This window comes from Chiloscyllium punctatum, chromosome 18, assembly GCF_047496795.1.
Source record: "Chiloscyllium punctatum isolate Juve2018m chromosome 18, sChiPun1.3, whole genome shotgun sequence".
Taxonomy (NCBI): Eukaryota; Metazoa; Chordata; class Chondrichthyes; order Orectolobiformes; family Hemiscylliidae; genus Chiloscyllium; species Chiloscyllium punctatum.
In genome coordinates, this window is record NC_092756.1 from 5,938,896 (window position 1) to 6,227,253 (window position 288,358).

Genomic DNA, 288,358 nt, shown 5'->3' on the forward strand with positions numbered 1-288,358 from the left:
CAATGTTTTTGGAACCAATTCTGTGGGACAAGACTTCCATGCATTTGGAAAGGCAACGATTGATTAGGGATAGTCAGCATAGTTTTGTGCATGCAAAGCCGCGTCTCTCAAAATTGATAGAGTTTGTTGAAGAGATGACCAAGAAGATGGATGAAGGCAGAGCAGTAGACGTTGTCTATACTGACTTCAGCAAGGCCTTAGACAGGATTTAGCGTGGTGCACTGGTTAGTAAGGTTAGATCACATGGGATCAGGGAGAGCAAGACAAACACAAAATGGGCTTGACAGTAGGAGACAGAGAGTAGTGGGAGAGGGTTGTTGTGCAGACTGGGGGCCTCGGACCAGCGGTGTGCCATCAGGATCGGTGCAGGATCCACACATCTGTATTATTGACATAAACGAGAATATATGAATTAGTGTTAGTAAGTTTGTGGATAGTAAAGTAAGTGTTATAGATGGCAGTGAATACAGTTATCAAAGGTGATCTTAACCAACTGAGCCAATGGGTCAAGAAATGAAAGATGGAGCTGATTTCAGGTATTGGATTTTGTTAAGACAAACCAGGGACAACAAACACAATTAATAGCAGATCTCTGGGCAGTGTTGTCGAACGGAGAGAGACCAAGGGATTCAGTTACAGTGTTCCTTGCAAGTGGAGTCACAGGTGGACAGGATGGGGAAAACAATATTTGGCACACTGGCCCTCATGGGTCAGAGCATTGAGTACATGAGTTGGTCCATCATGATGCGGCTGTATCAGACATTGCTGGGTCTCCAGTTGGAGTACTGTATCGAATTCTGATCATCCTGCTTTAGGAAACATATTCTGAAACTGTAAATGGAGCAAAGATTGACGAAGATGTTACTGATACTGGACCGTTTGACAGAAACAGAGAGGCTGGATAAGCTGGAAAGCAACATAGGTGGAATGAGATAGATTTGGCAGATAAGGTTAATGAGAATCCAAAGAGATTCTACAGCATACAAGTACAAAAAAAGCTACTAGAGAACCAATAGAGCCCCTCAAAGATCAATAAGGCCATTCATGTGTGGAACCACAGGAAATGGGCGCGACACGAAATGAATATTTCATGTCAGAACGTACTGTGGACAAAGACTAGGAAAAAAAAAGGAAAGAAATAGTGATGTCTTGAAAAGAGTCCCCATTACAGAAGTGGTGGTGCTCGAGGACTTAGAACACAAAGGTAGAGAAAGCCCTAGGTACTGGACAAGTGTATCCCAGAACAATGTGACAATGTCACAGTGGGGACCGTGGCAGAGATATTTGTATCATTATCTTTCTATTTCCATTGGGTGTAGGTGGCTGAGGAGTGACCTTATAAAGGTTTTTAAAAACATGAAGGGTATACGTAGGGTGAAGAGTGAAGGTCTCTAACTCAGGGTAGAGGAATCCATAACTAGAGGGCATAAATATGAGGTTGGAGAGGAAATACCTAAAAGGGACCAGAGGAGAACATTTCCACACAGAGAATGGTGCACATATTGAATGAGCTTCCGCTGAAGTGGTAAAGTATAATTCCATCATGGAAAAGACATTTGGGCAGGTACTTGGAGAGGAGAAGGTTTGATGGGATAGGGACCAAACGCAGGCAAATGCAACTCGTTCAGGAACTGTGATCAGCATGGACTAGTTGGATCGAAGGAACCGTTTCTGTTCTAAGTGTCTCTTTCTCCAGTTATTGGAGGAGGAGACTACTGAGGTAAGGCATGTTGTAGGCACTGAAGCAAGTTACAGCGATGGAGATGGTAGTCGAGAATGCAGTATATTTCAAATATTTGGAGGGACTATTGGGAAGGGAGTCGGTTACAGGGACAGGAACTATTATAGGAGTTAAAAATTATTGAAGACACTGGTCCACGAGACATGGTCTATGTATAGTGTTGGAGGGGGAACACTGACCAGAAAGATGCCAGGCAGCATTCCCACATACTCATGGGAAACCTGATTTCCCCTCTGTTATACTGATGTTCACTAAGACATCACAAGCCTGGATTGATAACTGTGACACTCCCGATGCTATCTCAATGCAACAAAACTTAAAGTAGGGGTGGTGATTGACCTGGGGTGTGTCTGTACTGTGCTCCCCCTCCAGCATTGTATCTATGTCATGTCTTGTTACCCGATCTTTGGAGCCCTCTCATTGCTCTCTTCTCTGTGCACTGTGAGTGATCTTACCTCACTGCAGGATTTATTGAAGGCTCCAGATCTCCCTGCCCTCTGTCTCTCTGGCTAAACAACCATCTTCAATGAGGTGATAGATGAGGCACCCAACAGTTGGGAAGTCTATTGAGTCAGGAACTTACTGATTACATACAGGAGACAGAGAAATAGACAGGATGGGAAATTAGACTGATGCAGTGAAGGTTATACATGGAGAATAGCAGTGAGTTCCACAAAGATATGAGAAATCCCAGTCTCCATTCTTGGCCTGTGCTGTTGTGTCTCTCTGGAGTGGAGAATTCTGTTTGCTCAGGATCTGGAGTAGCTGCAAGAGCGAGGGGCGCTGGCAGAGGAAGAGATTGTACCCCCACAATGAGAAATACTACATGGAGAGATACTGAGTGACATCACCAGATTGCAGGAAGGTATCAGGATCAAACAAATCATGACGGAAAAACAGGTTTAGCTCCATGATGCACTGGTATCAGTGTTCAGGGATGAATAGCCTGTGAGCAGGCGAAGTGATGGCTTAGTGGTGTTATTGCTCGAGCATGTATTCACAACCTCAGCTAATGTTCGGGGGAGGAAGGTTTTACCCCCACCATCAGAAATGGTGGAATTTGAAATAAATTATTTTAAATATAGCAATTGATAATCCATCAATACCATTACTGATCTACAGTAAATCCAAACATTTCTCCTTTCAAGAAGGACATCTGCCCATCCTCACGTGGTCTGCATGACATCCCCACAGCAAAGTGTTTGCCTCTTAATTACGCTGTGAAATGGCCAAGCAAGTTACTTAGCTGAAAAGCAGGTTAGGGCTGGACAAGAAAGTTTGGTCAGCCAGAGACATCCATATCCCATACTTGATTTCTAAAAAATAACCATTCTGATGGTCCCACTGGAACTGAGCTGGGGCCAGTGTCCTGGCCAATAATGTCGGTAGATGTATGGACAGGGCTTTAAACTGACAGAGAGGATGCCGGGACAGGGTTCAGGTGAAAGGAGATTTCCAAATCCAAAGAGAAAAGGTGACGTATCAGAACAGCATAGGAATGTGTCCGGAGACAAGCAGAAAGGAACAGGATGGGACAGAGTTTAACTAAAACTATATATCAGCGAATCGATTTGTGACAGGAAATTGTAGGAAAGAGTAAGTTATGTTTTGTTTTGGAATGGACAAAGTCTCTTCAATAAGGTGGATGGATTTGTGACACAGAGGTGAAAGAGATTTAAAAACCAGAGGTACGTGGTTGCAGGGCGAACTAAAGGTGGAAAATAAATATTCAATAGTTCACAAACTTGCAGAAACTCAGGCAAAATGGGTAACGCTAACAATAATGGATAACAATGGCTTTCTCGAAAAAGCATTTGGCCTCAGATCATGAAGTAAAGTCAGTCTGAATGTAAATTCTGGCTACTCTCTTCCAAGGACACAAGGAGCAGAGAGATTTAGCCATCAAACATCATTTCATTGTTCATCACTGCATTAAACAGGAACTCATTGGAAGTTTTAATGAAGGTATTGTGATAATTTAGTGAAATTTCAACATTCATATAATCTTGACAATCATACTGACAGAGTGACATTCGAAGAGCAGATTGTAGATTTATTTTCAGTGTTTCTTTGAATAACACATTGTGTAACTGGCTCGGGACATAACTATCTCAGAGCGAATGTTGTGTGATGAAACTTAGTGAATGAGTAATGTCACCTGGGGAGATCCTCCGGGAAATTGTGATAAAGTGCAGTTTAAAGAAATATAAAGGTTTAAAGGAATTACAGAAAGGACAAGCTACAACTGGAAATAAAAACAGCCAATTACACGGGTTTGAGCGGAGAACTAGCCAAGGTAAACAGGCAGAACAGACTGAAACATGTGTCTATAAATGAACAGCGGAAAACATTTGAAGGAACAGTGTAAAATACTCAACAAAAGGAAATTCCATTGCAAAAGACAAAACCTCAGCAAGAAATTACCTCCCATCCCTACTCAGGACAAAATGGATCATATTAGATTACGAGGCTTATAAGATCACCACAAAGTGCTTAAAATCCTGAAATGAGAGAGAGTTTAAGCAGTAGGTATTAGAGGGATTGCAACGGGTCTGCTAGCAGGAGGAGGGCAGTGGAAAGGGGAATCATTGTCAGGGCTTAATGACACGATATGAACAGGGAGAGGTGGAGGTGGTGAGAGTGTTACAGAGAGTGGTCAGAGCCTGAACTGTGTTACAAAGCCAGTACAGATTGTTGCAGATGCGGTTTGCAAAGGTAGGGAGGGACATCTGCATTGTATTTATTCATGCATGGGATGTGGGGGGTCACTGATTGGATCAGTATTCTTTGTCCCCACTGCTAATTGCCCAGAGGGCAGATCAGAGTCAGCTATATTGCTGTGGGTCTGGATTCACATGTAGGCCAGACCAGGTTAGAATGTCAGATGTCCCTCACTAATGGAGGTGACTGAACCAGATGAGTTCTACCTAACTGATCAACAATGTTTCCTCACCAATGTCTTGTTCAGACAGCATGACATCCCAACTGCTACTCTCAATGTTCTAACTAATGAAGGTAACCATTCCAAACGCCGGCTTCACCAGCCTGTCTACCTGGGACATCACTTTCAAAGAACTGTCTACCTGCATCCCTGGGTCTCTGACTGACAACACTACCCAGTGCCCGAACATTAACTGTACAAGTCCCCCCTGGATTGTTTCACCAAAATGGAACACCTCACATTTATCTAATTAAACTCCATCTGCTATTCTTCAGCCCACTATCCCAGCAGTACTGTCCATCCTGTTGCATCATAGATATTCTTCTTCACTGCCAACTTTCCCACCAATGTCAGTGTCACCCAAGAAGCTTACTTACCAGGGAACCAATATTCCCATCCAAACCATTTATCCAAATGACAATCAGCAGTGGGCCCACTACACCGCTGGTCACATGCCTCCAGTCAGAAAAACATCATGTCTTCCATCACCCTCTGTCTCCTACAATCAAGCCAATTTTGTAAACAGTTCACGAGCTCCTCCTGAATGCCGTATGCTTTTACATTGATCTGAGCTTATTATCCAGTTTACCATACGGAACGCAGAACACAGAACAGTGCAGCACAAGACCCTTCGGCCATGATGCCATGCCAACCTTTTATCTGACAGTAAGATCAAACTAACCTACATACCTTTCATTTTAATGCTATCCATGTGTCTATCCACGAGTGTATTAAATGTCCCTAATGTATCTGACTCTCCCAGCACTGCTGGCAGTGCATTCCACACCCCCCACACACACTTTGTGTAAAGAACCTGCATCTGAAATCTCTCCTTAACCATCCACCTATCACCTTAAAACTCTGCCCGCTCAGAATATCCACGTATGCCATGATATAAAGAAGTCTCTCACTATTCACTCTATCTACGAGTCTCATCATCTTGTTCACCTCTACCAACTGGCCCCTCACCCTTCTTCACTCCAGTGAGAAAAGCTGAACCTCCCTCAACCTTTCTTCATAAGACATGCCCTCCACCACAGGCAGCTTCCTGGTAAACCTCCAATTTAGCCTCCCTAAGCTTCCAGTGCCTTCCTGTAATGAGGGGACCAGAACTGAACACAATATCACAAGTGGGATCCAACCCAGGCTCTATAGAGCTGCAGAATAACTTCACTGCTTTAAAACTCAATCCCCCAGCAATTGAAAGCCAACACAACATATTCCTTCACAACAACCCTAACAGCTTGGGTGGCAACTTTGAGGGATCGATGGATGTGGAACCCAAGGTCACTCTGTTCCACAACACTACCATGTATTCTGCCTTGAACCCTATATTCAGCATTCAAGTTCGACCTTCCAAAATGAATCATTTCAGACTTTTTCAGATTGAACTCCATCTGCCGCTTCTCAGCCCAGCTCCGCATCCTGACAATATCCTGCTGCAACCTACAACAGACCTCCACACTATCCACCCCTCCACCAAACTCCATGTCATTGGCAAAATTACTAACCCATCTTCCACAACCACATCCAAGTCATTTATTTAAAAAAATCACAAAGAGCAGAAGTCCTGCAACCGATTCCTGCAGAACACCATTGGTCACGGAGCTTCAGACTGAATGTTTTCCATCTATTACCACCCTCTGTCTTCTATGAGCCCGGAATTCTGTATCCAGACAGACAGGTATGCTGTATCCCATGCCTCTGTACTTTCTGAATGAGCCATAAAGGTGTTTTGTCACATTCTTGAGGAGTTCAATAAGATTTTTGAAGAAGAGATCTGTCCCTTACAAAGCCATGCTGACTATCTCTTGTCACACTATGGTTTTCTACGGAGTCATAAATCCGTTCTCTCAGAGTCCTCTCTAATATTCTGCATACCACAGACATAAGAAAGTGAGGTCTGTAATTCCCAGGATTATCCCTATTCCCTTTCTTGAACAAGGCAATAACATTTGCCATCCTCCAATCATCTGGTACTATTCCGGTGAACAAGAAGGGCGCAATGGTCATCGCCAAAGGCACAGCAATCCATTCCCTCGCTTCATTTAGTAACTTTGGGCATATTCCATCTGGTCCAATGGACTTATCTATCTTTATGTTTCACACAATTCTCAGCACATGCTCCTTCTTAACATCAACCTGTTCACATATATCAGTCCTTTTCATGCAGTCCTCACAAATGATAATGTCCCTCTCAGTAGTGAATACTGAAGCACAGTATGCATTAAGGACCTCCCCCTACCTCCTGTGACTCAAGGCGCATGTTTTCTCCACTATCCCTGACCTGCCTTACCCTCACTCTGACCACCCTCTTGTTCCTCACATAAGTGGAGAATGCCTTATGGTCTTCCTTAATCCTTCCCAACAAAGTTTTTTCATGTCCCATTTTAGCTGTCCTCAGTCCATTCTTCAGTTCCTTCCTGGCTACCTTAAGTGAGTTCCCAGAGTGTGGAAACAGGCCATATGGCTCAACAACTCCATACAGACCCTCTGAAGAACATCCCACCCAAAACCATTCCCCCACCCTATTACTCTCCACTTACCCTGACTAATGTGTCGTTCCTGCACATCCCTGAACACTATGGGTAATTTGCCATGGCTGAGTCACCTAATCTACACATCTTTGGACAGTGGGTGGAAACTGGAGCACCTGGAGCAACCCCAGGCAGACATGGGGAGAATGTGTACACTCCTCACAGAAAATCGCCCGGGACTGGAATCGAAATCGGGTCCCTGGATCTATAAGGCAGCCGTTCTAACCACTGAGCCACCGTGCTGCACCCATATAACCCTATAGAGAGCTAACGATCCTAGCATCCTCAACCTTATGTAAGCTTCCTTCTTCCTCTTGACGAGGTGTTCCACATATCTTGGAACGTTGTCAAATGCGTTGCTGAAGTCATGTAGACAACATTGACTGCTCTGCCTTCATCTCTCTCTTGGCCACCCCCTAGAAGAGTCAATCCGGTTTGTCAAACACGGTTTCCCACTCACAAAGCCATGCTGACTATCTCTAAGCAGCCCTTGCCTGACCAAATATATGTAGCTCCTTTCTCTCAGAATCTCCTCCAACAACTTCCCCATCACTGGGCTCACAGGGCTGTAATTTCCTGGATTTTCCCTGCAGTCCTTAAGCGATGGAACAGCATTAGCTGCCCTCTCGTCTTCCGACACCTCGCTGTGTCTGATGATAATATAAATATCTCTGTTAGGGACACAGCAATTTCTTATCTAGCCTCCCCCAAGATTCTTGGATCGACCTAAATAGCGACTGAGAATTGATCTACCTTTATTTGTTTTGAGATTCCAACACTTTCTCTTCTCTGTTTAGGATTCTTTCCAAGACATCGCAAATTATTTCCCAAAGTTCCCGAGCTTCCATGTCTTTCTCCAGAGTAAATACTGATAAGACTTTTTTTTTGTTTAAGATCTCACCCATTTCCTCTGGTTCCACACATAGGCGACCTTATTGATCTTTAAGGGGCCCTAATCTCTACCAAGTTATTCTTTAGCCCTTATTGAAACTTGTACAAAGGCTTCTGAAAATTCAAATAAACCATACCCTCCGTACAAACCCCCCCCCCACCCCCAGCACACCCTTATGTATTCTGCCATTTATATTCACACCAACAAATGAATCCAACAGGCTCAAAAACAAATTCACTTTTATAAAATGTTTTCTAAGAGTTCAGTTTTTTTATTGATATGTCGTTTCTTACTCATTTCAGAATGCTCTTGACTTACAGTTAGGCTAACAGTATTGGTTTTTAGACTGGGAACATAAAGGGTTGTGAGAGTTCTTGTTTCTCAATCTGAAAAAAAGTAGCTTACAGGATCATCAAGTAAGAGAGAATGCAAATCAAATGCTGCCATTTATTACAAAGGGACTGGAGTCTAAGTATAGGAAGGTCTTACTAAAACGATGCAACGTACAAATCAGACTACACCTAGAATATTATGAACAGTGTGTGTGCCCGAAGGAAAGATATCGTTGTATCAGAGGCAGGCCAGAGACGGTCCACTCGGCTGATGTTGGAAATGGAGGGATTTTATAATAAGAAGAGATGGAGTAGAATGAGAATGAACCCATTGAAGTTGAGAAAACTGAGAGAGAAACTGAATGAAACATGCAAGATTCTGAAGTACTTTGATCGGTTAAATGCTGGGAAGTTAGAAAATAGAACAGTGCAGCAATAGGCCCTTCAGCCCACCTTGATATCATTCTCAACTCATCCATTTGTATGTACATGGTCCATGTCCCTCTATTCTCTGCCCGTTCATGTTTCTGTCTAAACGGCACTTCAAAACTTTACTCACATTTCTGTTTCTCCGACCTCGCTTGGCAACTTCCACTCTGTGAAAAAGAACTTGCCTCACACGCCTCATTTAAACTCTCTCTTTCTCACCTTAAATCTCTGCGCTCTGGTATTTGAAACTTACACATGGGAAAATAGATTCTGACTATCCACATTATCTATTCCTGTCCTAACGTTATATTCCTGTACCTGGTTGCCTGTCGGCCTCTGATACTCCACAAAGCAATTCGACTTTGTTTAATTTCCTCTTAACACTTAACACACCCTTAAAAACATAACACAGGTAACGTGCTGATAAACCCCTTTTGTACCCTCTCCAAAGCCTCCACATCCTTCCTATTGTGTGGAGATGATAACTGCACACAGTACTCTAAATGTGGCCAAACAGAAGTTCTGTACAATTACAACATCAGATGCAAACCACGACACCCAACGTTGTGACCGATGAAGGCCAGTGTTCCCTTTGCTTTCTTTCCCATCTGAAGCACTTCTGTTGCCATTTTCAGGGAGTTACTGCCTTGCACCAAGGTCCTTCTGTATATCAATGTCCCTCAGTAGCCTAACTTTCTTCTTGACTTTGACATCATCTCACACTTGTCCAGATTAAACTCAATTTGCCATTTCTCTGCACATCTTTCTGACTGATCTTTAACCTCCTGCAACCTCAAATATCGTTCCTCATTAACCCCAACTCCAACAATTTTCATTTCATCTGCAATAATTATATTTGTCAAACCTTTCATTTCAATTGTGTGAGAATCTGTAACCAGGGGCAGAAAATCCCAGCAAGGGCTCACCCATTTAAGATGGAGAGAAGGAGGAATGTCTTCACTCAGAGGGTAGGGACTCTGTGGGGACTCCTGACTGCAGAGGGAAGTCAAGGTTGGGTCATTAAGAATATTTACAGCAGAGATGATCAGATTTTAATTAATCAGGAAAACAAGGGTATTGTGGAATGGGCAGGAAAGTAGCATTGAAGATCATCAGGTCAGCCATGATCTGATTGAGGGGCACAGCATACTCAATGGGCCAAATGGCCTAAATTCTGCTACTGCATCTCATGGTTTTAACTAAAACACAGTATCTACATGATAACATTATGGGTCTCTGCTCACAAAACTCCTTTATAATGGGATTATTAGATATTTATTGTTACACAGCATTTGATCTACAATAGACAGTTTTGTTGATGGCTCCTTGTTATGACGTTATAGAAAACCATCTCTTATACAATCCAGGAATCCATCCGTTACAGCCCTGATGCTCATTAGTTATCTAGTCGGGATGGAGACCACTGTCACACGGTTACTGTCCTGCCCTTGCTACAAGTAAATTCAGTGTCCTGACTGTAACCATATTGACATTACCATCACTGGTTGGTGTCTATAAAGGAATTCCTGCTAATAGTTGCTGCTGCTTGCGGTTTCTCAGCTCCACTGAAATAGACTCCAAATTTTGATCTTCAGTTCCACATGGCTATCTCATTAATGCATTAACCTCATCCTTTCTTCACAACTTGGTGGATTTTTGCCTATCCTGCCGAGATCTCAATAAACTTTCCAGCGATGGTCTTTCTGCATCTACATTTCTGGAATGACGGGTCCATCATATCTGTTCACTGTCATTCCATCTGCCTTATGGTGAATACAGGGAGTCATTCCTCAGTAGTGGGGGGTTGAACAGATGGGTAGAGGTTGCAGAGATAGGGAGGCTTACAGGGGCTCAAGGATGTTAGAGTTAAACAGAGTTACATCTAGTCAAGAATGTCAGTGGGACAAAGGGGTTTGGGCATTGGAAGAATTTACAGAGACAGCAGGAGTTGGATTAGATTCTGGAGATAGATAAAGGGATGGACGAAGAGAGAGGCAGGCAGACTGAGCAGCACAGACATGGGGTGTTTCAGGGAGAAGAGTTGAGTATATACTAACAGAGATATGGAAGGTTGTAGTGACTGAAGATGTTCATAGATGTAAGAAGGCTTCTAGGTTCTGGAGGCTACAAAATTAGGAAGGCAATGGAGAATGCCGGGTTTCTGGGTTGGAGACAGTTACAGAGATGGGGAGGGTTGCACAAACTGAAAGAGGTTCCTGTGGTCAGGAGGGTTAGTTGGGGGTGGGGATAATTTAAATACATTAAGTCCTAAGAATTGGAGATGGATAAGGAGGTTACACATGGGTGTAGAGACTGGATGAGCTGGCATTGAAAGTGTGTCGGTTAGGAACTGGAGAGTCACAAAGTTTGGGGTTGGTGCTAAGAACGGGAAATTACACATCAAGCGATTATCCAACCAGGGAAGAATAAAGGAGCTCCAAAGATTGGGGGTGATATCAGGAAGAGGTTACACAGGGGGATCGGGCTTCAGGGGCTGCAGACGTTTATGGAGATAGTGGAGGGTATGGAGCAGTTCACAGAGACAGGAACATTTTTAGGACAGTAATGAGATGCACAGGCGTTAGTGAATGCAAGAATGGGAAGCTTAGTGGGACTGGAGGAGCGAAGAAAGTACGGACAGTAGTGGTGGCTGCAGATGTTAACGGATTATAGAGAGATTTGCAGATTAGAGAGAGGGTGGCCTTCAGATTCTGTCAGACATTGCAGGAACTGGAGTAAGCTTGGCAAATGGGAATTTGCAGTTATAGAAGGTGCTGAAGGGACAGGAACCAGCAAAAGATGTCAGGAGGGTTGTGGAGGTAGTTGATTGTTAGAGATACGGACGGCTGCAGAGTTTGCAGTGGATCATACAGACAGGGAGGGCTCTAAGAGCAGGGGAAAGTAACAGAAATTGAGAAATTGCAGTGCCTGAAGAGGGTTCAGCAATCAGGAGGTTTCAAGATGCAAGACAATGTTATAAAGACTGGGACCGTTGTTGGATGGGAAGAGCATACAAAGATAAGGAGGGCTTTCAACACTGTAGGATAGTATGTTACAGAGTTGGAGAGAGCTTCACAACTAAAGGGGGTTAGAAAGATCAGGAGGATTTCAGATTATTGGAGCAGCTTTGACTGTAGAGTTTCTGCAGAGATAGGGAGAGACGTGGAGACTAGAACAGGTGACATAGAGAGGGGGGTTTATGAATAAGGAGGACTTTTCAGAGAAATGGTGGGATGTAGGGATGGGACATGGTGAGAGTCACCGTGGGAATTACGGCAGCTCGTGAAAGGAACGGGAATAAATAGTGTCCTCATAAAGGGAGGATGGTAAAGGTATAAAGATTTGTAGTGATTGAAGGAGATTACATTAACAGGGAGGGTAGTCGGGACCAGCAGAGTTTACAGAGATTGAGTGTGTTTTAGAGAGGTAGAGATTATCATCATTATTAGGATTGTAGAGACTACATTCCATGATAGGGACGGTAGAACTGGATGGTATCCACAGCCATGGAGGATGTTAACAGGTGGAGAAGGTTCCTAAGGTCAGGAGGTCCTTGGGAGATTGCACATGTCGTGAGATTCTCAAGTAGGAGCCTGACATAGTTTCAAAGACAGGGAGGTATTTCAAGTCTGGAAGGGATTACACAGATCGGGACAGCTCAATGGACTGAATAATTTTTCACGGATAAGGAAGAGTTGGAGGAGCTGAAGGAGTTTGCACAGATGGGGACGGATGTAGAGGTTAAAGGCAATTACATTGACATGGAGGGCAGTATTGGTAGGAGGAGCTTACAGGGATAGACAGGACTGTCGGGGCTTACAGATCTGAAGGAATTTACTATCTACTGGAGAAATTTAGGGATTAGGGTGTTAGTGATTGGAGAACCTGACAGAGACAGAGAGCATTGTGTGGGCTGGAGGAGCTTCCAAACAGAGGAAGGATTATCGGGACTGGAGGATATTACAGAAATCACTAATACAGCATGGGCCAGGAGTGATGCATGCTATCACCTGTGCTGTCTCAGTGAGGACCGGTACAGCAGAGGGGAAAACACTATCTTCACAAGATGGTGGGAATGCAGCCTAGAATGTTACTGTTCCTTTGCCCAGCTTTGTGTCTGTGTCCTGTCTTCTGGGTCTTAATACAGAAGGTCACTTTACTCCTCGCTGAGCTGTTTACAGTGAATGATCTTACAGATTGCAGGATTTACTGAAGGTTCCAGACCTCCCTCTCCATCTCTCTCTGGCTTAGCAAGGCTCTTCAATGAGGTGATGGATGAGACAGGATTTAGGAAGATCCTGATTACCTGCCTAAGACAGAGCAAAGGACAGAATGGGAAATTAGAGTGATCCAGTGAGGATAGCCCATGTACAGTTCCACTGAGTCCAGCAGAGATCTGGAAAGTCACAGTCTCCATCCCTGGCCTGTGTTGCCTTGTCTGTCTGGAATGGAAAATCCTGTTGGCTCAGGATCTTGAGTATCTTCAAGAGTGAAAGGTCTGACAGAGGCAACAATTAGACCCTCACAGTGAGGGATATCACATGGAGAGAGACTGAGTAATATCACCAGAGTGCAGGAAGGTTTAAGAATCACGCAATGGTGTCAGAAGAAGTGGGTCTGATGCAGTGGGCACTGCTACCAGTACTCAGGGAGTCAGCTATTTTATTGGGATGGTACAGTGGTGGGACCAGTGCTTTGGTCAATCATATGTCCAAAATTATGCAGAGTGCTTTAAACTGACACAGAAGAGGAGGAACAGGGTTCAGCTGAAGGGAAATTCCCAATTCCATAGAGAAAGGTTGAAATGTTGAAACATGGGGATGTAGCTGAAGACAAAAAGAAAGAAACTGGAAGAAACTGAGTTTAAGTAAAATTGTACATCAGCAGATAATTTTGTGTCAGGGAATTGTGGCAGAAAAGTAATTTACTGTTTCTTAATCTGAATGCCCGAAGCATTTTCCATAAGTGATATGCACGAGTGGCTTGTGATTTCTGCCTAATCACCATCAGGGAGACGTGGGCACAGGGTGGGGCATTAATATTCCCGCCTACACAACCTTGTGGAAAGTCAGGCGGAATGGGAAGCTAGATGGGGAAATCTCAGTTAGGGATAATGTTGGGATTCAAAAGAAAATATGTGGCCTCAGATTATCAATCATTAAGAGACCAAATTCTGAGTAATAAGAGTCAGAACACAGAAGTGGAAGGGCAGTGTTAAAGCCCCTTTACAGCATTATATTGCGAGACACTGCATTAACAGGGAATTATTGGAATTTGTAACAAAGGCACTGGGATAATTGTGAGGAAGTTCAATCTCCATATTTCATCCTCTCATTGGTGGTGTGTCACAGACGAGGCTGACTCTCTCCCACTCTCAGGGGGAGTCTGTAGGTGGGTGTACAGACCGATGTGGCCTTTCACAGATTCTGTTACACCTGGGGCAGGCGGTGGTGTGGCTCGACATCTTCCCAATGCTCCTCCCTCACTGTTGACGGTCTTGGCCCAGTAATTCCCAGGATTTACCTGATTTGAATAAGGGATGCTTGGAAGACAAAAATACCTAACAATTCTCAAGATGTCAATGCTTCAGTAATAGGGAAGCATTTCTAAAAGGGATCACTCCGTGTCGAATAGTAGGAGGAAACATATAGAAAGGGGAAACATTGTCAGGGTTTAATGAAATGATAGGAAAAGGGAGAGTTGAAGATTCTGAAGATAGTGATATTGGCACAGAGAGGGACAAGGGCCTGAACAATGTTACAAAGCCAGTACGTAGTGCTGCAGCTGGAGGGGTTTGCAGCGGTAAGCGACGGAAGTATGTATTTTTATTTATTCATTCATGGGCTGAGGATGTCACTGCCTGGACCAGCATACATTACCCACTGCTACTTACTCAGAGGTAGCTCAGGATCAGCCGTTTTGCTGCGGGTCTGGAGTGACATGTCAACCAGACAGGGTAACAATGTCAGATGTCCTTCCCACAAGGACATGAGTGAACTAGTGGAGTTTTTCCACATAATCAACAATGTTATTATGGTGGCTTCACTAATGTCTTGTACAGACACAACATGACATCCCAACTCCTACTCTCAATGCTCTGCCCTATGAAGGTAACCATCCCAAATACCTGCTTCACCAGCCTCTTTACCTGTGACACCACTTTCAAAGAACCTTGTACCTGTATCTTTACATCTCTCTATTTGACAACACTACCCAGGGCACAAACATAACAAGTGCAGTGATGGTTTGCCTGAGCAAAATGCAACAGCGTGCTTTTCTCCACCTGTTCGTTCTAACCTCACTGGCCCTGCAGTACTGTTGAACCAATTGTACACTTAGATAACTTTCTTCACTGTCCACTTAACCACCAATTTCAGTGTCACTCACACACTTGCTAACCATGACTCCTGCATTATCATCAAAACGTTTATATAAATGATGTATAACAGTGACCCAACACCGAACCCCATGACACAACGTTGGTCACAGGCCTGCAGTTTGAGCAGCAACCCTCTCTGAACACGCTCTGTCTCCTATCGTCCATCCTATTTTGTATCCAGTTGGTGAGCACTCTCTGGTTATGTGTGATCTGGTTATGTATGCCATGCAGAACCTTGACAAAGGCCTTGCTAAAGTCCACGGAGACATCTACTGTCCGGCCTTTATCTATTACTTGTCTAGCTCCAAAAGCAGTCAGTCAGCATTTTCCACACACAAAGCCACGCTAATTATCGCTAATCATTCCTTGCCTTTCCAAATGCATGATGATCCTTTCACTCAGAATCTCCTCCAACAACTTACCCACCTCTACCATCAGTCTCACTGGTCTGTCGTGGCTGTCGCTGATACAAATGTCTCTGTGAGGAGGCTTGTAATTTCCTCCCTAGCTTCTCACAAGGTGCTGGGGTACATCTGATTATGTCCCAAGGTTTTATAAAACCTTTTGCATTTTAAGACAGTCAGCACCTCCTGTTCTCCAATGTGCATTCTGTTCAAGACATCACAATGTATCACTCACCTGCACAACGACCACTCCGCATGCGTCTCCGCCCCACTCCGATCTCCGCCCCTGCACCGATCTCCACCCCCACGCCCAAATCCAGCCCCACGCCCAACTCCAGCCCCACGCCCATCTCCAGCCCCACGCCAGGTCCCAGGTCCTAACTCCCAGCCCTGCCGTATTTTCACCATCCCTCCAGCCCTCCCCAGCTCTGAGGATGAACGATCAGTCCTCAGCAGAGGTCTCACCTTCATCCCCCTATGCTCCCGGATTAACGAGTTCAACACGCGGCGAGACATCGAGCATTTCTTCTGCCGCCTTCCCCTCCGTGCCTACTTCTTCAACCAGGATTCTCACCCACACTCTGACGACCCCTTCTCCCACTTCCAACACATCCCATTCACCTGGACAGCCAGTGCTGGCCTCTTACCCACACTTAATCTCTTCATAGCCAACTGCCGCCGCGACATTGACCGCCTCAACCTGTCCACCCCTCTCACCCACTGCAATCTCTCACCCTCGGAACGTGCAGCCCTCCACTCCCTCTGCTCCAACCACAACCTCACTATCAAATCGACAGACAAGGGCGGGGCGGTGGTAGTTTGGCGCACCAATCTTTACATTCTGAGGCTAAACGCCAGCCAGCGGACACCTCCTCCTACTGCCCCTTGACCATGACCCCACCACCGACCACCAAACCATCATCTCCCAGACCATCCATAACCTCATCACCTCAGGGGATCTCCAATCCACCGCCTCCAACATCATCGTCTCACAACCAAGCACCACCCATTTCTACCACCTGCCCAAAATCCACAAACCTGACTACCCCGGCCGACCCATTGTCTCAGCCTGCTCCTGCCCCACGAAACTCATTTCTGCATACCTTGACATGGTCCTGTTCCCCTTAGTCCAAGAACGCCCCACCTTCATTCGGGACACCACACACACCCTCCACATTCTCCATGGTTATCGCATCCCCGGTCACGAACGCCTTATCTTCACCATAGATATCCAGTCCCTGTACACCTCCATCCCCCATCATGAAGACCTCAAATCCCTCCACTTGTTCCTTTCCCGCCAAAAAAACCAGTACCCTTCCATGACACCCTCCTGCGACTGACTGAACTGATCCTCGCTCTGAACAACTTCTCTTTCCAATCCTCCCACTTCCTCCAAACCAAAGGAGTAGCCATGGGTACCCACATGGGCCCCAGCAATGCCTGCCTCTTCGTTGGATATGTGGAACAGTCCATCTTCCGCAGCTGCACTGACACCACCCCCCACCTTTTCCTCCGCTACATCTATGAATGCATCGGTGCTACCTAATGCTCCCGCATGGAGGTTCAACAGTTTATCAACTTTACCAACACCTTCCACCCCGACCTCAAATTTACCTGGACCATCTCAGATTCCTCCCTCCCCTTCCTAGACCTCTCCATTTCTATCTTGGACGACCGACTCAACACGGACGTTTACGATAAACGGGCTGACTCCCATACCTGCCTAGATTACACCTCCTCCCACCTTGCCCCCTGTAAAAATGCCATCCCATATACCCAATTCCTTCGCCTTCGCCGCATCTGCTCCCAGGAGGACTAATTCCAATACCGAACAACCCAGATGGCCTCCTTCAAAGACCGCAATTTCCCCTCAGAAATGGTTGACGATGCTTTCCACCTCTCCACTTCCTGCTCCTCCGCCCTTGAACCCTGTCCCTCCAATCGCCATATGGACAGAACCCCAATGGTCCTCATCTATGACCCCACCAACCCCCAGATACATCGTATCATCCTTTGCCATTTCCGCCACCTCCAAATGGACCCCACCACCAAGGATATATTTCCCTCCCCACCCCATCAGCATTCCGGAAAGACCACTCCCTCCGCGACTCCCTTGTCAGATCCACACCCCCCACCAAGCCAACCTCCACGCCCGGCACCTTCCCCCGCAACCGCAAGAAACACAAAACTTGCGCCCAAACCTCCCAACTCACTTCCCTCCAAGGCCCCAAGGGATCCATCTATATCCATCAGAAATTCACCTGCACCTCCACACACATCATTTACTGCATCCGCTGCACCCAATGTGGCCTCTTTTACATTGGGGAGACATGCCGCCTACTTGTGCATCGTTTCAGAGAACACCTCTGGGACACCCGCACCAACCAACCCAACCGCCCCGTGGCTGAACACTTTAACTCCACCTCCCACTCCGCCAAGGACATGCAAGTTCTTGCCTCCTCCACCGCTAGACTATGGCAACACGACGCCTGGAGGAAGGGCGCCTCATCATCAGCCGAGGATGAACGCAGATTTCTCCAGCTTCCTCATTTCCCCTCCCCCCACCTTTTCTCAGTCCCAACCCTCAGACTCAGCACCACCTTCTTGACCTGCAATCTTCTTCACGACCTCTCCGCCCCCACCCCATCTCTAGCCTATCATCCTCACCTTAACCTCCTTCCACCTATCGCTTTTTCAGCAACAGATTTTTAAGCTCTGATCTCCAGCATCTGCAGTTTTTTCAATGTTTGATGGACTACGGAGGAGCTCAGAGAGAATGAATTATGGGGAGTGGAGGAGATTACAGACACAGATGGCTGTCTGTTTGAAAAGAGCTTCGACAGATCCTCAGTGATGTAAGGCTAGAGGGAGGTTACAATAATAAGGGTTACCTACACTTAATTACTTTTTTGATATAGAGAAAATCTCAGAACGGGACGATCAAAAGGAAGTATAGACAGTCCAGATGGGTTTACTGAGATATAAATGTTTTTGGGGGTGTCAGGATGGAACAGTGATTGGGAGTGATGTAACGAATGGCAACAGTTATAGGGATTATTCTAAAAGCAGGAAGAGGTGACAGTCATATCGATCGTGGTAAGGACTGGAGAAGCTTACATCGCCAAGGAGTGTTTTAGAGACTGTTGGAGATTACACATATTAGGAGAGTATTGGGGATGAGGCAAGGTTCAAGAGACAGGGATGGTTGACAGGACTGGAGAATAACCTGAATAGAATCTTCACACTGTGGAAACAGGCTATTCGGCCCAACAATTCCACACCAACCCCGAAAGAGCATCCTAACCAGACCCAACCCTCTCCCTATCCAATAAACCCTGCTTTTCTCGTGGTGAACTCACCTAAACCACATTTGCCGGAATACTACAGTCAATTTATGATGGCCAATCCACGTATCGTGCAAATGTTGGGCTATGGCAGGAAACCAGAGCACCCGGAAGAAACCCACACAGTAAGTGGGGGTGGGGGGGGGGGATGTGGGGGTGGTGGTGGGGAGAACATGCAACGTCCAAAAGACAGTCGGCCAAGGCTGGAATTGAAGACAGGTTCCAGGCACAATGAGGCTGATTATACAGAGGACTGCAGAGATTGGACTAGCTAGATCACAAAGTTCACAAGGGTTTATTGGAACAGGAGGAAAATATATTCAGGAACAGGTGGTGTCCATGAGAGGGACTGGAGGAAGTTAACGCAATTGGGAGGGTTGTGGGTTCTCTTGACAATTAGAGGTAGGGACAGTTGGGGAGACTGGATGAAGTTAGTCATACTCAGAGTTGTATACACTGGGTCAGGTTACTGAGTTAGCAAGGATTCTATGCACTGCCTGAGTTTATGGGCAGAGGCAGTTGTGGGAATGAGAGTTGTTACAACAATTGAGAGGATATTTCACGCATATGGATGATTTTAGTGGCTGCAGGATGTTTGAGAGCTAGGAACGCTAGTACTGACTGGAGGTGGTCAAAGGTAAAGAACATTGTAATGATGGGAGTTAGTCACAGAGACAGAGAAGATTGAAGAGAGAGAGGGGGGCATGGTTACAGATCTCGGGAGCGTTCTAGTGGCTTCAGAACGTTACACAAAGGGAGGGTTGGTAGGAATCTATGTAGAAACTGGAGGACTCTGTACAGACAGTGAGGTGAAATGGATGGTGGAAGGTTTGCGGTAATGAGGTGCTATAGGACAGAATGGAGTGCTGTTGGGACTGGAGAAGGTTACAGTGACATCATGTACTGGAGAGGCTGGAGGAAGGTACAAAGATGGGGAGGTCAGTAAGGGCTAGATGTTACAGAGTGGGCTGTAGGTACTGGACAAGATGACAGACGTAAGGATTTTTATAGTGTTTTGGTGATAGTGGTCATAACACTCGCTATCAAAGTTATTTTGGAAAAATATAAGGATAGGGCAGAAGTGAAGACGCCAAATTTGTGGAAGCCCCCTAATCACTGGAATATCACCGTCACTGGGCATTATCACGATCACGAGACAGGATCTGGCAGACACAGACTGCGAGGAACTATTTGCTGTTGGGTTCATATTCAGAAAGAGGAAGTATGTCAAAGTGATACAGGGAGAATTCAAGGCCACCGTGTTTTGTGAAGAGTGAATGACGAAGGAATAACTCCAGTGAATACTGGTCAAGTGATATCCTGAGCTGGATAAAGGAAGTACAATGCGATAAAAACAGGCAAGACCGACCAACGTATAGAGAGTGAAAGGGGATCCTTAAAATGACAGGCAAATAATGGGCATGATACTGGTGATATTGGCAGATACTGTTAAGGAGAGGCCACAAGGTACTTAATGAGTATAGTTGGAGGAAGAGGATTCCCATGTAAACAGTGAGGCTTGTTGGAAACCAAAGAGACAATCTGTGCATGGAGCCAGAGGAAGTAGGTGAGGACTTCAATGAATACTTTGCACCTGTATTCACACAGGAGAAAGACATTGTAGCTGGGGATTTCAGTCGGGATGGTGAGGTTCTAGAACATGTGAAGATCAATAAGGAGGAGATATTAAATGTTTTCACAAGCATAAAGGTGGAGAAATCCCCAGTGCCCGATGAAATGTATCCCCTGCATCTATGGGAGGTGAGGGAGGAGATTGCTGGGGCCCTGGTAGATATATTTAATACTTTGCTGGCCACAGGTGAAGTGCTGAATGACTGGAGGATCGCTAATGTGGTTCCTTTGTTCAAGAAGGGCAGCAGGGGTAGGCCAGGTAATTACAGAACAGATAGTCTGACAGCAGGGGGAGGGAAATTATTGGAAACAATTGTGAGGATGAATCAACACTTCCAAAGGTAAGGGTCACCTCGGCAGCGGCATCACGGATTTGGTAGAGGGAGATACTGTCTGAGGAATTCAGTTCAGTTTTTTGAAATGGTGTCGAAAAATATTGATGAGGGCAGTTCAGACGGTGTGGTTTACATGGACTTGAATAAGACCTTTGACAAGGTCCCTCATGGAAGGCTGGTCCAAAAGTAAAGACCCACTAGGATCCAAGGCAAGTTGGTAATTTGGTGACAAAATTAGTTGATAGACTTATTCGTGTTGGAAATTCTATCACCAGTGGGTGTTCCACAGGAATCTGTGCAGGACCCATTGATGGTTATTCTGTGGAATAATAACTCCAATGTGAAAGCAGCAGGAACCATTAGTAGGTGTGTAGATGGCATGAAAGTTGAGGGGGATGGTCTCAGGCTACAGTCAAATATCGATCAGATGAGAAACTGGGCAGTTTAATGGCAGATGGAGTTTACTACTTCTGATCACTGTGAGGTAATTCACTGTGGGAAGTCTCATAAGCGAAGGATATAAATCATGAAGGGTAGGTCCTCCTGGAGTACCGAGTAACACCAGGACCTTGGTGGACAAGTCTCTGGATGTCTGAAGGTGTCAGCACAAGTGGACCTGAACTGGGAGAAGGTGGGGGAGCCATATCATAGTGGGACGAATTGTTAGAGCTGCTTGAAAGGATATAATCTAATCTGACAGGGTGTTGCACTTTAAACAGTCGTAAGGCCAGAAAGAAGATTGAGGTTGGTGCACGAGTTAAAGACAGCAATTTCAGCAGGCAAGGCAGGCAAGAATATAGCAGGAAATGGGGGGGGGGGGGGCGTGGGAGCTGATGATTAAACTGCGTTCATTTCAATGCAAGGGGCCTGACAGCTAAGGAAGCTGAACTCAGGTCATGGATTGGAACATGGGACTGGGAGATGAAAGTTATTACAGGAACACAGCTGAGGGAGGGACAGGACTGGCAACTCATTGTTTCAAGATGGAGATGCTACAGGAAGCAACGAAAGGGAGGAAAGAGAGGACACGTGGTTGTGGGTTTTGATTGCATGAATCATTACATCAGTACTTAGAGAGGATATTCCACCCAGTGACACTATGTTAGTGGAACTGAGAAATAAGAATGGGTCATCACTCTGACACGATTGTCTTACTGACCCTGAATAATCAGTGGCAGACTGAGGAACTAACATATCAGGAGAACTCAAATATCAATCATAATAATAGGCCTGTTATGGTTGGGCTTTTTAAACTTTCCAAACATAGACTGGGACTGCCAGTTATTAGTGTTTACAAGGGAGGAATTTGGTGATTGTGTTCTAAAAACTCCCAATCAATATGTAAATGGCTTGAAAAGAGAAAGCGGCAAAACCTGACCTCCCTTTGGGAAACAAGGTAGGAAAAGGGACTGAGGTGTGAGTGGGAAAGCATTTTGCCAAAGTGACCACAGTTCTAGTAGTTTGAAAACAGCGACGGAAAAGGACAGGCCTGGTGCACAAGTTAAAGTTATAAAATGGGGCCGGACCAATCTTGATAATATTAGCCAGGAACTTTCAAAAGGTGATTGAGAAGTCTCCCTGCAGGGAAAGAGAAGTCTGGCAAGTTAGAATATTTTAAAAGAGAGATGTGTTGAGCGATAACCACCAGCATGTTCCTGTTTGTGTGCAGGTCAATGCTGACAGCATTTAGAAACACTGGCCGTCTACTGAGGGGCTGGTCAAGGAAAAGGGGGCACATGTCAGGTATAGCCAGCTGGATTAAGGGGATCCCTGAGGATCACAGGGACTTTAGGAATATACTTTGGGTAGAAATCAGAAATCAGGAAATCAGAAAGTGTACGTGTAATAGCCTTGGCAGAGAATCCAAAAGTGATTGTATAAATATATTGAGTAAAAGAGTAACTCGAGACAAAATAGTGTCCCTTAAAGATCAATGAGACCATTGATGTGTGGAACCACAGAATATGGCAATGACCTTAAACACATTATTTCCCTCCAGAACTTACTGTGGACAAAGGCTGGGGAACTCATGGAACAAGAGTAATATGTTAGATCACAATTGGAGTATTCTGCAATTTTAGTCTCCCCGCTATAGGAAGGATGTTGTGAAATTTGAATGTGTTCAGAAAAGATTTACACGATGTTGCCCGGGTTGTTGGTGAATAAGCTGGGGTTGTTTTCCCTGGAGCATTGGAGACTGAGGGGTGACCTGACAGAGGTTTATCTCAACATGGGGTGTATGGATTGTGTAAACAGTCAAGGTCTTTCCCAGGGGTTGGAGAGTCCAAAGCTAGAGGGCATAGGTTTAAGGTTAAAGGGAAAGTTTTAAACGGCACTGAAGGGACAGCTTTTTTTTGGCACACGGTGACGTGTGTATGGAATGAGCTGAGAGAGAAAGTAGCAGATATTGATAATATGACAACATTTGAGAGATATTTAGATGGGTATATGAATAATAATGGTTTATATGTACATGGACCAAATGCTGGTAAATGGGATGGATTTATTTACATCTTCTGGTCAGCATGGACAAGTTGGACTGAAGGGTCTGTTTCCATGCTGTACATCTCAATGACATGAAGAGAGTGCATGTGATCGAAGGTTTTAAAACACAAAGGTATGGAAAGCCCCAGGACCTGATTAAGTGTATCACAGAACACTGTGGGCTGCTAGGGAAGAAATTGTGGAGCCCTGAGCAAAGATATGTGTACCATTGACAGCCACGTGTGATGTGCCGGAAAGGCTGGAGGGTTGCATAATGGACGGTGAAGGAGGTTTTTTTGAGATTACAAAGGAATCTTGATGAAATGGGTGAATGGGCTGAAAACGATAGATGGAAGTCAATCTGAATAAATGCAAGGTAGTGCACTTGGTAAAACAAACAAGGGTAGAGCTTATACAATTAATGTTCGGGACTCAGTTCGTGTTTTAGAGCAGAGGGACCTCCGGGTTCAGGTCCATAATCCTTGAAGTTTGCATCACAGGATGGACACGGCAGTGCTTGGAATGCCTGACTATTGCTCAGTCCATTGAATGGAGGATTTGGGATGTCATGCCGAGATTGCAGAGACATTTGTGAGGCCTGTTCTACAATACTCCATCCAGTTCTGGTCGCCCAGAAATGTAGAGGATATTATTAAGCTGCAGGGGGTTCAGAAGAGATTTCCCAGAATGTTGCTGGGTATGGAAGGCTTGAGTTCTGAAAAATGGCTAGATAGGCTGTGTCTTTTTTCACTGGAGCCTGGAGGTTGAGACGGTGACGTTAGAAAAGTTTATTTTTAAAAATGTGGAAAATAGATCGATTTAATGGTAGTTGTCTTTTCCTCAGGATGGGGTCTCTAAAGAGGAAGAACCACATTTTAGAGATTAGAAGAGAGAGATGTTCAAAAAAAAAGACATGGGGGCAACTTGTTACACAGATGGTGTTTTCATTGTGGAAGGAACTTCTTCAGGAAGGGGTGGATGTGGGTTACAACGTTTAAAAGACAGAGATACAAAAGAGTATTTTGCATCAGTTTTTACTGTGGAAAAGGATACGGAAGATATAGAATGAAGGGAAATAGATGGTGACACGTTGCAAAGTGTCAATATTACAGAGGAGCAATTGTTGGATGTCTTGAAATGCATAAAGGTGGGAAAATTCCCAGGACTTGATCAGGTGTAACCGTGAACTCTGTGGGAAGCTAGAGAGGTGATCACTGGACCTCTTGCTGAAATATTTGTATCAAAGATTGTCACAGGTGAGGCGCCGGAAGACAGGAAGTTGGCAAACATGGTGCCACTGTTTAAGAAGTTTGGTAAGGACAAGCCAGGGATTTACAGAGCAGTGAGCCTGACGTCGGTGGTGGGAAAGTTGTTGGAGGGAATCCTGAGGGACAGGATCACATGTATTTGGAAAGCAAGGACTGATTAGGGACAGTCAACATGGCTTTGTGCGTGGGAGATCCTGTCTCACAAACTTGATTGAGTTTTTTGAAGAAGTAACAAAGAGGATTGACGAGGGCTGAGCGGTAGATGCGACCTATATGGACTTCAGAAAGGCATTCGAGGAAAAAGTGTGGACTGCAGATGCTGGATTTGCCTTCTCTATTACCTGCTGAATCTGTAAGCTACCTTTTTCAGATTGATAAACAAGAACTCCCTCAACTCTTTCTGGTGTCGGGCTGAAACCAAATAGTGTTAGCCTGACAGTACGTCGGGAGCAAACTGAAATTGTGACAAAAGATATGTCAATATGCAATAACTGGCCACTCGAAAACACATTTGATAAAAGATCATTTGTTTTGAGCCTGTTGGATTTAATTTGTTGGTGTGAATATAAATGGCAGAATTGTAAGGGTGTAGAAGATGTGGAGTGGTATAGGGGATATGGTGCATTTGACTAATCGGACGCCTTTATACAAGTTTCAATAAGGGCTAAAGAGTAACCTGGTAGAGAATAGGGCCCCTTAAAGATCAATAAGGTCACCCATGTGAGGAACCAGAGGAGATGGGTGAGGTATTAGACAAAATAGTCTTGTCAGACTTTACTGTGGCGAAAAACATGGAAAAACGGGAACTTGAGGAAATAAATAATGATGTGTCGGAAAGAATCCTCACCAGAGAAGAGAAAGGGCTGGAATCTTAAAACAAATCAAGGTAGATCAATCCTCAGTAGCTCATTAGGTCAATCCTAAAATATTAATGGAAACTAGGGAAGATATTATAGTGACCCTAACAGAGATATTTATATTATCAACAGACACAGTGAGACTTTGGAAGGCTCGAGGTTGGCTAACACTGCTCCATCACTTAAGGGATGGAGGACAAAGCCAGGAAACCACAGCCCAGCCAGCCCGGTGATGGGGAAGTTGTTGGAGGAGATTCTGAGAGAAAGGAACTCCTTATATTTACAATGGCAAGGGCTGATCCAAGACAGTCAGCATGGCTTTGGGAGTGGAAAACCAAGTTTCACAAACCGGATTGACTCTTCGAGGAGATGGCCATAGATGAAGGCAGAGCAGTCGACGTTGTCCACATGAACTTTAGCATCTAGTCAAGAGGAAGAAGGAAGCTTACATAAGGTTGAGGAAGCAAAGATCAGACAGGGCTCCAGAGAGTTACATTGGGTGGCACGGTGTCTCAGTGGTTAACACTACGACCTCATAGCACCACGGACTCCATTTCGATTCCAGCCTCAGGCGACAGTCTGTGTGGAGTTTATACATTCTCCCTGTGTCTACGTGGGTTTCCTCCAGGTGCTCTGGTTACCTCACACAGCACAAAGATGTGCAGCTTAGTTGACTCAGCCATGCTAAATTACCCATAGTATTCACGGATGGGTAGGTTTGGCGCATTAGCCAGGGCAAATGGAGAGTAATAGGGTGGGGGAGTGGGGCTGGGTTGGATACTGTTTGGAGGGTTCATATGGAGGTGTTGGGTCAAATGGCCTGTTTCCACACTGTAGGGATTCTCTGAAGGTAACAGGAAGAAACTGAGGAATTGACTTAGGACAACTAGAAGGGGGCATGAAAAAGCATTGTTGGGAAGGATTAAGGAAAACCGAAAGGCATTCTCCACTGATGCGAGGAAGAAGAGCATGGCCAGAGTGAGGATAAGGCAAATCTGGGATAGAGGAAGGAAATTGAGCCTTGGAGTCACAGGAGGTAAGGGAAGTCCTTAATGAATACTATGTCTCAGTATTCACTGCGGAGAGGGAACTTGTCATTTGTGAGGACAGCATGAAACAGGCCGAATTACGTGAACAGGTGGGTGTTAAGAAGGAGGATGTGCTGAGAAGTTTGTAAAAGATAAGGATAGATAAGTCACTGAACCAGACTGGATGCGTCCAAAGTTACTACAGGAACCGAGGGAATGGATTGCTGAGCACCTGGTGATGACGTTTGCCCCCTCACTGTCCACTGGAGTCGGACCAGATGATTGGAGGCAGAAACATATTATTCCCTTGTTCAGGAAAGGGAATAGGGATAATCCTGGGAATTCCACTGGTGTCAGTGTTATGTCTGTGGTGTGCAGATTATTGGAGAGGAGTGTGGGAGACAGGATTTATTATTCCTTGGAAAACCATAGTTTGATCAGAGATCGTCAGCCTGGTTTTGTCAGGGGCAGGTCATGCCTTACAAATCTTATTGAATCTTTTGAGAATGTGACGAAACACCTTTATGGCTCATTCAGAAAGTACGGAGATATAGGATACAGGGAATCCTGTCTGTCTGGATACGGGATTACTGGTCGACAGAAGACAGAGGGCAAGGATAGATAGAACCATTCATCCTGGAGCTCAGTGACCAGTGGGTTTCTGCAGGGAGTGGCTACAGGACCTCTGCTCTTTGTGATTTGATGAATTAGTTGGATGAGTGAGTGGAAGAGTGGGTTAGTAAGTTTGCCAATGACACGAAGTTTGGTGGAGTGGTTGATAGTGTGGGGGGCTGTTGTAGGTTGCAACGGGACATTGACAAGATGCTGAGAAGCAGCAGATGGAGTTCAATCTTGAAAAGTGTGAAGTCATTCATTTTAGAAGATTGAATTTGAATGCAGAATTCAGGGTTAAATGCAGAATCCTTTGCAGTGTGGAGGAACAGAGGGATCTTGGGTTCCAAGTCCATAGATCCCTCAAAGTAGCCACCCAAGCTGATCGGCTTGTTAAGAAGGAATATATTGTGTGGGATTTCATTAGTTTGGGGATTGAGTTTTAAAGCTGTGAGGTTATGCGCCAGCTCCATAGAGCCCTGGTTAGACCCGACTTGGAATATTGTGTTCAGTTCTGATCCCTTCATTACAGGAAGGAGGAGGAAGTTTTAGAGATAGCAAAGAGGAGATTTACCAGCATGCTGCCTGTACTGGAAAGCAGGTCTTATGAAGAAAGGTTGAAGGAGCTAAGGCCTTTCTCATTGGAGTGAAGAAGGGTGAGGGGTGACTTGGCTGAGGTGAACAAGGTGATGACAGGCATAAATAGAGTGAATAGAGATTTTTTTACTCTGATATAAATAGCTTTTCCAAGGGGTTAAAATTTTCGGGTGATTAGCGGATGATTCAGGGGAGATTTCAGATGTAGGTTCGTTACATACAGAGTGGTACCTGAGCGGAATGCACTGCCAGCGTGGCGGTAAAATTAGATGCATTAGGGACATTTAGTAAACTTCTGGATAGGCACATGGATGATAATAAATCGAAGGGTATAGAGGTTAAAGACATAGAGATGTAAAACATGGAAACATACACTTCTTTACTTCTTTCCAACCCGTTCATGCCGACCAGATATTTCAACTCAATCTAGCACCCAGTCCATATACCTCCAAACCCTTCCTATTCATATACCCATCCAAATACCTCTTAAATGTTGCAATTATACCAGCCTCTACCACTTTCGCTGGCAGCTTATTCCATACACGTACCACCCTCTGTGTTAACAAGTTGCCCCTTAAGTCTCTTTTATATCTTTTCGCCCAATATCCTAAACCTATACCCTCTAGTCCTGGAAGTCCCAACACCAGGGAAGAGACTTTGTCTACCTACCCTCTCCATGCCCCTCATAATTTTGTAAACTTCTATAAAGTCACCCCTCAACCTCCGAATTTCCGAGGAAAACAGCCCCAGCCTGTTCAGCCTCTCCGCATAGCTCAAATCCTCCAGCACTGGCAAAATCCTTGTAAATCTTTTCTGAGCCATTTCAAGTTTCCCAACCTCCTTCCGAAAGCAAGGAGAACAAAATTGCACGCAATATTCCAACAGTAGCCTAACCAATGTGCTATACAGCCGCAACATGACCTCCCAACTCATGTACTCAATACTCTGACCAACAAACAAAAGCATACCAAACGCCGCCTTCACTATCCTATCTACCTGCGACTCCACTTTCAAGGAGCTATTAACCTGCACCCCATGGTTTCTTTCTTCAGCAACACTCTCTAGAACCTTACCATTAAGTATATAAGTCCTGCTAAGATTTGCTTTCCCAAAATGCAGCACCTGGCATTTATATGAATTAAACTCTCGTTGCCACTTTTTTTTTATCATAGCGGTTGGATAAAAGATTGGCATATTATCACGGCCGTGTTTGTCATTTGGATAAATTGTTTGGATGGGAATATTGTTATGTAAGTTAAGTAAGTTTTTTGGGTGACACTGAAATTGGTGGTAAACTGAACAGTGATGAAGATTATCTGTGATGCAACAGGATGAACAGTACTGCTGGGATAGTGGGCTGAATAGTAGCCGATGGAGTTTAATGAGATAAATGGGAAATGTTCCATTTTGGTGAAACCAACCAGGATGGGACTTGTGCATTGAATATTTATGTCCATCTTTTGTTGGCCCTATAACCACGTCTCTCTGGTGTCTAAATTCATTTTATCTCTGTGTCAAAATCAATCTACCTTATTGAAGAGACATTATCCATTCCAAAAAAAACATAATTTATTCGTCCCCACAATTTTCTGTAACAAGCCAATTTCCTGATGTACAATTTTACTTAAACTCTGTCCCATCCTGTTCTTTTCTGCTTGTCTTCAGTCACATTCCCATGCTGATCCCACACTTCACCTTTTCTCTTTGCATTTGGAAAGCTCGTTTCACCTGAACCCTGTCCCTGCATCCTCTCTTGTCAGTTGAAAGCCCTGTCCATAAACTTACCTACATGATTGGCCAGGACACTGGTCCCTGCAGGGTTCCAGTGGGACCACCCTAATGGGTTATTTTTAAAATCGGGTATGGGATGTGGGTGTCTCTGGCTGACCAGCCTTTTCTGCACTGGCGCACAAGACAGTCCAAAGATACAGTGTTGCATAGTAGTAAGTCTTATTAGCGTGTTGGAGGAGAGCACAGAACTGAAAGACCCCAGGCAGCATTCCCAACATCTTGTCAGAGGCCTGCTTGCCCCTCTGTTGTCCTGATGCTCACTAAGACAGCACAGGCCTGGATTGATAACTATGAATTCCCCATGCTGTCTCAGTGCAACATAAATTAAAGGAGAGGTAATGATTGAGCCTGGGGTGTGTCTGTACTGTGCTCCCCCTCCTGCACTGTATCTATGCCATGTCTTGTTAGCGATGTTTGGAGCCCTCTCATTGCTCCAAGCTCTGTGCACTGTGAGTGATCTTACCTCTCTCCAGGATTTATTGAAGGCTCCAGATCTCCCTGCCCTCTGTCGCCCTGGATGACCAACCATTTTCAATGGGGTCTTGGTCGAGACACCCAGCAATTGGGAAGTCTATTGAGTCAGCACCTTCCCGAGTACCTACAGGAGACAGAAATAGACAGAATGGGAAATTAGACTGATGCAGTGAGGGTTACAGATGGAGAATGGAAATGAGTCCCACAGAGATCTGTAAAATCCCAGTCTCCACCTCTGGCCTGTGCTGTTGCATCTCTCTGGAGTGGAGAAAGCTGTTGGCTCAGTATCTGGAGTAACTGCAAGAGTGAGAGTCACTGACAGAGGCAGCAATTAGACTCACACAGTGAGGGATACCACATGGAGAGAGACTGAGTGATATCACTAGAGTGCTGGAAGACCTCAGGATCACACAGTCATGTTGGAAGAATGGGTTTATCTTCATGATGCCCTGGTATCAGTGCTCAGGGATGAGCACCCAGTGAGCAGGCGAAATGATGGCCTAGTGGTATTACTGCTAGAGCATGTATCAAGACCTCAGCTAACGTTCAGCAGAAGAGAGTTTGAATCCCACCTTCAGAAATGGTTTAATTTGAAATCAATAATTTTACAAATAGTAATTAGCAATCCATAAATAAATATGACACCCTCGTAGATGTACATAAAACCCAAACACTTGTCCGTTAGATAAGGGCATCTGCTCATCCTCATGTGGTCTGCACGATATACCCACAGCAAGTGTTTGCCTCCCAATTACCCTCTGAAATGGCCAAGCAAGTTACTCAGCTCGAAGGCAGCTTGGGCTGGGCAGGAAAGGCTGGTCAGCCAGAGACACCCACATCCCATACCCGATTTTAAAAATAACCCATTCGTATGGTCCCACTGGAACCCTGCTGGGACCAGTGTCCTGGCCAATCATGTCGGTAGGTTTATGGACAGGGCTTTAAACTGACAAGAGAGGATGCAGGGACAGGGTTCAAGTGAAACGAGCTTTCCAAATGCAAAGAGAAAAGGTGAAGTATGGGAGCAGTATGGGAATGTGACTGAAGACAAGCAGAAAGGAACAGGATGGGACAGAGTTGAAGTAAAATTGTACATCAGGAAATCGGTTTGTAACAGAAAATTGTGGGGAAAAGTAAATCATGTTTTTTTTGTAATGGATAATGTCTCTTAAACAAGGTAGACTGATTTGTGACACAGAGATAAAATAAATTTAGACACCAGAGAGACGTGGTTACAGGGCCAACAAAAGGTGGACATATTCAATGGATCACAACTTTGCGGAAACTCAGGCAAAATGGGCAACGCTAACAATAATGGATAAAAAAAGGCATTACAGAGAAAGCATTTGCCCTCAGATCATGAAGTAGAATCAGCCTGAATGTAAATTCTGGCTACTACTTGCCAAGGACACAAGCAGCAGAAACGTTTAAGCCACCGAACAGCATTCCATTGCTCATCACTTTATTACACAGGAACTCACTGGAATTTTTTAACAAACACTTTGTGATAATTTTGGGAAATTTCAAGATTCACATAATCTGGGACAGTCACACTGACAACAGTGATATTGGAAGAGGAGTTCAGAGATTTGTTTTTCAGTGTTTCATTGAATAACAAATTGTGCAATTGGCTAGGAACATAACTATCTCAGAGCGATCGTTGTGTGATGAAACTTAGTAACTGAGTAATGTCACCTGGAGAGATCCTCTGGGAAAATGTGATAAAGTACAGTTCAAAGAAATATAAAGTTTTAAAGTGAATCACAGAAAAGACACGCTACAACGAGAAACAAAAAACATTGAAACGTCGATTCTCCTGTTCCTTGGATGCTACCTGACCTGCTGCGCTTTTCCAGCAAAACATTTTCAGCTCTGATCCCCAGCATCTGCAGTCCTCACTTTATCGAAGAAATAAAAACAGCCAATTACGTGGGTTTGAATGAGAATGGACCAAGGTAAAGAGGCAAAACAGACTTAAATGTGTGTCTGCAAATGAACAGTGGAAAACATTTGAAGGAACAGTGTAAATCACACAACAAAAGAACATTCCATTGAAACAGAAAAAACCTCAACAAAAAAACTCCCACCTGTCCCTCACTCAGGACAAAATGTATCATATTAGATTATTAGGCTTAGAAGATCACCAAAAAGTACTTAAAATCCTGAAGTGAGAGAGCGTTTTAGGGGTAAGTGTTAAAGGGATTTCAAAGGGTCTGCTTGCAGGAGTTGGGCAGTGGGAAGGGGAATCAGTGTCAGGGTTTAATTTCACAAGAGGAACTGGGAGAGATGAAGATGCCGGAGGTGGTAAGAGTGTTACAGAGTGTGGTCAGGGCATGAATGGTGTTACAAAGCCAGTATGAATAGCTACAGCTGGAGGTGTTTGCAGAGGTAGGGAGGGACATATGCATTTTTATTTATTCATTCATGGGATGTGGGTGTCACTGCTAATTACCCAGAGGACAGCTCAGAGTTAGCCATATTGCAATGGCTCTGGAGTCACATGTTAGCCAGGCCAGGATAGGATGCCAGATGTTCTACACAAAAGGAGGTCAGTGAACCAGATGAGTTCTTCCCACAAATCAACAATGCTTTTATGGTGACCTGACCAATCTCTTGTACAGATACAACATGACATCCCAACTCCTACTCTTAATGCTCTGTCCAATGAAGGTAACCATCCCAAACGCCTGCTTCACCGGCCTCTCTACCTGTGACACCACTTTCAAAGAACTGTGTACCTGGGTCACTGACTGACAACACTCCCCAGGGCCCAAACATTAACTGTACAGGTCCCATCCTGGTTGGTTTCACCAAAATGGAACGTTTCCCATTTATCTCATTAAACTCCATCGGCTATTATTCAGCCCACTATCCCAGCAGTGCTGTTCAACCTGTTGCATCACAGATAACCTTCATCACTGTTCAGTTTACCACCAATTTCAGTGACACTGAAAAAACTTACTTAACTTACATAACAATATTCCCAACCAAACAATTTATCCAAATGACAAACACGGCCGTGATAATATGCCAATCTTTTATCCAACCGCGAAGATAAAAAAAAAAGTGGCAACTAGAGTTGAATTCATATAAATGCGAGGTGCTGCATTTTGGGAAAGCAAATCTTAGCAGGACTAAGACACTTAATGGTAAGGTTCTAGAGAGTGTTGCTGAAGAAAGAAACCATGGTGTGCAGGTTCATAGCTCCTTGAAAGTGGAGTCGCAGGTAGACAGGATAGTGAAGGCGGCGTTTGGTATGCTTTTGTTTATTGGTCAGAGTATTGAGTACATGAGTTGTGGGGTCATGTTGCGGCTGTATAGCACATTGGTTAGGCTACTGTTGGAATATTGCGTGCAACTTTTTTCGGAAGGAGGTTGGGAAACCTGAAATGGCTCAGAAAAGATTTACAAGTATGTTGCCAGTGCTGGAGGATTTGAGTTGTGCGGAGAGACTGAACAGGCTGGGGCTGTTTTCCTCGGAAATTCGGAGGTTATGGGGGGATTTATTGAAGTTTACAAAATTATGAGGGGCATGGAGAGGGTAAATAGACAAAGTCTTTTCCCTGGGGTTGGGAAGTCCAGGACTAGAGGGTATAGGTTTAGGATGAGAGGGGAAAAGATATAAAAGAGACTTAAGGGGCAACTTGTTAACACAGAGGGTGGTACGTGTATGGAATGAGCTGCCAGCGGAAGTGGTAGAGGCTGGTATAATTGCAACATTTAAGAGGTATTTGGATGGGTATATGAATAGGAAGGGTTTGGAGGTATATGGACTAGGTGCTAGAGTGGGTTGGAATATCTGGTCGGCATGAACGGGTTGGAAAGAAGTATGTTTCCATGTTGTACATCTCTATGTCTTTAACCTCTATACCCTTCGATTTATTATCATCCATGTGCCTATCCATGAGTTTACTAAATGTCACTAATGCATCTAATTTTACAGCCACGCTGGCAGTGCATTCCACTCAGCTACCACTCTGTATGTAACGAACCTACCTCCGAAATCTCCCCTGAACCATCCGCTAATCACCCGAAAATTATAACCCCCTGGAATGGCTATTCATGTCAGGGTAAAAAAAAATCTCTCTGTTCACTCTATCTATGCCTGTCATCACCTTGTTCACCTCAGCCAAGTCACCCCTCACCCTTCTTCACTCCAATGAGAAAAGCCTTAGCTCCCTCAACCTAAGACATGCTCTCCTGTGCAGGCAGCATCCTGGTAAATCTCCTCTCTACTCTCTCTAAAACGTCCACATCCTTCCTGTACTGAAGTGATCAGAATTTAACACTATATTCCAAGTCGGGTCGAACCAGGGCTCTATAGAGCTGCAGCATAACCTCACAGCTTTAAAACTCAATCTCCAAATTCCTGAAATCCCACACAATATATTCCTTCGTAACAAGCCGATCAGCTTGGGTGGCTACTTTGAGGGATCTAGGGATTTGGAACCCAAGATCCATCTGTTCCTCCACACTGCAAAGGATCATGCCTTTAAGCCTGAATTCTGCATTCAAATTCAATCTTCCGAAATGAATGACTTCACGCTTTTCAAGATTGAACTCCATCTGCTACTTCTCAGCATCTTGTCAATGTCCCGTTGCAACCTACAACAGCCCTCCACACTGTCAACCACTCCACCAACCTCCGTGTCATGGGCAAACTTACTAACCCACTCTTCAACTCACACATCCAACTTATTCATAAAATCACAAAGAGCATCGGTCCTGTAACCACGCCCTGCAGAAAACCATTGGTCACCGAGCTCCAGGAAAAATGCTGTCTATCTATCGTCACCCTCTGTCTTCTGTGGGCCAGTAATCCCATATCCAGACAGACAGGTTTCCCTGTATCCCATGCCTCCGGACGTTGTGAATGAGGCATAAAAGATTTTTCGAAACATTCTCAAAAGATTCAATAAGATTTGTAAGGCATGACCTGCCCCTTACAAAATCATGTTGACTCTGTAATCAATCTATGGTTTTCCAAGGAATAATAAATCCTGTCTCCCAGAGTCGTCTCCAATAATCTGCACACCACAGACATAAGAATGACAGGTGTGCAATTCCCAGGATTATCCCCATTCACTTTCCTAAACAAGGGAATAATATTTTTCTGCCTCCAAACATCTGGTCCGACTCCAGTGGACAGTGAGGGGGCAAACGTCATCACCACGTTCGCAGCAATCCATTCCCTCGCTTCGTGTAGTGACTTTGGCCGAATCTAGTTTGGTACAGTGAGTTATCTATCCTTATCTTTTACAAACATCTCAGCACATCCTCCTTCTTACCACCCGCCTGTTGACGTGCAACGGCCTGTTTCATGCTGTTCTCACAAACTACAAGGTCCTTCTCAGCAGTGAATACTGAGACATAGCATTCGTTAAGGACCTCCCTTACCTCCTGTGACTCCAGGCTCAATTTCCTTCCTCTATCCCAGATTGGCCTTATCCTCACTCTGGCCATGCTCTTCTTCCTCGCATCAGTGGAGAATGCCTTCCGGTTTTCCTTAATCCTTCCCAAAAATGGTTTTTCATGCCCCCTTCTAGTTGCGCTAAGTCAATTCTGCAGTTCCTTCCTGGTACCTTCAGAGAATCCCGACAGTGTGGAAACAGGCCATTTGACCTGACACCTCCACATGAACCCTCCAAACAGTATCCAACCCAGCCCCATTCCCCCACCCTATTACTCTCCATTTGCCCTGACTAATGCGCCAAACCTACCCATCCGTGAACACTATGGGTAATTTAGCATGGCTGAGTCAACTAGGATGCACATCATTGGGCCGTGGGAGGCAACCGGAGCACCTGGAGGAAACCCACGTAGACACAGGGAGAATGTATAAACTCCACACCGACTGTCGCCTGAGGCTGCAATCGAAATGGAGTCCGTGGTGCTATGAGGTCGTAGTGTTAACCACAGAGACACCGTGCCACCCAATGTAACTCTCTGGAGCCCTGTCTGATCCTTGCTTCCTCAACCTTAAGTAAGCTTCCTTCTTCCTCTTGATTCGATACTAAAGTCCATGTGGACAACGTTGACTGCTCTGCCTTCACGTATCTTGGGCCACCTCCTCAAAGAGTCAATCCGGTTTGTGAAACATTGTTTCCCACTCACAAAGCCATGCTGATTATCTTGGATCAGCCCTTGTCTTTGGAAATATAAGGAGCTCCTTTCACTCAGAATCTCCTCCAACAACTTCCCCATCACTGGGCTCACTGGGCTGTAATTTCCTGGCTTTTCCCTGCAGCCCTTGAATGATGGAACAGTATTAGCCAACCTCTAGACTTCCAACATCTCACTGTGTCTGTTGATAATATAAATATCTCTGTTAGGGACACCGTAATCTCTTCCCTCGTTTCCGTTAATATTTTAGGATTGACCTAATGAGCTACTGAGGATTGATCTACCTTTATTTGTTTTACGATTCCAGCCCCTTCTCTTCTCTGGTGAGGATTCTTTTCAACACATCATTATTTATTTCCCCAAGTTCCCGAGTTTCCATGTCTTTCGCCACAGTAAACACTGACAAGACTATTTTGTCTAATACCTCACCCATCTCCTCTGGCTCCACACATGGGTGACCTTATTGATCTTTAAGGGGCCCTATTCTCTACCAGGTTACTCTTTAGCCCTTATTGAAACTTGCATAAAGGCATCTGATAAATCAAATACACCATATCCCCGATACCACTCCACCCCCTCTACACCCTTACAATTCTGCCATTTATATTCACACCAACAAATTAAATCCAACAGACTCAAAAACAAATTCTCTTTTATCAAATGTGTTTCTGAGTGGCCAGTTATTGCATATTGACATATCCTTTCTAACAATTTCAGTATGTTCCCGACGTACTGTTATGCTAACACTGTTTGGTTTCAGACCGACAGCAGAAAGAGTTGAGGGAATTCTTGTTTATCAGTCTGAAAAAGGTAGCTTACAGAGTCAGCAGGTAATAGAGAAGGCCAATCCAATGCTGGAAGTGCTTATTCTCAGCTCCACCCAATGTCTCATTAATGCATTATCCTCATCCTTTCTTTACAACTTGTTGATTTTTTTTCCCGAAACGTCGATTCTCCTTCTCCTTGGATGCTGCCAGACCTGCTGCGCTTTTCCAGCAAAACAGTTTCAGCTCTGGTCTCCAGCATCTGCAGTCCTCACTTTCTCCTCCTAGATTTTTTTCCCTAGTCTGCCTCTTGTGACTTGATTGGATGGGGATATCTGGTCAGCATGGATGGGTTGGACAGAAGGATCTGTTTCCATTCTGTACATCTCATTGACTCTATGACTCTATCCCAACAACCCTTCAGTATTCACTTCCCAGCGATGGTCATTCTGCAGCTACATCTCCGGAATGACAGTTCCATCATATCTGTTCATTGTCATTCCATCTGCCTTATGGCAAATACAGAGAGTCATTCCTCAGTAGCGGGGAGTTAAACGGATGGGTAGAGGTTGCAGAGATAGGGAGGCTTACAGGGGCTCGAGGATGATCGAGTTAAACAGAGTTACATCTGGTCAAGAATGTCAGTGGGACAAAGGGGTTTTGAGGATTGGAGGAATTTACAGAGACAGGGAGCTGGATTACATTCTGGAGATAGGGAAAGGGATGGATGTAGGGAGAGGCAGGCAGAGTGAGAGGCAGCGCCAGGGGGTGTTTCAGGTAGGAGAGAATTGTACATACTGACAGAGGTATGGAAGGTTGTAGTGAGGGAAGACATCTACAGATGTAAGGCAGTTTCTAGGTTCTGGAGTCTACATGGATAGGAGGGCAATGGAGAATGCCAGGTTGCTGGGTTGGAGACAGTTACACAGATGGGGAGGGTTGCACAATCTGAAAGAGATTCCGGTGGTCGGGAGGGGTGTGGGAGGCGGGAACGAGGGTGAAATTTAAAATAATTCAGATCAAAGAATTGGAGAAGGGTAAGGAGATTACAAATGTTTCACAGCTCAGGAAGGGCTGGAGGAGTTGGAGAAGATTGCCTAGGTAGGGACCGTTGGAAAGGTTAAAGATAAATACATTGACATGGGGAGGGTATGGTATTGGTAGGAGGAGCTTAAAGGGATGACGGGACTGTCAGGGTTTACAGGGATGAAGTAATTTAGTATCTACTGGAGAAGTTTAGGGATGAGGATGTTCGGGGTTAGAGAACCTGACAGAGACAGAGAGCATTGTGTGGTCTAGAGGAAATTCCAAACAGAGGAAGGATTATCGGGACTGGAGGATATTACAGAGATCACGAACACTGCATGGGCCAGGAATGATGCTTGGGACCTCTTGTACTGTCTCAGGGAGGACCAATACAGCAGAGGTGAGAGCAGGACCCTCACAGATGGTGGGAATGAAGCCTAGGATGTTGCTGTTCCTTGCCCAGCACTATATTTGCATCCTGTCTTCCAGGTCTGAATACCGAAGGCTCCTAGCCCCACCCTATGCTGTTTACTGTGAGTGATCTTACCGGCTGCAGGATTTACTGAAGGCTCCAGATCTCCGTCTCCATCTCTCTCTCTGGCTGACCAAGCGTCTTCAATGAGCTGATGGATGAGACAGGATTTAGGAATATCCTGATTTCCTGCATGAGACAGAGAAGTAGACAGAATGGGAAATTAGACTGATGCAGTCAGGATAACTCATGCAGAGTGGCACAGAGTCCAGCAGAGATCACGAAAATCTCAGTCTCCAACTCTGACCTGTGCTGCTGCGTCTCTCTGGAGTGGACAATTCTGTTGACTTAGGATCTCAGACCAGCAGTAAGATAAGAAACGCTGACAGAGGCAGCAAATAGACCCACGCAGCAAGGGATACCACATGGAGATATACTGAGTGATATCACCAGATTGCAGGAAGGTGTCTGAAGACGTGGTTCTGATGCAGTGGAGACTGCTACCAGTACTTAGGGAGTGTCAGCCATTATACTGGAATGGGCTCCATTGGTACGGTGCTGGGGCCAATGTCCTTGTCAATCATATGACTAGGATTATGCAGAGTGCTTTAAACTGACACAGATGAGGAGGAACTGAGCTCAGGTGAGAAGAAATTCCCAAGTCCAAAGAGAAAGGTTGAAATATTGGAACACCATGGAGATGTGGCTAAAGACAAACAGAAAGAAACAGGAAGGGACTGAGTTTAACTGAAATTGTACATCAGCAAATAGTTTTGTGATAGGAAATTGTGATAAAAAAGTAAATTACTGTTTCTTAATTTGAATGCATGAAGTATTTACAATATGGAATATGCCCGTGTGACTGGTGATTTCTATCTAATCACCATCAGGGAGACGTGGTCACTGGGTAAACAAAAAGGTGAGTCATTAATATTAGAGGTCATACAACATTGTGGAAAGCCACACAGAATGGGAAGCAGGATGGGGAACTTCCATAGTTAGGGAAAACAATGGGATTACCAAGCAATAGGAAACCATTTCTGGATAATAAGGGTCAGAGCACAGAATTGGAATGGCAGTGTTAAGGCCCCTTTACAACATGACATTATTAGAAACTGCATTAACAGGGAATTATTTCAATTTGTAACGAAGGCACTGGGATAATTCTGAGGGAATTCAATCTTCCTCTCATCATCTTGTTGGCGGTGGGTCACAGACAAGGCTGACTCTCTCCCACTCTCAGGGGAAGCTGAAAATGTGTTGCTGGAAAAGCGCAGCAGGTTAGGCAGCACCCAAGGAGCAGGAGAATTGACGTTTCGGGCATGAGCCCTTCTTCAGGAATGCCCGAAATGTCGATTTTCCTGCTGCTTGGATGCTGCCTGACCTGCTGCGCTTTTCCAGCAACACATTTTCAGCTCTGATATCCAGCATCTGCAGTCCTCACTTTTTCACTCTCAGGGGGAGTCTGTACAGACCGATGTGTCCTTCCACAGACTTTGTTACACTTGGGACAGAAGGTAGCCATGGGAAGGGGGTGGGTGGGACGTCGGTGTCGGCTCCTTGTGCTGTTTTCTCCTGGTTTCCCATTTTCCCCACAGCAAGTCTCGAGATGCTCGACACCTTCCCAGTGCTCCTCACCCACTTCGGAAGGTCTTGGCCCAGTAACTCCCAGGAGTTTCCAGATTTGATTAAGAGATGAAAAAAAAAGATCAATTCTGAAGAAGCCAAAGTATAGAAACGTGGACACATTTGTTAAAGAGATCGCAAGGGAGTCTCCGAGCAGGAGTGCAGTAGGAATAGGAAACGTTGCCAGCGTTTAATCAGATGATAGGAACAGGGAGAGGTGAAGGTACTGGAGTGGTGAGAGTGTTACAGAGAGGGGCAAAGGACTGAACAATGTTACAAAGCCAGTACGAATTGCTGCAGCTAGAGCTGTTGCAAAGGTAGGGATGGACATATGTATTCTCATTGATTCATTCATGGCCTGAGGATGTCACCGGATGGACCAGCATACATTACCCCACTGCTAATTGCCCAGAGGCAGCTCAGAGTCAGCCATATTGCTGTGGGACTGGAGTCACATGTGAGCCAGACCAGGTAAGAATGTCATATGTCCCTCCCTAAAGGACATACGTGAACATGTTGAGCTTATTTTGATAATCAACTATGCTTCTATGGTGACCTCTCTAATGTCCTTTACAGATACAATCTGACATCCCAACTTCTACTCTCAATGCTGTGACCAATGTATCCCAAACGCCTGCTCCACCAGCCTGTCTACCTGCAATGCTACTTTCAAAGAACTGTGTACCTGAATTCCTGGGTCACTGATTGGCAACACTACCCAGGATCCGAACTTTAACTGTACAAGTCCAGCCAGGTCTGCTTTACCAGAATGCAACATATTGCCTTTCTCCACTTGCTATTCCTCAACTCATTGCCCCAGCAGTACTGTTGATCCCATTGTACTCTTGGATAACCGTCTTCACTGTCCACATTATCACCAATTTCATTGTCACTCACAAATTTGCTAACCATGACTCCTGTATTCTCATCCAAACCATTTAAATAAATGATTCACAGCAGTGACCCACCACCGAACCCCATGACACACCGTTGGTCACAGGTTTACAGTTGAACTGCAACCCTCTATGAACACACTCTGTCTCCTACTGTCAATCCAATTTTGTATCCAATTTGTGAGTGCACCCTGGTTATGTGTGATCTAAACTTATGAACCAGTCTGCCATGCAGAACTTTGTGAAGGGCCTTGCTAAAGTTAATGTGGACATCATGTACTGCTCTGCTTTGATCTGTCACTTGTCTATCTCTACACTTCGGTTTGAGGCATAATTTCCCTTGCACAAAGCCATGCTGACTATCGTTAGTCTGTCCTTGCCTTTCCAATTGCACAATGATCCTTTCTATCAGAATCAACTCCAAAAACTTACCGACCGCTGCCATCAGTCTCACTGGTCTGTAGTGGCTGTCGATGACACAAACATCTCTGCAAAGGACACGGTAGTTTCCTCGCTCGCTTCCCACTGGGCACTGGGATACATCTGATCATTTCCCAAGGTTTTATCTGACATTTTTTGCATTTTAAGCCATCCAGCACCTCCTGTTCTCCAATGTGAACTCTGTTCAAGACATCACTATGTATTTTCCCAAGTTCCCGAACTTCCATGTCTTTCTCCCAAGTAAATACTCACGCAAAATATTTGTTCAGTATCTCCCCCATCAGCAGTGATCCCACACTGACAGCCTCATTGACCTTTCAGGGGCCCTATTCTCTCACGAGCTAATTTTTCGACCTCGTTGAATACTGTCAAAATGCTTCTGAAATTTCAAATATCCCTCTCCTGCAACTAGCCTCCCCCACCCTTATCTATTCTGCCATTTAAGGTTACACCAAAATATAGAATCCAACAGAGTTAAAAATATTCCCCTTTTATAAAATCATGCATCTCCCATTGTTACTAAGCATCCAGTGATCATTTATTGTCATATCCTTTATAATACACTCCAACACGTTCCCGACCTACTGTCAGGTTAACACCATTTGGTTTCAGACTGACTGCACAAAGGGTTTAGGGAATCCTTGTGGATCAATCTGTAAAAGGTAGTTTACAGGGTCAGCAGGTAATAGAGAAGGCAAATCAAATGTTGCCGTGTATTGCAAAGGGAATGGAGTCTAACAATAGGGAGGTCTTGCTAAAATGATGCAAGGTACAAGTCAGGCCACACCTAGATTATAATGAACAGTATGCGTGCCCTAAGGAAAGACATTCTTGTATTGGAGGCAGGCCAGGGAAAGTTCTTTCGGCTGATCCTGGAGTTGGCGGGATTTTCCAATGAGAAGAGGTGGAGTAGGTTGCCCTTGAACCTATTGGGGTTTTTGAAGAATGGAAGAGAAATTGAATGAAACATCCTGGATTCTGAGGGGCTTTCACAGGGTAGATGCCATTAAGTTAGAAAATGGAACAGTACAGCACAGTAATAGGCCCTTCGGCCCACCATGGCTGTGCTGACCATTGTGCTATTCTAAACGAATCCCATCTTCCTGCACAAGTGCGATATCCCTTTATTTTCTGCCTGTTCATGTTTCTGTCTAAATGCCCTTCAAATATTTGCTCTTGGTGCCACCTCTCCCACCTCCTGAGCAGCTTCTACCCTCTCAGTAAAGTCAACTGGCCTCACTCATCTCACTTAAAACTTCTCACTGTCACCTTAAACCGGGGCACCCTAGTATTTGATATCTCTACATTGGAAGGAGGATTCCAGCTATCCACACTATTCAAGCCTTTCCTAATGCTATATACCTGTACCCAGTCACTTCTCAGTCTCTGATATTCTCACAAAACAATCCAACTGCGTTCAACCTCCTTACAGTAAACACATTCTCATCCAGGCAACATTCTGCCAACCCTCTGTTACACTCTCCCCAAAACCTCCACATCCTTCCTGTGGTGTTTCGATGAGAACGACACGCAACATTCCAGACATGGTCGAATAAAGTTTCATTCAGTCCAACATGACATGCAAACATCTGTACTCAATACTGTGACCAATGAAGGTAAGCATACCATACTCCTCCTTTACCACCACATTCTGCTGTGTTGTTATTTTCAGGGAGCTACGGATTTGCATCCAAGGTCATCTGTTTATCAATGTTTCCAATTAGTCAATTAGTGTCTTCCATTTGACTTCATAAATGCATCACTTCACACTTGTCCCGATGAAATTCAATTTGCGATTTCTCTGCACAGCGTTCCAGCTGATCTACATACTGCTGCAACCTTTAACACTCTTCCTCACTATCCACAATTCCCCGAACTATCCCTAATCATTACATGCCTTTCCAAATGTCGTCTGCAAAATACTAAGCAAACTGCTGCCCTTTTCATCTGAATCACAGATATAAATTACGCACAGACATCGCAGCACTGATCCTTGTGAAACAGCATTGGTCACAGACGTCCAATCAGAAATTGACCACTCCACATGTCGCTGTCTACTATTACCAAGAAAATATTGTATCCAACTTACCAACGAGCATGGATTGTGATTTGATCTTCCAAATCCCCTTTGCTATTTAGAATCTGTCCATTCAAAATGACTCTATATTTTGATTCCCAGATTAAATTGGCTGTCTCACTAATGCACTGACTGCGTCCTTTCTTGACAACAAAACGGGACCTTGTTTGGTTTTTTGCTGATCCTGCCTAAATCTCTACAATCCCTCAATAGTCACATTGTTGTCATTATCACTCTGCAGCCACCCTTCCACAATACCAGTTCGATCATATCTGTTCCCTTCAGTTAATGCTGTCATTCCTTGTTGCAAATGCATGGCGCGTGTCACTGAGAGAGGGCCTTTGACGGACGGTTAGACGTCACAGAGTGGGAGAGATGTTTGGGGGCGCGACAATATTGCAGGGTTAAACATAGTTAGAGTTGCTACAGAATTTTTGCAGGAGAAAACATTTTACTGTTTGGAGGAAGTTAGAGAGATAAAGAGTCTTTGATTAGACTTCAGAGATAGGGATGTGTTTTGGGTTGTGGATCATTACATGGACTATGTTGATCAGGGCGTAGAAACATTCACATGATTCCAGGATGTTGTACATTTCACAACAGTTGTGCATCTGGAGAATATCACAGTGATAGAGAGGATGGTATGGACTGGAGAATATTACAGAGTAAGGGAGGGTGGTATGGACTGGAGAATGTTGCAAACACATGGAAGATGATATAAGCTGGAGAATGCTGCAGCAATAGAGAGGAGTATATGGACTGGAGGATGTTGCAGGGAAGGGAGGAAGTTGTAGACTGGATACAGTTAGAAGGAGAGATGATTTTATGCACTGCAAGGTATGTCAGAGAGAGTGAGTGGTGTGCATGCTGCAAGATATAACAGGGATAGGGAAGCTTGTCGGGACTGGAGGAGAGAGTCATAAAGAGGGTTGTGAGAGACCAGATTCACTTATGAGCATAGGATGTGCTACAGTGAGCAGAGTCTTTTGCAGATAGAAATGAGGATACAATGGCCACAAAGCAGTCACACCTATACATAGGTATGTTGGAACTGAAGGAATTGAAGAGATTACACAGACTGGGAATGTAGTATGCAATGGAGTAGATAGGGATGGTTTTAGAGACTTAACAACATTAGGAAATAATGGGGGTTGCAATGCTGAGAGGGAGTTTCAGCAAGGTGGAGGATATGGACCTGAAGGAGATTTCACAGATAGCGATGACTTTCGGCTCTGGTGGGGGCTGCACCGTACGGGGAATTGTAGTGGCTTGGGAAATTTACGCAGATATGGAGAGTATTAGTGGTCGGCAGAATTCACAAAAACGGGTCTGCAGGACACGACAGAAATCAGAAGGGTTGTATCAACTTGATGGTGTACACAGGCAGGAAAGCTTGTGGGGTTTGGAACAGCTCACCATGACAGAGAGATGTATGGAGGCTGGAGATGTTGCAGAAAGATTACTACGTTTAATTGGATAGAACTCCACATAAGTCTGTCCTGGCTCTTTATATAGCTGACCCGCTGTCGATAAGCTTCTGGTACTAATCCAAAAGCACTTAAAATAGCCTGTTCGACATGTGCGTAATCTCTTGGCCACTCAGGATACAGTGCTGCAAATACCTCACTGGCTCTGCCTAACAGCTTAGTCTGAACTAACTTCACCCACAAGACCTCAGGCCACTGCATCAGTCTATCCAATTTTTCAAATGAACTGCAGAGGTCCTTGAAAGTAGAGTCACAGGTAGATAGGATAGCAAAGAAGGCACTTGGTATGCATTCCTTTATTGTTCAGATTATTGAGTACAAGAGTTGGGATGTCATGTTGCGGTTGTACAGGACATTGGTTAGGCCACTTTTGGAATACCGTGTGCAATTCTGGTCTCCTTCCTATCAGAAGGATGTCGTGAAACTTGAAGGGTTCAGAAAGGATTTACAAGGATGTTGCCAAGGTTGGAGGATTTGAGCTATAGAGAGAGGCTGCACTGGCTGGGGCGTCGGAGGCTGAGGGGAGACCTGACAGAGGTTTACAAAATTATGAGGGGCAAGGGATAAATAGACAAAGTCTTTTCCCTTGGGTTGGTGAGTCCAGAACTATAGTGCTGAGGTTTAGGGTGAGAGGGGAAATATATGAAAGAGAGCTAAGGGACAAATATTTCACACAGAGGGTGGTACACGTTTGGAATGAGCTGCCAGGGGAAGTGGAGGAGGCTGGGAAAATTGCAACAGTTGAAAGGCATCTGGATGGGTATATGAATATGAGGGGTTGAGAGGGAGATGGGCCAGGTGCTGATTGGTGCGACTGGATTGGCATGGACAAGTTGGACTGAAGGGTCTGTTTCTATGCTTCACATCTCTATGATTCTCTGACTCTAATTGCTGAAGTTTCAAATCACTGCAGGCAGTCAGTGATCGAGATAGAATTGTAAGGTCTTTTGGGGGTTACACCGTTCTGGAGGATTGTAGGGACTTGATGATGTTAGATATGGAAGTAGGGTTGTCGGTACCGAAGGTGGGAACAGAAATAGAGAGAACCGGAGGGGATTACAGACATCTGGAGGCTCGTGATCACTGGTGGAAGTTCCATGTAGAGGGATGTGTTGTGGAACTGCAGGACCTTGGAGAGATAGGCAGATTTGAAGGGGCTGGAGGGATTTACAGATGCATGGAGACATTTAGTGACTGGAGCATACAGAGATGGTGAGGGTTGTAGGAGATGCAATAGTTTGGAAGGACTGTAGAAGCTGGAGCTGTTCACATGACAAGGAGGATTGTAGGGGTGTGAAGAGTTAACAGAGGTTGGAGCATTCTTCGTAATTAGTGGTTTGGAGCACTCTCCAGGCTGGGGAAGGTTTCAGAATGAGGGAGGGGTCGAGCAAAAGGAAGCAGTTACAGAAAATCGAGGAACATAAACATGTCACTTCGGTGCTTTGCCACTGATGGTCATCAGGAGGACAGTTGTCCTCATTAAAATGTACAGATCCCCATGGGAATGGACAGGGTGGATGCTGAAAGGATGGTTCCTTACAGTTATGGGAGAGAGACAAACAAGCAGACTCTGTTTGACAAAGGTGGAGAAGGGGGAGTTGTCTTTTTCTTCCAATGGCCCAAACCTGCTTCAGGTTTGTTCTCACACAGCTCAAAGGAAAGCAATGCGATAATATTGGTCATTTAGGATTGCAGGAGATACGAAACCAAGGCCAGGTTGGAAGGGCTGGTAGGAGTGAGAGAGAAGGAAGATGTTCAACAGCTGGAAAGGTTTACAGGGAGTGGACACTGTCAGGACGAGAGAACATGACATGCTCACTCATGAGAAGGAGATAACGATATGGCACTCGGTCAAACACAGCAGGAGGAACCCTATCTCCATACCTGTCATTTGCTCAGGGAGCTGCTCTCACCCAGTCTGTGCCAAGCCCCACTTACAAACAGAGTCTAGATTAGAGTGGTGCTGGAAACGCACAGCAGATCAGGTAGCATCCGAGGAGTGGGAACATCGACATCAGGCAAAACGTCGATTTTCCCGCTCCTCGGATGCTGCCTGACCTGCTGTGCTTTTCCAACACCACTCTAATCGCGACTCTGAACTCCAGTATCAGCAATTCTCACTTTTGCCACATACAATCGGCATGAGGTTTCCCAGCTGCTTGTGCTCAGGGCCCAGTGCACTCACCCCTGAACCTGTCGGTGAGGAATTTACATAGTTATACATTCTCCAGAAACACTGTGTCTGAGCTGTAATAAACTGGTAAATACACACTCTACCAAGCAAAGACCATCTGCACTCAGATTCCCCGGTGAGACAACCTTCTGAGTGACAGTCTGCAGAGAACAACAGAATCCACAAATCCCCATTGCATGTATCAGGGTCAATGATAAAACTTTCATTCTTTTAAAAATGACAACTCCTCAATTCTCATAAAACTGCCATTTAGAATAAAGAACATTCTAAATGAAGGCTTTGATGACGTGGGCTCTGGTCAGTCCTGGAGATCTGTTTGTTCCAAGATGCACGGAGAGTGTTTTTTTACCAGAGCACCACCAGGTCAGTGTCAGGCACACAGAGAGAACGGGCAAATAGATTCACACCTGAATTCAAATCTTCCAGACTGGCAATCTTAAGCTGTGCTCACCATTCCGGTAAAGATCTCTAGAAACAGGACATCAGAGCCAGAAGACTGGAGGTTGGCTATCGTGTTGCTACTATTTAACAAAGGCAGTAAGGAAAAGCCATGGAACTGTAGACTGGTGAGACTGACATCGGTGTGTACCTTGTTGGAGTGAATCGTGAGCGACAGGATGTACATGTATTTGGAAAGGCAAGGACTGAATAGGGATAGTCAATATTTCTTTTTGAGTCGGAAAACCTGTCTCACAAACTTGATTGAGTTTTTAGAAGAAGTAACAGAGAAGATTGATGAGGGCAGAGCAGTGGATGTGATCTATCTGGACTTCAGTAAGTCGTTCAATAAGGATCCCCATTGGAGGCTGGTTAGCAAGGTTAGATCTCACGGAATACAGGGAGAACTAGCCAATTAGTAAAGAACTGTATTAAAGGTAGAAGACAAAGAGTGGTGGTGGAGGTTTGGTTTGCAAACTGGAGGCCTGTGACCAGTGGAGTGCCACAAGGATCGGTGCTGGGTCCAATATTTTGCATTGTTTCCATAAATGATCTGGATGTGAGCATAAGAGGTATAGTTAGTCAGTTTGCAGATGACAACAAAATTGTCGGTGTAGTGGCCAGTGAAAGAGGTTACTTCCAATTACAATGGAATGTTGATCAGATGGGCCAATGCGCTAAGAAGTGGCAGATGGATATTAATTCAGATAAATGCAAGGTGCTGCATTTTGCGAAAGCAAATCTTTGCTGGACTTATACACTTAATGGTAAGTTTTGACGGAGTGTTGCTGAACATAGAGATATTGGAGTGCAGGTTCATAGCTATTGAAAGCAGAGTCGCAGATAGGTAGGATAGTGAAGGCGGCATTTAGTATGCTTTCTTTTATTGGTCAGAATATTGAGTACAGGAGTTTTGAGGTCATGCTGCGGCTGTACAGGACATTGGTTAGGTCACTTTTGGAATACTGTGTGCAATTCTGGTCACCATCCTATCAGAAGGATGTTGTGAAACTTGAAAGGGTTCAGAAAAGATTTACAAGGATGTTGCCAAGATTGGAGGGTTTGTGCTATAGAAAGGTTGATTAGGCTGGGGCTGTTTTCCCTGGAGCATCGAAGGCTGAGGGGTGACCTTATAGAGGTTTATAAAATCATTAGTGGCGACCATATAGAGCTTTATAAAATCATGAGGGGCATGGAGAGGCTAAAGAGACAAAGTTTTCACCTACGGGAACGGGAGTCCAGACCTGGAGGACACGGGTTTGCGGTTAGAGGAGAGAGGTATAAAAGAGACTTAAGGGGCATTTTTTTTCACGCAGAGGGTAGTACGTGTATGGAATGAGCTGCCAGAGTAAGTGGTGGAGTCTGATACAAAGCTATCTGGATGGGTATATGAATAGGAAGGGTTTGCAAGAATATGGGCCAGATGCTGGTAGGTGGGACTGGATTGGGTTGGGATATCTGGTCGGCATGGACAGGTTAGACCGAAAGATCTGCTTCCATGCTGAACATCTCTTTGACTCTAAGATCAGCTGAATGGTCCAATCAAAGATGATCTGTGGTTCAAATTGTAACATCCTTCAGGGTCCACAACCCATTCTTGATCCCAACCTGCAGGCTCTGTGAATCCCACACTGTCTAACCTCCTGCAGCATCCACGTTCCTTCCTACATTAGTACCATCCTCCAGGTTCTGCAGCCCTTCCTACCTCTGTAACATGGCCCGGTCTCTACAAATCTTCCTTCCTCTGCAATGTTCCCCAGAAAGGCACTGGAGGATGGTGGCATTTACAGAGTTAGGGAGGGATATCGGGATTGGAGGATTTTGCAGGCATTAGGAATATAGGGACTTGAGGAGGTTTCACAGTTTATGAGTGTTATATGGACTGTAGGACGTTACAAAGATAGGGATGGTTTCAGATTGGAAGATTCTGCAGAAAAGGTTTACATGGTTAAAGGCAGGAACCTTAACAGTGTGCCCGAACAGAGTGATCCTGTGTACCTGAAGTTACCACCCAAGTTGAGAGGTGTTAAGAAGGCGTATGGTGTGTTGGCTTTCATTAGCAGGTATGGCTAAGACCCTAAACAATTTTTTTCCCTCCAGAACTTACTGTGGACAAAGACTGGGGAACGCAGAGAACAAGAGTAATACGTTAGACCACAATTGGAGTTCTCTGCCATTCCAGTCTCCCTGCTATAGGAAGGATGCTGTGAAACTTGAAAGGGCTCAGAAAACATTTACAAGATTTTACCAGGGTTGTTGCTGAATAAGCTGGGGCTATTTTCCTTAGAGCGTCGGAGACTGAGGGGTGACCTTACAGAGGTTGAGATAAACATGAGGGGCATGGATTTGGTAAACATTCAAAGTCTTTTCCCAGGGGTTGGGCAGCCCAAAACTAGAGGACATAGGTTTAGGGTTAGAGGGCAAAGGTTTAAAAAGGAATGAAGGGACAACTTTTTCATGCACATGGTGATGTGTGTATGGAATAAGCGGAGAGAGAATGTAATGGAGACTGATACCTTTTAAATGTTGTAATTGTATCTGGATGGATATGTGGATAGTTAGAGTTTAGCGGTACATGGGCCAAATTCTGGTAAATGGGATGAATTTATTTACATCTTCTAGTCAGCATGGATGAGTTGGACTGAAGGCTCTGTTTCCATGCTGTACAGCTCTATTACTTGAAAAGAGTGTATGTTATAGAAGAGGTGGTGCTGGTGGTTTTAAAACACAAAGGAATAGATAGCCCCAGGCCCTGATTAAGTGTATCACAGGACATTGTGCGATGCTAGGGAAGAAATTGTGGAGCTACTAGCAAGGGTATTTGTACCATTGACAGCCATGTGTGATCGGCTGGAAGGCTGGAGGGTGGCATAGTGGATTTCTAAGATTCCAAACGGATCTTGATGAAATGGTGAATGGGCTGAAAAACTGCAGATGGAATTCAATCTGAATAAGTGTGACATAATGCATTTGGTAAAAAAAAACAAGGGTAGAGCTTATACAATTAATGTTAGGGCCTCGGTTAGTGTTTTAGAGCAGAGGGACGGCCTGGTTCAGTTACATAATCCTTGAAGCTTGCATCACAGGATGGATAAGACAGTGCTTGGCATGCCTGACTATTACTCAGTACATTGAATATAGGATTTGGGACGTCATGTTGAGATTGCGCAGACATTTGTGAGGCCTGTTCTGCAATACTCCATCCAGTTCTGGTCGCCCAGTTATAGGGAGGATATTATTAATCTGAAGGGTGTTCAGAAGAGATTTACCATGACGTTGCTGGGTATAGAAGGCTTGAGTTCTGAAAAATGGCTGGGTATGCAGAGTTTTTTTTTTCACTGGAGCTGGGAGGTTGAGAGGTGACCTTATAGAAGTTTAAGAAAAAACGTTGGGCTATAGATAGAGTCAGTGGTAGCTGCCTTTTCCTTCGGATTACAGAGTCTCAAGTGGAGGGACCACATTTTTCAGGGTAGAGGAGAGAGATGTTCAAAAAAAGGATATAAGGGGCAAATTGATCCACAGAGGGTGGTTTGGGTGTGGAATAAACTTCCTGAGTTGGATGTCGGTACAATTGCAACGTTTAGTTAAGTACATGAATAGGAAAGGGTTGGAGGGATATAGGCCAGCAACAGGCAGCTGGGACGAGTTTAGTTTGAGATTACGGTTGGTGTAAACTGAAGGGTCAGTTTCCATGCTGTACAGCTCTGACAACACTATGGTTTTGATCCATTATTTAAGAAAGGCTGCAAGAGAAAGCCAGGGAACTGAAAACCAATTAGCCGAACGTCAGTTGTGGATTAGTTGTGAAAGTGATTCTGCCAGACTGGAATTACATTCGTTTGTAAAAGGCAAGGATTGATGAAAGAGAGCCAGCAGAGCTTTGTGCATACAAAGTGAAGTCTCACTAACTTGATGGCTTGTGTTGAATTGGTGACCAGACATTGTCAACACCAATGTCAGCAGGGCCTTTGACGGGATTTAGCATGATGTAGGGTGTAGGTTTGCTCGCTGAGCTGTAGGTTTGATATCCAGATGTTTCGTTACATGGCTAGGTATCATCATCAGTGGCAAACTCCAAGTGAAGCGAAGCTGTTGTCTCCTGCTTTCTATTTATATCTTTCTCCTGGATGGGGTTCCTGGGGTTTGTGGTGAACCCCAGGAACCCCATCCAGGAGAAAGATATAAATAGAAAGCAGGAGACAACAGCTTCGCTTCACTTGGAGGTTGCCACTGATGATGTTACCGTGCCCAGGCAATGAAACGTCTGGATATCAAACCTACAGCTCAGAGAGCAAACCTACATCCTAAAGCTCAATCTGAGCAAGAAACCTTCATAAACCTTGCATTTAGCATGATATACTGGTTCGTAAGATTAGATCACATATGATCAGGGAGAGCTAGTTAACTGGACGCAAAATTGGCTTGACAGTAGGAGACGGGGGGGGGGGGGGGGTAGGAGAGGGTTGTTGTTCAGACTGGAGGTCTGTGACCAGCGGTGTGCTACAAGGATCAGGGCTGGGTCCACTGATGTGCATCATCGACATAAACGATTTGGTTGAGAATATCAGAGTCATTGTTCGTAATTTTGTGGATGATCAAATGAATGGTGTAGTGGGCTGTCAATACGGTTATCAAAGGGGATCTCGACCAAATTGGGCCAGTGGAGCAAGGCATGAAAGGTGGAGTTTAATTCAGGTATTGAGTTTTGGACTAACACAGGTAATGGTACAGTCCTGGGTAGTGTTGTCGAACAGAGAGATACCAAGAGGTGCAGTTACATTGGTCTTTGGAAGTAGCATCACAGGTGGACAGGGTGGGGAAAGCGGTATTTGGCACACTTGCTGTCATTGGCCAGCACTCTGATACATGAGCTGGAGATATTTGTAACATTGTCTTCAATATTTTCCTTGGACAGAGGAGACTTATATGGGGTGACCTTATAAAGGTTTATAAAACCATACGGAGTGTAAGAATGGTGAATAGACAAGGGTAAGTGAGTCCAAAACTAGAGGGTATAAACGTGAGGTGAGAGAACAAAGATTTAAAGAGGGAGCTGAGGGGCAACATCCACAGAGGATGGTGCATAGACAGAATGAACTGCCAGGGGCACATGGGAGAAACAAGAACAATTACAACATGGAAAAGACATTTAGGCAGGCACATGGAGAGGGGAAGGTTTGAAGGGATATGGGCCAAACACAGGCAAATGCGACTCGTTCAGGTTTGGGGAAAATAGTCAGCACTGATGACTTGGACTGAAGGTTCTGTTTTCATGCAGCATGACCCTGTACCCAGATAAAGAGAGGAGAATACGGAGATAAGGCATGTTGTAGACACTGAAGCAAGGTATAGTGACAGGGATGGTAGTCTGCAATGCGGTACATTTCAAATATGCGGAGGGCCTATATGGAAAGGAGGTAACAGAGATAGGAACTGTTATAGGAGTTAAAAATTATTGAAGACACTGATCCACAAGACATACTATAGGTACAGTGTTGGAGAAGGTACACAGAACAGAAAGATCTCAGGCAGCATTCCCACCCTCTCGTCAGAGGCATGCTTTCCCCTTTGTTGTACTGATGCTCACTAAGAGAGCACAGGCCTGGATTTTTAACTGTGAACTCTCTATGTTGTCTCAGTACAACGTAAGTTAAAGTAGACGTGGTGATTGAGCCATAGTTGGTCTGTACTGTGCTCCCCCTCCAGCACTGTATCTATATCATGTCCTGTTAGCTGATGTTTGGATCCCTCACATTGCTGTCTGCTCTGTGCACTGTAAGTGATCATACCTCACTGCAGGATTTATTGAAGGCTCTAGATCTCCCTGCCCTTTGTCTCTCTGGCTGACCAACCATCTTCAATGTGGTGATGGATGGAGCACCCAGCAGCTGGGAGGTCTATTGAATCTCCCTGAGTACCTACAGGAGACAGACAAATAGACAGAATGGAAAATTACACTAATGTAGTGAAGGTTACACATGTAGAATGGCACTGAGTCCTACAGAGATCTGTAAAATCCCAGTCTCTAACCCTGGTCTGTGCTGTTGCATCTCTTTGGAGTGGGGAATTCTGTTGGCTCAGGATCTGGAGTAGCTGCAAGAGTGAGAGACACTGACAGAGGCAGCAATTAGACCCACACAGTGAGGGATATCACATGGAGAGATACTGAGTGATATCACCAGAGTTCAGGAAGGTTTCAGGATCAAACAATTGTGACAGAAGATGATGTTTAGCTTCATGATGCACTGGAATCAGTGTTCAGGCATGAGCAACGTGCGATCAGGTCAAGTGATGGCCTAGTGGTATTATTACTAGAGCATGTATCCAAAATCTCAGCTAATGTTCAGGGGAGACAGGTTTGAATCCTACCGTCTGAAGTGGTGGAATTTGAAATCAATAAATTCAAATATTATAATTAACCTTCCATAAATATGTATGAAACCATTGCTGATGTACAAAAAACCCAAACACTTGTCCTTTGGAGAATGACATCTGCCCATCCTCACATGGTCTGCATGACACACCCACAGCAAAGTGTTTTCCAAATCCAAATAGAAAAGGTGATGCATCGGAACAGCATGGGGATGTGGCTGAAGACAAGCAGAAAGGAACAGAATGGGCCAGAGTTTAACGAAAACTCTACATTAACGAATTGGTTTGTGATAGGAAATTGTGGAAAAGAGTACAGAAACTTTTTTTCCGCATAGACAAAGTATCTTCAATAAGTTAGCGAGATTTGTGACACAGCTGAAAGAGATTTAGATACCAGAGAGATGTGGTTGCAGGGTAAACAAAGTGTGGAACATAAATATTCAATGGTTTACAACCTTGTGGAAACTCAGGCAAAATGGACAACGCTAACAATAATGGGTAACAAAGGCGTTAGATAGAAAGCGCGGGGTGTGGGGGTGGGGGGTTCCTTAAAAATAAACAGGCAAACAATGGTCACAAAATAGCCTTAGCAGATAATGTTAAGGAAACGCCACGAGATATTTAATAAGTACAGTTAGAGTAAGAGGATCCCCAACTCAGCAGTGGGGCCTGTTAGAATCCAAAAGGACAATCTGTGCATGGAGCCAGAGGAAGCAGGTGAGGTCTTCAGTGAATACGTCCCATCTGTATTCACACAGGAGAAAGACATTGTAGGGATTTCAGTTGGGATGGTGAGGCTCTGGAACATCTTATGATCAATAAGAAGGAGGCGTTCAATGTATTCACAGGCAAAAAGGTGGAGAAATTCCCAGTAACAATAAAATATATCCCTGGCTGCTATAGGAGGTAAGGGAGGAGATTGCTGGGGACCTGGCGGATATATTTAATACTTTGCTGGCCACAGGTGAAGTGCTGAATGACTGGAGGATTGCTAATGTGGTTCCTTTGTTCAAGAGCAGCAGGGATAGGCCAGGTAATTACAGAGAAGATAGTCTGACAGCAGGGGGAGGGAAAATATTGGAAACAATTGTGAGGGACACGATGAATCAACATTCGAAAGTACAGGAATACAGTAAGGATTGTCTGTATGGATTTGGTAGAGGACTGTCCTCTGATATTGATGAGGCCAGTGCAGATGATGTGGTAACATGGTGTTTATTAATGGCTTTGACAAGGTCTCACATGGAAGGCCGGTCCAAAAGGAAAGAGCCCATGGAATCCAAGGCAAGTTGGAAAATTGGATCCATAATTGGTGGAGCAGGTTTTTCACGACTGGAAAACTTTGCCCAGCAGGTGTACCACAGGGTTCTGTACAGGAGCCATTGCTGGTTATTACGTACATTAATATCTCGGATGTGAAAGCAGAAGGTATCATTGGTAGGTTTGCAGATGACATGAAAGGTGAGGGTGTTGTCCACAGTGAGGAGCATGGTCTCAGGCTGGAGTCTGATACTGATCAGATGATAAACTGAGCAGAGTAATGGCAGATGGAGTTTACTTCTGATCACTGTGAAGTAATGCACTGTGGGAAGTCTAATCAGCGAATGATATCCATCATGAATGGTAGGTCCTCCTGGAGTACTGAGGGACACAGGGACCTTGGTGGGCAAGTCACTGGATGTCTCAAGGTGTCAGCACAGGTAGACAGGGTGGGGAATACACCTGAACTGGGAACAGGAGGGGGATACATATCCTGGTGGGGAGAGTTGCTGGAGCTGCTCGAGAGGATTTAAAATCGTCTGGCAAGGATGTGGGACCGCAAACAGTCGTAAGGCCAGAAAGAAGTTTGAGGCTGGTATAGATGTTCAAGAGAGCAATTTAAATAGACAAGGCAGGCACGAACATAGCAGGAAATGAGGGAAAATTGATTAATTAAACTGCATTTATTTCAATGCAAGGGGCCGCACAGATAAGGCAAAGCATGGAAGGGAACATGCGACTGGGATACCATAGATATTACAGAAACACAGATAAGGGAGGGACAGGACTGGCAGCTCAATGTTCCACTGGACAGAGGCTACAGGAAGTAAAGAACAGGAGGCAAAACAGGAGGAGAGCTGGTGGTTTTGACTGGGGGAAAACATCACAGCAGTACCTAGAGAGAATATTCATTCAGGATCGGCCAGTTAAATGATATTAGTGGAACCGAGAAATAAAAATTGGTCATCAGTTTGCTACGATTGTACTACAGCGATAGGCAATGGGAGATGAAAGAACAAATATGTCAGGAGATCTCAGATATCTGTTAGAATGATAGCGTCGTAATGGTAGGGGATTTTAACCTTTCCAAACCTGGACTGGGATTGCTACTGTCTTAAGCAGTTGGATGGAAGGAATTTGTTAAGTATTCCAGAAACTGTAAATGACCCAATGGGAGAATGGGGCTAAACCTGACCTCCACTTGGGAAACAAGGTTGGGAACGGGACTGAGGTGTTAGCGGGGACGCACTTTGGAAAGTCACCAGATTGGTATTAGTTTGAAAATAGCGATGGAAAAGGACAGGCCTGGTCCACAAGTTCAAGTTTTCCAATGGAGCAAGATCGTCATGAATTTTTAAAGTAGATTTGGGGAGGCTATTTGCAGGTAAAGGGAAGTCTGGCAAGTAGGAATATTTTAAAACCGAGATAAAAGGAGCGTTCAGCGCCAGCGTGTTCCTGTTAGTGTGCAGCTCAATGCTGACTGACTTAGGAAACACTGGCTGAGTTTCGAGGCTGTGGTCAAGAAGAAAGGGGGCACATGTCAGATATAACTGGCTGACTCAAGGGAATCCCTTCAGGAGCATCAGGGCTGTAGAAATACATTTCGAATGGAAATCAGGAATGTTAAAAGGGGACATGAGATAGCTTTGGCAGAGAAAGTTAAGGAGAATCCAAAGAGACTCTACAAGTGTATTAAGAGCAAAAGAAGAGCTAGGTAAAAACACGGTCTCCTTAATGATCAATGAAGAAGGCAACGATGTGTGAAACTATAAGATCCAAAACAAATATTTCACTTTGGAACTTACTGTGGATAAAGACCGGGGCGCTCTGGGAACTAAACAGTGTTTGTCCTGTCTACGATTGGAATACTGTGTGCAATTCTGGTCTCAATGCTGTGGATGTTGTGTAACATGAAAGGGTTCAGATGACCAAGGATTTGCCAGGGTTGTAGGGTTTGCGCTGCAGAGAAAAGCTGAATAAGCTGGGGCTGAATTCACTTGAACATGGGAGGCTGAGGAGTTACCTGATAAAGGTGTTTAACATCATGATGGTCATCGATAGGGTGAATAGATAAGGTCTTTTCCCCAGGTTGGGGGGGATTACAAACTGATAGGCCATAGCTTTAAAGTGCAAGCGGAAATTTTCAAAGGGACCTAAAGGACAATTGGTTCTTGCAGATTGTATGGAATAATCTGTCAGAGGAAATAGTGGAGGCTGATAGAAATACATTTAAAAGGCATGTGGATGGGTATATGAATAGGAAGGGTTCAGAGGGATATTGGCAAAATTGTGGCAAATGTGACTAGAAACGTCATGCAGGAGTTGGTCTGAAGGATCTACTTCTGTTCTGTACATCTCTGTGACTCAATGTCCTGAAATGAGTCCACATTATAGGAAAGGAGGTGCTGAAGGTTTTAATACACAAAGGTAGATAAATCCCCCGGACCTGATCAAATGTATATTAGGACATTGTGGGAAGCTGGTGAAGAAATTATAGGGGCCCTAGCAGAGATGTTTGTACCATAGACAGCTATGTGTGATAGGCAGGTCGACTGGAGGGTGGCATTGTGGACAGTGAAAAAGTTTTTCTAAGGTTACAAAGGGATCCTGATGAAATGTGTGAATGGCTGAAAAATAGTAGATGGAGTTCAATCTGAATAAATGTGAGGTAAGGCATTGGTGCAACAAACACGGGAAGAACTTATACAATTAATGATCGGACCTTCGGTAGTGTGTTGTAGAACTCTGGGTTCAGGTACATAATTCAGTGAAGCTTGCAACATGGAGAGGCAGGATGGTCAAAAAAAAGGTGCTTACCTCACTTGCTTTCATTGCTCAGTCCTTTGGATATAGGAGTTGGGAAGTCACATTGAGATTATACAGGCCATTGCTGAGACCTCTTCTGGAATACTGTGTCCAGTTCTGGTCGCCCAGGATATCGGAAGGATATTATTAAGCTGGAGAGGGTTCAAAGGAGATTTACTGGGACGTGGATGTGTATGGAAGGTTTCAGTTATAAAGAAAGGCTGGAGAGATTGGTATTTTTTCATTGAGGAGAAAGTGAGGACTGCATGTGCTGGAGATCAGAGCAGAAAATGTGTTGCTAGAAAATCGCAGCAGGTCAGGCAGCATCCAAGGAACAGGTGAATCGACGTTTCGAGCATCAGCCCTTCTTCAGGCTGATGCCAGAAACGTCGATTCTCCTGTTCCTTGGATGCTGCCTGACCAGCTGCGCTTTTCCAGCAACGTATTTTTTCACTGAAACCTGAATGTTGACAGATGACCTCATAGAAGTTTATAAAATCATGAGGGGGATAGATAGAGTTAATGGGAGTTGTCCTTTCTGATGGACAGGGGAGTTTCAAGACAAGGCAGTACATTTTTAAGTTTAGAGGAGAGACATATAAAAAAAAGACATGAGAGGTAAATTGTTACACAGAGGGTTGGTTGTGTGTGGAATGAACTTCCCAAGGAAGGGGTGAACATGGGAACAATTACAATGTTTAAAAGACATTTGGATTACTCCAGGAATAGGAAAGGTTTGAAGGGATATGATCCAGGAACAGGCAGGTGGGACGAGATCAGTTTTAGAGTATGGTTAGCACTAACCAACAGTGCAGTATGACTGTCTGACTGTGATTATAATATTGTGTCATTAATTAAGCAAGGATGCAAGAGAAAGCCAGGGGTGTACAGACTGGTGAGCCAGACATCAGGGTGGGTCAGTTGTTGAAGGTCATTCTGAGAGATATGACTTACTTGCAGTGGGAAAGGTAAGGACTGATTACAGCCAGCCAGCATGGCTTTGCGCGTAGGAAAACATGTCTCACAAACTTGAATGGAGTTTGTTCAAGATGTGACCAAGAAGATAGACGAAGGCAGAGCAACAGACGTCAAGGTGTAGCATGATACATTGGTAAGTAAGTGTAGATCACAAGGGATCAGGAACAAACAATCTGAGTGAAAGTATAGCAGTCTCTGTTTGTATGTTTGCGGATACCAAGATTAGTGGAAGAGTGGGCAGGGAATATAGTTATTGAAGGGGATGGTAATCAACTGGGCTAGTGGGCCAAGGAATGAAAGATGGAATTTAATTCAAGGGCTGGATTTAGTTCAGTCAAACCAGGGAGGACTAATACAGTTCATGGTCGGGCCCTGGACTGTGTTGTCAAACAGGGAGAGACCAAGGGGTGCAGTAACATGGTTAGTTGGAAGTGCCATCACAGGTGGACAGAGTGGTGGGGAAAGCAGCATTTGGCACACTTGTCTTCATTGGTCAGAGCAATGTGGACATGAGTTGGAGATATTTGTAACATTGTCGTCAATATTTCTCCTGGGCAGAGGAGGCCACGGGGTGACTGTATAAAGGTTTATGAAACCATGTAGGGCCTAAGTAAGGTGGATAGCCAAGGGTAGGTGAGTCCAAAGCTAGAGGCATAAACGTGAGGTGACAGAGCAAGTATTTAAAGAGGGAGCTGAGGGGCAACATTTTCCACAGAGGATGGTGCATAGACGGAATGGACTGCCAGAGGAAATGGTAAAAACAAGTACAATTACAACAAGGAAAAGACACTTGGGCAGGTGATTGGAGAGGAGAAGATTTGAAGGGCTATGGGCCAAACATAGGCAAATGCAACTCATTCCATTTAGGAAACCTCAGCCGAAGAGTCATGCAGCACAGAAACAGACCCTGTGTCTCCAGTTGTTGGAGAAGGAGACTATCGAGACAAGGCATGTTGGAGAGACTGAAGAAAGTTACAGCGATATGGATGGTCATTTAGACTGGAGGTTTGAAATATGTGAAATAATTGGTGAGATGGGAGGAGAAGACAGATATAGGAACTGTTATAGGAGTTAGAATGATTGAAGACACTGTTCCACAAGACAAGCCATAGAAACAGTGTTGGAGAGAGAATAGGGAACAGGAAGATCCCAGGAACCATTACTACCATCTCGTGGGAGGCCTGCTTTCCCCTCTGTTGTCCTGATGCTCACCAAGACAGCACATACCTTGATTGAAAACTGGGAACTCTTGATGCTGTCTCAGTACAAAACCAAACTTAAAGTAAAGGTGGTGACTGAGCCTGGTGTGGGTCTGGACTGTACTCACCCTCCAGTTCTATATTTATGTCATGTCTTGTTAGCTAATGTTTGGAGCCCTCTAATTGCTCTCTGCTCTGTGCACTGGAATGATCTTACCTGGCGGCAGGATTTATTGAAGACTCCTGACCTCCCTGACCTTTGTCTCTCTGGCTAACCAATCATCGTCCCAACCAGCAGTTTGCAAGTCTATTGAGTCATGAACTCCCTGAGTACCTGTAGAAGACACAGAAATAGGCAGAATGGGAAATTTGACTGATGCTGTGATGGTTACACATGTAGAATGGCATTGAGCCCCACAGAGATCAGGAAAATCCCAGTCTCCAATCCTGGCCTGTGCTGCCTCATCTCTCTGGAGTGGAGAATTCTGTTGGCTCAGGATTTGGAGTAGCCTCAAGAGTGAGAGGCGCTGACAGAAGCAGCAATTAGACCCACACAGTGAGGGATACCACATGGAGAGATACTGAGTCATATCACCAGAGTGCAGGATCAAACAATTGTGCAGGAAGAAAGGGTTTTGATTCATGTTGCAGTGGAATGCGCAACCCGTGAGCAGGCGGAGTGATGGCCTAATGTCATTATTGTGAGATAATTAATCCAGAAACTCAGCAAATTTTCTCTGGACACAGGTTCAAATCCCACCATTGCAAATGTTTGGATGTGAATTAAATGTTTCAAAAAAGATTAGATTAAAAACCCATAGGTGAGTATACTCGCAGAAAAGGGGACATGATATAGCGTTGGGAAATAAGTTTAAGGAGAATCCAAAGAGATTCTACAAATACACTAAAGACAAAAAAAAACTCGGCAGAGAATAGCGACCCTCAAAGATCAACAAGACTGTCTATGGAACAGCAGGAGGTGGGAGATATTCTTTCATGTCAGATTTTACTGAAAGGGTATATGAAAGTTAGAGAAGTTGGAGAAATAAATAGTGATAACTTTGCAAGTGTATATATTACAGAGGAGGAGGTACTAGATGACTTAAAATGCATAAAGGTGGATAAATCCCTGGAATCTGATCAGGTGTATCCCAGAACTTTTGTGGGTAATTAGAGAAGCTTTTGCTGGTCCCCTCGCTGCGATATTTGTATCATCAAACACCACAAGTGAGGTGCTAGAAGACTGGCGTCATTATTTGAGAAAGGAAGGGAAGGCAAAGCCAGGGAACTATAAACTGGTGAGCCTGAAGTCAGTGGCAGAGAAGTTGTTGGAAGGGTTTCTCAGGGACAGGATTTACAAGTCATTGGAAAGACAGGAAATGATTAGGGAGAGTCAGCATGGCTTTGTGCATTGAAATCAGTAACTTGACTTGAGAAAGACACAAGGTTTCACATAACACACTGGTTAGCAGGTTCAGTACCATAGAATTCTGGCGGAACTCGCTGTTTGGATGCGGAATTGGCTGGAAGGTCAAAGAATTATAGATGGACAGCACAGAAACAGAGACCCGTCCGTCCAACCAGTACATGCTGATCAGATATCCAAACGCAATATAGTCCTACCTGTCAGCACCCGGCCCATATCCTTCCTACTCATATACACGTGAAGATGCCTTTTAAATGTTGCAATCGTAATGGCCTCCACCACTTCCTCTGGCAGCTCATTCCATACACGTACCACCGTCTGTGTGAAAACGTTGCCTCTCAAGTCTCTTTAAAGTCTTCCCCCTCATACTATAAACCTATGCCCTCTTGTACTGGGATCCCCCACGCCAGGGAAAAGACGTTGTCTATTTATCCTATCCATTCACCTCAGGTTTTTATATACAAAGATAAGATCACCTCTCAGCCTCCGACGCTGCAGGGAAAACAGCCCCAATCTATTCAACCTCTATTCAACCCCCAGCCTAGCTCAAATCCTCCAACCCTGGCAACATTCTTGTAGATCTTTTCTGAACCCTTTCAAGTTTCACAACATCCTTCCAATAGGAGGGAGACCAGATTTGTACGCAGCGTTCCAAAAGTGGCCTAACCAATGTCCTGTACAACCACAACATGACCTCACAACTCCTGTACTCAATACTTTGTCCGATAAAAGAAAGCATACCAAATGCCGCTTCACTATCCTATCTACCTGCACTCCAAGGACTCTTTGTTCAGTAACACTCCTCAGGACCTTACCATTAAGTGTATAAGTCCTGCTAAGATTTGCTTTCCCAAAATGCCAATCCTCAGCCCATTCACCCATCTGATCAAGATCCCATTGTACTCTGAGGTAATCTTTTTCACTGTCCACTACACCTCCAGTTTTGGTGTCATCTCACTAACTATACCTCCGATGTTCACATCTAAGTCATTGATATAAATGATGAAAGGTAGTGCATCCAGCAGTGATCCTTGTAACACTCCACTAGTCACAGGCCTCCAGTCTGAAAAGCAACCCTCCATCACCACCCTCTGTCTTATGACTTTGAGCCAGTTCTGTATCCAAATGGTTAGTTCTTCCAATATTCTGTGAGCTCTAACCTTGTTGAGCAGTCAGTGTCATAGTGGAGGGTGCTTTGTGGACTGGAAGCCTGTTATGAGCAATATGCTGTCAGGCTAGGGACTGGGTCCACTGCTTTTTGCCATTTATATAAATGATTTCTATGTGAATATAGGAGCTATGGTTCGTCGGTTTACAATAGACACCAAAATTGGAGATGCAGTGGACAGCAAAGTTACCTGAAAGTACAATGAGACTCCGTTCAAATGGGCTGAGGAGTGGCAGATGCAGTTTAATTAAGATAAATGTGAGGTTCTGCATTTTAGAAAAGCAAATCAGGGCAGGACGTTTACGCTTAATGGGAAGGTCCTGGGGAGTGTTGCTGAACAAAGAGATCTTGGAGTGCAGGTTCATAGATCCTTGAAAGTGGAATCATAGATAGGCAGGGTAGTGAAGAAAGTGTTTGGTGTACTTGCCTTTATTAGTCTGTGCATTGAGTACAGGAGTTGTGACGTCATTTTACGGCTGTACAGGACATTCATTCAGCCACTTCAGGAATTCTGCTTTCAGTCCTGGTCTCCCCGCTATTGGAATGATATTGTGAAACTTGAAAGGATTCAGAAAAGATGCAAAGATGTTGCCAGGGTTGAGGGATTGTGCTATAGGGAGAGGCCGAATAGACTGAGGCTGTTTTCATTGGAGAATCGGATGCTGAGAAGTGACCATAGAGGTTGATAAAATCGTTAGGGGCAAGGATAGGGTAAACAGCAAGGGTCTTATTCCTGTTTAGGTGAGTCCAAAACTAGAACGCACAGGCATGAGGGAAAAGATTGAATAGGGATATTAGGGGCAAAGTTTCAAGCTGAACGTAGTATGTGTATGGAATGAGCTGCCAGAGAAAGTGTGGAGGCTGGTACAGTTACAACATTTAAAAGGCATCTCACTGGATATGTGATTGGGAAAGCTTTAGAAGGCTATGGGCCAAGGGCTGGCATATGGGACGAGATTAATTTAGGATACCTGGTCAGCATGGAAAAGTTGGACTGAAAGTTCTGTTTCTGTGCTGTACATCTCTATGGCACTAATAAATTAAAATTAAGATAGGTTTCTCTTTTATGGAGAGTTAGCAGAAGGTCAAACAATTCTTCTTGGAGCTGAGAAGGTTAAGCAGTGATTTCGAAGAGGAGTTGATTTGTTTCTAGGGTATTTCATTTACAGAGAGACAGACTGAGACATTTTTAACGTCACAATTTTTAGTAACTATTTTCAGGTAACTGGCAAATAATGCAAAGAAAAATGTGAATATTATTTTACTCAGTGAGTTCTGAGCATCTGGAACAATTTGACTGACAGCTGGATGCAGATTCAGTAGTTATTGTCAAAACAAATTTGAAATTTAACATTTTTAAGGAAGGATTTGGAGGGCTATGTCCAAATGGGAGGTGAGTTGGGACTGACTGGCATCATCTCCAGAAGGAGAGAGTACAGCCCCATTGGGCAGAATTGCCTCCAGCCCCTGTGCTCTGTGATACTGACCCATTCACTATGAATGATGAAGCTCATCACAGGACAGAGCCGTAGAGATATACAGCATGCAAATAAACCCTTTGGTTAAACTGGTCCATGCTGACCAATATGCCAAACTAATCTATACCCATTTGCCAACACTTGGCACATATCACTCTACACCCTTCCTATTCATATACCCATCCAAATGCCAAATGGTTTAATTGTACCAACATCCTCCACTTCCCGACAGAAGATTCCATACACGCACCAACCTCAGTGGGGAAAAAAATTGCCCCTCCGATCCATTTTAAATTCTTCCCCTCTCATCTTAAACATATGCCCTCTCATTCTCGAATCCCCGACCCCAGGGAAATGACCTTGTCAATTTATCCTACCCATGCCCCTCATGATTTTATAAATCTCTATGAGGTCACCCCTCAGCCTCTGATGCACCTGGGAGGATCTCACCACTCAGGTCACAATGGGGCCTGGCTGATTGACACAGCTTCAGACCAATAGGAGAGTTGGCATGATCCTCCAACCAATGGGAGTGAATGAGGGGTGGGTCCAGCAGGGCAACACGTGACCAACAGCTTTGCAGGCGCAGTGTGACTGAGAGGGGGGACTGAATATGAAGGAGTGAGAGAGACAGCAGATACTGGGAGAGAGATGGAGTTAGTGTGGACAGAGAAGGTTGATAAACACTGTTTCAGTCTGCTGGACCTGAATTAGATACTCCGGGTAAATTAGAACCAAAAGAACTTCAGATGCTGTAAATCAAATACAACAACCAGAAGCTGCTGGAAAATCTCAGCAAATCTGTCAGCATCTGTGAAAAGAAATCAGTTCGGATTTTCTATCCAGTGATGCTTCCTCAGGAACTGATGTTACTGAGAAAAAAATAAGTCTGTTTTTATGCAGTAGGTAGGGGTTAAGGAGTAAATGATAAGTGGGGATAGAGTCCAAAGAGAGAGATAAGAGCAGTTGGACAAAGGAGTGGATAACGATCTGATGCGGGGAGGGTGAATAGCTGTTTATGGGGACTCTTAGTGGCTAACCATAGGTAGTGTGTAATGGCAGGCTACGTAATAACAAGGCCTGGTATGTGGGGTAGGGGGCAAAGACACTAGGACGTGGGAGAGTTCAGGACCTAAAATTATTGAATTTGATGTTGAAACCAGAGGATTGCAGGGTTCCCGAGTGGGAGATGAGGGGTTGTTCTTCCAGTTTGTGTTAAAGTGTGGCTCTGGAAAAGCACAGCAGATCGGGCAGCATCCAAGGACCAGGAGAATTGATGTATTAGGCATGTCAGCACTTCATCAGAAATGTGGGTGCTGGAATATGGCTGAGAGATAAATAGGGAGGGGTGTTTGGGGTTGGGGGAAGGGAGCTAGGTTGGCAATTGTGGTTGTAGATGGAGGGTCGTGGTGAGAGGGTGGAATGGACAATTGGAAAGGAAGATGGACAGGTGGGACTGTTCAAGAGGCCAGTGCTGAGTTGGAGGGTTGGATCTGAGATAAGTTGGGGAGTGGGAGATGAGGAAACCTTGATGCTGTGTCGTTGAAAGTTCCCAAGGTGGAAGATGAGGTGTTCTTCCTCCAGGTGTCGGGTGGCTCGGATTTGGGATGGAGGGCTTGCACGTCCTTGGCAGCGTGGTGGCGGATGGGATGGGGGGTAGCCGAAGTGGTCGGCCACAGGGCAGTGGGGTTGGTTGGTGCATGTGTCCCAGAAATGTTGCCTGAAATATTCCACAATTTGGTGTCCTGAGATCAAGGGACACAATAGGTGAGTTGTTTGGGTGGGCAGGGAAATCTCTGCTGGATGTGGGAGGATCCAGTGGTGCCTTGGATGGAGGTGAGGGGAAGGTGTGGGCACAGGTTTTCCACCTCTTGCAGTGGCAAGCGAAGGTGCTTAGAGTGGAGGGTGGGTTGGTGGGGACCGTGGATCTAACGTGGAAGTCACAGAAGGTATGGTCTCTGTGGAATGCTGAAAGGGGTGGGGAGGGAAATATATCTCAGGTGGTTGGATCTGATGGTGGAAAGTGCAGAGGATGATGCGTTGTATATGGGTGGAAGGTGAGGATGGTGAGGGGAAATTGCAGTCTTTGAAATAGGAAGCCATTTGGTACGTTCTGAAGTGTTCTTCCAGCTTGCATCAAGCTTCACTGGAACACTGCAGTAAGCATGAGACAGAGATGTTTGACAGGGAACAGTCTTGTGTGTTAAATAGCAGGCGACTGGAAGCTCAGGGTCATTTTTGCAGGCACTATGTAGATCACGAACCACCATTTCCACCACTGCCACTGAGATGCTAGAAGGTTCCTGTCTCCTCCATTAACAGCTTTCCAACTTCCCGTCCTTTATCTTTCCAAATGTTCCCGTGTCTCTTTGGGCTCTGTCCCCACCTATTATTTACTCTTTAAGCCCTATCTCCTGTAGTCCAAAGATCTGTAGGTGAGGTGAATTGGCCCAGCTAAGTTTCCTGTCGTGCTCAAGGATGTGTATTAGTTTGGGGGAAATGGAGAGTAATAGAATAGGAGAATGGGTCTGGGTGGGATAAACTTCGGAGGGTGGGTGTGGAATTGTTGGGCCAAAGGGCCTGTTTCCTGAAGGGATTCTAATTTTCCCAGCTGTCATCGGTTCTGAGGAAGGGTCACTAGACCCACGATAACCCATGGTGTGTGCAGGAAGCGGAAAGGGGAGAGTGGCAGCAGAAACCAGATGAAATGTATCAGTTAGACGGGGAGGGTTTAGTTACAGTCTGTGCAGCTCGTTAGTCTGAATTAGAAATCTTGGTCCCACGTTTGCAGCAAAGGGGAAGATGGCTTGGGCCTCAGGCAGTGAGAGGTCTTGGGTTATAGCCACCATCTTTATTGGGGGAAAGGTACAGCAAGGAAAATGAACGTGTCCTCTTCTTGGGTGGGGACGGGGTGATTTGAAGAGGAGCATTTACACATCAAACACACACCAAGAGATGTGTTTGCCTTCACTATTCATCTTGCACTGACTGTAAGCTTTGTTTTGTGAATTCATTTTGTAGGATATTAATTGAGAATAATTGAGACTGGGATCTCAATGAACAAGTTTCTACAGTCAGCGGAGTCATCAGGATCTGAATATCATTGGCATTTAACTGTGGAAGGAGAAAGGTTTGTCTGTTCTGTCTGTGGGAAAATATCTTCAATATTTTTGTCAAGCCAAAAGGAGACAGATGTTCAAGTTCATGGTTGGAAACCCTTGGGGTATGTGTTCAATTCTTGGCCCTGTAGCTGTGGAAGGAGATATTGGCCTGAGAGAGAGCACAGATTTATCCAAATTACACCTCGTCTTCTTGCAGGAACTTTCAGATTTAGTCTCAATCATCCACTTTATGATGTTAATCTGTAAACTCCCTACTTCCAATTCTCTTCCAATTTCTCATGGACTCAAATTCCAGCACCATTTCAGGTGGAACGTTTCAGATTCTGACAACAGTCTGTTCATTCAGAAACTCCTGAAGGCCATTTTGACTCTGAATTGAGTCTGAATTGGGCTGAATTGAAAGATGAAATGCTGGTCTGAGCTCCCATTGAGATGCATTAGAACAGGACAGGAGGCTGAGGGAAGTGTAGATGTGAGCAGACAATGAAAATTACAGGGCTGCACTGTGAGTGCAGCTTGGCTCAATGAGAGTGTTTTGGAGTTGGGTGTAAATAGTGAGGTGAGACAGGGAGAAGGTGAAGCTGAAACTCAGTTTTAGTTCAGGCCTTTCAGACATTCACAGTCCCAATGGGAATAGCCAATTTGTCAGTGATCCCTGTGGAGTATTTTAGTTTTTAAAGTATGACATATCAGCTTAAGTAAAGATTTTTTTTGTTATTACAATGGACATGTTTGAAGTGAAGGAAGGTTACTAACTCATTTAAATTTTCTTAATGGGAATAACTAGATGAATGTAGAGAGACGTTGTGACAGGAGCCCTCAGACCCGTGGTGTGCTCCTCTTGCACAATGTGGGAAATAAGGGCCGCTTCCAGTGTCCCTGACGGCTATTTTTGCAGGAAGGATTCCCATCTGCAGCTGCTGGGAAACTGCTTTTCAGACCTGAAGCTGAGGGTGGACTCACTGTGGAGCATCTGCAATACTGAGAATGTTATGGACAGCACGTTTAGTGAGTTAGTCACCCTGCAGGTGAGGGTTACACAGGCAGAAAGGGAATGGGTGACCATCAGATCTAGTAAAAGGCTCAGGAAGCGGGTACAGGAGTCTCCTGTTGTTATCCCCTTCTCATACAGATACTGTATACCGCTTGGGATTCTGTAAGGGCCGGAATGGGTGGGGTCGCTTCTCGGGAAATCAGCAACAGCCAGGTTCATGACCCCACAGAGAGCTCTGCTGATCAGAACAAGTGGAATGAGAGTGGCAGGGCTATAGTGACAGGGGATTCAATAATCAGGGGTACAGCCAGGCACTTCTGTGCCCACAGACATGAATCCAGGATGGTATGTAATCTCCCTGGTGCCAAGATCCATGATATCATGGAGTGGCTGCAGGACGTTCTGGAGTTGGAGGGTAAACAGGCCGTTTTCGTACAACACACAGATACCAACGACATCGCTAAACAGAGGGATGAGGGCCTGAAAGCTGGACATCGGGAGAGCAGGGATACATTAAAATGTAGCTCCTGAAATGTAATAATGTCAGACTTACTCCCAGTGCCATGTGCTAATGAGAGCAGGATTGAGAAGGTAGATCAGCTGGATGTGTAGCTGGGGAAATGGTGTACCACAGAAGGGTTTTGATTCTTCAGGCACTGGAACTGTTTCTGGGTGGGACCTGTACCAACCTGACTGGTTACCCCTGGGCAGAGCTGAGACAGATCTGGTGGGGGCTTTTGCCAGTTCTATTGGTGAGTTTGTAACTAGTCTGGCAGGTGGATGGGAACTAAAGTGTAGGCTTATTTGGGTCAGATTCAGGACAGGGAATGGGAGGTAGAATATTAGTGATGTAGTTAGCCGCTCAGAAAGCCAAAGGAAAGGAGGATTAAACGAAGATTGAGTCCCTCTTCAGCCATCAGTCCTGACATCCCAGGAATGTGAGTCAACAAAATGTGGAGCTGTGTACATGTCTATGACTCTATGTGCTTCAGCAAAATGGTGGAAATCTGCAATAAAAACAAAAAGCGCTGGAGAACCTCGGCAGGTCGGGCAGCATCTGAAATGGTGACAGATGCAGGAAACATTGCAGCCTTAAAGAAGTGTTTAGATGATCACACCAAGCACTACAATATCGGTTACACGCTGAGTGCCAGAACGTGGGACTAGCATAAACAGGTGCTTGATAACCAGCATGAATACGATGGGGCTGGAAAGTTGACGTTTCGGGTCAGGGCTATTTATCAAGACTGACAAAGGGTCCCGACCCAAAACATCAACCTTCCTGCTCCTCTGATGCTGCCTGACCTGCTGCACCTCCCCAGGTCCACATTGTACAGACTCTGACTTCCAGCATCTGCAGTCCTTAACTATCTTCACATCACAGGACTCATCTGGTGATCCTCCTTTACACTGTCTCAATAACCAGGAGAGCCTTCCTTGGAAAATGGGAACAAAGGTATATACAGTACTCCAGGTGTGGTCTCACCAAGGCCCTTCCAGAAAGGGATCCCTGTCCCCATCTTATCCATAATGGTCACCAAGCACACATGCCTAGTGTGATCATCTAAACACTTCTTCAAGGCTGCAATGTTTCCTGCATCTATCACCATTTCTGATGCTGCCAGACCTGTTGAGGATCTCCAGCACTATCTGTTTTCTCTGTTATAGAGGATTGAAAGGGGGGATTTGCAGTTGAGAAATTCAAATTGAACTTCATGGTACTGGATCCGTGTCGATCTGAACATCATTGACCTTTTCATTTGAATGGAAAGGTGTGCATTCTGTCCGTGGGCGAATATTTCAAATGTCAGTGTGATTGGGGAAAGAAGTACTGAGACAGCGAAGTCCATGTTAGCGTGGGGAATGTGGAGAGAGATTTCATTGGTTTTTGAAAGTCTAAACAATCATGGCACATTTCCCTGGAACAGGTAATCCACAGATTGGTTTTGTATGAGGACAAGTAACCATGAAACCAGAAAGACAAAAGGATTCCTGCATCATGGAAAAAGCGATGAAAATGGGATTGTTGTAATGGAGTGAGTTATCGATCATTGATTGTAATCCATTGGCGTTGTCACATCGGTTCCAGTGCCGTGGGGAAACACAGGAAATTTGATGAGTGCAGTGTAGGTTTCAGTTATTCAACTGGAAAGGTAAAGAAGAAACTTACAAGGATGATGCCAGGTCTCAGGGGTCTGAGGTACAGGGAGAGGTTGGACAAGCGAGGGCTTTTTTGTTTAGAGCAGAGGAAACCGAGGGGGAATATTTTATAGAAGTGTCTCAGACCAAGAGAGGCATGGGTAAGATGAATGCACTCGGTCTTTTTCGCAGGGTCTCAAGGATTGGAGGGCATCCGGTTAAAGTTAGAGGAGAAAGAATACATGGGAAACTGAGAGGCAAAACAAAGGTGGTATGTATGTGGAATGAGCTGCCAGTGGAAGTGGTTGAGGTGGGTATATTAACAACATGTAAAAGACATTTGGAAAATTACATGGATAGGAAAGTTTCAGAAGGCTTTTGCCCGAAACGTCGATTTCGCTGCTCGTTGGATGCTGCCTGAACTGCTGTGCTCTTCCAGCACCACTAATCCAGTATTTGCTTTCCAGCATCTGCAGTCATTGTTTTTACCAAGTTTCAGAAGCAGATGGGCCAAGTGCAGGGAAATGGGGTTAGCGTGGATGGACATTCTGATAGGCATGGGCCAGTTTGGGCCCAAGGGCCTGTCTCTGCTGCAGGACGCGATAACTCTAAGTGCATTTGCTCTTTCTCCCCCTAACTCTGTTGGTATCCTGGGATGTATTCCTTTAGCTCCATTAGCTTGCCCAGCTCTAACTCTTTCGTGATAATGGTTGTTTCTTGGTCTTCACCTTCCTCAGTCTCCTTATCAATTACTGACATGTTCTTCGTATCCTCCACTGTGAAGGCTGACTGCTGTGTAATCATATTCCTGAACTCTGCTGGATAGGAATAACTGGGCACAGAACTCTGAGAGGTCTTCTTTGATGTCTTTATTGAAGAGACACGGCAATTCGCTGGACAGTGTACATACAAAATGCCTTCAGGCAGCATCAGGTAACTCCCCGCCTGTCTGATGTATGGCTCCCCTTCTTATACCTTTTGTGGTTTGTGATTTTGAATACAGACTGTCTCTCAATATTATCTCCATGGCAATGGCAGTTCAAAACTCCAGTTCAGCACTTTGTGGTTAAACCACACACCCCTCCCCCACGCCCCCGTGGCTCCCTCATGTACCTGACAGGCACTTCAGTTTCAGTGGGGTATCTATCAGGATTCTGATGTGGAGGAGCCGGTGGTGGGGTGGACAAAGTTAAAAACCACACAACACCAGGTTATAGTCCGACAGGTTTATTTGGAAGTACAAGCTTTTGGGGTGTGCTGTGATTTTAACTTGATCAGGCTTATCTCCCTGGTAACTGTTAAATGCTTCAACAATTACAGAGGCCATATGTTCACCAAACAATAGGTTTCCCTCTAGCAGAGTAAACTGCTATTCTGTCCCTGGGGAGAGCTACTCATCACTTTTTATCCCCAATTCCATCATGCTTTCTGTTGAGCTTGGATTTTTTTTCCAATCTCCGAATGTATCCTTGGTCTTTGCCAATTTGTATGCCTTCTACTTCAATTTCATAAACTCCCTCATTGCCTTAGACATGGCAGATTACTCCTTTTCCTAGTCCTTCCTTTTCACTGACATATACTTTTGCTGAGAAATTTGAAAAATTACTTTGATATTCCTCCACTGTCTGTCAACTGTCCCACAGTAAAGTCTTTGCTTCCATTCTGCATTCGCCAACTCCTGCCTCCTCCTATTGTAGTCTCCTTTGTTTAAGCACAGTATCTTGGGATTGGATTTAATCTTCCCGCTTTCCATCTGTGTTCTAAATTCAACCAGATTAATGACAAGTCTTTTTATCAGAGTACGAAGGGAGGCAATGTTTCCTGGGTGTTTTGGTTTCATTGCCAGTGACCTTGGCTTTTTCATAAAGTACAGGATAGATATTCACAACAGAGTATTCTGGACGGTGTGAATGTACTACACAGTCTAAAACCATAAATCACTGTCACCCCTCAGTTTAAAATTGCAAAATCATTATCTCCTACACGCTTCCTCACCACCTAAGTTTGGAACGCTAATCCACCTGACTATCCTGCTGTTTCTGAAAATCTCCTTTGGTGAAGATGGTGAGTTTTGGATTTATCTTTCTGGTTATTACCGTAAGAAGATAAGCACTGGGCACAGGAGAGGCAATGCAGCCCTTCGAACCAGCTCCACCATTTAATACCATGAAGGCTGAGATCACCTCGGTCTCAGCTGGAAATTTCCCGCCTGCTCTCTCTCACACTTCAACTCATTGCAAATTCAGCATCTGTATCTCTTCATTAAATTGCCTCATTGTCCTGGCATCCACCGCATTTTGAATAGGGAATTCCACAGATTCACAACACATTGAGATCGGTACATTCTTCTTCCTACGAATAGAATAGAGTCCCTATAGTGCAGAAACAGGGTATTCATCCATTGATTCCACACCAACCCTATGATGACCATCCCATTCAGACCCACCCATTCCCTGTAACCCTGCATTTCCCATGGCTAATTGCTTAACCAGCACATGCATGGACCCTGTGAGCAATTTGGCATGACCAATCCACCTAACCTGCACATCGTTGGACTGTGGGAGGAAACTGGAGCACTTTCTGAGGTACTGAGTGTGCACTATCTGAAGTACTGAGGGATCACTGCCTGGAGTACAGAGTGTGCACTATCTGAGGTATTGAGGGAGCACTTTCTGAGGTATTGAGTGAGCATTGTCTAAAGTATTGAGTGTGCACTTTCTGAGGTATTGAGGGAGCACCTTCTCAGGTATTTCAGAAGCAGTATCTGAGGTATTGAGGGAGAACTTTCTGTGGTACTGAGGGTGTACTATCTGAGGTATTGATGGAGCATTTTCTGAGGTACTGAAGGTGCGCTGGCTAAGGTATTCAGGAAGCACTATCTGAGGCATTGAGAGAGCACTTACTGAGGTAATGAGACACGTACTATCTGAGGTACTGAGGGAGCCCTGTCTGAGGTATTGGGTGTTCACTATCTGAGGAACTGAGGAAGCATGATCTGAGGTATTGAGGAAGCACTATTTGATTTGCTGAGGAAGCACTATCTGAGGTACTGAGGGAACACTTCCTGAGATATTGAGGAAGCACTATCTGAGGTATTGAGGGAGCCCTTTCTGAGATATTGAGGAAGAACTATATGAGGTACTGAGGGAGTACTTTCTGAGGTATTGACCAAGCACTATGTGAGGTACTGAGGGAGCAATATCTCAGGTATTGAAGGAGCACTTTCTGAGATATTGAGGAAGCACTATCTGATGTACTAAGGAAGCACTCCTTGAGGTACTGAGGGAGCCCTTTCTGAGGTATTGAGGAACACTGCCTGAGGTACTGAGGAAGCATTATCTGACATACTGAGGGAGCACTCTCTGAGGTATTGAGGGAGATCTATCTGAGGTATTGAGGAACATTATTTGAGGTATTGAGGAACACTCTCTGAGGTATTGAGGGTGCTCCTTCTGAGGTATGGAAGAAGCTCTTTCTGAGGTATTGAGGGAGCACTATCTGAGGAACTGAGGAAACACTGTCTGAGGAAATGTGGGACATTATCTGAGGTATTGAGGGAGCGCTTTCTGAGGTAGTGAGCGAGAACTATCTGAGGTACTGATGAAGCACTATCTGATGTACTGAGGAAGCACTCTCTGAGGTGCTGAGGGAGCACTTTCTGAGGTATTGAGGAAGCACGACCTGAGGTACTGATAGAGAAGCCTCTGAGGTATTGAGGGAGATCTATCTGAGGTATTGAGGGCGCACTCTCTGAGGTATTGAGGGAGATCTATCTGAGATATTGAGGAAAACCTTCAGATGTATTGAGAGAACAGTTTCTGAGGTATTGAGGGAGCACTTTCTGAGGTATGGAAGGAGCTCTTTTTTAGGTATTGAGGGTGCATTTTCTGAGGTACTGAGGGAGCATTATCTGAGGTACTGAGGGAGCACTTTCTGAGGTATTGAGTGAACACTTTCTGAGGTATTGAGGGATCATTATATGAGTTACTGAGGGAGCACTTGCTGAGGTATTGACTGAGCACATTCTGAGGTATTGAGGGTGTACGTTCTGAGGTATTGGGGAAGCATTTTCTATAGATATTGAGGGAGCATTATCTGTGGTACTGAGGGAGCACTTTCTGAGGTACTGAGGGAGCACTTTCTTTTGTATTAATGGTGCATTTTCTGAGGTATTGAGGATGCAATATCTGAGGTATTGAGGGAGCAATGTTTGAGGATCTGAAGAAGCGTGATCTGAGATATTGAGGGAGCACTATCTGAGGTATTGCGGAAGCCCTTTCTGAGGTACTGAGGAAGCACGATCTGAGGGACTGATGGAACATTATATGACATACTGAGGGAACGCTTTCTCAGGTACTGAGGAAGCACTATCTGAGGTACTGTGAGAAAATTATCTGAGATACTGAGGGAGCATTATCTGAGGTACTGAGGGAGCACTTTCTGTGGTACTGAGGAAGCAATTTCTGAGGTACTGAGGAAGCACTATCTGACGTGGTGAGGAAGCATTATCTGACATACTGAGGGAGCATTATCTGAGGAACTGAGGGAGCATTATCTGAGGAACTGAGGGAGCACTTTCTGTGATTCTGAGGAAGCACTGTCTGAGGTACTGAGGGAGCACTTTCTGTGGTGTTGAGGAAGCACTATCTGAGCTACTGAGGGAGCAATATCTCAGGTATTGAAGGAGTACTTTCTGAGATATTGAGGAAGCAATGTCTGAGGTACTGAGGGAGCACCCTCTGAGGTACTGAGTGTGCACTATCTGAGGTATTTTGAAACACTATCTGAGGAATTGAGGGAAAACTTTCTGCGATATTGAGGGAGCACTTTCTGAGTTATGGAAGGAGCTGTTTCTGAGGTATTGAGGGAGCACTATATGAGGTATCGAGGGAGCATCTTCTGAGGTATTGAGCAAGCACTATTCGAGCTACTGAGGAGCAATATCTCACGTTTTGAGGGAGCATTTTCTGAGGTATTGAGGAGGCACTCTCTGAGGTACTTTGGAAGCACTCTCTGAGGTACTGAGGGAGCAGTTTCTGAGGTATTGAGGAAGCACTACCTGAGGTACTGAGGGAGCACTCTCTGAGGTATTGAGGAACACTTTCTGAGTTATTGAGAGAACAGTTTCTGGGATATTGAGGGATCATTATATGAGGTACTGACGGAGCACTTTCTGCGGTATTGAGGGAGCACTATCTGAGATTTTGAGGGAGCACTTTCTGAGGTATTGAGAGAGCGCGATCTAAGGTATGGGGAGCACGGAGGTATTGAGGGAGCACATTCTGAGGTAATGAGGGAGCATTATCTGTGGTACTGAGGGAGCACTTTCTGAGGTACTGAGGGAGCACTTTGAGGTATTAATGGTGCACTTTTTGAGGTATGGAGGAAGCGCTATCTGAGGTATTGGAGAAGCAATTTTTGAGGATCTGATGATGCGCGATCTGAGATATTGAGGGAGCACTATCTGAGATATTGATGCAGTGCTATCTAAGGTACTGAGGAAGCACTATCTGAGCTACTGAGGGAACATTATCTGAGGTATTGAGGGAGCACTTTGTGAGGTATTGAGGGAGCACTAACTGAGGTATTGAGGGACCTCCTTCTGAGATAATGAGGAAGCACTAACTGTGTAACTGAGGGAGCACTTTCTGCTGTATTGAGGAAGCACTGTCCCACGTTTTTAGGAAGTACTGCCTGAGTACTGAGGAAGCACTGCCTGAAGGACAGAGTGTGCACTATCTGAGGTGTTGAGGGAGCACATTCTGAGGTATTACGTGAGCACTTTCTGAGGTATTGAGGGAGCACCTTCTGAGGTATTGAGGGAGCACCTTCTGAGGTACTTCAGAAGCACTATGTGAGGTATTGAGGGAGAACGTTCTGTGGTACTGAGGGAGCAATTTCTGAGGGACAGAGGGAGCACTTTCTTTGGTATTAACGTTGCATTTTCTGAGGTATTGAGGATGCACTATCTGAGGTATTGAGGGAGCAAATTTTGAGGATCTGAAGAAGCGTGATCTGAGGTATTGAGGAAGCGCTTTCTGAGGTAGCGAGGAAGCACTATCTGAGGGACTGATGGAACATTACATGTCATACTGAGGGAACGCTATCTATGGTACTGAGGAAGCACGAATGAGGTATTGAGAGAGAACTTACTGAGGTAATGAGGCACGTACGATCTGAGGTACTGGCGGAGCCCTGTCTGAGGTATTGGGTGTTCACTATCTGAGGAACTGAGGAAGCACGATCTGAGGTACTGACGGCGTACTTTCTGAGGTATTGAGCGAGAACTATCTGAGGTACTGATGAAGCACTATCTGATGTACTGAGGAAGCACTCTCTGAGGTGCTGAGGGAGCACTTTCTGAGGTATTGAGGAAGCACGACCTGAGGTACTGATAGAGCACCCTCTGAGGTATTGAGGGAGATCTATCTGAGGTATTGAGGGCGCACTCTCTGAGGTATTGAGGGAGATCTATCTGAGGTATTGAGGAAAACCTTCAGAGGTATTGAGAGAACAGTTTCTGAGGTATTGAGGGAGCACTTTCTGAGGTATTGAGAGAAAAGTTTCTGAGGTATTGAGGGAGCACTTTCTGAGGTATGGAAGGAGCTCTTATTGAGGGAGCATTATCTGCGGTATTGAGTGAACACTTTCTGAGATATTGAGGTCGCATTATATGAGGTACTGAGGGAGCACTTTCTGCGGTATTGAGGGAGCACTATCTGAAATTTTGAGGGAGCACTTTCTGTGGTATTGAGAGAGCGCTATCTAAGGTATGGGGAGCACGGAGGTCTTGAGGGAGCATATTCTGAGGTATGGAGGGAGCATTATCTGTGGTACTGACGGAGGACTTTCTGAGGTACTGAGGGAGCACATTCTGAGGTATTAATGGTGCAATTTCTGAGGTATTGAGGAAGCGCTATCTGAGGTATTGGAGAACCAATTTTTGAGGATCTGAAGAAGCGCGATCTGAGATATTGAGGATGCGCTTTCTAAGGTACTGAGGAAGCACTGTCTGTGGTACTGAGGGAGCACTTTCTGATGTGTTGAGGAAGCACTGTCCAACGTTTTACGGAAGCACTGTCCAAGGTACTGAGGGAGCACTTTCTGAGGTACTGAGTGTGCACAGTCTGAAGTACTAAGGGAGCACTGCCTGAGTACTGAGGAAGCACTGCCTGAAGTACAGAGAGTGCACTATCTGAGGTATTGATGGGGCACTTTCTGAGGTATTGAGTGAGCATTATCTAAAGTATTGAGTGTGCGCTTTCTGAGGTATTGAGGAGCACCTTCTGAGGTACTTCAGAAGCACTATCTGAGGTATTGAGGGAGAACTTTCTGTGGTACTGAGGGTGTATTCTCAGAGGTATTGATGGAGCATTTTCTGAGGTACTGAAGGTGCGCTGGCTAAGGTATTCAGGAAGCACTATCTGAGGTATTGAGAGAGCACTTCCTGAGGTAATGAGGCACGTACTATGTGAGGTACTGAGGGAGCCCTGTCTGAGGTATTGGGTGATCATTTCTGAGGAACTGAGGAAGCACGATCTGAGGTACTGAGGGAGTACTTTCTGAGGTATTGAGCGAGTACTATCTGAGCTACTGAGGAAGCACTATCTCAGGTATTGAGGGAGCACATTCTGAAGTATTGAGGAAGCACTATTGTTTTGCTGAGGAAGAACTATCTGAGGTACTGATCGAGCACTTTCTGAAGTATTGGAAAACCACTGTCCGACGTATTAAGGAAGCACTGGCTGAGGTACTGAGGGAGCAATTTCTGAGGTACTGAGTGTGCACTATCTGAGGTATTGAGGGAGCACGATCTGAGGTACTGAGGGAGACCTTTCTGTGGTATTGAGGGAGTACTTTCTGAGTTACTGAGGGAGTACTTTCCGAGGTATTGAGCAAGCACTTTCTGAGGTACTGATGAATAATATCTGAGGTATTGAGGGTGCACATTCCGAAGCATTGAGGAAGCACTATTTGATTTACTGAGGAAGCACTCTCTGAGGTACTGAGGAAGCACTATGTGAGGTATTGAGTGAACACTTTCTGAGATATTGTGGGAGCACTTTCTGAAGTACTGAGGAAGCACTATGTGAGGTATTGAGGGAGCACTTTCTGAGGTATTGAGGAAGCAATTTTCTGAGGTACTGAAGGAGCACTTTCTGAGGTACTGAGTGAACACTTTCTGAGATATTGAGTGAGCATTATATGAGGTATAGAGGGAGCACTTTCTCAGGTATTGAGGGAGCACTTTCTGAGGTATTGAAAAAGCACTATCTGAGGTATTGAGGGAGCTCTTTCTGATGTATTGAGGGAGTACCTTCTGAGGTATTGAGGGAGCATTATCTGAGGTATTGAGGGAGCAATTACTGAGGTATTGGGGGAGCACTATCTGAGGTATTGGGGAACTCCTTCTCAAGTATTGAGCGAGTATTTTCTGAGGTTTTGAGGAAGACCTATCTGAGGTACTGATCGAGCACTTTCTGAAGTGTTGAAAAACCACTGTCCGACGTATTACGGAAGCACTGGCTGAGGAACTCAGGGAGCAATTTCTGAGGTACTGAGTGTGCACTATCTGAGGTATTGAAGGAGCACGATCTGAGGTACTGAGGGAGACCTTTCTGTGGTATTGAGGGAGTACTTTCTGAGTTACTAAGGGAGTACTTTCCGAGGTATTGAGCAAGCACTTTCTGAAGTACTGATGAATAATATCTGAGGTATTGAGGGTGCACATTCTGAAGCATTGAGGAAGCACTATTTGATTTACTGAGGAAGCACTCTCTGAGGTACTGAGGAAGCACTATCTGATGTACTGAGGGGGCACTCTCTTTGTTATTGAGGAAGATCAATCTGAGGTATTGAGGAACACTATGTGAGGTATAGAGGGAACACTTTCTGAGGTAGAGAGGGTGCACTTTCTGAGGTACTGAGGGAGCATTTTTTTGGTACTAATGGTACATTTTCTGAGGTATTGAGGATGCACTGAGGTATTGAGGGAGCAAATTTTGAGGATCTGAAGAAGCGTGATCTGAGGTACTGAGGGAGCACTATCTGATGTACTGAGGGAGCACTCTCTTTGTTATTGAGGAAGATCTATCTGAGGTATTGAGGAACACTATGTGAGGTATAGAGCGAACACTTTCTGAGGTAGAGAGGGTGCATTTTCTGAGGTACTGAGGGAGCATTTTTTTTGGTACTAATGGTACATTTTCTGAGGTATTGAGGATGCACTATCTGAGGTATTGAGGGAGCAAATTTTAAGGATCTGAACAAGCGTGATCTGAGGTATTGAGGGAGCACTATCTGAGGTACTGAGCGAACATTATCTGAGATACTCATGGACCATTATCTGAGGTACAGAGGGAGCACTTTCTGAGGTACTGAGGAAGCACTATCTGAGGTAATGAGGAAGCATTATCTGACATACTGAGGAAGCATTATCTGAGGTACTGAGGAAGCAATTTCTGAGGTACTGAGGAAGCACTACCTGAGGTGCTGAGGAAGCATTATCTGACATACTGAGGGAGCATTATCTGAGGTACTGAGGGAGCACTTTCTGTGATACTGAGGAAGCACTGTCTGAGGTACTGAGGGAGCATGACCTGAGGTATTGAGGAAGCATGACCTGAGGTACTGAGGGAGCACCCTCTGAGGCATTGAGTAAGATCTATCTGAGGTATTGAGGAAAACTTTCTGAGGTATTGAGAGAACAGTTTTTGAGGTATTGAGGGAGCACTTTCTGCGTTATGGATGGAGTTGTTTTTTAGGTATTGAGGGTGCATAATCTGAGGTACTGACGGAGCATAATCTGAGGGACTGACGGAGCACTTTCTGAGGTATTGAGTGAACACTTGCTGAGATATTGAGGGATCATTATACGAGGTACTGAGTGAGTACTTGCTGAGGTATTGAGTGAACACATTCTGAGGTATTGAGGGAGTACGTTCTGAGGTATTGGGGAAGCACTATCCGAGGTATTGAGGGAGTATTAACTGTGGTACAGAGGGAGCACTTTCTGAGGTACTGAGGGAGCACTTTCTTTGGTATTAATGGTGCATTTTCTGAGGTTTTGAGGATGCCCAATCTGAGGAACTGAGGGAGCAATTTTTGAGGATCTGAAGAAGCATGATCTGTGATATTGAGGGAGCACTATCTGAGGTACTGAGGGAGCACTTTCTGAGGTAGAGAGGAAACACTATCTGAGGGACTGATGGAACATTACATGACATACTGAGGGAACGCTTTCTAAGGTACTGAGGAAGCTCTATCTGATGAACTGAGGAAACATTATGTGAGATACTGAGTGAGCATTATCTGAGGTACTGAGGGAGCACTTTCTGAGGTAATGAGGAAGCATTATCTGAGGTACTGAGGAAGCATTATCTGACATACTGAGGGAGCATTATCTGAGGTACAGAGGGAGCACTTTCTGTGGGACTGAGGAAGCACTATCTGTGGTAATGAGGAAGCATTATCTGACATACTGAGGAAGCTTTATCTGAGGTACTGAGGAAGCAATTTCTGAGGTACTGAGGAAGCACTATCTGAGGTGCTGAGGAAGCATTATCTGACATACTGAGGGAGCATTATCTGAGGTACTGAGGGAGCACTTTCTGTGATACTGAGGAAGCACTGTCTGAGGTACTGAGGGAGCACTTCCTGAGGTATTGAGGAAGTACGACCTGAGGTACTGAGGGAGCACCCTCTGAGGTATTGAGTGAGATCTATCTGAGGTATTGAGGAAAACATTCTGAGGTATTGAGAGAACAGTTTTTGAGGAATTGAGGGAGCACTTTCTGAGTTATGGAAGGAGTTCTTTTTTAGGTATTGAGGGTGCATTATCTGAGGTACTGAGGGAGCATTATCTGAGGGACTGAGGGAGCACTTTCTGAGGTACTGAGGGAGCACTTTCTTTGGTATTAATGGTGCATGTTTTGAGGCATTGAGGATGCCCTATCTGAGGTACTGAGGGAGCAATTTTTGAGGATCTGAGGATCTGAAGAAGCATGATCTGAGATATTGAATGAGCACTATCTGAGGTATTGAGGGACTGATGGATCATTACATGACATACAGAGGGAACGCTTTCTAAGGTACTGAGCAAGCACTATCTGATGAACTGAGGGAACATTATGTGAGATACTGAGGGAGCATTATCTGAGGTACTGAGGGAGCACTTTCTGAGGTCATGAGGAAGCACTATCTGAGGTACTGAGGAAGCATTATCTGACATACTGAGGAAGCATTATCTGAGGTACTGAGGGAGCACTTTCTGTGGTACTGAGGAAGCACTGTCTGAGGTACTGAGGGAGCACTTTCTGAGGTATTGAGGACGCACTATCTGAGCTACTGAGGGAGCAATATCTCAGGTATTGAGGGAGTACTTTCTGAGATATTGAGGAAGCACTGTCTGAGGTACTGAGGGAGCACCCTCTGAGGTACTGAGTGTGCACTATCTGAGGTATTGAGGAACACAATCTGAGGAATTGTGGGAAGACATTCTGAGATATTGAGGGAACACTTTCTGAGGTATGGAAGGAGCTGTTTTTGAGGTCTTGAGGGAGCACTTTCTGAGGTATTGTGAAAACACTATCTGATGTAGTGAGGAAGCACTCCCTGAGGTACTGAGGGAGCACTTTCTGAGGTATCGAGGGAGATTTTTCTGAGGTATTGAGGAACACTATCTGAGCTTTGAGGGAGCACTCTCTGAGGTATTGAAGGTGCTCCTTCTGAGGCATGGAAGAAGCTCTTTCTGAGGTATAGAGGGAGCACTATCTGAGGAACTGAGGAAACACTATCTGAGGAACTGTGGGATCACTATCTGATGTATTGTGGGAGCGCTTTCTGAGGTCGTGAGGAAGCATTTTCTGAGGTACTGAGGGAACATTATCTGAAATACTGCGGGAACGCTTTCTAAGGTACTGTGGAGGCACTATCTGACGTACTCAGAACGCAGTATTTGAAGTACTGAGGGAGCATTACCTGAGGTACTGAGGGAGCACTTTCGGAGGTACAGAGGAAGCATTATCTGACATACTGAGGGAGCATTATCTGAGGAACTGAGGTAGCACTTTCTGTGATTCTGAGGAAGCACTGTCTGAGCTACTGAGGTAGCAATATCTCAGGTATTGAGGGAGTACTTTCTGAGATATTGAGGAAGCACTGTCTGAGGTACTGAGGGAGCACCCTCTGAGGTACTGAGTGTGCACTTGCTGAGGTATTGAGTGAACACATTCTGAGGTATTGAGGGAGTACGTTCTGAGGTACTGGAGAAGCACTATCTGAGGTCTTGAGGGAGCATTAACTGTGGCACAGAGGAAGCACTTTCTGAGGTACTGTGGGAGCACTTTCTTTGGTATTAATGGTGCATTTTCTGAGGTATTGAGGATGCCCTATCTGAGGTACTGAGGAAGCAATTTTTGAGGATCTGAAGAAGCGTGATCTGAGATATTGAGGGAGCACTATCTGAGGTATTGAGGGAGCGCTTTCTGAGTTAATGAGGAAACACTATCTGAGGGACTGATGGAACATTACATGACACACTGAGGGAACGCTTTCTAAGGTACTGAGGAAGCACTATCTGATGAACTGAGGGAACATTACGTGAGATACTGAGGGAGCATTATCTGAGGTACTGAGGGAGCACTTTTTGAGGTATTGAGGAAGCACTATCTGAGCTTCTGAGGGAGCAATACCTCAGGTATTGATGGAATACTTTCTGAGATATTGAGGAGCACTTTCTGTCGTATGGAAGGAGCTGTTTTTGAGGTCTTGCGCGAGCACTATATGAGGTATCGAGGGAGCATCTTCTGAGGTATTGAGCAAGCACTATTTGAGCAACTGAGGAGCAATATCTCAGGTTTCGAGGGAGCATTTTCTGAGGAATTGAGGAGGCACTATCTGAGGTACTTTGGAAGCACTCTCTGAGGTATTGAGGAAGCATTTTCTGAGGTATTGAGGAAGCACTACCTGAGGTACTGAGGGGGCACTCTCTGAGGTATTGAGGAACACTTTCTGAGGTATTGAGAGAAAAGTTTCTGAGGTATTGAGGGAGCACTTTCTGAGGTATGGAAGGAGCTCTTATTGAGGGAGCATTATCTGCGGTATTGAGTGAACACTTTCTGAGATATTGAGGTCGCATTATATGAGGTACTGAGGGAGCACTTTCTGCGGTATTGAGGGAGCACTATCTGAAATTTTGAGGGAGCACTTTCTGTGGTATTGAGAGAGCGCTATCTAAGGTATGGGGAACACGGAGGTCTTGAGGGAGCATATTCTGAGGTATGGAGGGAGCATTATCTGTGGTACTGACGGAGCACTTTCTGAGGTACTGAGGGAGCACATTCTGAGGTATTAATGGTGCAATTTCTGAGGTATTGAGGAAGCGTTATCTGAGGTATTGGAGAACCAATTTTTGAGGATCTGAAGAAGCGCGATCTGAGATATTGAGGGAGCACTATCTGAGATATTGAGGATGCGCTTTCTAAGGTACTGAGGAAGCACTGTCTGTGGTACTGAGGGAGCACTTTCTGATGTGTTGAGAAAGCACTGTCCAACGTTTTAAGGAAGCACTGTCCAAGGTACTGAGGGAGCACTTTCTGAGGTACTGAGTGTGCACAGTCTGAAGTACTAAGGGAGCACTGCCTGAGTACTGAGGAAGCACTGCCTGAAGTACAGAGAGTGCACTATCTGAGGTATTGATGGGGCACTTTCTGAGGTATTGGGTGAGCATTATCTAAAGTATTGAGTGTGCGCTTTCTGAGGTATTGAGGAGCATCTTCTGAGGTACTTCAGAAGCACTATCTGAGGTATTGAGGGGGAACTTTCTTTGGTACTGAGGGTGTATTCTCAGAGGTATTGCTGGAGCATTTTCTGAGGTACTGAAGGTGCGCTGGCTAAGGTATTCAGGAAGCACTATCTGAGGTATTGAGAGAGCACTTCCTGAGGTAATGAGGCACGTACTATGTGAGGTACTGAGGGAGCCCTGTCTGAGGTATTGGGTGATCACTATCTGAGGAACTGAGGAAGCACGATCTGAGGTACTGAGGGAGTACTTTCTGAGGTATTGAGCGAGTACTATCTGAGGTACTGAGGAAGCACTATCTCAGGTATTGAGGGAGCACATTCTGAAGTATTGAGGAAGCACTATTGTTTTGCTGAGGAAGCACTATCTGAGGTACTGAGGGAGCACTTTCTGAGGTATTGAGGAAGCACTATCTGATGTACTGAGGAAGCACTCTCTGAGGTACTGAGGAAGCACTATGTGAGGTTCTGAGTGAACACTTTCTGAGATATTGTGGGAGCACTTTCTGAAGTACTGAGGAAGCACTATGTGAGGTATTGAGGGAGCTCTTTCTGAGGTATTGAGGAAGCAATTTTCTGAGGTACTGCAGGAGCACTTTCTGAGGTACTGAGTGAACACTTTCTGAGATATTGAGTGAGCATTATATGAGGTATTGAGGGAGCACTTTCTCAGGTATTGAGGGAACACTATCTTAGGTATGGGGCAGCACTATCTGAGGTATTGAGGGAGCACATTCTGAGGTACTGTGGAAGCACTTTCTGAGGTATTGAAAAAGCACTATCTGAGGTATTGAGGGAGCTCTTTCTGATGTATTGAGGGAGTACCTTCTGAGGTATTGAGGGAGCATTATCTGAGTTATTGAGGGAGCAATTACTGAGGTATTGGGGGAGCACTATCTGAGGTATTGGGGGAGCTCCTTCTCAAGTATTGAGCGAGTATTTTCTGAGGTTTTGAGGGAGAACTATCTGAGGTACTGATCGAGCACTTTCTGAAGTGTTGAAAAACCACTGTCCGACGTATTAAGGAAGCACTGGCTGAGGTACTGAGGGAGCAATTTCTGAGGTACTGAGTGTGCACTATCTGAGGTATTGAGGGAGCACGATCTGAGGTACTGAGGGAGACCTTTCTGTGGTATTCAGGGAGTACTTTCTGAGTTACTGAGGGAGTACTTTCCGAGGTATTGAGCAAGCACTTTCTGAAGTACTGATGAATAATATCTGAGGTATTGAGGGTGCACATTCTGAAGCATTGAGGAAGCACTATTTGATTTACTGAGGAAGCACTCTCTGAGGTACTGAGGAAGCACTATGTGAGGTATTGAGAAAACACTATCTGAGGTACTGAGGGAGCACTATCTGATGTACTGAGGGAGCACTCTCTTTGTTATTGAGGAAGATCTATCTGAGGTATTGAGGAGTACTCTGAGGTATAGAGGGAACACTTTCTGAGGGAGGGAGGGTGCCCTTTCTGAGGTACTGAGGGAGCATTTTTTTGGTACTAATGCTACATTTTCTGAGGTATTGAGGATGCACTATCTGAGGCTTTGAGGGAGCAAATTTTGAGGATCTGAAGAAGCGTGATCTGAGGTATTGAGGGAGCACTATCTGAGGTATTGAGCGAACATTATCTGAGATACTCATGGAGCATTATCTGAGGTACAGAGGGAGCACTTTCTGAGGTACTGAGGAAGCACTATCTGAGGTACTGAGGAAGCATTATCTGACATACTGAGGAAGCATTATCTGAGGCACTGAGGAAGCAATTTCTGAGCTACTGAGGAAGCACTATCTGAGGTGCTGAGGAAGCATTATCTGACATACTGAGGGAGCATTATCTGAGGTACTGAGGGAGCACTTTCTGTGGTACTGAGGGAGCACTTTCTGAGGTATTGAGGAAGCACTATCTGAGCTACTGAGGGAGCAATATCTCAGGTATTGAGGGAGTACTTTTGAGGTATGGAAGGAGCTGTTTTTGAGGTCTTGAGGGAGCACTATATGAGGTATCGAGGGAGCACCTTCTGAGGTATTGAGCAAGCACTTTTTGAGCAACTGAGGAGCAATATCTCACGTTGTGAGTGAGCATTTTCTGAGGAATTGAGGAGGCACTATCTGAGGTACTTTGGAAGCACTCTCTGAGGTACTGAGGAAGCATTTTCTGAGGTATTGAGGAAGCACTACCTGAGGTACTGAGGGGGCACTCTCTGAGGTATTGAGGAACACTTTCTGAGGTATTGAGAGAAAAGTTTCTGAGGTATTGAGGGAGCACTTTCTGAGGTATGGAAGGAGCTCTTATTGAGGGAGCATTATCTGAGGTATTGAGCGAATACTTTCTGAGATATTGAGGTCGCATTATATGAGGTACTGAGGGAGCACTTCCTGCGGTATTGAGAGAGCGCTATCTAAGGCATGGGGAGCACGGAGGTCTTGAGGGAGTACATTATGAGGTATGGAGGGACCATTATCTGTTGTACTGACGGAGCACTTTCTGAGGTACTGAGGGAGCACTTTCTGAGGTATTAATGGTGCACTTTCTGAGGTATTGAGGAAGCGCTATCTGAGGTATTGGAGAAGCAATTTTTGAGAATCTGATGATGCGCGATCTGAGATATTGAGGGAGCACTATCTGAGATATTGAGGAAGTGCTTTCTAAGGTACTGAGGAAGCACTATCTGAGCTACTGAGGGAACATTATCTGAGGTATTGAGGGAGCACTTTGTGAGGTATTGAGGGAGCACTAACTGAGGTATTGAGGGACCTCCTTCTGAGATATTGAGGAAGCACTATCCGTGGTACTGAGGGAGCACTTTCTGCTCTATTGAGGAAGCACTGTCCGACATTTTTAGGAAGTACTGCCTGAGTACTGAGGAAGCACTGTCTGAATTACAGAGTGTGCACTGTCTGAGGTGTTGAGGGAGCACTTTCTGAGGTATTAAGTGAGCACTTTCTGAGGTTTTGAGGGAGCACTTTTTGAGGTATTGAGGGAGCACCATCTGAGGTACTTCAGAAGCACTATCGGAAGTATTGAGGGAGAACTTTCTGTGGTACTAAGGGAGCACTTACTGCGGTACTGAGGGAGCACTTTCTTTGGTATTAATGGTACATTTTCTGATGTATTGAGGATGCACAATCTGACGCTTTGAGGGAGCAAATTTTGAGGATCTGAAGAAGCATGATCTGAGGTATTGAGGGAGCACTATCTGAGGTACTGAGCGAACATTATCTGAGATACTCATGGAGCATTATCTGAGGTACAGAGGGAGCACTTTCTGTGGGACTGAGGAAGCACTATCTGAGGTAATGAGGAAGCATTATCTGACATACTGAGGAAGCTTTATCTGAGGTACTGAGGAAGCAATTTCTGAGGTACTGAGGAAGCACTACCTGAGGTGCTGAGGAAGCATTATCTGACATACTGAGGGAGCATTATCTGAGGTACTGAGGGAGCACTTTCTGTGATACTGAGGAAGCACTGTCTGAGGTACTGAGGGAGCACTTCCTGAGGTATTGAGGACGCACTATCTGAGCTACTGAGGGAGCAATATCTCAGGTATTGAGGGAGTACTTTCTGAGATATTGAGGAAGCACTGTCGAAGGTACTGAGGGAGCACCCTCTGAGGTACTGAGTGTGCACTATCTGAGGTATTGAGGAACACAATCTGAGGAATTGTGGGAAGACATTCTGAGATATTGAGGGAACACTTTCTGAGGTATGGAAGGAGCTGTTTTTGAGGTCTTGAGGGAGCACTATATGAGGTATTGTGGGAGCACATTCTGAGGTATTGTGAAAACACTATCTGATGTAGTGAGGAAGCACTCCCTGAGGTACTGAGGGAGCACTTTCTGAGGTATCGAGGGAGATCTATCTGAGGTATTTAGGAACACTATCTGAGCTTTGAGGGAGCACTCTCTGAGGTATTGAAGGTGCTCCTTCTGAGGCATGGAAGAAGCTCTTTCTGAGGTATAGAGGGAGCACTATCTGAGGAACTGAGGAAACACTATCTGAGGAACTGTGGGATCACTATCTGATGTATTGTGGGAGCGCTTTCTGAGGTAGTGAGGAAGCACTATCTGAGGTACTGAGGGAACATTATCTGAAATACTGCGGGAACGCTTTCTAAGGTACTGTGGAAGAACTGTCTGAGGTACTCAGAACGCAGTATTTGAGGTACTGAGGGAGCATTACCTGAGGTACTGAGGGAAAACTTTCGGAGGTACAGAGGAAGCACTATCTGATGTACTGAGGAAGCATTATCTGACATACTGAAGGAGTAATGTCTCAGGTATTGAGGGAGCACTTTCTGAGGTATTGAGGAAGAACTACCTGAGCTACTTATGGAGCAAAATCTCAGGTAGTAAGTGGGCACTTTCTGAGGTATTGAGGAAGCACGACCTGAGGTACTGAGGGAGCACTCTCTGAGGTATTGAGGGAGATCCATCTGAGGTATTGAGGAAAACGTTCTGAGGTATTGAGAGAACAGTTTCTGTGGTATTGAGGAAGCACTTTCTGAGGTATGGAAGGAGATCTTTTTTAGGTATTGAGGTTGCATTTTCTGAGGTACTGAGGGAGCATTATATGAGGTACTGAGGGAGCACTTTCTGAGGTATTGAGTGAACATATTCTGAGGAATTGAGGTAGCACGTTTTGAGGTATTGGGGAAACACTATCTGAGGTATGGAGGGAGCATTATCTATGGTACTGAGGGAGCACGTTCTGAGGTACTGAGGGAGCACTTTCTTTGGTATTAGTGGTGCATTTTCTGAGGTATTGATGATGCACTATCTGAGGTATTGAGGGAGCAATTATTGAGGATCTGAAGAAGCATGATCTGAGATATTGAGGGAGCACTGTCTGAGGTATTGTGGGAGCGCTTTCTGAGGTAGTGAGGAAGCACTATCTAAGGGACTGATGGAACATTATATGACATACTGAGGGAACGCTATCTAAGGTACAGAGGAAGCACTATCTGAGTTCCTGAGGGAACATTACCTGAGATACTGAGGGAGCATTATCTGAGGTACTGAGGGAGCACTTTCTGAGGTATTGAGGAAGAACTATCTGACGTACAGAGGAAGCATTATCTGACATACTGAGGGAGCATTATCTGAGGTACTGAGGGAGCACTTTCTGTGACACTGAGGAAGCACTGTCTGATGTACCGAGGGAGCACTTCCTGAGGTATTGAGGAAGCACTATCTGAGGTGCTGAGGAAGCATTATCTGACATACCGAGGAGCAATTTCTGCGGTACTGAGGAAGCAATTTCTGAGGTACTGAGGAAGCACTATCTGAGGTGCTGCGGAAGCATTATCTGACATACTGAGTGCGCATTATCTGAGGTACTGAGGGAGCACTTTCTGTGATACTGAGGAAGCACTGTAAAAGCTACTGAGGGAGCAATATCTCAGGTATTGAGGGAGTACTTTCTGAGATATTGAGGAAGCACTGCCTGGGGTACTTAGGGAGCACCCTCTGAGGTACTGAGTGTGTACTATCTGAGGTATTGAGGCCCACTATCTGAGGAATTGAGGGAACACTTTCTGAGATATTGAGGGAGCACTTTCTGAGGTAAGATAGGAGCTGTTTTTGAGGTACTGTAGTTAAACTATCTGATGTATGGAGGGAGCATCTTCTCAGCTATTGAGCAAGCACTATTTTAGCTACTGAGGAGCAATGTTTAACGTTTTGAGGGAACATTTTCTGAGGTATTGAGGAAGCACTACCTGAGGTACTGAGGGAGCACACTCTGAGGTATTGATGAACACTTACTGAGGTATTGAGCGAACAGTTTCTGAGATTTTGAGGGAGCACTTTCTGTGGTATAGAGGGAGCATTATCTGTGGTACTGACGGAGCACTTTCTGAGGTACTGAGGGAGCACTTTCTGAGGTATTAATGGTGCACTTTCTGAGGTATTGAGGAAGCGCTATCTGAGGTATTGGAGAAGCAATGTTTGAGGTTCTGAAGAATCGCTATCTGAGATATTGAGGGAGCACTATCTGAGATATTGAGGATGCGCTTTCTAAGGTACTGAGGAAGCACTGTCTGTGGTACTGAGGGAGCACTTTCTGATGTGTTGAGAAAGCACTGTCCGACGTTTTAAGGAAGCACTGTCCAAGGTACTGAGGGAGTACTTTCTGAGGTCCTGAGTGAGCACAATCTGAAGTACTGATGGAGCAATGCCTGACTACTGAGGAAGCACTGCCTGAAGTACAGAGTGTGCACTATCTGAGGTATTGATGGGGCACTTTCTGAGGTATTGAGTGAGCATTATCTAAAGTATTGAGTGTGCACTTTCTGAGGTATTGAGGGAGCACCTTCTGAGGTTCTTCAGAAGCTCTATCTGAGGTATTGAGGGAGAACTTTCTGTGGTACTGAGGATGTATTCTCAGAGGTATTGATGGAGCATTTTCTGAGGTACTGAAGGTGGGCTGGCTAAGGTATTCAGGAAGCACTAACTGAGGTATTGAGAGAGCACTTACTGAGGTAATGAGGCACGTACTATCTGAGTTCCTGAGGGAGCCCTGTCCGATGTATTGGGTAATCACTTCTTGTGGAACTGAGGAAGCACGATCTGAGGTACTGAGGGAGTATTTTCTGAGGTATTGATTGAGTACTACCTGAGGTACTGAGGAAGCACTATCTGAGGTTTTGAGGGAGCACTTTCTGAAGTATTGAGGAATCACTGTTTGATTTGCTGAGGAAGCACTATCTGAGGTACTGTGGGAGCACTTTCTGAGGTATTGAGCAAGCAATTTCTGAGGTACTGATGAATAATATCTGAGGTATTGAGGGTGCACATTGAGGAAGCACTATTTGATTTACTGAAGAAGCACTCTCTGAGTTAGTGAGAGAGCACTTTCTGAGGTATTGAGAAAACACTATCTGAGGTATTGAGGAAACACTCTCTGAGGTACTGAGGGAGCACTTTCTGAGGTATTGGGTGATCACTATCTGAGGTACTGAGGAAGAACGATCTGAGGTATTGAGGGAGCATTTTCTGAAGTATTGAGGAAGCACTATTTGATTTACTGAGGAAGCACTATCTGAGGTACTGAGGGAGCACTTTCTGAGGTATTGAGGAAGAACTATCCGATGTACTGAGGAAACACTATCTGAGGAACTGTGGGAACACTATCTGAGATACTGCGGGAATGCTTTCTAAGGTACTGTGGAAGCACTATCTGAGTTAATGAGAACGCACTATCTGAGGTACTAAGGGAGCATTACCTGAGGTACTGATGGAGGACTTTCTGAGGTACTGAGGAAGCTCTATCTGATGTACTGAGGAAGCATTATCTTACATACTGAGGGAGCAATATCTCAGATATTGAGGGAGCACTTTCTGAGGTATTGAGGAAGCACTATCTGATGTACTGAGGAAGCACTCTCTGAAGTACTGAGGGAGCACTTTCTGAGGTATTGAGGAAGCACAACCTGATGTACTGACGGGCACCCTCTGAGGTAATTAGGGAGATCTATCTGAGGTATTGAGGAACACTTTCTGAGGTATTGAGGGAGCACTTTCTGATATATGAAAGCAGCTCTTTTTGAGGTATTGAGGGAGCACTATCTGAGGTATGGAGGGAGGACTTTCTGAGGCATGAGCAAGTACTATTTGCGTTACTGAGGGAGCAATATCTCACGTTTTGAGGGAGATCAATCGGAGGTATTGAGGAACACTTTCTGAGGTATTGAGGGAGCACTTTCTGAAGTATGAAAGGAGCTCTTTTTGAGGTACTGAGGGAGCACTATCTGAGGTATTGAGGGAGCACTTTCTGAGGTACTGAGGAAGCACTATCTGAGGAATGATGGAACATTATATGACATACTGAGGGAACGCTATCTAAGGTACTGAGGAAGCACTATCTGAGGTAGTGAGGGAACATTATCTGAGATACTGAGGGAGCATTATCTGAGGTACTGAGGGAGCACTTTCTGAGATAATGAGGAAGCGCAATCTGAGGTACTGTGGAAGCATTCTCTGACATACTGAGGGAGCATTATCTGAGGTACTGAGGGAGCACTTTCTGAGATAATGAGGAAGCGCAATCTGAGGTACTGTGGAAGCATTCTCTGAGATACTGAGGGAGCATTATCTGAGGTACTGAGGAAGCAATTTCTGAGCTACTGAGGAAGTACTGTCTGAGGTGCTGAGGATGCATTATCTGACATACTGAGGGAGCATTATCTGCGGTACTGAGGGAGCACTTTCTGTGATACTGAGGATGCACTGTCTGAGATACTGATGGAGCACTTCCTGAGGTATTGAGGAAGCACGACCTGAGGTACTGAGGGAGCACTCTCTGAGGTATTGAGGGAGATCTATCTGAGGTAGTGAGGAAAACCTTCTGTGGGATTGAGAGAACAATTGCTGAGGTATTGAGGGTGCATTTTCTGAGGTACTGAGGGAGCACATTCTGAGGTATTGAGTGAACACTTTCTGAGATATTGAGGGAACCTTATATGAGGTATTGAGTGAACACATTCCGAGGTATTGAGGGAGTACGTTCTGAGGTATTGGGGAAGCACTATCTGAGATATTGAGGGAGCACTATCTGAGGTATTGAGGGAGCACTTTCTGAGGTAGTGAAAAGCACTATCTGTGGGACTGAGGGATTGAGGGAGCACTCTCTGAAGGATTGAGGAAGCACTATATGATATGCTGAGGAAGCACTGTCTGAGGTACTGAGGAACACTGCCTGAGGTACTGAGGAAGCATTATCTGCCATACTGAGGGAGCACTCTCTGAGGTATTGAGGGAGATCTATCTAAGGTATTGAGGAACACTATTTGAGGTATTGAGGGAGCACTGTCTGAGGTATTGAGGGTGCTCCTCCTGAGGTATGGAAGAAGCTCTTTCTGAGGTATTGAGGGAGCACTATCTGAGGAACTGAGGAAACACTGTCTGAGGAACTGTGGGACATTATCTGAGGTATTGAGGGAGCGCTTTCTGAGGTAGTGAGGAAGCACTATCTGAGGTACTGAGGGAACATTATCTGAGATACTGCGGGAACGCTTTCTAAGGTACTGTGGAAGCACTATCTGAGGTACTGAGAACGCACTATCTGAGGTATTGAGGGGGCATTACCAGAGGTATTGAGGGAGAAATTTCTAAGGTACAGAGGAAGCATTTTCTGATGTACTGAGGAAGCATTATCTGACATACTGAGGGAGCGATATCTCAGGTATTGAGTTAGCACTTTCTGAGGTATTGAGGAAGAACTACCTGATCTACTTATGGAGCAATATCTCACGTATTGAGGGAGCACTTTCTGAGGTATTGAGGAAGCACTATCTGATGTACTGAGGAAGCACTCTCTGAGGTACTGAGGGAGCACTTTCTGAGGTATTTAGGGAGATCTATCTGAGTTATTAAGGAGCACTTTCTGAGGTAATGAGGGAGCACTTTCTGAAGTATGAAAGGAGCTCTTTTTGTGGTATTGAGGGAGCACTATCTGAGGTATGGAGGGAGGACTTTCTGAGGGATTGAGCAAGCATTATTTGAGTTACTGAGGGAGCAATATCTCAGGTTTTGAGGGAGATCAATCGGAAGTATTGAGGATGCACTATCTAAGGTTTTGAGGGACACTTCCTGAGGTATTGAGGAGGCACTATCTGATGCACTGAGGAAGCCCTCTGAGATACTGATGGAGCACTCTCTGAGGTATTGAGGGAGATTTATCTGCAGTATTGAGGATCATTTTCTGAGGTATTGAGTGAACACTTTCTGAGGTGCTGTGGGAGCACTTTCTGAAGTACTGAAGAAGCACTATCTGAGGTATTGAGGGAGCACTTCCTGAGGTATTGAGGAAGCAATTTTCTGAGGTACTGAAGGAGCACTTTCTGAGGTACTGAGTGAACACTTTCTGAGATATTGAGGGAGCATTATATGAGTTATTAAGGGAACACTTTCTGAGGTATTGAGGGAGCACTATCTTAGGTATGGGGGAGTACTATCTGAGATATTGAAGAAGCACTATCTGAGGTATTGAGGGAGCATTATCTGAGGTATTGAGAGAGCATTGTCTAAGGTACTGAGGGCGCACTGTCTGAGGTACTGCGGAAGCACTAGCTGAGGTACTGAGGGAGCAATTTCTGAGGTACTGAATGTGCACTATCTGAGGTATTGAGGGAGCACTTTCTGAGGTATTGAGCGAGTCATTTCTAAGGTATTGAGGGAGCATTTTCTGAGGTCCTGAGGGAGACCTTTCTGTGCTGTTGAGGGAGGAATTTCTGAGGTACTGAGGGAGTACATTCCGTGGTATTGAGCAAGCACTTTCTGAGGTACTGATGAATTATATCTGAGGTATTGAGGGAGCACTTTCTGAAGCATTGAGGAAGCACTATTTGATTTACTGAGGAAGCACTCTCTGAGTTACTGAGAGAGCACTTTCTGAGGTATTGATAAAGCACTATCTGAGGGATGGAGGGACCACGTTCTGAGGTATTGACAAGCACAATCTGAGGAACTGTGGGAACACTATCTGAGGTATTTAGGGAGCGCTTTCTGAGGTAGTGAGGAAGCACTATCTGAGGTTCTGAGGGAACATTATCTGAGATACTGCGGGAACGATTTCTAAGGTATTGTGGAAGCACTTTCTTAGGTACTGAGGAAGAACTACCTGAGCTACTTATGGAGTAATATCTCAGGTATTGAGGTAGCACTTTCTGAGGTATTGAGGAAGCACAACCTGATGTACTGAGGGAGCACCCTCTGAGGTATTTAGGGACATCTATCTGAGGTATTGAGGAACACTTTCTGAGGTATTGAGGGAGCACTTTCTGAAGTATGAAAGGAGCTCCTTTTGAGGTATTGAGGGAGCACTATCTCAGGTATGGTGGGAGGAATTTCTGAGGTATTGAGAAAGCACTATTTGAGTTACTGAGGGAGCAATATCTCAGGTTTTGAGGGAGATCAATCGGAGGTATTGAGGATGCACGATCTAGGGTATTGAGGGACACTTGCTGAGGTATTGAGGCGGCACTATCTGATACACTGAGGAAGCACTCTGAGGTACTGAGGGAGCACTCTCTGAGGTATTGAGGGAGATTTATCTGTGGTATTGAGGAACATTTTTTGAGGTATTGAGTGAACACTTTCTGAGTATTGTGGGAGCACTTTCTGGAGTACTGAGGAAGCACCATCTGAGGTATTGAGGGAGCACTTTCTGAGGTATTGAGGAAGCAATTTTCTGTGGAACTGAAGGAACACTTTCTGAGGTACTGAGTGAACACTTTCTGAGATATTGAGGGAGCATTATATGAGGTGTTGAGGGAGCAATATCTGAGGTATTGAGGGAGAATTATCTGAGGTATTGAGGGAGCACTATCTGAGGTATGGGGAGCACTATCTGAGATATTGAAGAAGCACTATCTGAGGTATTGAGGGAGCATTATCTGAGGTATTGAGGGAGCATTATCTAAGGTACTGAGGGAGCACTTTCTGAGGTACTGCGGAAGCACTAGCTGAGGTACTGAGGGAGCAATTTCTGAGGAACTGAATGTGCACGATCTGAGGTATTGAGGGAGCACTTTCTGAGGTATTGAGCGAGTAATTTCTGAGGTATTGAGGGAGCACTTTCTGAAGTACTGAGGAAGCACCATCTGAGGTATTGAGGGAGCACTTTCTGAGGTATTGAGGAAGCAATTTTCTGAGGTACTGAAGGAGCACTTTCTGAGGTACTGAGTGAACACTTTCTAAGATATTGAGGGAGCATTATATGAGGTGTTGAGGCAGCACTATCTGAGGTATTGAAGGAGCATTATCTGAGGTATTTAGGGAGCAATTATTGTGGTTCTGGGGGAGCACTATCTGAGGTATTGGGGGAGCTCCTTCTCAAGTATTGAGCGAGTATTTTCTGAAGTTTTGAGGAAGAACTATCTGAGGTACTGAGCGAGCACTTTCAGAGGTATTGAGGAAGCACTGCCTGAGGTATGGGGGGAGGACTTTCTGAGGTATGGGGGGAGGACTTTCTGAGGTATTGAGCAAGCATTATTTGAGTTACTGAGGAAGCAATATCTCAGGTTTTGAGGGAGATCAATCGGAGGTATTGAGGATGCACTATCTAAGGTATTGAGGGACACTTTCTGAGCTATTGAGGAGGCACTATCTGATGCACTGAGGAAGCAGTCTGAGGTACTGTGGGAGAACTCTCTGAGGTATTGAGGGAGATTTATCTGTGGTATTGAGGAACATTTTCTGAGGTATTGAGTGAACCCTTTCTGAGGTATTGTGGGAGCACTTTCTGAAGTACTGAGGAAGCACTATCTGAGGTATTGGAGCGCTTTCTGAGGTATTGAGGAAGCAATATTTTGAGGTACTGAAGGAGCACTTTCTGAGGTACTGAGTGAACACTTTCTGAGATATTGAGTGAGCATTATATGAGGTATTGAGGGAGCATTATCTGAGGTATTGAGGGAGCATTATCTAAGGTACTGAGGGAGCACTTTCTGAGGTACTGCGGAAGCACTAGCTGAGGTACTGAGGGAGCAATTTCTGAGGAACTGAATGTGCACGATCTGAGGTATTGAGGGAGCACTTTCTGAGGTATTGAGCGAGTAATTTCTGAGGTATTGAGGGAGCACTTTCTGAAGTACTGAGGAAGCACCATCTGAGGTATTGAGGGAGCACTTTCTGAGGTATTGAGGAAGCAATTTTCTGAGGTACTGAAGGAGCACTTTCTGAGGTACTGAGTGAACACTTTCTAAGATATTGAGGGAGCATTATATGAGGTGTTGAGGCAGCACTATCTGAGGTATTGAAGGAGCATTATCTGAGGTATTTAGGGAGCAATTATTGTGGTTCTGGGGGAGCACTATCTGAGGTATTGGGGGAGCTCCTTCTCAATTATTGAGCGAGTATTTTCTGAAGTTTTGAGGAAGAACTATCTGAGGTACTGAGCGAGCACTTTCAGAGGTATTGAGGAAGCACTGCCTGAGGTATGGGGGGAGGACTTTCTGAGGTATGGGGGGAGGACTTTCTGAGGTATTGAGCAAGCATTATTTGAGTTACTGAGGAAGCAATATCTCAGGTTTTGAGGGAGATCAATCGGAGGTATTGAGGATGCACTATCTAAGGTATTGAGGGACACTTTCTGAGCTATTGAGGAGGCACTATCTGATGCACTGAGGAAGCAGTCTGAGGTACTGTGGGAGAACTCTCTGAGGTATTGAGGGAGATTTATCTGTGGTATTGAGGAACATTTTCTGAGGTATTGAGTGAACCCTTTCTGAGGTATTGTGGGAGCACTTTCTGAAGTACTGAGGAAGCACTATCTGAGGTATTGGAGCGCTTTCTGAGGTATTGAGGAAGCAATATTTTGAGGTACTGAAGGAGCACTTTCTGAGGTACTGAGTGAACACTTTCTGAGATATTGAGTGAGCATTATATGAGGTATTGTGGGAGCACTATCTGAGGTATTGAAGAAGCACTATCTGAGGTATTGAGGGAGAATTATCTGAGGTATTGAGGGAGCATTATCTGAGGTACTGAGGGAGCACTTTCTGAGGCACTGCGGAAGAATTATCTGAGGTATTGAGGGTGCTCTTTCTGATGTATTGAGGGAGTACCTTCTGAGGTATTGAAGGAGAATTATCTGAGGTATTGATGGAGCAATTATTGAGGTACTGGGGGAGCACTATCTGAGGTATTGGGGGAGCTCCTTCTCAAGTACTGAGCGAGCATTTTCTGAGGTATTGAGGAAGCAATGCCTGAGGTACTGAGGAAGCATTATCTGACATACTGAGGTAGCACTCTCTGAGGTACTGAGGGAGATCTATCTGAGGTATTGAGGAACACTGTCTGAGCTTTGAGGGAGCACTCTCTGTGATATTGAGGGTGCTCCTTCTGAGGTATGGAAGAAGCTCTTTCTGAGGTATTGAAGGAGCACTACCAGAGGAACTGAGGAAACACTAACTGAGGAACTGAGGGAACACTATCTGAGGTTTTGAAGGGAGCACTTTCTGCCGTAGTGAGGAAGCACTATCTGAGGTACTGAGGGAACATTATCTGAGATACTGCGGGAACGCTTTCTAAGGTATTGTGGAAGCACTATCTGAGGTACTGAGAACGCACTATCTGAGATACTGAGGAAGAATTAGCTAAGGTACTGAGGGAGCACTTTCTGAGGTACTGAGGAAGCACTATCTGATGTACTGAGGAAGCATTATCTGACATACTGTGGGAACAATATCTCAGGTATTGAGGGAGCACTTTCTGAGGTATTGAGGAAGAACTACCTGAGCGACTTATGGAGCAATATCTCAGGTATTGAGGGAGCACTTTTCTGAGGTATCGAGGAAGCACTATCTGATGTACTGAGGAAGCCCTCTCTGAGGTACTGAGGGAGCACTTTCTGAGGTATGTAGGGAGATCTATCTGAGGTATTGAGCAACACTCTCTAAGGTAATGAGGGAGCACTTTCTGAAGTATGAAAGGAGCACTTTTTAGGTGTTGAGGGAGCACTTTCTGAGGTATTGAGCGAGTAATTTCTGAGGTATTGAGGGAGCACTTTCTGAGGTATTGAGGAAGCAATTTTCTGAGGTACTGAAGGAGCACTTTCTGAGGTACTGAGTGAACACTTTCTAAGATATTGAGGGAGCATTATATGAGGTGTTGAGGGAGCACTATCTGAGGTATTGAAGGAGCATTATCTGAGGTATTTAGGGAGCAATTATTGTGGTTCTGGGGGAGCACTATCTGAGGTATTGGGGGAGCTCCTTCTCAAGTATTGAGCGAGTATTTTCTGAAGTTTTGAGGAAGAACTATCTGAGGTACTGAGCGAGCACTTTCAGAGGTATTGAGGAAGCACTGCCTGAGGTATGGGGGGAGGACTTTCTGAGGTATGGGGGGAGGACTTTCTGAGGTATTGAGCAAGCACTATTTGAGTTAGTGAGGGAGCAATATCTCAGGTTTTGAGGGAGATCAATCGGAGGTATTGAGGATGCACTATCTAAGGTATTGAGGGACACTTTCTGAGCTATTGAGGAGGCACTATCTGATGCACTGAGGAAGCAGTCTGAGGTACTGTGGGAGCACTCTCTGAGGTATTGAGGGAGATTTATCTGTGGTATTGAGGAACATTTTCTGAGGTATTGAGTGAACCCTTTCTGAGGTATTGTGGGAGCACTTTCTGAAGTACTGAGGAAGCACTATCTGAGGTATTGGAGCACTTTCTGAGGTATTGAGGAAGCAATATTTTGAGGTACTGAAGGAGCACTTTCTGAGGTACTGATTGAACACTTTCTGAGATATTGAGTGAGCATTATATGAGGTATTGTGGGAGCACTATCTGAGGTATTGAAGAAGCACTATCTGAGGTATTGAGGGAGAATTATCTGAGGTATTGAGGGAGCATTATCTGAGGTACTGAGGAAGCACTTTCTGAGGCACTGCGGAAGAATTATCTGAGGTATTGAGGGTGCTCTTTCTGATGTATTGAGGGAGTACCTTCTGAGGTATTGAAGGAGAATTATCTAAGGTATTGATGGAGCAATTATTGAGGTACTGGGGGAGCACTATCTGAGGTATTGGGGGAGCTCCTTCTCAAGTACTGAGCGAGCATTTTCTGAGGTATTGAGGAAGCACTGCCTGAGGTACTGAGGAAGCATTATCTGACATACTGAGGTAGCACTCTCTGAGGTACTGAGGGAGATCTATCTGAGGTATTGAGGAACACTGTCTGAGCTTTGAGGGAGCACTCTCTGTGATATTGAGGGTGCTCCTTCTGAGGTATGGAAGAAGCTCTTTCTGAGGTATTGAAGGAGCACTACCAGAGGAACTGAGGAAACACTAACTGAGGAACTGAGGGAACACTATCTGAGGTTTCGAAGGGAGCACTTTCTGCCGTAGTGAGGAAGCACTATCTGAGGTACTGAGGGAACATTATCTGAGATACTGCGGGAACGCTTTCTAAGGTATTGTGGAAGCACTATCTGAGGTACTGAGAACGCACTATCTGAGGTACTGAGGAAGAATTAGCTAAGGTACTGAGGGAGCACTTTCTGAGGTACTGAGGAAGCACTATCTGATGTACTGTGGGAACAATATCTCAGGTATTGAGGGAGCACTTTCTGAGGTATTGAGGAAGAACTACCTGAGCGACTTATGGAGCAATATCTCAGGTATTGAGGGAGCACTTTTCTGAGGTATCGAGGAAGCACTATCTGATGTACTGAGGAAGCCCTCTCTGAGGTACTGAGGGAGCACTTTCTGAGGTATTTAGGGAGGTCTATCTGAGGTATTGAACAACACTCTCTAAGGTAATGAGGGAGCACTTTCTGAAGTATGAAAGGAGCACTTTTTAGGTATTGAGGGAGCACTATCTGAGGTATGGAGGGAGGACTTTCTGAGGTATTGAGCATGCATTATTTGAGTTACTGAGGGAGCAATATCTCAGGTTTTGAGGCAGAGCAATCGGAAGTATTGAGGATGCACTATCTAAGGTTTTGAGGGACACTTTCTGAGGTATTGAGGAGGCACTATCTGATGCACTGAGGAAGCCCTCTGAGGTATTGAGGGAGCACTCTCTGAGGTATTGAGGGAGATCTATCTGTAGTATTGAGGAACATTTTCGGAGGTATTGAATGAACACTTTCTGAGGTATTGTTGGAAAGCTTTCTGAAGTACTAAGGAAGCACTATCTGAGGTATTGAGGGAGCACTTTCTGAGGTATTGAGGAAGCACTGACTGAGGTACTGAGGAAGCATTATCTGACATACTGAGGGAGCACTCTCTGAGATATTGAGGGAGATCTATCTGAGGTATTGAGGAACACTATCTGAGCTTTGAGGGAACACTCTCTGAGGTATTGAGGGTGCTCCTTCTGAGGTATGGAAGAAGCTCTTTCTGAGGTATTGAGGGAGCACTACCTGAGGAACTGAGGAAAAACTAACTGAGGAACTGTGGGAACACTATCTGAGGTATTGAAGGGAGCGCTTTCTGCCGTAGTGAGGAAGCACTATCTGAGGTACTGAGGGAACATTATCTGAGATACTGCGGGAACGCTTTGTAAGGTACTGAGGAAGCACTATCTGAGGTACTGAGAACGCACTATCTGAGGTACTGAGGGAGCATTTCCTGAGGTACTGAGGGAGCAATTTATTAGGCACTGAGGAAGCACTATCTGATGTATTGAGGAAGCATTATCTGTCATACTGAGGGGACAATATCTCAGGTATGGAGGAAAAACTTTCTAAGGTATTGAGGAAGAACGACCTGAGCTACTTATGGAGCAATATCTCAGATATTGAGGGAGCACTTTCTGAGGTATTGAGGGAGCACGACCTGAGGTACTGAGGGAGCACTTTCTGAGGTATTGAGGAAGCACTACCTGAGGTACTGAGGGAGCCCTCTCTGAGGTATTGAGGGAGATCTATCTGAGGTATTGAGGAAACCTTTCTGAGGTATTGAGAGAACAGTTTCTGAGGTATTGAGGGAGCACTTTCTGAGGTATGGAAGGAGCTCTTTTTTAGGTATTGAGGGTGCATTATCTGAGGTACTGATGGAGCATTATCTGAGGTACTGAGGGAGCACTTTCTGAAGTATTGAGTGAACACTTTCTGAGATATTGAGGCATCATTATATGAGGTACTGAGGGAGCACTTGCTGAGGTATTGAGTGAACACATTCTGAGGTGTTGAGGGAATACGTTCAGAGCTATTGGGTAAGCACTATCTGAGGTATTCAGGGAGCATGATCTGTGGTACTGAGGGAGACCTTTCTGTGGTATTGACGGAGTACTTTCTGAGGTTCTGAGGGAGTACTTTCCGAGGTATTGAGCAAGCACTTTCTGAGGTACTGATGAATAATATCTGAGGTATTGAGGGAGCACTTTCTGAAGCATTGAGGAAGCAATGTTTGATTTACTGAGGAAGCACTATCTGAGTTACTGAGAGAGCACTTTCTGAGGTATTGAGAAAACACAATGTGAGGTACTGTGGGAGCAATGTCTCAGGTATTGAATGAGCAGTTTCTGAGGTATTGAAGAAACACTATCTGTTGCAATGAGGTAGCACTCTTTGAGGTATTGAGGAAGATCTATCTGATGTATTGAGAAACATTATCTGAGGTATAGAGGGACACTTGCTGAGGTAGTGAGGGTGCACTTTCTGAGGTATGGAAGGAGCTCTTTTTGAGGTATTGAGGGAGCACTATCGAAGGTACTGAGGGAGCACTATCTGAGATATTGAGGGAGCACTGTCTGAGGTATTGAGAAAACGATTTTCTGAAGTACTGAAGGTGCACTTTCTGAGGTATTGAGTGCACACTTTCTGAGATATTGAGGTAGCATTATATGAGGTACTGAGGGAGCACTTTCTGCGGTATTGAGGGAGCACTATCTGAGATTTTGATGGAGCACTTTCTGTGGTATTGAGAGCGCGCTATCTAAGGTATGGGGAGCACGGAGGTATTGAGGGAGCACATTCTGAGGTATTGATGTAGCATTATCTGTGGTACTGAGGGAGCACTTTCTGAGGTACTGAGGGAGCACATTCTGAGGTATTAATGGTGCACTTTCTGAGATATTGAGGGAGCACTATCTGAGATATTGAGGAAGCGCTTTCTGATATCGTGAAGAAGCACTATCTGAGGTATTGAAGGAACATTATCTGAGGTATTGAGGGAGCATTATCTGTGGTACTGAGCGAGCACTTTCTGAGGTACTGAGGGAGCACTTTCTTTGGTATTAATGGTGCATTTTCTGAGGAATTGAGGATGCGATATCTGAGGTATTGAGGGAGCACCGTTTGAGGATCTGAAGAAGCGTGATCTGAGATATTGAGGCAGCGCTATCTGAGGTATTGAGGGAGCGCTTTCTGAGGTTTTGAGGAAGCACTATCTGAGGGACTGATGGAACATTATATAACATACTGAGGGAACGCTATCTAAGGTACTGAGGAAGCACTATCTGAGGTACTGAGGGAACATTATCTTAGATACTGAGGGTGCATTATCTGAGGTACTGAGGGAGCACTTTCTGAGGTATTGAGGAAGCACTATCTGAGGTACTGAGAAAACATTATCTGACATACTGAGGGAGCATATTCTGAGGTATGGTGGTTAGCACTTTCTGAGGTATTGAGGAAGCACTATCTGAGGTGCTGAGGAAGCACTTTCTGTGATACTGAGGAAGCACTGTCTGAGGTACTGAGGGAGCACTTTCTGAGTATTGTGTGAGCACTATCTGAGCTACTGAAGGAGCAATATCTCAGGTATTGAGGGAGTATTTTCTGAGATATTGAGGAAGCAATGTCTGAGGTACTGAGGGAGCACCCTCTGAGGTACTGAGTGTGCACTATGTCAGGTATTGAGGAACATTATCTGAGGAATTGATGGAACACTTTCTGAGATATTGAGGGAGCACTTTCCGAGTTATGGAAGGAGCTGTTTTTGACATATTGAGGGCGCACTATATGAGGTCTGGAGGGAGCAGCTTCTAAGGTATTGAGCAAGCACTATTTGAGCTACTGAGGAGCAATATCTCACGTTTTGAGGGAGCATTTTCTGAGGTATTGAGGAGGCACTATCTGAGGTACTTTGGAAGCACTCTCTGAGGTACTGAGGGAGCATTTTCTGAGGTATTGAGGAAGCACTCCCTGAGGTACTGAGGGAGCACGCTCTGAGGTATTGAGGGAGCACTTTCTAAGGTATGGAAGGAGCTCTTTTTGAGGTATTGAGGGAGCATTATCTGAGGTATTGAGTGGACCCTTTCTGAGATATTGAGGGATCATTCTTTGAGGTACTGAGATAACACTGAGTGAACTCTTTCTGAGGTATTGAGGGAGCACATTCTGCGGTATTGAGGGAGCACTATCTGAGGTATTGAGGTAGCATTATCTGAGGTATTGAGGGAGCATTATCAGAGGTACTGAGGGAGCACTTTCTGAGGTACTGTGGAAGCACTATCTGAGGTATTGAGGGAGCTCTTTCTGATGTATTGAAGGAGTACCTTCTGAGGTATTGAGGGAGCATTATCTGAGGTATTGAGGGAGCAATTACTGAGGTATTGGGGGAGCACTATCTGAGGTATTGGGGGAGCTCCTTCTCAAGTATTGAGCGAGTATTTTCTGAGGTTTTCAGGAAGAACTATCTGAGGTACTGAGCGAGCACTTTCTGACGTATTGAGAAACCACTGTCCGACGTATTAAGGAAGCACTGGCTGAGGTAGTGAGGGAGCAATTTCTGAGGTACTGAGTGTACACTATCTGAGGTATTGAGGGAGCACTGTCTGAGTAGTGAGGAATCACTGTCTAAAGTACAGAATGTGCACTATGTGACGTATTGAGGGAGCACTTTCTGAGGTATTGAAGGAGCATTTTCTGAGATACTGATGGTGCAGTATCTGAGGTATTGAGGGAGCACGATCTGAGGTATTGAGGGCGACGTTTCTGGAGTATTGAGGGAGTACTTTATGAGGTACTGAGGGAGTGCTTTCCGAGGTATTGAGCAAGCACTTTCTGAGGTACTGATGAATAATATCTGAGGTATTGACGGAGCACTTTCTGAAGCATTAAGGAAGCACTATTTGATTTACTGAGGAAGCACTCTCTGAGTTACTGAGAGAGCACTTTCTGAGGTATTGAGAAAACACTATCTGAGGTATGGAGGGAGCACTTTCTGAGGTATTGAGCAAGCACTATCTGAGCTACAGAGGGAGCAAGGTCTCAGGTATTGTGGGAGCCCTTTCTGAGGTATTGAGGAAACCCTATCTGATGTACTGAGGGAGCACTCCCTTTGTTATTGAGGAAGATCTATCTGACGTATTGAGGGAACACTTTCTGATGTAGTGAGGGTGCACATTCTGAGGTATGGAAGGAGCTCTTTTTGAGGAATTGAGGGAGCACTATTTAAGGTACTGAGGAAGCACTATCCGAGATATTGAGGGAGCAGTTTCTGAGGTATTCAGAAAACAATTTTCTGAAGTACTGAATGTGCACTTTCTGCGGTATTGAGTGTACACTTTCTGAGATATTGAGGCAGCATTATATGAGGCACTGAGGGAGCACTTTCTGTGGTATTGAGGGAGCGATATCTGAGATTTTGAGGGAGCACTTCCGAAGGTATTGAGAGAGCATTATCTGTGGTACTGAGGGAGCACTTTCTGAGGTACTGAGGGAGTACTTTCTGAGGTATTAATGGGGCACTTTCTGAGGTATTGAGGAAGCGCTATCTGAGGTATTGGAGAAGCAATTTTTGAGGATCTGAAGAAGCGCGATCTGAGATATTGAGGGAGCACTATCTGAGATATTGAGGAAGCGCTTTCTAAGGTACTGAGGAAGCACTATCTGAGGTACTGAGGGCGCACTTTCTGAGATATTGAGGAAGAACTATATGAGGTCCTGAGGGAGTACTTTCTGAGGTATTGAGCAAGCACTGTGTGAGGTACTGAGGGGGTAATATCTTAAGTATTGAGGGAGCACTTTCTGAGGTATTGAGGAAGCAATATCTGATGTACTGAGGAAGCACTCTCTGAGGTACTGAGGGAGCACTTTCTGAGGTATTGAGGAAGCATTGCCTGGGGTACAGAGGAAGCATTATCTGACATACTGAGGGAGCACTCTCTGAGGTGTTGAGCGAGATCTATCTGAGGTATTGAGGAACACTATCTGAGCTTTGAGGGAGCACTCTCTGAGGTATTGAGGGTGCTCCTTCTGAGGTATGGATGAAGCTCTTTCTGAGGTATTGAGGGAGCACTATCTGAAGAACTGTGGGTACACTATCTGAGGTACTGAGGGAGCGCTTTCTGAGGTAGTGAGAAAGCACTATCTGAGGTACTGAGGGAGCACTATCTGAGGTACTGAGGGAACATTATCTGAGATAATGCGGGAACGCTTTCTAAGGTACTGTGGAAGCACTATCTGAGGTACTGAGAACGCACTATCTGAGGTATTGAGGTAGCATTACCTGAGGTACTCAGGGAGCACGTTCTTAGGTACTGAGGAAGCACTATCGGATGTGCTGAGGAAGCATTATCTGACATACTGAGGGAGCAATATCTCAGGTATTGAGGGAGCACTTTCTGAGGTATTGAGGAAACACAATCTGATGGACTGAGGAAGCACTCTCTGAGGTACTGAGCGAGCACTTTCTGAGGTATTGAGGAAGCATGACCTGAGGTACTGTGGGAGCACCCTCTGAGATATTTAGGGAGATCTATCTGAGGTATTGAGGAACACTTTCTGAGGTATTGAGGGAGCACTTTCTGAAGTATGAAAGGAGCTCTTTTTGATGTATTGAGGGAGCACTATCTGAGGTATGCATGGAGCACTTTCTGACGTATTGAGGAAGCACTGTCTGATGTATTAAGGAATCACTGTCTGAGGTATTGAAGGGGCACTTTCTGAGGTATTGAGTGAGCATTATCTAAAATATTGAGTGAGCACTTTCTGAGGTATTGAGGGAGCACCTTCTGAGGTACTTAGGAAGCAAAATTCAAGGTATTGAGGGAGCACTTTCTGTGGTAGTGCGGGAGCACTTTCTGAGGTACTGAGGGTGTACTATCTGAGGTATTGATGGAGCATTTTCTGAGGTACTGAAGGTGCGCTGGCTAAGGTATTCAGGGAGCACTATTTGAGGTGTTGAGGGAGATCTATCTGAGGTATGGAAAAGCTCTTTCTGAGATACTGAGGGAGCACAATCTGAGGAACTGTGGGAACACTATCTGAGGTGTTGAGGGAGCACTTTCTGAGGTATTGAGGAAGCAATTTTCTGAGATAGTGTGGGAGCACTTTCTTTGGTATTGAGTGAGCACTCTCTGAGGTACTGAGGAAGCGCTATCTGAGGTATTGAGGGAGCACTTTCTGAGGCATTGTGGGAGTCGTATCGAAGGTATGGGGGAGCACTATCTGAGGTATTGAGGGAGCACTTTCAGAGGTATTGAGGCTGCTCCTTCTGAGGTCCTGAGCGAGTGCTTTCTGAGGTATTGAGGGAGCACTATCTGAGCTATTGAAGGTGCACCATCTGTGGTACCGAGGAAGCACTGTCTGATGTATTGAGGAAGCACAATGAGAGTACTGAGGGAGCATTATCTGAGTTACTGAGGAAGCACTATCTGAGTTATTGAGGGTGCACTGTCTGAGGTACTGAGGAGCATTTTCTGAGGTATTGTGTGTGCACTATCTGAAGAACTAAGGAAGCACTCAATGAGGTATTGACGCAGTACTTTCTGAGGTGCTGAGGGAGTACTTTCTGAGGTATTGAGGAAGCACTATCTGAGGTACTGAGAGAGCATTATTTGACATACTGAGGGAGCATTATCTGATGTACTGAGGGAGCACTTTCTGTGGTACTGAGGAAGCACATTCTGAGGTATTGAGGGTGCACTGTCTGATGTATTGAGGGAGCACTTTCTGAGGAACTGAGTGTGCACTATCTGAGGTATTGGGGGAGCACTATTGTGGTCGGTACGGTGGCACAGTGGTTAGCACTGCTGCCTCACAGAGCCAGAGACCCGGGTTCAATTCCCAACTCAGGCGACTGACTGTGTGGAGTTTGCACGGTCTCCCCGTGTCTGCTTGGGTTTCCTTCGGGTGCTCCGGTTTCCTCCCACAGTCCAAAGATGTGCACGTCAGGTGAATTGGCGATGCTAAATTGCCCAGAGTTGTAGGGGTATGGGTGGGTTGCGCATTGATGGGTCGGTGTGGACTTGTTGGCCCAAAGGGCCTGTTTCCACACTGTAAGTAATCTAATCTAATCACTGTCTGAGTACAGAGTGTGCACTATCTGAGGTATTGTGGGAGCACCTTCTGAGGTACTTAGGAAGCACTTTCTGAGGTACTGAGGAAGCACGATCTGAGGTATTGAGGGAGCACTATCTGAGCTATTGAGGGTGCACTATCTGTGGTACCGCGGAAGCACTTTCTGATGTATTGAGGAAGCACAATAAGAGTACTGAGGGAGCACTATCTGAGTTACTGAGGGAGCACTATCTGAGTAATTGAGGGTGCACTGTCTGAGATATTGAGGGAGCATTTTCTGAGGTACTGACGGTGCACTATCTGAGGTACTGAGGGAGCCATTTCTCAGTTATTGTGTGTGCACTTTCCGAGGAACTGACGAAGCACTATCTGAGGTATTGTGGGAGTACTTTCTGAGGTACTGAGGGAGTACTTTCTGTAGTATTGAGCAAGCACTATCTGAGGTACTGAGGAAGTACTACCTGAGGTATAAAGTGAGCACTTTTTGAGGTATTGAGGAAGCAATTTCTGAGGTACTGAGGGAGCATTATCTGATGTACTGAGGGAGCACTTTCTGTGGTACTGAGGAAGCACTTTCTGAGGCATTGAGGGTGCACTATCTGTGGTACCGAGGAAGCACTTTCTGATGTATTGACGAAGCTCAATAAGAGTACTGAGGGAGCACTATCTGAGTTACTGAGGATGCACTATCTGAGTTATTGAGGATGCACTGTCTGAGGTATTGAGGGTGCATTTTCTGTCGTACTGACGGTGCACTACCTGAGGTACTGACGGAGCCATTTCTGTGGTATTATTTGTGCACTATCTGAGGAACTGAGGAAGCTGTAAATGAGGTATTGAGGGAGTACGTTCTGAGGTACTGAGGGAGTACTTTCTGTGGTATTGAGCAAGTACTATCTGAGGTACTGAGGAAGTACTTTCTGACGTATAAAAGAAGCACTGTCTGAGGTATTGAGGAAGCAATATCTGAGGGACTGAGGGGGCATTGTCTGACATACTGAGGGAGCATTATCTGATGTACTGAGGGAGCAGTATCTGAAGTATTGATGGAGCACTTTCTGACGTATTGAGGGAGAACCTTCTGAGGTACTTAGGAAGCACTATCTGAATTATTGAGGGTGCACTATGTGAGGTATTGAGGGAGCCTTTTCTGAGGTATTGAAGGTGCGCTAGCTAAGGTATTCTGGGAGCACTATCTGAGATATTGAGGAAGCACTATCTGAGGTACTGAGGGAGTACTTTCTGAGGTATTGAGCAAGCACTATGTGAGGTACTGAGGGAGCAATATCTCAGGTACTGAGGGAGAAATTTCTTAGGTATTGAGCAAGCATTGCCTGAGGTTCTGTGGGAGCACTCACTAAGGTTTTGAGGGAGATCTCTCTGAGGTATTGAGGAACACGATCTGAGGTATTGAGGGTGTACTATCTGAGGTATTAATGGAGCATTTTTTGAGATACTGAAGGTGCGCTGTCTAAGGTAGTCAGGGAGCACTATCTGAGGTATTGAGGGGGCACTTACTGAGGTAATGAGGGTCGGACAGTCTGAGGTACAGAGGGAGCCCTTACTGAGGTATTGGGTGTGCACTATCTGAGGAACTGAGGAAGCACTATCTGAAGTATTTAGCGAGTCCGTTCTGAGGTACTGTTGGAGTACTTTCTGAGGTATGGAGCGAGCACTATCTGAGGTACTGAGGAAGCACTATCTGAGGTATTGAGGGAGCACTTTCAGGTGGTGTTGAGGAAGCACTATTTGATTTGCTGAGGAAGCATTCCCTGAGGTACTGAGGGAGCACTTTCTGAGGTATTGAGGAAGCACTATCTGAGATACTGAGGGAGTACTGTCTGAGGCATTGAGCAAGCACTTTCTGAGGTACTGAGGGTTCAATATCTCAGGTATTAAGGGAGCACTTTCTGAGGTATTGAGCAAGCATTGCCTGAGGTACTGAGGGAGCACACTCTGAGGTATTGAGGAACACTATCTGAAGTATTGAGGGAGCACTATTTGAGGTACTTAGGGAGCATTTTCTGAGGTATTGAGTGAGCATTATATGAGTAGTGAGGTAGCACTTTCTGAGGTATTGAGGGAGCACTTCCTGAGGTACTGAGGGAGCACAATTTGAGATATTAGGGGAGCACTATCTGAGGTATATAGGGATCACTTTCTGAGGTATTGAGGGAGCAAACTCTAAGGCATGGGGAGCACTATCTGAGGTACGGAGGGAGCACTTTCTGAGGTATTGAGGAAGCTCTTTCTGAGATACTGAGGGAGTACTGTCTGAGGTATTGAGCAAGCACTATCTGAGGTACTGAGGGTGCAATATCTCAGGTATTGAGGGAGTACATACTGAGGTATTCAGGAAGCACTTTCTGATGTACTGAGAAAGCACTATCAGAGGTTCTGAGGGAGCACTTTCTGAGGTATTGATCAAACATTGCCTGAGGTACTGAGGGAGCACTCTCTGAGGCATTGAGGGAGATCTATCTGAGGTATTGAGGAACAATATCTGAAGTATTGAGGGAGCACTATCTGAGGTACTGAGGGAGCACTTTCTGAGGTATTGAGTGAGCACTTTCTGAGCTATAGAGTGAGCATTATATGAGTACTGAGGTAGTACTTTCTGATGTATTGAGGTTCTGAGGGAGCACATTCTGAGGTATTTAGCAAACATTGCCTGAGGTACTGAGGGAGCACTCTCTGAGGCATTGGGGGAGCACTATCTGAGGTATTGAGGGAACACTATTTGAGGTATTGGGGTGTCCTATCTGACGTATTGAGGGAGCACTTTCTGAGGTATTGAGGGAGCACTTTCTGAGGTATTGAGGGTGTGCTATCTGAGGTATTGATGGAGACCTTTCTGAGATACTGAAGGTGCGCTGTCTAAGGTCTTCAGGGAGCACAATCTGAGGTATTGAGGGAGCACTTACTGAGGTAATGAGGGACGGACAATCTGAGGTACAGAGGGAGCCCTTTCTGAGGTATTGGGTGTGCACTATCTGAGGAACTGAGGAAGCACTATCTGAGGTATTGAGGGTGTACCTTCTGAGGGACTGAGGGAGTACTTTGTGAGGTACTGAGCGAGCAAAATCTGAGGTACTGAGGAATCACTATTTGAGGTATTGAGGGAGCGCTTTCTGAGGTATTGAGCAAGCACTATCTGAGGTACTGAGGGTGCAATATATGATGTACTGAGGAAGCACTCTCTGAGGTACGAATGGAGCACATTCTGAGGTATTGAGCAAGCATTTCCTGAGGTACTGAGGGAGCACTCTCTGTGGTATTGAGGGAGATCTATCTGAGGTATTGAACAACACTATTTAAAGTATTGAGGGACCACTATCTGATGTACTGAGGTAGCACTTTCTGAGGAATTGAGTGAGTACTTTCTGAGCTATTGAGTGAGCATTATATGAGGTATTGAGGGAGCAATTACTGAGGTATAGACGGAGCACAATCTGAGGTATTGTGGGAGCTCCTTCTGAGGTATTGAGTGAGTATTTTCTGAGGTATGGACGAAGCACTATCTGAGCGACTGAGGGAGCAATTTCTGATGTATTAAGGAAGCACTGTCCGACGTATTGAAGGTATCTGAGGTAGTGAGGGAGCATTTTCTGAGTTATTGAGGGTGTATTTTCTGAGTTACTGGTGGTGCACTATCTGAGGTACTGACGGAGCACTATCTGAGGTATTGAGGGAGTACTTTCTGAAGTACTGAGGGAGTACTTTCTGTGGTAGTGAGCAAGCACTATCTGAGGTACTGAAGAAGTACTATCTGAGGTGTTGAGGAAGCAGTATTTGATTTACTGAGGAAGCATTCCCTGAGGTACAGAGGGAGCACTTTCTGAGGTATTGAGGAGGCACTATCTGATGTGCTGAGGCAGCACTCTCTGAGGTACAGAGGTAACACTTTCTGAGGTATTGAGGAAGCATTACCTGTGGTATTCAGCGAGCAATGTTTGAGGATCTGAGGAAGCACTATCTGAGGTATTGAGGGAGCACATTCTGAGGTATTGAGGACGCACTTTCTGAGATACTTAGGAAGCACTATCTGAGGTACTAAGGGAGCCTTATCTGACATACTGAGGGAACAATATCTGAGGTGTTGAAGTAGCACTTTCTGAGGAATTGAGGAAGCACTTTCTGAGGTATTGAGGGTACACTATCGGAGGTATTGCGGGAACACTTTCTGAGGTATTGCGTGAACACTTTTTTCGGTATAAAGACAGCATTATCTGAGGTATTGAGGGAGCACTATCTTAGGTGAGGGGAGCACTATCTGAGGTATTGGGGGAGCACTTTCTGAGGTACTGAGGGAGCACTTTCTGAGGTATTGAGGAAGCGCTATCTGAGGTAGTGATGAAGCACTCTCTAAGGTACCGAGGGAGCATTATCTGATGTACTGAGGGAGCACTTTCTGTGGTACTGAGGAAGCACTTTCTGAGGTATTGAGGGAGCACTATCTGAGCTACTGAGGGAGCACTTTAGGAGGTATTGAGGGAGCAATTTCTGTGGTACTGAGGAATCACTTTCTGAGGTATTGAGGGAGCACTATCTGAGGTATTGAGGGGTCACTTTATGAGGTATTGAGGGAGCATATACTGAGGTATTGTTTGAGCAATTTCTGAGGTTTTGATTGAGCACTGTCTGAGGTATTGAGGGAGCAATTACTGAGGTATTGACGGAGCACAATCTGAGGTATTGTGGGAGCTCCTTCTGAGGTATTGAGTGAGTATTTTCTGAGGTATTGACGAAGCGCTATCTGAGCTACTGAGGGAGCACTTTCTGATGTATTAAGGAAGCACTGTCCGACGTATTGAAGGAGCAATTTCTAAGGAATTGAGTGAGAACAATCTGAGGTATTGAGGGAGCACTTTCTGAGATATTGAGGAAGCACTATCTGTGGTACTGAGAAAGCATTATCTGACATGCTGATGGAGCATTATCTGATATACTGAGGGAGCACTTTCTGTGGTACTGAGGAAGCACTTTCTGAGGTATTGAGGGAGCACTATCTGAGGTATTGAGGAGCAAATTATGAGGTATTGAGGAAGCAATTACTGAGGTATTGTTGGAGCACTTTCTGAGGTATTGAGTGAGCACTGTCTGAGGTAATGAGGGAGCAATTACTGAGGTATTGAGGGAGCACAATCTAAGGTATTGAGGGGTGAGTAATTTCTGAGGTATTGAGGAAGCACTATCTGAGCTACCAAGGGAGCACTTTCTGATGTATAAAGGAAGCACTGTCCGACGTATTGAGGGAGCAATTTCTAAGGAATTGAGTGAGAACAATCTGTGGTATTGAGGGAGCTATTTCTGAGGTATTGAGGAAGCACTATCTGAGGTTTTGAGGGATTACTTCCTGAGGTATTGAGAAAGCACCATCTGAGGTACTGTGGGAGCACTTTCTGACATATGGAGGCGCACATTCTAAGGTATTGAGTTAGCACTATCTGAGGTATTGAGGGAGCACTTGCTGAGGTATTGAGGGAGTAGTATCTGAGGTATTGATGGAGCAATATCTAGGTACTGAGGAAGCAGTTTCTGAGGTATTGAGTGAGCACTTTCTGAGGTAATGAGGGAGCGTTATCAGAGGTACTGAGGGAACACTCTCTGAGGCATTGAGGGAGATCTATCTGAGGTATTGAGGAACACTATCTGAAGTATAGAGGGAGCACCATCTGAGGTACTGAGGGAGCACTTTCTGAAGTATTGAGTGAGCACTTTCTGAGCTATTGAGTGGCATTATATGAGTACTGAGGTAGCACTTTCTGAGGTATTGAGGGAGCATTATTTGATGTATTGGGGGAGCACTATCTGAGGTATTGAGGGAACATTATTTGAGGTATTGGTGTGTCCTATCTGAGGTATTGAGGGAGCACTTTCTGAGGTATTGAGGGAGCAAAATATAAGGCATGGGGAGCACTATCTGAGGTACTGAGGGAGCACTTTCTGAGGTATTGAGCAAGCTCTTTCTGAGATACTGAGCGAGTTCTTTCAGAGGTATTGTTCAAGCACTATGTGAGGTACTGAGGGAGCAACATCTCAGATACTGAGGCAGCACTTTCTGAGGTATTGAGCAAGCATTGCTTGAGGTACTGAGGGAGCAGAATCTGAGGTATTAAGGGAGATCTCTCTGAGGTATTGAGGAACAATATCTGAAGGTATTGAGGAACACTATCTGAGGTATTGAGGGAGCACTCTCTGAGGTATTGAGGGTGTGCTATCTGAGGTATTTATGGAGACCTTTCTGAGATACTGAAGGTGCGCTGTCTAAGGCATTCAGGGAGCACTATCTGAAGTATTGAGGGAGCACTTACTGAGGTAATGAGGGACGGACAATCTGAGGTACAGAGGGAGCCCTTTCTGAGGTATTGGGTGCGCACTATCTGAGGAAGCACTATCTGAGGTATTGAGGGTGTATCTTCTGAGGGACTGAGGGAGTACTTTGTGAGGTACTGAGCGAGCAAAATCTGAGGTACTGAGGAATCACTATCTGAGGTATTGATGGAGCACTTTCTGAGGTCTTGAGGAAGCACTATTTGATTTGCTGAGGAAGCACTCTCTGAGGTACTGAGGGAGCACTTTCCGAGGTATTGAGGAAGCACTATCTGAGATACTGAGGGAGTACTGTCTGAGGTATTGAGCAAGCACTATCTGAGGTACTGAGGGTGCAATATCTGATGTACTGAGGAGGCACTCTCTGAGGCACTAATGGCGCACTTTCTGAGGTATTGAGCAAGCATTTCCTGAGGCATTGAGGAAGCACTACCTGTGGTATTCAGCGAGCAATTTTTGGGGACCTGAGGAAGCACTATCTGAGGTATTGTGGGAGCACTATCTGAGGTATTGAGGACGCACTTTCTGAGTTACTGTGGAAGCACTATCTGAGGTACTAAAGGAGCCTTATCTGACATACTGAGGGAACAATATCTGAGTGTTGAAGTAGCACTTTCTGAGGAATTGAGGAAGCACTTTCTGAGGTATTGAGGGTACACTCTCGGAGGTATTGCGGGAACACTTTCTGAGGTATTGTGTGAACACATTTTTAGGTATAAAGGCAGCACACTCTGAGGTATTGCGGGAGCACTATCTTAGGTGTGGGGGAGCACTATCTGAGGTATTGACTGAGCAATTTCTGAGGTACTGATGGGAGCACTTTCTGAGGTATTGAGGAAGCGCTATCTGAGGTAGCGATGAAGCATTCTCTCAGCTACTGAGGGAGCATTATCTGATGTACTGAGTGAGCACTTTCTGTGGTACTGAGGAAGCACTTCCTGAGGTATTGAGGGTGCATTATCTGAGGTATTGAGGGAGCACAATCTGAGTTATTGTGGGAGCTCCTTCTGAGGTATTGAGTGAGTATTTTCTGAGGTATTGAGGAAGCACTGTCTGAACTACTGAGGGAGAACTTTCTGATGTATTAAGGAAGCATTGTCCGACGTATTGAGGACGCAATTACTATTGAGTGAGAACTATCTGAGGTATTGAGGGAGCACTTTCTGTGGTATTGAGGAAGCACCATCTGAGGTACTGAGGGAGCACTTTCTGACATATGTGGTGCGCACTTTCTAAGGTATTGATGGAGCACTATCTAGGTACTGAGGAAGCAGTTTCTGAGGTATTGAGTGAGCACTTTCTGAGGTAATGAGGGAGCGTTATCAGAGTTATTGAGGGAGCACTTTCTGCAGTACTGTGGGAGCACCTTCTGAGGTACTTAGGAAGCACTATCTGAGGTACTGACGGTGCACTATGTGAGGTATTGAGAGAGCCTTGTCTGATGTATTAAGGATGCATTTTCTGAGGTGCTGAGGGTGCACGATCTGAGGTATTGAAGGAGTATTTTCTGAGGTATTGAGGGATCATCTTCTGAGATACTGATGCTACACTATCTGAGGTACTGAGGGAGCCCTTTCTGAAATATTGAGTGAACACTATCTGAGGTATTGAGGGAGCACTTTATTGAGGAATTGAGGGAGCAATTACTGAGGTATTGAGGGAGCACTATCTGAGGTATTGAGGGAACATTTTCTGAGGTATTGAGGGGGCAAAGACTGAGGGATTGAGGGGGCACTATCTGAAGTATCATCTGACATACTGAGGGAGCATTATCTGACAAACTGAAGGAGCATTAACTGAGGTACTGAGGGAGCACTATCTTTGGTACTGAGGAAGCACTTTCTGAGGTAATGAGGGTGCACTATCGGAGGTATTGCGGGAACACCTTTTTAGGTATAAAAGCAGCACTATCTGAGGTATTGAGGGAGCACTATCTTAGGTGTGGGGGAGCACTATCTGTGGTATTGAGGGAGCACATTCTGAGGTATTGAGAGAGCACTTTCTGAGGTGTTGAGGAAGCACTATCTGAGGTATTGAAGAAGCAATTTCTGAGGTACTGAGGAAGCATTATCTGACATACTGAGGGAGCACTATCTGTGGTACTGAGGGAGCATTATCTGAGGTATTGAGGAAGCACTATCTGAGGTACTGAGAAAGCATTATCTGACATACTGATGGGGCATTATCTGATGTACTGAGGGAGCACTTTCTGTGGTACTGAGGAAGCACTTTCTGAGGTATTGAGGGAGCACTTTCTGAGGTATTGAGTGAGCACTATCTAAGGTATTGAGGGAGCACTATCTAAGGTATTGAGGGAGCAATAACTGAGGTATTATTGGAGCACTATGTATTGTATTGAGTGAGCATTGTCTGAGATATTGAGGAAGCACTATCTGAGCTACTGAGGGAGCTCTTCCTGATGTATTAAGGAAGCATTGTCCGACGTATTGAGGGCGCAATTACTAAGGAATTGAGTGAGAACTATCTGAGGTATTGAGGGAGCGTTTTCTGAGGTATTGAGGGAGTACTATCTGAGGTATTGAGGGAGCACTTCCTGAGGTATTGAGAAAGCACCATCTGAGGTACTGAGGGAGCACTTTCTGACATATAGAGGACGCACTTTCTGAGGTATTGAGGGAGCACTTTCTGTGGTATTGAGGGAGTACTATCTGAGGTATTGATGGAGCACTATCTAGGTACGGAGGAAGCAGTTTCTGAGGTATTGAGTGAGCACTTTCTGAGGTAATGAGGGAGCATTATCAGAGGTATTTTAGAAGCACGTTCTGCAGTACTGCGGGAGCACCGTCTGAGGTACTTAGGAAGCACTATCTGAGGTACTGACGGTGCACTATGTGAGGTATTGAGAGAGCCTTTTCTGAGGTATTAAGGGTGCATTTTCTGGGGTGCAGAGGGTGCACGATCTGAGGTATTGAAGGAGCATTTTCTGAGGTATTGAGGGAGCATTTTCTGAGATACTGATGGTACACTATCTGAGGTGTTGAATGAGCATTACCTGAGATACTGAGGGTGTACTGTCTGAGCTATTGAGCAAGCGCTATCTGAGGTACTGAGTGTGCAATATCTCAGGTATTGAGGGAGCACTTACTGAGGTATTGAGGGAGCAATCAGTGAGTTATTGAGGGAGCCCGATCTGAGGTATTGAGGGAGCACTATCTGAAGTAGTGAGAAAGCATTATCTGACATACTGATGGAGCATTATCTGAAATACTGAGGGAGCACTTTCTGTGGTACTGAGGAAGCAATTTCTGAGGAATTGAGGGTGCACTATCTGAGGTATTGAGGGAGCAATTTCTGAGGTATTGAGTGAGAACTATCTGAGGTATTGAGGGAGCATTTTTTGAGGTGTGGAGGAAGCATTCTTCTGAGGAATTGAGGGAGCACTTCCTGAGGTATTGAGGAAGCGCTATCTGAAGTACTGAGGAAGCACTATTTGAGGTATTGGGGAGCATTATCTGAGGTATTGAGGGTACTCCTTCTGAGGTATTGAGCGAGTGCTTTCTCAGGTATTGAAGGAGCACTATCTGAGCTATTGAGGGTGCACTATCTGTGGTACCGAGGAAGCACTTTCTGATGTATTGAGGTTGCAGAATGAGAGTACTGAGGGAGCATTTGCTGAGGCATTGAGGGAGCTTTTTCTGAGGTACTGACGGTGCACTATCTGAGGAACTGAGGAAGCACTAAATGAGGTATTGAGGGAGTACTTTCTGAGGTACTGAGGGAGTACTTTCTTTGGCATTGAGCAAACATTATCTGACATACTGAGGAAGCATTATCTGATGTACTGTGGGAGCACTTTCTGTGGTACTGAGGAAGCTCTTTCTGAGGTATTGACGGTGCACTATCGGAGGTATTGAGGAAACACTTTCTGAGGTATTGCATGAACATTTTTTGAGGTATAAAGGCAGCACTATCTGAGGTATTGAGGGAGCACTATATTCGGTATGGGGGAGCACTGTCTGAAGTCTTAAGTGTGCACATTCGGAGGAATTGAGTGAGCACTTTCTGAAGTATTGAGGAAGCACTATTCGAACTATTGAGGGAGCATTATCTGTGGTACTGAGGAAGCACTTTCTGAGGTATTGAGCGAGCACTATCTGAGGTACTGAGGAAGCATTATCTGACATACTGAAGGAGCATTATCTGAGGTACTGAGGGAGCACTTTCTGTGGTACTGAGGAAGCAATTTCTGAGGTATTGATGGTGCACTATCTGAGGTATTGAGGGAGCAGTTTCTGAGGTATTGAGGGAACAATTAGTGAGGCATTGAGGGAGCACTAGCTGAGGAAGCACGATCTGAGCTAGTGAGGGAGCACTTTCTGATATATTATGGAAGCACTGCCCGACGTATTGAGGGAACAATTTCTAAGGAATTGAGTGAGAACTATATGAGGTATTGAGGGAGCACTTCCTGAGGTATTGAGAAAGCAACATCTGCGGTACTGAGGGAGAACTTTCTGACATATAGAGGGCGCACTTTCTGAGGTATTGAGGGAGCAATTACTGAGGGATTGAGGGAACACTATCTGAGGTATTGAGGGAGCAGTTTCTGAGGTATTGTGGGAGCAATTAGTGAGGTATTGAGGGAGCACTATCTGAGGTATTGGATGAGTTCCGTCTGAGGTATTGAGCGAGTATTTTCTGAGGTATTAAGGAAGCACTATCTGAGGTACTGAGGGAGCACTTTCTGACGTATTAAGGAAGCACTGTCCGACATATTGAGGGAGCAATTTCTGATTTGTGAGGAAGCACTGCCTGAAATACAGAGTGTGAACTATCTGACGTATTGAGGGGGCACTTTCTAAGGTATTGAGTGAGCTCTATCTGAGGTATTGAGGGAGCACTTTCTGAGGTATTGATGGAGTACTATCTGAGGTATTGATGGAGCAGTATCAAGGTACTGAGGAAGCAGTTTCTGAGGTATTGATTGAGCACTTTCTGAGGTAATGAGGGAGCATTATCAGAGGTATTGAGGGAGTACATGCTGAAGTACTGCGGGAGCACCTTCTGAGGTACTTAGGAAGCAGTATCTGAGGTACGGACGGTGCACTATGAAAGGTATTGAGGGAGCTTTTTCTGAGGTATTGAGGGAGCACTTTCTGAGGTATTGAGGAAGCACTATCTGAGGTACTGAGAAAGCATTATCTGACATACTGAGGGAGCATTATCTGATGTACTGTGGGAGCACTTTCTGTGGTACTGAGGAAGCTCTTTCTGAGGTATTGACGGTGCACTATCGGAGGTATTGAGGGAGCACTTACTGAGGTAATGAGGGACGTACTATCTGAAGTACTGAGGGATCCCTTTCAGAGGTATTCGGTGTGCACTATCTGAGGAACTAAGGAAGGATTTTTCTGAGGTACTGAGGGAGCACTTTCTGAGGTACTGAGGAAGAGCTATCTGTGGTACTGAGGAAGCACTATTTGAGGCATTGGGGAGCATTATCTGAGCTATTGAGGGTGCACTACCAGTGGTAACAAGGAAACACTATCTGATGTATTCAGGAAGCAGAATGAGAGTACTGAGGGAGTATTTGCTGAGGTATTGTGGGAGAATTTTCTGAGGTACTGATGGTGCACTATCTGAGGTACTGAGGGAGCTATAGCTGAGGTATTTTGTGTGCACTATCTGAGGAACTGAGGAAGCACTAAATGAGGTATTGAGGGAGTACTTTCTGAGGCATTGAGGTTGCACTTTCTGATGTATTGAGCGAGCACTCTCTGAGGTACTGAGAAAGCATTATCTGACATACTGATGGAGCATTATCTGAGGTATTGAGGGAGCACTTTCTGAGGTATTGAGGAAGCACTATCTGAGGTACTGAGGGAGCATAATCTGACATACTGAGGGAGCATTATCCTATATACTGAGGGAGCAATTTCTGAGGTATTGAGGGTGCACTTTCTGAGGTATTGAGTGAGCACTATTTGAGGTATTGAGGGAGCACTTTATGAGGATTTGAGGGAGCAATTACAGATGTATTATTGGAGCACTATCTGAGGTATTGTGGGAGCTCCTTCTGAGGTATTGAGTGAATATTTTCTGAGGTATTGAGGAAGCGCTATCTGAGCTACTGAGGGAGCATTTTTGATGTATTAAGGAAGCACTGTTCGACGGATTGAGGGAGCAATTTCTAAGGAATTGAGTGGGAAGTATCTGAGGCATTGAGGAAGCACTATCTGAGGTATTGAGGGAGCACTTTCTGAGGTATTGAGGGAGTACTGTCTAAGGTATTGATGGAGCACTATCTAGGTACTGAGGAAGCAGTTTCTGAGGTATTGAGTGAGCACTTTCTGGGGTAATGAGGGAGCGTTATCAGAGGTATTGATGGAGCACTTTCTGCAGTACTGCGGGACCACCTTCTGAGGTACTTAGGAAGCACTATCTGAGGTACTGACGGTGCACTATGTGAGGTATTGAGCGAGCCTTTTCTGAGGAATTAAGGGTGCATTTTCTGAGGTGCTGAGGGTGCACGATCTGAGGTATTGAAGGAGCATTTTCTGAAGTATTGAGGGATCATTTTCTGAGATACTGATGGTACACTATCTGAGGTACTGAGGGAGACCTTTCTGAGGCATTGTGTGAGTACTATCTGAGGTATTGAGGGAGCACTATCTGAGGTATTGAGGGAACATTTTCTGAGGTATTGAGGGAGCAAAGACTGAGGTATTTAGGGAGCACTATCTGAGGTATTGAGGGAGCACTTTCTGAGGTATTAAGGAAGCATTATCTGACATACTGAGGGAGCATTATCGGACATACTGATGGAGCATTAACTGAGGTACTGAGGGAGCACATTCTTTGGTACTGAGGAAGCACTTTCTGAGGTATTGAGGGTGCACTATCGGAGGTATTGCGTGAACACTTTTTGAGGTATAAAGGCAGCACTATCTGAGGTATTCATGGAGCACGTTCTGAGGTGTTGAGGAAGCACTATCTGAGCTATTGAGGGAGTATTATCTGTGGCACTGCGGGAGCACATTCTGAGGTACTGAGGGAGCACTTTCTGAGCTATTGAGGAAGCGCTATTTGAGGTAGGGATGAAGCAATCTCTAAGGTACTGATGGAGCATTATCTGATGTACTGAGGGAGCACTTTCTGTGGTACTGAGGAAGCACTTTCTGAGGTATTGAGGGTACACTATCTGAGGTATTCAGTGAGCACTTTCTGTGGCACCGAAGAAGCACATTCTGAGGTATTGAGGGAGCACTTTATGAGGTATTAAGGGAGCAATTACTGAGGTGTTGTTGGAGCACTCTTTTAGGTATTGAGTGAGCATTGTCTGATGTATTGAGGGTGCAATTACTGAGGTATTGAGGGAGCAATATCTGGGGTATTGTGGGAGCTCCTTCCGAGGTATTGAGTGAGTATTTTCTGAGGTATTGAGGAAGCACTATCTGAGCTACTGAGGGAGCACTTTCTGATGTACTAAGGAAGCACTGTCCGACGTATTGAGGGAGCAATTTCTAAGGAATTGAGTGAGACTTTTCTGTGGTATTGAGGGAGCAAATTCTGAGGTATTGAGGGAGTACTATCAGAGGTATTGAGGGAGCACTTCCTGAGGTATTGAGTGTGTACTATCTGAGGTATTGATGGAGCACTATCTAGGTACTGAGGAAGCAGTTAATGAGGTAATGATGGAGCGTTTTCAGAGGTATTGGGGGAGCACTTTCGGCAGTACTGCGGGAGCACCTTCTGAGGTACTTAGAAAGCACTATCTGAGGTACTGACGGTGCACTATGTGAGGTATTGAGAGAGCCTTTTCTGAGGTATTAGGGCTGCATTTTCTGAGGTGCTGAGGCTGCACGATCTGAGGTATTGAAGGAGCATTTTCAGAGGTATTGAGGGATTATTTTCTGAGATACTGATGGTACACTATCTGAGGTACTGAGTGAGCACTATCTGAGGTATTGAGTGAGCACTATCTGAGGTATTGAGGGAGCACTTTCTGAGGTATTGAGGGAGCAATTACTGAGGTATTGAGGGAGCACTATCTGAGGTATTGAGGAAGCATTGTCTGACATACTGAGGGAGCATTATCTGACATAGTGAGGGAGCATTAACTGAGGTACTGAGGGAGCTCTTTCTTTGGGACTGAGGAAGCACTTTCTGAGGTATTGACGGTGCACTATCGGAGGTATTGCGGGAACACTTTCTGAGGTATTGCTTGAATACTTTTTGAGGTATAAAGGCAGCACTATCTGAGGTATTGAGGGAGCACTATCTTAGGTGTGGGGGAGCACTATCTGTGGTATTGAGGGAGCACGTTCTGAGGTATTGAGGACGCACATTCTGAGGTACTGAGGAAGCACTATCTGAGGTACAAACGGAGCATTATCTGACATACTGAGGAAACAATATCTGAGGTGTTGAAGTAGCACTTTCTGAAGAATTGAGAAAGCACTTTCTGAGGTATTGAGGGTACACTATCGGAGGTATTGCGGGAACACTTTCTGAGGTATTGCGTGAACACTTTTTTTCGGTATAAAGGCAGCACTATCTGAGGTATTGAGGGAGCACTATCTTAGGTGTGGGGGAGCACTATCTGAGTTATTGAGGGAGCACTATCTGAGGTATTTAGGGAGCACTTTCTGAGGTATTGAGCGAGTACTATCTGAGGTATTGATGGAGCACTATCTCGGTACTGAGGAAGCAGTTTCTGAGGTATTGAGTGAGCACTTTCTGAAGTAATGAGGGAGCGTTATCAGAGGTATTGAGGGAGCACTTTCTGCAGTACTGCGGGAGCACCTTCTGAGGTACTTCGGAAGCACTATCTGAGGTACTGACGGTGCACTATGTGAGGTATTGAGCGAGCCTTTGCTGAGGAATTAAGGGTGCATTTTCTGAGGTGCTGAAGGTGCACGATCTGAGATATTGAAGGAGCATGTCCTGAAGTATTGAGGGATCATTTTCTGAGGTACTGATGGTACACTATCTGAGGTACTGAGGGAGACCTTTCTGAGGCATTGAGTGAGTACTATCTGAGGTATTGAGGGAGCACTTTCTGAGGTAGTGGGGGAGTATTATCATAGGTATTGTGGGAGCACTTTCTGCAGTCCTGCGGGAGCACCTTCTGGGGTACTTAGGAAGCACTATCTGAGGTACTGACGGTGCACTATTTGAGGTATTGAGAGAGCCTTTTCTGAGGTATTAAGGATGCATTTTCTGAGGTGCTGAGGGCGCACGATCTGAGGTATTGAAGGAGCATTTTCTGAGGTATTGAGGGAGCATTTTCTGAGATACTGATGGTACACTATCTGAGTTATGGAGGGAGCCCTTTCTGACGTTTTGAGGGAGTACTTTCTGAGGTACTGAGTGAGTAGTTTCCGAGGGATTGAGCAAGCTGTATTTGATTTAGTGAGGAAGCACTCTCTGAGGTACTGAGGGAACACTTTCTGAGGTAGTGAGAGAGCATTTTCTGAGGTATTGACGAAGCAATTTTATGAGGTACTGCGGGAGCACTTTCTGAGGTATTGAGTAAGCACTATCTGAGCTACTGAGGGAGCATTATATGAGGCACGGAGGTAGCACTTTCTGAGGTATTGAAGGAGCACTATTTGAGGTATTGGGGAGCACTTTATGAGGTATTCAGGGAGCACTTTCTGAGTACTGATGAACCACTGTCTGAAGTACTGAGTGTGCACTATCTCAGGTATTGAGGGAACACTTTCTGAGTTATTGAGGGAGCTCCCTCTGAGGTTTTGAGCGAGAACTTTCTGAGATATTGAGGGAGCACTATCTGAGGTACTGAGGGAGCACTTTCTGACGTATTGAGATGAACGGCTCCATTTCGAAATGGCAGGCAGTGACCAGTGGGGTACCGCAGGGATCCGTGCTGGGACCGCAGCTTTTTACAATAAATGTAAATGATATCGAAGATGGCATCAGCAATAACATTAGCAAATTTGCTGATGACACAAAGCTAGGTGGTAGGGTGAAATGTGATGAGGATGTTAGGGGATTACAGGGTGACCTGGACAAGTTAGGTGAGTGGGCAGATGCATGGCAGATGCAGTTTAATGTGGATAAATGTCTGGTTATCCACTTTGGTGGCAAGAACAGGAAGGCAGATTACTACCTCAATGGTATCAAATTAGGTAAAGGGGCTGTTCAGAGAGATCTGGGTGCTCTTGTCCACCAGTCAATGAAGGCAAGCATGCAGGTACAGCAGGTCGTGAAGAAGGCTAATAGCATGCTGGCCTTCATAACAAGAGGGATTGAGTATAGAAGCAAAGAGGTTCTTCTGCAGCTGTACAGGGCCCTGGTGAGACCACACCTGGAGTACTGCGTACAGTTCTGGTCTCCAAATTTGAGGAAAGACATTCTGGCTATTGAGGGAGTGCAGCGTAGGTTCACGAGGTCAATTCCTGCAATGGCCGGATTGCCTTACACTGAAAGAATGAAGCGACTGGGCTTGTATACCCTTGAGTTTAGAAGACTGAGAGGGGATCTGATTGAAACGTATAGGATTATGAAAGGACTGGACACTCTGGCAGGAGGGAACATATTTCCGTTGATGGGGTGTGCCGAACCAGAGGACACAACTTAAAAATACGGAGTAGACCATTTAGGACAGAGATGAGGAGAAACTACTTCACCCAGAGAGTGGTGGCTGTGTGGAATGCTCTGCCCCAGAGGGCAGTGGAGGCCCAGTCTCTGGATTCATTTAAGAAAGAATTGGATAGAGCTCTTAAAGATAGTGGAGTCAAGGGGTATGGAGATAAGGCTGGAACAGGATACTGATTAAGAATGATCAGCCATGATCATATTGAATGGCGGTGCAGGCTCGAAAGGCAGAATGGCCTACTCCTGCATCTATTGTCTATTATCTATTGTCTATTGTCTATTGTATTGAGGGTGCACTATCTGTGGTACAGAGTGAGCACTTTCTGAGGTATTGAGGGTGCTCCCTCTGAGGGATTGAGCGAGAACTTTCTGAGATATTGAGGAAGCACCATGTGAGTACTGAGTGTGCACTATCTGAGGTACTGAGGAATCACTACTGAGATATTGAGAGAGCACTGTCTTGAGGTACTGTGGTAGCACTGTCTGAGATACTGAGTGTGCACTATCCGAGGTATCGAGGGAGCACCTTCTGAGGTATTGAGGGAGCTCTTCAGAGGTATTCTGTGAGTAATTTCTGACGTATTGAGGAAGCACTGTCTGAAGTACTGAGGGAGCACTTTCTGAGGTATTGAGCAAGTACCATCTGAGGTATTGAGGTAGCATTTTCTGAGGTATTGTGGGAGTACTGTCTGAGATATTGATGGAGCACTATCGAGGTACCGAGGAAGCAGTTTCTGAGGTCTAGAGTGAGCACTTTCTGAGGTATTGAGGGAGCACCTTCTGAGGTATTGAGGGAGTACTATCTGAGGTATTCATATTGCACTTTCGGAGGTACTGAGGAAGCAGTATTTGAGGTATTGGAGTACATTCTGAGGTACTGAGAGAGCATTATCTGACGTATTGAGGGTGCTCTTTCTGCGGTACTGTGGGAGCACCTTCTAAGCTACTTAGGAAGCACTATCTGAGGTATCGAGGGTGCACTATCTGAGGTATCGAGGGATCCTTTTCTGGTGTATTGAGAAAGCATTTTCTGAGGTACAAAATGTGCACTGAGGTATTCAGGGAGCACTTTCTGATGTATTGGGGGAGCACTTTCTGAGATACTGTGGGAGCACCTTCTGAGGTATGGAGGGAGCACTTTCTGAGATATTGAGGAAGCACTATCTGAGGTACTGAGGGAGCACAATCAGAGGTATTGAGGAAGATCTATCTGAGGTATTGAGGGAGCACTTTCTGGCGTATTGAGGGTGAACTATTTGAGGTATTGAGGGTGAAATTTCTGAGGTATTGAGGGAGCACTTTCTGAGGTACTGAGTGTGCACTATCTGCGATATTGAGCGAACACTTGCTGAGGTATTGAGGGAGCTCCTTCTGAGGTATTCAGGGAGCACAATCTGAGGTAATGAGGGAGCACTTTCTGAGGTATTGAGGGAGCACTATCAGATGTATTGAGGGAGCACTTTCGGAGCCATTGTTGGAGCAATTTCCAAAGCATTGAGGGACGGAAATCTGAGGTGTTGAGGGAGCACCTTCTGAGGTATTGAGCAAGCACTTTCTGAGGTATAGTGGGAGCACCTTCTGAGGTACTTAGGAAGCACTATCTGAGGTATTGAGGGTGCATTATCTGAGGTATTGAAGGGAGCACTTTCTGCGGTAGTGAAGGAGCATTTTCGGAGGTATTGAGGGATGGATATCCGAAGTACTGAGGGAGCACTACCTGAGGTATTGAGTGAGCAGTTTCGGAGGTATTGAGGCACGGATATCTGAGGTAATAGGGGAGCATTTTCTGAGGTACTGAGAGAGCACTTTCTGATTTTGCGCTTGCACTATCTGAGGTATTAGGGGACACTTTCTGGCGAATTGAGGGTGAACTATTTGAGGAATTGAGGGAGAAATTTCTGAGGTATTGAGGGAGCACTTTCTGGCGTATTGAGGGTGAACTATTTGAGGTATTGAGGGAGAAACTTCTGAGGTATTCAGGGAGCACTTTCTGAGGTATTGAGGGAGCACTATCAGATATATTGAGGGAGCACGACCCGAGGTTTTGAGGGAGCACATTCTGAGGTATTGAGGGAGCATTTTCTGAGGTATTGTGGGAGCATTTTCTGAGGTACTAAAGGTGCACTTTCTGAGGTATTGGGGGAGCACCTACCGATGTACAGTACGAGCACCTTCTGAGGTATTGAGGGAGCACTTTCTGAGGTATTGAGGAACCACTATCTGATGTACTGAGGAAGCACTATCTGAGGTACAGAGTGAACACTTTCTGAGGCATTCAGCAAGCACTATCTGAGGTACTGAGGGAGCACAATCAGAGGTATTGAGGAAGATCTATCTGAGGTATTGAGGAAGCACTATCTGAGGTACTAAGGAAAGCACTATATGACGTATTGAGGGAGCACTTTCTGAGGTACTGAGGCAGCACAAATTTGAGGTATTGAGGGAGCACTATCAGAGGTATTGAGGTAGCACTTTCTGAGGTATTGGGTGTGCACTATCTGTGGCATTGAGGGAGCACTTTCGGAGGTATTATGGGAGCAATTTCCAACGTAATGCTGGACGGAGATCTGAGGTACTGAGGGAGCACTATCTGACATACAGAGGGTGCACTTTCTAAGGTATTGAGTGAGCACTCTCTGAGAAATGGAGGGAGCCCTTTCTGAGGCATTGTGGGAGCACCTTCTGAGGTACTTAGGAAGCACTATCTGAGGTATTGAGGGTGTACTATCTGAGGTATTGAGGGAGGACTAGCTGAGGTAGTGAGGGAGCACTTTCTCAGGCATTGAGGAAGCAGTTTCTGATGCGTTGAGGGAGCACTTTCTGAGGTACTGAGGGAGCACTATCAGATGTACGGAGGGAGCACTATCTGAGGTACTGAGGAAGCACTATCTGAGGAACTGATTGAGCACTTTCTGACATATAGACGTTGCACTTTCTAATGTATTGAGTGAGCACTCTCTGAGGTATTGAGGGAGCATATTCTAAGGTATTGTGGGAGTATTATCTAAAGTATTGAGGGAGCACTTTCTGAGGCATTGAGGGAGTACCTTCTGATATACTTAGGCAGCACTTTCTGAGGTATTAAGGGTGCATTACCTGAGGTATTGAGGGAGCACCTTCTGCGGTATTAGAGTGCACTATTTGAGATATTGAGGGAACACATTCTGAGGTATTGAGGATGCACTATTTGAGGCATTGAGGGAGCACTTTCTGAGGAATTGAGGGAGCTCCTTCTGAGGTATCGAGGGAACACTTTTTGAGGCATTGAGGGAGCACTATCTGTGGTATTGAGGGAGAATTTTCTGAGGTACTGAGAGTACACTTTCTGAGGTATTGAAGGAGCACTTTCTGAGGTATTCAGGAAGCACTATCTGAGATACTGAGGTACACAATTAGATATATTGAGGAACATGTAGCTGAGGTACTGAGGAAGCACTATCTGAGGTATTGAGGGTGCACTTTCTGAGGTACAGAGGCGGCACAGAATTGAGGTATTGAGGGAGCGCTTTCTGAGGTATTGAGGGAGCACTATCTGAGGTATTGAGGGAGCACTTTCTGAGATACTAAGTGAGCACTTTATGAGGTACTTCGGAAGCACTATCTGAGGTATTGAGGGTGCGCTAACTAAGGTATTGAGGGAACCTTTTCTGAGGTATTGAGGTTGCACTATCTGCGGTAATGAGGGTGCACTATCTGAGGTCTTGAGGGAGCACTTTCTGAAGTACTGAGGGATCACTTTCTGACGTATTGAGGAGGCACTGTCTGAGGTACTGAGGAAGCATTATCTGAGGTACTGAGGGAGCACTTTCTGAGGTATTGTGGGAGCATTGTCAAAGTACTGAGGGAGTACTTTCTGAGGATTGAGGGAGTACCTTCTGAGGTATTGAGGGAGTAGGTTCTGTGGTACTTAGGAAACACTATCTGAATAATTAAGGGTGCACTATTTTAGGTATTGAGGGAACCTTTTCTGAGGTATTCAAGGTGCACTACCTGAGTTATTGAGGGAGCACATTCTGAGGTATTGAGAGAGCTCCTACTGAGGTATTGAGGGAGGACTTCCTGAGGTTTGAGAGAGCACTTTCTGAGGTATTGAGGGAGCTCCTTCTCAGGTATTGAGCGACGACTTTCTGATGTATTGAGGGAGCACTACCTGAGGTACTGAGTGAGCACTTTCTGACGTATTGAGGGTGCACTATCTGTGGTACTTACTGAGGGACTGAGGGAGAAATATCAAAGGTATTGGGGGGAATTATCTGAGGTATTGAGGGAGCACTATCTGAGGATCTGAGGAAGCACTGTCTGAGGCATTTAGGGAGCACTATCTGAAGTACTGAGGGAGCATTATCTGAGGTAATAAGGGTGCACTATCTGAGGCATTGCGGGAGCACCTTCTGAGTTATTGAGAGAGCTCCTACTGAGGTAATGAGGGAGCACTTACTGAGGGAGTGAGGGGGCAATGTCCAAGGTATTGGGGGAACTATCTGAGGTACTGAGGGAGCAGTATCTGAAGTATTAAGGGTGCACTTTCTGAGGTATTGAGGAAGCACTAATTGAGATATTAAGGATGCAATTTCTTAGGATCTGGGAAAGCACTATATGAGGTATTCAGGGAGCACTATCTGAGGTATTGAGCGAGCACTTTCTGAGGTACTGAGGAAGCACTCTCTGAGGTACTGCGGGAGCATAATCTGAGGAACCGAGGGAGAATTATCTGACGTACTGAAGGATCACTTTCTGAGGTATTGAGAGTGCACTTTCTGAGGTATTGAGCAATTAACTTCTGAGGTATTGAGGGAGCAATTACTGAAGTATTGAGGAAGCACTACCTGCGGTATTGAGGGAGCTCCTTCTGAGGTATTGAGCGACTACTTTCTGAGGTATTGAGGAAGCACTTTCTGTGGTATTGAGGGTGCAAAATCTGAGGTATTGTGGGACCAATTTCTGAGGTCTTGAGGGAGCAATTTCTGAGTTACTGAGTGTTCAATATCTGAGTTGTTAAGGGAGCACTTTCTGTGGTAATGAGGGAGCTCGTTCTGAGGTATTGAGGCAGTAGTTTCTGAGGTTTTGAGGGAGCACTATCTGACTTATTGAGTGTGCAGTATCTGAGGTATTGAGCAAGCACCATCTGAGGTACTGAGGGAGCACTTTCTGACATATAGAGGGTGAACTTTCTAAGGTATTGAGTGAGCAATATCTGAGGTATTGAGGGAACACTTTCTGAGATATTGTGTGAGCATTATTTAAGGTTTTGGGGAGACCTTTCTGAGGCATTGAGGGACCACATTCTGAGGTATTTAGGAAGCACTATCTGAGTTATTGAGATAGCATTATCTGAGGTATTGAGGGAGGACTTCCTGAGGTTTGAGAGAGCACTTTCTGAGGTATTGAGGGAGCTCCTTCTCAGGTATTGAGCGACGACTTTCTGATGTATTGAGGGAGCACTACCTGAGGTACTGAGTGAGCACTTTCTGACGTATTGAGGGTGCACTATCTGTGGTACTGAGGAAGCACTTTCTGACGTACTGAGGAAGCACTATCTGAGCTATTGAGGGGTCACGTTCTGAGGTATTGAGAATGCACTGTCTGAGGAACTGTGGAAGCACTTTCAGAGATATTGATCAAGCAGTATCTGAGGTATTGAGGGAGCACTATCTGAGGCACTGAGGGGGCACTTTCTGATGTATTGAGGGTGTCATACCTGAGGTACTGTGGAAGCACTATCTGAGGTATTCAGGGCGCATTTTCGGAGGTATTGAGGAAACACTATCTGATGTACTGACGAAGCACTATCTGAGGTACTGAGGGAGCACGATCTGAGATATTGAGGAAGCACTTTCTGAGGTACTGAGGGTGCACTATCTGGGGTATTGAGGGAGCACTTTCTGAGGTACTGAGGGTGCACTATCTGGGGTATTGAGGGAGCAATTTCTGAGGTACTGATGGTACAATATGCGAGGTATTGCCAGAACACTTTCTGAGGTATTGAGGAAGCACTTTCTGAGGTATTGAGGAAGCACCTTCTGAGGTATTGAGGGAGCACTTTCTGAGGTATTGAGGGAGCTCCATCTATGTACTGAGAGAGCACTATCTGAGGCATTGAGGGTACTCTTTCTGAGTTATTGAGGGAGCACTTTCTGAGGTATTGAGGGAGCAATTTCTGAGGTATGAGGGTGCACTATCTGAGGTATTGAGGGAGCACTTTCTGAGGTATTAGGTGAGCTCCTTCTGAGGTATTGAGCAAGTAGTATCTACGGTATTGAGGGAGCACTATCTCAGGTACTGAGAGAGCACTTTCTGAGATATCGAGGGAGCACTATGTGAGGTATTGAGGAAGCACTTTCTGTGGTATAGAGAGAGTTCTATCTGAGGTATTGAGGGTGAAATTTCTGAGGTGCAGAGAGAGCACTTTCTGAGTTACTGAGTGAGCACTTTCTGAGGTATTGACGTAGCACATCCGAGGTATTGAGGAAATACAATCTGGGTTATTGTGGGAGCACTTCCTGAGGTACTGAGAGAGCACTTTCTGAGGTATTGAGGGAGCAGTTTCTGAGGGAGTGAGAGAGCACATTGTGAGTTGATGAGAGAGCACTTTCTGAGGTATTGAGGGAGCACTATCTGAGGTATTGAGGGTTCACTATCTGAGGTATTGCGGGATCACGTTCTTAGGTACTGAGGAAGCACGATGCGAGGTATTGATGATGCACTATCTGAGGTACTGAAGAAGCACTATCTGAGTTATTGTGGGAACAATTTCTGAGTGATTGAGGGAGCACTTTCTGATGGATTGAGGGAGCAGCGTCTGAGGTATTGAGGGATCTCCTTCTGTGGTATTGAGCAAGTAGTTTCTGAAGTATTGAGGGAGCAATTTCTGAGGTATTGTGGAAGCACATTCTGAGGTATTGACGAAGCACCATCTGGGTACCGATGGAGCACTATCTGAGGTATTGATTGAGCACTATCTGAGGTATTGATGGAGTACATGGTGCAGTACTGAGGAAGTACTACCTGTGGTACCGAGGGAGCATTTTCTGAGGTACTGAGAGAGCACTTTCTCAGGTACTGAGGAAGCACTTTCTGTGTTGTTAAGGGTGCACTTTCTGAGGTACAGAGAAAGCACTTTCTGAGTTACTAAGTGAGCGCTTTCTGAGGTAATGACGTAGCACATCCGAGGTATTGAGGAAGCACAATCTGCGTTTTTGGGGGAGCACTTTCTGAGGTACTGAGAGAGCACTTTCTGAGGTATTGATGGATCACGTTCTGAGGTATTGAGGAAGCACTATCTGAGGTACTGAGGGAGCACTTTCTGAGGTATTGAGGAAGCACTATCTGAGGTACAGAGCAAGCACCATCTGAGATACTGAGGGAGCAATATCTGACATGTAGAGAGTGAACTTTCTAAGGTATTGAGTGAGCAATATCTGAGGTATTAAGGGAGCATTTTCTGAGATATTGTGGGAGCATTATCTAAAGTATTGAGGGGGAACGTTCTGAGGTACTTAGGAAGCACTATCTGAGTTATTGAGATTGCACTATCTGAGTTATTGAGGGAGCTGTTTAGAATGGTATTGAGGGAGTACTATCTGATGTATTGATGAAGTACTATCTGAGGTACTGAGGAAGCAGTTTCTGAGGTACTGAGGGAGAGCTTTCTCAGGTATTGAGTGAGCATTATCTGAGGGATTGAGGGAGCACTTTCTGCGGTACTGTGGGAGCACCTCCTGAGGTACTTAGCAAGCACTATCTGAGGTATTGAGAGTGTACTACCTGAGATATTGTAGTTGCACTATTTGAGGTATTGAGGGAGCACTTTCTGAGACACTGAAGGTGCACTATCTGAGGTATTGAGGGAGCACAATCTGACGTACTGAGGTGCACTATTTGAGGTATTGAGGGAGCACTTTCTGAGACACTGAAGGTGCCCTATCTGATGTATTGAGGGAGCACTATCTGAGGTACTGAAGGTGCACTCTCTGATGTATTGAGGGAGCACTTTCTGAGGTACTGAGGTTGCCCTATCTGAGGTACTGAAGCAGCACTATCTGAGGTATTGTTGGAGCACTTTCTGCGGTCCTGAGGAAGTACTACTTGCGGTACTGAGTGAGCATTATCTGAGGTACTGAGGGAGCACTTTCTGAGGTAATGAGGTAGCGATTTCTGAGATACTGAGGAAGCACTTTCAGTGGCATTGAGGGTGCACTTTCTGAGGTATTGAGGGAGCACTTTTTGAGGTATTGAGGGTGCTTTATCTATGGTACTGAGGAAGCACTATCTCAGTTTTTAAAGGAGCACTTCCTCAGGTTTATGACAGCACTATACGTTGTAGTGAGAGTACGCTTTCTGTGGTAATGAGGGAGCTCTTTCTCAGTTATTGAGTGACTATTTTCTGAGGTATTGAAGGAGCACTATCTGAGATAGTGAGGGAGTATTATCTGAGGTATTGTGGGTTCACGTTCTGAGATATTGAGAAAGCAAAATCTGAGGTACTGAGGAAGCATTTTCAGAGGTATTGATCAAGCAGTATCTGAGGCATTGAGGGAGCACTATCTGAGGCACTGAGGGAGCACTTCCTGACGTATTGAGGGTGTAATATCTGACATAATGTGGAATCACTATCTGAGGTATTCAGGGCACACTTTCTGAGGTATTGAGGAAACACTGACGAAGCACTGCCTGAGGGACTGAGGGAGCACTATCTGTGGTATTGATTGAGCAATTTCTGAGGTACTGAGGGTGCACTATCTGAGGTACAAAGGGAGCACCTTCTGAGGTCCTGAGAGAGCACTTTCTGAGGTATTGAGGGAGCACTATCTGTGGTACTGAGGAAGCACATCCTGAACTATGCAGGAGGCATCATCTGAGTAATGAGGGAGCTCGATCTGAGCGGCTGACGCAGCACTCTCTGAGGTATTAACGGAGCACTTTCTGCGTCCCGAGAAAGCACTACCTTCGGCACTGAGGGAGCACTATCTGAGGTACTGAAGGAGCACTTTCTGAGATATTGAGGATGTACTATCTGAGGAATTGAGGGAACACTTTCTGAGGTATTGAGGGAGCACTATCTGAGGTATTGAGGGAGCCATTTCTGAGGTATTGAGGGAGCTCCTTCGGAGGTATTGATCAAGTAGTTTCTGAGGTATTGAGGGAGCACTATCTGCGGTATTGAGGGTGCACTATCTGTGGTACTGAGGAGCACTATCTGAGGTACAGTGGGAGCACTTTCTGAGGTATTGAGGAAGCACTGTCTGAGTTACTAATGAAGCACTATCTGAGGTATTGAGGAATCACGTTCTGAGATATTGAGGAAGCACGATCTGAGGAACTGAGGAAGCACTATCTGAGGGATTGATGGAGCACTTTCTGAGGTATTGGGGAGCACTATCTGAGGGATTGAGGGAGCACCTTCTGAGGTATTGGGGAGCGCTAACTGAGGTATTGAGGGAGTAATTTCTGTGGTATTGTGGGAGCAATATCTAAAGTATTGAGGGAGCACTTTCTGAGGTATTGAGGGATCAAGTTCTGAGGTATTGAGGAAGCACAATCTGAGTTATTGAGGGTGCACTATCTGAGGTACTGAGGAAGCCTTTTCTGAGGTATTCACAGAGCACTTTCTGAGGTATTCAGGGAGTACTATCTGGGGTATTGATGGAGCACTATCTGAGGTACTGAGGAAGCAGTTTGTGAGGTAACGAGGGAGCACTTTCTGAGGTCCTGTGGGAGCATTATCTGAGGTATTGAGGGTGCACTTTCTGAGTTATTGAGAGTGCAATATCTGAGGTATTGAGGGAGCACTTTATGAGGAATTGAGGGAGCAATATCTGAGGTAATGAGGGTGCACTATCTGAGGTATTGAGGGAGCTCCTTCTGAGGTATTGAGGGAGCACTTTCTCAGGTATTGAGGGAGCACTTTCTCAGGTATTGTGGAAGCACCATCTGTGTACTGAGAGAGCACTATCTGAGGTACTGAGGCGGCATTATCTGAGGTATTAACGGTGCACTTTCTGCAGTACTGAGGAAGCACTACCTGTGGTACTGAGGGAGCATTATCTGAGGTACTGAGGTATTGAGGAAGCTCTTTCTGAGGTACTGAGGGAGCACTTTCTGACGTATTGAGGTTGCACTATCTGTGGTACTGAGGAAGCACTCTCTGAGGTACTGAGAGAGCACTTTCTGAGGTATTGAGGGAGCTCTATCTGTGGTACTGAGGAAGCACACTCTGAGGTATTGAGGGAGCACCTCCTTAGGTTTGAGGGAGCACTTCCTGAGGTATTGAGGGAGCACAATCTCTGGTACTATGGAAGCACTATCTGAGGTACTGAGGAAGCACTATCTGAGATATTCAGGGAGCACGTTCTGAGGAATTGAGGAAACACTGATGTACTGACGAAGTACTACCTTAACTACTGAGGGAGCACAACCTGAAGTATTGAGGGTGCAATTTCTGAAGTACAGAGAGAGCATTTTCTGAGTTACTGAGTGAGCACTTTCTGAGGTATTGACGTAGCATATCCGAGGTATTGAGGAAGCACAATCTGAGTTATTGTGGGAGCACGTTCTGATGTTTTGAGGGTTCACTATCTGAGGTATTGCGGGATCACGTTCTGAGGCATTGAGGAAGCACTCTCTGAGGTATTGTGGAAGCACTGTCTGAGGTATTGTGGAAGCACTATCTGAGATATTGAGGGAGCAATTTCTGAGGTATTGAGGGAGCATTTTCTGAGGTATTGAGGGAGCGCTTTCTGAGTTACTGAGGAAGCACTGTCTGAGGTACAGTGGAAGCACTATCTGAGGTATTGAGGAAGCAATGTCTGAGGTACTGAGGAAGCACTGTCTGAGGTACAGAGGAAGCACTATCTAAGGTATTGACGGATCACGTTCTGAGATATTGAGGAAGCAATATCTGAGGTACTGAGGAAGCACTTTCTGAGGTAAAGAGCAAGCACCATCTGAGGTACTGAGGGAGCAATTTCTGCCATATAGAGAGTGAACTTTCTAAGGTATTGAGTGAGCAAAATCTGAGGTATTGAGGGAGCACTTTCTGAGATATTGTGGGAGCACTAACTAAAGTATTGAGGGGGAACTTTCTGAGGTATTGAGGGACCACCTTCTGAGGAGCATAGGAAGCACTATCTGAGTCATTGAGATTGCACTATCGGAGGTATTGAGGGAGCTGTTTCGGTGGGATTGAGGGAGTACTATCTGATGTATTGATGAAGTAATATCTGAGGTAATGAGGAAGCAGTTTCTGAGGTACTGAGGGAGCACTTTCTGAGGTATTGAGGGAGCATTATCTGAGATATTGAGGGAGCACTTTTCTGCAGGACTGTGGGAGCACCTTCTGAGGTACTTAGCAAGCACTATCTGAGGTATTGAGGGTGTACAATCTGAGATATTGAGGGTTCACTGTCTGAGGAATTGAGTGAGGACTTTCTGAGAGACTGAAGGTGCACTATCTGATGTAGTGAGGGAGCACTTTCTGCGGGACTGTGGGAGCACCTTCTGAGGTACATAGCAAGCACTATCTGAGGTATTGCGGGTGTACTATCTGAGGTATTGAGTGAGCACTTTCTGAGATACTGAAGGTGCACTATCTAATGTATTGAGGTGCACTTTCTGATGTACTGAGGTAGCGATTTCTGAGGTACTGAGGAAGCACTTTCTGTGGTATTGATGGTGCACTATCGGTGGCATTGAGGGAGCATTTTCTGTGGTATTGAGGGTGCACTAATTATGGTACTGAGCAAGCACTATCTCAGCTTTTAAAGGCGCACTTCATCAGGTTTGAGACAACACTTTCTGTTGTACTGAGAGTGCACTTTCTGAGGTATTGACGTAGCATATCCGAGGTATTGAGGAAGCACAATCTGAGTTATTGTGGGAGCACGTTCTGATGTTTTGAGGGTTCACTATCTGAGGTATTGCGGGATCACGTTCTGAGGCATTGAGGAAGCACTCTCTGAGGTATTGTGGAAGCACTGTCTGAGGTATTGTGGAAGCACTATCTGAGATATTGAGGGAGCAATTTCTGAGGTATTGAGGGAGCATTTTCTGAGGTATTGAGGGAGCGCTTTCTGAGTTACTGAGGAAGCACTGTCTGAGGTACAGTGGAAGCACTATCTGAGGTATTGAGGAAGCAATGTCTGAGGTACTGAGGAAGCACTGTCTGAGGTACAGAGGAAGCACTATCTAAGGTATTGACGGATCACGTTCTGAGATATTGAGGAAGCAATATCTGAGGTACTGAGGAAGCACTTTCTGAGGTAAAGAGCAAGCACCATCTGAGGTACTGAGGGAGCAATTTCTGCCATATAGAGAGTGAACTTTCTAAGGTATTGAGTGAGCAAAATCTGAGGTATTGAGGGAGCACTTTCTGAGATATTGTGGGAGCACTAACTAAAGTATTGAGGGGGAACTTTCTGAGGTATTGAGGGACCACCTTCTGAGGAGCATAGGAAGCACTATCTGAGTCATTGAGATTGCACTATCGGAGGTATTGAGGGAGCTGTTTCGGTGGGATTGAGGGAGTACTATCTGATGTATTGATGAAGTAATATCTGAGGTAATGAGGAAGCAGTTTCTGAGGTACTGAGGGAGCACTTTCTGAGGTATTGAGGGAGCATTATCTGAGATATTGAGGGAGCACTTTTCTGCAGGACTGTGGGAGCACCTTCTGAGGTACTTAGCAAGCACTATCTGAGGTATTGAGGGTGTACAATCTGAGATATTGAGGGTTCACTGTCTGAGGAATTGAGTGAGGACTTTCTGAGAGACTGAAGGTGCACTATCTGATGTAGTGAGGGAGCACTTTCTGCGGGACTGTGGGAGCACCTTCTGAGGTACATAGCAAGCACTATCTGAGGTATTGCGGGTGTACTATCTGAGGTATTGAGTGAGCACTTTCTGAGATACTGAAGGTGCACTATCTAATGTATTGAGGTGCACTTTCTGATGTACTGAGGTAGCGATTTCTGAGGTACTGAGGAAGCACTTTCTGTGGTATTGATGGTGCACTATCGGTGGCATTGAGGGAGCATTTTCTGTGGTATTGAGGGTGCACTAATTATGGTACTGAGCAAGCACTATCTCAGCTTTTAAAGGCGCACTTCATCAGGTTTGAGACAACACTTTCTGTTGTACTGAGAGTGCACTTTCTGAGGTATTGACGTAGCATATCCGAGGTATTGAGGAAGCACAATCTGAGTTATTGTGGGAGCACGTTCTGATGTTTTGAGGGTTCACTATCTGAGGTATTGCGGGATCACGTTCTGAGGCATTGAGGAAGCACTCTCTGAGGTATTGTGGAAGCACTGTCTGAGGTATTGTGGAAGCACTATCTGAGATATTGAGGGAGCAATTTCTGAGGTATTGAGGGAGCATTTTCTGAGGTATTGAGGGAGCGCTTTCTGAGTTACTGAGGAAGCACTGTCTGAGGTACAGTGGAAGCACTATCTGAGGTATTGAGGAAGCAATGTCTGAGGTACTGAGGAAGCACTGTCTGAGGTACAGAGGAAGCACTATCTAAGGTATTGACGGATCACGTTCTGAGATATTGAGGAAGCAATATCTGAGGTACTGAGGAAGCACTTTCTGAGGTAAAGAGCAAGCACCATCTGAGGTACTGAGGGAGCAATTTCTGCCATATAGAGAGTGAACTTTCTAAGGTATTGAGTGAGCAAAATCTGAGGTATTGAGGGAGCACTTTCTGAGATATTGTGGGAGCACTAACTAAAGTATTGAGGGGGAACTTTCTGAGGTATTGAGGGACCACCTTCTGAGGAGCATAGGAAGCACTATCTGAGTCATTGAGATTGCACTATCGGAGGTATTGAGGGAGCTGTTTCGGTGGGATTGAGGGAGTACTATCTGATGTATTGATGAAGTAATATCTGAGGTAATGAGGAAGCAGTTTCTGAGGTACTGAGGGAGCACTTTCTGAGGTATTGAGGGAGCATTATCTGAGATATTGAGGGAGCACTTTTCTGCAGGACTGTGGGAGCACCTTCTGAGGTACTTAGCAAGCACTATCTGAGGTATTGAGGGTGTACAATCTGAGATATTGAGGGTTCACTGTCTGAGGAATTGAGTGAGGACTTTCTGAGAGACTGAAGGTGCACTATCTGATGTAGTGAGGGAGCACTTTCTGCGGGACTGTGGGAGCACCTTCTGAGGTACATAGCAAGCACTATCTGAGGTATTGCGGGTGTACTATCTGAGGTATTGAGTGAGCACTTTCTGAGATACTGAAGGTGCACTATCTAATGTATTGAGGTGCACTTTCTGATGTACTGAGGTAGCGATTTCTGAGGTACTGAGGAAGCACTTTCTGTGGTATTGATGGTGCACTATCGGTGGCATTGAGGGAGCATTTTCTGTGGTATTGAGGGTGCACTAATTATGGTACTGAGCAAGCACTATCTCAGCTTTTAAAGGCGCACTTCATCAGGTTTGAGACAACACTTTCTGTTGTACTGAGAGTGCACTTTCTGAGGTATTGAGGGAGCTCTTTCTCAGTTATTGAGCGACTATTTTCTGATGTATTGAGGGAGCACTATCTGACGTTTTGAGGGTGCATTATCTGTGGTACTGAGGAAGCACTATCTGAGCTATGGAGGTTTCACGTTCTGAGGTACTGAGGGTGCACTATCTGAGGTATTGAGGAAGCACTATCTGAGCTATTGAGGGAGCACTATCTGACGTATCGAGGGTGCAATATGTGACGTACTTTGGAAGCACAATCTGAGGTATTCAGGGCACACTTTCTGAGGTATTGAGGAAACACTATCTGATGTACTGACAAAGCACGACCTGAGGTACTGAGGGAGCAATATCTGTGGTAGTGATTGAGCAATCTCTGAGGTACTGAGGATGCACTATCTGTGGTACTGAGGATGCACTTTCTGAGCTATTGAGGAAGCACCTTCTGAGTACTGTGGGAGCCCTATCTGAGGGACTGAGGCAGCACTATCTGAGCTGTTGACGGAAAACTTTCTGAGGTGCTGAGGAAGCACTACCTTCAGTACTGAGGGAGCATTATCTGAGGTACTGATGGAGGACTTTCTGATATACTGAGTGAGCACTTTCTGAGGCACTGAGGAAGCACTTTCTGCAGTATTGCGGGTGCACTATCTGAGGTATTCAGGGAGCACTTTCTGAGGTATTGAAGGAGCACTTTCTAAGGTATTGAGGGTGCACGATCTGAGGTATTGAGGGAGCACTTTCTGAGGTATTGAGGGAGCCATTTCTGAATGAACTGAGGGTGCACTTTCTGAGTTATTGAAGGAGCACTTTCTGAGGGATTGAAAGACCAATTTCTGAGGTATTGAGGGAGCACTTTCTGAGGTATAGAGGGAGCATTTTCTGAGGTACTGAGGGTGCACTTTCTGAAGTATTGAGGGAGCACTATCTGTGTTATTGTGGCAGCCATTTCTGAGGCATTGAGGGAGCTCCTTCTGAGGTATTGAGGTATTCTGAGTATTGAGGGAGCACTATCGGCGGTATTGAGGTGCACTATCTGTGGTACTGAGGAAGCAATATCTGAGCTACTGCGGGAGCACTTCCTGAAGTATTGAGGAAGAACTGTCTGAGTTACTAATGAAGCAATATCTGAGGTATTGAGGGATCATGTTCTGAGATATTGAGGAAACACTTTCTGCAGTATTGAGGGCGCACGTTCTGAGCTACTTCGGAAAGACTATCTGAGTTATTGAGGGTGCACTATATGAAGTATTGAGGGAGCACTTTCTGAGGTATTCAGGGAGTACGATCTGGGGTATTGATGGATCACTGTCTGCGGTACTGAGGAAGCAGTTTCTGAGGTATTGAGTGAGCACTTTCTGACGTATTGTGGATGCATTAACCTGAGATACTGTGGAAGGACTATCTGACGTATTCAGGGAGCACTTTCTGAGGTAGTGTGGAATCACTATCTGATGTACTGACAAAGCACTATCTGAGGTACTGAGGGACCACTAACTTAGGTATTGAGGAAGAACTTTCAGAGGTACTCAGGCAGCACTTTCTGAGCTATTGAGGGAGGACTTTCTGAGGTATTGAGGAAGCACTATCTAATGTACTGAGGAAGCACTATTTGAGGTACAGAGGGTGAACTTTCTGAGGTATTGAGGAAGCACTATCTGAGGTACTGATGAAGCACTCTCTGAGTTATGGAGGCAGATCTATCTGAGTTATAGAGGGTGCACGATCTGACGTACTGTGGAAACACTATCTGTGGTATTGTGGGAGCATTATCTAAAGTATTGAGGGAGCACTTTCTGAGGGATTTAGGTAGCATCTTCTGAGGTATTGGGTGTGCACTATCTGAGGAACAGAGGAGGCATTATCTGAGGTATCGAGGGAGCAATTTCTGAGGTATTGAGGGAGAAATTTCTGATGTACTGAGGGTGCACTATCTGAGGTATTGAGAGAGCCCATTCGGAGCTATTGAGGGAGATCCGTCTGAGATATTGAGGGAGCAATATCTGAGTTACTGAGGGAGCACTTTCTGAGGTATGGAGGGAGCACTATCTGTGGTATTGAGGAAGTACTATCTGAGGTAATGAGGGAGCACTTCCTGAGGTATTGAGGAAGCACAGTCTGAGGTACTGAGGAAGCACTATCTGAGGTATTGAATGAGCACTTTCTGAGGTATGGAGGGAACACTATCTGTGGTACTGAGGAAGTACTATCTGAGGTACTGAGGGAGCACTTTCTGAGGTATTGAGGGAGCATTATCTGAGATATTGAAGGAGCAATTTCTCCAGAACTGTGGGAGCACCTTCTGAGGTACTTAGCAAGCACTATCTGAGGTATTGAGGGTGTACTATCTGAGATATTGAGGGTGCACTATCTGATGTATTGAGGGAGCACTTTCTGCGGGACTGTGGAAGCAACTTCTGAGGTACTTAGCGAGCACTATCTGAGGTATTGCATGTGTACTATCTGAGATATTGAGGGTGCACTATCTGATGTATTGAGGGAGCACTTTCTGCGGGACTGTGGAAGCAACTTCTGAGGAACTTAGCAAGCACTATCTGAGGTATTGCGGGTGTACTATCTGAGGTATTGAGTGAGCACTTTCTGAGATACTGAAGGTTCACTATCTGATGTATTGAGGGAGCGCTTTCTGAGGTACTTAGGTTGCCCTGTCTCAGGTACTGAAACAGCACTATCTGAGGTATTGATGGAGCACTTTCTGTGGTCCTGAGGAAGTACTACCTGCGGTACTGAGTGAGCATTATCTGAGGTACTGAGAGACCACTTTCTGAGGTACTGAGGTAGCGATTTCTGAGGTACTGAGGAAGCGCTTTCTGAGGTATTGAGGGAGCTTTATCGGGGATATTGAGGGAGCACTTTCTGCGTTACTGTGGGAGCACCTTCTGAGGTACTTAGCAAGCACTATCTGAGGTATTCAGGGTGTACTATCTGAGATATTGGAGGGTGCACTATCTGAGGTATTGAGTGAGCACTTTCTGCGGGACTGTGGGAGCACCTTCTGAGGTACTTAGCAAGCACTATCTGAGGTATTGCGGTTGTACTATCTGGGGTATTGAGTGAGCACCTTCTGAGATACTGAAGGTGCACTATCTGATGTATTGAGGGAGCACTTTCTGAGTTACTGAGGTTGCCCTATCTGAGGTACTGAAGCAGCACTATCTGAGGTATTGATAGAGCACGTTCTGCGGTCCTGAGGAAGTACTACCTGCAGTACTGAGTGAGCATTATCTGAGGTACTGAGGGAGCACTTTCTGAGGTACTGAGGTAGCGATTTCTGAGGTACTGAGGAAGCACTTTCTGTGGTATTGAGGGTGCACTATCTATGGTACTGAGGAAGCAATATTTCAGTTTTTAAAGGAGCACTTCCTCTGGTTTGAGACAGCACTTTCTGTTGTACTGAGAGTGCACTTTCTGTGGTATTGAGGGAGCACTTTCTGAGGTATTGAGCGAGCCGTTTCTGAGGTACTGAGGGTGCACTATCTGAGTTATTGAGGGAGCACTTTCTGAGGGATTGAGAGAGCAATTTCAGAGGTATTGAGGGAGCACTTTGAAGTATACAGGGAGCAATTTCTGAGGTACTGAGGAAGCACTGTCTGAGGTACTGATGGACCACTTTCTAAGGTCCTAAGGAAGCACTATCTGTGGTATTGAGGGAGCACTTCCTGAGGTATGCGGGTGCACTAACTGAGGTATTGAGGGAGCACTTCCTGAGGTATTGAAGGAACTCCTTCTGAGGTACTGAGGGAGTACTTTCTGAGGTATTGATGTTGCACCTCCTGAGGTTTGAGAGAGCACTTTCTGAGGTATTGAGGGAGTACATTCTGGTGTATTGAGGAAGCATAATCTGTGGTACTGTGGAAGCACTATCTGAGAAACTGAGGAAAGACTATCTGAGGTACTGAGGAAGCACTATCTGAGGTACTGAGGGAGCACTTTCTGAGGGATTGAGAGAGCAATTTCAGAGGTATTGAGGGAGCACTTTGAAGTATACAGGGAGCAATTTCTGAGGTACTGAGGGTGCACTTTCTGAGGTATTGAGGGAGCACTATCGGTGTTATTGTGGCAGCCATTTCTGAGGCATTGAGGGAGCTCCTTCTGAGGTATTGAAAAAGTAGTTTCTGAGGTATTGAGGGAGCACTATCTGAGGTCTTGAGGGTGCACTCTCTGTGGTACTGAGGAAGCACTATCTGAGGTACTGCGGGAGCACTTCCTGAAGTATTGAGGAAGAACTGCCTGAGTTACTAATGAAGCAATATCCGAGGTATTGAGGGATCATGTTCTGAGGTATTGAGGAAACACTTTCTGCGGTATTGAGGGCGCACGTTCTGAGCTACTTAGGAAGGACTATCTGAGTTATTGAGGGTGCACTATATGAAGTATTGAGGGAGCAATTTCTGAGGTATTTGGGGAGTACGATCTCGGGTATTGATGGATCACTATCTGAGGTATTGAGGAAGCAGTTTCTGAGGTATTGAGGGAGCACTTTCTGACGTATTGAAGATGCATTTACCTGAGATACTGTGGAAGCACTATCTGACGTATGCAGGGAGCACTTTCTGAGGTATTGTGGAATCACTATCTGATGTACTGACAAAGCACTATCTGAGGTACTGAGGGACCACTAACTGAGGTATTGAAGAAGAACTTTCAGAGGTACTCAGGCAGCACTTTCTGAGGTATTGAGGGAGAACTTTCTCAGGTATTGAGGAAGCACTATCTGAACTACTGAGGGAGGACTTTCTGAGGTATTAACGGAGCACTATCTGAGTTATTAGGGAGCACTTTCTGAGGTATAGAGGGAGCACATTCTGAGGTATTGAGGATGCAACTATCATATGTACTGAGAAAGCACTATTTGAGGTACAGAGGGAGCACTTTCTGAGGTATTGAGGGAGCACTATCTGAGTTATTAGGGAGCATTATCTGAGGTATTGAGGGAGCACTTTCTGAGGTATTGAGGAAGCACTATCTTATGTACTGAGGAAGCACTATTTGATGTACAGAGGGAGCACTTTCTGAGGTATTGAGGAAGGACTATTTGAGGTACTGAGGAAGCACTCTCTGAGTTATGGATGCAGATCTATCTGAGTTATAGAGGGTGCACGATCTGACGTAATGAGGAAACACTATCTGTGGTATTGTGGGAGCATTATCTAAAGTATTGAGGGAGCACTTTCTGAGGTATTTAGGGAGCATCTTCGGAGGAATTGGGTGTGCACTATCTGAGGGACAGAGGAGGCATTATCTGAAGTATCGAGGGAGCACTTTCTGAGGTATTGAGGGAGAAATTTCTGATGTACTGAGGGTGCACTATCTGACGTATTGAGAGAGCCCATTCTGAGGTATTGAGGGAGCTCCGTCTGAGGTATTGAGCAAGTCGTTTTTGAGGTATTGAGGTAGCACTATCTGAAGTACTGAGGGAGCACTTTCTGAGGTATGGAGGGAGCACTCTCTGTGGTACTGAGGAAGTACTATCTCAGCTACTGAGGGAGCACTTTCTGAGGTATTGAGGAAGCACTGTCTGAGGTACTGAGGAAGCACTATCTGAGGTATTGAGGGATCACGGCTGAGGTATTGAGGAAGCACGATCTGAGGTACTGAGGGAGCTCTTTCTGAGGTATGGAGGGAGCACTATCTGAGGTATTGAGGAAACACCATCTGAAGTACTGAGAGAAAACCTTCTGAGTTATTGTGGGAACACTTTCTGAGGTACTGAAAGAGCACTTTTTGAGGTATTGAGGGATCACTTTCTCATGTATTGAGGGAGCAGTTTCCTGAGGTACTGAGGGAGCAATTTCTGAGGTATTGTGGAAACACTTTTTGAGGTATTGAGGAAGCACTCTCTGAGGAATTGAGGCAGCAATTTCTGAGGCATTGAGGGAGCATGTTCTGAGGCATTGAGGAAGCACTTCCTGAGGTATTGAGGGAGCACGAACTGAAGTATTGAGGGAGCACTTTCTAAGGTATTGAGAAAACACTATCTGAGGCACTAAGTGAGCACTTTCTGAGATATGGAGGGAGCACGATCTGAGGAATGGAGGGAACACTTAGTGTGGTATTGAGGGACAACGTTGCGTGGCACTGAGGGAGCACTATCTGAGGTATTGAGGAAGCACCAGCTGAGCTACTGAGGAAGCGCTATCTGAGGTATTGAGGGAGCACTTTTTGAGGTATTGTGGGAGAATTATCTAAAGTATTTTGGGAGCACTTTCTAAGGTATTGAGCGATCAAGTTCTGAGGACTGAGGAAATACTATCTCAAGTACTAGGAGAAGACTTTCTGAGGTATTTTGGGATCACTTTCTGAGGTACTGAGGAAACACTAACGTAGTAAGAGAAAACGTTCTGAGGTATTGAGGAAGCCCTATCTCAGCTATTGAGGGATCATGTCTGAGGTATTGAGGAAGCACTTTCTGAGGTACTGAGGAAACACTATCTAAGGTAGTGAGAGAAAACTTTCTAAGGTATTGAGGGACACTTTCTGAGATACTGACAGAGCACTTTCTGAGGTATTGAGGCAACACTTTCTGATGTATTGAGGGAGCAGTTTCTGAGTTTCTGAGGGAGCACTTCCTGAGGTACTGAGGAAGCACGAACTGAGGTATTGAGGGAGCATTATCTGAGATATTGAGGGAGCACAATCTGATGTACTGAGGAAGCTCTATCTGAGGTACAGAGGGAGCACTTTCTGAGGTATTGTGGAAGCACCATCTGTGTACTGAGAGAGCACTACCTGAGGTACTGAGGCGGCACTATCTGAGGTATTGACGGCGCACTTTCTGCGGTACTGAGGAAGCACTGTCTGAGGTACTGATGGACCACTTTCTAAGGTCCTAAGGAAGCACTATCTGTGGTATTGAGGGAGCACTTCCTGAGGTATGCGGGTGCACTAACTGAGGTATTGAGGGAGCACTTCCTGAGGTATTGAAGGAACTCCTTCTGAGGTACTGAGGGAGTACTTTCTGAGGTTTTGATGTTGCACCTCCTGAGGTTTGAGAGAGCACTTTCTGAGGTATTGAGGGAGTACATTCTGGTGTATTGAGGAAGCATAATCTGTGGTACTGTGGAAGCACTATCTGAGAAACTGAGGAAAGACTATCTGAGGTACTGAGGAAGCACTATCTGAGGTACTGAGGGAGCACTTTCTGAGGGATTGAGAGAGCAATTTCAGAGGTATTGAGGGAGCACTTTGAAGTATACAGGGAGCAATTTCTGAGGTACTGAGGGTGCACTTTCTGAGGTATTGAGGGAGCACTATCTGTGTTATTGTGGCAGCCATTTCTGAGGCATTGAGGGAGCTCCTTCTGAGGTATTGAAAAAGTAGTTTCTGAGGTATTGAGGGAGCACTATCTGCGGTATTGAGGGTGCACTATCTGTGGTACTGAGGAAGCACTATCTGAGGTACTGCGGGAGCACTTCCTGAAGTTTTGAGGAAGAACTGCCTGAGTTACTAATGAAGCAATATCTGAGGTATTGAGGGATCATGTTCTGAGGTATTGAGGAAACACTTTCTACGGTATTGAGGGCACACGTTCTGAGCTACTTAGGAAGGACTATCTGAGTTATTGAGGGTGCACTATATGAAGTATTGAGGGAGCAATTTCTGAGGTATTTGGGGAGTACGATCTGGGGTATTGATGGATCACTATCTGAGGTATTGAGGAAGCAGTTTCTGAGGTATTGAGGGAGCACTTTCTGACGTATTGAAGATGCATTTACCTGAGATACTGTGGAAGCACTATCTGACGTATGCAGGGAGCACTTTCTGAGGTATTGTGGAATCACTATCTGATGTACTGACAAAGCACTATCTGAGGTACTGAGGGACCACTAACTGAGGTATTGAAGAAGAACTTTCAGAGGTACTCAGGCAGCACTTTCTGAGGTATTGAGGGAGAACTTTCTCAGGTATTGAGGAAGCACTATCTGAACTACTGAGGGAGGACTTTCTGAGGTATTAACGGAGCACTATCTGAGTTATTAGGGAGCACTTTCTGAGGTATAGAGGGAGCACATTCTGAGGTATTGAGGATGCAACTATCATATGTACTGAGAAAGCACTATTTGAGGTACAGAGGGAGCACTTTCTGAGGTATTGAGGGAGCACTATCTGAGTTATTAGGGAGCATTATCTGAGGTATTGAGGGAGCACTTTCTGAGGTATTGAGGAAGCACTATCTTATGTACTGAGGAAGCACTATTTGATGTACAGAGGGAGCACTTTCTGAGGTATTGAGGAAGGACTATTTGAGGTACTGAGGAAGCACTCTCTGAGTTATGGATGCAGATCTATCTGAGTTATAGAGGGTGCACGATCTGACGTAATGAGGAAACACTATCTGTGGTATTGTGGGAGCATTATCTAAAGTATTGAGGGAGCACTTTCTGAGGTATTTAGGGAGCATCTTCGGAGGAATTGGGTGTGCACTATCTGAGGGACAGAGGAGGCATTATCTGAAGTATCGAGGGAGCACTTTCTGAGGTATTGAGGGAGAAATTTCTGATGTACTGAGGGTGCACTATCTGAGGTATTGAGAGAGCCCATTCTGAGGTATTGAGGGAGCTCCGTCTGAGGTATTGAGCAAGTCGTTTTTGAGGTATTGAGGTAGCACTATCTGAAGTACTGAGGGAGCACTTTCTGAGGTATGGAGGGAGCACTCTCTGTGGTACTGAGGAAGTACTATCTCAGCTACTGAGGGAGCACTTTCTGAGGTATTGAGGAAGCACTGTCTGAGGTACTGAGGAAGCACTATCTGAGGTATTGAGGGATCACGGCTGAGGTATTGAGGAAGCACGATCTGAGGTACTGAGGGAGCTCTTTCTGAGGTATGGAGGGAGCACTATCTGAGGTATTGAGGAAACACCATCTGAAGTACTGAGAGAAAACCTTCTGAGTTATTGTGGGAACACTTTCTGAGGTACTGAAAGAGCACTTTTTGAGGTATTGAGGGATCACTTTCTCATGTATTGAGGGAGCAGTTTCCTGAGGTACTGAGGGAGCAATTTCTGAGGTATTGTGGAAACACTTTTTGAGGTATTGAGGAAGCACTCTCTGAGGAATTGAGGCAGCAATTTCTGAGGCATTGAGGGAGCATGTTCTGAGGCATTGAGGAAGCACTTCCTGAGGTATTGAGGGAGCACGAACTGAAGTATTGAGGGAGCACTTTCTAAGGTATTGAGAAAACACTATCTGAGGCACTAAGTGAGCACTTTCTGAGATATGGAGGGAGCACGATCTGAGGAATGGAGGGAACACTTAGTGTGGTATTGAGGGACAACGTTGCGTGGCACTGAGGGAGCACTATCTGAGGTATTGAGGAAGCACCAGCTGAGCTACTGAGGAAGCGCTATCTGAGGTATTGAGGGAGCACTTTTTGAGGTATTGTGGGAGAATTATCTAAAGTATTTTGGGAGCACTTTCTAAGGTATTGAGCGATCAAGTTCTGAGGACTGAGGAAATACTATCTCAAGTACTAGGAGAAGACTTTCTGAGGTATTTTGGGATCACTTTCTGAGGTACTGAGGAAACACTAACGTAGTAAGAGAAAACGTTCTGAGGTATTGAGGAAGCCCTATCTCAGCTATTGAGGGATCATGTCTGAGGTATTGAGGAAGCACTTTCTGAGGTACTGAGGAAACACTATCTAAGGTAGTGAGAGAAAACTTTCTAAGGTATTGAGGGACACTTTCTGAGATACTGACAGAGCACTTTCTGAGGTATTGAGGCAACACTTTCTGATGTATTGAGGGAGCAGTTTCTGAGTTTCTGAGGGAGCACTTACTGAGGTACTGAGGAAACACGAACTGAGGTATTGAGGGAGCATTATCTGAGATATTGAGGGAGCACAATCTGATGTACTGAGGAAGCTCTATCTGAGGTACAGAGGGAGCACTTTCTGAGGTATTGTGGAAGCACCATCTGTGTACTGAGAGAGCACTACCTGAGGTACTGAGGCGGCACTATCTGAGGTATTGACGGCACACTTTCTGCGGTACTGAGGAAGCACTGTCTGAGGTACTGATGGACCACTTTCTAAGGTCCTAAGGAAGCACTATCTGTGGTATTGAGGGAGCACTTCCTGAGGTATGCGGGTGCACTAACTGAGGTATTGAGGGAGCACTTCCTGAGGTATTGAAGGAACTCCTTCTGAGGTACTGAGGGAGTACTTTCTGAGGTTTTGATGTTGCACCTCCTGAGGTTTGAGAGAGCACTTTCTGAGGTATTGAGGGAGTACATTCTGGTGTATTGAGGAAGCATAATCTGTGGTACTGTGGAAGCACTATCTGAGAAACTGAGGAAAGACTATCTGAGGTACTGAGGAAGCACTATCTGAGGTACTGAGGGAGCACTTTCTGAGGTATTGACGGAGCACTTTCTGATGTATTGAGGGAGCTGTTTCTGTGGTCCTGAGAGAGCGCTTTCTGAGTTATTGAGGGAGCACTATCTGAGGTATTGTGTGAGCACTTTCTGTGATACTGAAGGTGCACTATCTGATGTATTGAGGGAGCACTTTCTGAGGCACCGAGGTTGCCCTGTCTGAGGTACTGAAGCAGCACTATCTGAGGTATTGATGGAGCACTTTCTGCGGTCCTGAGGAAGTACTACCTGCGGTACTGAGTGAGCATTATCTGAGGTACTGAGGGAGCACATTCTGAGGTACTGAGGAAGCTCTTTCTGAGATACTGAGGGAGTTCTTTCAGAGGTATTGAGCAAGCACTATGTGAGGTACTGTGGGAGCAATATCTCAGGTACTGAGGGAACACTTTCTGAGGTATTGAGCAAGCATTGCCTGAGGTACTGAGGGAGCACTCTCTGAGGTATTAAGGGAGATCTATCTGAGGTATTGAGGAACAATATCTGAAGGTATTGAGGAACACTATCTGAGGTATTAAGGGAGCACTTACTCAGGTATTGAGGGTGTGCTATCTGATGTATTGATGGAGACATTTCTGAGATACTGAAGGTGCGCTGTCTAAGGTATTCAGGGAGCACTATCTGAGGTATTGAGGTAGCACTATCTGAGGTATTGTGGGAACTCCTTCTGAGGTATTGAGTGAGTATTTTCTGAGGTATTGAGGAAGCAAAATCTGAGCTACTGAGGGAGCACTTTCTGACGTATTAAGGAAGCACTGTCCGACGTATTGAGGGAGCAATTTCGAAGGAATTGAGTGAGAACTATCTGAGGTACTGAGGGAGCACTTTCTGACATACAGAGGGCGCACTTTCGAAGGTATTGAGTGAGCACTATCTGAGGAATTGAGGGAGTAGTTTCTGAGGTATTGGTGGAGCACTATCTAGGTACTGAGGAAGCAGTTTCTGAGGTATTGAGGGAGCACTTTCTGCAGTACTGCGGGAGAACCTTCTGAGGTACTTAGGAAGCACTATCTGAGGTATAGCCGGTGCACTATGTGAGGTATTGAGAGAGCCTTTTCTGAGGTATGAAGGCTGCATTTTCTGAGGTGCTGAGGGTGCACGATCTGAGGTATTGAAGGAACATTTTTTGAGGTATTGAGGGAGCATTTTCTGAAATACTGATGGTACACTATCTGAAGTACTGAGTGAGCATTATCTGAGGTATCGAGTGAGCACTCTCTGAGGTATTGAGGGAGCACCTTCTGAGTTATTGAGGGAGCAATTACTGAGGTATTGAGGGAGCACTATCTGAGGTCTTGAGGGTGCACTATCTGTGGTACTGAGGAAGCACTATCTGAGGTACTGCGGGAGCACTTCCTGAAGTTTTGAGGAAGAACTGCCTGAGTTACTAATGAAGCAATATCTGAGGTATTGAGGGATCATGTTCTGAGGTATTGAGGAAACACTTTCTGCGGTATTGAGGGCACACGTTCTGAGCTACTTAGGAAGGACTATCTGAGTTATTGAGGGTGCACTATATGAAGTATTGAGGGAGCAATTTCTGAGGTATTTGGGGAGTACGATCTGGGGTATTGATGGATCACTATCTGAGGTATTGAGGAAGCAGTTTCTGAGGTATTGAGGGAGCACTTTCTGACGTATTGAAGATGCATTTACCTGAGATACTGTGGAAGCACTATCTGACGTATGCAGGGAGCACTTTCTGAGGTATTGTGGAATCACTATCTGATGTACTGACAAAGCACTATCTGAGGTACTGAGGGACCACTAACTGAGGTATTGAAGAAGAACTTTCAGAGGTACTCAGGCAGCACTTTCTGAGGTATTGAGGGAGAACTTTCTCAGGTATTGAGGAAGCACTATCTGAACTACTGAGGGAGGACTTTCTGAGGTATTAACGGAGCACTATCTGAGTTATTAGGGAGCACTTTCTGAGGTATAGAGGGAGCACATTCTGAGGTATTGAGGATGCAACTATCATATGTACTGAGAAAGCACTATTTGAGGTACAGAGGGAGCACTTTCTGAGGTATTGAGGGAGCACTATCTGAGTTATTAGGGAGCATTATCTGAGGTATTGAGGGAGCACTTTCTGAGGTATTGAGGAAGCACTATCTTATGTACTGAGGAAGCACTATTTGATGTACAGAGGGAGCACTTTCTGAGGTATTGAGGAAGGACTATTTGAGGTACTGAGGAAGCACTCTCTGAGTTATGGATGCAGATCTATCTGAGTTATAGAGGGTGCACGATCTGACGTAATGAGGAAACACTATCTGTGGTATTGTGGGAGCATTATCTAAAGTATTGAGGGAGCACTTTCTGAGGTATTTAGGGAGCATCTTCGGAGGAATTGGGTGTGCACTATCTGAGGGACAGAGGAGGCATTATCTGAAGTATCGAGGGAGCACTTTCTGAGGTATTGAGGGAGAAATTTCTGATGTACTGAGGGTGCACTATCTGACGTATTGAGAGAGCCCATTCTGAGGTATTGAGGGAGCTCCGTCTGAGGTATTGAGCAAGTCGTTTTTGAGGTATTGAGGTAGCACTATCTGAAGTACTGAGGGAGCACTTTCTGAGGTATGGAGGGAGCACTCTCTGTGGTACTGAGGAAGTACTATCTCAGCTACTGAGGGAGCACTTTCTGAGGTATTGAGGAAGCACTGTCTGAGGTACTGAGGAAGCACTATCTGAGGTATTGAGGGATCACGGCTGAGGTATTGAGGAAGCACGATCTGAGGTACTGAGGGAGCTCTTTCTGAGGTATGGAGGGAGCACTATCTGAGGTATTGAGGAAACACCATCTGAAGTACTGAGAGAAAACCTTCTGAGTTATTGTGGGAACACTTTCTGAGGTACTGAAAGAGCACTTTTTGAGGTATTGAGGGATCACTTTCTCATGTATTGAGGGAGCAGTTTCCTGAGGTACTGAGGGAGCAATTTCTGAGGTATTGTGGAAACACTTTTTGAGGTATTGAGGAAGCACTCTCTGAGGAATTGAGGCAGCAATTTCTGAGGCATTGAGGGAGCATGTTCTGAGGCATTGAGGAAGCACTTCCTGAGGTATTGAGGGAGCACGAACTGAAGTATTGAGGGAGCACTTTCTAAGGTATTGAGAAAACACTATCTGAGGCACTAAGTGAGCACTTTCTGAGATATGGAGGGAGCACGATCTGAGGAATGGAGGGAACACTTAGTGTGGTATTGAGGGACAACGTTGCGTGGCACTGAGGGAGCACTATCTGAGGTATTGAGGAAGCACCAGCTGAGCTACTGAGGAAGCGCTATCTGAGGTATTGAGGGAGCACTTTTTGAGGTATTGTGGGAGAATTATCTAAAGTATTTTGGGAGCACTTTCTAAGGTATTGAGCGATCAAGTTCTGAGGACTGAGGAAATACTATCTCAAGTACTAGGAGAAGACTTTCTGAGGTATTTTGGGATCACTTTCTGAGGTACTGAGGAAACACTAACGTAGTAAGAGAAAACGTTCTGAGGTATTGAGGAAGCCCTATCTCAGCTATTGAGGGATCATGTCTGAGGTATTGAGGAAGCACTTTCTGAGGTACTGAGGAAACACTATCTAAGGTAGTGAGAGAAAACTTTCTAAGGTATTGAGGGACACTTTCTGAGATACTGACAGAGCACTTTCTGAGGTATTGAGGCAACACTTTCTGATGTATTGAGGGAGCAGTTTCTGAGTTTCTGAGGGAGCACTTACTGAGGTACTGAGGAAACACGAACTGAGGTATTGAGGGAGCATTATCTGAGATATTGAGGGAGCACAATCTGATGTACTGAGGAAGCTCTATCTGAGGTACAGAGGGAGCACTTTCTGAGGTATTGTGGAAGCACCATCTGTGTACTGAGAGAGCACTACCTGAGGTACTGAGGCGGCACTATCTGAGGTATTGACGGCACACTTTCTGCGGTACTGAGGAAGCACTGTCTGAGGTACTGATGGACCACTTTCTAAGGTCCTAAGGAAGCACTATCTGTGGTATTGAGGGAGCACTTCCTGAGGTATGCGGGTGCACTAACTGAGGTATTGAGGGAGCACTTCCTGAGGTATTGAAGGAACTCCTTCTGAGGTACTGAGGGAGTACTTTCTGAGGTTTTGATGTTGCACCTCCTGAGGTTTGAGAGAGCACTTTCTGAGGTATTGAGGGAGTACATTCTGGTGTATTGAGGAAGCATAATCTGTGGTACTGTGGAAGCACTATCTGAGAAACTGAGGAAAGACTATCTGAGGTACTGAGGAAGCACTATCTGAGGTACTGAGGGAGCACTTTCTGTGGTATTGACGGAGCACTTTCTGATGTATTGAGGGAGCTGTTTCTGTGGTCCTGAGAGAGCGCTTTCTGAGTTATTGAGGGAGCACTATCTGAGGTATTGTGTGAGCACTTTCTGTGATACTGAAGGTGCACTATCTGATGTATTGAGGGAGCACTTTCTGAGGCACCGAGGTTGCCCTGTCTGAGGTACTGAAGCAGCACTATCTGAGGTATTGATGGAGCACTTTCTGCGGTCCTGAGGAAGTACTACCTGCGGTACTGAGTGAGCATTATCTGAGGTACTGAGGGAGCACATTCTGAGGTACTGAGGAAGCTCTTTCTGAGATACTGAGGGAGTTCTTTCAGAGGTATTGAGCAAGCACTATGTGAGGTACTGTGGGAGCAATATCTCAGGTACTGAGGGAACACTTTCTGAGGTATTGAGCAAGCATTGCCTGAGGTACTGAGGGAGCACTCTCTGAGGTATTAAGGGAGATCTATCTGAGGTATTGAGGAACAATATCTGAAGGTATTGAGGAACACTATCTGAGGTATTAAGGGAGCACTTACTCAGGTATTGAGGGTGTGCTATCTGATGTATTGATGGAGACATTTCTGAGATACTGAAGGTGCGCTGTCTAAGGTATTCAGGGAGCACTATCTGAGGTATTGAGGTAGCACTATCTGAGGTATTGTGGGAACTCCTTCTGAGGTATTGAGTGAGTATTTTCTGAGGTATTGAGGAAGCAAAATCTGAGCTACTGAGGGAGCACTTTCTGACGTATTAAGGAAGCACTGTCCGACGTATTGAGGGAGCAATTTCGAAGGAATTGAGTGAGAACTATCTGAGGTACTGAGGGAGCACTTTCTGACATACAGAGGGCGCACTTTCGAAGGTATTGAGTGAGCACTATCTGAGGAATTGAGGGAGTAGTTTCTGAGGTATTGGTGGAGCACTATCTAGGTACTGAGGAAGCAGTTTCTGAGGTATTGAGGGAGCACTTTCTGCAGTACTGCGGGAGAACCTTCTGAGGTACTTAGGAAGCACTATCTGAGGTATAGCCGGTGCACTATGTGAGGTATTGAGAGAGCCTTTTCTGAGGTATGAAGGCTGCATTTTCTGAGGTGCTGAGGGTGCACGATCTGAGGTATTGAAGGAACATTTTTTGAGGTATTGAGGGAGCATTTTCTGAAATACTGATGGTACACTATCTGAAGTACTGAGTGAGCATTATCTGAGGTATCGAGTGAGCACTCTCTGAGGTATTGAGGGAGCACCTTCTGAGTTATTGAGGGAGCAATTACTGAGGTATTGAGGGAGCACTATCTGAGGTCTTGAGGGTGCACTATCTGTGGTACTGAGGAAGCACTATCTGAGGTACTGCGGGAGCACTTCCTGAAGTTTTGAGGAAGAACTGCCTGAGTTACTAATGAAGCAATATCTGAGGTATTGAGGGATCATGTTCTGAGGTATTGAGGAAACACTTTCTGCGGTATTGAGGGCACACGTTCTGAGCTACTTAGGAAGGACTATCTGAGTTATTGAGGGTGCACTATATGAAGTATTGAGGGAGCAATTTCTGAGGTATTTGGGGAGTACGATCTGGGGTATTGATGGATCACTATCTGAGGTATTGAGGAAGCAGTTTCTGAGGTATTGAGGGAGCACTTTCTGACGTATTGAAGATGCATTTACCTGAGATACTGTGGAAGCACTATCTGACGTATGCAGGGAGCACTTTCTGAGGTATTGTGGAATCACTATCTGATGTACTGACAAAGCACTATCTGAGGTACTGAGGGACCACTAACTGAGGTATTGAAGAAGAACTTTCAGAGGTACTCAGGCAGCACTTTCTGAGGTATTGAGGGAGAACTTTCTCAGGTATTGAGGAAGCACTATCTGAACTACTGAGGGAGGACTTTCTGAGGTATTAACGGAGCACTATCTGAGTTATTAGGGAGCACTTTCTGAGGTATAGAGGGAGCACATTCTGAGGTATTGAGGATGCAACTATCATATGTACTGAGAAAGCACTATTTGAGGTACAGAGGGAGCACTTTCTGAGGTATTGAGGGAGCACTATCTGAGTTATTAGGGAGCATTATCTGAGGTATTGAGGGAGCACTTTCTGAGGTATTGAGGAAGCACTATCTTATGTACTGAGGAAGCACTATTTGATGTACAGAGGGAGCACTTTCTGAGGTATTGAGGAAGGACTATTTGAGGTACTGAGGAAGCACTCTCTGAGTTATGGATGCAGATCTATCTGAGTTATAGAGGGTGCACGATCTGACGTAATGAGGAAACACTATCTGTGGTATTGTGGGAGCATTATCTAAAGTATTGAGGGAGCACTTTCTGAGGTATTTAGGGAGCATCTTCGGAGGAATTGGGTGTGCACTATCTGAGGGACAGAGGAGGCATTATCTGAAGTATCGAGGGAGCACTTTCTGAGGTATTGAGGGAGAAATTTCTGATGTACTGAGGGTGCACTATCTGAGGTATTGAGAGAGCCCATTCTGAGGTATTGAGGGAGCTCCGTCTGAGGTATTGAGCAAGTCGTTTTTGAGGTATTGAGGTAGCACTATCTGAAGTACTGAGGGAGCACTTTCTGAGGTATGGAGGGAGCACTCTCTGTGGTACTGAGGAAGTACTATCTCAGCTACTGAGGGAGCACTTTCTGAGGTATTGAGGAAGCACTGTCTGAGGTACTGAGGAAGCACTATCTGAGGTATTGAGGGATCACGGCTGAGGTATTGAGGAAGCACGATCTGAGGTACTGAGGGAGCTCTTTCTGAGGTATGGAGGGAGCACTATCTGAGGTATTGAGGAAACACCATCTGAAGTACTGAGAGAAAACCTTCTGAGTTATTGTGGGAACACTTTCTGAGGTACTGAAAGAGCACTTTTTGAGGTATTGAGGGATCACTTTCTCATGTATTGAGGGAGCAGTTTCCTGAGGTACTGAGGGAGCAATTTCTGAGGTATTGTGGAAACACTTTTTGAGGTATTGAGGAAGCACTCTCTGAGGAATTGAGGCAGCAATTTCTGAGGCATTGAGGGAGCATGTTCTGAGGCATTGAGGAAGCACTTCCTGAGGTATTGAGGGAGCACGAACTGAAGTATTGAGGGAGCACTTTCTAAGGTATTGAGAAAACACTATCTGAGGCACTAAGTGAGCACTTTCTGAGATATGGAGGGAGCACGATCTGAGGAATGGAGGGAACACTTAGTGTGGTATTGAGGGACAACGTTGCGTGGCACTGAGGGAGCACTATCTGAGGTATTGAGGAAGCACCAGCTGAGCTACTGAGGAAGCGCTATCTGAGGTATTGAGGGAGCACTTTTTGAGGTATTGTGGGAGAATTATCTAAAGTATTTTGGGAGCACTTTCTAAGGTATTGAGGGATCAAGTTCTGAGGACTGAGGAAATACTATCTCAAGTACTAGGAGAAGACTTTCTGAGGTACTTTGGGATCACTTTCTGAGGTACTGAGGAAACACTAACGTAGTAAGAGAAAACGTTCTGAGGTATTGAGGAAGCCCTATCTCAGCTATTGAGGGATCATGTCTGAGGTATTGAGGAAGCACTTTCTGAGGTACTGAGGAAACACTATCTAAGGTAGTGAGAGAAAACTTTCTAAGGTATTGAGGGACACTTTCTGAGATACTGACAGAGCACTTTCTGAGGTATTGAGGCAACACTTTCTGATGTATTGAGGGAGCAGTTTCTGAGTTTCTGAGGGAGCACTTACTGAGGTACTGAGGAAACACGAACTGAGGTATTGAGGGAGCATTATCTGAGATATTGAGGGAGCACAATCTGATGTACTGAGGAAGCTCTATCTGAGGTACAGAGGGAGCACTTTCTGAGGTATTGTGGAAGCACCATCTGTGTACTGAGAGAGCACTACCTGAGGTACTGAGGCGGCACTATCTGAGGTATTGACGGCACACTTTCTGCGGTACTGAGGAAGCACTGTCTGAGGTACTGATGGACCACTTTCTAAGGTCCTAAGGAAGCACTATCTGTGGTATTGAGGGAGCACTTCCTGAGGTATGCGGGTGCACTAACTGAGGTATTGAGGGAGCACTTCCTGAGGTATTGAAGGAACTCCTTCTGAGGTACTGAGGGAGTACTTTCTGAGGTTTTGATGTTGCACCTCCTGAGGTTTGAGAGAGCACTTTCTGAGGTATTGAGGGAGTACATTCTGGTGTATTGAGGAAGCATAATCTGTGGTACTGTGGAAGCACTATCTGAGAAACTGAGGAAAGACTATCTGAGGTACTGAGGAAGCACTATCTGAGGTACTGAGGGAGCACTTTCTGAGGTATTGACGGAGCACTTTCTGATGTATTGAGGGAGCTGTTTCTGTGGTCCTGAGAGAGCGCTTTCTGAGTTATTGAGGGAGCACTATCTGAGGTATTGTGTGAGCACTTTCTGTGATACTGAAGGTGCACTATCTGATGTATTGAGGGAGCACTTTCTGAGGCACCGAGGTTGCCCTGTCTGAGGTACTGAAGCAGCACTATCTGAGGTATTGATGGAGCACTTTCTGCGGTCCTGAGGAAGTACTACCTGCGGTACTGAGTGAGCATTATCTGAGGTACTGAGGGAGCACATTCTGAGGTACTGAGGAAGCTCTTTCTGAGATACTGAGGGAGTTCTTTCAGAGGTATTGAGCAAGCACTATGTGAGGTACTGTGGGAGCAATATCTCAGGTACTGAGGGAACACTTTCTGAGGTATTGAGCAAGCATTGCCTGAGGTACTGAGGGAGCACTCTCTGAGGTATTAAGGGAGATCTATCTGAGGTATTGAGGAACAATATCTGAAGGTATTGAGGAACACTATCTGAGGTATTAAGGGAGCACTTACTCAGGTATTGAGGGTGTGCTATCTGATGTATTGATGGAGACATTTCTGAGATACTGAAGGTGCGCTGTCTAAGGTATTCAGGGAGCACTATCTGAGGTATTGAGGTAGCACTATCTGAGGTATTGTGGGAACTCATTCTGAGGTATTGAGTGAGTATTTTCTGAGGTATTAAGGAAGCAAAATCTGAGCTACTGAGGGAGCACTTTCTGACGTATTAAGGAAGCACTGTCCGACGTATTGAGGGAGCAATTTCGAAGGAATTGAGTGAGAACTATCTGAGGTACTGAGGGAGCACTTTCTGACATACAGAGGGCGCACTTTCGAAGGTATTGAGTGAGCACTATCTGAGGAATTGAGGGAGTAGTTTCTGAGGTATTGGTGGAGCACTATCTAGGTACTGAGGAAGCAGTTTCTGAGGTATTGAGGGAGCACTTTCTGCAGTACTGCGGGAGAACCTTCTGAGGTACTTAGGAAGCACTATCTGAGGTATAGCCGGTGCACTATGTGAGGTATTGAGAGAGCCTTTTCTGAGGTATGAAGGCTGCATTTTCTGAGGTGCTGAGGGTGCACGATCTGAGGTATTGAAGGAGCATTTTTTGAGGTATTGAGGGAGCATTTTCTGAAATACTGATGGTACACTATCTGAAGTACTGAGTGAGCATTATCTGAGGTATCGAGTGAGCACTCTCTGAGGTATTGAGGGAGCACCTTCTGAGTTATTGAGGGAGCAATTACTGAGGTATTGAGGGAGCACTATCTGAGGTCTTGAGGGAACATTTTCTGAGGTATTGAGGGAGCAAAGACTGAGGTATTGAGGGAGCATTAACTGAGGTACTGAGGGAGCACTTTCTTTGGTACTGAGGAAGCACTTTCTGAGGTATTGAGGGTGCACTATCGGAGGTATTGCGGGAACACCTTTTTACGTAGAGAGGCAGCACTATCTGAGGTATTGAGGGAGCACTATCTTAGGTGTGGGTGAGCACTATCTGATGTACTGAGGGAGCCCTTTCTGAGGTATTGAGCGAGTAATTTCTGAGGTACTGAGGGAGTAGTTTCCGAGGTATTGAGCAAGCACTATTTGATTTACTGAGGAAGCACTCTCTGAGGCATTGAGAAAGCACTATGTGAGGTACTGAAGGAGCACTATGTGAGATATGGAGAGAGCACTTTCAGAGGTATTGAGCAAACATTATCTGAGCTACTGAGGTAGCAATGCCTCAGGTATTGAGGGGGTACTTTCTGAGGTATTGAGGAAGCACTACCTGATGTCCTGAGGGAGCACTCTCTGAGGTATTGAAGGTGATCTATCTGAGGTATTGAGGAACACAATCTGAGGTATAGAGGTAACACTTTCTGAGGTATTGAGGGTGCACTTTCTGAGGAATGGAAGGAGCTTGTTTTGAGGTATTGAGGGAGCACTGTCTGATATATTCAGGGAGCACTTTCTGAGGTATTGAGGGAACACATTCTGAGTTATTGAGTGAGCACTATCTGAGGTATTGAGGGAGCACGTTCTGAGATATTGAGGGAGCATTATATGAGGTACTAAGTGAGCTCTTTCTGAGGTATTGAGGGAGTACTATCTGAGGTATTGAGGGACCATTTCCTGAGGTATTGAGAAAGCACCATCTGAGGTACTGAGGGAGCACTTTCTGACATATAGAGGGCGCACTTTCTAAGCTATTGAGTGAGCACTATCTGAGGTATTGAAGCATTTTCTGAGGTATTGAAGGTGCACTATCTGAGGTATTGCGGGAAACCTTTCTGAGGTATTGCGTGAACCATTTTTGAGGTATAAAGGCAGCACTATCTGATGTATTGAGGGAGCACTATCTTAGGTGTGGGGGACCACTATCTGAGGAATTCAGGGAGCACATTCTGAGTTATTGAGAGAGCACATTCTCAGGTATTGAGGAAGCACTATCTGAGCGATTGAGGGAGAATTATCTGTGGTACTGAGGGAGCACATTCTGAGGTACTGAGGGAGCACATTTTGAGGAATTGAGGGTGCACTATCTGAGGTATTGAGGGAGCACTTTATGAGGCATTGAGGGAGCAATTACTGAGGTATTGTTGCAGCACTATCTGAGGTATTGAGTGAGCATTGTCTGAGGTATTGAGGGAGCAATTACTGAGGTATTGAGGGAGCACTATCTGAGGTATTGTGGGAACTCCTTCTGAGGTATTGAGTGAGTATTTTCTGAGGTATTGAGGAAGCACTATCTGAGCTACGGAGGGTGCACTTTCGGATGTATGAAGGAAACACTGTCCGACGTATTGAGGGAGCAATTTCTAAGGAATTGAGTGAGTACTATCTGAGGTATTGAGGGAGCACTTTCTGAGGTATTGAGGGTGTACTATCTGAGGGATTGAGGGAGTACTTCCTGAGGTATTGATAAAGCACCATCTGAGGTATTGAGGGAGCACTTTCTGACATATGGGGGCGCACTTTCTAAGGTATTGATGGAGCACTATCTAGGTACGTAGGTAGCAGTTTCTGAGGTATTGAGTGAGCACTTTCTGAGATAATGGGGGAGCATTATCAGAGTTATTGAGGGAGCACTTTCTGCAGTCCTGCAGGATCACCTTCTGAGGTACTTAGGAAGCACTATCTGAGATACTGACGGTGCACTATGCACTAGGTATAGAGAGAGCCTTTTCTGAGGTATTAAGGGTCCATTTTCTGAGGTGCTGAGGGTGCACGATCTGAGGTACTGAGGGAGCCCTTTCTGAGGTATTGAGGGAGTACTTTCTGAGGTACTGAGGGAGTAGTTTCCGAGGTATTGAGCAAGCACGGGCGGCACGGTGGCACAGTGGTTAGCACTGCTGCCTCACAGCGCCAGAGATCCGGGTTCAATTCCCGCCTCAGGCGACTGACTGTGTGGAGTTTGCACGTTCTCCCCGTGTCTGCGTGGGTTTCCTCCGGGTGCTCCGGTTTCCTCCCACACTCCAAAGATATGCAGGCAAGGTGAATTGGCCATGCTAAATTGCCCGTAGTGTTAGGTAAGGGGTAGATGTAGATGTAGATGTAGATGTAGGGGTATGGGTGGGTTACGCTTCGGCGGGGCGGTGTGGACTTGTTGGGCCGAAGGGCCTGTTTCCACACTGTAAGTAATCTAATCTAATCTAATCTAATCACTATTTGATTTAGTGAGGAAGCACTCTCTGAGGTACTGAGGGAGCACTTTCTGAGGCATTGAGAAAGCACTATGTGAGCTACTGAGGGAGCACGATGTGAGATATGGAGAGAGCACTTTCTGAGGTATTGAGCAAACATTATCTGAGCTACTGAGGAAGCAATGCCTCAGGTATTGAGGGAGTACTTTCTGAGGTATTGAGGAAGCACTACCTGAGGTACTGAGGGAGCACTCTCTGAGGTATTGAAGGAGATCTATCTGAGGTATTGAGGAACACAATCCGAGGAATAGAGGTAACACTTTCTGAGGTATTGAGGGTGCACTTTCTGAGGTATGGAAGGAGCTTGTTTTGAGGTATTGAGGGAGCTCTATCTGAGGTACAGAGGGAGCACTATCTGAGATATTGAGTGAGCACTTTCTGAGGTTTTGAGGGAGAACATTCTTAGGTATTGAGTGAGCACTATCTGAGGTAATGAGGGAGCACTTTCTGAGATATTAAGGGAGCATTATATGAGGTGCTAAGTGAGCACTTTCTGAGGTATTCAGGGAGCACTTTCTGGTACTGAGGAAGCGCTTTCTGAAGTATTGAGGGAGCACTCTCTGAGGTATTGAGTGAGCACTATCTGAGGTATTGAGGGAGCACTTTATGAGGTATTGAGAGAGCAATTTCTGAGGTATTGTTGGAGCACTATCTGAGGTATTGAGCGAGCATTGTCTGAGGTATTGAGGGAGCAATTACTGAGGTATTGAGGGAGCACATTCTGACGTATTAAGAAAGCACTGTCCGACGTATTGAGGGAGCAATTGCTAAGGAATTGAGTGAGAACAATCTGAGGCATTGAGAGAGCACTTTCTGAGGTAATGAGGGAGCACTACCTCAGGTATTAAGGAAGCACATTCTGAGGTATTGAGGGAGCAATTTCTGTGGTACTGAGGAAGCACTTTCTGAGGTATTGAGGGAGCACTTTATGAGGTATTGAGGGAGCACTATCTGAGGTATTGAGTGAACACTTTCTGAGGTATTGAGGGAGCACTTTATGAGGTATTGAGGGAGCACTATCTGAGGTATTGAGGGAGCATTGTCTGAGGTATTGAGGGACCAATTACTGAGGTATTGAGGGAGCACTATCTGAGGTATTGTGGGAACTCGTTCTGAGGTATTGAGTGAGTATTTTCTGAGGTATTGAGGAAGCAAAATCTGAGCTACTGAGGGAGCACTTTCTGACGTATTAAGGAAGCACTGTCCGACATATTGAGGGAGCAATTTCGAAGGAATTGAGTGAGAAATATCTGAGGTATTGAGGGAGCTATTTCTGAAGTATTGAGGGAGCACTCTCTGAGGTAATGAGGGAGTACTATCTGAGGTATTGAGGGAGTACTTCCTGAGGTATTGATAAAACACCATCTGAGGTACTGAGGGAGCACTTTGTGACATATAGAACACACACTTTCTAAGGTATTGAGTGAGCACTATCTGAGGTATTGAGGGAGCACTTTCTGAGGTATTGAGGGAGTACTATCTGAGGTATTGAGGAAGCACTTCCTGAGGTATTGAGAAAGCACCATCGGAGGTACTGAGGGAGCACTTTATGACATATAGGGGGCGCACTTTCAAAGATATTCAGTGAGCACTATCTGAGGTATTGAGGGTGCAGTTTCTGAGGTATTGAAGGAGTACTATCTGAGGTATTGATGGAGCACTATCTAGGTACTGAGGAAGCAGTTTCTGAGGTATTGAGAAAGCACCAACTAAGGTATTGAGGGAGCACTTTGTGACATATAGAGCACACACTTTCTAAGGTATTGATTGAGCACTATCTGAGGTATTGAGGGAGAACTTTCTGAGGAATTGAGGGAGTACTATCTGAGGTATTGAGAGAGCACTTCCTGAGGTATTGAGAAAGCACCATCGGAGGTACTGAGGGAGCACTTTCTGACATATGGAGGGCGCACTTTCTAAGGTATTGATGGAGCACTATCTCGGTACGGAGGAAGAAGTTCCTGAGGTATTGAGTGAGCACTTTCTGAGGTAATGGTGGAGCATTATCAGAGGTATTGAGGGAGCACTTGCTGCAGTGCTGCAGGAGCACCTTCTGAGGTACTTAGGAAGCAACATCTGAGGTACTCACGGTACACTATGTGAGGTATTGAGAGAGCCTTTTCTGAGGTATTAAGGGTGCATTTTCTGAGGTACTGAGGGTACACGATCTGAGGTATTGAAGGAGCATTTTCTGAGGTATTGAGTGAGCATTTTCTGAGATACTAATGGTACACTATCTGCGGTACTGAGGGAGTACTTTCTGAGGTACTGAGGGAGTGGTTTCCGAGGTGTTGAGCAAGCACTATTTGATTTACTGAGGAAGCACTTCTGAGGTACTGCGGGTGCACTTTCTGAGGCATTGAGAAAGCACTATGTGAGTTACTGAGGGAGCACTATGTGAGATATGGAGAGAGCACTTTCTGAGGTATTGAGCAAACATTATCTGAGCTACTGAGGGAGCAATGCCTCAGGTATTGAGGGAGTACTTTCTGAGGTACTGAGGAAGCACTACCTGAGGTACTGAGGGAGGACTCTAAGGTATTGAAGGTGATCTATCTGAGGTATTGAGGAAAACAATCTGAGGTATAGAGGTAAAACTTTCTGAGGTATTGAGGGTGCACTTTCTGAGGAATGGAAGAGCTCGTTTTTAGGTATTGAGGGAGCACTATCTGAGATATTGAGGGAGCACTATCTGAGATATTGAGGGAACACTTTCTGAGGTATTGAGGCAGCATTATATGAGGTATTGAGTGAACACTTTCTGAGTTATTGAGGCAGCATTATATGAGGTATTGAGGGACTACTTTCTGAGATATTTAGGGAGCGCTTTGTAAGGTATGGGGAGCACGGAGGTATTGAGGGAGCACATTCTGAGATATTGAGGGAGTACTTTCTGGGGTATTGAGGAAAGACTCTCTGAGGTATTGAGGGAGCATTATCTGTGGTACTGTAGGGAGCACTTTCTGAGATACTGAGATAGCACTTTCTGAGGTATTAATGGTGCACTTTCTGAGGTATTGTGGAAGCGCTATTTGAGGTATGAGGGAGCAATTATTGAGGATCTGAAGAAGCGCGATCTGAGATATTGAGGGAGCAAAATCTGAGGTTTGGACGGAGCGCTTTCTGAGGTCGTGAGGAAGCACTATCTGAGGTATTGAGGAAACATTATCTGAGGTACTGAGGGAGAATTTTCTGAGGTACTGAGGGAGCACTTTCTGATGTATGGAGGGAGCATTATCAGAGGTACCGATGGAGCACTTTCTGTGGTACTGAGGAAGCACTTTCTGAGGTATTGAGGGAGCTCCTTCTGAGGTACTGAGGGAGCACTTTCTGAGGTACTGAGGGAGCACTTTCGTAGGTATGGAGGAAGCATTATCTGAGCTATTGAGGGAACATTATCTGAGATAATGAGGGAGCGTTATCTGAGGTATTGAGGGAGCACTTTCTTAGGTATGGAGGGAGCATTATCTGAGCTATTGAGGGAACATTATCTGAGATAATGAGGGAGCGTTATCTGAGGTACAGAAGGAGCACTTTCTGAGGTACAGAGGAAGCACTGTCCGACGTTTAATGAAGCACTGTCCAAGGTACTGAGGGAGCAATCTCTGAGGTACTGAGTGTGCACTTTCTGATGTATGGAGGGAGCATTATCTGAGGTACCGATGGAGCACTTTCTGAGGTACTGAGGAAGCACTTTCTGAGGTATTGAGGGAGCTCCTTCTGAGGTACTGAGGGAGCACTTTCGTAGGTATGGAGGGAGCATTAACTGAGCTATTGAGGGAACATTATCTGAGATAATGAGGGAGCGTTTTCTGAGGTATTGAGGGAGCACTTTCTTAGGTATGGAGGGAGCATTATCTGAGCTATTGAGGGAACATTATCTGAGATAATGAGGGAGCGTTATCTGAGGTACTGAGGGAGCACTTTCTGAGGTACAGAGGAAGCACTGTCCGACGTTTAATGAAGCACTGTCCAAGGTACTGAGGGAGCAATCTCTGAGGTACTGAGTGTGCACTATCTGAGGTACTGAGGGAGCACGTCCTGAGGTATTGAGTGAGCATTATCTGAGGTATTGAGGGTGCACTACCTGAGGTACTGAGGGAGCACTTTCTGAGGTGCTGAGGGTTTACTATCTGAGGAATTGATGGAGCATTTCCTGAAGTACGAAAGGTGCGCTGGTGAAGGTGTTCAGAGAGAACTATCTGAGATATTGAGGGAGCACTATCTGAGGTACTGAGGACGTACTATCTGAGGTACTGAGAGAGCCCTTTCTGAAGTATTGGGTGTGCACTATCTGAGGAAGCACTTTCTGAGATACTGAGTGAGTACTTTCTGAGGTATTGAGCGAGAACTATCTGAGGTACTGAGGAAGCACTATCTGAGGCATTGAGGGAGCACTTTCGGAAGTATTGAGGAAGCACTATTTGATTTGCTGAAGAAGCACTCTCTGAGGAACTGAGGGAGCAATATCTCAGGCATTGAGGAAGCACTATCTGATGTGCTAAGGAAGCATTCTTTGAGATACTGACAGAGCAGATTCTGAGGTATTGATGAAGCACGATCTGAGGTATTGAAGGAGATCTAACTGAGGTATGGAAGAAGCTCTTTCTGAGGTATTGAGGGAGCGCTATCTGAAGAAATGAGGGAACACTATCTGAGGTGTTGAGGGAGCACTTTCTGAGGTATTGAGGAAGCGATTTTCTGAGATAGTGTGGGAGCACTTTCTGAAGTATTGAGTGAGAACTATCTGATATACTGAGGAAGCGCTATTTGAGGTATTGGGGACCATTATCTGAGGTATAGAGGGAGCACTTTCTGAGGTACTGTGGGAGCACTATCTAAGGTATGCGGAGCACTATCTGAGGTATTGAGGGAGCACTTTCAGAGGTATTGAGGTTGCTACTTCTGAGGTATTGAGCGAGTGCTTTCTGAGGTATTGAAGGAGCACTATCTGAGCTATTGAGGATGCACTATCTGTGGTACCGAGGAAGCAGTTTCTGATGTATTGAGGAAGCACAATGAGAGTACTGAGGGAGCATTATCTGAGTTACTGAGGACGCACTATCTGAGTTATTGAGGGTGCACTGTCTGAGGTACTGAGGGAACATTTTCTGAGGTATTGTGTGTGCACTATCTGAAAACTGAGGAAGCGCTATTTGAGGTATTGGGGGGCACTATCTGAGGTACTTAGGGAGCACTTTCTGACGTATTGAGGAAACACTGTCCGATGTATTAAGGAAACACTGTCTGAGGTACTGAGGAAGTACTATCTGATGTATAAAGGGAGCACTTTCTGGGGTATTGAGGAAGCACTTCCTGAGGTATTGAGTGAGCATTATCTGAGGTATTGAGGGTGCACTACCTCAGGTATTGAGGGAACACTTTCTGAGATACTGAGGGAGTACGGTCTGAGGTATTGAGCAAGCACTATCTGAGGTACTGAGGGTGCAATATCCCAGGTATTGAGGGAGCACTTTCTGAGGTATTGAGGAAGCACTTTCTGATGTACTGAGGAAACAGTCTTTGAGGTACTGAGGGAGCACATTCTGAGGTATTGAGCAAGCACTATGTGAGGTACTGAGGGAGCAATATCTTTGGTACTGAGGGAGCACTTTCTGAAGTATTGAGCAAGCATTGCCTGAGGTACTGAGGGAGCACTCTCTGAGGTATTAAGGGAGATCTCTCTGAGGTATTGAGGAACAATATCTGAAGGTATTGAGGAACACTATCTGAGGTATTGAGGGAGAACTTTCTGAGGTATTGAGGGTGTGTTATCTGAGGTATTGATGGAGACTGTTCTGAGATACTGAAGGTGCCCTGTCTAAGGTATTCAGGGAGCACAATCTGAGGTATTGAGGGAGCACTTACTGAGGCAATGAGGGTCGGACAATCTGAGGTACAGAGGGAACCCTTTCTGAGGTATTGGGTGTGCAGTATCTGAGGAACTGAGGAAGCATTATCTGTGGTATTGAGGGAGTACCTTCTGAGGGACTGAGGGAGTACTTTCTGAGGTACTGAGCGAGCACTATCTGACGTACAGAGGAAGCACTCTCTGAGGTATTGATGGAGCATATTTGATTTGCTGAGGAAGCACTCTCTGAGGTACTGAGGGAGCACTTTCTGAGGTATTGAGGAAGCACTATCTGAAATTCTGAGGGAGTACTGTCTGAGGTATTGAGCAAGCACTATCTGAGATACTGTGGGTGCAATATTGAGGTATTGAGCAAGCATTTCCTGAGGTACTGAGGAAGCACTCTCTGTGGTATTGAGGGAGATCTATCTGAGGTATTGAGGAACACTATCTGAGGTATTGAGGGAGCACTATCTGAGGAACTAAGGGAGCACTATCTGATGTACTGAGGTTGCACTTTCTGAGGTATTGAGTGAGCACCTGCTGAGCTATTGAGTGAGCATTATATGAGATACTGAAGTAGCACTTTCTGAGGTATTGAGGGAGCACTATTTGAGGTATTGGGGGAGTACTATCTGAGGAATTGAGGGAGCACTTTCTCAGGTATTGAGGGAGCAAAGTCTAAGGCATGGGGAGCACTATCTGAGATATTGAGGGAGCACTTTCTGAGATATTGTGGGTGCTCCTTCTGAGGTATTGAAGGAGCACTATCTGAGCTATTGAGGATGCACTATCTGTGGTACCGAGGAAGCACTTTCTGATGTATTGAGGAAGCACAATGAGAGTACTGAGGGAGCATTATCTGAGTTACTGAGGACGCACTATCTGAGTTATTGAGGGTGCACTGTCTGAGGTACTGAGGGAACATTTTCTGAGGTATTGTGTGTGCACTATCTGAAAACTGAGGAAGCGCTATTTGAGGTATTGGGGGCATTATCTGAGGTACTGAGGGAGCACTTTCTGACGTATTGAGGAAGCACTGTCCGATGTATTAAGGAAGCACTGTCTGTGGTACTGAGGAAGTCCTATCTGATGTATAAAGGGAGCAATTTCTGAGGTATTGAGGAAGCACTTCCTGAGGTATTGAGTGAGCATTATCTGAGGTATTGAGGGTGCACTACCCGAGGTATTGAAGGAGCACTTTCTGAGGTACTGAGGGTGTACTATCTGAGGAATTGATGGAGCATTTTCTGAGGTACTAAAGGTGCGCTGGCGAAGGTATTCAGTGAGAACTATCTGAGGTATTGAGGGAGCACTATCTGAGGTACTGAGGACGGACTATCTGAGGTACTGAGGAAGCCCTTTCTGATGTATTGGGTGTGCACTATCTGAGGAACTGAGGAAGCACTTTCTGAGATACTGAGTGAGTACTTTCTGAGGTACTGAGGAAGCACTATCTGAGGGATTGAGGGAGCACTATTTGAGGTATTAGGAGCTTTATCTGAGGTATTGAGGGAGCACTTTCTGGGGTATTGAGGATGCTCCTTCTGAGGTATTGAGCGAGTGCTTTCTGAGATATTGAGGGAGCACTATCTGAGCAATTGAGGGTGCACTATCTGTGGTACCGAGGAATCACTTTCTGATGTATTGAGGAAGCTCAATAAGAGTACTGAGAGAGCACTATCTGAGTTACTGAGGAAGCACTATCTGAGTTATTGAGGATGCACTGTATGAGGTACTGAGGGAGTATTTTCTGAGATGTTGTGTGTGCACTATCTGAGGAACTGAGGAAGCACTAAATGAGGTATTGAGGCAGTACTTTCTGAGGTACTGAGGGAGTACTTTCTGTGGTTTGAGGAAGCACTATGAGAGGTACTGAGGGAGCAATATCTGAGGTATTAAGGGAGCACTTTCTGAGGTATTGAGGAAGCACTATGTGAAGTACTGAGGGAGCAGTCTCTGAGGTATTGAGGGTGTACTATCTGAGGTATTGATGGAGCATTTTCTGAGATATTGAAGGTGCGCTGTCTAAGGTATTCAGGGAGCACTATCTGAGGTATTGAGGGAGCACTTACTGAGGTAATGAGGGACGGACAATCTGAGGTACAGAGGGAGCCCTTACTGAGGTATTGGGTGTGTACTATCTGAGGAACTGAGGAAGCACTATCTGCGGTATTGAGCGAGTACGTTCTGAGGTACTGAGGAAGCACTATCTGAGGTATTGAGGGAGCACTATCTAAGGTATTGAGGGAGCACTTTCTGAGGTATTGAGGAAGCACTATCTGAGATACTGAGGGAGTACTGCCTGAGGTATTGAGCAATCACTATCTGAGGTACTGAGGGTGCAATATCTCAGGTATTGAGGGAGCACTTACTGAGGTATTGAGGAAGCAATTTCTGATGTACTGAGGAAGCATTCTCTGAGGTACTGAGGGAGCACTTTCTGAGGTATTAAGCAAGCATTGCCTGAGGTCCTGAGGGAGCACTCTCTGAGGTATTGAGGGAGATCTATCTGAGGTATGGAGGAACACTACCTGAAGTATTGAGGGTGCATTATCTGAGGTACTTAGGGAGCATTTTCTGAGGAATTGAGTGAGCACTTTCTGAGTTATTGAGTGAGCATTATATAAGTACTGCGGTAGCACTTTCTGAGGTATTGAGGGAGCACTTTCTGAGGTATTGAGGTAGCAATATCTAAGGCATGGGGAGCACTATCTGAGGTACTGAGGGAGCACTTTCTGAGGTATTGAGGAAGCTTTCTGAGATACTGAGGGAGTACGGTCTGAGGTATTGAGCAAGCACTATCTGAGGTACTGAGGGTGCAATATCCCAGGTATTGAGGGAGCACTTTCTGAGGTATTGAGGAAGCACTTTCTGATGTACTGAGGAAACAGTCTTTGAGGTACTGAGGGAGCACATTCTGAGGTATTGAGCAAGCACTATGTGAGGTACTGAGGGAGCAATATCTTTGGTACTGAGGGAGCACTTTCTGAAGTATTGAGCAAGCATTGCCTGAGGTACTGAGGGAGCACTCTCTGAGGTATTAAGGGAGATCTCTCTGAGGTATTGAGGAACAATATCTGAAGGTATTGAGGAACACTATCTGAGGTATTGAGGGAGAACTTTCTGAGGTATTGAGGGTGTGTTATCTGAGGTATTGATGGAGACTGTTCTGAGATACTGAAGGTGCCCTGTCTAAGGTATTCAGGGAGCACAATCTGAGGTATTGAGGGAGCACTTACTGAGGCAATGAGGGTCGGACAATCTGAGGTACAGAGGGAACCCTTTCTGAGGTATTGGGTGTGCAGTATCTGAGGAACTGAGGAAGCATTATCTGTGGTATTGAGGGAGTACCTTCTGAGGGACTGAGGGAGTACTTTCTGAGGTACTGAGCGAGCACTATCTGACGTACAGAGGAAGCACTCTCTGAGGTATTGATGGAGCACTATTTGATTTGCTGAGGAAGCACTCTCTGAGGTACTGAGGGAGCACTTTCTGAGGTATTGAGGAAGCACTATCTGAAATTCTGAGGGAGTACTGTCTGAGGTATTGAGCAAGCACTATCTGAGATACTGTGGGTGCAATATTGAGGTATTGAGCAAGCATTTCCTGAGGTACTGAGGAAGCACTCTCTGTGGTATTGAGGGAGATCTATCTGAGGTATTGAGGAACACTATCTGAGGTATTGAGGGAGCACTATCTGAGGAACTAAGGGAGCACTATCTGATGTACTGAGGTTGCACTTTCTGAGGTATTGAGTGAGCACCTGCTGAGCTATTGAGTGAGCATTATATGAGATACTGAAGTAGCACTTTCTGAGGTATTGAGGGAGCACTATTTGAGGTATTGGGGGAGTACTATCTGAGGAATTGAGGGAGCACTTTCTCAGGTATTGAGGGAGCAAAGTCTAAGGCATGGGGAGCACTATCTGAGATATTGAGGGAGCACTTTCTGAGATATTGTGGGTGCTCCTTCTGAGGTATTGAAGGAGCACTATCTGAGCTATTGAGGATGCACTATCTGTGGTACCGAGGAAGCACTTTCTGATGTATTGAGGAAGCACAATGAGAGTACTGAGGGAGCATTATCTGAGTTACTGAGGACGCACTATCTGAGTTATTGAGGGTGCACTGTCTGAGGTACTGAGGGAACATTTTCTGAGGTATTGTGTGTGCACTATCTGAAAACTGAGGAAGCGCTATTTGAGGTATTGGGGGCATTATCTGAGGTACTGAGGGAGCACTTTCTGAGGTATTGAGGAAGCACTATCTGAAATTCTGAGGGAGTACTGTCTGAGGTATTGAGCAAGCACTATCTGAGATACTGTGGTGCAATATTGAGGTATTGAGCAAGCATTTCCTGAGGTACTGAGGAAGCACTCTCTGTGGTATTGAGGGAGATCTATCTGAGGTATTGAGGAACACTATCTGAGGTATTGAGGGAGCACTATCTGAGGAACTAAGGGAGCAGTATCTGATGTACTGAGGTTGCACTTTCTGAGGTATTGAGTGAGCACCTGCTGAGCTATTGAGTGAGCATTATATGAGATACTGAAGTAGCACTTTCTGAGGTATTGAGGGAGCACTATTTGAGGTATTGGGGGAGTACTATCTGAGGAATTGAGGGAGCACTTTCTCAGGTATTGAGGGAGCAAAGTCTAAGGCATGGGGAGCACTATCTGAGATATTGAGGGAGCACTTTCTGAGATATTGTGGGTGCTCCTTCTGAGGTATTGAAGGAGCACTATCTGAGCTATTGAGGATGCACTATCTGTGGTACCGAGGAAGCACTTTCTGATGTATTGAGGAAGCACAATGAGAGTACTGAGGGAGCATTATCTGAGTTACTGAGGACGCACTATCTGAGTTATTGAGGGTGCACTGTCTGAGGTACTGAGGGAACATTTTCTGAGGTATTGTGTGTGCACTATCTGAAAACTGAGGAAGCGCTATTTGAGGTATTGGGGGCATTATCTGAGGTACTGAGGGAGCACTTTCTGAAGTATTGAGCAAGCATTGCCTGAGGTACTGAGGGAGCACTCTCTGAGGTATTAAGGGAGATCTCTCTGAGGTATTGAGGAACAATATCTGAAGGTATTGAGGAACACTATCTGAGGTATTGAGGGAGAACTTTCTGAGGTATTGAGGGTGTGTTATCTGAGGTATTGATGGAGACTGATCTGAGATACTGAAGGTGCCCTGTCTAAGGTATTCAGGGAGCACAATCTGAGGTATTGAGGGAGCACTTACTGAGGCAATGAGGGTCGGACAATCTGAGGTACAGAGGGAACCCTTTCTGAGGTATTGGGTGTGCAGTATCTGAGGAACTGAGGAAGCATTATCTGTGGTATTGAGGGAGTACCTTCTGAGGGACTGAGGGAGTACTTTCTGAGGTACTGAGCGAGCACTATCTGACGTACAGAGGAAGCACTCTCTGAGGTATTGATGGAGCACTATTTGATTTGCTGAGGAAGCACTCTCTGAGGTACTGAGGGAGCACTTTCTGAGGTATTGAGGAAGCACTATCTGAAATTCTGAGGGAGTACTGTCTGAGGTATTGAGCAAGCACTATCTGAGATACTGTGGGTGCAATATTGAGGTATTGAGCAAGCATTTCCTGAGGTACTGAGGAAGCACTCTCTGTGGTATTGAGGGAGATCTATCTGAGGTATTGAGGAACACTATCTGAGGTATTGAGGGAGCACTATCTGAGGAACTAAGGGAGCACTATCTGATGTACTGAGGTTGCACTTTCTGAGGTATTGAGTGAGCACCTGCTGAGCTATTGAGTGAGCATTATATGAGATACTGAAGTAGCACTTTCTGAGGTATTGAGGGAGCACTATTTGAGGTATTGGGGGAGTACTATCTGAGGAATTGAGGGAGCACTTTCTCAGGTATTGAGGGAGCAAAATCTAAGGCATGGGGAGCACTATCTGAGATATTGAGGGAGTACTTTCTGAGATATTGTGGGTGCTCCTTCTGAGGTACTGAGGGAGCACTTGCTGACCTACTGAGGGTGCACTATCTGTGGTACCGAGGAAGCACTTTCTGCGGTTTTGAGGAAGTACAATGTGAGTGCTGAGGGAGCACTATCTGAGGTACTGAGGAAGCACTATCTGAGTTATTGAGGGTACACTATCTGAGGTAGTGTGCGAGCGTTTTCTGAGGTATTGAGGGAGCATTTTCTGAGCTACTGGCGTTGTACTATCTGAGATACAGAGGGAGCACTATCTGAGGTATTGAGGGACTACTTTCTGATGTACTGAGGGAGTACTTTCTGTGGTAGTGAGCAAGCACTATCTGAGGTACTGAAGAAGTACTATCTGAGGTGTTGAGGAAGCACTATTTGATTTACTGAGGAAGCATTCCCTGAGGTACAGAGGGAGTACTTTCTGAGGTATTGCGGAAGCACTATGTGAGGTACTGAAGGAGCAATATCTCAAGTATTGCGGGAGCACTTTCTGAGTTATTGTGGAGGCACTATCTGCTGTGCTGAGGAAGGACTCTCTGAGTTACAGAGGGAACACTTTCTGAGGTATTGAGGAAGCACTACCTGTGGTGTTCAGCGAGCAATTTTTGAGGATCTAAGGATGCACTGTCTGAGGTATTGAGGCAGCACTTTCTGAGGTTCTGATGAAGCACTCTCTGAGGTACTGAGGGAGAATTATCTGAGGTACAGAGGGAGGACTTTCTGAGGTATTGAAGAAGCACTATCTGAGATACTAAGGGAGCATTATCTGACATATTGAGGGAACAATATCTGAGGTACTGAGGGAGCACTTTCTGTGGTACTGAGGAAGCACTTTCTGAGGTATTGAGGGTGCACTATCTGAGGTACTGAGGTAGCACTTTCTGAGGTATTGAGGGAGCACTATCTGAGGTATTGAGGGAACTCCTTCTGAGGTATTGAGCGAGTATTTTCTGGTATTGTGGAAGCACTATCTGAGGTACTGAGCGAGCACTTTCTGAGGTACTGAGTGTGCACTATCTGAGGTATTGAGGGAGCACTGTCTGAGCACTGAGGAAGCACTGTCTGAAGTACAGTGTGTGCACTATCTGAGGTATTGAGGGAGCACTTTCTGAGGTATTGTGAGACCATTATCTAATGTATTGAGGGAGCACGTTCTCAGGTATTGAGGGAGCACCTTCTGAGGTACGTGGGAAGCACTATCTGAGGTAATGAGGGAGTACTTTCTGAGATATTGAGGAAGACATTTCTGAGGTATTGAGGGTGCACTACCTGAGGTATTGAGGAAGCAATTTCTGAGGTAGTGAGGGAACAATTCCTGATTTACTGGGGGTGTACTATCTGAAGTATTGATGGAGCATTTTCTGAAGTACTGAAGGTGCGCTAGCTAAAGTGCTCAGGGAGCACTATCTGTGGAATTGAGGGAGCACCTTCTGAGGTATTGAGGAAGCACTGTCTGAAGTACTGAGTGTGCACTATCTGAGGTATTCAGGGAGCTCCCTCTGAGGTATTGAGCGAGACCCTTCTGAGATATTGAGGGAGCACTATCTGAGGTACTGAGGGAGTACTTTCTGACGTATTGAGGGTGCACTATCTGTGGTACAGAGTAAGCACTTTCTGAGGTATTGAGGGTGCTCCCTCCGATGTATTGAGCGAGAACTTTCTGAGATATTGAGGAAGTACCATGTGAGTACTGATGGTGCTCTATCTGAGGTACTGAGGAAGCACTACTGAGATATTGAGAGAGCACTGTCTGAGGTACTGTGGTAGCACTGTCTGAGGTACTGAGTGTGCACTATCCGAGGTATCGAGGGAGCACCTTCTGAGGTATTGAGGGAGCTCTTCTGAGGTATTTTGTGAGTAATTTCTGACGTATTGAGGGAGCACTGTCTGAGGTACCGAGGGAGCACTTTCTGAGTTATTGAGCAAGCACAATCTGAGGTATTGAGGGAGCATTTTCTGAGGTATTGTGGGAGTACTATCTGAGATATTGATGGAGCACTATCTAGGTACCGAGAAAGCAGTTTCTGAGGTTATGATTGAGCACTTTCTGAGGTATTGTGGGAGCAACTTCTGCGGTACATAGGAAGCACCATCTGAGTTATTGAGGGTGCACTTTCTGAGGTATTGAGGGAGCACATTCAGAGGTATTGAGGGAGTACTGTCTGAGGTATTGATTGAGCAATTTCAGAGGTACTGAGGAAGCAGTATTTGAGGTATTGGAGTACATTCTGAGGTATTGAGAGAGCATTATCTGAGGTATTAAGGGTGCTCTTTCTGCGGTACGGTGGGAGCACCTTCTAAGCTACTTAGGAAGCACTATCTGAGGTATCGAGGGTGCACTATCTGAGGTATTGAGGGAGCCTTTTCTGGTGTATTGAGGGAGCATTTTCTGACGTACAAAATGTGCACTGAGGTATTGAGGGAGCACTTTCTGAGGTATTGGGCGAGCACTTTCTGAGATACTGTGGGAGCACATTCTGAGGTATGGAGGGAGCACTTTCTGAGGTATTGAGCAAGCACTATCTGAGGTACTGCGGGAGCACAATCAGAGGTATTGAGGAAGATCTATCTGAGGTACTGAGGAAGCACTATATGACGTATTGAGGGAGCATTTTCTGAGTTACTGAGGCAGCACAAATTTGAGGTATTGAGGGAGCACTTTCTGAGGTATTGAGGGAGCACTATCAGATGTATTGAGGGAGCATTTTCGGAGCCATTGTTGGAGCAATTTCCAAAGCATTGAGGGACGGATATCTGAGGTATTGAATTAAAACCTTCTGAGGTATTGAGCGAGCACTTTCTGAGGTATAGTGGGAGAACCTTCTGAGGTATTTAGGAAGCACTATCTGAGGTATTGAGGGTACATTATCTGAGGTATTGAGGGAGCACTTTCTGCGGTAGTGAGGGAGCATTTTCTGAGGTATTGAGGGATGGATATCCGAAGTACTGAGGGAGCACTACCTGAGGTATTGAGGGAGCAGTTTCGGAGGTATTGAGGGACGGATATCTGAGCTACTAGGGGAGCATTTTCTGAGGTACTGAGAGAGCACTTTCTGATTTTGCGGTTGCTCTATCTGAGTTATTGAGGGAGCACTTTCTGGCGTATTGAGGGTGAACTATTTGAGGTATTGAGGGAGAAATTTCTGCCGTATTGAGGGAGGACTTTCTGAGGTACTGAGTGTGCAACATCTGAGATATTGAGGGAACACTTGATGAGGTATTGAGGGAGCTCCTTCTGAGGTATTGAGGGAGCACAATCTTAGGTAATGAGGGAGCACAATCAGAGGTATTGTGGAAGATCTATCTAAGGTATTGATGAAGCACTATTGACGTAATGAGGGAGCACTTTCTGAGGTACAGAGGCAGCACACATTTGTGGTATTGAGGGAGCACTATCAGATGTATTGAGGGAGCAAGATCCGAGATATTGAGGTAGCACTTTCTGAGGTATTGGGTGTGCACTATCTGAGGTACTGAAGGTGCACTACCTGTGGTATTGAGGGAGTACTTTCGGAGGTATTGTGGATGCAATTTCCAAGGTATTGCTGGACTGAGATCAGAGGTACTGAGGGAGCACTATCTGACATACAGAGGGTGCAGTTTCTAAGGTATTGAGTGAGTACTCTCTGAGGAATTGAGGGAGCCCTTTCTGAGGTATTGTGGGAGCACCTTCTGAGGTACTTAGGAAGCACTATCTGAGGTATTGAGGGTGTACTATCTGAGGTATTGAGGGAGGACTTTCTGAGGTAGTGAGGGAGAACTTTCTGAGGAATTGAGGAAGCAATTTCTGAGGCATTGAGGGAGCACTTTCTGAGGTATTGAGGGAGCACTATCAGATGTACTAAGGGAGCACTATCTGAGGTACTGAGGAAGCACTATCTGAGGAACTGAGTGAGCACTTTCTGACATATAGACGGTGCACTTTCTAAGGTATTGAGTGAGCACTCTCTGAGGTACTGAGGGAGCACTTTCTGAGGCATTGAGGGAGTACCTTCTGAGGTACTTAGGCAGCACATTCTGAGGTATTAAGGGTGCACTACCTGAGGTATTGAGGGAGTACCTTCTGCGGTATTAGAGTGCACGACTTGAGATTTTGAGGGAACACATTCTGAGGTATTGAGAATGCACTATTTGAGGCATTGAAGGATCACTTTCTGAGGTATTGAGGGAGCTCCTTCTGAGGTATCGAGGGAACACTTTATGACGTATTGAGGGAGCACTATCTGTGGTATTAAGGGAGAATTTTCTGAGGTACTGAGAGTACACTTTCTGAGGTATTGAGGGAGCACTTTCTGAGGTATTGAGGAAGCACTATCTGAGATACTGAGGAACACAATTAGAGGTATTGAGGAAATTGTAGCTGAGGTATTGAGGAAGCACTATCTGAGGTATTGAGGGTGCACTTTCTGAGGTACAGAGGCGGCACAGAATTGAGGTATTGAGGGAGCGCTTTCTGAGGTATTCAGGGAGCACTATCTGAGATATTGAGGGAGCACTTTCTGAGATACTAAGAGAGCACTTTATGAGGTACTTCGGAAGCACTATCTGAGGTAATGAGGGTGCGCTAACTGAGGTATTGAGGGAGCCTTTTCTGATGTATTGAGGTTGCATTATCTGCGGTAATGAGGGTGGACTATCTGAGGTATTGAGGGAGCACTTTCTGAAGTACTGACGGATCACTTTCTGACGTATTGAGGAGGCACTGTCTGAGGTACTGAGGAAGCACTATCTGAGGTACTGAGGGAGCACTTTCTGAGGTATTGTGGGAGCATTATCAAAGTACTGAGGGAGTACTTTCTGAGGATTGAGGGAGTAGCTTCTGAGGTACTTAGGAAGCACTATCTGAGTAATTGAGGGTGTACTATTTTAGGTATTGAGGGAGCCTTTTTTGAGGCATTGAAGGTGCACTACCTGAGTTATTGAGGGAGCACATTCTTTGGTAATAAGGGTGCACTATCTGAGGCATTGCGCGAGCACTTTCTGAGGTATTGAGAGAGCTCCTTCTGAGGTACTGAGGGAGCACTTACTGAGGTACTGAGGGAGCAATATCGATGGTATTGGGGGAACTATGCGAGGTATTGCGGGAGCACTATCTGAGTATCTGAGGAAGCACAGTCTGAGGCATTCAGGGAACACTATCTGAGGTACTGAGGGAGCATTATCTGAGGTATTAAGGATGCACCTTTGAGGTATTGAGGAAGCACTAATTGAGATATTAAGGAAGCAATTTCTGAGGATCTGAGAAAGCACCATCTGAGGTATTCAGGGAAAACTATCTGAGGTATTGAGCGAGCACTTTCTGAGGTACTGAGGAAGCACTCTCTGAGGTAATGCGGGAGCATAATCTGAGGAACTGAGGGAGAATTATCTGAGGTACTGAGGGACCACTTTCTGACGTATTGAGGGTGCACTTTCTGAGGTATTGAGGGAGCAATTACTGAGGTATTGAGGAAGCACAACCTGCGGTATTGAGGGAGCTCCTTCTGAGGTATTGAGCGAGTACTTTCTGAGGTATTGAGGAAGCACTTTCTGTGGTATTGAGGGTGCACAATCTGAGGTATTGTGGGACCAATTTCTGAGGTCTTAAGGGAGCAATTTCCGAGGTACTGAGTGTTCAATATCTGAGGTGTTAAAGGAGCACTTTCTGTGGTAATGTGGGAGCTCGTTCTGAGGTATTGAGGCAGTAGTTTCTGAGGTTTTGAGGGAGCACTATCTGACTTATTGAGTGTGCAGTATCTGAGGTATTGAGCAAGCACCATCTGAGGTACTGAGGGAGCACTTTCTGACATATAGAGAGTGAACTTTCTAAGGTATTGAGTGAGCAATATCTGAGGAATTTTGGGAGCACTTTCTGAGATATTGTGTGAGCATTATTTAAAGTTTTGGGGAGACCTTTCTGAGGCATTGAGGGACCACCTTCTGAGGTATTTAGGAAACACTACCTGAGTTATTAAGATTGCATTATCTGAGGTATTGAGGGAGGGCTTCCTGAGGTTTGAGAGAGCACTTTCTGAGGTATTGAGGGAGCTCCTTCTCAGGTATTGAGCGACTACTTTCTGATGTGTTGAGGGAGCACTACCTGAGGTACTGAGTGAGCACTTTCTGACGTATTGAGGGTGCAATATCTGTGGTACTGAGGAAGCACTTTCTGACGTACTGAGGAAGCACTATCTGAGCTATTGAGGGGTCACGTTCTGAGGTATTGAGAAAGCACTTTCTGAGGTACTGTGGAAGCACTTTCAGAGATATTGATCAAGCAGTATCTGAGGAATTGAGGGAGCACTATCTGAGGCACTGAGGGGGCACTTTCTGATGTATTGAGGGTGTAATATCTGAGGTACTGTGGAAGCATTATCTGAGGTATTCAGGGCGGACTTTCGGAGGTATTGATGAAACACTATCTGATGTACTGATGAAGCACTGTCTGATTACTGAGGGAGCACTATCTGAGGTATTGAGGAAACACTTTCTGTGGTACTGAGGGTGCTATATCTGGGGTATTGAGCGAGCACTTTCTGAGGTACTGAGGGAGCAATTTCTGAGGTCCTGAGGAAGCATTATCTATGGTATTGAGGAAGCAATTTCTGAGGTACGGAGGGTGCACTATGTGAGGTTTTGCGAGAACACTTTCTGAGGTATTGAGGAAGCATTTTCTGGGGTATTGAGGAAGCACTTTCTGAGGTATTGAGGGAGCACTTCCTGAGGTATTGCGGAAGCACCATCTGTGTACTGAGAGAGCACTATCCGAGGTATTTAGGCGGCACTATCTGAGGTATTGACGGCGCACTTTCTGCGGTACTGAGGAAGAACTACCTGCGGTACTGAGGGAGCATTATCTGTGGTATTGAGGGAACACTTCCTGATATACTGAGGGAGCACTTTCTGAGGCACTGAGGAAGCACTTTCTGAGGGATTGAGAGAGCAATTTCTGAGGTATTGAGGGAGCACTTTCTGAGGTCTAGAGGGAGCAATTTCTGAGGTACTGAGGGTGCACTTTCTGAGGAATTGAGCGAGCACTATCTGTGTTATTGTGGCAGCAATTTCTGAGGCTTTGAGGAGCTCCTTCTGAGGTATTGAAGAAGTAGTTTCTGAGGTATTGAGGGAGCACTATCTGCGTTAGTGAGGAAGCACTGTCTGAGTTACTAATGAAGCACTATCTGAGGTATTGAGGGATCATGTTTTGAGGTATTGAGGAAACACTTTCTGCGGTATGGAGGGAGATCTATCTGCGGTATTGAGGAAGCACTATCTGAGTTATTGTGGGAACAATTTCTAAGGCACGGACAGAGCACTTTCTGAGGTATTAAGGGATCACTTTCTCATGTATTCAGAGAGCAATTTCTGAGGTACTGAGAGAGAACTTTCTGAGGTATAGAGGGAGCACTTTCTGAGGTATTGAGGAAGCACTATCTGATCTACTGAGGGAGGACTAATGCGGTATTGAGGGAACACTTTCTGATGTATTGAGGAAGCACTATCTGAGTTATGAGGGAGCACTTTCTGAGGTATGGAGGGAGCACTTTCTGAGGTATTGAGGGAGCATTATCTGAGGTATTGAGGGAGCACTTTCTGAGGTATTTTGGAAGCACTATCTTATGTACTGAGGAAGCACTATTTTAGGTACAGAGGGAACACTATGTGAGGTATTGTGGAAGCACTATCTGAGGTACTGAGGAAGCACTCTCTCAGTCATGGAGGCAGAACTATCTGAGTTTTTGAGGGTGCACTATCTGACGTACTGAGCAAACACTATCTGTGGTGTTGTGGGAGCATGATCTAAAGAATTGAGGGAGCACTTTCTGAGGTATTGAGGGAGCATCTTCTGAGGTATTGGGTGTGCACTATCTGAGGAACAGATGAGGCATTATCTGAGGTATCGAGGGAGCACTTTCTGAGGTATTGTGGGAGAAATTTCTGATGTACTGAGGGTGCACTATCTGAGGTATTGAGAGAGCCCATTCTGAGGTATTGAGGGAGCTCCGTCTGAGGTATTGATCAAGTCGTTTTTGAGGTATTGAGGGAGCACTATCTGAGGTACTGAGGGAGCACTTTCTGAGGTGTCGAGGGAGCACTATCTGTGGTACTGAGGAAGTACTATCTGAGGTACTGAGGGAGCACTTTCTGAGGTATTGAGGAAGCACTGTCTGAGGTACTGAGGAAGCACTATCTGAGGTACTGAGGGAGCACTCTCTGAGGGATTGAGGAAGCACTGTCAGAGGTTCAGAGGAAGGACTATCTGAAGTATTGAAGGATCATGGCTGAGGTATTGAGGATACACTATCTGAGGTACTGCGGGAGCACTTTCTGAGGTATGGAGGAAGCACTCTCTGAGGAATTGAGGAAACACTATCTGAAGTACTGAGAGAAAACTTTCTGAGGTATTGTGGGAACACTTTCTGAGGTACTGACAGAGCACTTTTTGAGGTATTGAGGAATCACTTTCTGATGTATTGAGGGAGGAGTTCCTGAGGTACTGAGGGAGCAATTTCTGAGGCAGTGAGGGAGCACTTCCTGAGGTATTGAGGGAGCACTAACTGAGGTATTGAGGGAGCACTTTCTAAGGTATTGAGGGAACACTATCTGAGGCACTAAGTGAGCACTTTCTGAGATATGGAGGGAGCACGATCTGAGGAACTGAGGGAACACTTAGTGTGGTATTGAGGGACAACTTTGCGTGGCACTGAGGGAGCACTTTCTGAGGTATTGAGGAAGCACCAGCTGAGCTACTGAGGAAGCGCTATCTGAGGTATTGAGGGAGCACATTCTGAGGTATTGTGGGAGAATTATCTAAAGTATTTTGGGAGCACTTTCTAAGGTATTGAGGGATCAAGTTCTCAGGTATTGATTGAGCAAAATCTGAGGTACTGAGGAAATACGATCTGAAGTACTGAGAAAACACTTTCTGAGGTACTGACAGAGCACTTTTTGAGGTATTGAGGGATCACTTTCTGATGTATTGAAGGAGTAGTTCCTGAGGTACTGAGGGAGCAATTTTTGAGGTATTGTGGGATCACTGTCTGAGGTATTGAGGGAGCACTACCTGAGGTATTGAGGCAGCACTTTCTGAGGCATTGAGGGAGCATGTTCTGAGGCATTGAGGGAGCACTTCCTGAGGTATTGAGGATGCATTATCTGAGGTATTGAGGGAGCACTTTCTGAGGTATTGAGGAAGCCCTATCTCAGGTATTGAGGGATCACATCTGAGGTATTGAGGAAGCACTTTCTGAGGTACTGAGGAAACACTATCTAAGGTAGTGAGAGAAAACGTTCTGAGGTATTGAGGGACACTTTCTGAGATACTGACAGAGCACTTTCTGATGTATTGAGGGAGCAGTTTCTGAGTTTCTAAGGGAGCAATTACTGAGGTACTGAGGCAGCACGAACTGAGGTATTGAGGGAGCATTATCTGAGATATTGCGGGAGCACTTTCTGAGGTGTTGAGGGAGCTCCTTCTGACGTATTGAGCAAGTAGTTTCTGAGGTATTGAGGGAGCACTTTCTCAGGTATTGTGGAAGCACAATTTGATGTACTGACGAAGCTCTATCTGAGGTAGAGAGGGAGCACTTTCTGAGGTATTGAGGAAGCACCGTCTGTGTACTGAGAGAGCACTGCCTGAGGTACTGAGGCGGCACTATCTGAGGTATTGACGGCGCACATTCTGCCGTACTGAGGAAGCACTGTCTGAGGTACTGAGGGAGCACTTTCTGAGGTCTTGAGGAAGCACTATCTGTGGTATTGAGGGAGCACTTCCTGAGGTATTGAAGGAACTCCTTCTGAGGACTGAGGGAGTACTTACTGAGGTTTTGAGGGTGCACTTCCTGAGGTTTGAGAGAGCATTTTCTGAGGTATTGAGGGAGTACATTCTGATGTATTGAGGGAGCACAATCTGTGGTACTGTGGAAGCACTATCTGAGATACTGAGGAAGCACTATCTGAGGTACTGAGGAAGCACTATCTGAGGTACTGGGTGTGCACTATCTGAAAGACTGAGGAAACACTCTGTGAGGTATTGAGGGAGCACGTTCTGAAGTACTGAGAAAGCCCTATCTGAGGTACTGAGGGAGTACTTTCTGAGGTATTGAGGTGCACTATCTGAGGTATTGAAGGTGCACTATCGGAGGTATTGAGTGTGCACTATCTGAGGTATTGAAGGAGGACATGCTGAGGTAGTGAGGGAGAACCTTCTGAGGTACTGAGGCTGCACTATCTGAGGTATTGAGGGAGCATTTTCTGAGGTACAGAAGATGCACATCCTGAGATATTGAGTGAGCACTTTCGGAGGTATTGAGGCAGCACTTTCTGAGGTATTGAGGAACACTGAGGTACTGAGGAAGCACTTCCTGAGGTATTGGGGAAGCACTATGTGAGGTATTGAGGGAGCACTGTCTGAGGTAGTGAGGCAGCACTTCCTGAGGTATTGGGGAAGCACTATGTGATGTATTGAGGGAGCAGTTTCTGAGGTACTGCAAGAAAACGTTCTGAGTTACTGAGGGAACACTTTCTGAGGTATAGATGGAGCTCCTTATCAGGTATTGAGAGAGTACTTTCTGAGGTATTGAGGGTGCACTATCTGTGGTGCTGAGGAAGCACTATCTGAGGTACTGAGGGAGCACTATCTGTGGTTTTGAGGAAGCACGAACTGAGGTATTGAGGGAGCATTTTCTAAGGTAGTGAGGGACAGCTATCTGTGGCATTGGGTGACCACGTTCTGAGGTATTGAGGGAGTACTATCTGAGGAATTGAGGGACCATTTCGTGTGGTATTGAGCGAGCTCTTTGTGTGGCATTAAGGGAGCAAATTCTGAGGTAATTAGGTAGAACTATCTGAGGTATTGAGCAAGCACTGTCTGAGGTACTGAGGAAGCACTTCCTGAGGTATTTGGGAAGCACTATGTGAGGTATTGAGGGAGCACTTTCTGAGGTACTGAGAGAGAACTTTCTGAGTTATTGAGGGAACACATTCTGAGGTATTGAGGGGGCTCCTTATCAGGTATAGAGAGAGTACTTGCTGAGGTATTGAGGGTGCACAATCTGTGGTACTGATGAAGCACTATCTGAGGTTCTGAGGGAGCACTATCTGTGGTACTGAGGAAGCACTGTCTGAGGAACTGAGGGAGCACTATCTAAGGTATTGAGGAAGCACTATCTGAGGTACTGAGTGAGCACTTTCTGACGTATTGAGGGTGCACTATCTGAGGTATTCAGGACGCACTTTCTGAGGTATTCAGGATACACTATCTGATGTACAGACGAAGTACTATCTGAGGTATTGAGGGTGCAATATCTGAGGTGTTGAGAAAGCAATTTCTGAGTGTTGAGGAAGCACTATCTGAGGTATTGAGGGCGCTCCTTCTGAGGTTTTGGGCAAGTAGTTTCTGAGGTATTGAAGGAGCACTTCCTGAGGTATTGAGGAAGTGCGATCTGATGTACTGAGGGAGCACTTTCTGAGGTATTGAGAAGCACTGTCTGAGGTACTGAGGAAGCACTGTCTGAGGTATTGAGGGATTACATCTGAGGTATTGAGGAAGCACTATCTGAGGTACCGAGGATACACTATCTGATTTACTTAGGGAGCACTATATGAGGTATGGGGGGAGATCTCTCTGCGGTGTTGAAGAAGCACTATCTCAGGTCCTGAGGAAGCACTACCTGATGTATTAAGGGAGCAATTTCTGAGTTACTGAGGGAAACTTTCTGAGGCATTATGGTAGCATATCTGAGGTATTGAGGAAGTATTATTTGTGTTATTGTGGGAGCACTTTATGAGGTACTGAGAGCAATTTCTGAGGAATTGAGGGAGCACTATCTGATGTACTGAGTGAGCACTTTCTGAGTTACTGAGGCAGCACATTCTGAAGTATTGAGGGAACACTTTTTAAGGTATTGAGGGAAGGACTATCTGAGATATTGAGGGAGCACTTTATGAGGGATAGATGGTGCACTATCTGAAGTACTGAGAAAGCACTACCTGAGGTACTGAGGGAGTAATTTCTGAGATAATGTGCGAGCATTATCTAAAGGATTGATTCTGCAGTTTCTGAGGTATTGAAGGAGCACATTTTGAGGTATTGAGGGAAGGACTATCTGAGGTATTGAGGGAGCACTTTCTGAGGTATAGAGGGTGCACGATCTGAGGTATTTTTGGAGCACTTTCTGAGGTCCCTCTTGTCGTCCCTGGTGTCTCTCGCCCCTAGTCTCTCCTCAAACCCGGTCTCTCTCGCTCCCAGTTTCTCTTGCCCCCGGTCTCACTCGTCACCCCAAGTCTCTATCGCCCCCGGTCTCTCTCTCGCCCCCTTTCCCTCTCGCCCGCGGGCTCTCTCGACCCCGGTCTTTCTCATCACCCCCGGTCTCTCTTGCACACAGTCTCTCTCATTGCCCCCGGTCTCTCTCGCCCCCGGTGTCTCTCGCCCCTCGTCTGTCTCGTCGCCTCCGGTCTCTCTTGCCCCTGATCTTTTTCGCACCTGGTCTATCTCGCCCCCGATCTCTCTCTCGCTCCTGTTCTCCTTCTTGCCCCCAGTTTCTCTCTCGCCCCCAGTCTCTCTCTCGCCCCCGGTTTCTCTCTCACTCCCGTTCTCTCTCTCGCCCCCTGATTCTCTTTCACCCCCAGCCTCTCTCTTGCCCCCGGTCTGTTTTGTCACTCCTGGTCTATCGTCACCCCCGTTCTCTCATCAACCCCGGTCTCCCTCGCTCCCAGTCTCCCTCGGCCTCAGTCTGTATCGTCCCCGGTCTCTCTCTTCACCATTGGTCTCTCTCACCCCCGGTCTTTCTTGTCACCCCCGGTGTCTCTCTCCCCTGGTCACTCGTCAAACCCGGTCTCTCTCGCTACCCGTTTTTCTTGCCTCCGGTCTCTCTCGTCACCCACAGTCTCTCATCACCCCCTGTCTCTCTCACCTCCGATCTCTCTCATCCCCGATCTCTCAGGTGCCCCCAGTCTCTCTCGCCCCCCGGTCTCTATCACCCCCGGTCCCTCGTCACCCCCCGGTCTCTCTCGTCACTTCCTCTCTCTCTCGCCCTCGGTATCTCTCATCTCCCCCGGTCTCTCTTGTCCCCAGTCTCTCTCTCACACCCCGGTCTCTCTCGCTCCCGGTCTCTCTCTCACACACTGGTCTCAATCGCCCCACCAGGTCTCTCTCGATCCCAGACTCTCTCGTCACCGGCCTCTCTCGCCGTCCCCGGTGACGCGTCCCCCCCGGTCTCTCTCGCCCACCCCGTCTCTCTCTTGCACCCGGTTTCTCTATTGCCCCCGGTCGCTCTTGCCCGCAGTCTCTCTTGTCACCCCTGGTCTCTTGTCGCCCCTGGTCTCTCATCGCCCCTGGTCTCTCATCGCCCCGGTCTCTCGTCGCCCCTGGTCTCTCTCGCCTCATGTCTCTCTCATCGTCCCCGGTCTCTCTCTCGACCCTAGGCTCTCTCGCCCTCGGTCTCTCACTCCCCCGGTCTCTCTTGCCCTTGTTCTCTCATCGCCCCGGTCTCTCTCTCGCTCCTGCTATCTCTTGCCCCCGGTTTGTCCTGTTGCCCCTGGTCTCTCTCCTAGCTCCTGGTCTCTCTCTCTATCTCACTCCGGTCTCTCTTATCTCTCCCGGTCTCTCTTGCCTCCAGTCTCTCTCGCCCCTGGCCTCTCTCAACCCGCAGTCTCTCTCGCCCCCTTCTCTCTTGTCGCCCCGGTCTCTCTCATCAACCTCCTCTCTCTCGTCTGGCCCGGTCTCTTATTGCCCCCGGTCTCTTGCCCCTGGTCTCTCTCGTACCCGTTCTCTCGCAACCTCCCTGGTTTCGCTCCCAGTCTCTCTCCCCCACCCCCATCTCTCTCCCCCACCCCCATCTCTCTCGCCCCGCGCTCTCTTCACCCCCGGTCTCTCTTGCCCCTGTTCACTCTCGGCCCCGGTCTCTCACCCCCGCTGGTCTCTCTTGACCCCGGTTTCTCTCGTCACCCCCCCCCTCGCCCCTGGTCTCTCTCTTGTGCCCGGGCTCTCTCGCCCCCGGTCTTTCTCATCTTCGGTCTCTTTTGCCCCCGGTCTCTCTCGCACCCAGTCTCTCTCGTCAAGCCCTCTCTCTCATCCCCAGTCTCTCTCGCCCCCTGGTCTCTCTTGTGCCCGGTCTATCTCGTCGTCTCCGGTCTCTCTTGCTCCCGGTCTCTCTCACCTCTGGTCTCTCTCGCCTCCAGTCTCTCTCGCACCCCCCCAGCCCGTCTCTCTCGCACCCCACCGTCTCTCTCACACGCCCCCGTCTCTCTTGTCCCCCGGTCTCTCTCGTCATCCCCTCTCTCTTGACCCCAGTCTGTCTATCTCGCCCCCATTCCCTCTCGCCCCCGCACTCTCTCACCCCCGGTCTCCCTTGCCCCTCGTCTCTCTTGTCACCCCTGGTCTCTCTCACCCCCGGTCTCTCTCGTCGCCACCGGTCTTGCGTCCCCCCGGTCTCTCTTGCCCACCCCGTCTCTCTCTTGCTCCCGGTCTCTCTATCGCCCCCGAACTCTCTCATCGTCCCCGGTCGCTCTTGCCCCTCCGTCTCTCTCATCAACCCTGGTCTCTTATTGACCCTGGCCTCTCGTCGTCCCCGGTCTCTCTCTCGCCCCTGGTCTCTCTCTTGCCCCCAGTCTCTCTCTCGCACCTGGTCTCTCTCTCGCCCCTTGTCTCTCTCTGGCTCCCGGTCTCTCTATCGCCCCCAGTCACTCTTGCCTGCAGTCTCTCTTGTCACCCCCTGGTCTCTCATCGCCACCGGGCACTCTCGCCCCTCCATCTCTCTCATCCACCCCGGTCTCTCCTCGCCACTGGTCTCTCATCATCCCTGGTCTCTCTCTCGCCCCTGGTCTCTTTCATCACCCCCGGTCTCTCTCTCACATCCGGTATCTCTTGCCCCCTGCCTCTCCCGTTGCTCCCGGTCTCTCTCCTTGCTCCCGGTCTCTCTTGCCCTCTATCTCTCTCACCCCCTATCTCTCTCGCCCCTCACTCTCTCTGGTCCTCCGGTCTCCCTCGCACCTGGTCTCTCTGGCCTCCCCCAGTTCCTCGTCACCCACTCTCTCTCTCGCCCCCGGTTTCTCTCAGCCCCGGTATCTCTTGTCACCCCAGTCTCTCTCACACCCGGACTCTCTCCCACCCCCGGCCTCTGATGTCGCCCCCGGTCTCTCTTATCTCTCTTATCTCTCCCGGTCTCTCTTGCCCCAGGTCTCTGTCGTCGTTGGTCAATTTCGCCCCCACCCCCCGGTCTCCCTCATCTCCCCCAGTCACTCTCGCCCCCGGTCTCCCTCGTCACCCCGTCTCTCTCATTGCCCCTGGTCTGTCTCATCCCCGGTCTCCCTCGTCACCCCGTGTCTCTCGCCCCCAGTCTCTCTCGTCGCCCCCGGTCTGTCTTGCCCCCGGTCTCCCTCATCACCCCTGGTGTCTCTCACCTCCGGTCTCTCTCGCCGTCCCTGGTGTCTCTCGCCGCTGGTCTTTTGTCGCCCCCGGTCTCTCTCTCGCCCCGGGTCTCGTTCGTCGATCCCGGTCTCTCTCGACCACCCTGTCTCTTGTCGCCACCAGTCTCTCTCGCCCTCAGTTTCTCATCACCCCGGTCCTTCACCCGCGGTCTCTCTCGCCCCCGGTCTCTCTCGCCCCCGATCTCTCTCGCCCCCTCCCTGGTCTCTCTCACCCCCAATCTCTCTCGCCCCCGGTGTCTCTCACCCCCGCCGGTCTCTTTCACGCCCCCCGCCACAGTCTCTCTCGGCCCCCGGTCTCTCTCGCTGCCCCCGGTCTCTCTCACCCAGTGTCTCTTGCCCCCGGTCTGTCTCGTCACTTCCTGTCTCTCTCGCACCCGGCTTCTCTCGCTTCTCGGCCTCTCTCGCCCCGGTCACTCTCACCCCCGGTCACTCTCACCCCGGTCTTTCTCACCCCCGGTCTTTCTCACCCCGGGTCTCTCTCGCCCACAGTCTCTCTCGCCCCCGATCTCTCTCGCCCCAGTCACTCTCACCCCTGCTCTCTCTCTAGCCCCTGGTCTCTGTCGCTGCCCCCAGTCTCTCACGCCCCCGTCTCTCTTTGCCCCCGGTCTCTCTTACCCCCAGGTCTCTCTTGTCACCTCCTCTCTCTCACCCCAGGACTCTCTCTCATCCTCGGTCTCTCTTGTCCACAGTCTCTCTTGTCGCCCCCGGTCTCTCTCGCCCACAGTCTCTCTCAACCCCAGTCTCTCTCGCCACCGGTCTCTTGTCGCCCCCTGTCTCTCATCAACCCCGGTGTCTCGCCCCCGGTCTGTCTCCTCGTCGCTCCCTGTCTCTCTCGCCACCGGTGTCTCTTGTCATCCCCGGTCTCTTGTCACCCCCGGGTCTCTCTCCACCCCAATCTCTCTCGCCCCTGGTGTCTTTCACCCCCCCGGTTTCTCTCGCCCCCGTTCTCTCGCTTCTCCGCATATCTCGCCCCCGGTCACTCTCACCCCCGGTCTTTCTCACCCCCGGCCTCTCTCGCCCCTGGTCACTCTCGCCCCTGGTCACTCTCAACCCCGGTGACTCTCACCCCCGGTCTTTCTCACCCCCAGTTTCTCATCACCCCCGGTCTCTCTCGCCCATAGTCTCTCTTGCGCCCGGTGTGTGCCGTCGCCCCCTGTCTCTTTCGAACACGGCCTCTCTCACTTCTTGATGTCTCTCTCTTGCCCCCAGTCTCTCTCTCGCTGTCCCTGGTCTCTCACGCCCCCTGTCTCTCTTTGTCCCCTGTCTCTCTCTCTCTCTCTTGCCCCCGGTCTCTCTAGTCCCCCAGTCTCTCTCGCAAACCCGTCTTTCTCTCCCCAGTCTCTCTCTTGCCCCTGGTCACTCTCACCCCCGCTCTTTCTCACTCCCTGTTTCTCGTCACCCTCGGTGTCTCGCCCCCGACCTCTCTCTCCCCCAGTTACTCCCACCCCCGGTCTTTCCCACCCCCGGCCTCTCTCGCCCCTAGTCACTCTCACCCCCGGTGATTCTCACCCCCGGTCTTTCTCAGCCCCGGTCTCTCATCACCCCCGGTCTCTCGTCACCCACAGTCTCTCTCGCCCACAGTCTCTCTCGCCCCCGGTCACTCTCACCCCCGGTCTCTCGTCACCCCCGGTCTCTCTCGCCCACAGTCTCTCTTGCCCCCGGTGTGTGCCTTCGCCCCCTCTCTCTCTCTTGCCCCCGGTCTCTCTAGCCCCCCAGTCTCTCTCGCAAACCCATCTCTCGCTCCCCAGTCTCTCTCTCGCCCCTGGTCCCTCTCACCCCCCGGTCTTTCTCACTCCCGGTTTCTCGTTGCCCTCGGTCTCTCGCCCCTGGTCTCTCGCCCACAGTCTCTCTCGCCCCCAGTCTATCTCTAGCCCCTGGTCTCTCTCGCCGCCCCCGGTCTCTCTCGCCCCCGTCTCTCTTTGCCCCCGGTCTCTCTCTCTTGCCCACGGTCTCTCTCAACCCTGGTCTCTCTTGTTACCCCCTCTCTCTCGCCCACAGTCTCTCTTGTCGTCCCCGGTCTCTCCTCACCCCTGGTGTCTCGCCCCCGATCTCTCTCGCCCACCGTCTCTCTCGCCCCCGGTCTGTCTCGTTGCTCCTTTCCTCTCTCGCTCCCGGTCTCTCTCTCGCCCCCTAGTCACTCTCGCCCCCGGTCTCTTTCGACCCCACTTTCTCTTGCCAACAACTCTCTTGTCGCCCCTGGTGTCTCTCGTCTCCCCCTGTCTCTCGCCCCCCGGTCTCTCTCACCCTAGGTCTCTTTTGCGTCCTGGTCTCTCTTGCCCCCGTCACTCTCAACCCTGGTCTCTCTTTCTCGCCCCCAGTATCTCTTGCTCCCGGTCTCTCTCGTCACCCCCTCCCTCTCACCCCCGAACTCTTTCTCGCCCCGGTCTCACTCTCGTCCCCTGTCTCTCTCGCCCCCGGTCTCCCTTGTTGCCCCCCAGTCTCTCTCGCCCCCGATCTCTCTCATTGTCCCTGGTCTCTCGTCACCCCCGGGTCTCTCTCCACCCCAATCTCTCTTGCCCCCGGAGGCTTTCACCCCCTCGGTCTCTTTCACCCCCGGTGTCTCTCTCTCTTGCCCCCGGTATCTTGCCCCCGGTGTCTCTCGTCACCCCCTCCCTCTCACTCTCGGTCTCTTTCTCGCTCCCGGTCTCTCTTCGCCCCAGGTCTCACTCTCTCGTCCCCTGTCTCTCTCGCCCCTGAGCTCTCTTTCGCCCCCGGTCTCTATTGTCGCACCCGGTCTCTTGTCAACCCCGGTTCTCTCTCACTCCCAATCTCTCTCGCCACCAGTCTCTCTCGTTGTCCCCGGTCTCTCGTCACCCCTGGGTCTCTCTCCATCCCAATCTCTCTCGCCCCCGGTGTCTTTCGCCCCCCCCACCCCGGTCTCTTTCGTCCCCGGTCTCTCTTGTTGCCCCCAGTCTCTCGTCACCCTCAGTGTCTTGCCCCTGGTTTCTCGCCCACAGTCTCTCTTGTCCCCAGTCTGTCTTGTCGCTCACTATCTCTCTCACACCCGGCCTGTCTCGCTCCCCGGCCTCTCTCGTTTACAGTCTCTCTCTCGCCCCCGGTCACTTTCACCCCCAGTCTCTCTCAACCCCACTTTCTCTCGCCCCTTGTCCCTCTCGTCACCCCCGGTCTCTCTCGCCCCCGGTCTCTCTCACCCCAGGTCTCTTTTGCGCCCCGGTCTCTCTTTCCCCACCTTTCTCACTCACTCCTCACCCCGGTCACTCTCGACTGCCCCCGGTCTCTCTCGCCCCCCCCCCCCCGGGTCTCTCTTCACCCCCTGTCTCTCTCTCTCTCTCACCCCTGGTCTCTCTCATCACCCCCTCTATCTCTCACCCCCGGTCTCTTTCTCGCCCCCGGTCTCTCTCGCCCCTGGTCTCTCTCCCCCCCCCCGTCTTTCTCACCTCTGGTCTTTCTCACCCACAGTCTCTCTCACTCCCGGTCTGTCTCGTTGCCCCCCGTCCATCTAGCCCCAGGTCTCTCTCACAAACGCCTCTCTCTCACCCTCTCGGTCTCTCTTCAACCCCGGTCTCTCTCTCTCTCGCCCTGGTCTTTCTCACCCCCGGTCTCTCTCGCCCCCGGTCTCTATTGTCGCCCCTGGTCACTTGTCACCCCCGGGTCTCTCTCGCTCCCAGTCTCTCTCGCCACCCGTCTCTCTCGTCGTCGCGGTCTCTTGTCACCCCTGGGTCTCTCTCCACCCCAATCTCTCTTGCCCCCAGTGTCTTTTGCCCCCCCCGGTCTCTCTCGCCCCCGGTCTCTCTCGCCTCCCCTGGTCTCTCTTGCCTACCCCGGTCTCTCACCTCCGGTCTCTCTCTCTCACCCCCGGTCTCTCACACCCCCGGTCTCTTGTCACCCCGGGGTCTCTCTCGCTCCCAGTCTCTCTTGCTCTGGTCTCTCTTGCTTCCCCCAGTCTCGCTCGGCCCCCCAGTCACTTTCACCCCCCAGTCTCTCTTCTCACCCCCGGTCTCTCATCACCCACAGTCTCTCTCGCGCACAGTCTCTCTCACACATGGCCTCTCTCCCTCCCCAGCCTCTCTCGCTCCCGGTCTCTCTCTCGCCCCTGGTCTCTCTCGACCCCACTTTCTCTCGCCCCTGGTCTCTCTCGTCACCCCCGGTCTCTCTCGCCCCCGGTCTCTCTTGCCCCACCTTGTCTTCTCGCTCCCCCCCAACCCGGCCTCTCTCGCCCCACCAGTCTCTCTTCACCCCCGGTCTCTCTCTCTCGCAGCCAGTGTCTCCCGTCACCCCCTATCTCTCACCCCCGGTCTCTTGACCCCCAGTCTCTCTCGCCCCTGGTCTCGCTCACCCCTGGTCTCTTGCCCCCGGTCTCCCGCCCCCGATACATCTCGTCATCCCCAGTCTCTCTTGTCAACCTTATGTCTAGCCACCCCCCTCCCCGGTCTCTCTCGTCCCGGATCTCTCTCTTCCCCGATCTCTCTCACTCCTGCTTCCTGTCACCCCCTGCTACCTCTCGTTGCCCACGGTCTCTCTCGTTGCCGCCGGTCTCTTCTCAACCCCTTTCTCTCACCCCAGTCTCTCTTGCCCCCCGGCCTCTTTGCCAACCCGTCTCTCTCGCCTCCCCAGCCCACCCCCCGGTCTCTCTCGCCCACCCCCCACCCCGGTCTCTCTCGCCCCCCCCTTGTGTCTCTCGACCCTGTTCTCTCTCGTCCCTGGTCTCTTTCGTCACCCCGTTTATCTCGCCCCCAGTCTCTCTTACCCCCGGTCTCTTTCGTAACCCCGTCTCTCACGCCCCCATTCTCTCTCGCCCCCTGATCTCTCGTCCCCCCCCCTCCAGTCTCTCTTGCCCCTCAGTCTCTCTCGGCCCCCCGGTCTCTCTCACCACTGGTCTCTCGCCTCCAGTCTCTCTCTCTCTCCCAGTCTCTCTCGCCCGCCCCTGTCTCTCTCGCCCCTAGTCTCTCTTGCCCCCGGTCTCTCTCACGCACCCAGTCTCTCTCTCCTCCGATCTCTCTCGCCGCTGGTCTGTCTCCCCGGTCTCTCGTCACCCCCGGTGTCTCACCCCCGGTCTCTCTCGCCCCCGGTCACTCTCGCCCCCGGCCCCTCACGCCCCCGGCCTCTTTTGTTGCCCCCGGTCTCTCTCGTCATCCCCTCCCTCTCGCCCCTGGTCTCTTTTGTTGCCACCGGTCTCTTGTCACCCCCGATGTCTTGCCCTCTGTCTCCCTTCTCCCTTGGTCTGTCTCGCCCCCGGTCTCCCTTGCCCCGGTCTCTCTCGTCCCCCGTCTCTCTTGTCACCATCTCTCTCACCCCCCCCCGCCCCGGTCTCTGTCACCCTCAGTCTCTCTCACCGCCCGATCTCTCTCACCACCGGTCTCTCTCATCCTTGGTTGCTGTCACCTCTCACCCCGTGGTGTCTCATCGCCCTCAGTCTCTCATCGACCCGGTCTCTCGTTGCCCCGGTCTCTCTCACTCTGGTCCCTCATCTCTCCGGGTCTCTCTCTCTCCCCTCGATCTCTCTCGCAACCCGGGTCTCTCTTGTCCCTGTTCTCTGTCGTCCCTGGTTTCTCTCGCCCCTGGACTCTCTCACCCTCCCCCCCACCGTCTCTCTCACCCCACCACCCCGGTCTCTCTTGCCTCTGTTCTCTCTCGCCCCCAGTCTCTCCCATCACCCCGGCTCTCTCGTCAGCCCCTCTCTCTTGCCCCCTGGTCCCTCTCGCCCCCGATCTCTCTCATCGCCCCCGGTCTCTCTCTCTCACCCTCCGATCCCTCTCGCCCCAGACTCTCTCATTGCCCCCCCGATCTCTCTCACCCTCCCTGGTCTCTCGTTGCACCCCCCACCCCTCCACCCCCGTCTCTCTCTCGCCTCTGTTCTTGCTCACCTCCCCCCAGTCTTTCTCACCCCTGGTCTCTCTCTCTCTCGCCGCCCCTGGTCTATCTCTCACCCCAAGTCTCTCTCTCGCACCTCCCCGCCCTGTCTCTCTCTCTCTCGCTCCCTGTCTGTCTCGTTGCCCTGGTCTCTCTTGTGAACCCCTCTCTCACCACCGGTCTTTCTCGCCCTCGGTCTCTCTCCCCCCCACCCCGGTCTGTCTCTCCCCCCCCCCCCACCCTTCCCCGGTCGCTCTCTCACCCCCGTTCTCTATCATCCCTGGTCTTTATTGCCCATGTCTCTCTCTCTTGCCACAGTCTCTCTCTCGCCCTCGGTTTGTCTCATCGCCTCGGTCTCTCTTGTGAACCCCTCTCTCGCCCCGGTCACTCTCACCACCGGACTCTCTCTCTTGTCCCCCAGTCTCTCTCTCGCTCCCTGTCTCTCATCGCCCTCGCTCTCTCATTTCCCCCAGTCTCTCTTGCCCCCGATCTTTATTGTTGCCCCCGGTCTCTCGTCACCCCAGTCTCTCTTGCCCCCGATCTCTCTCGTCCCCGGTCTCTCTCGTTGCCCCCGGTCTCTCATTGTCCCCAGTCTCTCTTCAACCCCGGTCTCTCTTGTACCCGGTCTCTCTCGCCCCCCGGTCTGTATTGTCACCCCTGGTCTCCCTCGCCCCCGGTCTCCCTCTTCACTCCTGGTCTATCTCGTCCCGGTCTCTCTCGCTCCTGGTCTCTCTCTCGCCCCCACAGTCCCTCTCACCCCCCCAATCGCTCTCACCCCCGGTCTCTCTCTCGCCCCTGGTCTTTCATGCCCCTGGTCTCTCTCGCCCACAGTCTCTCGCCACCACCCACCCCCTCTCCCCCCGGTCTCTCTCGGCCCGGTATGTCTCATCACCCCCTCTATCTCGCCCCCGGTCTCTCACTCCCCCATTCGGTCTTGTTGCCCTCGGTCTCTCTCGCCCCCGGTCTCTCTCGACTACCGGTCTCTCTCGCCTCTGGTCTCTTGTCTCTCTCGTCGCCCCCGGTCTCTAGTCACACCAGGTCTCTCTCTCCCCGGTCTCTCTTACCCCCTTGCCCCCGGTCTCTCTCTCGCCCCCAATCTCTAACTCTCCCTGGTCTCTCTCGCCACCGGTCTCTCTCGCTCACCCCCGGTCTCTCATTGTCCCCGGTTTCTCTCGCCCCTGGTCTCTCTCTCGTACCCCACCCCGGTCTCTCTCTGCCCCATTCACTCTCGTCGCTCCCGGTTTCTCGTTGCCCCAGGTCTCTATCGTCCCCGGTCTCTCTCACTCCTGGTCTGGCACGTCGACTCCTGTCTCGCTCACCCCCGGTCTCTCTTGTCACCCGCTGTCTCTAACTCTCCCCAGTCTCTCTCGCCCCCGTCTCTAACTCTTCCCAGTCTCTCTCACCCCCAGTCTCTAACTCTCCCCAGTCTGTCTCGCCTCCGGTCTCTGACTGTCCTCAGTCTCTCTCGCCCCTGATCTCTGACTCTCTCCGGTCTCTCGTTGCCCCGGTCTCTCTCACTCTGGTCTCTCATCTCTCCGGGTCTCTCTCTCTCCCCTCGATCTCTCTCGCAACCCGGGTCTCTCTTGTCCCTGTTCTCTGTCGTCCCTGGTTTCTCTCGCCCCTGGACTCTCTCACCCTCCCCCCCACCGTCTCTCTCACCCCACCACCCCGGTCTCTCTTGCCTCTGTTCTCTCTCGCCCCCAGTCTCTCCCATCACAACGGCTCTCTCGTCAGCCCCTCTCTCTTGCCCCCTGGTCCCTCTCGCCCCCGATCTCTCTCATCGCCCCCGGTCTCTCTCTCTCACCCTCCGATCCCTCTCGCCCCAGACTCTCTCATTGCCCCCCCGATCTCTCTCACCCTCCCTGGTCTCTCGTTGCACCCCCCACCCCTCCACCCCCGTCTCTCTCTCGCCTCTGTTCTTGCTCACCTCCCCCCAGTCTCTCTCGACCCCCGGTCTCTCTCGCCCCCAGTCACTCGTCACCCCCGGTCTCTCTCCCCTTGGTCTCTCACCCCGGTCTCTCTCACCCCCCTCAGTCTCTCTCAACCCCCTGTCTCTCTCGTCACCCCCGATATCTCTCGTCACCCCCAGTCTTTTTCTCCACTAGTCTCTCGTCATTCCTGGTCTCATTCACGCCCAGTCTCACTTGCCCCCGGTCCCTCACGTCAACCCCTCCCTCTCACCCCCGTTCTCTCTGTCGGCCCTGGTCTCTCTTGCCCCCGGTCTCTCTCTTTCCCCCATTCTCTCTCGTCACGCCCGGTTTCTCGTTGCCCCAGGTATCTCTCATCCCTGGTCTCTCTCGCCCCTGGTCTGTCTCGTCGGCTCCTGTCTCACTCGCCCCCGGTCTCTCTCACACCTTGTCTCTCTCACGCCCCCAATCTCTCTCACCCCCCGATCTCTTTTGCCCCCCGAGTCTCTCTTGCCCCTGTTCTCTCTTCCTCCTGGTCTCTCTCACCCCCAGTCTCTCTTGTCACCCCCGGTCTCTCGTCACCCCCCCCCCTCTCTTGCCCCACGTCTCTCTCACTCTCGCTCTCTCTCATCGCCTCTGGTCTCTCTCGCCCCAGTCTCTCTTCCCCCCCCGTACTCTCTCATCCCCCCACCCCACTCTCTCGCCAGCCCCGGTCTCTCTCACCCCCTTCTCTCTCTCATCCCCCCCCATCTCTCTCATCGCTCCTGGTCTCTCTCATCGCCTCCAGTCTCTCGCCCCCCCCTCTCTCCCACCCCTGTCTCTCTGGCCTCCCTTCTCTCGCCCCCACCCTCTCTCGGCCTCCCCTCTCTCGCACCCCTCTCTCTCGCACCCCCCATTTCTTCCACCCCTTTTGTCCGCCCTCCCTCTCTCTCCCCTGTCTCCTCTCTCTCCCTCTTGCCCGTCTCTCTCACCCCCCTGTCTCTCATCCCCCACCCTCTCTCTCCCTGCTCTTTCACACTCTATCGAATCACTGTCGCCTCATCTCCCTTTCTCTCCTCCCTCTCTCTCTCGTTCTCGCCCCTGTCTCTCTCTCTTTCCCTTGCTGCGATCTCCCTCCCTCTCTTGCCCCCTCTGTTTGCCCCCTCGCGTTCCCTCTCTCAGCTCCATTCCTCTCTCCTCTCTCTCTCTCTCTCTCTCTCACTCAGGGAGGGAGAGAGCGAAGAGTGGAGGCAGGTGGAGAAACCGGGATTGGGGGTGTGTGTGATAGAGACGGGGGAATGAGTGAGAGTGAAAAGGAGAGGTGTTGAGAAGGAAAGATTATGCAGAGATAGAGAGGGAGCGCAATGAGTAGAAAGGGTAGGGGAGAGGAAATAGGGAGTCCAGGTTGGAGTGGGTGGACAGAGGGAGATAAAAACAAAGCTCCTGAGATCAGGCGCGGTGCCCTCCCCTTCCCTGAGGACCAGAACTTGGGGCTGAGTCTGTCTCTCTCCAGCTCAACTTCTCCAACACAAAGACACACAACAACATCGGTCACTCTGCTGCTCGGCACGCTTTAATTAACATTTTTATTGTTTACAAATGGCAGTGATGGATACAGTCAGTGGGATGGTGCCTTTTCTCACTGGCCCCTGAGTTTTGAGAAACATTGAAATGTTTCCCTGTAACCTCCCAGTGGAATAAGGATGGACAAACCAGCGCTACCCTCAGTCTGTTACCATAGTGACAGGCTGCTCCATCGCTGAAACACTGAACTGAAATGAGAAAATCCCGGATGGTGTGATTAATGAGGGAATTTGATGGATGGATGGATTTGGGTGAAGGGATATTTCAGCACATTCTTCAGCTGCTGCCTGAACTTAGTCTGGGTCACGGCATAAATCGCGGTGTTTGTGCAGCAACTGAGGAGCTGCAGCATGAAGCCCAATTCCTGCACAAAGCGATGGAGATACACAGGGGTATACACAATCATCCACATCCGGTACCATATAGAATACAGCATGAATGTTGACCATAACAGGATGAAATTGGCCGAGATCACAAACAGTAAAATGATGGATTTTTTTCGGTTTCTCATTTCTCTGTCAGTCTGAGCGTCCCCATTGGTGTGAGCACGGAGTCTCCTGCGGGCTCTGCTGGTCACTAAAATGTGTCTGACGGTGAGAACATTGAGCAGCAAAATCAGGAGAAATGGGACACCAGGGGTTAGAATGTAGTGCAGGAAGTCGATTGTGACCCAGACACTGGAGTATACAACAGCGAGTGTTACATCACAAAACCAGGGGGTGTTCCCCAGCCAATACCGAGCCGTGAGCATAAAATACCAGAAAATGTTCTTTAAACAGCTCAGCACAGTCACTCTTCCCAAAACCACAGCCGCCGTTTTCTCACTGCAATATTTACTTTTCAGCTTCTGGCAACAAATGGCCACAAACCGATCAAAGGTGAAAGTGACGGTGAACCAGACAGAGCAGTCAGTGGCTGCATAAAGCAGGATGGCGTGGATATTACACACGGGGACGGAGTCCTTCAGGAAATAAAACTGTTCCCGATAAACAATGGGAATGTGTCTCAGGATCAGGTCGAGGATAATGACCAAGAGATCCGCCGCTGCCATGGCCCCCAGGTAACGTCTGACACATGGAGACAATCCACAATCTTTATAAAGCAGGACATAGATGGTAACTACGTTAACTGTGAGGAAGGAAAACAAAACCATTATCCATCAACCTGGAGGCAAAGGGACCCGTTTGATTGGGAACCCAGTGAGATTTTCAAATGTGTCCCTTTATTCAATGATTTATTAAAATAATTGGAGCTGTAATAACAAATGGGAAGGTTGGAATTACTTACAAAAATGTGACATAAACCACAAGAAACCCTCCCTCCCCAAACACACAGAGACACATCCAAAAGGACAGATGGTTTCTAGAACATTCCCACACACTCGATCACTCGAGAGCGACACAGGTCACTCCTTCCCAGTTCCTAATGGAGCATGCAAACGTTGCTGTCCTGAAGGATTCTCTCCCAGTTTCCTGAAGACAAACGGAATGTGGGAATTTCCTGTATTTTGATCTAAATTGTGGTCGATCCTGTGTCGTGGAGAAATGTAAACACAGGGAAAACGTATTCACCCCTTTAACTGCCTGAGAGCCCTTCAGAACAGTGTCTCCTTCTCCCTGGAACGGGATCTCTTCCCTCGGGATCTTATCGTCTGTTCAATTCACTGACGTCTGGCCGTTCACAAACAATGTCAGGGACAGAACGTTCCGGGGAATGACAGTTTTAGAATGTCAGGGACAGAACCTTCCGGAGAATGTCAGTTATAGAATGTCGGGGACAGAACATTCCGGGTAACCCCTTGACCTGTCCATCACCTTTCGGGGAAGCCCTTGACCTGTCCATCACCTTTCCCCCCTACCCACCCCACCAACATGATGTACTGTGGCTGGACACACTGTAACATTAATGGGGTGAGAGACGGAGGGTCCAATCACAGGAATGGGAACTAAAGGCATTGCCAGATCAGCTGAAATGTTTAAATATACCACATTCTCAATCCACCTCACAGAACCAGCCCAGACACCATACACCCAGAGGAGATATCTGTTCACCGTGGAACACAGTGTAGACCAGGCCAGTGTACTGCTCAGTACAACCCAGCAATCTGTCCAGATTCATACATTACACTGGTCAATACAATCCAACGATCTGTACAGAGTGGAATACTGCACAGACCACAGCAGTGCATTGAGCTATAAAACCAGACCATATATCTGTCCAGCACGGGGAGCTGTGCAGACCACAGCAGTGCATTGACCTATAAACCTGGACTAGATGTCTGTCCAGCACCGAGAGCTGTGCAGACCACACCCGTGCATTGATCTATCAACCCACACTGGATATCTGTCCAGCACGTGGAGCTGTGTAGACCACAGTAGGGCACTAATGTGTGAACCTGAAACAAATATCCATCCAGCGTGGGGAGCTGCACAGACCACATTATTGCAGTATCTATAAACCTCAACGAGAATGACTGACCAGCACAGCGATCTGTGCACTGATCACCCGTGAATTAATTTGCAAACCTGGAGCAGTTACCCTCCCAGCATGTAGGGCTGTGTACACCACCCCAGTGCATTGATCTGTAACCCAGGAGCAGTTACCCTCCCAGCATGTAGGAATGTGTACACTACCCCAGTGCATTGATCTGTAAACCAGGAGCAGTTACCCTCCCAGCATGTAGGACTGTGTACACCACCACAGTGCATTGATCTGTAACCCAGGAGCAGTTACCCTCCCAGCATGTCGGACTGTGTACACCACCACAGTGCATTGATCTGTAAACCAGGAGCAGTTACCCTCCCAGCATGTATCCCACACCAGTGCAATGCTCAGTAACACTGTGTTAGATCACTGCCCAGCTTGGAGAAACTTGCAGCCCATGCTGGAAGTGACAGCTCCCGCCCATTTACAGCTCCATATCTCCATTGTGCCCTGACAAGGGGGTGCTGTGGGTGTGAACATCACTGACAGGGAGAGATTGCGGGGAAATCAGTTTAAATATCACCACATGGGAGGGGTTTGTGAAATAGACAGAGATGGGGAGACTGAGAGACAGTGTCATGGAAGGATGCGTTCCTAGGTTTCAGAATGCTGAAAGGTAGAAACTTCGATATAATTCTGTAACATGAGCCTGTCTCCCCAGGAAAGATGGGAGAATGTGATATTGGTGTGAGGTCAGATGATGGAGAGTTTTGAATAAGCATTTGCTCTACAGCTTTGTAAATGGAGTCCTTCATGGCTGGAGGTACACACCATCACCCAGATGCCGCTGGATATTCCGTGATCCCTGACACTGGTGCCATCTTTAAAAACCCAATGGGCACACGATTGAGCTTTCTCAGCTTGGAGCTGCCCTGCATAGTTTACCCCGAGCATGGCAGATAAGGGACAATTACACCACGGCTTGTCACCAGGGGCACGGAGGTCCTGGTGGATGGGCTAGTACAGAGGGGGACCATTCTCTTCCCAGAGGCCCCACACCACCAGAACCACCGAGTATGGTCTGAGCTCCCCACCCAGCTCAGTGCAGTATCTGCGGTCTGAAGAAATGTCCAGCAACACAGGACAAGCATCAATAACCTTCCCCACTCTGTCAGGATAAGGGTCACCATATACTCTCTGCTCCCTCACACTCACTGTACATCTGTTATAGCACCGACCCCCGAACAAGGCTCATACTCCACCACTCTCACTGTCTCATTCTGCACCTTCTCTCTCTCTCTCTCTCTCTCTCTCTCTCTCTCTCTCTCTCTCTCTCTCCCTCTCTCTTCCGCCCCCCCCACCTCCACTTCACCCCCACACTAATAACACTGCATGGATACAACACTGTGGACTGACTCCCTCCGGACACCTCACCATGACCCCCTCCCCACCTACACAAGCACTAACAGCAGGGCCACCCACTCCCACCCTCACTCCCTCCCCTTCTCCCATTCCAGGAGAAACAGCCTGGAATATGACAAAAAGCACCAAGCTGGGGGGTGGAGTGCCAGAAATCCGTTCCCTCACCCCCCCCTCCCCCTGCCATTTGGGGAGGACCCTGGTATGAGCCGGAGAGGACAGGGGCACCTCCTGTGGAGATTCTGAAACATCCACGTCCCACCGACCGAGTGAGGAGCAATGTTCAGCGAAGGGCAATTCTCACTTTAAACCCACTGGCAGCTCGGTTTTCCCGAGCACAACATAGAAGCCGTGGCCCGGATGGCATCTCCCTTTTGTGTCAAGCTGGTACAAATGGTATCCCCACGGTCTCGGTGGGCAGAAGGGTGAGCTCACAACACATCGTCACCACCACCTCCCAGGAAGGGAGCATGGAGGCTCCCTCCTACACCTCCCCCTATAAACAGCTCAGATACTGAAACTAATCTGTGATAGTTACTGCTCTCCTCACTTGTCCTGACATCTTCAACAATCTGTGCTCATATACACGCAGCGCCCTCTGTCCCTGCATCCAGTTTATAATGGTACAGCCTGTTTTATATTGTCTTTCATTTTCTCGCCTTCCAAAGTGCATCACCTGACACTGCTGTGCATTGATCCCCAGCTGCCATACACCTGAACACTACACCAACATGTGATTGTCCTGTTAGAGTTCCACACTGTCCTCCATAGACTTTACAATTCTTCCAGGTTTGATGCCATCTACAAACATTGAGATTGTTATAGCGTCACAGTTCCCATGCAACAACTGAAATTGTGCAACACTCACTCGTGTGAGCAAGTGAAATACCGCTATATTCCCACGGACAGAGTTGAGTAATAACATACTGTCAATGGAGCAAGAAAAATCCTGATACAAATCCAGACGGAGTGAATGAAATATTGACAAACCATAGAGAAGAGAATTCTAGATTGGCTCCAAGTTTCTGTATTGACATCAGGGTATTAATGTCATGAAGTCGAAAGTGTGTATGTACCTTTAAGAGAGAGGGAAAGCTGTTCTGAACTGAGAGCGTCCAGGCACCTGTGATATGAGAGGATGGCAGACCCAGAGTGTGAAGGGCAACTGAAAATATGTCACATTTGTCTGTGAAATAGATCCCTGAGATGGTTGCTCCTTGGACAACAATTCGAATTTTACCAATCAGTTTAAAAAGGATACTAAAACCAAATCAAGTTTGAATGTATTGGTTTTTGGAAGTTGAACCAATGAGATGATCCAACGTTGTGCATATTAAAAATGCAGGCATGTAGAAAATTGCAGACAGAGTAAATGCCATCAACACCGATCCAAGAGATTACGAAACACTCTCTATCAAAGGTACATTTTCATATGGAACATATTCGCAGTAAAAAGAAAGGAGATGACCCAGGGAGATCAATGGCCACAAGAAGACACACAGACAACTGCTGCTGTGTGATTTTGAAATTAAATGAGTGCAATTTTAATAAGTGTCTTATTGAAACAGTATATCATAATAGAGTTGGAGTGGGGTAATAAGCAGTTAAGAGAAACGGGGTCTCAGATTTCAGAATGCTTGATGTAAAATGTTCACTTTCAGAGTTAAAAAATAAATTGATGTTTTATGTAAACAGTGGAATTTGGGAGTTCTCTGTTATTCATATTTTAACAGTTTACGAGGCAAATTCAGCATTTCTTTATGTTTAGTTTAAATTACCAAATGAGATTCATGCAGTGTCCTAACCATTCCCGTGTGTGTATCTGTGTTTCTCTGTGTGGGGCAGGTCTGGCAGTCTCTGTGGTGCTTAAATAATGCAATGCCACCCTCTGGTGGCCGCCGCACGCCACTGCACCGGCATGAGCAGAGGGTGAAAACCAACAGAGATCAATTCAGAGAGAGGGAGGGAGAGGGCAGCTGCTCACAGCACCATCCAAACTGATGTCTTATCCATGGACTGATCTAAATGTCCGTTAAACGTTGTAACTGTCCCTGCTTTCACCACTTGCTCTGGGAGCCCATTCCACACATAAGCCAGATTCTGACTAAAATAATTACCTCTCATGACTTCTGCAAATCTTTTTCCTCACACCTTAAAATATCCTCCAGTTTTGAATCCCCAACTGTAGGGAAAAGACATCAGCCCTTCACCTTATCTGTACCCCTAATTATTTTATAAACCTTTGTAAAGTTACCCCTTAATCTCATACTCTCCATTGAAAAGAGTCTCACTCTATCCAGCCTCTCCTTATAGCTCACTCCCTCCATTCCCAACAACATCCAGGTTAATGTCTGCTCAATCCTCTCCAGCTGAATAATATCAAGGTCAGTAATATCAAAGTGAATAATCAAGGTATTTTCTATTGGTGGGGAGACCAAAACTAGACTGTACAGGTTTAAGGTGCGAGGAGAACACTTAAAAGTGACCTAAGGGGCATCTTTTTCACCCAGAGGGTGGTGTGCCTATGGAGTGAGCGGGCAGCGTGACCAGACTGGACACAGTATTCCAGAGGAGGCCTCATCAATGTCCTGTACAAACTCAACATAATGTCCCAATTCCAATACTCAAAGTTCTGACCAATGAAGACAAGTGTGTAAACCACCTCCTTAACCATACTATCTATCTGAGATGCAAATTTTAACCTGACGGCCTAGGTCTCTGTTCTCCAACACTGTCAAAGACCCTACTTTTAATTGTATAGGTCCTGCTCTTGTTTGATTTACCAAATCCAATACCTCACATTTATCCAAACTAAACTACATCTGCCACCCCTCAGCCCAGTGTGTGATATTACCACCTCCTCACTCTCCCCATTTAAATTATCATCCCCGTCTCCAAAATGCCTGCACACTCCGGCCTTGAGTTTCACAAAGACCTTGAGCTTGGTTTGCCTTGTATGGTTAGAGGGAGGAGGGACAGATTGCAGACACTGTCAATGGGGAGGAGAGGCTGGACAATAATCAGCGGCCTAGTGTCATTTCATGGTTTTCGGAAGAGGGCAGTTGAACGTTTGAGGTGTGTAATAGTAATCGGTGTTTTGGGACCAGAAATTGTGCTTTTTCGTTGTCTGTGGTGTTCAGTGATAAAAATCTATTCGAGACCCTTCATTGGGCAGACTGTGACTGCAGGATTTCTTTCTTTAATATTGTAGATTACAGATAATAGCGATTGAAGATGATCATAGTTAATTTCGATGGCACAGCACGTACACTCAATATCCTACAGTTTAGACAAATATCTTGCATTTGTTTAACAATACAAAGTGTTTTGTGTAGTTCAGTAATGGGAACCTGATTATAATAAATCCACACTGAGCTGAAAGCTGGCACTTAAAATATGACCCAAGTCTGGGTATGGTAGTGTAGTGGGTAATGTCCCTGCCTCTGAGCCAGAACTCTGGAGTTGATTTTAATTCCTGAACCTGTGTGGTAGTGTTCCTAGCACTGGGCAAGTAGGACTGGATTCAAGTCCTGCCTGTTGCAGAGGTATGTCCCAGCATGTCAGAACAGGCTGATGAACAAACACACAGGAGAATAATGTTACAGCTTTATGGGTATTGCTGAGTGGTGCTAGTGTCCCTACCTCCGAGCACAAAGTCCTCGATGTAAATCCCACAGAAGTGTCTCAGGATACATCTGAACAAACTGATTAAACTGGTTGTAGAATTGTGACCTGATGGAGAAAGAATTGTCAGAATTGAATTTCAGAATTTAGGCCCGGAATGACTGAAATCACAGCTATTCGTGTTGATTGGAGTCACATCTTGCAGTAGTAGAGGTTTATAAAATCAGCATAGTCATGGATAGGATGAGTATTTAGGGTTTTCCCCCAGGTTAGGGGCGTTCAAAACTAGAGGGCGTTGGATGAAAGTGAGAGGGGAAAGGTTTTGAAGAGGCCTAAGAGGAACCTTTTCACGCAGAGGGTAGTGTGCATATGAAATGAGCTGCCAGAGGAAGTGGAGGAGGTTGGTAAAACTGCAGCATGAAAAAGGCATCTGGGTACTGACATGCCTGCCGAGCTTTACCAGCAATTTCTGTATTTCTTTTAAAAAATGCATTCATTTTAACACAGGTATTCTAAATACATTAAATATTTTATTTTTTAATGATGCAGGGGCATATAAACATATTTTCAAATTGACCAAGACTATTTTCTACTGAGGGTATGGCTCTGTGCGAGATGGCAACAATGATGCATCGACATGGAACAGGGAATGTGAGAGACATAGTTTGGATAATGTACAAGGAGACCTCACATTGTCCAGATTGGGAGAGGATGACATTATTGTGTGATTCAACTCAGAGAGGGAGAAAATGTAATTTCCTGAGAAGGAATGGCCTATTACACTCTCTATCTCCCTCATTATTCCTCATCACAGCAATGTGTTTGAGCGAAAAAAAAAACACCGATACGGTCATCATTAAATTTCTCATTTTTAAAGAATTCATGCAGTGTTGAAACAGGCCCTTCGGCCCAACAAGTCCATACCAAACTTCCTTGCCATGCCCGTTCCCTGAGATTTACTTCTGACTAATGCACCTAACCTAGAAATGCCTGAATACGACAGACAACTTAGCATGACCAATCCACCTAATGAACACAGTTTGAGCTGTGGGAGGGAACTGGAGCACCTATTAGAAGCTCACGTAGTCAAAGGGAGAATGTACAGACCCCACACAGATAGTCGCCCTAGGCTGGAATAGAACCCCTGTTCCTAGTGCTGTGAGGTAGCAGTGCTAACCACTGAGCCACCGTGCTACCCTTTGGGTAATGGCTGACCAGGATTTATTGGAATCTTCTGACTGCCTAAGGCAAAGGGAATTCAACCAAATCCAACTGTCCCAGGATGAAATCCCATTGCTAGCAGCTTGTGTGAGTAGAATATCTTCAGAAGCAGAATCACATTTTGGACAATCTCTCAATTTTTCCTTTTGTCCTAAGTTACACTAATATTTGGACAAAGTTCTTTCAACTTCAAATTGCAGAGATTGTGTTTGTGTGTCTCAGTGGTTTAAACAGGGAAATATTGATTATATATTTGCAATACCCAAACAGTTTGCCATTCATATTTCCATCATAGTTGGAGTAACATTGCTCTGGATCATAAACGTGCTATTTGAGCAGATTAAAGACACTAGCCTGACTTGTTCCTAAAACTGACCCTGACCCAGTCTAAGACCTTTATCATCGGCCATATCAATACCTGGTTACATCTAACATTTGTTGTGAGCAGTGGAGGTGTGGGACCAGAAAGGGAAACAGTGACCCCAAAATGTCGAGGAACTGTAGACCGCTGAGCCTGATGTCAGTGGTGGGTAAGTTGTTGGAGGGGATTCCGAGGGATAGCATTTACATACATTTGGGAAGGCAAGGGCTGATCAGGGTAGACAACGTGTCTTTTTGCATGGGAAATCATGTCGCATTAATTTGGTTGAGTTTTATGAAGAGGTAAAAAAGAAGATTAATGAAGGCAATTTGACAGACATTGTCTACATGAACTTCAGCAATGTGTTCATAACATTCCAATTGGTAGACAGATTAAATGTTCGGGTCACATGGGACACAGAAGAAGCTAGTCGCAATTGGCTTGAAGGAAGAGGGATATTTTAGAGCCGAGAGGCTTGTGACCAGCAGTGTTGGCATGTTGCATCTGTACACTGTGTTGGTAAGGCCATTTTAAGAAAACTGCATACAATGCGGTTGTCTGCAGAAAAGATTTACACAGATGTCCCAGGGAGAGGTTGATTAGGTTGAGGTGTTTCTCTCTGGACTGGCAGAGGCTGAAGGGTGACATTATAGATGTTTATAAAATCCTCAGGGGAATGGATATTCTGAACAGCCACGTCCTGCTCTCCAGGGTAGGGGAGACCAGATTCAGAGGCATAAGTTGAAGGGGAGAGGGCGAATGATTTAGAAGGGACCTGAAGATAAATGTTTCACACAGAGAGTGGTGTGTGTACAGAAAGTGCTGTCAGAGGAAGTGCTGAAGGCGGTTACAATCACACATTTAAAAAGTATCTGAAAGAGGAGGGATATTGGCCAAATGATGGCAAATGGGACTGGATCAGATTTGATATCTGATCGGAGTGAACAGGTTGGACTAACGGGTCTGTTTCCGTTCTGCATGACTCTCTGATTCTATAAGAGGGATGATGAAAAATTCTAAAATGACATTTCAAGTCGGAATTCTCTTCACTGGAAGTTTATCGTGCCTCTATGTTCACATTGATTGAAAGCTGCATTACTAAATATTTGACAAAGAAGTGAGTCACGGATATTGGGATACAGACAGGAAAGTGGGGCTGAGTCCACAACCTGATCAGCCACAATCGTAGTTCCTGGTGGAGAAGGCTCAAAGTATCTAATGAACCACTCCTGCTCCTCAGTCCCATATTTCTGTGTTCCACTCAGCCCCACATACCTGCTAAACAGGGGCAGTTGGAGGCCACTTACTCCTATATTCTGGTGCACAGAAACAGATGAGACCATTCTGCCTCTCAAGACTGTCACACACGCTTTGAAGTGATTTGGGAAATTTAATTGGAAAATCCAGGTACAGGTATGAAAGAGGCCCCTCATCTCTCTTCACAGAGCTTCCCCTCTCTGCAACTTGTGCTTCATTTGTTGGCCATGCTGTAAACGCAGATTGACTCTGAATACAACCCATATACTCACCAGAGATGGCTCACAAAATCATCTGGTCTCCCTGACTGCAATATTCAGTAATTGCACAATTATGACAATAACACCCACTAACTCTCCAATAACAAAATGTGAGAACATCAGAAACAGGGACAGGTCGCTCACGCCCCAAGCCTGCCTTCCCCTTCACTAAGATCATGACTGATCTGCTCTTGGTCTGAAATCCTCTTTCAAACCCAATTCATCATCGCCCCCAACTCTCTGTCAGGTCAATATCCATCTACCTCTTCTTCAAATACTTTCAGTCATCTTGCTCCCTAACGTTCTTGAGAAGAGAAGCCCTGACATTCAATAATGAAGAAAACACGTGTTGTTCCTATACCATGGCCGATTGATATGGACAAAAGTGGTTGGCTCAAGGGTTCAGGTAAAAATGACTGACCCTGAAATCAAGGCAGTGGTTGGATTTTGTTGACATCAAGGAGCTAAACAAAATTGGACTTAATTGGAATCAATCTAAACTGTCCAGTGTTTGGGGTCAAACATGGCACAAAGGAAGATGTTCACCATCTCAGTCCTGGGTCACCTCTGTGGGAGATCCTCAGGGTAGCTTCCTCTTCACAAACAGCTTCAGCTGCTTCATCAATGTCTCCCCGCCCCCACCCTCCCCACCATAAGATCAGAAGTGGGGATGGTCACTGAACATTCCACAATGTTCAGAACACTTGTCACCTGTCAGCTCCTGAACTGGTCTTTGTCCATGTGCAGCAAGACTCAGACACCACTCAGGTTTGTTCTGTTAAATGGTCTGTAACATTCATGTAACAGCACTGCCTGGCACTGCACATTGCCACAGTGAAATAGAGGTAAAAGCAATGACTGCAGATGCTGGAAAGCAAATACTGGATTAGTGGTGCTGGAAGAGCACAGTAGTTCAGGCAACATCCAACGAGCAGCGAATTCGACGTTTCGGGCAAAAGCCCTTCATCAGGAATAAAGGCAGTGAGCCTGCAGCATGGAGAGATAAGCTAGAGGAGGGTGGGGGTGGGAGAGAGTAGCATAGAGTACAATGGGTGAGTGGGGGAGGAGATCAAGGAGGAGAGGGTGGAGTGGATAGGTGAAAAAGGAGATAGGAAGGTACGACAAGTCCAGACAAGTCAAGGAGACAGTGCTGAGCTGGAACTTTAAAACTAGGATGAGGTTGGGGAAGGGGAAATCAGGAAGCTGTTGAAGTCCACATTGATGCCCTGGGGTTGAAGTGTTCCGAGGCGAAAGATGAGGCGTTCTTCCTCCAGCCGTCTGGTGGTGAGAGAGCGGCGGTGAAGGAGGCCCAGGACCTCCATGTCCTCGGCAGAGTGGGAGGGGGAGTTGAAATGTTGGGCCACGGGGCGGTTTGGTTGATTGGTGCGGGTGTCTCAGAGATATTCCCTAAAGCGCTCTGCTAGGAGGCGCCCAGTCTCCCCAATGTAGAGGAGACCACATCGGGAGCAACGGATACAATAAATGATATTAGTGGATGTGCAGGTAAAACTTTGATGGATGTGGAAGGCTCCTTTAGGGCCTTGGATAGAGGTGAGGGAGGAGGTGTGGGCACAGGTTTTACAGTTCCTGCGGTGGCAGGGGAAAGTGCCAGGATTGGAGGGTGGGTTGTAGGGGGGCGTGGACCTGACCAGGTAGTCACGGAGGGAACGGTCTTTGTGGAAGGCGGAAAGGGGTGGGGAGGGAAATATATCCCTGGTGGTTGGGTCTATTTGGAGGTGGCGGAAATATCGGCGGATGATTTGGTTTATGCGAAGGTTTGTAGGGTGGAAGGTGAGCACCAGGGGCGTTCTGTCCTTGTTCCAGTTGGAGGGGTGGGGTTTGAGGGCAGAGGTGCGGGATGTGGACGAGATGCGTTGGAGGGCATCTTTAACCACGTGGGAAGGGAAATTGCGGTCTCCAAAGAAGGAGGCCATCTGGTGTGTTCTATGGTGGAACTGGTCCTCCTGGGAGCAGATACGACGGAGGCGGAGAAATTTGGAATACGGGATGACATTTTTGCAAGAGGTAGGGTGGGAATCCAGGTAGCTGTGGGAGTCGGTGGGTTTGTAAAAAATGTCAGTGTCGAATCATTCATCACTAATGGAGATGGAGATGTCCAGGAAGGGGAGCGAGGTGTCAGAGATGGTCCAGGTAAATTTAAGGTCAGGGTGGAATGTGTTGGTCAAATTGATGAATTGCTCAACCTCCTCGCGGGAGCATGAGGTGGCGCCAATGCAGTCATCAATATAGCGGAGGAAGAGGTGGGGAGTGGTGCCGGTGTAATTACGGAAGATCAACTGTACTACATAGCCAACAAAGAGACAGGCATAGCTGGGGCCCATACGTGTGCCCATGGCTACGCCTTTGGTCTGGAGGAGGTGGGTGGATTCAAAGGTGAAATTGTTAAGGGTGAGGACCAATTCGGCCAAACGAATGAGAGTGTCGGTGGAAGGGTAACTGTTGGGGACGTCTGGAGAGGAAAAAACGGAGGGCTTGGAGGCCCTGGTCATGGCGGATGGAGGTGAAGAGGGATTGGATATCCATGGTGAAGATGAGGTGTTGGGGGCCGGGGAAACGGAAGTCTTGGAGGAGGTGGAGGGCGTGGGTGCTGTCTCGAACGTATGTGGGGAGTTTCTGAACTAGGGGGGATAGGACAGTGTCGAGGTAGGTAGAGATGAGTTCAGTGGGGCAGTAGCATGCTGAGACAATGGGTCGACCAGGGTGGTCAGGCTTGTGGATCTTGGGAAGGAGGTAGAACCGGGCAGTGCGGGTTCCTGGACTATGAGGCTGGAAGCTGTGGGTGGGAGATCTCCTGAGGTGATGAGGTTCTGTATGGTCTGGGAGATGATGTTTTGGTGATGGGGGGGTGGGGTCATGGTCGAGGGGGCAGTAGGAAGAGGTGTCCTTGAGTTGGCGTTTAGCTTCAGCGGTGTGGAGGTCAGTGCGCCAGACTACCACTGCGCCCCCTTTATCCACTGGCTTAATGGTGAGGTTGGGATTGGAGCAGAGGGATTGGAGGTCTGCGCGTTGTGAGGGTGAGAGGTTGGAGTGGTGGAGCGGGATCGACAGGTTGAGGGGGTTAATGTCCCGGCGGCAGTTGGAAATGAAGAGTTCGAGGGCAGGTAATTGGCCAGCGCGGGGTGTCCAGGTGGATGCAGTGTGTTGGAGCTGTGCGAAGGGGTCCTCGGAAGGTGGGCGGGAGTCCTGATTGTGAAAGTAAGCTCGGAGGCGGAGGCGACGGAAGAATTGTTCGATGTCACGGCGTGTATTAAATTCATTGATGCATGGATGGAGGGGGATGAAGGTGAGTCCTTTGCTGAGGACTGATCGTTCGTCCTCAGTGAGTGGGAGGTCTGGGGGGATGGTGAAATGAACACTTGACAGGGCCGGGAGCTGGGATCTGGTGTGGGTGTGGAGCTGGGAGTGGGTCTGAGCCACCCCTGGAGTGGGTATGATGGTGGGGGGAATGGGGGTGGAGGCATGAGTAGGGGTAATGTTCCCCTCGGGGTTAGGGGGGTGGGGATAGTGACAGTGGAGTCTGTGTGGAGCATGTCAGCAGAATGCAGGTGAGTGGCACTGGTGGGGGCGGAAGTGGTGGTGATCATGGCAGTAGGGGTGGCGGAAGTCACTGAGCGTGTGGCATCAGCGATGATGTGAGGGCCGGAAGTGGCTGTGGGAATGGCCATGATGGGGGCGGAAGTGACATCATCACTCAGCGTGGGGGTGGTAGCTGCATCAGCCGCATGGCTAATGGCGTTTCCGAGGCAAGGGGAAGCTTCTGGAAAGTTTGAGGAGCGCTGGTTATGGAGGTGGGTGGATAAAAGTTTGTTATACTTACAGTTTTTGATGTTTGAGATGGAGTTGAAATACTGTTTATTGAGAGTATGAATTCTCCTGAGGATGTAGTACAGAGTGGGTCCTTTGCAATTCTGAGAGAGTGTGGCCCTCAGCTGAGGCAGGGCTGACTGGAGAATAGAGTTCATTCAGCAGCTCATGCTGGTTTCACAGAAATATGAGGAAGTCATTCAGCCCATTGACAGTATTAGAGTAGAACAGGGACAGCCGATTCAGTGCCTCCAGCCTATTACTCAGGAAGAGACGGAGTCTAGTATGATGGACCACCAGAGCCCCTTGAAAATATTTGAAGGCGGTAGCCTTGACTCTAGTGTTTTCGTATTTTAAAGGAAATGTAAACTGTCTGTTCCAGATGAAATGCGAGTGGTCAAACAACTCGGTGTGAAGCAAACACCATTTATTTAAACACCGAAGATAAAATGAAACCAAAGAAAGAGGAATTTAGAATAACGTAATTCTATTGGACAAGTTAACAGAATAATAGATCGTGGAGCGATTACTAATGAAGTGTTCCAATATAGGAAAATCGCATAAACACAGCCGTTGGCCAAAAGGAATATTCAAACACAGAATGTCACTAACATTTCTCCAATCCAAGAATTAAAAACAGCAGCAAGAGAAAATTCAGAGAGAGCAGAAGCCAGGAGACATTCACTGAAACTTCCAACTCTGTGTAGACCCCAATATTTTCTGATGTTGCTGAGAAACCAAAACCCAGTGATCCTAATCTGTGAGAGTTAGCCACACCCATTCAAGGCGCATTAAAATAAACACAAGGCCTCCCTCGCTGTTTACCCAGTGGTTTTAACTAGCCAGCTCGATCAATCTCTCTGTTAAAAGAAACCAGGACAAAATGACCTCTTAACGTTGCACCATCACACACTTGTCAGCACATCGAGCTGTCAAACAGGAACCAGGGGTAACCCAATCTGGCCCTTGGCCATGTCCAACCGGACAAGGAAGGAGTCATTCAGTCCTTTAAGTCAATTATACATAAACAGCATGAGGCCATTCAGTCAGTTGAGCCACTTATATAGAAACAGTCGGAGGCCATTCCCACCTCAATGCACGGGGGCAGAATAGGGTAATTGATGCTGAACCTAATGAATGGCTTCTGCCCAAAACGTCGACTCTCCTGCTGTGCTTTTCCATCAAACTAGTGTCTACTCTGATCTCCAGCATGGGCAGTCCTCACTGTCTCCTAATTGATGCTCTAACATGATGAACAATTGGAGTAGAGGCTGCACAGACAGACTGCTCCACGTTGTACCTCGTCGCTCCGTTGCTCATGATACACACGTGGGACTTTAACGAGGTTTACCCGCAGTGAGGCGGGAAGCCAAATGTCTTGCGTGAAGTCTCAAGAAGGCATCGTCCATCTCCGAGGTGACAGCCTGCTGTTCTCTGTGAAAGGTGGAAGCTTGTGGGAATGGCTACCTGTTTCAGATGGAAGATATTGTGGTTGCTATTGGGGATTGGAAACAACATAATGTTCAGTACAGGTTCACAACGCCGATTACTTACAGATTAGATTACTTACAGTGTGAAAACAGGCCCTTCAGCGCAACAACTCCACACCAACCCGCCGAAACGCAACCCACACAGACCCATTCCCCTACATTTACCCCTTCACGACTACTACGGGCAATTTAACTTGGCCAATTCACCTAAATGCACATTTTTGGACTATGGGAGGAAAGCGGAGCACCTGGAGGAAACCCACGCAGACATGGGGCAAATGTGCCAACTCCACACAGAGAGTGGCCTGAGGTAGGAATTGAATCCGGATCTCATGGCGCTGTGCGGTAGCAGTGCTAACCACTGTGCCACCGTGCTGACTTCGTATTCATAAGCAGAGAGTTAATTAAGGCATATAAACTATTAGGAAAGTCACGTTAGACTGATGAATGGACTCTCTAAGTTCTCATGTAACAATCCATCAATGTTCTTCAGCTTGACACACAGATTGCCCCTTTGGTTTCTAATGGATACTAACTGTTTGTTGATTATTCTGTTCTACTTGTCCGTGTAGAATATCGCGGGATTTTGTCAGATCTCGCCTTCTTGTACTTCTCAATATCCCTCTGTTATTCAGTCACCGCTATGTTTCTATGTTTCACTGCAATCACCTCTGATGTTTTGAAACTCGAGATCACAGGCTGAGTTTCCACATCAGACAATCTTGCCATTTTAGGGATTAATCTGGATAATAATTTCAGGGATTAATCTTTATGATACATTTTGCAGTCCTTTTATCATCTGAGATTGGGACTCTGAACGATACACAATGATCTAAGTTTAGTCTCATCAACACTTGATACAACTGGTTCACTGCATCCTCTGTATTCCAATTACATTCGCAAGAATGAAAAACTAATTTGTATTTTCCATTTGCATATGTTCTTCCTACTACCTCTCGCTTTAACTTTTCTTATGAGCTTACACTGTGAGTTCTTAAAAAAGAGCTCCTCAATATCCAACTCCACGTTACCCGTTGGTTCTTCATTGTCTAAGTCTCCAAGAATCATCTTCAAACCACTCCCAAAAATGTTTGCCACTTCTGCTTTTCCTTCCATCGATACATTATCATACTCCCCAGTTATGTTGTTACCTTCTAACTATCCAGTAGCATGTTCTTTGTAATCGAGTTCAACAGACACCCGACTGCGGATGACAAGTTAACTGGTTTGTAGTTCACCACTCTCCATCTTCATCCTTTCATAAACTGTTGGATAATATTTATAACCTTTGCCTTATCCAGATTTCGGGAATGGGTCGGAAAATAAAGTGAAAATCCGCAATGCAATCAACATGTCTATTGCTGCTTCCACTGAAATTCTTGTATGAAGTACATGTAGTTGGTCAGATTTATAAATACTCAATCCAGCTTTCTTTTCAAAGATAACCCCAACACTGATAACAATGACCTTAAACTTTACTTACACAAGTCCCAGGGTCACTTGGTATTTCTGGGAGAATTTCTGGATATTCTTCCATAAAGATAGACACAAAGAAACTGTTCCTTTTCCCTGTGATTTCTCTGTTCTCTGTAATAAATTATCCTGAACGCACACCAACTGTTCCACATTTGACGTTGATTTTTTTTTCATACATTGATAGACGCTTTTTAGCAGTCTTTATGTTTTTGTTTCGTTTGCACGCTTTTTCTTATTTTGACTTTCTTCGCAGTTTCTTGGTCATCCTTTGCTGGGTCCTACAATTCACTGAATCCACTGGCTTACTGCAACACTTGGCATTTTTCGAAGCTGCTTCCGTTCATCTAATAGGTAGATGAATGTGGGGTTGAAAGTGATAGTCGGAGAGGAAGGAGGCTTGCCCAGATTAATAGGAAGGAAGATGCACATGGGAACATTCAAAAGGGCGATGCAGACTTGGAAGGTTGGAGTGGGATCAGGTGGATTAGGGGAAATTGGGAAATGGGGAAATCCACTGTGATCCCCTGTGGTTGGAAGGTCCCAAGACAGAAGATGAGGCTTTCTTCCTCCAGGCTTCTGGTTGTTCTGGTTTGGCAATGGAGCAGGTCTAGGACCCTCATGTCCTTGGCAGAGTGGGAAGTGGAGTTAAAGTACTCAGCCAAAAGGCGATGCAGTTGTTCAGTGTGGCTGTCCAAGAGATGTTCTCTGAAATGATCCACAAGTTGACCTCCTGCCTCGCCAATGCAGAGAAGACCACATTATGTTTAATAGATGCAGCAGATGAGGCGTTCTGTCTACCTTAATCACCTATCACTTTCAAACTCACCTTCATCTACCTATCGCAATCCGAGCTACCTCCCCCCTGCCGCACCCCCTTCACATTTATCTCCCAGCCCCCTTGGCCTAGAAGATTCATTCCTGATGAAGGGCTTATGCCCTAAACATCGATTTATCTGCTCTTAGTATGCTGCCTAACTGTGCTTTTCCAGCACCACACTCTTCAACTCTGATCTCCAGTATCTGTAGTCCCCACTTTCTACACACCTTCATGGTTTGCATGACTCAGATTTAAAACGGTTACTTCAAATAAAACAAAAACTATCGTGTACTCATACAGCATAAAATAAAAACCAATAGATTTTGGGCACTGTTCCCAAAAAGTCCTTTCCAGCAAAAGTTTCAATTAGCTCTTCTGATCACTCAACACCAATTCCTAAATAACCTGATCTCCAGCTCAGTGCTCGACATAATGTTAATGTAAACCATCTCACACGTGGTCATGAAATCCATTTTCCCAGCATTAGCATTCAATTGGGTTAACACAGTTTAGATATAACATAAACAATACATTATTACTGCAGTACTCACAAATGTGCTATCTCATTTCCTGTTTTATAACATGTTCAACATTTGTATTGCAGCTTTCACTTTGATATATAATTCGCAACAATGTTTGCTCCTCCTTGCTGTTTTTGCACTCCACCTTACTAGATTCTGTGGAATCTGTGCGACGTGGGCTCTGGGGAGTTTAATGGTGGATATCATCTCGCTACATCGTTTATGATCTTCTCAAACTTTAATTTCTCCAGATCTCCCGTTATGCTGATGGAGTCGAGAAGGACAATGATACTCCAACAATACTCTGTATTCCCCCAGAGAGCTGAGACAGCTCTAAGCTGGGTGAGAACCTTACAGCAGGCTGGTAAAGTGTTGCTGCTGCTGTACAGGGTCTTAGTGAGATCACATCTGGAGTAGTGTGAACAGATTTAATCTCTTCAATGAAGAAAGGATGTTTTAAATTGGACGCAACTCAGAGATGGTTCCCTCAACTCATTCCTTCAATGCAGCTGCCAGCTTATAATGAAAGAATAATCAGGTTGACCCAGTAGCCATTGGAGTTTACAAAAATTAAAGATGATCTTATTTGAACATAGATGACAGAAAGATTCAACAAGTGAAGTGAATTACACATATAGTGGAGGAATCCATTCCGTTCTCCAGCCTGTTACACAGGAACAACAGGAGGATATCCAGGTCTTCGAAACTTTACACCAAAACAGGATGGGACTATTCAGCCCCTGGAGCCTGATATACACTTACAGAAGAAGGCCAATCAGCCACTCGAGCCTATGCTGCACCAGTATCCTGTTAAACAGCAACAGGATCAGTCCATTCAGCCTCCTCAAGTCTGTAACATAGGAACTGGAAGAGGTCACACAGTGACTGGAGATTGTTACGCTGGAATAACAGGAGGCCATTCAGACCCACTGAGCCTATTGCAAGGGAATTGGATAAGGATAAAAACTATCTGAGACTTCTTTCATGAGAAAGGAAGAGGTAATTTAGACACGTGATTGTTGTATGGGAAGAAGAGAAGACCAGTCACTCCCTCGATCCCATCACCTGGATACATGAGGAGACCCTTCAGTAATTTCACCTGTTATGGAGAAGTATGAGAAGACCCATCAGACCCTCAAAGTTAGACATCAACAGGAAGATTCCATAATCTCCCAATCCTCTAAAGCGTCAAAAGGAGGAGGTCATTCTGGCCTTGGAGATGACAACATGGGAACACCAGAAAGACGTCAGCCCATCGAGTTTGTACACCAGCAGGATGATGCGCCCATTCAGTCACACATGGCTCTTACTCAGCAATTGGAGCAGATCTCTTAAAGCCTTGTGCCCATTAAACAGGAATTCAAAGAAAACGTAAAGGTTTTCGGAAGGGAAGAACTTATAATAATGGTATACATTAGGGAGTAAAGTGTAACAATAAACTATTGTAATTTAAGGCAAATTATTAGAATCCATTGTTCAGGACATTTGCAAACTTCAACCACAATTTGTCAGAGTCGACATGGTTTTACGAAGGCTAAATCGTGTTTCAATTGTTTGCTTGAGTTATTTGAAGATGTCACAAACAAGGTGGAGCGTGGGAATCCTGGAGATGGAATATATCTGGTCTTCCTGAAGGCATCGGATATGTCGCTTCTCCAAAGAGTAAGTGGTAAGGTCAGACATCACGGGTTTAGGAGCAATTTATTAGCTTGGCTGGAGGATTGGTTAACCAACAAAATGGAGTCAAATGGAATAAATGCGTCATTTTCTTTTGGCAAATGAAATTTGTGGGGTGCCAGTGATTTCAGTACTCATGCCTCAACCATTTGCGATCGATGGTATTACTGTACTCGGTTGATGGGATAGAAAATGCAGTGCCACATTTTCAGATGACACTAACATCGATGGGAAATTACTTCGGAATGATTATGCAAGAGATTTTAAAGCTATATGGATAGGTTGGGTGAATGGGCCAACATTTGGCAAGGAAAATTACAGTGAATAAATATGGGGCTATTCAAGTTGGCCAGTACAATAGAAAGACAAATTATTATCTAAATGGAGAGAAAGTTCAAAGTACTTGGGTGCAGAGGGATCTGGGTGTCTGCTTGCATATCACAGAAAACCTGCCTGCGGGTACTGCAAGTAATGAGAAATGCAAGCATAATTTCAGTGTTTATTTATAAAAGGATAGAGTAGAAAGGTAGGGAGTGTTGGTGTAGCTATGCAAGGCATTAGTGAGGCTGCAACTGGAGTACAGTTTGGGTGTCCTGCAGAATGAGGCATTTCCATTGGAGGCAATTCAGAAGAGCTTCATTAGATTGATTCCATATTTGAAGTGTTTGTCTTATGAAGAGAAATTGAACAGATATACAGATGCTGAGTTTGGTGATGTCGCTGTTGTAAGCTAGAAATTAAATTATCAAGAGAGGGTGGTAAGTCTGCAAATAGATTCAGAGAGGTAAAGATAATAGATAACAGTTTGGCAGGTGGAATTTAGCATGATACAACCTGTCATTTCATTTACAGGAATAATGGAAAGCAATATGTTACTGAAATGGAGAGGGATTACAGGAGCTAATGATACTGTTCACTCAGATCCGTTCAGACATGGGCGGTTTTGCTCCATCCCTGATCGTATGCTCCCAGACACTGCAAGTGAACTTATTGCTCTCCGTACACATGGAATACTTTGATGTGGTTGATAAGTGGTGGGGATGGTGTTTTGAAACGTGCATCAAGGGGACGGCCTTTATCCAAAATACATTGATTTCTTTCTACGTGGAGACCCAATGACGATGAAAATGGCTGACTGCTTCTGAATGAAGAGGCCGTGATTGCTGCCAGGACAGTGGGTATTCAACAACATGATGCATTGTGATGGGCACACTGTGACATTAATAGAGAGAGAGAGAGCTCCTTCAGTTCCTCCACCTCTCCCCATTGGCATGGGTACTCTGCATATGCTCTGTAAACCCTCGGGAATCCCACTATACTGGATACACACGGCAGCTCCCTGCTGTCGGAGAAACAATCTATGTACCTCATCCACTATATATATCCTCCTTCACCGAACATTGATGTTGACATCCTGGGAAATGATGGATATGTCACCTAGTCCTGCCTGGAAAGTTCTGGATCAAAGAAGCTGAATTAAACTGTGACCTTCACAGCCATTGGCAGCACCATCCTCCTCCTGGTGCGAAGCTGCAGGTCGTGTTGAAGGAGGTGACACCGCTCTATGACCAGCTCCTTGTTCAGTCAGGGCCCCTCACACTCCCCTCCTGGGTTAAGTGGAGCTTGGGAAGCTGTTCCTGGAAAACCCGAGGTGGATGTAGCAGATCCCTTTCCCCGCACACACACTCACTGCATGGTTTCAGAGCTCCCCTCTCTGCAGCCTTTGCTCCATTTGTTGATCATGTCACAGACCCAGATGCTGTAACTACGGTCCCCATGCTCCATTCAGAGTTGGGTCCCCAAATCCTCAGGTCTCACTGAATGTCTGAGGCAGCTCATAGCACTACCTCCAGCAAACCATCCCCAGCTCCCCCACTAAACTTTCAATTACAGGAGCCAGTCAGAAACCCCTCTGCTACAAGTATTGTGGACCAGTCCAGATCCCCCCAAAATATTTTAAAAAGACCGTTTAGACACAAACCTTTCCTTATTTTGAATATAGATGTGTAGTGTGCGTTCCAGATATGTTGCGACTGGTCAAACCACTCGACATTAAGCAAAATATAATCTATTAAAATGCTTTTGTTAAAATACAAACAAAGAAAGAACATTTTGGGATAGCTTATATGTTGGAACACTTACACAAACATAGATACCATACTTTCTTGGATTACACCGCTTGGCACAAATACAGATCCTTACAGCAGTTTCCCAGTCCAGGAGCAAACAACATCAACAGAGATTTCAGAGAGAAAAGCAGCTGGGGATCATGTATTGAAACGTCCAACCCTTCGAGGATCTCCAACAGCTTCTGAATGCAGCAGTTAAAAAAAAACGAGAAAACCCGGTCTGGAAGAGCTGGCCACTGCCCTTCCATTGTTAGCACCGTTTTAATGAAACCTAAAGGCTTTCTCAGTTATTTACTTAAACTGTTTTCAGACAGCAGTTCTGCACCTCTGCATTTAAAACCTTTGTTCAAAAAAAAATCCAAGAGACAATAACCTTTTTACAGTGATAGTATCCTCACAACTCCACCTTTAATAAAATAATCGATCAATATACAATGGTTGATTCATTTTAGACCTCTTAGACTTCCTTTGTTAGTAGTGTGCAATGCTAATATATATATATATATATATATATATATATATATATATAAAACATTGACTCTGGGCATACAAATATTCACAACTAGATTCGATTTCAATCATTATATCTTGCCACAGAATGCCTTGGTCTTTCTTCATCCAAGTCTCCACAACGTGCCAAAATTTAACTTTTCTCGCCCTCTCACCTGCATAATTTCAAATTGAATGGCAGCAATAATAAGCTCAATCGAAACAGAGTGGTATTTTCCTCCCTAAACTTCTCCAAAATTTTAAGGGTTCACGATCAGTGATAAAGATTTGTCTCATGTATGTTATTGGCAATGTAAATGCTGAAATGTTGTAACGTCAACACGAAGCTCAAGGCCTCCTTCCCCATTGTGGAATAAATCTGTTGATGTTTCCACTGGACACTCCAACCACACATTACATAATGGAGCACTTCTCATCTCTCCAACATTCCTTCTGAATGACATAGCTCCTCACGTCTCAGCATAAAAGGATTACATGCTTCTGTATCTCTTAATGCTCTAACCCCTTTACCTGCTACTCCTGGCCTTTGCCAGTATAGCTTACTTTCACAGGTATATATTTTAAGATCTCGCACATTCTTCTCCATCCCTTCAGAAACCAAACTTTGATTTGTGAACCAAATCATCATCATCAGCCATTTCAGCATCTAATCTTGCCATTGTAACTGCTCTACCACACGAGTTCTCAGGAAGTGCAGGAAGTGAATTGTTGAACTTCTCCAAAATAAGAATCTCTCTAACAGTGTCATAGCTTTTCTCTCTTTTTAATACCCTTACCCACTATTCAAAATTACTTTGTTTTATCCTTTCAAACTCAATGTGAGTTTAACCAGGGACCGTTTTTTAAGATTCCTGAAATGCTGTCTGTCGGCTTCTGGCACGAGCTCATATACACTTTAGATGGCTTTCTTTACCACCCCATACTGGCCAGATACCTCCTCCAAAAGGGATGCAAATGCCTATCAGCTTTGTTTGGATCAACGAAATCCACATGGTCACTAGACACTGCATTGGTTTAGCCACTTTCTCAAATGAAATTCAAAAGGCTTCCGCATCCTTCTCATCAAATTTAGATAATGCCTGGATGTATTTAAACAGAACCTCATTAGGCCATTGGCTACTACAGGGTTGTTCAACCTCACTATCCTCCTCATCCTGCCGACCGTCTACCTTGATCTCCGCCTTCTATGTCAACGTTCCTCTCGAATTGCTAACATTTGAAGTTGGAACTCTCTGCTTTTCTTCTCTCCTTTACTCTCTTCCTTCTTCATTTCCTTTTCTTTTATTTCTACTTTTCATCATAATTCAAACTGTTTCAATTCCTTCTCATGTTCAAAGTGCCTCATTTGAAATTGAATTCTAGCCATTTCGAAAGTGTCTGATGGCGGTTCCATCAAATGTAATTGCCGAGCTTTAGCTGGAATTATCTCTCATTTTCGCACAGACAAACGCACTCCCAACTCCAGCTTGTCTGTTAATTCCGACAGCTTTGCCTTCATTACCTTTTGTAAAACCCCCAACTTCATTTCTTTCACACCCAGAAAACTCTCAGTGACTGAAAGAATCTTTATGCGCAAAACACTGTTTAATCCAACTGAATTCAACATCCGGAACAAAAGACACTAACAGGTACCATACGCAACCTTTGAACCCAATAGTCTCCCGGTGCATAATCTCCAGTGTCTGCATGAGTTTATTCTGGATTCTCTGGTTTCCTGCCACAATCCAAATATGTGCATATCAGGTGAATACGCCATGCTAAATTGTTCATAGTTTTCAGGGATGTATGTGGGTTAGGATCCTTTGTCGGGGTAAATGTGTAATATTAGGTTAGAGGAATGGGTCTGGGTAGGTTACTCCTCGGAGAGTCGGTGTGGACTTGTTGGGTCGAATGGCCTGTTTGCACACTATAGGGATTGTAATTCTAAACCCAATTTGGTATTATCGATTTAGAATAAGACGAGAGTCCCCAATTTGCTATAAACCATTTAGACTGCCTCAAATTATTTTAAAAGGGTAACTTGGATGCCACCCTTTTCTTATTTTAAAGGTAGATGTGAATTGGTTGTTCCAGATGTGATGCTACTAGTCAAACCCATCCACCATTAAACAAAACACAATATATTTAAATACTCGAATGAAAATCCATACACAATGACGAGGAATTTAGAATAATTTAACTATTGGAAACCTTAGCCGAATAATGGATATAATACCTTCTACAAAACCACTGTTAAAATATACTAGCATCCCATAAACACACCCTTTAGCAAAAAGGAACATGCAGACATACATACTTCATACAGTTCTCCAATCCAGGAGGAATCAGCATCAGCATCAGGTTTCAGAGACAGTAGCAGCTGGGGATAAGTTACTAGGCCGTTGTTACTGCTATTTATTATAAACCCTAAAAGCATTGTAAGTTATTTACTTGAGCCTTTTTCAGTAGGCAGTTTGGCCGTTAAGATCTCTTATTTTAAAAAGGAGAAAATAATATTTTTTTTAAAAAAGCGACAGCATTGTCACACTGTTTAGATGCCTGGTCCTTTACTTAAGGGACTTCCTCGTGTGACTGATCGCAAGATCACCTGAGAGGGAAAAATTCAGGTACAGACCAAGTTACAAAGATGTGTCTCATAACTTCTAAAACACCCCTGTCCATGGACCATCACATGGGACATACCGCAAAGTGAACAACAGCCTGACACACACCATTTCACTCTTTCTGAACTACACAATGCCAGCACTTGATACACTAGGGAGCCAAAAGCTAAGCCCAATGAAAGAGACAGAGGGGCAGAAAGATTCACATAAAAGACAGAAACAGACAGTTAATGAACGGAAAAGATATTGTGGAAATATGGGGAATCAGACAGGGCAGTGGGACGAACTGGAGAAGTGAGATCTTCAAAAGTAAAATGACAAGAATGAGAACATTGAATAAAGACATTGTCAGATCAGCTGAAATGGTTTGTTACATCAAATTCTCAATCTGCTTCACAGAACACCACAAACAACATAAACTGGGACAACATGACAGTCCAGCATGGAGAGCTGGGCAGACCTTGCTAGTGTGCTCAGTAAAACTGCACTATTTGCCCAGCATGAGAGTATTGCAAACTTTGCTCTCATATGCTAACTATACTCGCATCAGGTTACTGCCGACAATGGGAAGGTTTGCTGCGTGTATGTGTGTGTGTGTGCTCATCAGAAACTGAGAGAGAGTGCGTGTGTGTGCGCGCGATTGGCGTGGTTGAATGCGAAACTCATTGTTTGAGAAGCAACGTACATGGACGAAACTATTTTAAATACGAACAACAGGCAGGCTTTTTGTTAATCAACAGAGAGAGAACGAGAGAAGTTTCATGGACAGATGAGATAAAGTGTTTCAGAATATCAAAATAAAGGCATTACCAGACACAATAGCAATACACATCGGCGTGCACATGAATGACAGATGGATGGGAGTTTGGTGTGAGTTCGAATCAGATTTGCTTCGGCAGGTTTGAAGCCGGGAGCGTCAGCAGTAGATTATTGGCTTCATTAAGCCTGTATTTCATAGCTCAAGGTTCAAACAGCAGACGGAATAAGATAGCGAGATATATTGTAAAGTGGTGAGTATTTCAAGTTAGAAATGGTCAAGGCATGCTGTCAGGCATCAGCTCATGGTCAAAGGGATCTCCCACAGTCGTGACTTGTCTACTTCAGTGGCAGATATTGGCCAGGGATGGGTTGGAAACAGTGGAAGGAAGTGGAGTTTGTAACCAGAGCAGTAGAGAGTGACGTCCATGCTCTTAATATTTAAATAACAAAGGCAATCATACGATAAATTGTCGTTCGCAGATGGAACTGAGTAAGTAGATCAACATAGAGACCCATGAGTAACACTGCCAGAGCAGAGAGGGAGACAGTAATTGAACACATTCATTGATGTAGTCAGTAGTGGTCTGTAGAGTAATTATCTGGATTGAGGGTTTCAACAGGAATATAATAGTGACAAGAAGTGTAGACTATATAAAAGAACAGTAATACAGTCATAACTGGTTCATAGAAATAAAATCTGGACAGTGACACTTACCAGGAACACAAACGATAGCCAGGAAAGGATAATAAAAATATTAAATAATGAGAAGAGTGTAATAAATCCGCAATGATAATGACCACCAAGAAAATGCAGAAAGATCCCATACATAATTGGATAAACTCCTGTCTATTGTTGGAACATGCCAGTCTAATGTTCCCAGATTCTGATATATTTTTGGAGCATTCCAGTATAATGTTCTCAGATTCTGATCTCTCCTTCCCCTCTCTCTGGATCTGCTGTTCCCAGTCAGTGCTGTCGGTGATGGTCCCGCTCATGTTATGGGATAACACATTGAATGACGCCCATTTATCATTAAAAGATGGAAACCCTCCACTGGGATAATTAGAAACCATGGAGATTGGCTTTAATCACAGTCACTGTACAAAGACTGGGAAACTGAGCAAAGGCTATGACAACAGATGAATGGACACCGCAGAATGGAGACAGACAGGCAGGAGTGTTCCCTCCCAATTGGGGAACACTTCAGTGATCCAGGACCTTCATCCTTGGACCGACGGGTGACAAATCTCCAAGGTGGACTTCAGGACAGGCAGCAGTGAAAAGTGGCCGAGCAGAGGCTGATAGCTAATTTCGGTACCCAAAGGGAGGGCTTCAACAGGGACCTTGGGTTCATGTCACATTACAGGTGACCACCATTGCACTATACACACCCAGACACTCCTACTAACACACACAAACACGCACACACACACACACACACACACACACACGTACACAGACACTTTAACAGACACTCACACACACCCTTACAGACACTCGAACTCCCACAATCACATGGGCATCCTCTCAGAGACTTAGAGCACTCTACACTCATGCACACACATATACACTCTCTCACTAACACTCAAAATCCCCCAGCCCAGACAAGCACACACACTCCCACACTCACACATGCACACCCTCATAGACATAAGACACTCTACGTCAGTACACACACACATATACATTCTCTCTCACACTCACCACACCCCAACCCAGACCGACATACACACAAACACACACACACACACACATATTTTGTGGGGTGAATTTGTCCTTGCAGAGTTTTATTATACTACGCTCAAAAACTGCATGAATTCATGTAAAACTCTGTTATTTCACTTTTCAGATTTGAATCAATCTAAACATAATGGCATAGATAGAGAACACAGGGGGCGAACACCTTCAAAATATTGTCTAGCTAACACTCATTGTTACTGCTAAATTGAGAATGCAACTTTTTAAATAAAAAGTTTTGTGATTTACATATGAAAGAAGTGAAACTATCATGGTATTGGAACAGATGAAAGACTCAACAGACAATCAAGGTATTTTTCAATGTATAATTTCAGTTACATCTCACTGTAAATTTTGGCTATAAATTCTGTGCCTAAGAAGTGTGTCCTCCGCTATCACCTGATGAAGGAGCGGCGCTCTAAAAGCTCGTGTGCTTCTCATTCAACCTGTTCGACTATAACCTGATGTTGTGTGATTTTTAACTTAGTACACCCCAGTCCAATACCGGCACCTCCAACTCGTGACTGAGCAAACAGGCTCAGTTAACCAGTTCCACACATCACTTTCCATATCACTATAAAAGGGACAATTTACTGGGTTTGGATGGAATGGATGAGGGTTGCTGAGGGGTGGACCATAAATCTTTAAATATTTTTAATCTTTTTTTTAGTTGTATATGAGAGTATTAACAGAACACTGCAGGGGTCTATATTTGTTCCACTCTGTTTATGAAAGGAGGCAGTTATAAAATAACAGATCGGCTGCATAAAAAAGTCGGGTGGGCAAGTTTCTAGATACCTTAACCCAAAGTATAATCCTTATTGACCAGTGTGAGGCTTATCCTGGTTTTAAGTGCCCTGCTATCAAATCCTTTCATAACCTTGAGACAGAGAATTGAGACTGCTGTTCAGCAACAGGCCGAAGCAATTCTGTCTCTATGGGCCTCTTAGAGAGGGATAAAAGAAGGCCATTGAACCTATATTCGCCTGTTCGTACTTGAAAAGGAGGAAATATAGAATATTGGCACATATTGCCAACATCATTTAAGAAAGTAAGGAAAAAACAGGTTACCAGAGATTGGTGAGCCTGACGTCAATGGTAACTAAATTGTTGGAGGGGATTTTCAGGGAAAGGATGTGTATGCATTTGGAAAGACAAGGACTGAATAAGGCTTTCTACATTGGAGATCACGTCTCACTGACTCAGTGAAATTTTTTGAGGCAGTGATGAAGATCATTAATCAAGGCAGGTCAGTGGATGTTGTTTTATGGAATTCAGTAAGAAAACCAAAATGTTCTACATTTTAGACTGCTTGACAAGGTTAGACTGCCTGCCAACCTTGAAAGAGATGTGTCGCTGAAGCTGTATGAGGTGTTTCTGAGTGGGCACCGGGAATACATTGTGTTGTTTGTGTTTTTGTAACTGGGAAGGAATAGACCTCTATCAGATACAGTTTTATGACTGCTCGTAATCCACTGGTTGCTGTGTCATTTAATGTCTCTGGTCTGTTACATAAGAACAGGAGGAGGCCATTCAGCCTTTCCAGTCTATTACAAAGGGCCACGAGGAGCGCATTCGGCCTCTCGAGTCTGTTACGGAGGGGCAGCAAGTGTTTATTTAACTTTCAAGTCGGTTACTCATAAATATTAGTTTTAAATTAGTTTTGGAATAGGAAAGACCTGATGTAAACATTAAAGTTCTAACTTTGAACAAGGCCAATTTTGAAAGTGTTAGGCGAGCCCTGTGAAAGGCTGATTGGAATACCCTATTCACAGCTAAATGGATGTTTGGAAAATGCAAGGCAATCAAAACTTGGTTTCAGAGAGTCCAGAGCCAACGCGTTCCCATTAGTGAGAGGGGCAAGACTGGTGGGTGCAGGGAGTGCTGGATGGCTACATATATTGATGCTCTCGTCAAGGTAAGGAAGGAGGCATATGTCAGGTAAACAGAGCTGAGATCAAGTAAATCCCGAGAGGAATTATAAGGGCAGTAAGTGCATAGTCAACAGGGAAATCGGGCCAGAAAAATGTAGACATGAGATGGCTTTCGAAATAGGGTTAACGAGGCTTTGAAGAAATTCTACATATTCTTTAATGGTAAAAGATTAACTAGGGAGAGAACAGGGCCCCTTAAAGATCAGTAAGGCTACCTATGTATGGAAATACAGGAGATTGGAAAGTTACAAAACAAGTATTTCTCCTCAGTATTTAATGTGAAGGAGATTACAAGAGTGAGAGAATGAAGAAATATATAGTGATACCTTGAAACGTATCTATATTACAAGGAGGTGTTGGACATTTTTAAACACATAAAGGTGAACAAATCCCTGGGACCTGAGCAGTTGTATCCCAGATGCTTGTGGGAAGCTAGGAAAGAGATTGCTCAGCATTTTGCTGATATATTTGTAACATTGATTTACACAGCTGAGGTGTCAAAAGACTGGAGGGCTGCTTACGTAGTGTCATTATTAAGAAAGTAAGGAAAAAAAACGGGTAACTATAGATCAGTAAGCCTGACTTCAAGGGTGCCAAAATTGTTGGAGGAGATTTTGTGGGAAAGGATGTATATGCATTTGGAAAGACAAGGATTGAAGAGGGCTTTGTACATTGGAGATCACGTCTCACTGACTCGGTAGAATTTTTTAAAGGAAGTGATGAAGGTGATTGATGAAGGCAGGACAGTGGATGTTGCCTTTATGGAATTAATTAAGAAAACCAATTTGTTCTATATGGTTGACTTGTTAACAAGGCCAGACTGCCTGGAATACAGGGAGAGCTCGCCAGTTAGATCCAAGATTTTCTTGAATATTGGAAACTTGGAGACCTGTGACCAGTGGCGTGCCACAAAGATCAATAGTGGGTCCACTGCCTTTTGTTACTTATACAAATCATTTACATTTGAGTATATGAAGTATGGTCAGTAAGTTTGTAGGTAATACCAAATTTGGTGGTGTAGTCGACATTGAAGAATGATCTCTCAGACTATAATGGGACATTGATTAGGTGAGTCGAGGAGTGGCAGAAGGAGTTCATTTTAGTTAAATGTGAAGTGTTGCATTTTGGCAGACAAATCAAGGCAAGACATGTAGGTAGGGCCCTGTCGAAAGCTGCCAATCAAGGAGAACTCCATAGAAGTTATCGAATCCCTACAGTGAGGAAAGAGCCTATTCGGCCCATCGAGGCTACACCGAACCGCTAAACAGCATCCTACTGGACAAACCCCTGCCCTATCCCTCTGAGTCTGCATTTTCCATGGCTAATCCACCTCGCCTACACATCCTGGGTAATTTTCGCAATTTAGGATGGCCAATCTACCCTTATCTGTATGTCTTTATACTGTCAGAGCAAAACATAACATCTCGAGAAAACTCACACAGACACGGGGAGAATGTGCAAACACCACACAGACAGGATGGAATTCAAGGATGGAATTAAACCCAGATCGTTGTGCTCTGAAGTAGCAATGCTAGTCACTGAGCTACTGTGTCACCTTGTGGGGCAGGTTCTCCGTTCCTTGAACGTGCTTTCACAGGTAGACAGCGCAGTGAAGAAGGCATTTGGTGATCTTCCCTTTACTGGTGCGTGCTTTGACTCTAAACATTTGCATGACATGTTGCACCTGTAGGGGACATTGGTTTGGCTACTTTTGTAATATTGCCTTTAATTCTGGTCACCCTGCTGTCGGAAAGATGAGTGCAGAAGAGATTTAAAAGAATGTTGCAGATGTTGGAGGGTTAAAGTTACAGGGAGAGTTTGAACAGGTTGGGACTATTTTCAAGTGTTGAGGCTGAGGGGTGACCTTAACGGGGTTTATAAAATCATGAGGGGCAGAGATAAGCTAAACAGTCAATGTTTTTACCCAGGATAGGCCAGTCCAAAATTAGTTTAAGGTGAGAGGGGAAAGATTTCAATCGGGACATTTTCACACAGATACTGCTGTATGTATGGATTGAACAGCCAAAAGAGGTAGTGGAGGCAGGTACATTTACGCCATTTAAAAAGCATTTGGACGGATTCATACATGGCAAGTGTTTAGACAGAGATGGGCCAAGTGTTGGCAAGGGGGACGAGATTTATTTAGGATATTTGGTCGGTATGGACGATCAGACTGAAAGGTATTTTTTCGTGCTGTACATCTCTGAGACTCTATTGCCTCTTGAGTGTGTAACACAGGAACAGGAGGAGGCTCGTCAGCTTCTGAATTATGTCAGTCAGCTTGTTTGCTCAATTACTGAGAGTCAAATACAAAAATACATCATTCAGATTTTGATGGTGTTTTACAGAAACAGGGGAAAGGCCTTTAGTCAAGAGAAGCTGTAAGTAATGTGAAGAGGCCATTCAGGCCCTCGACTCCATTCCACAGGAGCATCAGGTGAGCACAGAGCTATTGAAGCCTGTTACACAGGAACAGGAGGAGGACATATATTTTCACAAACCTTGGATCAGGAGGTAGTCACTCAGCTGCTCAAGATTGGGACACAGGAACAGGAGGCAGTCATTCAACTGCTTGATAATGTGACACAGGGACAGGAAGGATTCACTCAGTGCTCGAAACTGGGGCACAGGGAAATCTGGAGGTTAGTGAGGCCCAGGAATCCTGTTACACAAGGACAGCAGGAGGTGACTCACTCCTCACCAGTATGGGACACGAGTAGAGAAGGGAAGTTTTCTTGGAACAGACAGAAGTATATGAATAAATTGCAATAGTGGCCCATTCAATCCTGCCCCACCATTCACTAAGACCACGGCTGATCTGATGGTGATTCCATCATTCTATTTTACGGAGACGCCCTTCTCTGCAGCCTCTGCTCCATTTGTTGGTCATGTTGCCGACACAGATGCTGTAACAACAGTTACCATGACTCATCCAGACGAATGGGTCTAACCGGATGAGTCGAGATTTGAAGAGTCCAATCACAAGAATTAAAACACAAAACAAAGGCATTGCCAGATGTTTAGTTCTCTCACATTCGCATCCAACTCACATAACCAGCCCATCCATTACATATTCAGGATGGAGCACTGTGTAGGTTCAGCTGGGGTACAGCTCTATGCAACCCAGCAATGTCCAGAGTGAAACTCTGTGCAGCCCACACCAATGCTTGATCTATAATCCTGGACTAAATGTCCAGCATGGGGAGCTGTGCAGTCCGCACTGGTTACAGGGAGAGTTTGAATATAAATATATATAAACATACATATATAAAGCCAGGCTGTTGCATTGTTCGGTAACACTGTATTAGATCACTGCCCAGTGTGGAGAAACATGTAACCAATGCTGAAAGTGACAGGATGTGCAGTTCCCATCCATTTATAACTCCATATCTCCACTGTGCCTTGACAAGGTATGCTGTGAATGTGAAAGTCACTGAGACGAAGAGATGTAATTGGAAACAATTTAAATACCAATAGTTCTGATTAAGGCGAGTATCACTCTAGTATTTAAAGATTGAAATAACTGAGATAATATCCAATGAGGTTTTGTGAATGGTAAAACAAGTAAGAAGGGGTGGGGGTGGTAATGGTACAGTGGTTGCACAATAAGCCTTCAAATAATCAATGGGAATTAGAAGAACAAATATGCAGGGAGACTGGAGAACCTGCAGGAGCAATAGGGTTGTCATAATAGGTGATTTAAATTATCCTAACATAGACTGGGAGTTCCAGAGGGTTAAGAACTTAGATGGAATGTAATTTGTTAAGTGAGTTCAGGGAATCTTCCACAAGCAGGATGTAGAGGGTCCTTCTCGGGAAGGGACAAACTGTTGTGAAATAGTGCAGGATAGGTGACGGAGGTAAAGTGTGGGAGCATTTTGGGAAAAGTAACTAGAGCTGTATCAATTTTAAAATAGTTATGGTAGAGACAAAATTGGTCCACAGATTCAAGTTCTAAATTGGGATAAGGCGTACTTAGTTGGAATTAGACAGGGGATTGCAGGGGTTGATAGGAGTAGTTTGTTTCCAGATAAAAGGATCCTGGGCAAGTGGGAGGGCTTCAAAAGTGAGATAGCTCGAGGTCAAGGTTTATGTTTTCCTGTGAGGGTGAAGGGAAAGTGAGGTTGGAAGAGAGAACCATGCATGACAAGAGATATTGCGGCTCTGACCAGCAAAAAAAGGAGGCATGGCTCACGTACAGGCAGCTGGGATCAATGGAATGCCTGGAGGTGCACAGGGGATACAGGAGTTTACTGAACAAGGAAATCAGCAAGGCGAAAGTGGGGTATGAGATAGCCTTGGCTGAGCAGAATGGGGTGAATCCAAATTCATCGAGTTTAAAGTGAGGACTGCAGATGCTGGGTGGGGGTCTGCTCCGGCCCAACCAAACTCATCTCTGCATACCTCGATACGGTCCTATCCCCCTCAGTCCAAGAACTGCCCACCTACATTTGGGACACCACCCACGCCCTCCACCTCCTCCATGATTTTCGCTTCCCCAGTCCCCAATGCCTTATCTTCACCATGGACATCCAGTCCCTGTACACCACCATCCCCCATCACGAAGGTCTCAAAGCACTCTGCTTCTTCCTTTCCCGCCGTAGCAACCAGTACCCTTCCACTGACACCCTCCTCCGACTGACTGAACTGGTACTCTCCCTGAACAATTTCTCTTTCCAATCCTCCCACTTCCTCCAATCCAACGGAGTAGCCATGGGCACCCGCATGGGCCCCAGCTATGCCTGCCTCTTGGTAGGATAAGTGGAACAGTCCATCTTCTGCAGCTACACTGGCACTACCCCCCATCTTTTCCTCCGCTACATTGATGACTGTATCGGCGCTGCCTCGTGCTCCCACGAGGAGTTTGAACAGTTCATCCACTTTACCAACACTTTCCACCCCGTCCTCAAATTCAACTGGACCGTCTCAGACTCCTCCGTCCCCTTCCTAGACCTTTCAATTTCTATCTCGGGCGACCGAATCACCACGGACAATTCCTATAAACCGACTGACTCCCACAGCTGCATAGACTACACCTCCTCCCACCCTGCTCCCTGTAAAAACGCCATCACATATTCCCAATTCCTTCATCTCCGCCGCATCTGCTCCCAGTAGGACCATTTCCAAAACTGTACAACCCAGATGGCCTCCTTCTTCAAAGACCGCAATTTCCCCCCAGACGTGGTCGACGATGCCCTCCACCGCATCTCTACCACTCCCCGCTCCTACGCCCTTGAGCCCCGCCCCTCCAACCTCCACCAGGTCAGAACCCCACTGCTCCTCACCTACCACCCCACCAACCTCCATGTACAGCGTATCATCCGCCCTCATTTCCGCCACCTCCAAAAGGACCTCACCACCAGGGATATATTTCCCTCTCCTCCCCTTCAGCGTTCTGAAAAGACCAGTCCCTCCGTGACTCCCTCGTCAGGTCCACACCCCCCACCAATCCAACCTCCACTCGTGGCACCATCCCATGCAATGCAAGAAATGCAAAACGTGCGCCCAAACCTCCCTCCTTACTTCCCTACAAGGCCCCAAAGCATACTTCCATATCCGCCACAAATTCACCTGCACCTCCACACACGCCATCTATTGCATCCGCTGCACCCGATGTGGCCTCCTCTCTATTGGGGATACAGGTCGCCAATTTGCGGAACACCTCTGGGACACCAGGACCAACCAACCCAATCACCCCGTGGCTCAACACTTCATCTACCCCTCCCTCTCCACCAAGGACATGCAGGTCCTTGGACTCCTCCATCGCCAGACCATAGCAACACGACAGTTGGAGGAAGAGCACCTCATCTTCCACCTAGGAACCCTCCAACCACAAGGGATGAACTCAGATTTCTCCAGTTTCCTCATTTCTCTTCACCCCAACTTGTCTCAGTCAAATCCCTCGAACTCAGCACCGCCTTCCTAACCTGCAATCTTCTTCCTGACCTCTCCATCCCCACCCCATTCTGACCTATCACCCTCACCTTTACCTCCTTCAACCTATCGCATTTCCAAAGTCCCTGCTCCCTACCTTTTATCTTAGCCAGCTGGACACACTTTCCTCATTCCTGAAGACGGGCTTATGCCCAAAACGTCAATTCTCCTGTTCCTTGAATGCTGCTTGACCTGCTGCGCTTTTCCAGCAACACATTTTCAGCTCTGAATCCAAATTCAGTATTGTAAAGAAAAAGAATAACTATAGAGAAATTCGGACGTCTTAAAATCAAAAATAGGCATGCATAAGTCAAACCTCAAGAGATGGCTAGGTACTTAATTTTCCTTCTGTGATTATCATGAAGAAATACGAGAAGAGCTGTGATCTTTGGGAGGTTAATGGTCATATCTTGGTACAGTACCTATCACAATAGAGGTGCTGTTGGACATATTGGAATGCATAAAGTCAGATAAATCTCTTGGTCCTGACCAGATATATCTAAGAGCACTGCAGGAGGCGAGAGTAGACCGTTCAGGGGCCAAGGACCCGGAGGACTGGGCAGTAGAAAATGTGCCCTCATTCAGAAGGGCTGCAAATAAATGCCTGGGAAATATAGACCAGTAAGCTTCACATCTGTTTCCGGAAACCGCTTGAGAATGTCCCGAGATATAAGATAGGCATGCATTTGGAAAGTCAGTTTGACATGGTGCAGTCAACATAGCTTTGTGCGTGGCAGATCATACCTTACAAATTTTGATAGAGTGTTTTGAGGAAGTGACCAGGAAGTTTGACGAGGGCAGTGTGGTGGACATAATCTGTATGGATTTTAGTAAGGCCCTTGATAAGGTTCCACATGGCAGACCGTTCTAGAAGGTTAGATCGCATGGACTCCAAGGTAAACTGGCAAATTGGCAACACAATTATATTAATGATTTGGACCAGAGTGCACAATGCAAGGTTAGTAAGTTTGCAGATGACACTAAAGTAGGAGTCATCGTTTACAATGAGGAATATTATCAAAAATTGCAGCAGTACCTTGACCAGCTGGGGAAGTGGGCTGAGAAATGGCAAATGGAGTTTAATATAGATAAGTGTGACCTCTTGCATTTTGGAAAGTCAAATCCAGGTAGGAGTTTAATGATGAATGAGAGGGCCTTCAGGAGTGTAGTGGAATAAAAGGAGGTTGGGGATCAGGTGCACGGTTGTCTGAAATTTGAGTCACAGATACACAGGACAGTGAAGAATGCTGTTGGCACACTGGCCTTCATCAGTGCATTGAGTATAGAAGTTGGGACGTTATGCTACAGTTGTACAGGATGTTGGTTAGGCTTCAGTCGGAGTATTATGTTCAGTTTTGTTCAGCCTGCTCTAGAAAGGATATTATTGAACTAGAAAGAATGTAGAATAAATTTACAAATATGTTTCTTTGGCTAAGGCTCTAAATTATAGTCAGAGGTTGGACAGGTTAGAACTTATTTCTCTACAGTGGAGGAAACTGAGAGGGTTCTTACAGAAGTGTAGCTTTTATAAAATCATGAGAGGCATGCATGGAGTGAATACTTCAAACTTTTTCCCAAGGTTGGGGAATCGAGGACCAGAGGACATCCATTAATGTTTGGAAAGGGAAAAAAATAAAAAGGAACCTGACGGGCATTTTTTTTAATATGTGTATAGAGTGTGGTACGCCTACAGACTGAGCTGTCAGTGGAACTGATTGAGGTGGGTAAAATAACAACATTGAAAAGGCATTTGGACAAATACACAGATAGGAGACGATTTGAAGGACACAGAACAAGGGCAGGGAAATGGGCTGAGTGTGGATGGACATTTTGGTTGGTATGGACCAGCTGGGCCAAATGGCCAGTCATATTGGCAGTTTTGTGCAGTGTGACTGTAAATGAATGTGTTTTGGAGTGGAACCGGGAACAGAGAGAGAGAAAAAATGCAATGGATGTAGATGTTCACAGTATTCAGAATGCTGAAATGAAGACATTTCGATATGTCATACAACACGGGTCAGTATTTCCAAGAATTATGAGTGAAAGGGATATTGCTGTGAGTTCACGTGATGGAGAGTTTTGATAAGCATGTGTTGTGCAGCTTTGTAACTGGGATTGAGGACAATAGAGTCTTCACCTCGCAGGGCTGGATCTAACAAAAAATTGTCTTAGTGACATTTTCATTGAGTGTGACAGAGGGGTTGTCTGCACGAGGCCGAGCTAGTTTCCTGGTGCGATCTTACCAAACTCATCTCATCACCTACCCACCCCATTCTATGGTGTCCCTCTCATTCAATGCCAGCCCGATTCTCCCACCCATCATGACTGGAGGTACTCAAACTCGCCCGGATGCCCCTGGATATTGGGTGATCCCTGACACTGGTGCCATCTTTAAAAGGTCAATAGGCACACGGTTTCGCTTTCTCAGTTTGGAGCTGCTGTGCACATTTTTGCCAAGCTTGGCAGCTAAGGGGAAATTACGCCACAGTTTTTCGACAGCAGCACGGAGGTCCTAGTGGATGGGCTAGTACAAAAGGGGACCATTCTCTTCCCAGAGGGATCACACTATCAGATTCACCGAGCCTGGTCTGAGCTCGCCACCCACCCCAATGCAGTATCTGTGGTCTGAAAAAATGTCCAGCAAAACAGGACAAGTATCAATAACCTTCCCCACTCTGTCAAGATAAGGGTCACCATATTTTCTCTGCTACCTCACACTCACTGTGTATCTATTATAACACTGGCCCACGTACAAGGCTCATGGTCCACCACTCTCACTATTTCATACAGCACCTTCCCTCTCTTTCTCTCTTGCCTTTCTAATGCCCCCCGCCCCCCACTTATTTGTAGAATATTCGAGAGAATGCCAATTATGGAATGTTCCAGTTCATGTTCCAACTTATTCCCAGTTTCAGGAAAACGGCAGTGCCCCAGTGTGTAACATGTAAGAGGATGGAGTAGAGATGTACGTCTTTCAAATCACACACAATTAAAATAGATCATGAGGCCATTCAGTACTTCAAATATGCTCCAACATTCAATACGTTCGGGGGTGATCTGATGGTTTTCTCAGCTCCATGTTACAGGAACTTTTAGTCATTCAACCCCCATCTCCCTGTTACCAAGCAGATGATTCTCAGACACTTTTTACCGCGAGCTTCTTCTAGCATGTGTTGAGAAGGCATTTCCCATGGGGATAGACACTCCTTACCATATATTTCTATTTCTGTATAAATTCATGCAACAGTCAGCATGCTTTCCACAGACCACTCAAAAACATGCACTTATTTTGTGGTTATGTGAGGTTTGTGAAGGTTTGACGTTTAGGGTGTAGGTTTGCTCGCTGAGCTCTAGGTTTGATGTCCAGACGTTTCATTACCTGGCGAGGTAACATCATCAGTGGCGACCTCCAGGTGAAGTGAAGCTGTTGTCACCTGCTTTCTATTTATATCTTTCTCCTGGATGGGGTTCCTGGGGTTTGTGGTGATGTCATTTCCTGTTCGTTTTCTGAGGGGTTGATAGATGGCATCTAGATCTATGTGTTTGAATATGGTGTTGTGGTTGGAGTGCCAGGCTTCTAGCAATTCTCTGGCATGTCTTTGCTCAGACTGTCCCAGGATAGACGTATTGCCCCTGACGAAATAGTGGGGTTTTTTTTTCACCCGTGTGCAGGGCTGCAAGAGAGAGAGGGTCGTGTCTTTTTGTGGCTAGTTGGTGTTCGTGTATCCCGGTGGCTAACTTTCTTTCTGTTTGTCCTGCGTCGTGTTTGTGGCAGTCCTTGCATGGAATTTTGTAGATGACGTTGGTTTTGTCCATGGGTTATACTGGGTCTTTTAATTTTGTTAGTTTTTGTTTGAGAGTATTGGTGGGTTTCTGTGTTACTAGGATTCCGAGGGGACTTAGTGGTCTGGCTATCATTTCTGAAACTTCTTTGATGTATGGTAAGGTGGTTTGGGTTTCTGGTTGTGTTATGGTTATCGATATCCAATCAGAAATTGTCATTCTTGTTATTTTACTTGTCTCACCTTATTGAATTCAGCGAAAGACAGCTTCCAAACACTTGTCTCCCTATAAAATACAATTTCTAACAGAGAGCATTTTCATCTCAAATATACCATTTTCCTTGTCATTAAAATTTCTCTTGCCCTTTGTCAGTGACTGAATCTGTGTGTAACAGTTATACAGTCTCCCCCTCAGTTGGCTGGATGTTTGGTTTGTGATGCAGAGTGGGGTCACCAGCGCAGGTTAAATTCCCACACTGACAGAGGTTACCATGAAGGGGATCCTCTCTAAACCTCACTCCATCACCCGTGTGGTAACCTTCAACATAAACCACCATGAGAGGTCTCTCGAATGAGAGTTATTTGGGACTCTAACCTATCAATGTTAGCACATTAATTTTTTAACAAATTTTTTTTGTTGAAAATATATTTTTATTATTTTATTAAACCAATAACAGAACAACTCAAATAACTGAACAAAATTACACCCACGTGCATGTACATACAAAATAAGTTAAAGTCGCTAAATGCACAGAAGAAAAACAAAAAATAAATAATAAATAATAAATAAATAATACGGCTCAGCATAACAAAATGATAGCTCTCGTTCTTCTAGAGCATTAACTGATACACATTCATACGTTCATAATTCTTCATTTATGATTCATTAGACAATATCGTCATGGCTATATAAAAGCCCTTTTTAGAGTGCCAGGTAGGCCTGTATCGCGGTAATGTAAAAAAAGGTTGCCATATTTTATGCAAATCTCTGCTATTTCGGTGTACCATACTGGTGAGTAAGTCCAAAGGGACATTCACCATGACGAGTTTACAACGTCGCAACAGACCCGGGGTTTTTTCAGACATCCATCACCACAGAATATTTTTCTTAGCACAGGAAGTATGGGGGAGATTCTAAACAAGTATTGTGCATCAGTATTTACTGTGGAAAAGGATATGGAAGATATAAAAGGAAGGAAATAGATGGTGACATTTTGCAAAATGTCCATATTACAGAGGAGGTAGTGCTGGATGTCTTGAAACGGGTAAAGGTGGATAAATCTCCAGGACCTGATCAGGTGTACCCTAGAGCTCTGTGGGAAGCTAGAGAATTGATTGCTGGGCCTCTTGCTGAGATATTTGTACCATCGATAGTCACAGGTGAGGTGTTGGAAGACTGGAGGTTGGCTAATATTGTGCCATTGTTGAAGAAGGGTGTTAAGGACAAGCCAGGGAACTATAGACTAGTGAGCCTTACGTTGGTGGTGGGCAAGGTGTTGGAGGAAATCTTGAGGGACGGGATGTGCATGTATTTGGAAAGGCAAGGACTGATTCGGGATAGTCAACATGGCTTTGTGCATGAGAAATCATGTCTCACAAACTTGATTGAGTTTTTTGAAGAAGTAAAAAAGAGGATTGATGAGGGCAGAGGGGTAGATGTGATCTGTATGGACTTCAGTAAGGGTTTTGATAAGGTTCCCCATGGGAGACTGAATGGCATTGTTAGATCTCATGGACTCTAGTGAGAATTAGCCATTTGGATACAGAACCGGCTCAAAGGTAGAAGACAGATGGTAGTGGTGGAGGGTTGTTTTTCAGGCTGAGGAGCCTGTGACCAGTGCAGTGCCACATGGATCGGTGCTGGATTCACTACTTTTTGTCATTGACATAATTGATTTGTATGCGAGCATAAGAGGTACAGCTAGTAAGTTTGCAGATGACACCAAAATTGGAGGTGTAGTGGAGAGCGGAGTGGGTCACCTCAGATTGACCAAATGGCCAATGGGCTGAGAAGTGGCAGAGGGAGTTAAATTCAGATAAATGCGAGATGTTGCATTTTGGGAACGCAAATCTTAGCAGGACTTACACACTTAATGGTAAGGTCCTAAGGAGTACTGCTTAACAAAGATACCTGGGAGTGCAGATTCATAGCTCCTTGAAAGTGGAGTTGCAGGTCGATAAGATAGTGAAGAAGGCTTTTTGCATGCTTTTCTCTATTTGTCAGAGTATTGAGAACAGGAGTTGGAAGATCACGTTGCAGATGTACAGGACACTGGTTAGGCCACTGTTGGAGTACTGCACGCAATTCTGGTCTCCTTCCTATCGGAAAGATGTTGTGAAACTTGAAAGGGTTCAGAAAAGATTTCAAGGGTTTTGCCAGGTTTGGAGGATTTGAGCTATAGAGAGAAGCTGAACAGACTGGGGCTATTTTCCCTGGAGCGTCGGAGGCTGAGGGATTACATTAAAGAGGTATACAAAATTATGAGGTGCATAGGTATGGTAAGTAGGTAAATTTCTTTCCCTGGTGTCGGTGAGTCCAGAATAAGAGGGTATGGGTTTAGGGTGAGGGGGGGAATATATAATAGCGAACTACAGGGCAACTGTTTCACACAGAGAGTGGTACATGTATGGAATGAGTTGGCAGGTGATGTCGGGGAGGCTGATACAAGTGTAACATTTAAGAGGCACTTGGATGGGTAAATGAATAAGAAAGGTTTGGAGGGTTATTGACCAGATGCTGGCAGTTGGGACTACGTTTGTTTGGGATATGTGGTTGGCATGGATGGGTTGGACTGAAGGGTCTGATTCCGTGCTGTACATCTCTATGACTCTATGATTCTATGACTTATATTAATCACTGTTTTTTGGTGCACCATGCTGGTGAGCAAGTCCAACGGGATATTCTCCATGATGAGGTTACAAAGACCCAACAGACCCGCGGAGTCTGCAGACATCCAGCACAACAGAATATTTTTCCTAGCACAGCAATAAAGGATATATTTTTTTTCCCATGTGCATCTGTGTAAGATAATCTGGGCAGGCCCAGGAGAAGAGAAACAGGTTTACCTCTAATTCGGTCCCCATGACCCACTCTACCACACCTAACAGAAAGCTCCAATATATACAAAGCCTGCAGCAGCACTACATGCAATGAGTAAGAGTGCCTGTAGTCATTCTGCATTTCGGACATGCTGAAGATAATCCCACTTTGAATTTTGAGAGAAAATCTGGTGTCAGATAGACCCTATGAATAATTTTCAACTGCATGGAATGGGTCATATTACAGATCAAAATCCTTTGAACATTTCCACAAATATCCTCCCATGTCTCCGAAAAGATCTAAACCCCCAACTGTCTTGCACAGATGTCACGAAGCTGCACAGTCTTGTCTGCGGGGACACTCTCCAACAAATGTTAAAGGGTACTGACAGAGAGTGTATTCTTTACAATAATCACCTGCTTCTCTGTATCGGATCTATAAGTGTCTGTGAAAATTGTGTTTTTTAATCAAATCTCTAATCTGAAAAAAAACAGAAGAGGTTGTCCATACTTACGAGTTATTTGTTAAAATGATATTATTGTTTATCCCTCAAGTAACATGTCGTGGTTCAGTGGTTTGCACTGCTGACTCATAGCACCTTGGTCATGCAGTTTGTTCCAGCCTTGGGTGACTGGCTGTGTGGAATTAGTATATTCTCAACTGTGTCTGTGTGGATTTCATCCCGCAGTCACAAACATGTACATGTTAGATGAATTGGCCATTGCTCAATCGCTCATAGTGTTCAGGGATGTGTAGATTTGAGCATTAGTCAGGGTAAATATAGCATGGTAGGGGAATTGGTCTGGATGGCTACTCTTCAGAGGGTCGAGGTGGACTTGCTGGGCCCTAGGGATTGTATCCAAACTGTAGGGATTCTACTAATTCTAAATCACTCAAGCAAGGCACACCCCTGGCTGCCCACAGTTTCAACCTGGAATCCATTATCCCCGGTTGACAACCCGGTATACCAATTTAAGGGGTAAGAAACATGGTTTTGGCTGCATTGCCCTCGATCTGACGCATTGTCCTCCAAGTTTTAACAGTATTTGTGATCATTAGTTTATGACAATACTCCATAAATGTTGTCATTTTATCTAAGAACAACAGACCAATAAGGGTTCACTTTGTCTGAGAGGGCTCAATGTCTAGCCATATTGATGCTGAGTCGTCAGCGGCCAAGGCACTAACATACGATGAAAAGAAACTTTATTAATTGCTGTTAATTGGGGAGATCTTCCACTCCCACCCCCCACCCCCCACCCCCAACAATCTGTGGGGCAGTTGGAATTTTGTTAGCTTGATAAAGAATCGCTTATATTGCCAAATAAAAGAGCTAAACAAGCCATTATGTTTCCGAAATATCTGTCTGGGAAACATCAAAGAAAGCATTCATACGGGGTATAGCAAATGAAGAAGGACATTCATTTTAATAAGAGCTATCCGACCTAGCCAGGATATTGGAAATGCCTTCCATCTTTGAAGGTCTTGTTACATTTTGTCAAACAAATGGACATAATTCACGTTAAATAAATGAACAAAGACAGATGTAATAACATACGTAAATAGTGAAACTACCCCGTGACCATTTAAAAGGAAACCAGGATTTGCCCACAGTATCAGGTATTTCCCTAAGACCTCCCATAGGCATGGCCTCCAACTTTGTAAAATTAATCTTATCGCCCGGAAAGGGAACAAGCGAATTAATGCATTGCATCACATGAACTACCGAAATTGGGGGATTTGACAAAAAACATAAGACCCTCATCTTCATACAATGTAATCTTACGTGACTTCTATCCCACTTCAGGGGCAGATATATTGGCATCCCTTCGGATGGCCTCCGCCAGTGTCTCAGTTACCAACGTAAACAACAATGGTGAAAGGTGTCAACCTTGTTGGCTGTCTGGAGAAATATTAATCTTACTGATTGGCCACACCATTAGTGAGAACCGCAGCCAGAGGATCGCGATAAAGGACCCTCACCCCCTTGATAAAAACTTTGTGTAGACCAAACCATTCTAATGTACAGACGAGATCCGGCCACTCAACCCAATCAAATGCCTTCTCTCAAGAAGTTAAAGAAATTAATAATTAAAGAAATTTCTCTAAAGAAATTAATAATCCCTGGACAGATTGTTTTTGACACTCTTGGATCATATTGAGTAAAATCTTCACATTGTCGGAAGATCTGCGGCCCATTATAAAGCCTGTTTGGTCCTCTTTAGCAATGGAAGGCTGCAATGTTTCCAGCCTTAATGCACGGGTCTCAGACAGGATTTTGAAACCAACATTTAAAAGTGAAATTGGAGGGGGAGATTCACAATCTTCCAGGTTCTTCCTTTTTCAGCATCAGAGAGATGTGAGATTCTCTTAAGGATGGAGGGATGGGTTCGTGATTGTATGAGTGACATGTTAAACATCAGCCCTGATGTAAATTTTTAAAAAAATTCTCGAGGAAATCCGCCAGTAACGTGCACCTTTACATTCTGAAGCTGCTTCACACCCTCCTGCGCTGACAATGGTGCATTAAGGCACAACACTTCTTCAGGAAGACCCAGTTTCTTGAAAAATGACTCCATCTTAATCCATATATCCTCAAAATATTCAGTCTGATATAATTCGAAGAAAAATCTCGGACAGGAGGCATTAATAATTTTGGAATTGAAGGTAAGGATCCCAGTACCTTCCCTAATTGAGGTAATGGCTTGAGGGGACTCTCGTTTTCCTGGCAAGATGGACTAAATAACTGCCTGGCTTATCAGCATGTTCAAACAGCCTTTGGTTTTCAAAAGAGTAAGTTCCATCTTGACTGTCTGTGTGAGCGTGGAAAATTCACTGTAGACCGAAGTGTTGTGATCTTCTGCAGCTTAGCCACTGAGGGTCAATCACAGTATGCACTCTCGGCTGCCCTCAGCTGTGCATCAAGCCAGCGTTCCTGCTCCCCCTTCTGCTGCATTCTAAGGAATAATTATTCCCTTGGCATAAGCCTTAGCAATTTCCCATAGAGTGGATGGTTTACTGGTTGAATCTGAATGAATGGCTAAGAAAGATTTGAATTCATTGCAGTGGGTGACACGGTGGCACAATGGTTCGCACTGCTGCCTCACAGTGCCAGAGACCTGGGTTCAATTCTCGCCTCAGGTGATTGACTGTGTAGAGCTTTCACATTCTCCCCATGTCTGCGTGGGTTTCCTCCGCGTGCTCCGGTTTCCTCCCACAGTCAAAAAATGTGCAGGCTAGGTGAATGCTAAATTGCCTGCACCGTTAGGCGAAGGGGTAAATGTTGGGGAATGGGTCTGGGTTGGTTGCAACTCGGAGGGTCAATGTGGACTTGTTGGGCCTGCTTCTACACTGTAAGGATTCTAATCTAAATTCTCAATTAACCAATTAGTCTGAAGAATAAAGGGATACATTCGCTAGTGTCTGCTTCATGGTCAGAAATGGCAATATTCCCAATTGTGCAGGATGCCACCGAATCTAAGAATATTGCAGGAATGGGGAAGATATCAACCCTCATGTGGCATTTCTGCGGTTCAAAGAGGAAAATAAAATCCCGACTTGTGCTGTGGATCTGCCTCCAGACATCCATGCTCTAGTTCTGCACACATATCCACTAATTGCTTACATTATAACGAGGGTATTGGGGCAACTTTGGACATTCTGTCCACCGTAGAGTCCATAAGACAGTTGAAATTTTAATGTGCCACGATGCAAGATAACTGAATTGGGAAAATGCATCGACCACGATTTTAAGAGGGTGCGCCGGGGGAGGGTGGTCAATGAACATTCAAAATTCGGTATTATTTACCATAGTTCAAGGCTTTGGGGATTATGAGCATTCTGTGAGTGTCAAATACAATCTAGTATATTAAATGGAAGATTCTTTTTATCCATTATGGCTTCTCCCCGACTCGTAATATTAAAAGAGGAGAAATAAACCCCATCAAACCGACCTGCTCTACTGTCAAATGTTCCTTGTAATCAAGGTGCATCTCCTGCAATAGGACAACATTCACCCTCTCTTTTTAAGACTAGAAAGTATTTTTTCCTCATTTCTGTCCAATGGCTCCCCTAATGTTCCAGGTGCACCATTTAAGCAGATCATTACCCAGAACACACTGTAGCAACATTTGAACTGGAGAGAGGAAGAACTTGAATTACTGATCATTAATAAACAAAGTCTCATAGAGCTTAAAAACTACACAACCTAAGACTACTACAACTGCCAACTCTCAAAACTTTCAAACACTAAGCATTTTAAGTAAATGGCTGGGATGGCGTGGGTCAGGGAACCCCTTTGCCCGTACTGTGATGCAGAGCCCAACAAAGCAGACCTTCCAGATCGCCACCATCTTGGATTTCCCCATAACATTTTATAGATATTATCATTTCATTCTGCATTATATTCCGGGATGTTCTGCAGCAGTGTGATTTTGTACCACTGTCGGCATTTCCCCAACACTGCACATTTCTGCCATTCCCGGATAATCCTTGAATCCGTTATTATTTATGAACCTTCTGTCTGTGCCTCAAACATATTCAATATCTCTGCCTCCAATGATCTGCGGGGAAGAAAGATTAAAATACTCTCACCACTGAGAAAACAAAAATTAACCTCATCTGTGTGAGAGATTATTTTTGCCTCCTTACCGGAGAAAGGACATAATTAAATTGGAAGCAGTTCGGAGATGTTTCACTTCATGTATTCCAAGGATGAAGGCCGTATATTATGAAGGCTTTAACAGGTTATTCTTGGAATGAGAGGTGATCTTATTGAAACGTACAAAACCTAGAGGAGAGTGATCAGATAGATACCCACTGGGTGTTTGTATAGTACAAACTTCTTGTTTTTTTTATAGAATCTCTACAGTTTGGAAGCAGGACATTCCGTCCATCATGTCCACATTGACCCTCGGAACAGTAACCCCCCCCCCCGCCTCCCCGTCCCCGCCCCGGACCTGCCCCCTACTCTTTCCATGTAACCCTGCATTTCCCATGACTCATCTATCTAACCTACATATCCCTTGGCACAATGGGCAATTTAGCATGGCCAATCCGTTCTAAGCTGCACATCTTTGGCCTGTGGGAGGAAACCTACACAGACATGGGAAGAATGTTCAAAGTCCACACAGAGGGTTGCCTGAGTTGGAATTTAACGCAGCTCCTTGGTGATGGGAGGTAGCAGTGCTTACCACAGATCCACCATGTGCATCTATTATTTCCATTAGTTACTTGTGGCTGACTAAAGAAATCTGCCTGACTTGTTCCTGTCACTGAACCTGACTCATCTGAGAACTTTATCATCGGCCATATCACCAACCTGGTTACATTTAAAATTTAGTGTGAGCAGTGGATGAATGGGACGAGATAAGGAAACAGTGACACATTCCAACCTCCGTCAGAGCAGGAATTAGGAGAAATTCACAAAGTGGGATTTCAGTCAACTGGGAATTCTCTTTCCCAGGAGTTTGAGATGGCTGGGACTTTATATCATATCGAAGCTGGCTTTGCCTGATTTTCCATGGACAGGTGTATCAGGGATAATGGTGCATGGAAAGAGAAGTGCAGCTGGGATCACAATGAGATGATCCATGACCTTATTTACTGGTGGAGTAGTGTGAAAGGGACGAATAGCCCACTAGTGTCCCTCAGCCCTATGTTCTGATGTTCCATTCCGCCCTCAGATCTGCTAAGCAGGGGCAGATCGAGGCCACTCCGATGGTTAGGTGTAGTTTTGGAAATGCATTTGGAAAATCTCGGCTGCGTCAGGAAGTGACCATCACCCCCACCCCTCAATCCCTGTTTCCAGGCTTCCCCTCTCTGTAACTTCTGCTCCAGATGTGGGTCAAGTTGCAGACCCAGATATGCTGTGAATACAGACCCCATACCCCACCCAGGGTTAAAACAACAAATCCTCTGCTCTCCCTGAATGCAATATTGTACAACAGGATTTCCAGCAAAATAACCCGTTACTTTCCAAAAGCATAACATGTGAAATTAATAAATAGGAACAGGAGTAGGTCAATCAGCCCCTCAAGCTAACCCTGTCATTTAATAAGAGCATGGCTGATCTACTCCAGGACTCAAATCCACTTTCTTCCCGAGTCCTTGTATCCCTCCACACCGCTCTGGGTTAGGGAATGCAAGACATTCACCACCTTCGGAGAGAAGACATTACTCTGCATCTCCGATTGAAATCGATGTTCCATATTCGGTATCTATGTACTCGAGTTCGACACTTTGCACAAGAATTGAAACAACTTCTCAACATCTACCTTCTCCAACCCCTTCTGTGTCTTATATGTTTCAGCAGTATCACTCCTCATTCATTTAAACTCCAATGAATAATCGCCTCTCCATCTTAGAGATTCTCAATAACTCAACGCTTTCATCGCGGGAAACTGCCTAAAGTACCAACCGAGTTACTTGCTGCATCATCATGCTGACTTTATGTTTCATACACAGGAAGACTCCCAAGCCTTTGTACTGTTCCTTTTTTGGAAGTGCTCTCCATTAAATAACAGCCTTCCTTTTGATCCTCAGTGTTATCTTCAAACTCGGATGTATATTGCACTCAGCTCCCTCCTTCAGGCTATCAGTATAGATTGCAAATAACTGATGCCATCAGACTGATATTTGTGGTATTCCAGAAGATACACCCTTATCATAAAGATCCATTAATCCTGACTCTCCGATTTATGTGTTAATCAATCATCATCCCATGTTAATACAGTATCCGACATCCTGGAGTTTCTGTTTTGTGTAAGAACTTTTAGTTTGTAATACGTTGTGGAAAATCTCTGGAAAGCCTCGTGTCTACCAGATCGCCTTTATCAAGTCCATTGTTACATTTTCAGGCATCTCCAGAAATACTTTGCATGATTATACAGGGCAAAGTATCATTTCCCTTTCACAAAACCACCCTGACTCTGCGTGAAGCTTTTCTAAATGTCCATGCTGGCCAAGATTTCCAAATTAAGCTCGTCCGATTTGATTTCATTTGGCCCATAGGCCTCTAAATGTTTCCCATTCGTATGTTTGTCCAAATGAGTTTTAAATGTTGTAGTTTTCGTTGCATCTCCCACTCTTCCTCTGGAAGCTCATTCCATACCCACACCGCCCTCTGTGTAAAAAAGCTGCCCTTTAGTCCCTTTTAAATCTACCCTCTTTCACCTTAAACCTATTCCCTCTATGTTTGGATTCCCCTTTCCTGTGGAAAAGACCTTGGCTATTCACCCTATCCATACCACTCATGATTTTATAAGTTTCTATAATGTCACCCCTCAATATTCTACACTCCATTTGATGCTAACTTCAAGAACAAGCGTTTAAAGATAAGCACTGCAAAATTGAAATAATATTAAAAATGACAGGTAAACAACACTGATTTGTTTTTCTCCATATTACAATACTAAGGCAGCATGAAATGATTACTAGTGCCAATAAGAAGTCAAGCACCTGAATTCCCTTGTCTAAAGGGCGTGGATGATCACGACAGTGAAAATATATCTGTGTCCAGATTTATATAATAAATCTTGTCCTACGGAGACTTTATAAAGGTCTGGTTAGGCCCATTTGGAGTACTGTGTCCAGTTTTGGGCCCCAAACCTCAGGAAGGACATACTGTCACTGGAGCATGTCCAGCGGAGATTCACACAGATGATCCCTGGAATGGTAGGTCTAACATACGAGGACCGGCTCCGGATCTTGGGATTGTATTCATTGGAGTTTAGAAGGTTAAGGGGAGATCTAATGGAAACTTCCAAGATATTACATGGCTTGGAAAGGGTGGACGCTAGGAAATTGTTTCCGTTAGGCGAGGAGACTAGGACCCTTGGGCAAAGCCTTAGAATTAGAGGGGGTCAATTCAGAACAGAAATGCAGAGACATTTCTTCAGCCAGAGAGTGGTGGGCCTGTGGAATTCATTGCCGCAGAGTGCAGCGGAGGCCGGGACGCTAAATATCTTCAAGGCAGTGATCAATAAATGCTTGATGTCACAAGGAATTAAGGGCTGCAGGGAGAATGCGGGTAAGTTGAGTTGCAATGCCCATCAGCCATGATTAAATGGCGGAGTGGACTCGATGGGGGGAATGGCCTTACTTCCAGTCCTATGTCTTATGGTCTTATGGTCTTATATCACATGGTCAACATTCTCCCTCCTGGCCTCCGTATGACTTTGTGTGGTTGTGTCTTCTTTATCTTGCATTCAATAGAGAGAACCTATTTCCCCAATTCGCACCTTAAATTGAACCCGTTATACAGAATCTCCTTGGTCACCAGTGCTAAAAGCCCGTTTTTCTTTTGCCACCGCCACCCCCCCCACCCGCGTTTTCTTTCCCTGCAACCCATCCTCCACTTCTGGCAAGGGATTAAAAAGACCATTTTGCAATTGTATTCAGTTTTGATGAATAGTCACACTGGACTGGAAACGCTAACTCTGTTTCTCTGTCTCTGCAGATGTTGACAGACCTGCTGAGTTTCTCCATTAATGAACAGCCACAAAAGAAATCTTCAATTAAACAAATAACTGTAGATACTGGAAATAAATATAAAAAAAACCTTTATAGAAGGTTCACTGGACCTGAAAAATTAACTCTGCATTCACTCCAGAAAATTCTGCAACACTTTTAGCAATTTCTTCAGCAATTACTGTTTGTTGAACAATTTCCAAAGACATATTATCAAAGATGCCCAAACATCCTGTCCAACATGGAGTGCCGTACACTGGGAACTGAACGATAATGCATGGTGACAAGTTCCTTTACTCTGGAACTGCATAAGGCTGGCATCACTGACACTGCAGAGCTCTGAATCATGGCCAGGGGGAAAAACAGAAAGAAACACATTCACTTCAAATACAGAAGATGGCATTACTGCATGGAAAAAAAATCAGATTAGTACCTTAATTGGATATTGTTTATGTAATAATTTGGAGGTGTGACACCAAGGAAAGACTTCCAGCAGAATGAGAATATGAAAATGGAAGTATTTCCGCATCAGAAACCAGAGTAGGTCACTGAATACCGGGCTGATGGGTGAATAGGTCTCAGTATGAACTGGGGGGCAGTCAGTAGAATTGAATTATAGATATTGCAGCTAAAACTTGGTTATCGTCTGATGCTGTAGATTTCAATGACAATCTGTAACGTTTCCCCCAGGATAGTCCATCCATCTACCACTTCCATCAATCGGATCCATGGGTCAGTGACGAGTGTGGGTGAACATAGTCGGGTCGGATTCACGTGCACCTAAACCTGATTACAATCCATTAAAGCTACCACACTTGACTGGTTACACTACAAACAGCTGGACTAACATCTGATACAGAGAGAGTGATGATTCCAAGACTAACAAATCAGATCTAAGCTCTGTCGTCCTGTCAAATCCATGCATAAAAGTCGATGGACCATTAAACAACTTATTGGAAGAGAATATCCGCACCATAAATAATGGAACAGCCCTGTACGTCAGTGTAAAAGATGCAGTATCTGCACTGTCCTTAGCCAGAAGTGTTGAGTCGATTATCCACCTCACCCTCACCATGATGCCCACAGAATCACAGATGGCAGTCTTCAACCAATTCAATTCACTGCACGTGACATGCAAAAAACAGCTGGACACTGTAGATACGTCTAATGCAGAGGGCCCAGACACCATTCCTGCAATAGATCTGAAGACTTGTGATGCACAACAAGCCGTGTCCCTGGGGAAGCTGTTTCATTCCAGCTCCAACTCTGACATCTCCCTGTCAATGTGGAAAATTACTCAACTATATCCAATCTTCTAATAGGAGGATTGCTCCAATCTTTCTCTTTACTCGTCCTTCAGTCCCATCACGACAGTTAAATTGGTGAGAGTTCAAATTTGACAGAGCTGTCAAGCAGCACAGAATAAGCAGCTCAGTGTGGTTTCCGATAGGTCCCCATGTGGAGATGGTGCTGTTGTGGAAATGTCACTAGGTTACTAACTTAGACCAGGCTAATGCTCTGGTAGCTGGTGCAAATTAAAAACAATTAATAAAATATAAAGAACTAAAATCTGGTGTCAGTAATAGTGCTCTTGTGTTCAATATCAGTTGTAAACTTTGATTTCCTTCCCCAATGTACTTTCAGGAAGTGAATCTCACATGCATTTCTGGTCTGGCCTAAAAGTGACTCCAGACACAGAGACATGTGATAAACTCTTCAATGATCTCTGAATCGGCCAAACAAGACACTCAATTATATCAAACTGCACTGAGGTCTTAAATGATAAACCCGTACCGAACACCAGGCCCCAGCCTCATTAGTAGAAAAGGGAATGGGAAACACAATCCTGTCGACCCTGCAGAGACCTCTTTCCTAACAGTTGAGAGCTTGTGACAATATTTGCAGAGCCTTCCCACACACTGCACAGAAACGTTGTGACAGGAGCAGGTCATACAACACATTGAGCTTTCCCTGTGTTAGTTAAAGGCCGAACATCTCCTCAGTGCAGTTTTTCCCATACAATATTCATATCCCTTAATATGTTTAAACATTGTGAAATATAAAATGAAAACTGCTGTAGTGCCTTCAGCCCATCAGTTTTGCTCCTCCATTCAATATACAGGCAGGTCTCCGATAACACGTGCTGATTAAATAGAATTTGGCTGCAATGTGATTCCTGCATCTTTTTCTATAAAGTGAATTCCCATTCACTGTGACGCGATTCCTTGCCGGGAACCAGCTGAACAGCAAAACCCTGCCTCAAGATCCTCTCTCTGCAAAATGTACAAACAATGTGGTCAGCTAAAACAGGAATGCAATGCACTCAGGAAGCCTTGAAACTGAGCCTGAAACTGGAAATTGTAGACTACATTTAGAAAGAACTTTATTTCAAACTGTGGAGAGAATCTTGAGGAGACCTGGAATTCCCCAACGGCATCACTTGGTTATCCAGCCCCCACGTGCTTTCTGGTGAAAGGTACAGTGCTCCAGTGAGTGACTGTAGTGTGAAAGTGTCACATTTACAGCACTGTTCCATTACAACGTGATTTAAAGATTTATTTAGACTGTCCTAGTGTGTGTGTTAGATCAAATTTAATTTTTGGTTTTTACTGATATTTTTGGGCGTTCGTCCCTTACCCTGTTTTTGCCATAGACCCCATTATTAATATTGAACGATTTTCGACAACACAGTGTTGCACAGAAACACAGCTACCGTGTTATTGGAGAACAACCTGAACTGATAGCTGATCTGCTATCTTCACACCGTACTCCTGCCCTCTCCCTATCCCTTTAATTTCCAGAAATCCTTATTTATATTCAGCGTCATGACTTCCACAGCCTGATCTGGGAGAGAGCACCCCTGGTTCGCCACTTTCAGAGTACAAACATTTATTCTCACCACAATGCAAAGTGGCCTGTCTGTACCTGATACCGCGGCCCCTTGCTTTAGACTTCTGATCCAGGGGAATTACCATCCCTGCTTCCAATCTGTCTCGCCCAATCAGAGTGTTATATATTTCACTGAGATCTCCACTCATTTTCCTAAACCGCATGGAACACAAGTCCAGTCCCCCCAAACTCGGATCCCATAACAGGTTTGTCATCCCAGCGATCAGTCTGGTCATCCTTTACTGCTCTCCCTCAATGTCAGGTTTGTCCTCTATTAAGAACAGAGACCAAAACTGCACACAGTGCAGCACAATGTTCGAGATGGCGTCTCACCAAAGCCCTGTACAGTTACCCTGTAAGATACTCTTATTCCTCTACTCAAATCCCCCTGAAATGCAGTGAATACAGCATTTATCTTCCTACCTCTTTACTGCTGCTGTAATATTGTTTTGATTGACTGGGGTACAGTGAGATCCAGATTCCTTTCAATGTTACAGCTCCCCACTTGCAGCGTCTATATACACTGGTCAACGTGCCAATCACATTCCCAGTATTGACTCCTGGATTCACAACTCACTGCCCTACAGGGACTCGGCTGCACAGAAATAAACCAAAATGTTTCTAAAGGTTCTTTATACAGCAACATTTTTCAACCACTCCCTTTACAACTGATAGGCTGCCATTCTATTGTTCCCATCAAACTACACAACATCATATCTTTCCCATGGCTCTCCATCTCCAGGTATTTGCCCAGTCAGTTCACTTGTTGCAGTCACCTTGGAGCTTTTTTACAAGCTTCTCACCCACTCACAACCTGACATTGTTTAGTGCTGTCAGCAAACTTGGGAATATTGCATTTGAGATACTCAACCAAATATATGTTGGTGATTCGCAATAGCTTGCGCCCAAGCCACCATCCTTGCTATATCCTCCTAGCCTACCATTTTTTTTAAAAAAACGTTGTTTTATTCCTACTCAGTGTGTCCTGCCAGCTCTGCCCTTCGAGAACCATGTCCATGTATTAGCCCCAGTCCCACAGGATTCGAATTTGCACAATAGGCTTGGGGCTTTATCAAAAATCTTTCTGAAATTCCACTCGTATTGCATTGATAGCTTCTACATAATTTTGCTAAAAGCCGCTTTCTCAAATATGATTCCCATTTCATAAATCTCTGTTGACTTTGTCTATGCCCATTAGTTTCAGTCCGATACTTTCTCTAAACTGTTTAGTTTTTAATTTCATTCTATTCCCCTTTTCTCACCAGACTAAAGTTCCCTAGTATTGCTAGGAAGTTTTCTTTTTTGTTTTGTTTTCCTCTGTGAAGGCATAACTGAAGTATTTGCTCCATAGTCCTGCCACTTCCCGGTCCTCAATTATCTGGTATCAAACTGTAGGAAAACTGCACATTTTTTTCTCTTAATTTTGCCATTGACATATTTTCAGAAAATATTACAAGTTCTGTCTTCTCAATTTTGTTAAGATATTCTTCAGAAACCTATCAATTCCTATTTTCAGGTACTCAGTGATTGGCCTTCCACAGCCATACAATCACAGATGGAAAGACTCTGTACTATCAGAAATACAGCACGGTCTACATTAGACCCACTTTCCGACACAATACGCATAGCCGTGAATCTTAAGGCATTTCAAGTGCACTGCCGTGTATTTTCTCATGGTTCTGAGGTTACCATGACAACTCCCCTCTCAAGACGTGCATTTCATACCCCAACACCCTCTGGGTGAAAAAAAAATCCTCAAATCCTCACTAAACTGCAAGCCCTTCACTTTAAAAATATTGCCCTTTGAGTAAAAGGAACAGATGCCGTCCATCCACCCTGTCCATGCTCCTTGTAATCCCATCCTTCTGAATCATGGTCTGCTCAGCCTTCTCTGCTCTAAAAAAAACACCCGAGCTTTTCCAGCCCCGCTCCGTAGCTGATATGTGCCATCCCAGGGAACATCCTGGTGAAGCTCCTCTGAACCCCCTCCAGTGCAGTCACATCCTTCCTGTAATGTGGATCCCAGAACTACACACAGTATTCAATCTTGGCCTCAGCAAAGTTCCGTATAGCTCTTATAATCTGTGCCTCAATGAATCAAGGTTATGTTTTCAGTCCCCTATGCTTTCCCAAATTGTGTATTAACTTGTCCAGTCACATTTAGGAATGTGTGGAGAAGCACCCTCTGAGCTTTCTGGTGTGCTGCCATTCATTGAGTCCTCCCCTGTTTGGTTCCTTCTTCCAAAGTGTATCACCTCATATTTATCAGGGTTACATTCCATCTGCCATTGATCTTCCCAGCTGACCATTCCATCTGTAGCGTACCGTAACTTAAGGCCTTCCTCCTCACTGCCAATCAAACGGCCAATCTGCGTAACAAACACAAACTTACTTATCACACTCCCCACCCCTTGTCCATATTCACCGCTATATCATTTATGAATACCACAGATATTAAAGTGGAAAATCACACAACATCAGGTTATAGTCCAACAGGTTTATTCGGAGGCAGTAGATTTCGAAGCGTTGCTTCTTCATCAGGTGATTGTGCGCTTTGATGAAGAAGCAGCAATTCAAAAGCTAGTGCCGCCGAATAAACCTGTTGGACTAAAATGTGGTGTTATGCGATTTATAACATTGTCCACCCAGTCCAACACCAGCACCTCCGAATCACAAATAATAAGGGACACAGCACTGATCCCTATGGTATACCATTGGACACTGTCCTCCAGTCATACAAGCAGCCGTGTACCACCACCTTCTGTCTCCTACAACTAAAGTTCATTTGGATGCGACTTGGCAAGTCACTAATGAGTCCTACCTGTTCCCTGGTTATTCTGTTCGGCTGGAGACATTTGTAGAATACCTTGGGAATTCTCCCTAATCTTGCTCTGCCAGCAGGTTTCCATGCCCCGGTGTTAGTTAGTCCCCTACGCGAGCAGAATTTCCTCCTGATAGCAGTCTAAAATGGTCGTCCGCTATCCTGCCATCATTGGCCTTGAATGTGGATTCGGCAGCCGTAGAAACATCCTGTTAATTTCCAACTTGTCGCATGTTTTGTGAATTTTATAAATTTCTCATTCTTTGAAACTCTAGAGAACACAGGCCGACTTTTCTCATCACTCAATCTCGCCAATTGAAGGATTAATCTGGAGAATGTCCATTGTACTTCGTCTGTGATCAGTATATTCTTTCTCAGATTTGATCACCAAAACTGTACTCAGTACTCCAGGTACAGTGCTCAGCAACACACTGTTAAACTGATTCAACATATCTTTACATCTATATTCTGAGTCCCTTAAAGGAAGACAATCCAAACTTTAACTTACCACTTGCATATATTCCTCCAAATACCGTTCACATTCATTGCATTTACGAACTCATTGTGTAAGTTCTTATAAAAATCCTTCTGATAATCTAAAATATGCAAATTCGACTGGTTCCCCATTAGCTATATGCTGTAAGCATTAATTTCAAACAATTCCAAAGCTTGTCAAGTAGGATTTCCCTTTCAGAAAAGCATTCTGATTCTTTCCAATGTTGCTGTCAATTTATAAATAATGAATATTACATCCTATATAATAGATTTCACCAGTTTCCAACAAATGTCAAATTAGTTGATGAGCAGTTCTCCACACTATCTCTTCTTCCCTTTGTAGATGCTCGGATCCCTCCCGTTCATCTATAGTGTTTGGATCACGTTTACTCATTTCCAGCGTTTCCAGCAACACATTTTCAGCTCTGATCTCCAGCATCTGCAATCCTCACTTTCTCCTAGTTGACTTTTAACCTACTGCGAATCCTCTTACAAGGATGCCTTCCTTGAAGAAGCTCTCCTCCTCCCTCTACAAGGATTTTAGTGAGTCACGCTCTCACTGAACCCCCCAGGTCATCTAACCTCCTTCCACCTATCGCATTTCCAACGCCCCTCCCCCAAGTGCCTCCTCCCTACCTTTTATCTGAGCCTGCTTGGCACACTTTCCTCATTCCTGAAGAAGGGCTCATGCCCAAAACGTTGATTCTCCTGCTCCTTGGATGCTGTCGAACCAGATGGGCGTTTCCAGCAACACATTTTCAGCTCTGATCTCCAGCATCTGCAATCCTCACTTTCTCCTAGTTGATTTTTAACCTACTGCGAATCCTCTAACAAGGATGCCTTCCGTGAAGAAGCTCTCCTCCTCCTTCTACAAGGATTTTAGTGAGTCCCTCTCTCACTGCATCCCCCCGGTTATCTAACCATCTTCCTCCTCTCGCATTTCCAACGCCCCTCCCCCAAGTGTCTCCTCCCTACCTTTTATCTTAGCCTGCTTGGCACACGTTCCTCATTCCTGAAGAAGGTCACATGCCCGAAAAGTCGATTCTCCTGCTCCTTGGATGCTGCCTAACCTGCTGCGCGTTTCCAGCAACACATTTTTAGCTCTGATCTCCAGCATCTGCAGTCCTCACTTTCACGTTTACTCCTGTCCATTTATCTACAATGGCTTCCACACTCTGCAGAATGCACGGGAAAATAGAACACAGTCATCGACAGTGCAATTAATACTTCTATTTGGTATGAAGTACATCTGGTTTGTTAAGCTTAGCAATGCTTAATCCAGCTGCATGTTCAATGCTGCCTTGTTATTGATATTAATTGACTTTATGTCTTTCGTTCCACAATACCTATAAGATCACTTCGTATTTCAGGGTGATTTTCTCGATCTTCCTCCATGAAGACAGAAACAAAGTAACTGGTCATTTTGCTTGGCTATTTCCCTGTTATCCACAATAAACCTATCTCTCCTGATTGCAGATTTCCACATTTGACTATGCTTTTTTCCTCCTTTGAGGAAATTTCTGAAATATAGACCATCGACATATGCAGTCTTTGTGTTCCTGTTTGTTTGCATGCATGTTCACTTTTTGATTTCCTTACCAGTTTCATGGCCCTCCTTTTCTTGAGTATAAATTTCTGAGAATTCTCAGGATTCCCCAATGTCTAGAATTCTTCTGAAATCACTTCCTGTGATTAATATAATCTTTAATTTGTTATGCCAATCATTGTTAACTCATTTTCTCACTCTTTGGTGTTTTTTTAACCTGAAATAAATAGACATATTTTTTAGAATTTGTAGTAGTTCTATAAATTTCCTGGTCCTGACCAGATATATTCAGGAACACTGCAGGAGGACAGAGAAGAAATAGCAGGGGCCCTGGTTGATACATTCGCATCATCGGTAGCCAACGGGTGAGGTCCTGGAGGACTGGAGGGTAGTGAATGAAGTGCCCTTATTCAAGAAGGGCTGCAAAGCAAAATTTGGGAATTATAGACCAGTCAACCTAAAATCTGTCGCAGGGAGGTTACTTGAGAAGATTCTGAGAGAGAAGATATACATGCATTTGGGAACACAGGGCTTCGTGAATGGGGGATCATGGCGCACAAATTTGTTAGAGTGCTTTGATGAAGTGATCAATAATTTTGACAAGGGTGTGGTTGCATATTTAGTCTATGGATTTCAGTAAGGCCTTCAATAAGGTTCCACAAGGTATGCTGCTCTGGAAGGTTAGACCACATGGAATTGAGGGGGAGCTGGCAAATCAGATCCAAAATTGGCATTTACATGACAATGTACAGGCATGATTTGTAAGTTTCAAGGTGACACTAAAATATGCGGGATTGTGGACAGTGAGGAAGCTAATCAGAAATTTCAGAAATTACAGCAGTACCTTGATCAGGTAGGGAAGTGGGCCGAGAAATGGCAAATAGAGTGTAATACAGATAAGTGTAAGTTCTTGCATTTTAGAAAGTCAAATCAAGCTAGGGGTTTCGTGGTGAATGGCAGGGCCTTAAGGAGTGTAGTGGAACAGAGTGACCTTGGGAATTCAGGTGCACGGTTCTCAGTACGTGGAGTCCCAGGTAGACAAGGCAGTGAAAAAGGCATTTGGCTCACTGGCCTTCATTAGTCAGAGCACCGAGTATCGAATTTAGAGTTATGTTGCAGTTATACAAGATGTTGGCGAGGCCATACTTGTAGCGTTATGTTCAGTTTTGTTCACTTTGCTCCAGGAAGGATGTTATTAAACTGGAAAGAGTGCAGAAAAAAATTACAAGGATGTTGCCAAGACTCAATGGTCTGACTCATAGGGAGAGGTTGGACAAGCTAGGAGTTTTTACTTTAAAATGTATGAGATTGAGAGGGATATGAAGTTGTGTATAAGCTCACGGGAGGCATGCACTCAGTCGTTTTTTTCCCAGGGTTGGGCAATCACGGGGTAGAGGGCATCTTTTTAAGATCAGAGGGGAAAGAGTAAAAGGGAACCTGAGGGGCAATTTCTTTTACACACAGGGTGGTCTGTATATGGAATGAGCTGCCAGCAGAAATGGTTGAGGCAGGTACATTCACAACATTCAAAATACATTTGGACAAATATATAGATAGGAAAGGATTGGAAGGATACGGGGAAATGGCTGGGAAATGGGGTTAGTGTGAATGGACATTTTCTTTGGAATGGACCTGTTTGGGCCGAATGGCCTGTCTCCATACTTTAAGAATCTATGAGTCTAACAACCACTGAATGTTATATTCTACGTCCCCAATTCACTTGACCCGCTAGTGTCTGGGCTTCCATAATGTTCAAACATTGCATATTGTATGCAGACGCCGTGTAAAATACAACATATTAATGTCACTATTCCTCTGAAGCTGCTTCAGGGCAAGGTTAGTAATTAGTCCTTCCGACCAGGCAACACCAAATCCGAAATAATCTGCTCTCTAGTTTGGTTCACAACATACTCTTCAACCTACCTGATATACACTTATGGAATTTATTTTTCACAACATTAGCAGTCAGTGAGTTAACGCAGTTTCGATGCAACTTGACACCATCCATTATTACTGCAGAACCCACGAGTATTTGTTACTCATTCACAGGATGAAGGCTTCGCTGGATCACCAGCATTTACTGGCCATGCCAGAGCGCAGTTAAGAGTCAACAGCGTTGCTTTGGATCTGGAGTGACATGCAGGCCAGACCGGGTCAGAACAGCCGTTTCCTTCCCTAAAGGACATCAGTGAATCAGATGAGTTTTTCCAACAATCAACAATAGATTCCTGATCATCGTAAACTCTCGATTTCAGATACTTATTGACTTCAAATTCCACAATCTGCCATGTAAGGATTTGAGACCATGTCCCCAGAACATTACCTGGGTCTCTGGCTTAAGAGCCCAGCGATAATATCAGTATGTCATGGCTTCCCTTTGCATATAGTTGCATAGCTAATTTTCAGAGCATATGATGCAAAATGTTTGTGCGACAGTCTTTGTTCACATATATAACGCAGGTTTGCTTCTCCTTGCTATTTGTAAGACCCACCCAAACTGATTCTGTGGTATCTGAGGGACAGAGCCTGTGTCGTTATTAGTGATAGACTTGTATAAGACATTCGGGGAAACTCACCTCGATGCTGAGGTGATTTGAAGAAATGTCCAGCAGTACAGGACAAGCATTCGTTCCCTCCCTTTCTCCCATTCCAGGAGAACCAGCCTGGAATAGGACAGAAAGCACCAAGCCGAGTGGTGGAGTTCTGGATAATTGTTCCCTCATTCCTCTACCCCGACATGTGAGGAGAATCCTGGAGAGAGCCGGAGAGAACCAGGAGGCCTTGCATGGAGATTCTGAAACATCCACGTCCAACCAACCGAATAAGGAGCAGTGTTCAGTAAAGAACAATTCTCAATTCAAACCTACTGTCAGTTCCAACCTCATCTCCCTCACTTGCAGAAGAACAGATACCCCATTGCACAGAGGTGTGGGCCGTGAAATACAGAGAAGTATTGGTAAATAGCCCAATATACTAACATACACAATGCATATAAGGAGATAAGGATGCACATACATAGAAGCACACAAAGGCATATACAGTCACACTCAAATAGACACAACACAGATAGAAACACACAGGTTGATACAAAGACAGACAGGCATGGTCACACAAATACCCAGATAACAAGCACATCGACACACACACACATAAATACACATTAAGACACAGATTTGAGTGCCATGAAGACACAAATAAATAGGTTTTTGTTTTATAAGGAGATCAAGGATTCTAGGGAGAAGGTAGGAGAATGATGTTGCGAAACATGTTAGAAATGACTGAATAGTATATCCGACTCAATAGGGCAAATTGTCTAATTCTGTTCCTTTTTTAATGCTCTGTGGTGTTATAAGGTATTGTCTTCCTGAGACAGCAGCAGCAGCATATTTGATTGGAAAGAGTCAGTGGTAATGTGGGAAAAGATTAGAGGGCACAATGGTTATGCCGATTCCTAGTTATTGTACCACTATATCCGAAAAGGGGCAGTAATTTGATGTGAGGTTAACACAGTCTTTAAAATATGGGTCGCACAATGAAAGAAGGATGTCCTTTTCCCTTTAATATTGTGCTGTCTGTGGTGCGCTCATCCTCAGGGAGCAGTGAAGACTCGGTTAATGAAGGTACTCTAGGTTGACCTTGACTGATCTTTGCCAGACAGGAAAGTTAATGTTTATTGGAAACAGACAGGAAACGGATGGTCAGACACACTCGGATCAGCCATGAGCATTCTGAATGGTTCCGCCAAATGGCCAACTGCTGCTCCTATCCCATGTGTTGTTCCCTCAATCCACGCTCCCGGCCGTTACAGAGATATACTGCTGCCCCTACCCCTTGTGTTGTTCTCTCAATCCACCCCTCGACGTTGTTACAGAGGTATACTGCTGTCCCTACCCCATATGTTGTGCCCTCAATCCAACCCTCGAGGCTGTTACAGAGATATACTGCTGTTGCTACACCATGTGTTGTTCTCTCAATCCTCCGTCGAGTCTGTTTCAGAGAAATACTGCTGTCTCTACCCTATATGTTGGTCTCTCAATCCACACTTGTTGCTGTTCCAGAGATATTCTGCTGTCCCTACCCCATGTGTTGTTTCCTCAATCCACCCCTCAATACGATTACATGGTAGAGGACCATCCCATTCAGCCAGACTGGTTCGTTACAAGGAGACGGGAGGAGACCATTCTGCCCCTCTAATGAATTACACAGGAATATCGAATGAAGTATTCAGCTCGTTGTGTATATTACACAGCACAGGAGGTGGCCATTCAACCCGCCTGAACTGCTGCAAAGGAAAAGGGATTCTGCCACTAACAGGGAATATACAGTTGAGATATATGATTTATTTTAGCAAACTGAAACTAGTTTTGCCTCAGATATCTCTGTGGAGCCAATGATCAAGAATCTATGTCAAATATCTGGATGAAGGGGCTGAATGAATCAAAGCTGAATTACCTTGACAAACAAAAGTATCATTCATTATATCTTCAAATGGAGGTAGTGAATCTGCATTATGATATAGACAGGGAAGGTTAGTGAGCAAACCCTCAGCAGAAATAATATAACATGAGTTGTCTATTGCAGTCGGAAACAATTTAAATGGAGAGAGATAGCACAACTCTGTGATGCAGATGTTTTTCATATTCTTGGTGCATGAATCATATGAAGTCTGTTTGCAGATGCATCAAGAGATTTGGAAGGGAAGTGGAATTATACAGTTTGTGGAAACGGGTATTGGGTTTAATTAGGAATGTTTCACTTCATCTGTACAGGGCATTGCTGAGACCACCTCAGAAACACTGGGTGCATTTTCGATCCTCTAAACTAAAAAAATAACGGATACAATTCCTTTCAAAGATGTTCAACGAGGCTTCCCTTTACTCATTACTGAAATAAGCCTTTTGTTATTGGGGATTATTTGTTCAGATCTGAGATGAGAAATCTTATTGAAACACGATTTTCAGAGAAGTCTTTCAGCTGGATATATATTTTCTCTTGTTAAGAAGACTAAAGCTAGATAATAATTTTTTGAATGAAATGCATTGGTATTAACACAAATATTATGAAGACATCAGCCCATTTTTAAAAATTACGCAGACGCATATAAACATGTCATCAATGTATAAAGCGGGCACATTTTTTCTTTTGCTAATGAAAGGCACTATCCACAACAACAGCAATGATGCTGCATACAGCATACAGTCTATTATCATCCATTCCAGAGAACGTACATGGAGAATACACACAGCCAAGTTTGGTGTTCAGTTGACATTATTGTATTTTCCCATACAGAGAGGGAGAAAAATATTACCTTCATCAGAGGCAGCAGCCAATTGGTCTCTCTCTCTCTGACTTTATTCTGCCCAAAAACAAGGTGTAAGAGCAGAAAAATCCTGCATCATCTTTACCACTCGTGGAGGACTCCTGATGAGGATTCATAGGAATCTCTGCACAACTCGAAGCAAAGGGAATTCAGCCAAATCCAACTGCTCGGGGAAGAAATCCGCATTCCCATACAGTTGTGTGAGCAGAATAATTTCAATGTCAGAAAAACGTTTGGGGCAGTATCATTTTACCATTTGTTCAGAGTTCAACCTTCTGTGTCTCAGATTTTTCTAGAAAATTACCCAGTCCGATACCTATTTCATTGGACACAGCACTCAACTGGTTACATTTAAAATTTACTTTCACCAATAGAGGAGTGGGAAAAGACATGAGTGACCCTCCAACATTGGTCAGAATACGAACGAGAGATTCTCAAAGGCTTGTTAAAGTGTGAATTCCCTTGCCCAGATGTTTGTGATGCCTGGATATTTCCATTTGTTCAAAATTGTCTATGTTAGATATTTGAAAGTCAAATGAATGTAGGAAAATGGTGAAATGACAGAAAAGTCCTGCTGAGACCTTAATCGGACCATAGCGCATGGTACAGCATTGACAAAGTGTCTGATGACCCACTCTTCCTCCACTGTTCAGCCTCTCACAACTCCTGCAAGGTGCAGATGGGGGCCACTTGCTCCAAATACCCGTTCCACAGTAGCATAGGATCTCATTTAATCCCTCACAAATGTCACACACAGATTGGTACGGATTGGAAAATGTTATTTGGAAATCGAGGTTGAAATCGAAAGACGCCTCTGGTCTGTTTACAGAGTTCCCCTTCTCTACAACTTGTGCTTCATTTGTTGGACTTGGTCTAGACCAGGATTCATTATGAAAAAACTCCATATCTCACTCAGAGATGACTCTCTCTGATTACAACATTCAATAACAGAACATCTAGGAAAATTACAGCCATTTACTTTGAAATTACAGAAAATGATGACAAAAGGAACAGGAATAGGTAATTCGGACGGTCAAGCTATTGTATATTATCATGGCTAATCTACAGTTATCATTAACTCCTCCTTAGAACATAGAACATAGAGACATCCAGCACCGTACAGGCCCTTTGGCCCTCGATGTTGGGCCGATCCAAGCCCACCTAACCTACACTAGCCCACTATCCTCCATATGCCTATCCAATGCCCGTTTAAATGCCCATAAAGAGGGAGAGCCCACCACTGCTACTGGCAGGGCATTCCATGAACTCACGACTCGCTGAGTAAAGAATCTACCCCGAACATCTGTCCTATACCTACCACCCCTTAATTTAAAGCTATGCCCCCTCATAATAGCTAACTCCATACGTGGAAAATGGTTCTCATGGTCAACCCTATCTAAACCCCTAATCATCTTGTACACCTCTATCACGTCACCCCTAAACCTTCTTTTCTCCAATGAAAACAGCCCCAAGTGCTTCAGACTTTCCTCATACGATCTTCCTACCATACCATGCAACATCCTCATAAACCTCCTCTGCACCCGTTCCAGTGTCTCCACATCCTTCCTTTAGTATGGCGACCGAAACAGCACACAATACTCCAAATAAGGCCGCACCAGAGTCTTATACAACTGCAACATGACCTCAGGACTCCGGAACTCAATTCCTCTACCAATAAAAGCCAGTACGCCATATGCCTTCTTCACAGCACTATTTACCTGGGTGGCAACTTTCAGAAATCTATGTACATGGACACCAAGATCCCTCTGCTCATCCACACTACCAAGCATCCGACCATTAGCCCAGTACCCAATCTTCTTGTTACTCTTACCAAAGTGAATCACTTCACACTTACCTACATTGAACTCCATTTGCCACCTTTCTGCCCAGCTCCGCAGCTTATCTATATCCCGCTGTAACCTGCCACATCCTTCCTCACTGTCAACAACTCCACCGACTTTCGTATCATCCGCAAACGTACTCACCTTCTAGCCCCTCATCCAGGTCATTTATAAAAATGACAAACAGCAAAAGTCCCAAATCAGATCCTTGCGGAACACTGCTAGTTACTGCAATCCAAGACGAACCTTTACCATCAACTACTACCCTCTGTCTTCTTCCAGCCAGCGAATTCCTAATCGAAACCTCCAACTCACCCTCAATGCCATACCTCCGTATTTATTGCAGAAGCCTACCGTGGGTAACCTTATCAAACGCCTTACTAAAATCCATATACACCACATCTACCGCTTTACCCTCATCCAACTCCTTAGCTATCTTCTCAAAGAATTCAATAAGGTTTGTGAGGCACGACCTGCCCTTCACAAAACCATGCTGACTATCCTTGATCACATTATTCCTATCCAGATGTTTATAAATCCTATCACTTATAATTTTCTCTAAGACTTTGCCCACAACAGAAGTGAGACTCACGGGCCTATAGTTACTAGGGTTATCCCTACTCTCCTTCTTGAACAAGGGAACCACGTTTGCTAGCCTCCAGTCTTCTGGCACTATTCCTGTAGACAATAAGGACAAGAAAATCAAGGCCAATGGCTCTGCAATTTCCTCCCTTGCTTCCCAGAGAATCCGAGGATAAATGCCATCAGGCCCAGGGGACCTATCTATTTTCACCCTTTCCAGAATTTCTAACACCTCTTCCCTACGTACCTCAAAGCCATCCATTCTAATTAATTGTGACTCAGTATACACATCGGCAACAATGTCCTGTTCCTGAGTGAATACTGACGAAACGTATTCATTCAGTGTCTCCCCAATATCTTCAGCCTCCACACGCAACTTCCCACTACTATCCTTGACTGGATCTATTCTTACCCTAGTCATTCTTTTATTCCTGACATACCTATAGAAAGCCTTAGGGTTATCAGTAATCCGACCAACTAAGGGCTTTCATGTCCCTTCCTTGCTGCTCTTATCTCTCTCTTTAGATCCTTCCTGGCTACCTTATAACTCTCAATGAACCCAATTGAAACTTTACGCCTCACCTTGACATAGGCCGACCTCTTCCCTTTAACAAAGGATTCCAATTCCTTATTAAAACAGGGCTCCCTTTCACGACCCTTTCCTCCCTGCCTGACTGGTACATACTTATCAAGGACACTCAATAGTTGCTCCTTGAACAAGCTCCACATATCAATTGCACCCTTCCCTTGAAGCCTACGTTTCCAAGCCATGCATCCTAAGTCGTGCCTCACTGCATCATAATTTCCCTTCCCCAAGCTATAAATCTTGCCCTGCAGTGCACACTTATCCCTCTCCATCACTAGGGTAAAACTCACCGAATTGTGGTCACTGTCCCCAAAGTGCTCACCTACCTCCAATTCTAACACCTGGCCTGGTTCGTTACCCAGAACGAAATCCAGTATGTCCTCACCTCTTGTTGGCCTGTCTACATATTGTGTCAGGAAACCCTCCTGCACACATTGGACAAACACCGACCCATCTAATGAACTCGAGATATAGATTTCCCATTCAATATCTGTAAAGTTAAAGGCCCCCATAACAACCACCCTATTACTTTCACTCTTCTTCTGAATCATCATCGCAATCCTTTCTTCTACGTCTCTAGGACTATTCGGAGACCTGTAGAAAACTCCTAAGAGGGTGACTTCACCATTCCTATTCCTAACCTCAGACCAAACTATCTCAGATGGCGAGTCTTCATCCATCGTTCTTTCCACCGCTGTAATACTATCTTTGACAAGCAATACCACACCTCTTTTACCTCCATCTCTGACCCTATTAAAACATTTAAACGCAGGAACCTGCAACAGCCAATCCTGTCCCTGTTCTACCCATGGCTCCGTATTAGCCACAATATCGAAATCCCAGGTACCAACTCACACTGCAAGAACACATACCTTATTTCGTATACTTCTTGCAGTGAAGTATACACACTTCAAGCCACTTTCCTTTTTACAGGCACCCTCCTTTGAGATTGATGCCATGTTCCTAACCTCCCTACACTCCAGGTCCCGCACCTATAGCTACAGTTTATGCTCCCATGCCCCTGCAGTGTTAGTTTATAACCCCTCAAAGAGCACTAACAAACCTCCCCTCAAGGATACTGGTGCCCCACAGGTTCAGGTGTAGTCATTCCTGTTTATAGAGGTCCCACCTTCCCCAGAAAGAACCTCAGTTATCCAGATACCGGAATCCTTCCCTCCGGCACCATTCCATTAGCCACGCATTTAACTGTTCTCTCTCCCTATTCCTCGACTCTCTATCACCAGAGACAACAACTCTGTTTTTTCTAACTCTAAGCTTCCAACCGAGCTCCCTGAAAGCCTGCCTAACATCCTCAGCCCTCTTCCTACCTATGTCGTTGGTGCCAATGTGGACAACAACTTCGGGCTGCTCGTCCTCTCCCTTAAGGACTCGGAAAACACGATCAGAGACGTCACGTACACTTGCACCTGGGAGGCAACATACCAAGCATACCGTCCTCTCCTGCGCGCTTTTATAGGAAAAAAATACCTACCCAGGTAATCTTGCGCTACACATGCTTCTGGATCCGCTCCGCGCTTTTTAAAAAAAAACTTTCAAATTTAAACCGTTAAACAAACGTCACCGAGCCTTCAAGCAGCCACTGCCAAACAGCCCTTACCTGCTCCGCTTAATGGCGAGTTCTTTACCCCCTTCAGCTCTCTGACAGGTCAAAAATCTACGTACCACCTCTTGAAATACTTTCCGTGATGTAGCTCCCCTAACTCTCTCGTCCAGATAACTCCTGACATTGATTAACCCCTGTGAGAGGAAAACACTCTCTACACATACACTGTCACCTATTGATATGAACAAGAGGTGAACACAGGGGCTCAGGGAAGAGTGAATGGCCTTGATACCAAGGTAGCGTTTGACCAGAGGATGTCATCGGCACCACCTAAATATTTGAGCTTAATAGGAATCAGGTGTAACCTCCCCACTGGTTGGGGTCTTTCAGAGCACAAAGAAAGATGTTTGTAGTCGGTGGCCGATAATCCTCTCAGTCCCGCGACACCTCCTCAGATAAACTTCCTCAGCAGAAACATCTTCAGCTCCTTCGTTAACATCTACGTACCCCAACTCCCGGCGCCCCACATCCATCACAAGATTTGAAGCGGGGTGATCACTGAAGATCACACAATATTCAGAACATTTTGTCCCACCTCAGCTCTTGTCCATGTGCAGAAAGACCCAAAGAATATTCAGGTTTGTGCTGTTAAAGTGTCGGTAACGTTCATGTAACAGCACGGCCAGAAACTGCACATTTGCATCGTGAAAAAGAGGAGCTCATTCAGCACCTCAAGCTGGTTATACACGGATATGTAGAGGCCATTCAGTCCATCGAAACGACTGAACAAGAAGAGGGACAGACCATTCAATCTTCCGGCATGTTCCATAAGAAGAGGAGGGGCCTGGTCAACACTTTGAGCTGTTAAACAGGAATCAGCAGAGCACAATCAGACCCCTAAACCTGTGCTATGGAACCAGGCAGAGACCATTCACCCCTCGAGACACTTATACAGGAACAGGACGGTGTCATTGATGCTTCAACCAGAAAAACGAATGGAGCAGAGACTGCACTCATTGACTGCTCACATTGTTCCTCGTGACTCCATTGCCTGTGGAACAAATGAAACTTTAACGTTTTATAGAACATAGAACATAGAACAAAGAAAAATATAGCGCAGTACAGGCCCTTTGGTCCTCGATGTTGCGCCGATACAAGCCCACCTAACCTACACTAGCCCACTATCCTCCATATGCCTATCCAATGCCCGTTTAAATGCCCATAAAGAGGGAGGGTCCACCACTGCTACTGGTAGGCGATTCCATGAACTCACGACTCGCTGAATAAAGTATGTTTTACCGGCAGTGAGGAAGGAAGCCAAATGCTTTGTGCTCAGCCTCAAGGAGGCATCCTCCATCTCCAAGAAGACAGAGACATGTTCTCCGTGGGGATCATCAGCTTTTGGGATTAGTTAAATAGTCCCGAATTAATAGAAGAGGCAAACCTTCCAGTGACACAGTTAGGATCCACGGAGACTGACATCAATCACAGTCGCTGAATAAATAGCTCCAACCAACGCCTTTTAATTCAATGCTGTTTCATTAAAATTCAAAACAATGATTTTTTTTTGCATTCTGGATGGGGTATGTGAGGGTGACTGCTGGAGCAAATGTTGAGGCTGGTAGATCAATTGAGTGTAACTATTCAATCTGCTTTGTACATGAGAGTAATGCCATAAGTTTACTAGAATGTAAACATACTTCTCTATTTATAAATGGAAACTTACATTCTGTAACTATTGACTAAGCATTATAATTTCAATAAAACATTGAGACAATTTTTATAGTGCATGATCTGAGGGGAATGTGTGTCTGAGACAACGTGGACTTAAAACAGACAAATGGCATGGATATGTTAACAGAGAATTATACGTGACATGTGCATTTCAGTTTGATATTCCAGGATCAGAGAGGGCCGATGAGGATGTGCTATTGATGAATTCGATATTAATTAACTGTGTCGAAGTGTCATTTATTGGACTTTAATTACAGTGTTATTGTGGCACTGTGGAGGAGACAGAAAACAGAGAGAATTGGGGGACATGGCAGTTCAGACTGGAGGGAGGCACAATAATATTCCCTAGTCATCAGTATTGGAATGTTACTCTTTATAACTCATATGAAGAACAGATTCAAGGATACTTCTAAAGTGAAAAATGAGGAGGGAAATCTGTTTATTGAACGCAAAATACAGGGACAAATGATTTTCTGTCCATACTAAACTATGGAAAGTACATAGAGATAAGATATTTAAAATACACTCAAGATATTGAGCTACATAAATTGGAATGGGTATTACAAAACCATCGAATTGGTGTGCAAACTTTATCAATCATTATTTGACCCACAGCTCAGATGCTGATTTCCCTCACTATCAGTGATCCACCTCACTGAGATTCACTGGCACAGTATTTCAGTATTGAGGGGGGTTCTCAGTTCTTGCTGCTGTTCAATTAAAATTAATCCACTTTCTCCCCGTAAAAAAAAACTTTGGCCTTTAGGTATCTTTTTAACTGTCAACTAAGCTCTGTGATATTATTGAAGATAAATGATCTGGGACCACAGCCAGTATCAGTGTTCACAGTGAATGACATCAGACAAAGGCCTTTCAGTGCGTGAGAATTTCTAAACAAAACTTCCATTTTCTGACTATTTCTGTCTATCTCCCCTCATGTTGTCTTCTGATCTATCCAACTGAACCTCGTTTAACACCCTTCCAATCACTCCCTGTTTCCAAATTGTGCAGTCGTCCAGCTTGCTGTACGGCCATTTTGGAGAAATGGATAGAGCAGGGACAGGACTGATCGTTGTAGGATCCGGGGTTTAGATGCTTCATTAAGAACATGGAAGGTACTAAAATGGAGAGGGTGGAATTGTTAATCAAAGGCAGTATTACGGTGGCAGAAAGGATGTTTGATGAGGACTCGTATACTGAGATAGTGTGGGAAGAGGTTAGAAACAAAAACGGAGACATCACCTGTTGACAGTTCTCTATAGACCTCTGCAAAGTTCCAGAGATGTAGAGGAAAGGATTACGAAGATCATACTGGATAGGAGCGAAAGTAACAGAAGACTTTAACTTTCCAAATATTGACAGGAAATGCTATAGTTCAATTACTTTATATGGGTCAGTTTTTGTCCAATGTGTGCAAATTGGTTTCCTGACACAATATTTGATAGGCCAACAAGGGACGAGGCCAAATTGGATTTGGTACCGGGTAATGAACCAGACCAGGTGCTAGATTTGGAGGTAGGTGAGCACCTCGGTGATAGTGACCACAATTCAGTTATGTTTACTTTAGCGATGGAAAGGGACAGGTGTATACCGCAGGGCAAGTGTTATAGCTGGGGGAAAGGCAATTATGATGCGATTAGGAAAGGTTTTATGATGAGTAGGATGGGGAAGGAAACTGCAGGTGATGGGACAATTCAAATGTGGAGCTTTTTTCAAGGAAAAGCTTTATAAGTTTATGTCTGTCAGGAAAGGAGGAAGTGGTGGAGTGAGAGTGCTGTGGTTTACTGAAGAAGTTGAATCTCTTGTCAAGAGGAAGAAGGAGGCTTCCTTCTCCATGAGGTTATGCTGCAGCTGCACAAACTCTGGTGCAGCCATGTTTTGAGCATTGTGTACAGTTCTGGTCACCGCATTATAGGAAGGATGTGGATGTCTTGGAAAAGTTGAAGAGGTGATTTGCTGGAATGTAGCCTGGTATGCAGGGAAGATCTTACAGGAAAGGTTGAGGGATTGAGGCAGTTTTCATTAAAGAGATAAAGGTTGAGAGGCATGCAAGTTGATCAGAGGATTAGATATTTTGGAAATTGAAAACCTTTTTCCTCGGATGATGATTGCTAGCATGAGGGGATGTAGTTTTATATTGAGGGGCGATTTCAGACAGATGTCAGAAATAATTTCTTTAATCAGAGCGTAGTAAGGGCGTGGAATATGCTGCCCGCCCAACAACAGTAGACTTACCAAATTTAAGGCAATTTAAATGAGCATTGAATAAACATAAGGTTGAAAATGTAATAGTGTAGGTTAGGTGGGCTTCAGTTTGGTTTCAAAGGTCGATGCAACATTGAGACCTGAAGGGCCTGTACTGTGATGTAATGTTCTATTTTCATGGACCTACAATGGCCCGAATAGCTTCCTTTTGTGCTGTAACAATTCTGAGGTACTCTGACCCACAATCAAAGCTTCAGGTGCCTGGAGAGACAAGCTAGTCCAGTCAAGGACGCACACTGCACAATCATCCAACATCTCTTCCTGTTCTCTGATATGCAGCGGCCTCAAAATATCTGTCCGAACAAAATAGATTGATTCAAATTCAAGCAGTCAGGAGAACGATCACCAGCGGAGGATTTAATGCATAATAAGATTTCAGAATAACACAAATAATAAAACAATATCACAACAGCACAAGAATTGTCAGCAGAGTAAAGCTTACAGTTCCAAATAGTTCCAAGTTCAACATTGTGTTCCGTTTTGGTCACTTTGCTATAGGAAGGATGTTATTAAACCGTAACTTTACAAGGTTGTTGCCAGGACTTCAGAGTCTGAGTCAAAGGCAGAGGTTGGAAAAGCTGTGACATTTCTCTTTAGAGCACAGGAGACTGAGGGGGGCATGAAGTGCTTCAAGAGGTGAGTCATGGCCCACATCAGTTCCAGTCTCCCAGCCTGCCTCGATCCCCTCCAATTTTCCTCCCAATGGAATGTGTCCATAGCGGGTATCATATCCCTCGAACATCTGGACAATATGGACACCTACGTCAGATTCCTGCTCATTGATTATAGCTCCACTTTCAACACAATTATTCCCTTCAGACTGATCACAAAACTCCGTGACCTCAGACTCGGCTCCACCCTCTGCAACTTGATCCTCAGCTTTCTGACCCACAGTCCGCAATCAGAGAAGATAGTTAACTGTGCCTCTTCCACAATAACATTCAACACTGAAATCCCAATGGATGTGTGCTCAGCCCCCGACTATATTTCCTGTACACCCACGACTGTATTGACAAACTCAGAACGAACGCCATCTGCATGTTCACTGATGACACCATTATATTAGGACAGATATGTAATGATGGCAAGTCAACATACAGAACAGAAATACAGGGCTTAGTGATGTGCTGAACTGAGACTAACCTCTCTTTCAATGTCAGCAGAACTAACCAACTGATCAATGACTTCAGAAAGAAAGGAGGAGGACATGCCCCCATCTACATCAATGGAAATGAAGTTGAAATGGTGGAGAGCATTAAGTCCCTTGGAGTGTCGAGATGGCACAGAAACCTTTTCTTTCTCTGACAGCTCAGGACATTTGGCATGTCTCCCGGTCGCTCACCAGTTTCTACAAATGCACCACTGAGAGCAAACCATCCGGGTGCCTAATGGCCTGGCGTGGCAATAGCCCTACCCAGGACAATAAGAGAAATGATAGAATGTTGTGTGCACGGCCCATGCCTTTACGGAAGCCGACTTCCCATCCATTGACTCCATTTACACGGCTTGTTGCTGCAGAAGGGCTGACGACATTATCAACGATCCATCGAACCCTGGATCTCCTAACATCTCTTCCATCAGGCAGACAACACAGAAACTTGAACACACAAACCTGCATCTCATGAACAGCATCTTCCCAGCCATTATTAAACTTTGGAATGGACTCTCTAACTTCAAATAATACTGATCTTGCTCACGTTGATCTTGGCTATTGCATGCCCTTTGTGTTGTAGCCTGTATGCCTCAGTCTAAACTTTGCCTTTCCGCTCTGATCTGTATGCCTTTGCTTACTGTAGGATCGAGATTCCCTGGCTAGTGACAAAGACTCTGGAGGCAGACAGGACACAGGCACGGAGTGGACTTTAATTCAAGCAAAAACGGGTAAATGCAGGAAAAGTACCAAAGGATCTTCCTCCAATCTGGTTTTGACAGAGAAGACAATCGTTTCCTTAATTCTCAGATCAGCAAAGCAGAGAGGTCAATGATACAGTACGATTTGACAGCAAAAAGACAGTATTTTATACGTTCTCTGTTGCAATGATTATACACAACGTTGTTATTTTCCCCTCCACTTCCCTTCTGCGGAACCAATCTTGTAAAACAACTCATCAATGATGGACACTCCCATGGACAGCCCGAGGTTCTTATTTGTTTCGGATGTTTCACGATCTTTGTTATCTCTAGGCCTTAAGATCTTTCTATATTGCAATGCAAAGTTAGTGGCTGTGTTCTTTTTAGTGATACCCTGCATTTTTTATCTTGAAGGATTGCATGAATTCTACTCTCCATTGAGCAGGTTATCTCTTAACAAATTCCATTACCACATTTTACATTAAAACTTGATTCTGTTACAAAACACTTAATATTATTATTATTTCCACTGTTAACCATTTTTCAGCTAATTATACAAGACATGCCAGGCATCCCATTAAGGTTTTATAATTCCGTTCAAATCTGTCTCCATGATTATTTACCAAATCTTTAATTAGAACTTATTGCGATTGCAAATAGTTTCAAAGGCACAGCTTGCTTCTTAAACATAATTTGAGTAGCTGGTTTTGTGGTTGAACACCTCCTTAATGGGATCAGAATAAATTACTTTTTGTCATGATTCTTCAAAGTGTTTGTGCTACAATTTCATTAATTCGTATGTGTTCTGTTACACATCATCATTTTCAAAAACAAAGAACCTTCTTTATCACAATATTAGCATGTTTCAGAATCTTCGGAATCAGGTTATCCTTCTTTTTTTGGAATAATTCTCTTCTCAGAGGTCTTTCTTCACTTATGCTGAAGCAATCTATTTTAATTTCTGGCTATTTTGTGGCTCTTCAAAAACAGACAGTTGAAGTAGACTTTTAAATTTCGGCCACTCCATGTCTCTAAAAAAAAGGCAGCTCCAACTCTCACTATGATCTACCAGAACTGTATATAAACAAAGTGCTTCACTCTACTTAGATATATGCGACAATAAATCCTATCAAATCAAATTCAACCAAATCATATGATCGAGAGGGAGAAATTGTCACAAGGTCAACAGACGCAGATCGAAGCTCTGCCGCATCCAGCTAAAAGTTCTGATCGACGATTCAACAACCAACTGATGGAGAGGGCACCACAATTATCCATATCCTATCAATGGATCTGCTCTGCACATCAGTGGAAACAACAAGGAAATAGTATTTGTACCATCCTCAGCCAGGAATGTTGAGTCGATGATCCAACTCACCCTCATCTAGATGCCCACAGAATCACACATGCCAGTCTTCGAACAATACTATTCGCTGCACGTGACATGAAGAAACAGATTAACACAGTAGATACGACAAAGGTAATGGGCCCCGACACCATTCCTGTAATAAAACTGAAGACTTGTGCTGCACAACAAGCCGTGTCCCTGGGGAAGCTGTTTCATTCCAGCTCCAACTCTGACATCTCCCTCACAATGTGGAATATTACTCAACTATGTGCAGTTTCTAAAAGGGGAATAATTACAATCTGACAAATTACTCCTCCATCAGTCCTATCACGACAGTCAAATTGGTGGGAGTTCTTTTTTACAGAACTGTCAAGTAGCACAGAGGTAACCAGCTCAGTGGTTTCCGATCAGTCCCCATGTGGAGATGGTGCTATTGTGGAAATGTCATTGGATTACTAATCCAGACCAGGCTAATACGCTGACAGTTGGTGGAAGATAAAAACTATTAACAAAGTATCGAGATCTCAAATCTGGTGTAAGTAACAGTGACCATGAAGCCAATGTCGATAGTACACACCAATGTGCTTCCCCGATGTACATTCAGGAAGCACATCTCCTGTGCTTTCCTGGTCTGGCCTAAAAGTTACTCCAGACACACAACCATATGATAAACTCTTGAATGGTCCCTGAAACAGCCAAGCAAGACACTCAAATGTATAAAACTGCTCCGAGGTCTTGAAGGATAAACCCGTACCGAACATTAGGCCCCAGACTCGGTATCGGAAGACGGAATGGGAAACACAGTCCTGTCGACCCTGCAGAGACCTCCTTCCTAACATCTAAGAACTTGTGACAATATGTACAGAGCTTTCCCACAGGCTGCACAGAAACATAGGGAGTGGAATAGGCCTTACAGTACATTAAACCTCCCCCATTCTAGTTCATGTCTGAACATCTCCTCAATGCACTTTCCCCACACACTGTAAACATCCCTTGACGTGATTAACCTTGTGAAGCTATAAAGTGGAACTGCAATAGTCCCTTTTGTCTATCAAGTTTGCTACCCAATTCAATATAATGATGGCTAACCCTTTATTTCCACACCATGCTCCTGCTCTCCCCCCCAGCTCTTCAGTGTCAAGACATCCTTATTAGTCTTTAGTGCCTTGTCTTCCACAGCCTTACGCAGAGATAATTCCCCAGGTTCACCAGTGTCTGAGTGCACACTTTTATTCTCGTCTCAATACAGTGTGACCTGCTTGAACTTATTACCGTGGCCCCTTGTCTTAGACGTCCCAGCCTGGGGAATTATCATCCCTGCTCCCAATCCGTCTCGCCTTGTCAGTGTTTAATATATTTCACTGATATCTCCATTCACTTTCCTAAACCCCATGGAATACAGGCTCAGTCGCCCCAAACGTTGCTCCCACAACAAATCTGTCATCCCAGACATCAGTTTGGTCATTTTTCACTGCTCTCCCTCAATGTCAGGTTTGTCGTTTATTTGGTAAGGAGACCAAATCTGCACACAATACTTCACAATATTCGAGGTGGGGTCTCACCAAGGCCCTGTCCATCTGCAGTAAGGCACCCTTCCTCCTGGCCTCAAATCCTCCTGTTATGAAGGTGATCGCACCGTTTATCTTCCTGATTGCTTTCTGTTCCTGCAATATTGCTTTCAGTGACTGGTGTACAGGGACGTCCCAGATCCTTTACAATGTTACAGCTCCCCACTTGGTGGGTCTATGTACACTGGTCTGTGTGTCAATGCATTCCCAGTATTGGCTCCTTTCTTCAGAACCCACTGCTCTGCATGGAACTCGGAGGTCTGTCCAAACAAAAACAAAACAAAGCGAGTGTAGTTTCCTTTATAGATCGAACACTCCCTTTTCAAATGTTACTCTGGCATTCTATTGTTCCCAACAAAGTAGTCAACATCACATCTATCCACGCTGCTCTTCACCTGGCAGATATTTACTCTTTCACTCCATTTGTCTTAACCACCTTGAAGTTTTTTTTTCACATCCTCTTCACTTTTCAAGATCCTAGTTTCCCTCAGCAGACTTCGAAACTTTGCATTTGATTCCCTCAACCAGGTGTTTGAGATATATTGTGAATGTCTGGGCCCCAAGCACCAATCATTGCAATGCCACACGAGCCTTCCAAACTGAAAACATTTATTCCTACTCACTGGTTCCTGTCAGCTCTCTAATTGTAACATCATGTCCATATATTATCCCCTATCCCAACTGCTTTTACTTTGCACACGAAGCTTGGGACTCTATTAAAACTCTTGCTGAAAATCCAAGTTCAGTGCCTCTATTGCTTTTAAGTAATTAATCTACCAGTCAGTTTCACAAATATGTTTCCCATTTCATCGAATATGCATGCACAATATTTTCATTCCAATACTTTCACCAAATTAGTTTATTTAGCAATTTAATTCCATGTCCTTTTCTCATCATCCATATCCTTTTCTCCTATGGCTGGGAAGGCTTTGTTTATGTAGTTTGCTGTGAAGACAAAAGTGAAGTTGTGTCATGTTTCTCTGTTCTCCATTCTCCATTCCCTGGTTTCAGACTGGATGGAAGCTGACACCTTGACTAGAAAAATACAGTTGTTATCTGTTCACCCTGTCCATGCCCCTTGTAATCTTAAATCTGAATTACTTACCCACTCAACTTTCACTGCTCCAAACTAAACAACTCAAGCTTATCCAGCCTCTCTCCACAGCTGATATGCTTCATCCCGGGGAACATCCTGGTGAAACTCCCATGCACCTCATCCAGTACAATCACGTCCTTCCCGTAATTTGGCTCCCAGAACTGCACACAGTATTTAATTTGGCCTTACCAAAGTGCTATATAAACTCTTACAATCTTTAGGTCAATGAATAAAGGCTTTATCTACGGTCCTGCTTAACTAATCAATGATCATATTCAGTCACATTCAGGGATGTGTGGAGAAGCACCGGTTGAGCTTCCTCGTGTGCTACCATTCATAGAGTCCTCCCCTATCTGGTTTCTTCTTCCAAAATGCATCACCTCATAGTTATCAGGGTTACATTCCAACTGCCATTGACCTGCCCATCTAACCATTCCATGTATATCTTCGTGTAACATAAGACCTCCCACGTCACTGCCAATCACCTGACCAATCTTTATATCAAACACAAACTTGCTTATCCCATCCCACTACCCATTTCACATTCATAGCACTTATGAATACCACAAACAATAAGGGACACAGCACTGATCTCTGCGGTACACCAGGGAAATTAGTCACCAGTCACACAAACAGCCTTCTACCACGAAGTTGATTTTGGATGCAACTTGGTAAGTCACGAATAGGTCCTACCTGTTCACTAGTTATTCCGTTCCACTTGAGGTACCTGTAGAATATCTGGGGATTCTCCCTAATCTTGCCCTGCCAGCAGGTTTCCATGCACCTGTGTTAGTCAGTCCCCTCCGAGTGAAGAATGTCCTCCTTATTGCGGTCTCAAATGACCTGTCCCTTATCCTGCCATTATTTGCTTTAAATGTAGAGTAGACAGCCAGAGAAACATCCTGTTTACTTCCATCTTGTCACATGTTTCGTAGATTTTCTAAATTTCACTGTTCTTTGAAACTGTAGAGGTCACAAGACAAGTCTCCCCATCAGAAAATGTTGTCATCTGAGAGATTAATCTAGAGAATGTCCATTGCACGTCCTCTGTGATCAGTATACTCTTTCTTAGATTGGGTTACCACCGCTGTACAAAGTACTCGAGGTACTGTCTCACCAACACTCTATGCAACTGCCTCACGATGTCTTTACATTTATATTCAGATTCCCCTAAACAAGCTCCAACCTAACTTTAACTTTCCAATTACATGCATTCCTCCAAATACTATTCACGTTAATTGCATTTACGAACTCACCATGCGATTTCTCACAGAAAGACTTTTGAATATCCAAACACACCACTTCCACTTGTTGTCCATGATTTATGCTGCAGGAAAGAAAAACCTCAAATGGGAATTCTCTTCCCGAGAAGTTTTATCCCAAGATGGCAGCTCAACATCACCACTTCCAGCGTAATAATAAATGTTGGCCTATCAACAACAGCTACATTCCATGAACAAATCAAAAATGATAAACTGTAGCAGAATTAATTGGACAGGAACAAGACTGATAGATAAATACATGTTGCCTTCCAGAATTGTGCTGCCTTTGTAGTTTGACTTCGTGCAGTTTCCGAGTATTGTTTAGGTATTTGCATTTATTCAAAGTTGAGTTTATTCAACATTTGACAGTCGTGAATGGAGGAAAATTGTGGACCTACAGCAAAGTGCTATGGAGACCACAATCAGTTCAGCCATGATCTTACTGTCTGGTCGAGCAATGACAACGTGTGTAATGACCCACTCCTGCTCCTCCGTCCTATTTCCTATGTTCCAATCAGTCCTTACAACCACCTGAACAGGAGCAGATAGAGACGACTTGCTCCAAATACCTGGTCCGCAGTAACACAGTATACCATTCAGTCATCAACACTGTTTGGTGTGGGTTGGAAAATGTGATGGGAAATCCAGTCTGGTTACGAAAGAGGCCTCCCATCTCTTTACAGAGTTTCTCCTTTCTGCCCCTGGGGTTTCATTTGTTGGTCATGTTGTAGACCGAGATTCACTGTGAATATCTGACTCATATCTCTCGCAGAGATGGCTCACAGAGTACATGTCTCTCACTGTCCTCAACATTCAATAACAGCACTTCCAGGAAAATTACAACCATTCACTTTACAAGGACAGAATATGAGAACATAAGAAACAAGAGTAGGTAATTCGGATGCCCACGCCATTGTATGTGATCAGGTCTGACCTATTGTTGACATTAACTCCTTTTAATCCCCAATTCTTCAAACCTCTCAGCTCTCCAACAGGTCAAAAATCCATCTATCTCCTCTTTAAATACTTGCAGTGATCGCGCTCCCCTAACTTTCTCGACCTGAGAATTGCTGACATTCACTACCCTCTGTAAGAAGAAAACAATCTCCAGACAGACACCATCCTATTAACATTAACAAAAGGGGTTAACTGATCTGCTCAGGTATGAGGGATTAACCCGGGTATCATAGCAGGATTTGACTGAAGATTTTATGCTCAGAGGCATTTAAATATCCAGAATCATGCATCCCTTTTAAATAAATAAAAAAGAAGCCATGGAATTTATCACCTTCTCAGTGTCTGTGTAGAACCTAACGGGTGATTGTCCATCACCATCAAGTTTCAATGCAATGGCCTCTTATTCTCTGACAGTGCTACAGATTAACATTCACTCACTCCTCTTTTACCATCAGCCCAGCGATTACTTCTGGTGTAATTCCTTTACACTGTCACTGTTGCAATGAGATCATTCCTTTTAATGGAGTGAAAATCTATCCACAGTATCCCAAATACTGCCTCAACAACACTCCCAGCGATGATCACAATAATTCCTTTCCCTCACTTCCCGGTCTCCCTATCCTTTTTATGACATAAAACCCATGCCTTGTCTATGCACTGCCACTGATGTGGAATTTAAAAGTTCCTTACATCTGTATATCAGCATCAGTAAAGCCAGCACCGGAGGTGCTGGTGGAGAGGAACATCACTGTTGTGGAGAGACTCAGTCAGAAAGATTGCACTTGAAATAGGGAACGGTCATCTACCTGAATGGACGTGAAGTGTAGGAATAAGGAAAGCAGGCACAGGAAGGGAGCTAACTTTACCTTTTTTATTCTCTCATGGGATGTGTGCAGCCTTGGCCAGACCAGCCTGTTATACGGATCTTGAACTGAGTAACTGGTTCGGCTGTTCCACAGGACAGTAAAGAGTAAAACACATTGCTGTGAGTTTGCACAGACCTGACTGGGGAAGGATAACCCATTGATTTCTTTGAAGGACATGATGCAAGCAGATGGGCTTTTTCTCACAAATGATGACAGCTTAATTTCAATTGCATCAATTTCCTTCATGCGATATAAACACATTATTATTCTGTGCTTCTAGATTATGTGCAATGACTTAAACATCATGCATGCCTGTCTGTCTGACGGACTCTATGCAGTGAACAAGTTCAATATATTCAAGCGCAATTATTCTGTAATTAACATGCGGTTAGAAGGGACTTGTTCAGATTTAACAAAAACACAATTGATGGTTTATTCAGAAGATGCACTGAGGTGGAGGAGGAGACGGGGATATCATGATGGTGGGATTGGACAGTATTAGTTAGTGGGGAAGATATGTAAATGTACATCTGTGCAGGGCTAGAAGGATTATGGAGTTTGAGAATAGTCTGGCTCCTCCTCGCATATTGGTGAGTAATTTGTCATGAGTAATTTGCTCGTTATAATTTGGTGAAATGGAATATTTCATTTGAATTGAAAATGTTGACGTCCACCTTTCTAAATTTTAAATAATATGAGCCACAACTCAGTTTAACCTGGCTTTATGAACAGATAGAATTACTTACCGGGAACACCAACTATAGTGAGTTAGGGATAGTATCCACCTTGAATAACCAGCAGAACATTATACATCCACCATGCTAATGATATCCCAGGCTGGGAAATTCAGTAAATACCATACGATAAACTCCTGTCCATTGTTGGATCATTCCTGTCTAATGTTATCAGATTCTGATGCATTGTTGGAACATTCCAGACTAATGTTCTCAGATTCTGATCCATTGTTGGAAGATTCAACTCATATGTTCTCAGATTATGGTCTCTCCTCCCCCTTTCTCTGGAGCAGCTCATCCCTGTTAGTGCTATCGGTGAGCCCCTGCTCATACTATGTGATAACACATTGAACCAAATCCTTAATTAATAGAAGAGGCAAAACCTCCCATGACACATTTAGGATCCACAGAGACTGACATCAATAACATTCGCTGAACAAATAGTTCCAGTTAACCCCCATTTCAATTCAATACTATCTCATTAAAATTCAAAATAATGATTAATATTTACGCACTCTGACAGGGATATGTGAAGGTGACTAAGGAAACGAATGTTCGGGCTGGTAGGTCAACTCAATTCGATCTGGCTTGGATCTGGGTGTAATGCTGGAGATTTATCAGAACATGAACATGCTTCCCTGTTTATAAATGTTTATAAATCCTGTAACTGCTGCTCACGCATTACAATATCAATAAAACATTGAGAGAACTTCTATCATCCATGATCTTGAAGAAAATGTCCCTGAGACTATCTGCGTTTACAACAGACAATGACATTATGTTAACAGAGAATCGTACCTAAGAGACAATGGGTACTGCAGATGATGGAGAATTCAGTGTAGATAAAGTGTGGTAGTGGAAAAGACCCGGCTGGTCAGCCAACAACCGAGGAGCAAGAGAGTCAACTTTTCAGTCAGGACCCTTCTTCATGACTGGGGAGGGGAAGAGGGCTGAGAGAAAATGGGTGGTGGAGTGAGGCTGGGGAAAGATAGGCGATACGTGGACGAAGCTGGGAGGTGATCGTGATAGGTCAATGGGGAGAGTGGAGCGGTTGGTGGGTAATGTTTATGAACAGATAACGCCCTCGAGAGGGCGGACCTGAGTCGGAGAGTTGGATTTGGGATCTGGGTGGGAGAGGGTGGTTTGGAAACTGGTCAATTCAATGTTCATGCCTTGTGTTTGTAGGCTCCCGAGGCAGAAGATAAAGTGTTTATGGAAACAACCTGGTAAATCTCTTCCCAACCCTCTCCAGCTTAATAACATCCGTCCTATAACATAACGATTAGAATTGCACACAGTACAACAGAAGAGGCTGCATCAATGTTCTCCACAACCACAGCATGACTTCCCAACTTCTAATCTCAAAGGTCTGAGCAATGAGGTAACCTTAAACGCACTGCAGCACAACCTTCAAGGAATTATACCTGCGCCCCGGGTCCCACTTTTCTACATAACTGCCAAAGCCCAGCATTAATTGTACAAGTCCTCCCCTTGTTTGATTTGTCAAAATGCATTACCTTGCATGTAAGCAAGTTAAACTCCATCTGCTAGACATCAGCGCAGTGAGTGATATTACTACCCTTGCTACGTTCCCCCTTCAGATTAAAACGACATTCCCCTCTCCAGTAGGTCCACAAACAACAGCCTTGACTTTCCCAAAGACGCAGAGCTTGGTTTGCTTTGCGCAGGCAGAGGGAGGAGTGGTTAAGGAGATGCTGGATAGTGAACAGTTATCTTATATGAATTCATGATTTTAGGAAGAAGAAAGACACATGTTAGAGATTTGAAATAGTGACCGGTGTTTTGGACCCAGTCTCTGGTGTTCAGAATTGATATCTACTCGAGAACCTTCATAGTGCAGAGTGTGTTTGCAGGATTTCTTCCCCTGATATAGCAGACGATGGATAACAGCCATTAAAACCGGAAATCATAGCCAAACAATTGAAGATGTTCATAGTTTATCTCAATGGCACATCGAATGCACTCAACATCCTACAGTTGAGGCAAATAACTTGAACTTTTTTTCAATGAGAAATGTTCCCGGTATATTTTGGTAATATTAACCAGATTTTAATAAATCCATATACTTAAAATAAGACTCAAAATCTGGGCATGGTTTAGGCCTTGTGGGTAGTGAGTTGTGCCCACGTTTCTGTGCCTGAACTCTGATTTCGATTCCAATTCATGAATGTGTGGTAGTTCCCCCATCTCTGGAGACGGTCGTGTGCATTCATGTCCTGTGGAGGTGTCTCACAGCATGTTACAACAGGCTGATGAAGAAACACACAGGAGCATATTGTTGCAGCTTTAGGGGCTAATGCTGAATGATGGTATTGTCCCTATCACTGTGCCGAAAATTTTAGTTTAGAATCCCACAGAGCTGTTTCATAATATAACTGAACAAGTTAATCAAACTTTTTGGAATCGAGCCTTGATGGAAAAGGAAGAGGTACGACTACTGAATGTGAGACTATAGACCCAGGATGACTGAAAGCACAGCCAACCGTCTTGATTGGAGTCACATTTACACTTTCTAGAGGTTTATAAAATTATGAAGGGCATGGATAGGGTGAGTGGTCAAGGTTCCTTCTCCCCAAGGTAGGAGATTATATAACTAGAAGCCATAGGTTTAAGGTGGGAAAATAAATATTTGAAAGACAATGAAGAGCAACTTTTTTTCCCTGCAGAGGGTGGTGCTTCTATGGAATAAGCTACCAGAGAAAGTGAAGGGGGCTGAAACAATTATAGCATTTAAAAGGCAACCGGGTTGCTTTATTATTAGTAAGATATGGGCCAAATGCTGGTAAATGGGACTAGATTAATTTAGAATATTTGGATGGCATGACTAGTTGAAGGGTCTGTTTCCCTGATGTACCTCTCTATGAATCATTGACTTAATTAATGAAGATCTCTTTGTAATCTTCAATTGTTCACCATTATATAAATACTGTCCACTGTACACCCAAACTTGATGTCATCCACAAATTTGCGAAGTATGCCTTCTATAATTCTCATCTAAATCATTTATATAAATAACGAACAAAAGTAGACCCAACAGTTTTGCCTGTGGATCATCGCTGCTCACAGGTTTTCAGTGCGAAAAACAACCACCCACCACCACCCTGCCATTAAACAGATACACACACAAAATCACAAACATAATCAAAAACACATTCACACAAATATACATATAGAAACACAGACGCAACCACGCCTTTAAGACAAAGGTTAGATTAAAACAACAAACAAGTGAGAAGGCGGGAAAATTATGTTAAGAAACACACCAGACAGGATCAAACAGCAAAGTAGCCTTGATGGACCAAATGGCCTAATTCGAATTTCCTATGCTGTGTGGCCTTAAGGTGTCCGGAATATTGTGCCAAGGGTGCAGTAGAAGCTAGGTATGATACATACTTGACTAAACAGTCTATGGGACTGTGGGATAGGTTTGAGGGGCTGAATGTTCTATGTTTGTTCCTATTTGCTGTGTCCTTGTTTCTGAAAAGAGGAGGTGTCTTGCTGTGAGGTTAACACACTTTAAAATAAATGGGGTCTCCCATTTCCATTCGAGATAACGTTGTTCCTTTCTCCTTTGGATTGTGTGATCTGTGGCGTTCTCATCCCCCGAGAACAGTGATGCCTGGGTCATTGAGGATATTCAATGCTGACATTAACTGACCTTTGATGGACAGGGATGTGAATGTTCATTGGGAACAAACAGGAGAGGGGGTGGTCAGCTACAGTCAGACCAACCATGATGTTTCTAAATTGAGCTGCAGGCTTGAGGGTCCGAATGGTCAACTGCTGCTCCTACCTCACACATTGTTCTGTCAATTCACCCTTCAAGGCTGTTACAGAGAGAGAGAATGATCCCATTCAGCTAGTCAGCATCGTGACAACGCAGCAGGGGGTGGCTATAATTGCCCTCCATGGGGTTAGACAGGAATAGAATGAAATATTCAGTCATTTCACTAAATTACACAGCACAGCAGGACGCCATATAACCATCCCAGGCTGTTACGCAGGAGCAGGGGCGCCCTAGGTAGCTGTCAGAAAGACAGAGTAGACATAATTACTCATTTTGTGTTTGGAAAGCTGTAACTAGTAGAATTCTTCAGGGATCTGTGTGAGCTCATCAAAAATTAAAATCCAACCAATGAATTGGATGAAGGGGATGGAACTCAGTTAGCTCTTGCACCAGGATAGTCATTTAATAAGATGTCAAATTGAGACAGAGCGTCTGCAATGCGATACAGATAGGGGGAAGGGCAGAGCGTCGACAATAGGACACAGCGAAAGGGATGGCAGAACTTCTGAAATGGGATACAGACGGGGGCGGGCAGGCCGTCTGCAATGGAATACAGACAGGGGGAGGGAAGAACTTCTACAATGGGATACAGGCAGAGGACGACAGAGCATCTGCAATGAAATACAAACGGGGGAAGGCAAAGCGTCTGCAATAGGATACAAACAGGGTAAGGCAGAGCGTCTGCAATGGGAGACAGACAGGGAGAGGGCAGGGCATCTGCCATTGGATACAGATAGGGGAGGGCTTCTGCAATGGGATACAGACGGGGGAGGGCACAACGTCTGCAATGGGAGACAGACAAAGGGAGGGAAAAGCGTTTGCAATGGGATATAGACATTGGAGGGCATAGCGTCTGCAGTGGGAGACAGATGGGGGGAGGGCAGAGTGTCTGGAATGGGATATAGACAGGGGAAGGGCAGAGCATCTGCAATGGGATACAGACAGTGGGTGCCAAGTCTAAAATGGGAAACAGAGAGGGGGAGAGCAGCGCATCTGCAATGACACACAGTCAGAGGACGGCAGTGAGCAAAACTTCAGCAAAAAATAAATCAGCACAATGTTGGTGACAGGAACTTTTTGTTTCGTGGAAAAGACAAAACAGCAGAAAATTATTTAAATGCAAGGAGAATGCAGAACTCAGTGTTACAGGGGAATTTGTGTGTTTAGTACATGATTCACATCAAATTACTCTGAAGGTGATGCAAGTGATTTGAAAGGGAAATGGAATAATTCTGTTTCACGCAAGGGGTGTTGGCTATGACCTTAGCCATGTTTTTTTGCATCAGTACAGGGCATTGCTGAGATCACATCTGATATACTATGTCTAGTTATAATTGCCTAAACTGAAAAAGAAAATGCTTTAGAAACGTTTCAAAGATGTTTCTCTTTACTCGTTCTTGGGATGGAGACATTACGTTATGAAGAATCAATAGTTGGGCCTGCGAATTGGGGATGTTTTATTGACCATGTAAGATCTTGAGAAGAGTGTAGTTGGTGAATACCGGATGGATATTTCTTCTTGTGTGGGAGAATAAAACTGGGGAAATACTTTACGAATAAGTCAGGATCAAGGGAAAGGTCATTTGACCGAAAAATCGAACTCTGAATTCTCTTCCTACATGCTGACAGACAGGATGAGCTTTTCCAGCAATTACTGTATATGTTTAAGAAACTTCATTTTAACACAGATATTGTGAAGACATGAAACGCTTATGTTTACATTATGCAAGCACATATTAACACATCTTCAAAACATGTAGGACCATTTATTGTTAATGAATTGATTCTGCAATAACGCACTGACCTGGAGTCGAGAATGTGATGGAGTCATATAGTTCGGACAATGTTCAAGAAGAGCTCACATGGTCCAGTGTAGGACTGATAATGTAACTGAATTAACTTACAGAAGGAAAATGTAGCCTATCTGTAGAGGAATAGTCTATTGCTCCCTTCCTGTTTCCCTGTCGCTCATCACATTAATGTATAGGAGTGAAAATAAGCCCAGTCTTCCTTCCCAGTAATGAAGGATTCCTGATGAGGATTCATTGGAATCTGCCCTCTGTCTGATGCAAAATTCAACTGTTTCAGGAAGAAATCCCATTGTCACAAGGTTGTGCGAGCAGAATAACTACAGAAGTAATTATCCGACTCGATCGTGAGGGGAAAAGATTGGAGATTCTGTGGCTGCAAATAGAAATTCGGAATGGTGTGCAGCCTCACACATGCGAGGGTCCAGGATGTCTCAGAGTGGCTGCAGAACGTTCTCACCGGGGGTGGGGGTGGGGGGGAGTGGTGAAGCAGCCAGAGGTAATTGTGCATATTGGTACAAAGGACAGAGTGACACAGGTAGAAATAGTGATGACATCCTGTAGAGTGACTGTAGAGAGATAGGGAGAAGGATAAAAGACAGGACCATGACAGTGCTCTGTGCTAGCGAGGGTAAGAACGGGACGATATGGCAGATGAAGGGGTGGCTAAAGCATTGGTGCAGGGGGCAGAGATTTTTGGATCACTGGGATCTTTTGTGGGGCAGAGGTGACGTGTTCAGGAAGGACGGGTTGTACCTGAATTGGAAGGGGACCAATATCCTGGCAGGCAGTTTTACTGCTGGGACAAGGGAGGGTTTCAACTAGATTGGCTGGGGTTGGGGAGGGGTGGGATCCTCAACAGCAGGGACACAAGTGCGAGGCTGGAAGGAGATACAATAATCAGAAACAGTAAAATAATGAGACAGGTCAGGCTGGAACACGACAGGGAGCAAGGAATGCCTGTTGGATTAAATTGAAACTGTTTCAATCCAAGATGGATAAAAGGTAAGGCCGATGAAATCACGGCGTGGACGGGTACGTGGAACTGTAATATTATAGCCATTACAAATACATGGCTAAGGGAAGGACAGCACTGGCAGCTTAATGTACCAGGGTACAGGTGCTTAATGCGGGACAGAGATGGTGGAAGGAGGGGACGGGGTATTTTATTTTTGATTAAGGCGAGTATCACAGCGGTAATCAGGGATAAAATAACTGATGGATCATCCATTGAGGATTTGTCGTGGGACCTAAGAAATAAGAAGGGAATGATAATAGTATTTTGATTGTTCTATAGGCCCCAAAAATTAAACGAGAAATTAGGTAAACAAAAATATGTAGACAGATTGGGGAGACTTGCAGGGCCATTAGGATTGCATTAGTAGGAGATTTTCATTTTCCTAACATAGACTGGGAATGACATAGAATTAAGGACTCAGATGGTTTGCATCTATTACGTGTGTTCAGAAT